The sequence below is a fragment of the Peromyscus maniculatus genome, chromosome 16 (genome assembly GCF_049852395.1).
Source record: "Peromyscus maniculatus bairdii isolate BWxNUB_F1_BW_parent chromosome 16, HU_Pman_BW_mat_3.1, whole genome shotgun sequence".
In the NCBI taxonomy this organism is placed as follows: domain Eukaryota; kingdom Metazoa; phylum Chordata; class Mammalia; order Rodentia; family Cricetidae; genus Peromyscus; species Peromyscus maniculatus.
The window spans coordinates 9173452-9461809 of record NC_134867.1 but is presented as its reverse complement, the minus strand read 5'-3'; the positions used below and the strand labels follow the sequence as shown (position 1 = coordinate 9461809).

At 42.3% G+C, this 288358-nt stretch overlaps 3 protein-coding genes and 1 pseudogene across 12 annotated transcripts; 2 read left to right on the top strand and 2 right to left on the bottom strand.

The window, feature by feature from the left end:
- Positions 1–11673: 11673 nt before the first annotated feature.
- On the bottom strand, positions 11674–12217 carry LOC143268947 (large ribosomal subunit protein eL29 pseudogene; annotated as a pseudogene).
- A 70762-nt stretch (positions 12218–82979) lies between these two features.
- Positions 82980–193545, top strand: Atg5 (autophagy related 5). 5 transcript variants are annotated; one of them, XM_006996703.4, is made up of 8 exons: positions 82980–83164; positions 96824–96989; positions 100178–100305; positions 103988–104066; positions 112034–112196; positions 148306–148400; positions 175441–175558; positions 192162–193545. In XM_006996703.4, exons 2-8 carry the CDS (start codon positions 96882–96884, stop codon positions 192296–192298), a joined length of 828 nt encoding a protein of 275 aa, XP_006996765.2. In that variant the 5' UTR covers positions 82980–83164; positions 96824–96881; the 3' UTR covers positions 192299–193545. The 5 variants fall into 5 exon arrangements, 4 of the variants coding, with proteins under 4 accessions (XP_006996765.2, XP_006996766.2, XP_015845526.2 ...); XM_006996704.4 differs by having other exon boundaries at positions 83008–83237; XM_015990040.3 differs by lacking the exon at positions 82980–83164 and adding an exon at positions 83340–83457.
- A 143-nt stretch (positions 193546–193688) lies between these two features.
- Positions 193689–219189, top strand: LOC121823080 (uncharacterized). Of its 3 annotated transcripts, XR_013044968.1 has the most exons (5): positions 193689–207546; positions 208483–208573; positions 208653–208899; positions 213066–213332; positions 214979–219189. XR_013044968.1 is itself a non-coding variant. In XM_076552359.1 (4 exons), exons 1-4 carry the CDS (start codon positions 207027–207029, stop codon positions 213072–213074), a joined length of 867 nt encoding a protein of 288 aa, XP_076408474.1. In that variant the 5' UTR covers positions 193689–207026; the 3' UTR covers positions 213075–214917. The 3 variants fall into 3 exon arrangements, 2 of the variants coding, with proteins under 2 accessions (XP_076408474.1, XP_076408475.1); XM_076552359.1 differs by lacking the exon at positions 214979–219189 and having other exon boundaries at positions 213066–214917; XM_076552360.1 differs by lacking the exon at positions 214979–219189 and having other exon boundaries at positions 193689–208076; positions 213066–214917.
- A 46948-nt stretch (positions 219190–266137) lies between these two features.
- On the bottom strand, positions 266138–287915 carry Prdm1 (PR/SET domain 1). 4 transcript variants are annotated; one of them, XM_006996700.4, is made up of 8 exons: positions 287558–287915; positions 286039–286117; positions 285678–285926; positions 279112–279231; positions 275762–276014; positions 269935–271028; positions 269570–269698; positions 266138–269192 (listed from the first exon to the last, which is right to left on the bottom strand). In XM_006996700.4, exons 1-8 carry the CDS (start codon positions 287617–287619, stop codon positions 268617–268619), a joined length of 2562 nt encoding a protein of 853 aa, XP_006996762.2. In that variant the 5' UTR covers positions 287620–287915; the 3' UTR covers positions 266138–268616. The 4 variants fall into 4 exon arrangements, with proteins under 4 accessions (XP_006996762.2, XP_006996763.2, XP_076408472.1 ...); XM_006996701.4 differs by lacking the exon at positions 286039–286117 and having other exon boundaries at positions 287558–287913; XM_076552357.1 differs by lacking the exons at positions 286039–286117; positions 287558–287915 and adding an exon at positions 286236–287377.
- Between the last annotated feature and the right edge of the window lie 443 nt (positions 287916–288358).

The following is a 288358-nucleotide window of genomic DNA, read 5'->3' as shown; positions in this document are numbered from 1 at the left end:
CCCCCCTGGAGCTGTATCTGTCTCAGCCTATCTTGGCTGTACCATTTTCTGGCAGGGATGGGGAAGAATACTTGGTAGCTGGATAGTGTGTGTCACAGCTTGATGTGCCTGGTATGTAAAAGCCCTTTTGTTCTGAGTTAATTTTTAAAAGGGGACTGGGGCTATGGGAGAAAGGAGGGTTTAAGCCTAATTTGCACAAGAAACAAAGCTTTGTTCCTAACATCTGCCTGGTCTTGGTTGCTGTCTGGATAATATATTTACCTTGTCTCAGGAAACTAGCAGGTGATCTGAATGCTTATCTATCTGCAGTCTGTCCTTGGATGTTTGGGGAGTATCTCAGATAAAATATTGTTATTTGGAGACAGCCCTGGCTGGATACTTGCTAATGGAAATAATTAGAGAAAGACCCCCAGTTGGGAGATGTTATCCAAATACCCCAAGCTGTATAAGGAAAAATTGTGCTCAATGAATGATCAGTCAAATGGGAAAGCTAAAATAGCACACAAGAAATTCATTGTAGGTGACAGCTAGCATATTCAAAAGACAATATTATCAACACTCCTCAGCAGCCATGCTCAACTCTACTGGATTGAAACCCCCATATACAAGTGGATACTTCCCTTCCTGACCTCTTTCCTTCCCATTCTACTGTCTCTACTAATCACACCCTGTATTATCAATTTCTTTTCTATGTTTCTCCAATGATGTATTTAAGAATCTCTAATTGAACAATTAATCAGCTGGTGTCACAGGACTACCAACCACTAGTCACTGAGCTGAAGGTGCATGACCACCAAAATTTACCCATATGATGAGAACCAACAAACACCCCAGAGATATCTATACCCCCAGACAACAGGAAGCTGTCTAAAATAACATGATGCCCCCATCCCTGCCTCACCACCCCTTCCTATTTTCTCTCATCTCTTAAAATAAACCAAAGGGAGGAATGTAAGCATTCAGGTCTTTCCATAGGCCTGCCCTTGGGAATGTAGCAGGACACAGCAGCAGCAGCAGCAACCAAGTTGTAATATTGTGACTACTGTAGCCACTGAGTAGAGCACCCTTCCTAAGCACATGCACCATATCCCCTTATAAAAAGCATGCCTTACTCACCCCTCTCTCTCTTCCTTCCACTCTTGCTCAGTGTCCACCTGTGAACACCCTCTTATAAACCTCACATGTGAGCTCTGTTTCATGGTGTGACTTTGTGGTGCTCCATGGGTCCAACCAGCCAAGGTTACATTTTGCCATTAAACTATTACAATGGCTATTTGTTACTTGACAGGAAGAAAATAGAATCTTCATGTAAACCTTTTGTACATCTAATAAATGATATCATAAGCACACTCATTCTCCCATTAAAAGGGCATTAAATTAGGCATATATACATTCATATTTATAGACACACATGTGATCTTGTGCTGTCAAGATACTTAAGTCAATAAATGATCAATTATGCACAAATAGGCAAGATATTTAAGTGCTCAAATATATTCCATTAACTGTTTAAATCAGTTGATCTTTTTTTGTCATTGTTGAACAACACTTTTATATGGAATAAAATGTGATTCTGAAGTGATTGTGGAACTAGTTGAAAACAGAATTAATCTCTTCCTGTCATTTGATCATTTCTGTCATTCTAGACCAACACTCATGTATGCCTCTAAATGGGATTCTGAAGTCACTGTTGAACTTCTTCTAAAACAAGACATTGGTCACTTCCCAAGTGAAACATTTGGGTGGAATACATTGTACTATGCTAGAGAAGGAAAATGTAATGTGTAAGTGTACTCATTAAAATGTTAATGAAAACAAACTTAAGTACGTTACTTTGGAGGAGTCTCTCTTTCCTGCCATCAAATGGGTTTGTGAATACACTAAATTATCACCTGGATCCAAACACTTACAGAAAGAGGTCAAGGACACATTCCTTCTTTGAAAGTAACCAGGAGACAAGTGTTCCTGTACATCACCCTCTGTAGCACAATCTGTAGTTGGGACAGATCTCTATCACCTTACTCAGGGAAGGTATCAGGAAGTGATTGGCCTACAAAGTACTCCTTCCATGTTAAGGAACATTTCCCAAGACACTTGAGTCTGTGTCTCAGTGTTCAGCGCATTTTCCAGCTCTGCCTCAGCAGGAAGACATTGAATTTAATTTACATTAACTATAGTTAATAGCTAAATCCCATCCCATCTCACCAGTGTGCCTATGCTTCTTTTCCATGTCACTTGGTGATAAGCTGGCAGATCTAGGATCATCATGAAAAAACTCAACTAGATCAATGTTTCATTGCTGGGCAAAGGAAGAACAGCAGTAGACCAACACATGCCTTAGAATTTATTAGTGCTGTCAACTGGGCTGACTCTTTAGTTCAGCAGTAACAATTTCTGATATCTGCAGCCTTATAAAATATCCCCATCGATGAATTACACAGTGGTTTTCCTTTGGGATTCTAATCATTTCAAGTCTGAGAAGCAAATTGTACACTGCTTTACTCTTTCTGTCTACGTGTTAATAGTAACCTGGTGAACTGAAGTAGTAAAATTCTGAAGTCTAGAGTTTCAAGCCTAGGAGAAGCTCTGTCGAAGAAGAAGAAAACTTAGGGCTCCATCAAATATCAGGATATTAGAATGTCAAAATAAATTATATGGTTTGAACTGGATTGTCCTTGAATCAATACCATTTCACTTTATTCTTTTTACTTCTTCAACAAGAAACTTTATGAAACATTTTGGTTGTTTTTTTTTCAGACTCAACTGTATTTGCCAGATTGCTATTTTTTGTTTTGTTTTGGTTTGGTTTTTTCGAGACAGGGGTTCTCTGTGTAGCTTTGGAGCCTGTCCTGGATCAGATTGCTATTTTTTAAATTGTTTTAATTCATCTATTTATTTTATATCCCATCTGCAGCCTCCTACCCTTTCTCCCCTCCCAGTCCCTCTCCCCAATCAGCCCCCAATTCCCTAAGATTGATAATTTTTCATATGAGACTGCATTAATTGCAAGATACTGGATCATGCTAAGAAAATCTTCTTGCAAGTTTATGGTCCATCCTCTCCTTGGAAAAGAAGAAATGGAGGAATTTTAAGTGTTACATCTCTGAAGAGAAAGAAATCCTTGCAGTCAGGAGCCAAGGAATGCCTGCTGCTCTGAAGGGAAAATTTTCCCAGCAGACAGTGTTTCAGCTGTGTTCCTGTGGGAAGGTTTTCCCCAGGAAAGTGTTACAGCTCTTGCTCTAGGAAAGGTTCCGCTAATGCAAGTGTAACAACTGTACTCTGGCAAGGGGGGCTTTCCCCAGCAAAAGTGTTACAGTTCTGCTCTTCTCAGTGGAAAGTAGATGGCTGCTCTGGGTTAACTCCTTATAGTTCTGCTCTGCTCTGCTCTGGAGAAAGTCATTACATCTCTGCTTTGCACTGGCAAAAGTTGTTAGAGCTCTGCTCTGATCAACTCTCCCCTGCTCTGAGTTGGAGATTTATGGAGAAAGAAGAATCCAGGAGGATGGTTGCCCCAGGGGGAAACAGTAAACTGAACAGGGTACAGGATTTCCTGGGGGAGGGTTGAGCTTTCCAGGGTGACTTGGGATTGGTGGATTTTGTGCTCTGATTCTGGGGCAAACTCAGAGATTTGTGGCATTTCGTGCTCAGGGATTGGTGGCATTTTGAGTTCAGGGACCTCAGGGTACAATTTCAACCGCTGGTCTTGGGGTCAAATAATGGCCAGAGTGTTTCCCATGGCCTTGGTCTCAGGTCTAGTAAGGGGTGGGGTGTTTTTCCTTGGTGCTTTTCACCCTACAGTTACAGCGCTGCTCTGCTCTAGTGAACTTACAGCTCTGCTCCCCTAAGGGAAACTTCCCCTTTCAGAAGTGTTAATAGCTCTGCTCTGCTGTGGCAAAGTACTCAGAATCGTGCTCTTGTAGAAGTCCTTATAACAAAATTTAAGAGTTATTGGGAAGGGAAAATCCAGGAGGGTGGCTGCCTTAGCTACAGTGAGAAGCAACAGCAAACTGAACAGTATATAGGACTAATATACAGCTACTGGCAGAATGGAGCTTTCCAAGATGGGGACTAGTGGGATCTCAAGTTCTAAGCTTGGACAAGGCCAGAGATTGGTGGGATTTCAAGTCCCAAGCTTGGTGGGATTCTGTGGTGAGACTCTGGCTCAAGCTCAGGGAATTGTTGGGTTTCATACTTAGGAACTGATTGGAATTCATGTGTACGGATGGGTGGGAATTTGTGGCCTGATCTTGGGGTAAGCACAGGGACTGGTGGGATTTCAAGTCCTCAGCTTAGAGGGGACCAGGGTGTTTCTCCTTGGCTCTGAGCTCAGGGCCAGAGTGTTCTTTCACTGGCCCTTGAGATGGAATCTCACTGTGAAACTCTGGCTGGCCTCTTCAATTTTAAAGAAGGAAAGTGATGTGAGATAATGCTCTTGTATACTGTAAAGATTTGTCACTCAAATTTGTTTAATAAAATGCTGATTGGCCAGTAGCCAGGCAGGAAGTATAAGCAGGGTGACCAGACTAGGAGAATTCTGGGAAGAGGAAGGGCAGAGTGTGGAGTCACCAGCCAGACACACACACACACACACACACACACACACACACACACACACACACACACACACACACATACACACACACAAAAAAAAAACCAAGATGAGAATGCTCAACTAAGAAAAGGTACCAAGCAACATGGCTAAACACAGATAAGAATTATGGGTTAATTTCAGTATAAGAGCTAGTTAGTAATAAACTTGAGCTAACAGCTGAATATTTATGAGTAATATTAAGCCCCTGAGTGAACTGCCAGGTATTTGAGAGTTGTTGGCAGGACAGAATCTTCAGAATACCGAAAAGGCCTGACAAATAAGAACAAACTAAGGCGAAACAAGACAGCCAGGCTTCCACTGCATATATGCTTTGACGTTGTTGCTACAAGGGCTGTCAGTGATGTGTGGAAAGAATGGGCATGCTTGTATTTGCCAGTGTTGCTTAGCAATGATTGTTACCTAGACAGTTTTACTTGGCCTTGGGTGATGACCAGAAAAGGTTTACTTCTGGAACCAGCACATTTTGGTATTTATGCTGGACTCTGCTCAATGCTCAAAGGTTCCTACAAGTTAAAGGTACACAGAATTGAGCTGACAAAGTGTAGGAACAGCCATGTTCTCCACCCTGAGAAAGCTCTTCTATGTGAAGTGGCAGAAAACTCCCTTAGGGTTTTGTGAACACCTGACTCCTGGGAGCTGGAACTTAGCAAAGTAGATACTGACATCTTGTATGATCCCAAAAATAAGTACCATTTTTTGGTATGCAAGGGAAATACAAAGTATTTCAATTCCACTATAAGAATTTTCACATAAATTACAAGGATAACAAACAACTGTAAGGGGGCTTGTAAGCCAAGGATGAGGGGCCATGAGGAACTTGGATGATGGCAGAAGTCTACCTTTAATGGCTCCTTTGAGGACAATAGGGGTAAAGAGAGCCCAGGTATGCCTTTTATGCTACAGGGTCCTTGCACCTGTGATCGGAGAGCAGTATAGTGACCAGCTGCTTTTGCCACACCATAATTGCCCTGTAGATTATTTTATTGACTACACAGTAATTAAAGGAGATTGATTTCAATATGCAATAAAATTATGTTTAACATGTTTATTGTAATCTCTAAAGTGCAGAATACAAGGAATGCTCCCTGTAATGTATTCACTTCCCACCTAAAATATAATTCAATAGGAATCTTGTAGTAGTATATACCCATGTTCATGAAAATGATTTGATTTGTATCAGTATTTATCCTGCAATTATGTCTGTGCACCACATGGTGGGACTTGAGGAGGTCAGCAGTGAATGTCAGATCCCCTGAACCTGGAGTTACAGATGGTTGTGAGCTACAATGTGGCTGCTTGGAATTGAAGCTGTGTCCTCTGGAAGAGCAGCCAATGCTCTTAGTCAGAGACTTGTCCTCGAGGACCACATATACTTTAAGGAAGAACCATGCCAAAAACTGAACTTCAAAGATTGATGCCCTTTCTCTTTTTCCTCCTTTTCATCTTTTACTCTTGGTTCATTTCTAACTGATGTCCTTAAGAATGTCTTTCACACTTCTCCAATTTTTCATATTTGTCTTAAGCTTACTCAGTCATTATCTTATAGATTTCTGAAGGGTTTCAGTGCTGCCTTGGTCAGCCAAAAATCTTCATAACACCTTTTGTTGACAAGTGAATAATAAGAGCAAGTAAATATAATTTTTAGAAGAAATTTTGAACAAAAAAAAGATGTTTCTCTTTCCCACAGAATCACCCTTCTTTTTACTGTTTTTTATGATCATCTTGATCTGGTTAATTTTTATGTATTTAATAACTGCCAGATAAATGTTCCTGATGATAAGTTAATTCTGTTATTTAAGGTAATGTTATAAAGTTTGTGACCCCTGGGAAAAGACCATAGACTCAGTCCCATTATAACTGAAGATGTGTTGATTAGCTGCTAGCAGGACCAACAATCTCTGAGCCAAATTTGAGGTTGTCATGAAGGAGGGTTATGGGGAAGTACTTTTAAAATTAAAGCTGCTGTGGAAAAATCTTCATACACTATTAATATTTATCACTATCATTGTTAATAAAAAGTTGATTGGCTGATGGCTGGCCAAGAAGAGATTGGGAAAGACAGCCAGACACAGAGAAAATGGTGGGAAGAGAAAGGGTAGAGATAGTGGAGTCACAGGAGAGATGCAGAGGAAGCAGGAGAAAAACATGCCATGCTGCAAAGAGGTACCACCCCGTGGCAAAGGGTAGAAAAGGATTATGAGTTAATTTAAATGCAAGAGTTAGCTAGTAACAAGCCCTGAACTATCAGCCAAGCAAATATATTTAATATATTGTCTGTCCATTGGGAAGCAACTTGCAAAGCGCAGAGAAACTCCACCTACGAAAAGCCATGGGAAGACCTTCAACACCTATGCACACAAGCAAAAACTTTTCTGTTCTACCATGTTAAGTGATTAAGGCAACTCAAAAAAATCTTTGGGTATCAATTTTAATGTTTAAATCATTGTAACTTAATGTCTTACCAATATACCAATTGTCATCCAGAGAGCTGGATTAATTCCACGATCCCATAGTTAACAAGTAGCCAGCTCATGACTAAAATGTCAGCCTGTGCATCTCCTTGCTCCTCTGACTACACTGAATGTGTCCCATGTGGAAAGCAAATTGTCCTCATATGTCAAACCTGGCATAGAGTTTTTCTGAGAATTCTAATTGTAGTTCAATCATTTGTGCTAAGGTTTTCATAGTTGCTGTTAGTCAATACATTGCTACAATGTACTAGCATCAGAGGTTGGAGAGTAAACTTCACTTAGCTATGTACACAGTATCACACTTTTCAAAAGAACAAGATTAAAGCCTTGGAGAGTAATTATTTTACATAAACAATGTTACATTTAACATGTTTAGCATCTGTTTAAATAATTTTACTAATTTATTTATTCTCAGATTTGTCTTCTCTTCCAACTACTTCCTTCCTGAATACAGGAACTTTTTCACTTAATTGATTTCCCCATGATTTCATTTGTTTCCCTATGGCAGTATGCTTCTTGAAATATTTGCTTTACAGTTTACTTTCTTCATGTTTCTTTTTATGTAATTTATAATTTTTGTTACACCAGTATTATTCTTTCCTGTAGATAATCTCCAAATCAAAGACTTTGAGATTTTGCGGAATCCTGGAAAATAATCAAAATGCCCTGCAGCACACCAAGTTTGGCTCACGATCATAGGGAAATGGTTGTTATGATGAAGCTGAAAGTAGTCCATGAAGGTAGAGGTGTCAATGGCTCAAGATAGTTCCTTTAATGTGCTCCTTCAATAGAAGACCAGTTATCTTGGTTGCTGACCAGTGTGTAGGTGGGTGATTTAATAAGAGAGAAAGGAAGTGAGCCATGTTGCTTGTGGAAGAAGAGAAGGCTGCCATTAAAATATGAGCTGTCGGGTGGAGGACCAGAATGGAGTTAACAGAGGAAGAGCAATTTCAAAAGGAACAACATGGGGTTCAGTGGGACTTGGGTTTTGATGTTATAGCAATTTTAACAAAGATAGTACAGTTATTTATGAAGGACACAGGGTATTGTAATTATCTAGGACTGGATGTTAAAATACAGTTTCAATAAGTTGTAAAACATGCTGCTTTTTGTGTTAAGTGTAAGAACTGGCAAATATTCAAGTTTTCTTGAAATTTCCTTGAGCCACAGTGAAGTCTCTATATGAAACAGGAATGGAATCACAGAGAGCAGGCTAGAGTTCATTACCAAAGACTGGAAGGAACTGAATGAAATGTCTGTGAGCTGGAATAGCTGCTCCCTTTCCTGTGAATCTTTTCCCAAGTCATATATATTCTTTCTGGAGTGGAATGTGTGATGGCATATTCATAGGAAGTAGTTAATTGTCCAGGTTTGGGGGTTGTTTTTCTGACCCTCTATTCAGCTTATTTGCCTAAAGCAGAATGCTAGTTGCTATCCAGATTCTTAGAGCACTTACTTTCATGAATCTGCATTTTTCTGGGAAGAATATTTAAAGACAAGAGAGATTCATTGAAGAAAACAGAAGAGGGAACCTGGAGTGGTATCCTCTAGAACAAAGACATCTAGAAAATATAGAGGGGAATAAAGGCACAAGTGCAAGGGGGTCTGCTTTTCCAGAAGTCTCTGCCATTGACTGAGCACTTGTGAAGGTTTTAAAATGTGTGGTACTTTCTGAGTAAACCAGAATCAATTAGTCAGCATAATTAAGTTACTTACACTGTATTGTTTAGACCCCATGAGAAGAGCATTCCTGATGCAATATACTCTGTTGTTACCTGATTTGTACTTTCAGCATTTGTCATTTTAAATGTTCTTCATGACTTCCTTAGCTGTTTTTTTTGAATGAAGGGATGTGATGAATCCTTTCCATTGTTGCTTTCCATCCTGAAGAATGAAAGCTGCCATTTTTAAATTACTCTGTTCGGTGTTTTTCCATGAGCACAGGATGAGGGCACTGTGCCTTTGTGTCTTTTTGTGTCCTAGCTTTGTTTACTTTGTGTTAATAGTTATATGAGCAATCATTTGGCGTGTGATTACAATTGTCAGGACAGGCAATTTTCAAAGATCAGTGATTCTTGTGCTTATCTTTCATGACCCTGCTTGGTCTGTAACTGCATTTGAATAGTCATTGAGGAGTACAGAGATTGGGGGAAGTGATGACAAAAAGTGGCCACTGAAAAGTGTTTCTAAATCCAGGACCAATAGCATATAAAGAATGACCATTTTCTATTTAAATAGACAAACTTCCCAAACATTTTAATGATGACTATCCCCTCACAAATTTTCTTGTGCTTTTTGTTTAGAAGGAGCTCTGAAGAACTCACTGAACTCAGTTTTGTATGCTCAAGTGCTAGGCATGAGTCTAATTTCTTTTTTTAATATTATTTTATAATCTAATTTAATTTTACATATCAGCCATGGATTCCCTTGTCCTCCCCCTCCCCAACCCCTAACCTCGCCTTCCTCCCAGCCCACTCCCCATTCCCATCTCTTCCAGGGCAAAGACTCCCCTAGGGATGGAGTTCAACCTGGTAGATTCAGTCCAGGCAGGTCCAATTCCCTCCTCCCAGGCTGAGCCAAGCGTCCCTGCATAACCCCCAGGTTCCAAACAGCCAGCTCATGCACTGAGGACAGGTCCCATTCCCACTGCCTGGATGCCTCCCAAACAGATCAAGATAATCAACTGTCTCACTTATCCAGAGAGCCTGATCCATTTGGGGGCTCCTCAGCAATTGGGTCATAGTTCATGTGTTTCCATTCGTTTGGCTATTTGTCCCTGTGCTTTTTCCAATCTTGGTCTCAACAATTCTCGCTCATACAGACCCTCCTCTTTCTCGCCAACTCTACTCCTGGAGCTCCACCTGGGGCTTGGCCATGGATCTCTGCATCTGGTTCCCTCAGTCATTGGATGAGATTTCTAGCATGACAATTAGGGTGTTTGGCCATTCTATCACCAGAGTAGGTCGGTTCGGGCTTTCTCTCGACCGTTGCTAATAGTCTATTGTGAGGGTATCTTTGTGGATTTCTGTGGACCTCTCTAGCACTTTGCTTCTTCCTATTCCCATGGGGGTCTTCATTTATCATGGTCTCTTATTCCTTGTTCTCCCTCTCTGATCTTGATCCAGCTGGGACCTCCCGCTCTCCTAAGCTCTCTTTCCCTCGAATCTTGCCCTTCTTTACCCCCACTCACGTCCAGGTTGTTCATGTAGATCTCATCCATTTCTCTGTCATTAGGCAATTCCTGTGTCTTTCTTAGGGTCCTGATTTCTATGCAGCCTCCCTGGAGTTGTGAGTAGAGGTCTAGTCATCTTTGTTTTTTTATCTAGTATCCTATAAGTGAGTACATACCATGTTTGTCTTTCTGAGTCTGGGTTACCTCACTCAGGAAGATTTTTTCTAGATTCATCCATTTGCCTGCAAACCTCATGATGTCATTGTTTTTCTCTGCTGAGTAGTTTTCCATTGTGTATAAGTACCACATTTAATTTATCCATTCTTCAGTTGAAGGACATCTAGGTTGTTTCCAGGTTCTGGCTATTACAAACAATGCTGATATGAACATAGCTGAGCCAGTGCCCTTGTGGTATAATTGAGCATTCTTTGGGTATATGCCCAAGAGTGGTATAGCTGGGTCTTGGGGGAGATTGATTCCCAATTTTCTAAGAAAGTGCCATATTGATTTTCAAAGTGGCTGTACAAGCTTGCATTCCCACCAGCAGTGGAGGAGAGTTCCCCTTGCTCCACATCCTCTCCAGCATAAGGTATCTTCAGTGTTTTTGATCTTAGCCATTCTAACAGGTGTAAGGTTGTATCTCAGAGTCATTTTGATTTGCATTTCTCTGATGACCGGGATGTTAAGCAATTCCTTAAATGTATTTCAGCCATTTGAGCTTCCTCTGTTGAGAATTCTCTGTTTAGTTCTATAGACCATTTCTTAACTGGACTGTTGGGTGTTTTGATGTCAAATTTATTGAGTTCTTTATATGTTCTGGATATCAGTCCTCTGTCAGATGTGGTGTTGGTGAAGACCTTTTCCCATTCTGCAGGCTGTCGCTTTGCCTTGTTGACTGTATCCTTTGCTCTACAAAAACTTCTCAGTTTCAAGAGGTCCCATTGATTGATTGTTTCTCTCAGTGTCTGTGCTACTGGTGTTATATTTAGGAAGTGATCTCCTATGCCAATGTGTTGAAGACTACTTCCTACTTTCTCTTCTATCAGGTTCAGAGTAACTGTATTTATGTTGAGGTCTTTGATCCACTTGGACTTAAGTTTTGTGCACAGTGACAGATATGGATCTATTTGCAGCCTTCTACACATTGATATCCAGTTATGTCAGCACCATTTGTTGAAGATGCTTTCTTTTTTCCATTGTACAGTTTTGGTTTCTTTGTCAAAAATTATATGTTCATAGGTGTGTAAATTAATGTCAGGGTCTTCAATTCGATTCCATTGGTCCACATGTCAGTTTTTTTGCCAGTACCAAGCTGTTTTTATTACTGTAGCTCTATAGTAGAGCTTGAGGTCAGGGATCTGAGGCCTCCAGAGATTGTTTTTTTTTTTAATTTTTTTAACAGATCCTGCCTCGTTTATTTGTAAAAACAGCATGGGGTCCTGATCATCTGCAAATAGTATGTAGGTGTGTCACACCAGTCCATCTGTCTGGCAGACAGAAACCTTTTCTATGGGGCCTTCACAGGGGCCTGGGCACCTTTGGGAGCCTGAGCCGGTGCTGAGGCCTCTGCCTTGGTTTGAGCCTTGGGCGTTGGTTGGCAGAGCCTACGACCCCTGGCCATGTAGCTTCTAATCTGCTTCCCGAGCTTGGGATGAGTAATGAAAGCGAGTCGGCTGAGCTTGTCGCTGGGGCCCTTTGGCATCTTGGGCTTCACCGCCTTGGGCTTCACAAGGGCCTTGATGGCCTCTGCACATGTACTCACTGCCTTTGCGTTGTTGGCCTGCATCTTCTTCAGGCCTTTCTTATTGTGCTTCTTGGCAAAGCACATGTTCCTCAGGAACTTGGGGTCCACCCCCTTAAGAGATTCGTATCTTTTTGACCGGGGTTTCTTGATACCATTTTGGTGCCATTTTCGAGATTGGTTGTGTGTGGTGTGGTTCTTGGACTTGGCCATGTCAAAACGGTAACCTATGGCTCCCGAAGCTCCTGGGACCAGAAGAGAAAGAGCAGAGATTGTTTTATTGTACAGGATTCTTTTGGCTATCCTGGGAGTTTTGTTTTTCCATATGAAGTTAAGTATTATTCTTTCTAGGTCTGTGACGAATTGTGTTGGTATTTTGATGGGAATTCCATTGAATCTGTAGATTGCTTTTGGTAAGATTGTCATGTTTACTATGTTAATCCTGCCTGTCCATGAGCATGGGAGATCTTTCCATTTTCTGATATCTTCTTCAATTTCTTTCTTCAGGAACTTAAAGTTCTTGTCATATAGGTCCTTCACTTGCTTAATTAGAGTTACCCCAAGGCATTTTATATCATTTGTGGCTATTGTAAAGGGTGATGTATCTCTGATTTCCTTCTCAGCCTGTTCGTCAATTGGATATAGGAGGGCTACTGATTTTTTTTTTTGAGATGATCTTGTATCCTGCTATGTTGCTGAAGGTGTTTATAAGCTCTATCAGTTTCTTGGTTGAATCTTTTGGGTCAATAATGTATACTATCATGTCATCTGCAAATAGGGAAAGCTTGATTTCTTCCTTTCCAATTTGTATCCTCTTAATTTCCTTATGTTGTCTTATTGCTCTGACTAGAACTTCAAGTACTATATTGAATAAATATGGGGAGAGGAGACAGGCTTGCCTTGTTCCTGATTTTAGTAGAATTGCTTTGAGTTTCTCTCCATTTAATTTGATGTTAGCTGTTGGCTTGCTGTAACTTGCCTTTATTATGTTTAGGTATGTTCCCTGTATTCCTGATCTCTCAAAGACCTTTATTGTGAAGCGGTGCTGGATTTTGTCAAACGCCTTTTCTGCATCTAGTGAAATGATCATGTGGTTTTTTTTTTTCTTTGAGGTTGTTTATATGGTGTATTACATTGACGGACTTTCATATATTGAACCACCCTTGCATCCCTGGGATGAAGCCTACTTGATCATGGTGGATAATTGTTTTGATGTATTCTTGGAGTCTGTTTGCCAATATTTTATTGAGTATTTTTGCATCATTGTTCATGAGGGAGATCGGTCTGTAGTTCTCTTTCTTTGTTGCATCTTTGTTTGGTTTAGGAATCAGGGTAATTGTAGATTTATAGAAGGAGTTTAATAATGTTCCTTTTGTTTCTATTGTGTGGAACAATTTAAAGAGTATTGGTATTAACTCTTCTTTGAAGATCTGGTAGAATTCTGTGCTGAAACCATCTGGTCTTGGGCTTTCTTTGGTTGGGAGACTTTTAATGACTGAATCTATTTCCTTAAGGGTTAATGGACTATTTAAATAGTTTATCTGGTCTTGATTTGACTTAGGTATGTGGTACCTATCTGGAAAATTATCCATTTCTTTTAGATTTTCCAGTTTTGTGGAGTAGAGGTTTTTGAAGTATGACCTGATGATTTTCTGGATTTCCTCATTGTCTGTTGTTATGTCCTCCTTTTCCTTTCTGATTTTGTCAATTTAGATTCTCTCTCTCTCTCTCTCTCTCTCTCTCTCTCTCTCTCTCTCTCTCTCTCTCTCTGTTTTTTGGTTAGTTTGGATAAGGGTTTGTCTATCTTGTTGATTTTCTCAAAGAACCAACTCTTTGTTTCATTAATTTTTGTATTGTTCTCTTTGTTTCTTTTTTATTGATTTCATCCTTCAATTTGATAATTTCCTGGTGTCTATTCTTCCTGGGAGACTGAGCTTCTTCTTGTTCTAGAGCTTTCAGGTGTGCTGTTAAGTAACTAGTGTGAGATTTCTCCAACTTCTTTATGTGGCCATTTAGTGCTATGAATTTCACTTTTAGCACTGCTTTCATAGTGTCCCATGAGTTTGGTGTCTTCATTTTCATTGATCTCTAGGAAGTCTTTAATTTCTTTCTTTATTTCTTGTTTAACCCATTGGTGATTCAGTTGATCATTATTCAGTTTCCATGAGATTGTAGGTTTTCTGTAATTTTAGTTGTTGTTGAAATCTAACTTTAAACCTTGGTGGTCTGATAGAACACAGGAGGTTATTCCAATTGTTTTATATCTGTTGAGATTTGTTTGGTGGCCAAGTATGTGGTTGATTTTAGAGAAGGTTCCATGGGGTTCTGAGAAGAAGGTATACTCTTTTTTGTTAGGATGGAATGTTCTGTAGATATCGATTAAGTCCATTTGAGTCATAACATCAGTCAAGTCCTTTATTTCTCTGTTAAGTTTTGATTTGGGAGATCTGTCCAGTGGTGAAAGTGGGGTATTGAAGTCTCCCACTATTAATGTGTGGGGTTTTATATGTGGTTTAAGCTTTAGTAATGTGTCTTTTACATATGTGGGTGCCCTTGTGTTTGGGGTATAAATGTTGAGAATTGAAACTTTATCTTGGTGGATCTTTCCTGTGATGAGGATGTAATGCCCTTCTTGATCTCTTTTGATTGATTTTAGTTTGAAGTCTATTTTGCTGGATATTAGGATGGCTACACCCGCTTGCTTCTTAAGCCCATTTGACTGGAAAGTCTTTTCGCAGCCTTTTATTCTTAGGTAGTGTCTATCTTTGAAATTGAGGAGTTTTTCTTGTATACAGCAGAAAGATGGGTCCTGCTTTCATATCCATTCTGTAAGCCTATGTCTTTTTATAGGTGAATTAAGTCCATTGATATTAAGGGATATTAACGACCAGTGATTGTTCATTCCTGTTATTTTTTGGTGGTAGTGTGTGTGTACTTCTCTTCTTTGGGGTTTACTGCTGTGGGGTTGGAATTTTCCTTCTAGTGCTTTCTGTAGGGCTGGATTTGTGGATAAGTATTGTTTAAATCTGACTACGTCTTGGAATGTCTTGTTCACTCCATCTATGATGATTGAAAGTTTTGCTGAGTATATTAGTCTAGGCTGGCATCCATCGTCTCTTAGTGTCTGCATTACATCTGTCCAGGTCCTTCTGACTTTCAAAGTCTCCATTGAGAAATCAGGTGTTATTCTGATGGGTTTGCCTTTATAAGTCACTTGGCCTTTTTCCTTTGCTGATCTTAATATTCTTTCTTTATTCTGTACGTTTAGTTGTTTAATTACTATGTGAGAGGACTTTTTGGGGGATCTAGTGTGTTTGGTGTTCTATAGGATTCTTATATCTTCATAGGCATTTTCTTCTTTAAGTTGGGAAAGTTTTCTTCTATGATCTTGTTGAATATATTTTCTGTGCCTTTGAGTTGGTATTCTTCCCCTTCCTCTATCCCTATTTGTAGGTTTGGTCTTATCATGGTGTCACAAATTTCTTCAACACTTTGGGTCATGACTTTGTTGGCTTTAGTGTTTTCTTTGACTGATGAATCTATTTTTAATACCGTATCTTCAATGCCAGAGATCCTCTCTTCCATCTCTTGCATTCTGTTGGTTATACTTGCATCTGAAGTTCCTGTTTGTTTGCTCAGATTTTCTATTTCCTGCATTCCCCCTGTTTGTGTCTTCTTCATTTTTTTCTATTGTACTTTTCAGGTCTTGGACTGTTTCCTTCATCTGTTTCATTGCTTTTTCATGATTTTCTTTCAGGCATTTATTGTTTTCTTCTGTGTTATTTGTCCTTTCCTCTAGTTTTTATAGCATTCTTCCCATTTTTTTGTTTGTCTTTTCCTCAATTTCTTTTTGATTTCTTCTAATATAAGGCTCTAGCATGAAGAATAACATCTTCATGATGTTATTCATAAGGTTGCTTTCTTCTGCTTCTTCCATTTTGTGATGTTCAGGCCTAGCTGTTGGCGGAGGGCTAGGTTCTGGTGATGCTGTATGGCTCCTCATTTTGTTGTATGTACTTTGCCTTGACATCTGCCCATCTGCTTGTGGATTTGTTCTTGGTCTTATCAGCGCTCTTGGTCCAGACAGAGCTGACAGATTCAGGAAGCCTCTCTTTCTTGTCCAGATCGGAGGTCCGGGGCAGGATGGGAGCTGGGGGCTGGTCTCTAAGTCTCAGGAAGTGGCTGGGGTCTTGGGCAGATGGGCATAGGGGCAGGGCCAGAACCTTGGGCCAAGTTGGGCAGGTCTTCCCCAGAATGGCTGGTGCCCAGGAATGGGACCTAGGGGCAGTCCTCTCTGGGTATCCTAATTTCTAAACTCATACCCAGCAAACAAATCATTTAGCAGTAAATTTCTTTTGCTGAGTTTGTTTTGTACCATGTTTACACTTGGGATTTAGCAGTAGTCTATCCCATTTTCTGTGGTTAACTTGTCAGAAAAATTTTGTTCATATATAAAAAAATCTTGTGCGTAATATAATATTATGCACAGTTGCAATTAATCCATGATGAAAAATATCAAAAGAATTGCATTTACTTTTAGCCCCTGAAGACTTTAAATAATGTGACAAATATGTAATGCCAGGGAAGTTATAATATGCTTGGTTTTCCCATATAAGAAGAAATATATTGTGTGCCAAGGGATTATTTGGATAAGTGAATTTCAGTGTATATTTTTATAAAAAATTGGTAACTCATTTTTCATAAGTCACATGCTGTATTATATATTATCCATATGCAATTAGTAATAATCTCCCAGTAGGTCAGTATTTATAACCAGATTTGGATTTTGAACTTAGTTTTTTTTTAATCTTGAAAATAAGCTTTTACATATAATACCAACTAATGAATGACTCCCCTTGGGTCCTTGAAAACATACCTAACATGGCTACAAATTTGATTTTAATATTGGCTAACTACTAACCTGCATTTCTTTATTATGCTAAATAGTTTGTAATAATAGCTTTTAAGGACTGAAAATTTGTATTACATTGTTAAATGAGTAGCACAGGTATAATACCTTAAACAAGAGTAGAAATGTATGCATGGTATGTTCCGCCATCATGACCTTGACCACACTGGCTAGTACAATCACTGTTCCCTCTCTTCAACAGAACTCCTGGAGCTTGGCCCAGTGCTTGGCTGTATACCTATGTATCTGCTTCCATCAGATACTGGATTAAGGCTTTCTGATGACAGGGTAGTCACCAATATGATTATTGGAGATGGCCAGTTCAAGCGCCTTCTCCACTGTTGCTGTGAGGCTTAGCTGGGGTCCTGCTTGTGGATTCCTGGGAGTTTCCCTGGCACCAATATGTCTCCCCAGTATCAAAGTGCCCCCCAACAGCAGCTCTTTCATTACTCTTCTCCCTCTGGCCCAACCTCAACCTGCTCAACCCAACCCCTCTTGTTCCCATCCCCCTCTGCCCCATTTACCCAGGAGATCTCTGTTATTTCCCTTTCCCAGGAAAATCCATGTGTCCCTCTTTGGGACCTCCTTGTTATCTACCCTCTCTGGGGCTATAGACTGTAGCCTGGTTATCCTTTACTTTTCAATTAATATCCAATTATACGTGAGTACATAAGCTGAAGAAGGATAACAACAATAGATGTGCAGTTGTGGATAGAGGAAAGACCATGAGACCTCAGCCCTATGTAAAGAAACACTGGCAACTGAAGGGTGATGAGAGTGAGAGAAATACTTCCCCAGGGAAGGGAGAACACAAGAGTAGGTTATCCAATATCATCAGCCATGACAACATACATGTAAGGAACAGACTGATCAGGTTATATTAAGGAGTACACATGCATATACATACATTCATGTAATAACAATAAAAAGGTCATGAATTGATAGAGAACAAAAAGCACTATATTGAACATTTATCAGGGAGTAGTAAGAAAGCAGAAGTGATTAAATTTTATTGTAATCTCAAAAATAATAGAAAAATGAATTTAATTAATTAATAAAATGAAGAAACAAAAAGAGCAAAGCATTTTGCCTTGAAATTATATACACAAGCAACAGCAAATGGACTCAGCAGGTTATATTAATATATTTTCATGTTTGTGTATGTATATTGCATATGTATGTGTTACAATAATAATGAACTTCAAAGATGTGATCAATCCGAGAGGGCGTAGAGTGCCATGGCATGGGTTAGAGAGGCAGTAGACAAGCTCAGTGGTGTAAGAGAAATGATCTATTTATAAATAAAATGAAGGTCAAAAAGTCTATCACTTCAGAGTTAGAAGGTTCAGTGGTTGAGTGTGCTTATTCTTCTTTCAGAGAACTCATTCACTTCCTAGAACACACATCAGGTGGCTTACAACTGCCTGTTAGTCCAGCTCCAGGGCAGCTGATAACTTGTTCTAATCACCTCACATACCTACATACATGTAACATATGAAAGCACACACACACACACACACACACACATACATGAAAAATTAAATTTAGAATAATAAGTAAAAAGCTATTGCTTCCAAGAGGACATAAATAAACAGCAGGATGTAGAAGGACAATAGCACAGAACTTGAATGGGAAAGAATGTGAAAGTACTGAAGTCTTCTACATGACAAGCACTCCTTATACATTAGATGTAAAAATTCAACAGAAGGCATCACCAGTAGAGGAAACCAAGCAGAAAATTCACAGAGGTAGAAATCAAGGTAGGTGTTTATGGTGGTATTTTATTTGTACTGAAATGTGATTTTCATTGTATGTGTTAATAAATAAAGTTGCCCAGGGGTCAGAGCTATTAGAGCCATAGCAAGAGCGTGGTGGTAGTGGCACACGCCTTTAATCCCAGCACTTGGTAGAAGAGCTAGATAGATCTCTCTGTGTTCAAGGATACAGCCAGCATTGGAGACATATGCATTTGAGACCTGGAGGGCGGTACTTACAGGCAGTGACAAGGCAGTCATGTGTTTGGGTTTACAACCAATGAGAAGGCAGAACAGAAAGACTATTTAAAGACAGACACACAGAAAGTAGCTCTCTTTTGGGAAAGCTAGGAGCACTGCAGGAGGTAAGATTTTAGCTCTGAGCTCTGACCTCTCGGCTTTCTCTTTTACAATAGTTCTGTGTTTCTTATTTTAATAAGACGGTTGGTTACATCTACATCTGGCACCCAACGTGACAAGAATCCATTAAAAAACCACTTGGGGCCAGCTCCCTAGTCCAAGCAGTTGGCTCCCTAGCCCTGGCCCAGGTCTGCTTGGCCTCAGGCCGGACTAAACATGAGCTGCTTGCTTAAAGCCAGTGCTACAAACAACTCAGGCCTGCCCTGCCGAACAGAGCCCCTGACTGTAAAGCCAATGCCCGTGGTGGGAGCTTAATGAAGCCAGAGCCAAACCTCTACTCGGCTCAAGAGGGAACATGTGGCTGGATTTAAGCTTTAGCCGGCTACACTTTCTTGTTCTCTCTCTCTCTCTCTCTCTCTCTCTCTCTCTCTCTCTCTCTCTCTCTCCTCGCTCGATTCACACCTAGGACACTAGGTGACTGTTTTGAAATTTCCTCAGATTTCTACTGTTCTGCGCAGATTTGGTAAGTCACAATATATCAGATATTTTAAAGGAAACTATTTAAAAGAGAATTTTTTTCCACATTTAAAAAAAATGAGTTTTATGTGTACATTGGAAGAATGGGTTTTGTTTCAAATTTTAGGCAGTCTGACAATGGAACAACTATTTGAGAAGATTAGTATTGTTGGAATTATGCAGTTTATCACTATGCTTATCCTCATTTTACAATTTAAAAAGATAGTCAATTTAAGTGTCAGGATGACAGCTTTAGAAAAACTTGTTAAACCTGTAAAAATTCAGACAGAAGAAATTAACAGTGAAGTTGTTTCAAGTTTGGATCATAAGGTTACAGAAAGAAAGCGTGTTTTCACACAGTCACCCTTAATTTATCCTGTAACCATACAGCAGTTGCCTGATCAAATAACTACACAAAATATTTGGGCTCCAATTGAAATGTTGGCTTTATGAAGGTTTAAGGAGGCAATAGTATCTTATGGCATGCATTCCCCATATGTAAAGCAAATGTTAAACTCTTGATCAACATATAATAGAATTGTACCACAGGACTGGCGGGAGCTGATACAAGCTGTTCTTGAACCCAGCCAGAGGCTTGAGTTTCTAACTTGGTTTATGGATGAAGCTAAAAACATAGAAATACAATGGAGGGATAAAGGAATACAAGTTTGCCAGGATCAGCTTATTGGAGAAGGCTAATATGCTTTAGTACAAACACAATGTTTATATGATATCCAAACCCTAATTTTATGTCGAACGGCAGCCTTCAATGCATGGGACAGAGTTGAGGAACCAGGAAAAAAACCTGAGACATTTACAAAGGTTATGCAAGGCCCAAAATAATCTTTCGCGGATTTTTTTACAAAGACTGGCTTCAGCAATAAAGAGAATGGTCTTGGATTCAGAAGCTAGTAAGATAATAATTGAATCTTTGGCCTTTGAGAATGCGAATGCAGCATGCAAAAGAATAGTAAGGCCATTAAAGGCATGATCTGCACCTTTGGAAAATTGGATTAGAGACACAATTAATGTTGAGGATCATGAGCATGATGATATGTGGGCAGGAGAAGCAATTTCAAAAGGTTTGAGGAGTGTTAGATGTTTTGGGTGTGGAAAGCAAGGACATTTGAAAAGGGACTGTAAACATGTCATTCCTAGAAACAATGTTTCTTCAAGGAACAATGGCAACAGAATGCCCCTTCCTTCTGGAGTATGCAGAAGGTGTGGTAAGGGAAAACACTGGACCAACCAATGTAGATCAACAAAGGACAGACAGGGTAATCCTTTACCTCAGTTTTCGGGAAACTCCCAGAGGGTCCTCATGCAGGCCCCCATAGCAAATCCAGTTCAAACCTTTCCTACAACAGTAGAGGCAACCCCTGCTCAGAGCGATTAAATAACCAAATGCCTATTGGAATAAATCATGCTGGTCAGGATGATGAAACAAAGAGAATAGAAAATTCAGGAGAAAACATAAAGAAAATTTTTTGGCCATATAGAGTACTAACTAATCCTTAAAAAAAAAAAAAGGCTTCAAGTAGCTACATATATATGTCTTTGTGTTCGAGTCTCTAATCAGTTTTCTGTAGGAAATCATGGCCAGGCCTAACATCAACTGAAGTCTCCAGGAAGAAGATGGGGCCCCACAACAACAATTCCACGTGGACAATAATAATATCATTAAGCTGACAAACATCATCTACAAATCAACTTTGAACTACAAGATAGATGCTCAGAGCAATTTTGAGATGACTAGCTGAGATGATCCAGTCTGAAAGACTACTTGAATAAGGACTTGAGATAAACCCTGAACTTTGGCATTATACACAGACTGGATAATAATGTAGGATATAGTTACCTTTCCTAGAATTTGACAATTAACCTAAAATTTTTCTTTCAGGATAAAGATAACTTCACCCATACCCAGCAGGAAGCAATTTTTAGAATATGACGCCCACATTCCCAAAGAGGTGGTGTGCGGCGGGTGGTTTTTTGGTCTTTTTAATGGGTTTTGGGCCTGGGATAATTTTCATTGTTTAGGGGGGTTGGTTACAAGTTGTTGTCAAGGGTAAGGAAAAAGGCTAAGCAAAGGAGATTAGATTTAAGGTTCTTGTTTAAAAAAGAAAGAAAAGAAAAGAAAAAGACAATTACTAGTTTTAAATACTTTACATTATTACCAACTATTAGGATATAAAGAAATGAAAGTTAGTAGTTTAACATTACAATAGAACTTGCAGTCATATTAGATATGTTTTAAAAATTGAGCAGATATATTTCAGATAGGTCATCTTCAAACCCTTCAGAGATCTACCGAATATGGCATTTAAAATGTTTTAATAACTTAGAATTTTTTCTTTTTTGAGACATGTCGGCTCCTGGAAGTACCAATCTACTTCAGAGAAAATATGGGCATTGAAGAAACTGAATATAGAGCTAACTTTCATTGTGACAAAAGTTAGCCACTGGACAACAAAGTATCCTCAAATCAACAGGACAAAATGGACAGACAGGACACAAAACAAAGGACTACTGATTGTTGCCAAAACAAGTGTGGTTATGGATTTATCAAAAGACATCTTCTGAGGCCAGGACAATATGGCACCATCCCTAAAGTGGCCTTCACAATCCGGAAAAGGTACAGTGCCCTTTTCTTCGAAGGCAGCTGAACAGGCAATGGGCCAATGGCTTCTGTTGTACAATGGAACAGCAGCTGAAAGCTCATGCCTCTCAATAGTAGACTGACATTTAATAGAGGGATGTGGAAATGAAGGGGATGCTGAGATGAAGCCATATATACACAGCCAAGAAGAATGGATAGCTGAATTCAAAAACTGTCAACAAATTTCCAGAATTTAAAATCCTGAATCATGACAGGACACTAGTGGAATTCAGGTGTTTCTGGTACATGGACTACTCTCACCCAATGTGAGGTTGAACTTTTGACCTTGTGTACATCCTACTTCACAAATGAGTCTGCCAGATATGCTAAGCCTATAGGGTAAAGATGATGCCCCAACACTGCGAAGAAACCTCAGGTAACTATCCAGGCAGCTGGCTGTTTTTGTCAACTCACAAATTTTTTGGAAGTTGCTTGCATGCACTTCCTGTTTTTATTTTTGTTAGCTAATATTATTTCCTTCTTGGGTCTCTGAGGGAGTTGAAGATTAGTTATAGTTGAAGGTTAGTTAGTTATAGTTGAAGATTAATTAGGATAAAAAGTGAATTAGATACATTTTGGACTTACTAAAATAGGATAGATAAAGGAATTATTTTCTCTGATTTGTCAAATACAAATGGACTAGACATCGTTTAGGTATTTGTTACTTGTATATATTGTATATAGTTATTGAACTTTTGTATATAGTTTTTCTTTTGTTAGTTATAACCTTTTGCCTTTTTTCTTTTTATTAAAATAGAAAAGGGGAAATATGGTGGTATTTTATTTGTACTGAAATGTGATTTTCATTGTATGTTAATAAATAAAGTTGCCCGGGAGTCAGAGCTATTAGAGCCATAGCAAGAGCGTGGTGGTGGTGGCACACACCTTTAATCCCAGCACTTGGTAGAAGAGCGAGGTAGGTCTTTGTGTGTTCAGGGATACAACCAGCATTGGAGACATATGCCTTTAAAACCTGGAGGGCGGTACTTACAGGCAGTGATGAGGCAGTCATGTGTTTGGGTTTACAACCAATGAGAAGGCAGAACAGAAAGACTATTTAAAGACAGACACACAGGAAGTAGCTCTCTTTTGGGGAAGCTAGGTGCACTGCAGGAGGTAAGATTTTATCTCTGAGCTCTGACCTCTCGGCTTTGTCTTTTACATTGGTTCTGTGTTTCTTATTTTAATAAGATGGTTGGTTACATCTACAGATGTTTTTTTATTACATTTAGGCAATCATAAATTAGAAGTGATGACCATATCCTACAAGATCTCTGGGATGCTGTTCAGAGGCTGATTAGATAATTTCCTGTTTCTGTGATAAAAGACCATGGTCAGAAGCTCCTAAGGAAGGAAGCTTGCATTTGGCTCCCAGTTCCCAGGGTATATAGGCATGTCTTGGTGAGGAGGCAGAGCAGCAAGTGGCAAGCATGGTTGCAGGAAAAGGTGGCTCAGAGATCCCATCTCAAGCAGAGGCAGCAAAAAGCAAAACAATATAGGAAGAAGGCAGATTATATGCACTCAAATGAAGTCCTCATCTCCCACCGCTTCCAAAACCACCCTATCAGCACCATCACCTAGTGAGCAAGTATTCAAATCCCTGTGCCTGTGGGTGACATTCTCGTTAAAAGCACCACAGTATGGAGAAACTTGGGGTATGAAAACCATATAATGTGAAAAGTAGTAGAAAATTTCCACAGATTATGGGGGCAAATATGAGCATGAGCAGCCTTGTAGCAGAGGCACCTAGAATCAATACAGTCATGACTGGAAAAGAAATTCTCAACATCAACTAATGATCAAAGGAGTCTCACTTTTTCTTCTTGGGACAGGGTCTCACTAGAGATTTCCCTTTGGCCTTGAACTCACTATGCAGACCAGGCCAGCCTTAAACTCAAAGGTAAGCCTGCCTCTGCTTCCTGCCTAGTGTCAGGATTAAATACTTGTACCAGCAAACCTGGCCACACAGTAAGTATAAGTTTAATGCCTCGAACTACAGTGAAAATGTCAGGAACACAGAACTAAAGCACCACAGACAGAAAGAAACTCCAAGAGAGAAGTACTGTATTTCCATAAAGGCAAAGCCCATACAAATGAGATAACTTTCAGTGAAAACCTTAAATACAAAATTTTAGAAAGATGAATTTCATACTCCCAAACAAAACAAATGCCCATTAGAATTGCTGTAAAGTAAAGTCATTCTTCAAATTTAAAGAAGGCAAGGCCTTGGAAGGTAAGAGTAAACTAAAGCCAAGCAAGACCACCAGGCCAGCCCTGAACCTGTGTACTGACTTGGTTTGTACAGAGCTCTCGGTGATCTCAGGGGAATGTTCATGCCAGTGTTGCTTGGCAGCAATTATTACATAGCCATTTGGATGTGTGCTTGACTGGTGAAATGTAAGGTCACAACTATTGAACTGATTGATCAGTTATTAATAAGGCTCATATGGGCTAAAAAATTTTATTGAGAGTGAAAGTAGACCAGAGCAATGTTTTCTACGCTGAGAATACTCTCGTGTTTTAAGAAAAAGCAGAAAAGCCCCTGGGAGTTTTGTGATGTGTTAACAGTGGGAGAAGTAATTTATCATGTCTGGGTGGTAATAACAGGGATAGGCACAGCCAACCCTACAATCCTGGCAATAAATTCTACATTGAGATGTGTAAGGAAAGAGTCAAATAAGTGTTGAGCTTGCACTGTATGAAAAAGTATTACATGACACAGATAAAATGGTAATGGGGCTTGGAAGTTAATGATGGGGAGGTTCATGAGAAAAGTGGGTGAAGGGAGAAGCTGACCTTTCCCAGCTCCCTTGTGTTAACCGGTAGGGAGAGCCTAGCTATATTTTCTACAAGGCTAGCTCCTCGACACCTGTGACCTTAGAGGGGCTGAGTGTCCAGGTCATAGTCTCGAGCAGCAGCATAATACCAAAGCTCCAGCAGGTTTCCTATCATCTTGTAACTCTCACTGAAGTATTTTATCAATAAAATGGTGTTATATGAAATAATTGGGACTTTATTTTAATGGACAAAATAGAAACATAATTGTGCACACTCTAGAAAGTGCACAATCCAAGAAATGCTCCCCATAATGTATCCATTTCTTATCTAAAAATTATCCAAATATAATTCAATATTAATTTTATATCAGCATGCCTCCACTTATACTACTTCTTTTAAAATTAATATTTTATTTTTATCAGTGTTTAGCTGCATGTGTGCCTGTGAACATGGTGCCTGAGGAGGCCAGCAGAGGCTGTGAGGTCCCTCTATGTGCCATCAGGGAGCTGGGGACTGATGCTGTGTCCCCTGGAGAAGCAGCCACTGCTTGTTACCACTGAGTTTTCACTCCATACAGCCCGTACTGAACAAACATTCAAACAAGCAGAACTTGATGGCTAGGATTTTCACCTTTCTGTTCCTTCTCTTCAACCCCTTCTTCTTCCTCCTTGTCTTCCATTTTCTTGTTTCTCACTAGTGTCTTTGGGATGTTATTCTCACATCTCTGTGGATTTCCCATATTTCTCCGAAGCTTCTCCACTCATTAATTCCTATAGTCCTGACCAGTAATTCAGCACTGACCAGCCACTTTTTACCCAACACCATTTGCTGTACAAGCTCCAGGTTATCTGCAAGTTACTTCTGCCATTTTTAGTTACTTCTGATCCAGCAGAATAGAGCTTGATGGGAGATTCACAATTCACAAAGCAATAAACTCATCCTGCTTTCCAAGTTTGGGTCCAGCTTGAGTGGCCCACCTTGTCCAAAATCTTCCTTGTGAAATTGCTGTTATATACTATTATATATATATGGTATAGGAAAATATATCTATGAGTATAAATGTAAACAATGTAGCAGGAGATTTTTCTCCCTCTGGACTTTGACTTTCACAAAGCTTTTTAGAAGGTTTACCGTATGAGTCATTAAATCATTTACTATATGTGGGAAAGACCTCAAAGCCAAATTGAATGTGTTTGGTTACTCATGTAACAAAGAGGCTACTACAATACTAGTTGGAGTAATTTTCCTAGCCGTTTAGTGTTTAGCTTATGAGCTTCAGCAATGGTAAACATCAGTGATATCTTTATGTCATTAGTGACATGCATGGCAGCTGCTGTCAATGATAAAATCACATGGTGATGCAAAGCTTGGGAGAGAAGGCCGTGCAAAGGCCTGGGCATTGCAATAGAGCCAGTCCTGATAGAGCCAGTGCAGGTGAGGCAGCCTGCAAGTTGTGAGCATGGGACAGCTGTCCCCACTACTCATCTGTCCTTTATCGATGTTTGTGGGGTAAGACGACCTCCCCTGCTGCCCATGTATGCCTGAGGCAGGAGGGACAACTGGATCTGAGGACACAAGAGCAGGAGAGCTGAACCAGAAAGCCACCAGCTGCAATTCTCAGGAGAGTAGGCCTGGACCTCAACTAAGCAATACAACAGAGACAATGCTGTGGGCAGAGGTGTGAATGAGACGGCCCTGAAGCTGTGATCATGGAAGAGCTATCCCTATAACTCATCTGTCCTGTGGTGGCATGGGGAGAGGTAAATTGTCCTCCTCCCCACACTCCTTCCATGAATGCCTCAGGCAGATGGGAGACCTGGCCATATGGTCACAAGAATGGAAAGCTGTTCCTAACTCACCACTGCAATACTTGGAAGAACAGGCCCTAAACATAGCCTGGACAGCACGAGAGAGCCAGCCCTATAGGTGGAGAACGGGTGAGCCAGCCTTGGAGTTGTGAGCATGGGAGAACTGTCCTCATTACTCATCTGTCCTGTGGCAGCATGGGAGGCAGAGTTTTGCCCTCCTTAACCCCCATGCCCATCAACACCTGAGACAGTTGAAGAACGGGCCGTGAGGTCACAAGAACAGGACAGCGGTCTCTGACTCCCATCAGCCGCAACACTTGGCAAGGCAGGCCCTACACTTCACTTGGCCACAAATAGTCAATCCCGTTGGTGGAGGTGTGGGTTAGCCATCCACGAAGGAGTGATCATGGAAGACCTAGCCCCGCCTCTTATCTGCCATATGGCAGCATTATCTGGGAAGAGATGCCCTTCCCTCCATACCTATCAATATGTGAAGCAGCTGGGAGTGCTAACCCTGTGGTCATAAGAGTGGCAAATTGTCCCTGTCCCCCACCAGCTGCAACATTTGGGAGAGTAGGCCCTGCCCCTCATTAGGCAGCACAGAGCCAACCTTGTTGGGAGAGGTGTGGGTGAATCAGCCCCCAAGTTGTGTGCATGGGAGTGCTTCCCTAATTATCCATGGTGACATGGGCAGGGGAGAAATGACCTCCCACTCCCGCCCATCATTACCTTGTGGGAGAGTTGGCCTTGTGGTCATAAGAATGAGAGAGCTGTCCCTGACTCCCACCAGCTACAACACTTGGGAAAGAAGGCCCTAAACCTTGCCTGGGCAATACAATGGAGCCAATCGTGTTGTTAAAGGTGTGGATGAGCCAGCTCCAAAGTAGTGAGAAGGGGAGAGCTCTCCCCATCATGTGTCTGTATTATGGTGCCATGGATGGGGAGAGTTGCCTTCCTCCTACCTCCAGCCCATCAATGCTTGAGGCAGGTGAGAGAGCTGACCATGTGGTCATAAGAGTGGGGGAGTTGTCCCTGACCCCCACCAGCTGCAACACCTGGAAGAGCAGGGCCTGGACATAGCCTGGGCAGCACAATAGAGGTGACCCTGTTGGCAGAGGTATGGGTGAGCATGCCTCAAAGTAGTGAGCATGACAGAGCTGTCGTCATTACTCCTATGTCTTGTGGTAACATGGGTAGGGGGAAATGACCTCCCCTTCCTGCCCATTTAACACCCGAGGCAGATAGGAGACTGTCCCTGTGGTCTTAAGTATGGGAGAGCTGTCCCTGATCCTCAACAAATGCAACACATGGGAAAGCATGCCCTGAACCTTGCCTGGACAATACAATGGCACCACCCTGTTGAAGGATGTGTGAGTGAGCCAGCCTCGAAGTAATGAGCAAGGAAAAGATGTCCCCTCAACCATCTGTCTTGTGGAGGTAAGGATGAGGGAGAGTTTTCCTCCTATCACCCCTACCTATCAACACCTGAGGCAGGTGTAAGAACTGGCCCTGAGGCCACAAGAGTGGGAGTGACCTCCCACCAGCTGCAACACTCAGAAGAGTGGCCTCTGTACCTCACCTGGGCAACAGAATAGATCTGGACCTGATGGTGTAGTTATTATGGGAGAGCCAACCCTGGGAGCATGAAAGCAGGAGAATTGGCCTCACCTCTCCCTCATAGTTGCAAGAGGCTGGGGCAATGCTGAAGAGCTCCCCCTGGTGGTAAGCACATGGGAGAACTGGCTGGCAGATCAACCCTGCTGCTGCCCAAGCCCAGAACCAGGGTTATTTATGATCTGCTGTAGCACATGAAGGGACCAGTCCTACAGACCCCAAAACTGCAGGATCTCCACAACACAGGGCAACAACAGAATATCCATAAAGAGTCCTAGTGAGGGCCCAGTGTCGATAGTGTAGAAGAAGCCAAAGGCCTCTTTGAAATGAACACTTGCAAGTACAGATATATAGACAAATGGGTTTACTGTGTGACTCACTGTGTCACAATGCAGCTTCCATGACAAAACTTAATTTTTCCCTTCTTGTTTTTCTTTTTCTCTTAAATTTGGTTTTATTTGGGGTGGGGTGCAGGAGTGGAGGGCAGGTTCTAAGGGATGGGGAAATGAATGGGATTGAGACACATGAGGTAAAAGATACATAGAATAAATAAAGAGAAGAATGTTCCTTGTTCTCATAGAACTGTACTAATTTTGGAGGTTTTTATGAACATCTGGATCTGGGTAATTTCTGTGTATGTAATTGCCAGATAAATGCTCTTGATGATCAGAAGTTCACACCATTAATGAAAGTATTTAAAAGACTTCAATTTTAGTAATGAATTTGAACATGTCTCAAATACAAATAATATTTAACGTTGTGGAAAACCTATGTTGAATTCTTTGAATTGGCAATGTTTTACTTGTTGCAATATCAACAGGCTGTAGGAGCTGGGAGACAAAGATTATTTCTGTTTTCCTTGAGCATGGATCAGATCCCAACATTAAAGACTGCAATGGAGAAACAGCATGACATCATGCAGTATATGTTGACAACTCAGAGATCATTGTCATTCTTCTGGTCTTTGGGGGAGACATTGAAGAAACCACAAAGGTAAAGTTTTTCTAAACTGAATTCCAAAGTATTTGAAACAATGTGCTTTAAAAGTACCAAGTGAATGATATTGGATAACTCCATTTTCTATATGCAGCATGACAAATATTTGTCAAAACATTTAATGTCTTCAAAGGTTTATTTGACTTATACTCAAAGTTAATGTCCACTATTGGGAAAGTCACTGAGGCAGCTGTTCACATCACATCAGCCTTCTAGAGCAGAGTGTAATAAATGAATCCAAGCTGCCTGTTTGCTTAGAGCTCAGCTACCCTCTCAATTCTTACACAGCCCAGTTTCCCACACCAGGCTATGGTGTCACCTACACAGGACTGGGTCCCCCTCACCAATTATCAATCAAGATAATGACACACAGACAGGCCCACAGGCTTATCTTGCTAGATAATTCATCAGCTGAAACTTTTCCTATGTGATTCTAGATGGAGTCAAGTCTACAGTGTTACCATCACAATGAATTATTTATACTTTGGGGTCCATCTCAGTTACTTTTCTCATTACTGTGACAAAGTTACTGGCAGAAACAATAGAAGGGAAGAAACATTTGCTCTGGCTCAGAGGATAGCATCTTAGTTGAGAAAGCACAGCATCTGGTTCCATCTTGGTTCATGGTATCAGGAATTTATAACTTCTCACATTTCTTACTGTCTTGGAAGGATAGAAATCTGAAGAAAATGTAACCATGTATAACTCAACATTGCCAACATGGCAATAGTTCAGCTAGTTAAGGATCTATGTCAAAAAGATTCCACAACCTCCCCCAAACACATGACCTCCTAGATATTTTTGTCAGTCAATTGAGCCTGTGGGTAATATTCCATATTCAAATTATTATTAAGGACTGATTTATTGTGAATAAAACATAAATGATTGGGCTACCAAAACTTGCTTTGCTCATATCCATTAGTTTGGAGGCTAAGAGAAACTCTGTCCTAGAACAAGGAGGCTTAGGACTCTTTCTATTATCAGGGCACTTTCCATTTCAAAATAATCTAGATGGTTTGAACTGGACTGCATTTGGCTCAACACCATTTAACTTTATTATTTTCTTCTTTCATGAGAAATTCTGTAAATCATTTTTTTTTGCAGAATTCCTCTGTACTTGGCAGAAAGATTTTTTTAAAGGTCCCCTTCCCCATCCTCTCCTTCCAATCCCTCCCTCAATTTACCCCCCAATTCCCTAAAACTGTTATTTTTGAGTATGAGGCTGCTTTAATTGCAAGATGCTGGATCATGCTAGGAAAATCTTCTTGCACATTTGTGGTCCATCCTCTCCTTGAATAAGAATGGATGGAGAAAGTGTAAGTGTCACAGCTCTGAAGGGAAAAGTATCTTTGCAGTCAAGAGCCAAGGAATACCTGCAGCTCTGAAAGGAAAGTTTTCCTAGCAAAAGTGTTACAGCTGTGTTCCTGTTGAGGAGGTTTTCCCCAGAAAAGTGTTACAGCCCTTGCTCCATGAAAAGTTTTCCTAATGCAAGTGTAACAACTGTGCTCAGGCTGGGGAGACTTTCCCCAGCAAAAGTGTTACAGCCCTGCTCTGCTCTGGGGAAAAAGTCGTTACAGCTCTGCTCTGCTCTGGAGACTTATTGGGAATGAAGAATCCAGGAGGGTGGCTACCTCAGGGGGAAACCAACAAAATGAACAGGGTACAGACCTTATATAGTATTTCTTGGGAGGGGGCAGAGCTTTCCAGGGTGGCATGGGGTTGGTGGATTTTGTGGTCTGATTCTGGGGCAAACTCAGGGATTGGTGGCATTTCAAGCCCAGGGACTGGTAGCATTTTGAGTTCAGGGATCTCAGGGATTGGTGAGATCCTGTAGCCTGACTCTGGGGAAAGCTCAGGGATTGGTGCATTTTCAACCCCTGGTCCTGGGGTGAAGGAATAATGGTCAGGGTGTTTTCTTTAGCCCAGGTCTCATGTCTAGTCAGGGGCAGGTTGTTTCTCCTTGGTGCTTTTCACCCTACAGTTACAACACTGCTCTGCTCTAGTGAACTTACAGCTCTGCTCCCCTAAGAGAATGTTCCCCTGTCAGAAGTGTAATAGCTCTGCCTAGGAGTGGCGAAACTACTCAGAGTTGTGCTCTTATGAAAGTGCTCATAACAAAACTTAAGAGATTTATTGGGAGGGGAAAATCCAGGAGGGTGGCTGCCTCTGCTAGTGTGAGAAGCAGCAGCAAACTGAACAGGATACAGGGCTAATAAAGTGTGGAGATTTCCAGAGTGGGGATTGGTGGGATCTCAAATTCTGAGCTTGAGACAACCCCAGAGATTGGTGGGATTTCAAGTCCTGAGCTTGGTGGGATTCTGTGGACAGATTCTGACCCAAGCTCGGGGATTGGTTGGATTTTGTGCTGAGAAATTGGTTGAATTTCATGTTTAGGGATTGTGTCCTGATTGTGTGGTAAACTTAGGGATTGGTGGGATTTCAAGGCTTGGTTAGGGGCAGGGTGTGTTTGGCCTACGCTCTGGTCTCAGGGCCCCAGTATTCTCTCACTGGCCCTTTTTACCCTACAGTGAGAACCTTTGGATGTTCAAAGAGCAGTTTAAATGTTTTTATATAACCCATTATTAATTAAAATATAATTACATCACGTATCCTTTCCACTTTATTTCTCTCCAGCCCTCTTCTGTCCCTCTACATTTCTAAAAGCCATTGTCTGTTTTGCTCAGGATTATTCAAGAAATTAATTGTATTAAATAGTATTATGTAAAAGTTAATATGTTTGCACTAGAAAACATATTTATTTTCAATTATAAAAGATGAATAAATTAGCATGTTTGGGTAACAGGCTTCATTCAGTTCCTCTCCCTCCCACTATATTTTTTAATGTACTGAACACTATTTTCTTCCTAAAGAACTTTACACATTGAATATTTCCTCAGTCACAGTACCGAACATTGAACTCTTTAACTTTTTATATTTGTATGAGTAATTTTCCAGCCTATATATTCATGACTGATGCTCATGTAAATGAGAAGGACACATTGTATCCCCTGGAACTGGAGTTATAGATGGTTGTGAATCTACATGTGGGTGGTAAGAACTGGACCCAGGTCCTTCGTGAAAGCAAAGCATTCTTGACTGCTAAGTCATCTCTACAGCCCCTGACATGTACTCTTTTAAAAAAACACATTTTGATTTCACATTTACAATAATTGGATTGCAATAAGGGAATATAAATATTATTATGGATGTCACTGAAAACCTGATTTCTAGCAATACAAGATACACTATTCAACCATTTCATGGTATCCTTTTCTAAGTAATTTTCTTTTTGTATTTCAAAGTCTTCCTTTTGGACGTCCATACTACATAAGGGTATCAGGATCTTTATTTCTCTGTTCTTCATGAACTGTCACATTAACAACCAGGAATTCCAAGGACTGCCTCTCTTGGTGCAAGTAGAGTCCCATTGAATACAGACGTAGCTCAGATCTAGTGGGATTGGCCCAGAACTCGGAGGGCCAGAACACATGAGTTGCCTAGGGTCACTGGGACTGCTGTGAGCTCCAGGCACTGCGGGTCAGGATCGCGCTGGTTCGGAGGGCGGAAGTGCGCGCAGGGTTGGGCTCTGACCCTGGTGGCGGCGCTCTGTGCCACTGTGCAGGCTCTGGGACTTGTGCTCCTTCGCCTCTGCAGAACAGTGTGAGTCAGGCAGGCAAAGCTCGACAGAGCGTCTTCCCCACTGTGGGAAGCCGGAGCAGGGCTGGCACTTCGGGTAGGGCTCCTGTGTGTCCCGGGCGCGGAAGTGAGGGGCCGGGGGGGGGGCGGGGGGGTGGCCAGGCCAGGGCTGCGGGCAAGCGGCTGGCAGAAGGAGCGCACCCGGGGTGATGGCAGGCGGGGAGGTGCCAGTATGTGGAGGGGGTGTTGACTAGACACTGCCCCAGAGCCCTTGGACCAGCCTAGTCTTCCCTTTTGGAGTATGTCAGAGTCTTACTAAGGTAGGAAACGTACCACAGAGCCGGAAACTCAAGTTAATAACTTGCGTTTTTCATGAGAGGTGTTTAAATTGTAATTATTTCGGCATGTGTCGATCGTATCTATAGTCTTTTCTCCAGGATATTTACCTTCGATGCCATTCTTTCAATCTCAATTTAATAATAGTACTTAATACTAACAAAGACATTTTCTGTTAGTAGAAGACTTTCATTTATTTAGTTACTTTTTTTGGCTTGCTCTCAAAGCATACTCATACTTGAGGAACCTAAGAAGTTGGGAGGCTTGTAGGTTTTTTTCCACAAGCATGTAGCATTTTTTTCTGAGGAAGCATAGCCATGCCTTCACTAATCAGAACTCTGGAAAATTGTGAAACAGCAGTTAACTATGCAAAGCCGTATAGAATTCACCTGGTAAGTCTCTTGGGTCCTTGACACTGAATACTTGTGTCTGATGGGAATATTCTGATTTCATTAGACTTATTGTTTGAATTTGAGAACAAGGATGTTGACCTTATGGTAGTAGTTGTGAGAGGTGAAAATGTTACACTAAGTTTAAATGTACTTTGAGCCCAATGTTGTGGGCCACAACTTTAATAACAGCATTGGGGTGGTGGAGGCAGGAGAATCAAGAGTTTACATCCTAATGTAGGCTCAGCCCTCATCAAAGCAGCTTCTTTTTGCCCCAGATGGAGACTATTGCAGAGATCCACAAATGGTCAAAATGAAGAAAATAAATGACCATGGTTTGCCTAGATCTAATGAGTACATCTATAGTAAACAAATCAGGAAACATTGTGGAAGGAGTCAGAAAGACTGTGAGGGCCAGAGGACCAGGATAACTGTTGCAAGAGTGTCATGTAGATATACCAGGGATGGTGTACACATGAAATCCCAGTAGGATATTATTGCCTAAACAAGACCTGAAAATGACAAAATCAGTTTTGATTCTCCAACATTGATGGCAGAACTTCACAGGACCCTAATTTCAGAGCTGCAGGCAACCAATGATTGATAAGAAGAATATCAGTTTTCGGGCTGGAGAGATGGCTCAGAGTTTAAGAGCACTGCTTGTTCTTCCAAAGGTCCTGAGTTCAATTCCCAGCATGGTGGCTCACAACCATCTGTAATGAGATCTGATGCCCTCTTCTGGCCTGCAGGGATATGTGCAGGCAGAACACTGTATACATAATAAATAAATAAATCTTAAAAAAAAAAAAAAGAATATCAGTTTTCTCTAGGGTCAACTCCCTGACAGGTTATCCACTGCAGGTGGCCAGCCATAAACCCATGCATAAATGAATAATACCAAATGGAATTGACAGTTTGTACATATATACAATTTTGTGTGTGTGTATGTGTGCATGCACATGAGTGTGTTTCTATGTGTAAAACAACATAAAAGAAAAGGTTGTGAGTTTGAGAGAGATAAGGGTGTACAGAAGGTGTGTGAGGAGTGACTCAGGGACAGAAATGATTTAAATGCAGTACTTATATATAAAATTATCAAATGCACAAGCATGCTTTAAAAAATATCTATTGGTCTTTCTAAAGAAAATGACAGCTCTCATCTTATAATAGGAAATAATCCATTTCAACGTAAGCAATCAACATTGTTGGAGATATCTCCTGGAGTTGCCATCCTGCCCCTGAGAAACCCCACCACACAGGGTATTTAAGATCTGGCTCAAGACTTCGCCTCCTGGTTTTCCCTCATGGTTTCTCCTCTTCCCCTGGGACCACCCAGGAATGCTCTGCTCAGATTAAACCAGGACTTAATAATTTCACCTGATCTGACTTATTACATCAGTGGTGGTGTTACTACCAGGGCATTTAAACTTTTCAGCTGGTGTGTTGGCCAAGGTGAGTTGAGTCTTCCTGTGACCACCTGGTGTGGCTGTGGAAAGCCAATAACTCCCCCTTGGCCCCCTACTATGCTGGATTGTCTTGCCCATTTGGACCCTGTTCCTTGGAATTCCCCTGTCCACAAGATGTTCCTTTCAGGGACAATTCCCCACTGTTTTCTAGCTGCTTCCTTGAAATTCTCATAGAATTCTGCACTGAAACCATCTGGCCCTGGGATTTTTTTTGGGGGGGGGACTTTTAATGACTGCTTCTATTTCCTAAGGAGATATAGGTCTATTTAAATTGTTTACTTCATCTTGATTTAATTTGGGTATGTGATATCTGTCCATTTCTAATAATGCTCAGTTGAATAATCACTGAGTCAAGGAAGAAATAAAGAAATTAAAGACTCCCTAGAATTCAATGAAAATGAATGTACAATATACCCAAACTTACAGTACTCTATGAAGGCACTACTAAGAGGAAAATTCATCGCACTAAATGCCTACATAAAGAAGTTGGAGAAATCTCACATGAGTGAATTAACAGCACACCTGAAAGCTCTAGAACAAAAACAAGCAAACTCACCCAGGAGGAATAGATGCCAGGAAATAATCAAATTGAGGGCTGAAATCAATAAAATAGAAACAACAATACAAAGAATCAATGAAACAAAGAATTAGTTCTTTGAGAAATTCAACAAGATAGACAAATCCTTTCCAAATTTACCAAAAGGCAGAGAGATAATATCCAAGTTAACAAAATCAGTAACAAAAAGGGGGACATGAAAAAAGACAATAAGGAAATCCAGAGAATCATCACATCATACTACAAAAATATGTACTTCACAACATTGGAAAAATCTAAAAGAAATGGATATTTTTATGGATAGGTACCACATACCCAAATTAAAATCAAGACCAGATAAACAATTTAAATAGACCTATATCTCCTAACAAAAAAAAGCAGTCATTAAAAGTGTCTCAACCAAAAAGAGCCCAAAGCCAGATGGTTTCAGTGCAGAATTCTACTGGAATTTCAAAGAAGAACTAATATCAATACTCCTCAAATTGTTCGACATAATAGAAACAGAAGGAACACTGCCAAATTCTTTTCATGAGGCTACAGTTACCCTGGTACCAAAACCACAAAAAGATGTGACAAAGAAAGACAATTACAGTCCAATCTCCCTCGTGAATATTGAAGTAAAAATACTCAATAAAATACTGGCAAACAGAATCCAAGAACACATCAAAAAAGTCATCCACCATGCTCAAGTAGACTTCATCCCAGAAATGCAAGGATGGTTCAACATATGAAAATCTGTCAATGTAATCCAGCATATAAAACTGAAAGAAAAAATCCACATGATCACTTCATTAGATGCTGAAAAAAACTTTGACAAAATCCAACACCTTTCATGATAAAGGTCTTGGAGAGATCAGGAATACAAAGAACATACCTAAATATAATAAAGGCAATTTACAGCAAGCCAACAGCTAACATCAAAGTAAATGGAGAGAAATTCAAAGCAATTCCACTAAAATCAGGAACAAGACAAGGCTGTCCACTCCCCCAGTCTATTCAATATAGCCAGAGCAATAAGACAACAAAAGGAGATCAAGGGGATACAAATTGGAAAGGAAGAAGTCAAACTTGTGCTATTTGCAGATGATATGATAGTATGCATAAGTGACACAAAAATTCTACCAGGGAACTCCTATAGCTGATAAACACATTCAGTAAAGTGGCAGGATACAAGATTAACTAAAAAAAAAAAATCAGTAACCCTCCTATATACAAATGACAAATGGGCTGAGAAAGAAACCAGAGAAACATCACCCTTTACAATAGCCAGAAATAATACTCTAACTAAGGTGTAACTCTAACTAAGCAAATAAAAGACCTGTATGATAAGAACTGTAAATCTCTGAAGAAAGAAATTGAAGAAGATATCAGAAAATGGAAAGATCTCCCATGCTCATGGATAGGTAAGATCAACATAGTAAAGATGGCAATCTTAGCAAAAGCAATCTACAGATGCAGTGCAATTCCCATTAAAATCCCAACACAATTCTTCACAGACCTGGGAAGAACAATACTCAACTCCATATGGGGAAAAAAAACTAGGATAGCTAAAACAATCCTGTACAATAAAGCAACCTCTGGAGGCATCACCACACCTGACTTAAAGCTCTACTATAGAGCTATAGTAATAAAAAAAGCTTAGTATTTGCATAAAAACAGATGTGAACCAATAGAATCAAAGACCCTGACATTAATCTACATACCTATAAACACCTGACACAAAGAAGCCAAAACTGTACAATGGAGAAAACAAAGCATTTTCAACAAATGGTGCTAGCATAACTGGATGTCAACATGTAGATTATAAATAGACCCCTATCTATCACCATGCACAAAACTCAAATTTAAGTGGATCAAAGACCTTAACATAAATCCAGTTACACTGAACCCGATAGAAGAGAAAGTAGAAAGTAGCCTTGAACTCATTAGCACAGGATACCACTTCCTAAATATAACACCAGAGTAGCACAGACACTGAGAGCAACAATTAATAAAGAAACTGAGAAGCTTCTGTAAGGCAAAGGACATGGTAAATCATACAAAATGACAGCCCATAGAATGGTAAAAGATTTTCACCAACCCCACATCTGACAGAGAGCTGATATCTAAAATATATAAAGAACTTAAGAAACTAGACATCAAAATATCAAATATCCAATTAAAAAATGAATGGGCTTCAGATCTGAACAGAATTCTCAACAGAAGATTCTCAAATGGCTGAAAAACATTTAAGGAATTGTTCAATATCCTTTGTCATCAGGGAAATGAAAATCAAAACAACTTTGAGATACCATCTTACACCTCTCAGAATGGCTAAGATCAAAAATACTGATGACAGCTTATGTGGATGTGGAACAAAGGGAACACCCCTCCACTGTTGGTAGGAGTACAAACTTGTACAGCCAAGTTGAAAATCAGTATGGTGACTTCTCAGAAAATTGGGAATCAATCTACCTTACGACCCAATGATACCACTCTTAGTCATATATCCAAGAGATGCTCAATCATACCACAAGGATACTTGCTCAACTATGTTCATAGCAGCATTATTCATAATAACCAGGACCTGAAAACAACCTAGATGTCCCTGAACCAAAGAATGGATAAAGAAAATGTGGTGTATATACAAAATTGAGTATTATTCAGCTGCAAAAAAAAAAAAACAATGGCATCACGAAATTTGTAAGCAAATGGATGAAACTAGAAAATACCATCTTGAGTGAGGTAGCCCAGACTCCAAAAAACAAACATGGTACTTACTCACTCATAAGTAGATACTAGATGAAAAACAAAGATAACAAGACTACAATCCATAGCTCCAGAGAACCTGGAACAAGGACCCTAAGAGGGATGCAGTGCAGTGCCTTGGGAAAGGAAAACTGATGAGATCTACATGAGTAAACTGGGGACAAGGGGGAGCAATAGAGGGGAGGGAATGGGAGATGAGAACATGAGGAAACAGGATGGTCTAGCTGGGTGAGGGACAGAGTGGGAGAGCAATGAAAGAGATGTATTGATAGAGGGAGACATTATGGGGATAGGGAGAAACCTGGTGCTAGGGAAACTCCCAGGAATCCACAAGGACAACCCCAGATTAGACGACTAGCAATAGTGGAGAGGGTGCCTGACTGGCCTACACTGGTAATCAGACTGTAATCAGACTGATGAACACCCTGTCATCATAGAGCCTCATCCAGTAACTGGTGGAAGCAGATGCAGAGATCCACAGCCAGGTGCCAGGCCGAGCCCCAGGAGTCCAGCTGAAAAGAGGGAAGAGGGATTCTATGAGCAAGGGAGGCCAAGATAATGATGGGGAAATCTAGAAATTAGTGAAGCAAACTTGTGGGATATCATTACTGACAGTTGTGGAGCCAGCATGGAACTGAACTAGGTCTTCTGCATATGTGAGACAATTGTGTAGCTTGGTTGATTTGAGAGGCCCTGGCAGTGGGATCAGGATCTATCCCTGGTGCATGAGCTGGCTTCCTGGAGCCCATTACCTGTGGGGGGATGCCTTTCTCAGCCTTGATTCAGGGGAGGTGGGGGGCTTGGTCAGCCTCAACTGAATGTACCAGGCTTTCCTGACTCCCCATGGGTGACCTTAAACTTCCAGAGGAGGGGATGGGGACTGGGTCTTGGAGGTAGCAAGGCTAGGCGGGAGAGGGATGCGAGAGGAGAGGGGGATCTGTGGTTGGTATGTAAAAGGAATTAAAAAAAACTTTAGTTCTGTTCTAGAATACTAATAATGACTTAAAACATATGTGAATGTATTAGTAAATATCAGCAAAACCATTCTAAAAAACACTTCTATGAAATGAATCATACAAAAACTGATATATTATCATGTTTATGTCCCCTTGGATTACAACTTGTTTTTCTTGTTTAGAATATCATTTTGATAGTAATATGATCTTACATGAGTTAAGAGGCTTCATATCAATTTTTATAAATTATGAAGTATTCGTTCAATTACTGATTCTCAGTGGAAGTCTAAATCACTAAATAATGTTTGTTTATATTTTAGTACATTCAGCATGAATAGAAGTTAAAGTCATAAGCTGTTACATGACTCTCTTTAAATTGCCTTCCTTGAAGAATACTGACGTCATGTTTCCTTAAGTGACTACTACTCTTACCAGATGCTGTTCAGGTGATTTTCTGGGTTTTTTCCCAATAATTCTTTAAGTTTTATTTCTCATAAAAAAGAAAAACTTTTGACTAAACTTTAGTGAAGATGAATGACAGGTGAGTGACAGAGAAGCTTTAGAGTGACACCGATGGTGTAAGTTCTGAAGTTCACACTTTCTAGGTGTGCAACCTTATAAATATTATGTAATAACATATATGCTTTTTAATAGCAGAGAAGGATGGTAGTAAATTTACTATTTATATAGCACACACTTCAGTGCTGAACAAATGCCTATTAGTGCCAATAATTGAAACTTCTGGATTTTTTTAAACCAACAATATTATTTTATAAAAATCATTATTATCAATGTAGTCATACAAATAGCTATTTCTTACTTGACAGGAAGGATATGGAATCTTCTTCATGTAAACCTTTTCATACATCTAGTAAATGTTATAAGCACACTAAATTCCCCACTAAAAGGGCATTAAATTAGAAATATATGTGCATATTTATAGACACACACACACACACACATATATATATACACTTGTGCTCTCAAGATACTTAAGAAGTGTGTATATATTAAAAATATTTATTAATGGTCAATTCTACACAAACAGGCAAGACATTTAAGTGCTAAAATGTATTCAATTAACTGTTTAAAACAGTCATGTATGGAGTGAAATGGGATTCTGAAGTCACTGTGGACCTTCTTTGAAAACAGGGAATTGATTACTACCTAAGAGACACATTTGTATGGAATGCATTGTGCTATGCTAGAGCATGAAAACAGGAAGTGTAAGTGTACACATTAAAATGCTAATGAGCACAACGTTTAGGTACAGAATGATTACAGATGTTGTAATTTATTATCAGGTAAGAAGTCATTGCTTAAATACTTTTGTAAAAGATGGCGGAGACAAGCAGACGCAGGTAGGCCTGTGGCAGCGGCCCGCAGAGGTAGACGGGTCCGGCGGCAGTGGCCGACAGGGACATTTAGGCCCAGCGGCAGCCCACGGAGGTGGACAGGCCCTGTGGCGAAGATAAGCAGACGGAGGTGGACAGAACCAGCGGCGGCGGCTGACAGAGACACTCAGGCCCAGCGTTGGCCCACAGAAGTAGACAGGCCACGCGGCGGACACAGGCGGACGCAGGTCGGCCACTCGCGGAGGTGGAAGGGCCCGTGGCAGCGGCCGACAGGGACATACAGGCCCAGCGGCAACCGGCAGAGACATACAGGCCCGGTGGTAGCCCACAGAGGTGGATGGGCCCCGCAGCAGTGACGGGCAGGGGTAGGTAGGCCCACGGTGGCAGCCGGCAGAGACATACAGGCCCGTTGGCCGCCTGCAGAAGCAGATAGACCCAGTGGCAGCTGACAGGGACATACAGCCCCAGCGGCGGAGACAAGTGGACGCAGGTGGGCCTGTGGCAGCGAGCCACAGGGGTGGACAGGCCCGGGGACGGAGAGGGGCGGAAGCAGCTTGGAGCGGGGACGCCCCTAGCCCCAACACCTGGGGAGGAGGCTATCTCCCTGGGTCGGAACCAGGGCGAGTCTGGACACTCCATCTGGGGACAACCCAAGGCCCAACTGCTAATCCTGTGAAACCCAACAACTTGGAGGTGTTGGTGAGACTACCCTGCTCAGCTGAAACCCATCTGGGAGAGGATTCAGATGCCTACAGTTTGAAGTCTGAAGAAACAAGATCAGCTGAGGAGTTGACAAATGAACAAAACGTGACCTGGGAACACAGAAGAAGGCGCTACCCAGACACCAAACCAGATCACCAGAATCATAAGTATATAATTCACCGACTGAAATCAGCTGTCCCTGAAGAAACAGCCCAATAGCACCAATTTAACCGAGAACCCCTACTAAACCAAGACTAAAAATTAGAACAAGAGAGGCACTTTCAGACACAGACACCACCTGCACCGCACAGAGGAAAAGATGAGTAGACGCCAGTGCAAAAATACAGGCAAAAACATAAAGACCTATATGGCAACATCAGAACGTAGTGATTCTACACCTGCAAGACCTAAACATACCATGACAGAAGAAACAGAAGAGATCAACCCTAAAAATGACTTTAAGAAGATGATAGAGGCCCTAAAAGAAGAAATAAAACATTCCCTCAATGAGGAAATAAAAACTTTCCTTAAAGAGGAAATGAAAAACTACCTTAAAGAGGAAATAAAAACTTTCCTTAAAGAGGAAATGAAAAACTCTCTTAAAGAGGAAATAAAAACTTCCCTTAAAGAGGAAATGAAAAACTTCATTAAAGAGGAAATAAAAAACTCCCTTAAAGAAATGGAAGAAAAAACGAACAAAAAATGGGAAGAAATCAAATCAAGCCAAGAAAAAGCAATTAAACAGATGAAAGAAACATTCCAAGATCTGAAAAATGAATTTGAGACAATAAAGAAAACACATGCTGAGGAAATGCTGGAAATAGAAATCCTGACTAAACGAACAGGAACTACAGAAACAAGCATAACCAACCGATTACAAGAGATGGAACAGAGAATCTCTGACACTGAAGACACGATAGAGAAAATAGATTCATCAGTCAAAGAAAACACTGAAGACAAAAAAGTCATAACACAAAACATCCAGGAAATTTGGGACACCATGAAAAGACCAAACCTAAGAATAATAGGGATAGAAGAAGGAGAAGAATACCAACTCAAAGGCACAGAAAATATATTCAACAAAATCATAGAAGAAAACTTTCCTAACCTAAAGAAAGAAATACATATGAAGATACAAGAAGCTTACAGAACACCGAATAGGCTGGATCCAAAAAAAAAGTCCCCTCGCCACATAATAATCAAAACACTAAACACACAGAACAAAGAAAAAATATTAAGAGCCGCAAAGGAAAAAGACCAAGTAACATATAAAGGTAAACCGATCAGAATAACACCAGACTACTCAGTAGAGACTATGAAAGCTAGAAGATCATGGACAAATCTCATGCAGACACTAAGAGACCACGGATGCCAACCCAGACTATTATACCCAGCAAAACTCTTAATCACCATAGGTGGAGTAAACAAAATATTCCAGGATAAAACCAGATTTAATCAATACCTGTCCACAAACCCAGCCCTACAGAAAGCACTAGAAGGGAAAATTCAACCCAAAGAAGCTAAACACATCCATGAAAAATCAAGCAATAGATAATCCCACACCAACATACACCACAGAAGAAACAAGCTAGTGTAGCTATCCTAATATCTAGAGAAAAAGGATGTTTCAAAAGAGAAGTCTTGTAGCAATGCCTCAGTGGTCCAGGTAACTACCAGAACTCGGAAAAGTTGGTTGAACTTGGGATTGACTGGGAGGCCAAAGATTTAAAAAGCAGAAGATTCTCTCAAGACACAAGTTGTGTGATAATAGTGTGTTTTGTGTGTGTGAATGAGAATTTGTAAATGTTGAATTCTAGGCTTCGACAATCATTGTCAGTGCAGATTAAGCTGCAAGTATTTATGCTTTAAAACTTAAATTATAAAGCTAGTTACGTCTTTCTAACAACTAGTTTTAATGTTTATGAGCATATTTTACCTACATTACCTTTTCAGGATGTTGAGAAAGATGCATCACAAGCACAGGCTGGAGGCTGGGGGCTAGATGGTTTTGAGGAAGAGGTCTTGGTGGACTCTTTCATAGAGCAAAGGGAAGCAAAGCCTTCTGGGAAATGAGCTAAGTTTTAATCTAGTCTTTAAGATTAGAAGTCAAAAACAAAAATATTAAGGAAAGGAAAACCTAATTGATCTTTGAAGTATTGTTATGTGGAATTGAGTGGGACTTTTGAGGCCTTTCTTCCAGAAAACAAGGACTTGGTTGTCAGGCCTATATTAGGCCTAAACCTTGGTGCCATGTAGTTGTACTTAAATCATTTCAATGGAAAGTGTCTTAGTGATTGGAACTTCTAGTGCAGTTTGGAGTTCTTCCATTTGAAAAATGTGATATTTGAATGGGATTGTTTGAATCTTGTTTTCTAGTCCCTCCCCATTACCACCCTCATAGTCTGAAGGTAGATTTTTCTCTTGATAAAGGAACAAAAAAGGTGAATATCTTGTTTGTAAATAGGTATTTAGTAACTAGTGGTAAACTTGAAATGGTAGAATTCTTTAAAGCCTAATTCTAGATAGCCTCAAGAAAATGTATCTTAATTACTTTTGAACCTGTATTCACCTTGTTTTTTTCAAATATCTTAAGTTATATTTTCTTTTTCAGAGCTGCTTCTTATTTGGGGCTCCTTTTTTTTTTTTTTAATTGAGGCGTAATTCATAAAAGGGTATATTGTTTTGATGAGACTTTTTACAACTGTGGCTGGATGTCTTTCTTTAGTCTTCCAAGAAGGGCCATTTTACTTTTTTAGAGTTACTTTTAAAAGTCATGAGGTCAACAACTTGGACTACTATGCATGTAAGTGCTAATGCAAATTAAAGCCCAAGTTGACCTCCAGCAGCAGTTCATTCTATGTTGACAGTGAGAGAACACTTTGCCTGTTAGGATACTGTTACTCGTGGACTGAAATGCTGAAGAAACCCCTCCCCCTATTTTGTTTTTTTTTGCAAAAATCAAGGTATATTCTAGGGTTTCCTGGTTGACCTCAACAGATAAACTGAGATGATAGTCTTAGTTCAGAAATGATCTGAATGTAGATTTACAGTCTACGTGTACAGCTGGCTAAGTGAGATCGCTTTCACAGTTCTGCATGTATCCCATCGGCTCCCCATTAGTCACTGAACTCTTAAAATTGGTATTGTAACATTATCACAATGTTTTGCGCCAATTTTATAAACTTTACAGTGCAATATGTGTTCCTTTTCCGAGGCAAACCAAAGGTATATTTCCCAAGGTTCTGCTGCTATCAGCAGCGTTGATGGAGGATTTTTTATACATTTGTAATAGATAGAAATAAACCAGAAAAAAAGAAGAAAGAAAAGTGGTGGAGGAAAAGGTGAACACTGCAAGAATACTCAAAAGGGCTGAGAGTTGCAAACGCCAAGAATGGCTTTGCATAGTAAATGGAATAGAACAGCTCTGAACTATAGCTTACTTTTCCTGGTTTGGTCTGACAGAATGATTGAATGCTTTTGTATAAAAATCAGAGCCTTAAAAACAGGGATTTGGTGAGAATGTAAAATGGTGTGCCACTTGGGCAAAACAGTTTGGTGGTTGGTCAAAATGCAAAACATTGTTACTCTGTTACTCAACAATTCTACCCTTAGGAATATATCCTCAAACTACTGAAAATGTGCACCTATGAAACATGTACATGAAGGTTTACAGCAGTGTGTTGCTAATAGTAAAAAAGTTAAAACAACTCAAATAGCTATCAAATACTGGAGAGAAATAAAATGTGGCTTATTCATACAATAGAATATTATTAAGACATAAAAATGAATGAGAAACTGACAGATTAAATGACTTTGGTGAACCTTCATAATTTCACTTGTAGATCTTTCCATTTCTAATTTATAAATACATTTGGGGTTATAAATTATAAATGTACTGCCTCCTGTCAACATTGTATACTTCTATTTGATGATTTCTGTGTCAAACATTATATGGAAATGTTTCCAAGTATTTTCTGTATTAACTGTGAATGAATAGAACAAAATAAATTGCCTGTGATGGAAAAAGAAAAAAAAATACTTTTGTAAAAAAAATTGTTTGCCAAGGAACAAGCAAAGGGAAAGATTCATGAGAAGTAGCAATGGGTGTAGGATAAATATCTTAGGATTGATTCATGGTGATGCTGGGAATCAATGCCAAGGACCCAAAAGTTTTAGGCTAGTGTTTGACCACTGAGTCGCATCCCTAGCTTGTCTTACTGAAGCTTTATGATCTATATTGCATGAGAAAGCCAGCACATTCCATTTACTTCCAAGAAGATCCCTCCCACCATGCATGTGATAGAATTGTTATCATGTTCCCACTTTCCTAAATATTTTTTTGAGTCTCAAAATATACAGTTCACAGAAACGTCTATTGTTTTCCTCTTGGAAATGTGTCATCCATCCCACTCCTTAAGTACCCAGGAATTTAAAAGGTTGCCTAAGTCCAAGGAACTCAAATGTTTTGCATATGTCAGATGGATGTGGCAGACATGAGGAAAACTAGTCATCATTTGTTCATGGTGATGTGGTGTCAGTAAGCCTGTCTTTCAGTCCAATGTTGATTAATTTTGACTATCAAGCTATATTTACAGATTATGATCTCTAAATGATTATCATAATAGTCAAAGGGCCTTGAAAGCCAAGTAGTCCACATGGCCATGTGTTCATTAAATCAAAACTGTTTTCATTATAATAGTACTGTGCTCTGTCAGCCAAGCCTCTAAGATTTCTTTACAGCTATTGCTAGGCATCAGAACCTTATCATGTATTCAAAGCAGCCAAGCATCCTAGAAGACCGTCACAGTTGATTACTTTGGAGGAGTCTCTCTTTCCTGCCATCAAACGGGTTTGTGAATATACTAAATTATCACATGGATCCAAACACTTGCAGAAAGAGGCCAGGGATGCTTCCCCTCTTTTAAAGTAACCAGGAGACAAGGGTTCCTGTACATAATCCTCTGTAGCACCATCTGTAGTTGGGACAGATCTTTTATCACCTTACTCAGGGAAGGTGTCAGGAAGTGATTGGCCTACCAAGTACTTTTTCCATATTAAGAAACATTTCCCAAGACACTTGAGTCAGTGCCTCAGAGTTCATGGTATTTTCCAGCTCTGCCTCAGCAGGAAGACGTTGAATTTAATTTACATTAACTATAGTTAATAGCTAAATCCCATCCCATCTCACCAGTGTGCTTTTGCTTCTTTTCCATGTCACTTGGTGATAAGCTGGCAGATCTAGGATCATCATGAAAAAACTCAACTAGATCAATGTTTCATTGCTGGGCAAAGGAAGAACAACAGTAGGCCAATACAAGTCTTGGTGTTCTCACCTTGGGCTGACTCTTCAGTAGTAACAATTTCTGATATCTGCAGCATTATAAAAATAGCCCCATTGATGAATTACACAGTGGTTTTCCTTTGGGATTCTAATCATTTCAAGACTGAGAAGCAAATTGTACACTGTTTTACTCTTTCTGTCCAAATGTTAATTTCATGAAGTTTTCATAGGAACCTGGTGAACTAAAGTAGTAAAATCTTGAGGTTTAGAGTTTGGAATCTAAGAAAAATTCTGCCCTAGAACACAGAGACTTGGGACTCCTAACATCAGGGCACTTTCCATCCTAGCATGATCTAATATCTTGCAATTAATGCAGCCTCACAATCCAAAATAACATGTTTTCTGTCAGGTACAGATGAGTTCTGCAAAAAAACACTTTACAAAATTTTTTGTTGAAAAAGAAAAGAATAAAGTGAAATGGTGTTTAGCCAACAGAAACCCAATTCAAACCATCTAGATTATTTTGACAGGATGGAAAGTGCCTAAGCATAACAACTCTGCACAGGCAAGACAGGGTTCTACTACCAAAAATGTTATAGTTCTGCTCTGGGGAAAGTCATTACAGCTCTGCTCTGCTCCAATCCACTCTGCTCTGCTCTAGAGAAAGTTGTCACAGCTCTTCTCTGCTCTGCTCCGCTCTGGAGAAAGCTGTTACAGCTCTGCTCTGCTCTGCTTTGCTCCCCTAATGGAAAGTTTCCCTGTCAGAAGTGTAATAGCTCTGCTCTGTGTAGTGCAAATACCAATTGGTCTTAATGATTAAAAACCCAGAGTCAAATATCAGGGTAAATGCTGAAAGATCAGAGAAGCAAAGGAGCAGCCACAGTCACGTCTTACCTCTATGACTCCTCTGACTGAAAAGGGGCCGAACTCCTATCTCTGACTTCCTTATATTTTTCTCTCTGCCCAGCCACATCACTTCCTGTCTCCTGTCTCTACAGACTTACAGATCTCTGTGGTTAGCTAATGGCTAGCTCTACCCTCTGATCTTCAGGCAAGCTTTATTTTTTATAGCACAAACAAAACATCACCACATTTCCACCTTTTGTCTAAAATTAGAAAAGAAGTTAATAACCAATATAAGAAAAATTATATACAGTAAGTACAATAACTATAATATATACAGGCAGTAATTACATCCACAATGTCTAAGTCCATTAACAATTGACAAATTCAGAGAAAATACTCCATTATCTATTTTATTTTGGTGAGTCCAAAAGTTTGTACCTAATTCACTTTCTATTGTAACTTGTATTACCAAAACTTTTAATGTCTCTCTGCCCTATATACTTTACACCTCTTTAGTGAATTTTTTTCTGAATCTGGTAAACAAGGAAACTATAACTATCTAATCTTCAATTCCCTCAGAGACCCAAAGGAAATAATATTACCTGAGTAAGCAGGAAGTAAGCAAGCAACTTCCAAAAATGTGAGAAATAACAGAAACAACTGACTGCCTGGACAGTCACCCAATTATGGTGATATTTTATTTGTACTGAAATGTGATTTTATTCGAATGTTAATAAATAAAGTTGCCTGGGGGTCAGAGCTAATAGCAAGCCATAGCATAAGTCTGGCAGTGGTAGCACATGCCCTAAAGCCCAATCACATAACAGGCAGATCTCTGTGTGTTCAAGGATACCACCAGCATAGAGACACATGCCTTGAATCTCAATACCAACCATAGAAGATCTGGAGGTCTGTATAGATGGGCAGTGATGAGGAGGTCCTGTGGTTGGGTTTTCAACCAATGAGATGGCAGAACAGAAAATCTATCAGAAGACAGAGACACAGGAAGGAGGTCTCTTGTGGAGGGAAGGACAGGATCAGCAGTGAAGGGTAAGGTTTTTAGTGCTTAGCTATTACTCTGACCTCTTGGGCTATGATCTCTGCATTGGCTCTGTGATTCTTATTTAACAAGATTGTTACATCTACATCTGGCACCCAACATAGCAAGAATTCATTAAAAACCACTTGGCTTGGCTTGGTGGGTCCAGTTTCCCACCTGGGTGGCCCAGCTCCCTAGCTCAGGCCCAGCTTGGCTTCAGTCTCAGGCCTGAATGACCATAGCTACAAGTGGTTACCCACAGCTGGAGCTACATGCTTAAAGCCGGTACTACGAACAACTGAGGCCTGTCCTGCTGAACAGGGCTCTGCCTGTAAAGCCAGTGCACATGGCCAGAGCTTAAGGAAGCCAGAGCCCAGACTCGACTCAGCTCAAGCGGGAACACATGGCTGGGTTTAAGCTTTTAGCCAGGACTCGTGGCTATGATTTCTTGCTTTTTTTGTTCTCTCTCTCTCTCTCTCTCTCTCTCTCTCTCTCTCTCTCTCTCTCACTCTCTCTCTCTCTTTCTCTGGATTCCCACCGCAGACGTTAGGTAGCTGTTTTGAAATTCCCTCGGATTTCTACTGTTCTACACAGACTTGGTAAGTCAATTAAGATATCAGATATTTTAAAAGAAAAAATTATTTAAAAGAGAAAATTTTTTCCATATTAAAAAAATGGGTTTTATGTGTACATTGGAAGAAAATTGGGCTTTGTTTGAAATTTTAGGCAGTCTGACAATGGAACAACTATATGAGAAGATTAATGGTGATCGAATTATGCACATTATTACTTTTCTTATCCTTATTTTACTATTTAAAAAGATAGTCAATTTAAGTGCCAGGATAAAAGTTTAAAAAAAAACCTGTTAAACATTTTCAAATGAATTATAGAGAAATTCAGGTTCAGACAGAAGAAATTAACAGTGAAGCTGTTTTAGGATTGGATTATAATGTTACAGAAAGAAAGATTGTGTTTTCACACAATCACCCTTAATTTATCCGGCAACCATACAGCAACTACCTGATAAAGTGAATACACAAAATATTTGGACTCCAACCGAAATGTTAGATTTATGAAGGTTTAAGGAGGCAATAGTATCTTCTGGCATGCATTCCCCATATATAAAGAAATGTTAAACACCTGGTCAACTTATAATAGGATTATACTACAGGACTGGTGAGAGCTGGCACATGCTGTTCTGGAACCCAGGCAACAGCTCCAGTGGCAAATGTGGTTCAAAGAGGAAGCTGAAAACATAGCAAAACAATGTAGGGATAAAGGTATACAAGTCTTCCAGGATCAGCTTATTGGAGAAGGCCAATATGCTGCAGTATAAACACAATGTTTATATGATATCCAAACCTTAATTCTATGTCAAATGGCAGCCTTGAATGCATGGGACAGAGTTGAGGAACCAGGAAAGAAAACTGAGTCATTTACAAAGGTTATACAGGGCCCAAAAGAATCTTTCACAGATTTCTTACAAAGACTGACTTCAGCAGTAAAGAGAATGGTCCCGAATTCAGAAGCCAGTCAGATAATAAATGAATCTTTGGCTTTTGAGAACGCAAATGCAGCATACAAGAGAATAATCAGGCCATTAAAGGCAAGATCTGTACCCTTGGAAAATTGGATTAGAGACACAGTTAATGTCAAGGCTCATGACCAAGATTATATGTGGATAGGAAAAGCAATTTCAAGAGGTTTGAGGAATTTCAGATGTTTTGGATGTGGAAAGCAAGAACATTTGAAAAAGGACTGTATTCAGGGCATTCCTAGAAACAATGTATCTTCAAGTAACATTGGAAACAGAATGCCCCTTCCTTCTGGAGTATGCAGAAGGTGTGGTAAGGGAAAACACTGGAGCAATGAATGTAGATCAACAAAGGACAGACAGGGTAATCCTTTGCCTCTGTCTTCAGGAAACTCCCAGAGGGGCCTCAGGCAGGCCCCCACAACAAATCCAGTTCAGACCTTTCCTGCAGTCATAGAGGAAACCCCTACTCAGAGCAATTAAATAACCAAATGCCTATTGGGATAAACCAGGCTACTCAGGATGATGAAACAGAGAGAACAGAAAATTCAGGAGAAAACATAAAGAAAAATTTTTGGCAAACTTCTATAAATGAACAAAGACCAAAATTAACAATAAGAATAAATGGTGTTTTGTTGTCTGGTCTGGTGGACACAGGTGCTGATGTGACCATAATTGCACCAGAATTTTGGCATCCAACTTGGCCTCTTCAGGAGGTAAACATTCAACTGTTAAGAATTGGAATGGAGACAGGCCCGGTGGCAGAGACAAGCAGACGCAGGTAGGCCCGCGGCGGCCCGCAGAGGTAGACGGGCCCGGTGGCGGCGGCCGACAGGGACATTCAGGCCCTGCGACAGCTGGCAGAAACATACAGGCCCGGTGACAGCCGGCAGAGGTAGACAGGCTGGCCGGCAGTGCCAAGCAGAGGTAGGTAGGCCCACGGAGGCAGCCGGCAGAGACAAACAGGCTTGGCAGCGGCCCTCAGATGCAGATAGACCCAGCGGCAGCTGACAGGGACATACAGGCCCGGCGGACCGCAGAAGTACACAGGCCCGGCAACGGAGACAAGCAGACACAGCTTGGAACAGGGACGCCTCTAACCCCAACACCCAGGGAAGAAGCAATCTCCCTGGGACGGAACCAGAACGAATCTGAACACTCCATCTGAGGACAACCCAGGGCCCAGCTGCTGATCCTGCGAAAGCCAACAACTTGGAGGTGTTGGTGAGACTACCCCACTCAGCTGAAACCCATCTGGGGGAGGATTCAGATGCCTACAGTTGGAAGTCTGAAGAAACAAGATCAGCTGAGGAGTTGACGAATGAACAAAACGTGACCTGGGAACACAGCAGAAGATGCTGCCCAGCCACCAAACCAAATCACCAGAATCATAAGTATATACTTCACTGACTGAGATCAGCTGCCCCTAAAGAAATAGCCTAATAGCACCAATTTAACCAAGAACTCCTACTAACCAAGACTAAAAATTAGAACAAGAGAGGCACTCTCAGACACAGACACCACCTGCACCGCACAGAGGAAGAGATGAGTAGACGCCAGTGCAAAAATACAGACAACAACATAAAGACCTATATGGCAACAACAGAACCTGGTGATTCTACACCTGCAAGACCTGAACATACAAAGACAGAAGAAACAGAAGAAATCAACCCTAAAAATGACTTTAAAAAGATGATAGAGGCCCTTAAAGAAGAAAAAAAAAACATTCCCTCAAAGAGGAAATAAAAACTTTCCTTAAAGAGGAAATGAAAAACTCCATTAAAGAGGAAATAAAAAAACTCCCTTAAAGAAATGGAAGAAAAAATGAACAAAAAATGGGAAGAAATCAAATCAAGCCAAGAAAAAGCAATTAAACAGATGAAAGAAACATTCCAATATCTGAAAAATGAATTTGAGACAATAAAGAAAACACATGCTGAGGGAATGCTGGAAATAGAAATCCTGACTAAACGAACAGGAACTATAGAAACAAGCATAACCAACCGATTGCAAGAGATGGAACAAAGAATCTCTGACACTGTAGACACAATAGAGAAAATAAATTCATCAGTCAAAGAAAACACTAAAGATAAAAAAGTCGTAACACAAAATGTCCAGGAAATTTGGAACACCATGAAAAGACCAAACCTAAGAATAATAGGGATAGAAGAAGGAGAAGAATACCAACTCAAAGGCACAGAAAATACATTCAACAAAATCATAGAAGAAAACTTTCCTAACCTAAAGAAAGAAATACCTATGAAGATACAAAAAGCTTACAGAACACCGAATAGGCTGGATCCAAAAAAAAAGAAAAAAAAAATCCCCAAGCCATATAATAATCAAAACACTAAACACACAGAACAAAGAAAAAATATTAAGAGCCGCAAAGGAAAAAGACCAAGTAACATATAAAGGCAAACCCATCAGGATAATACCAGACTACTCAATAGAGACTATGAAAGCTAGAAGATCATGGACAAATCTCATGCAGACACTAAGAGACCACGGATGCCAACCCAGACTATTATACTCAGCAAAACTCTCAATCACCATAGGTGGAATAAACAAAATATTCCAGGATAAAACCAGATTTAATCAATACCTGTCCACAAACCCAGCCCTACAGAAAACACTAGAAGGGAAAATCCAACCCAAAGAAGCTAAACACATCCATGAAAAATCAAGCAATGGATAATCTCACACCAACATACACCACAGAAGGACAACACAACCACAAAAAATAACAGGAATTAACAATCACTGGTCATTAATATCCATCAATACCAATGGTCTCAACTCACCTATAAAAAGACACAGGCTAACAGAATGGATAAGAAAACAGGACCCATCCATCTGTTGCATACAAGAAACACACCTTAACTTCAAAGACAGACACTACCTTCTAGTAAAGGGCTGGAAAAAGGCTTTACAAGCAAATGGACCTAAGAAACAAACTAGTGTAGCTATCCTAATATCTAACAAAATAGACTTCAAACTAAAATCAATCAAAAGGGATCAAGATGGACATTACATATTTATCACGGGAAAAATCCACCAAGATGAAGTCTCGATTCTAAACATTTATGCTCCAAATACAAAAGCACCCACATTCGTAAAAGAAACACTACTAAAGTTTAAAACACACATCAAACCCCACACATTAGTAGTGGGAGATTTTAACACACCATGCTCACCAAAAGACAGATCTACCAGACTGAAACTTAACAAAAAAAAAAGGATCTAACAGATGTTATGACTCAAATGGACCTAATAGATATCTACAGAACATTCCATCCTAACACAAAAGAATATACCTTCTTCTCAGCACCCCATGGAACCTTCTCAAAAATTGACCACATGCTTGGCCACAAAACAAATCTCAACAGATACAAAAAAATTGGAATAACCTCCTATATCTTATCAGACCACCATGCCTTAAAGTTAGACCTCAACAACAACAAAAATTATAGAAAACCCACAAACTCATGGAAACTGAATAATGCCCACCTTAAACATCAATGGGTCAAGGAAGAAATAAAGAAAGAAATTAAAGAGTTCCTAGAATTCAATGAAAATGAAAGTACAACATACCCAAACTTATGGGACACTATGAAAGCAGTGCTAAGAGGAAAATTCACAGCACTAAATGCACACATAAAGAAGATGGAGCAATCCCATACCAAGGAATTAACAGCACAATGGAAAGCTCTAGAACAAAAAGAAACAAACTCACTCAGGAGAAATAGACGCCAGGAAATAATCAAATTGAGGGCTGAAATCAATGAAATAGAAAACAAGAGAACAATACAAAAAATCAATGAAACAAAGAGTTGGTTCTTTGAAAAATCAACAAGATAGACAAACCACTAGCCAAATTAACCAAAAGGCAAAGAGAGAGCACCCAAATTCACAAAATCAGAAATGAAAAGGGAGACATAACAACAGACAATGAGGAAATCCAGAGAATCATCAGACCATACTTCAAAAACCTGTACTCCACAAAAATGGAAAACCAGAAAGAAATGGACAATTTTCTGGAAAAATACCACATACCAAAATTAAATCAAGACCAGATAAACCATTTAAATAGACCAATAACCCCTAAAGAAATAGAAACAGTCATCAAAAGTCTCCCAACCAAAAAAAGCCCAGGATCAGATGGTTTCAGTGCAGAATTCTACCAGACTTTCAAAGAAGAACTAATACCAATACTCTTCAAAGTGTTCCACACAATAGAAACAGAAGGAACAATACCAAACTCTTTTTATGAGGCTGCAATTACCCTGATACCCAAGCCACACAAAGATGCAACAAAGAAAGAGAACTACAGACCAATCTCCCTCATGAACATTGATGCAAAAATACTCAACAAAATATTGGCAAACCGAATCCAAGAATACATCAAAATAATCATCCATCTCGACCAAGTAGGATTCATCCCAGGGATGCAAGGATGGTTCAACATACAAAAATCAGTCAATGTAATACACCATATAAACAAACTGAAAGAAAAAACCACATGGTCATCTCCTTAAATGCTGAAAAAGCTTTTGACAAAATCCAACACCCCTTCATGATAAAGGTCTTAGAAAGATCAGGAATACAAGGAACATTTCTAAACATAATAAAAGCAATGTATAGCAAGCCAACAGCAAACATCAAATTAAATGGAGAGAAACTCAAAGCGATACCACTAAATTCAGGAACAAGACAAGGCTGTCCACTCTCCCCATATTTATTCAATATAGTACTAGAAGTTCTAGCTAGAGCAATAAGACAACAAAAGGAGATCAAAGGGATACAAATTGGCAAGGAAGAAGTCAAACTTTCACTATTTGCAGATGATATGATAGTATACATAAGTGACCCCAAAAACTCTACCAGGGAACTCCTACAGCTGATAAACTCCTTCAGTAAAGTGGCAGGATACAAGATCAACTCAAAAAAATCAGTAGCCCTCCTATACACAAATGATAAAAGGGCTGAGAAAGAAGTCAGAGAAACATCACCCTTTACAATAGCCACAAATAATATAAAATACCTTGGGATAACACTAACTAAACAAGTGAATGACCTTTTTGATAAGAACTTTAAATCTCTAAAAAAAAAAAAAGAAATTGAAGAAGATATCAGAAAATGGAAGGATCTACCATGCTCATGGATAGGTAGGATTAACACAGTAAAAATGGCAATCTTACCAAAAGCAATATGCAGATTCAATGCAATCCCCATCAAAATCCCAACACAATTCTTCACAGACTTGGAAAGAAAAATACTCAACTTCATATGGAAAAACAAAAGACCCAGGATAGCTAAAAGAATCCTGTATGATAAAGCAACCTTTGGAAGCATCACCATCCCTGACCTCAAACTCTACTATAGAGCTATAGTAATAAAAACAGCTTGGTACTGGTATAAAAACCGACATACAGACAAATGGAATCGAATTGAAGACCCTGACATTAATCCATGCACATATGAACACCTGGTTTTTGACAAAGGAGCCAAAACTATACAATGGAAAAAAGAAAGTATCTTCAACAAATGGTGCTGGCATAACTGGATCTCAATATGTAAAAGATTACAAATAGATCCATATCTGTCACCATGCACAAAACTCAAGTCCAAGTGGATCAAAAACCTGAACATAAATTCAGTTACACTAAACTTAATAGAAAAGAAAGCAGGATGCACTCTTGAACGCATTGGCACCAGAGACCATTTCCTAAATAAAACACCAACAGCACAGACCCTGAGCACAACAATTAATAAATGGGACCTCTCGAAATTGAGAAGCTTTTGCAGGGCAAAAGACACAGTCAATAAGACAAAAAGACAGCCAACAGAATGGGAAAAGATCTTCACCAACCCCACATCTGACAGAGGATTGATCTCCACAGTATACAAAGAACTCAAGAAACTAGACATCAAAATACTGAACAGTCCAATTAAAAAATGGGCTAAAGAGCTAAACAGAGAATTCACAAAACAAGAACTACAAATGACTGAAAGACATTTAAAGAAATGCTCAACATCCTTAATCATCAGAGAAATGCAAATCAAAACGACTCTGAGATACCACCTTACACCTGTCAGAATGGCTACGATCAAAAACACCAATGACAGCCAATGTTGCAGAGGATGTGGAGCAAGGGGAACACTCCTCCACTGTTGGTGGGAATGTAAACTTGTACAACCACTGTGGAAATCAGTATGGCGATTTCTCAGAAAATTAGGAATCGAACTACCTCAAGACCCAGCCATCCCACTCTTGGGCATATACCCAAGGAATGCTGATTCATACCATAAAGATACATGCTCAGTTATGTTCATAGCAGCACTATTTGTAATAGCCAGAACCTGAAAACAACCTAGATGCCCATCAACGGAAGAATGGATGGAAAAAATGTGGTACATATACACAATGGAGTACTACTCAGCAGAGAAAAACAATGAAAGCATGAAATTTGCAGGCAAATGGATGGAACTAGAAAAAAATCATCCTGAGTGAGGTAACCCAAACCCAGAAAGACAGTCATGGTATGTACTCACTCATAAGTGGATTCTAGATATAAAATAAAGAACAATCAGACCACAACCCATAGAACCATAGAGACTATATATATAGCATGGAGGTCCCTAGGACGACTGTGGCTTATAAAAAAATTTCGGTTTTACTCAATTATTTAAAAAAAAATAGCCAGATGAATGGAAACACATGAACTATGAACCAAAGGCTGAGGGGCCCCCAGATGGATCAGGCCCTCTGAATAGGTGAGACAGTTGATTGGCTTGATCAGTTTGGGAGGCAACTAGGCAGTGGTACCAAGTCCTGTGCTCATTGCATGAGTTGGCTGTTTGAAACCTGGAGCTTATGCAGGGACACTCGGCTCAGTCTGGGAGGAAGGGACTGGACCTGCCTGGACTGAGTCTACCAGGTTGATCGCAGTCCTCGGGGGGAGGATTTGCCCTGGAGGAGGTGGGAATGGGGGGTAGGCTGGGGGTAAGGGGAGGGGGTGGGAGGGGGGAGAATAGGGGAACCCGTGGCTGATATGTAGAACTGAATGGTATTGTAAAATAAAAATAAATAAATAAATAAATAAATAAATAAATAAATAAATAAATAAATAAATAAATAAATAAATAAATAAAAAGAATTGGAACGTTATCTCAAGTGAAACAGAGTGCAAGATGGCTCGAATGTATAGATCCAGAAGGACAGAGAGGAAAATTAAAACGTATGTGGCTAACAGAGCTATGAACCTGTGGGGTTGAGACCTATAGCAACAATGGAATACTCAGATTAACATCCCTCCAACCTCAGAAACAAATCATAAACTAGCACGTTTCTGAGAGAAATATTAGAAGGTATTATTCTAATGAGTGGTCACCAGCCATCCATATTATGCAGGAACAGGGCACAACAACTGATAATGTTCCAAAGACACCAACAGCTCTACCTTTAAATTTTTTAACAGACAAGCCTGTATGGGTTCATCAATGGCCTTTAACAACAGAGAAACTCCAGGCTTTAGAAGAGCTGGTAGAAGAACAGGTAAATGCTCAGCATATTGAAGAATCAACCAGCCTTTGGAATTCTCCTGTATTTGATATTAAAAAGAAATCTGGTAAATAGAGAATGGTAACAGACCTTAGAGCAAATAACAAAGTAATTCAGCCAATGGGCTCTCTACAATCTGGAATTCCTTTGCCTACCTTTGCCTACCATCCTGTTACCTAAAGGATGGCCTCTCATAGTTATTGATTTAAAAGACTGTTTCTTTTCTTTTTTTTTTCTTTTTTTAATTTTTTTTTCAGTGTAAAACATTTTATTATTTTTTATTTTACAATACTATTCAGTTCTACATAATAGCCACAGATTCCCTTGTTCTCTCCCTTCCTGCCTCCCTTCCCTTCCCCCCAGCCCATCCCCCATTCCCACCTCCTCCAGATCAAGGTCTCCCCGGAGGACTGGGATCGACCTGATAGACTCAGTCCAGGCAGGTCCAGTCCCCTCCTCCCAGATTGAGCCAAGCATCCCTGCATAAGTCCCAGGTTTCAAACAGCTAACTCATGCAACGAGCCCAGGACCTGGTACCACTGCCTAGATGCCTCCCAAACAGATCAAGCCAATCGACTGTCTCATCTATTCAGAGGGCCTGATCCAGTTGGGGGCCCCTCAGCCTTTGGTTCATAGTTCATGTGTTTCCATTCATTTGGTTATTTGTCCCTGTGCTTTATCCAACCTTGGTTTCAACAATTCTCACTCATATAAACCCTCCTCTTTCTCCTAGCGCTCCACCAGGGGCCTAGCTGTGGATGTCTGCATCCAGATTCCTCAGTCCAGCTATACCACTCCTGGGCATATACCCAAGAAATGCTCAATCATACCACAAGAGCACTTGCTCAGCTATGTTCATATCAGCATTGTTTGTAATAGCCAGAACCTGGAAACAACCTAGATGCCCTTCAACTGAAGAATGGATAAATAAATTGTGGCACATATACCCAATGGAATACTACTCAGCAGAGAAAAACAATGACATCATGAGGTTTGCAGGCAAATGGATGGATCTAGAAAAAACATCCTGAGTGAGGTAACCCAGACTCAGAAAGACAAATATGGTATGTACTCACTCATAGGAAGATGCTAGATGTGGAACAAGGATGACTGGACTGCTACTCACATCACCAGTGAGGCTACCTGGAAAACGGGACCCCAAAAAAGACATGGAGAAATGGATGAGATCTACATTAACAGCCTGGACATGAGTGGGAGCAATGAAGGGCGAGGGTCGAGGGAAAGAGAGTGGGAGATCCTAGCTGGATCAAGAAAAGAGAGGGAGAACAAGGAATAGGAGACCATGGTAAATGAAGACCACATGAGAAAAGGAAGAAACAAAGACTGTTTCTTTTCAATACCCTTACAAGAAAAAGAAAGAGAAAGATTTGCTTTCACGGTGCCTGCTTACAATAATTCTCAACCAGTTAAAAGATTTCAATGGAGGGTCCTCCCACAGGGAATGCTGAATAGCCCAACCCTGTGCCAATATTTTGTACAACAGCCATTGGAAGTGATACATAAAAAAAATTCTAAATCTATAGTTTATCATTATATGGATGATATTTTACTAGCTGACCCAAATGTAGATACTTTAGAAAGAATGTTTGAAGAAGTAAAGAAAATTTTGCCTTGCTGGGGATTACAAATTGCTCCTGAAAAGATACAAAGAGGGTCTCCCACCGCCCCCGCGGCAGGTGGCAGCAGTTCATGGCGACTGAGGTGTGTAGCTCCATGACAGGTTCAGCCTAGCACGCGACTCCCACTCAACGCTGCTAGGATGCCCAAGAGGAAGGTTGGAGCAGCGAAGGCAGAGCCCAGGTAGGGCTCAGAGAGGCTTTTGGCCACGCCCACCCCTGCCAAGGCTGCTGTGAAGCCAAAGAAGGCCACGGGAAAGGATAAACCATCAGACAAAAAAAGTGCAAACAAAAGGGAAGAGGGGAGCAAAGGGCAAACAGGCTGAGGTGGCTGACCAGCAAACCACAGATGTGCCTGCAGAACATGGAGAGGCTGAGAACCAGAGTCCAGCCTCTGAAGTCGAAGAGAAAGAAGCCAAGTCTGACTAACCATTCATATCTGTCAGTGTTCCCGCTTCCCTTCTTGTACAATCCAGAGGAATATTTTTATCAACTATTTTGTAAATGCGAGTTTTTTAGTAGCTCTAGAAACATTTTTAAAAGGTGGGAGGAAGTCCCGCCTCATCCCATTTTTTTAAGTGTAAATAATTTTTTTAAGAGGTTAAATCACTTGCTGGTTGTTTTTTTTTTTTTTTTTTTTTTTTTTTTTTTTTTTTTTTTTTTTTTTTTTTTTTTTTTGGTACACCCAGAAAATAGCAGGATACTGAATCAGGAGAGGCTGTGACTGTCTCGGGGGTCACCATAACAATCCGTGGAGGGGGCTAGCTTTATATCCTACAACACAAAGCATACTTGGAGTCTTGGTTGTGCATTTGTGTCTAGAATATTTTCAGTTATTTCTGGTCTCGTGTTTCTAGTAGAACTGTATCCTAAAAAGCACTCCTCGGTCCTTGCCCTGTCAGAACTGTCTCTGTTCATGGTAGTCCATTTTCCTAACAATTGTGATAATGTGCTGTGAAAGATTGAAATTTTGAATATGTACTGTATGTGGCATAAAATTGTGAGTCAGTGGAATTAAGGGTTGTGAGTATTTGATTGTTATGTGAGGTCTTAGGGAAAACTTGCCAAGTTTAGGATGGAACATCACTGGAATAAGTTCAAAGAGAAACAATACATAGCTCTTTTGGGTACGTGAACACAATGTAAGACTCTTAGAGTTTGGGTCCATGTTTTAAGAATTGAAATGTCTGTGTACTCAACCAATAAAGTCTCAGTTGTGAAAGAGTAAAAAAAGATACAAAGAGGAGATTCTATTAATTATTTAGGATATAAAATAGAGCAACAAAAAATTAGACCTCAAAAGGTGCAAATTAGGAGAGATAGACTACTGACTCTTAATGTCTTTCAAAGATTATTTGGAGGCATTTCTCATCTACGAACTATTGTTGAGGTAAAAAATGATGAACTGAATAATTTGTTCAAAACCTTAGAAAGTGACAAGGACTTAAATAGTCCAAGAGAATTATCACCTGAGGCCGAGAAAGAAATGGCCTTGGTAGAAAAGAAAGTACATGAAGGACACGTGGATCGAATTGTTCTGAAGCTGTATTGCATTTTGGTTATTTTACCTTCTAGGCATTCTACCACAGGAATATTAATGCAGAGGGAAGATATTAAATTGGAATCGATATTTTTACCAAATAAACTGAATGAAAAATTAAAAACTTATGTGGAAAAAATCTTACTTGATTTGGAAAGGAAAATTGACACTTCGTCAATTAGCAGGAATAGACCCCGCATAAATTGTTGTACCTTTAACTAAGGAGGTTATTGAAAAATTATGGGCAGAAAGTGAACCTTGGCAATGAGCTTGCAGTAATTTTTTGGGAGAAATTAACAGCAAATATCCCAAAAGCAATAGAATTGATCTTATAAAGAGAGCTGATTGGATTTTGCCTCAAACTCGAAGGGAAAAACCTATATCTGGAGTTCATACGTTTTATACAGATGCCAACAAACAAGGAAAGGCAGGTTTCAAATCAGAAAATTTAAGTAAAGTGGTTCAAAGTCCTTATAATTCAGTTCAAAAATCAGAATTGTATGCTATTCTGTTGGTATTAATGAATTTTTCAGAACCTCTCAACATAGTTACTGACTCTCAGTATGCTTTACTGAGTGGTATTACATATTGAGACTGCATAATTTATCCCTGATGTGTCAGAATTAACTTCACTATTTATTCAGTTACAAGGTACAATCAGGAAAAAGAGTCATCCTTTATATATAACTCACATCCAATCCCATACGGGTCTACCAGGCCCTCTAGCACAAGGTAATGATGAGATTGATAAATTATTGATAGTAAATGTGCTGGAAGTCTCTGAATTTCATTTAAAAAATCATGTCAATAGTAAAGGTTTAAAAAAGGATTTTTCCATAACCTGGCAACAAGCCAAAGAAATAGTAAAGAAATGTCGTACTTGTTCCTTTTACAATTAGACACGATTACCAGCAGGATGTAACCCAAAGAGTACTCAGAGGAATGAAATCTGGCAGATGGATGTGTTTCACTTTGCAGAATTTGGAAAATTGAAATATGTACACCATACCATTGATACTTATTCAGGACTTGAATGGGCAACTGCTTTGAGTTCTGAAAAAGCTGATTCTGTAATCACTCATTTGCTAGAAGTTATGGCCATCATAGGTATACCTGCACAAATTAAAACTGACAATGCTCCAGCATATGTCTCTGTTAAAATGAAACAGTTTTTTGCTTATTACAAAATAAAGCATATTACAGGTATACCACATAATTCTACAGGCCAAGCAGATATAGAAAGATCAAACAGAACTCTAAAGGATATGCTAAATAAACAGAAAAGGGTAATAAACCCCCAGAAATAGACTGCATAATGCTCTATTAACTTTGAGTTTTCTCAATGCCAATGAGAAAGGAACAACAGCTGCAGAGAGACATTGGATAATAGAAAAAACTACAGAATTAAATCAGCCTAAATACTTTAAGGATGTGCTGACCTCAGAATGGAAACCAGGATATGTGTTACGTTGGGGACAAGGTTTTGCTTTTGTTTCTACAGGAGAAGATAAGCTGTAGGTACCATCAAAATTGATAAAGGTTCGATTTGAACAAGAGAGACCTCTTAATTAGAGGAGGTGATAGTTTATCAACTAGCATAACCATCCAATTTAAACTAACTTAGACCATTACAACATGCCTTTTCATTTAATCAGATAATAACTTGCCAAAAGAGAACATCCCCAAAATTAGTCTTGGGGAAAGGTTTTTGTTTTTGTCTTTTAGGAGAATGAAGGCTAAGGAATCTGAAGAACACTGGACAAATGAGACAACTGAAGAAAAAGGACAAATCATCTATCCCAGGAAACAGATTAAAATGGCCTATTGGCATATCATCTACAAAATTTTATGTCTTCCTAAATGTTTGTTTCTGCTCCTCTCTAAAGAAATTTAACACTATTGGTCTTCTTGTAGTCCCAGTTCAATTAAAATTTAAAGCTGACTTTGGAGTTGGAGAATGGATCTCTCCTTCTTTAAACTCAAGCATGTTGTTAAAAGGAAAATGCAAATGCCCTGTATCATGCCAGAAGAAAAGAACCATCTTCTGCTATGGACAGGAGAAAAAACAAATTAATAAAGGGACTATTCTATTACTAATCTCAATTCTTTGATTCTATTCTGATCCTTTAAAGTATGGATTTTATATCAAATTTACAAGATATATATATATATGTATATATATATATACATTTTAAACTTTGTTAAGATATGAATGGTCATATAGAGTACTAACAAATTCTAGAAAAAAAGGCTTCAATTAACTGCATATACATGTCTTTGTGTTCAAGTCTCTTACTAGTTTTCTGCAGGAAATCACAGCCAGGCCTAACATCAACTGAAGTCTCCAGGAAGAAGATGGGGCTCCACAACAACAATTCCATGTGGACAAAAATAGCATCACTAAGATGACAAACATCATCTACATATCAGCTTTGGACTACAAAGTGCTCAGAGCAATTTTGAGATGGCTAGCTGAGATGATCCAGTTTCAAAGACTAATTGAATAAGGACTTGAGATAAACTCTGAACTTCAGCATTATGCTCAAACTGGACAATAAAAGATATAGTTACCTTTCCTAGAATTTGACAATTAACCTAAAATTTTTCTTTTCAGAATAAAGATCAAGATGGAACCCCACAACAACAACAATTCCACGTGGACAATAATAATATCACTAAGCTGACAAATATCATCTAGAGATCAGCTTTGGACTACAAAGTGCTCAGAGCAATTTTGAGAGGGATAGCTGAGATGATCCAGTTTCAAAGAGTACTTGAATAAGGACTTGATCTTCCTTCACCCATACCCATCAGGAAGCAATTTTAAGAATACGACGCCCACATTCTAAAAGAGGTAGTGTGGGGTGGGTGGTTTTTTGGTCTTTTAATGGGTTTGGGGTCTGGGATAATTTAGGGGGGTTGGTTACAAGTTGTTGTCAAAGGTTAGGAAAAGGGCTAAGCAAAGGAGATTAGATTTAAGGTTCTTGTTTAAAAAAAAGAAAGAAAGAAAAAGACAATTACTAGTTTTAAATACTTTACATTGGATTGGATTTTTTTGTATACAAATTATATATACTGAGATTGATATTGTTAGAAAATGCCATATGTATATTTCTAATCTTATTCAAGATATTGTACTTATACCGTTCATTTAACAATGTAATGCAAATGCTGATCCTTGAATGTTACTATTACCAACTATTAGGATATATAGAAATGAAAGTTAGTAGTTAGACATTACAATCGAAGTTGTAATGTGTTTGAACATATTAGGTATGTTTTCAAGATCGAGCAGATATATTTTAGATAGACAGGTCATCTTCAAACCCTTCAGAGATCTACAGAATATGGCATTTAAAATGTTTTAATAACTTAGAAAATTTTTCTTTTTTGTTATGACTATGAGACATGTCGGCTCCTGGCAGTACCAATCTACTTCAGAGAAAATATGGGCATTGAAGAAACTGCATATGGAGTTAACTTTCATTGTGGCAAAAGTTAGCCACTGGACAACAAAGTATCTTCCAATCAACTGCTGACAAACTGGACAGACAGGACATGAAACAAAGGACTACCAAATTCTTACCAAAACAAGTGTGGTTGTGGCTTTATCAAAAGGCATCTTCTGAGGCCAGGAAAATATGGCACCATCCCTGAAGTGGCCTTTGCAATCTGGAAAAGGTACAGTGCTCTTTTCTTCGAAGGCAGCTGAACAGGCAGTGGGCCAATGGCTTCTGTTGTTCAGTGGAACAGCAGCTGAAACAGTTACTCTTGAAGAGTAACTAAGCTCACACCTCTCAATAGTAGACTGGCATTTAATAGAGGGATGTGGAGAAGAATGGGATGCCAAGATGAAAGCACACACACACAGCCAAGAAGAATGGACAGCTGAATTAAAACAACAACAACAACAATTTCCAGAATTTAAAAATCCTGAATCATGACATGACACTAGTGGAATTCAGGTGTTTCTGGTACATGGACTGCTCTCACCAAATATGAGGTCGAACTGTTGACCTTGTGTACATCCTAGTTCACAAATGAGTCTGTCAAATATGCTAAGCCTATAGGCTGAAGATGATGCCCCAACAATGCGAAGAAACCTCAGGTGACTGCCCAGGCAGCTGGCTGTTTCTGTCAACTCACATTTTTTTTGGAAGTTGCTTGCATGCACTTCCTGTTTTTATTTTTGTTAGGTAATATTAGTTCCTTCTTGCGTCTCTGAGCGGGTTGAAGATTAGTTAGTTACAGTTGAAGATTGGTTATTTATAGTTGAAGATTAGTTATAGTTTTCCTTATTAAGAATGTCAGAAAAAAAACTCACTAAAGAGGTGTAAGTGTATAAATTTGAAAGACGTTTTAAGATAGTTCTGTTAGTAATATAAGTTAAGATAGAAAATGAATCAGGTACCTTTTGGACTTACCAAAATAGGATAGATAACGGATTATTTTCTCTGAATTTGTCAAATACAAATGGACTAGACATTTTTTAGGTATTTATTCCTTGTATATATGGTATATAGTTATTGTGGTTTTGTATATAGTTTTTCTTATATTAGTTATAACTTTTTTCCTTTTTTCTTTTTATTAAAATAGAAAAGGGGAAGTATGGTGATATTTTATTTGTACTGAAGCGTGATTTTATTTGTATGTTAATAAATAAAGTTGCCTGGGAGGTCAGAGCTAATAGCAAGCTATAGCATTAGTCTGGCAGTGGTAGCACACACCCTTAACCCCAATCACATAACAGGCAGATCTCTGTGTGTTCAAGGATACCACCAGCATGGAGACACACACCTTGAATCTCAATACCACCCATAGAAGATCTGGAGGTCTGTATAGATGGGCAGTGATGAGGAGGTCATGTGGTTGGGTTTTCAACCAATGAGATGGCAGAACAGAAAGTCTATAAGAAGACAGAGATGCAGAAAGGAGGTCTCTTGGCGAAGGAAGGACAGGATTGGCAGTAAAGGGTAAGGCTTTTAGTGCTTAGCTTTTACTCTGACCTCTTGGGCTTTGATCTCTTCATTGGCTCTGTGTTTCTTAATTAACAAGACAGTTACATCTACACCCAACATTCCTCTGCAATGTTGGGACATCCATCTTCTACGTACAGGTCTAGCATATCTGACAAGCTTGTCTATGAAGCAGGATAATTGGAAGAGCTGTCCTACCTCTTCTTGGTAAAGTTCTGTAGTCAGTTTCTTTTGTGTCCTACTTGTCCAGTGTGGACAGTGTATTATCATCAATAGAGGCAAGGGCGCTTTCTTGCCCAGTAGCTAACATTTGCCACAAAGAATGTAAACTCCATAAGGAGTTTCTTCAATATCCATCATCTTCTCTGAAATAGACTGGTGCTGCCAGGAGACAACATGTCTCATTTACATTAAAAAAAACCCACAAACCTATGTTATTAAAACATATTTAATCGCCATATTCTGTAGATCTCTGAAGTGTTTGAAGATGACCTATCTATCTGAAATATTTGTTTGACTTTGAAAACATAGCTAATATGACAACAATTTTGATTGTAATAACTAACAACTAACTTGCATTTCTTTATATCCTAATTAGTTGGGAATAATTTTAAAGGATTAGAAATTTGTATTGCATTGTTAATGAGTTGTATAGGTATAATACCTTGAATAAGAGTAGAAATGTATGTACCATATGTTCTAACAAAAATAATGTCAAATTTTATCAATATACAAAGATCCATATCAATATAAAATATGTAAAATATGTAATTGTTTTTAAAAAGTAGATTCAATAATCTTACCTTTTATCCTATCATTTCTATATCCCCCTTTTTTTCAAAAGAAGAACCCTGCATCTAATCTCTTTTGTTCAGCTTTTTTCCCCTAAACATTACCAATACAACTTGTAATCAACCACCCTAAACAATGACAAATATCCATAATCCACTGAAAGACTAAAAACCACCCACTGCACCTCTTAGATATGTGGACTTTGTGTTTTTAAAATTACTTCCTGCTGTCTGGAGGTGATGTCATCTTTTGGGAATCTTCAAAGGAAAATTTTGGGTTATCAAGTTCTGGGAGAGTGAGCTATATCATTTGTTGTCCAGTCTCCGCATAATGCAAAAGTGTGGGGCTTGTGTCAAGTCCTGGCTAGAGAAGTCTGTGAAGCTGGATCATCTCAGCTAGCCACCTTGAAATTGTTCTGAGCAGTTTGTAGTCCAAAGCCAATCTTTGGGTGGTGTTTGTCAGGTTAGTGGCATTTTCATAGTGCAGGTGAAATCGTTATTGTGTGGTCCCATCATCCTTTTGGTGACTTCAAAGATTGCTGTTAGACATGGTCTTGGTTCATTGCAGAAAACTTTTAAACATTTTAAATGTCATATGCAGCAGATCTCAAAAAAGTTAAAGACCCATAATTTGTTATGTACATCCAGAGTACAAAAACTTAATTCCTAGTTACCTGATAGAGACTCAAACCTGAAATCATGTACAAGTAGCTAGATGAAGCCTTTTTCTAGAATTAGTTACTCTGTATGACCATTAATGTCATGAGAAAAAGTTTAATATATGTATTAATCTTAAAACTTTTGAGATAATATTTACACATAAAGAAAAATGTTAAAGAGTCTAAATTAAACCAAATGAGTATGAGATTAGTGGCAATAGAATAGTTCCTACTTTTTTTCTGTCACATATCAGGTGACTATTCTGACATGAGACAGAGATTTTAGATTTTACTTTTAACAAGGACGCTTGAGTTAAGAGGAGAGAGCCACATTCCAACTCCAAAGCCAGTGTTGATTTTTAACTGGATTGGGACTATAAAAAGACCATTTGCATTATATGTCTGTAGAGAACAGCAGAAAAAACATTTGGGAAGATTTAAGAAGTTTTATCCTGTTGGAGATGTGATATACTAATAGGTCAATTTACTCCTTTTGGTGGAATATTTTCTCTGGATGATTCATCCTTTTTCTTCATATGTCTCATTTTTCCAATGATCTTCAGGTTAATTAGCCTTCATTCTCCTGAAAAGACAAAAACAAAACCCTGTCCCTGCCCTAATGTTGAGGAGGTTCCCTTTGGCAGATTATATCTGATTAAATAAGAAGAATTTGCTAGTCATATAAGTTAGTTTAGATTGAATGGTCATGCTGGTAGATGAACTATCACCTCTTCTAATTAAGAGGTCTCTCTCTTAGTCAAATCAAACCTTTATCAATTTTGATGGTATCCATAGCTTTTCTTCTCCTGAAGAAAAAAAAAGCAAAAACTCGTCCCCAATGTAATACATACCCTGGTTTCCATTCTGAGGTCAGCACATCTTTAAAGTATATAGGCTGATATAATTCTGTAGTTTTTTCTATTATCCAGTCTCTCCACAGCTGTTGTTCCTTTCTCATTAGTATTGAGGAAATTCAAATAGAGCATTATGTAGTCTATTTCTGGGGGTTTTTGTTACCCCTTTCTGTTTATTTAGCATATCCTTTAGAGTTCTGTTTGATCTTTCTATAACTGCTTGGCCTGTAGAATTATGTGGTGTACCTGTAATATGCTTTATAATGTAATAAGCAAAAAACTGTTTCATTTTAACAGAGACATATGCTGGAGCACTGTCAATATTAATTTGTGCAGGTATACCCATGAAGGCCATAACTTCCAACAAATGAGTGATTACAGAATCAGCCTTTTCAGAACTCAAAGCAGTTGCCCATTGAAATCCTGAATATGTATCTATGGTATGATGTACATATTTTAGTTTTCCAAATTCTGAAAAATTAAACACATCCATAGGCCAGATTTCATTTCTTTGAGTACCCTTTGGGTTTCTTACTGCAGGTAGTGGGGTTTGATTGTATAAAGAATAAGTAGGACATTTCCTTATAATTTCCTCTGCTTTTTAAAAATTTATTTATTTATATCTTTTAAAATATTTTTATTTTATAATTAATTTAATTTTACATATCAGCCACAGATTCCCCTGTCCTCCCTCCTCCCACTCCCCAATTTTCTTCCCCAACCCACCACCCCTTTCCACCTTCTCCAGGGCAAGGTCTCCCCTGGGGAGTCAGCCCAGCCTGGTATATTCAGTTGAGGCAGGTCCAGTCCCCTCCTCCCTACACCAAGGCTGAGCAAAGTATCTCAGCATAGGCCCTGATTTCCAAAACCCAGCTCATGAACCAAGGACAGGTCCCAGTTCCACTGCCTGGGGGCCTCCTACACAGTTCAAGCTAATCAACTGTCTCACTTTATCCAAAGGGCCTGGTCCAGTTCCATGGGGCTCCTCAGCTATTGGTTCACAGTTCATGTGTTTCCACTAGTTAGACTAGTTGTCCCTGTTCTTTCTCCAATCATCATCTCAATATATGTTGCTCATATAATCCCTCCTCTCTCTCGCTGATTGGACTCCTGGAGTTCCACCTAGGGTTTGGCCGTGGATCTCTGCATCTGCTTCCATCAGTCACAGGATGAGAGTTCTATCATGACAGCCAGGGTGTTCGCCATCAGATCACCAGAGTAAGTCAATTCAGGCACTCTCTCGACCATTGCCAGTAGTCTACAGTGGAGGTATCTTTGTGGATTTCTGGGAACCTCTCTAGCACTCTGCTTCTTCCTGTTCCCATGGGGCCTTCATTTATCATGGTATCTCTTTCCTGTAGCAGGAATCTTAAAGAGTCTTTATTAATAATTTCAAACCTGAGCCAGGTATTGGGGTGTACTAGAAAATCAGAAAACCAGAACAAGCAACAGCTACCTCATCTTGACAGATCCTCAGCTGGACTTGTTTCCTCAGACTGGAGGCCTCTGAGTCCTCATCCAGAATGGGTCTCAGATGAACTGCTGCTCAAAACTCTGAATGCTTAACCAGGCCAAATGCTTAACCAGGCCAAATGCGTCTAATTTCTGGTCCTCACGCCTTATATATCTTTCTGCCTTCTACCATCACTCCCTGGGATTAAAGGCTCACTTTCTGGGATTAAAGGCATGAATCATCATGCTTGGCTTTATCCTTGAACACATGGATTTCTGACTAGCTCTGCCTTCCAAGTGCTGAGATTAAGGGCGTGTGCTACCACTGCCTATCCTCTATGTTTATTATTGTGGCTGCTCTGTCTTTGACCCCAGATAAGTTTATTAGGGTGCACAATTTTTTGGGGAACACAATACTACCACACTTTTCTTGTCTCCCACTCTGTTCCTGATCCAGCTGGGACCCCCCAGTCCCCTAGGTTCTCTTTCCCTGACGTTTGCCCTCCATTACCACCCCTCCACTCCCAGTTTCCTCATGTAGATCTCATCCATTTCTCTGTCTTTGGGTGATCCCTGTGTCTTTCTTAGGATCCTCTTTACTAGGTAGCCTCCCTGGAGTGGTGAGTTGCAGTCTGGTTATCCTTTGCTTTACATCTAGTATCCACTTATGAGTGAGTACATACCATGTTTTTCTTTCTGAATCTGAGTTACCTCAGTCAGGATGATATTTTCTAGTTCATCCATTTGCCTGCAAACCTCATGATGTCATTGTTTTTCTCTGCTGACTAGTACTCCATTGTGTATATGTACCACATTTTATTTATCCATTCTTCAGGTGAAGGGCATCTAGGTTGTTTCCAGGTTCTGGCTATTACAAATAATGCTGCTATGAACATAGTTGAGTATGTGTCCTTTTGGTATGATTGAGCATTCCTTGGGTATATGCCCATGAGTGGTATAGCTGGGTCTTGAGGGAGGTTGATTCCCCATTTTCTAAGAAAGCGCCATATTGATTTCCAAACTAGCTGTACAAGCTTGCATTCCCACCAACAGTGCAGGAGTGTTCTACTTGCTCCACATCCTCTCCAACATAAACTGTCTTCAGTGTTTTTGATCATAGCCATTCTGACAGGTGTAAGATGGTATCTTAGAGTCATTTTGATTTGCATTTCCCTGATGACTAAGGATGTTGAGCAATTTCGTAAATGTCTTTCAGTCATTTGAGATTCTTCTGTTGAGAATTCTCTGTTTAGCTCTATAGCCTGTGTGTGTGTGTGTGTGTGTGTGTGTGTGTGTGTGTGTGTGTGTGTATTCAAAATTCAAAAATTCAACCAAGGAGCTCCTACAGGTGATAAACACCTTCAGCAATATAGCAGGATACAAGATTATAAAAAAATCAGTAGCCCTCCTATGTACAAATGACAAACAGGCTGAGAAAGAAATCAGAGATACATCATCCTTTACAATAGCCACAAATGATATAAAATACCTTGGGGGTAACTCTAAACAAGCGAAGGACCTGTATGACAAGAACTTTTAAGTCCCTGAAGAAAGAAATTGAAGAAGTAAAAAAATGGAAAGATCTCCCATGCTAATGGATAGGTAGGTTTAACATAGTAAAAATGACAGTCTTACCAAAAGCAATCTACAGATTCAATGCAATCTCCATCAAAATCCCAACACAATTCCTCATAGACATGGAAAGAACAATACTCAACTTCATATGGAAAACAAAAAAACCCAGGATAGCCAAAAGAATCCTGTATAATAAAACAACCTCTGGAGGCATCATGATTCCTGACTTCAAGCTCTCCTATAGAGCTATAATAATAAAAACAGCTTGGTACTGGCATAAAAACTGACATGTGGACCAATGGAAATGAACTTAAGACCCTGACTTTAATCTGCACTGCTATGAACATATGATTTTCGACAAAGAAACCAAAAATGTACCATGGAAAAAGAAAGCATCTTCAACAAATGGTGCTGACGTAACTGGGTGTCAATATGTAGAAGACTGCAAATAGATTCATATTTGTCACCATACACAAAACTTAAGTCCAAGTGGATCAAAGACCTCAACATAAATCCAGTTACTCTGAACCTGATAGAAGAGAAAACAGGAGGTAGGTCTTGAATGCATTGGCACTGGAGATCACTTCCTAAATATAACACCAGTAGCACAGACTCTGAGAGAAACAATCAATCAATGGGACCTCTTGAAACTGAGAAGCTTTTATGGAGCAAAGGATACGGTCAACAAGACAAAGCGACAGCCTACAGAATGGGAAAAGATCTTCACCAACCCCACATCTAAAAGAGGGCTGATATTTAGAACATATAAAGAACTTAAGAAATTAGACATAAAAATACCCAACAGTATTTGGGAGATATATATATATATATATAATCTCCCTTGATCTCCTTATGTTGTCTTAGTGTTCTGGCTAGAACATCAAGTACTACATTGAATAAGTATGGAGAGAGCAGACAGCCTTGTCTTGTTCCTGATTTTAGTGAAATCATTTTGAATTTCTCTCCATTTATTTTGATGTTGGCTGTTGGCTTGCTATAAATTGCTTTTATTATGTTTAGGTATGTTCCCTGTATTCCTGGTCTCTCCAAGACCTTTATTATGAAGGGATGTTGGGTTTCGTCAAAGGCCTTTTCAGCATCTAGTGAGATGATCATGTGGTTTTATTCTTTCTGTTTGTTTATATGGTGTATTACATTGAGAGACTTTCATATGTTGAACCAAACTTGCATCTCTGGGATGAAGCCTACTTGATCATGGTGGATAATTGTTTTGATGTGCTCTTGGAGCCTGTTTACCAATATTTTATTGAGTATTTTGAATCAATGTTCATGAGGGAAATTAGTCTGAAATTCTCTTTCTTTGTTGCATCTTTGTTTGGCTTGGGAATCAGTGTAATTGTAGCTTTATAGAAGGAGTTTGGTAATGTTCCTTCTTTTTCTATTGTGTGGAACAATTTAAAGAGTACTGGTATTAACTCTTCTTTGAAGATCTGGTAGAATTCTGCATTGAAACCATCTATTCCTAGACTTTTTTGTTGGGAAACTTTTAATGACTGTTTCTATTTCCTTAGGGGTTATTGGTCTACTTAAATAGTTTATCTGGTATTGATTTAACTTAGGTATGTGATATCTATCCAAAAAATATCCATTTCTTTTAGATCTTCCAGTTTTGTGGAGTACAGGTTTTTGAAATATGACCTGATGGTTCTCTGGATTTCCTCATTGTCAGTTGTTATGTCTCCCTTTTCATTTCTGATTTTGGTAATTTGGATGCTCTCTCTCTCTCTGCCTTTTGGTTAGTTTGGATAAGGGCTTGTCTATCTTGTTGATTTTCTCAAAGAACCAACTCTTTGTTTCATTAATTTTTTTTGTATTGTTCTCTTTGTTTCTACTTTATTGATTTCAGCTCTCAATTTGATTATTTCCTGGCATCTATTTCTCCTGGGAGAATTTGTTTCTTCTTGTTCTAGAGCTTTCAGGTGTGCTATTAAGTCATTAATGTGAGATTTCTCCAACTTCTTTATATGGGCATTTAGTGCTATGAATTTTCCTCCTAGCACTGCTTTCATAGCATCCCATAAGTTTGGGTATGTGGTATATTCATTTTCATTGATCTCTAGGAAGTCTTTCTTTCTTAACTTCTTTGTTGACCCACTGGTGATTCAGTTGAGCATTGTTCAGTTTCCATGAGAATGTAGGTTTTCTGTAATTTTTGTTGTTGTTGAAATCTAACTTTAAACCTTGGTGGTCTGATAGAACACAGGAGGTTATTCCAATTGTTTTGTATCTGTTGAGATTTGCTTTGTGGCCCAGTATGTGGTTGATTTTAGAGAAGGCTCCATGGGGTGATGAGAAGAATGTATATTCTTTTTTGTTAGAGTGGAATGTTCTGTAAATATTGATTAAGTCCATTTGAGTCATCACATCAGTTAAGCCCCTTATTTCTCTGTTAAGTTTCAATTTGACAGATCTGTCCAGAGGTGAGAGTGGAGTGTTGAATTCTCCCACTATTAATGTGTGGGGTTTTATGTATGATTTAAGATTTAGTAATGTTTCTTTTACATATGTGGGTGCCCTTGTGTTTGGGGCATAAATGTTCAGAATTGGAACTTCATCTTGGTGGATCTTTCCTGTGATGAGTATGTAATGTCCTTCTTGATCTCCTTTGATTGATTTTAGTTTGAAGTCTTTTTTGCTGGATATTAGGATGGATACACCAGCTTGCTTCTTAAGACCATTTGATTGGAAAGACTTTTCACAGGCTTTTATTCTTAGTAGTGTCTATCTTTGAAATTGAGATGTGTTTCTTGTATGCAGCAGAAAGATGGGTCCTGCTTTCATATTCATTCTGTTAGCCTGTGTTTTTTTTATAGGTGAATTAAGTCCATTGATATTAAGGAATATTAATGACCAGTGATTGTTAGTTCCTGTTATCTTTTGGAGGTAGTGTGTGTGTACTTCTCTTCTTTGGGGTTTACTGCTCTGACATTATCTCCTGCCTGCGTTTTCTTGGGTGTATCTGACTTTTTTAGGTTGGAATTTTCCTTCTAGTGCTTTCTGTAGGGCTAGATTTGTGTATAAGTATTGTTTAAATCTTGTTTTGTCTTGGAATGACTTGTTCACTCTGTCTATGATGATTGAAAGTTTTGCTGGGTATATTAGTCTAGGCTGGCATCCATGGTCTCTTAGTGTCTGCATTACATCTGTGCAGGTACTTCTGGTTTTAAAAGTCTCCATTGAGAAATCGGATATTATTCTGATGGGTTTGCCTTTATAAATCACTTGGCCTTTTTCCTTTGCTGATCTTAATATTCTTTCTTTATTCTGTATGTTTAGTTGTTTAATTATTATGTGGCCAGGGGACTTTTTTCAGGGTCTAGTCTGTTTCGTGTTCTATAGGCTTCTTGTATCTTCATAGGTATTTCCTTCTTTAAGTTGGGAAAGTTTTCTTCTATGATCTTGTTGAATGTATTTTCTATGCCTTTGAGTTGGTATTCTTCTCATTCTTCTATCCCTATTATTCTTAGGTTTGGTCTTATCATGGTGTCCCAGATTTCTTGGACATTTTGTGTTATGACTCTTTTGGCTTTGATATTTTCTTTGACTAACAAATCTATTTCCTCTATTGTATCGTCTACACCAGAGATCCTCTCTTCCATCTCTTATATTCTGTTGTTTATGCTTGCATCTGTGTTTCCTGTTCATTTCCTCAGGTTTTCTATTTCCAGCATTCCCTCTGTTTGTGTCTTCTTCATTGTTTCTGTTTCATCTTTAAGGTCTGGAACTGTTTTCCTCACCTGTTTAATTGCTTTTTCATGGTGTTCTTTAAGGGATTTATTACTTTCTTTTAATTTTTTATTTGTCTTTTTTCTCTATTTCTTTATAGATTTCTTCCAAGGTTTTGTCTTTTTCTCAATTTCTTTATTGATTTCTTCCAATTTTTTGTTGGTCTTTTCTTCATTTTCATTTTCATTTTTTTCTTGAAAGGCCTCTAACATCTTCATGATGCTATTCTTAAGTATGCTTTCTTTTGCTTCTTCTACCTTGTGATGTTCAGGTCTTGCTGTTGGAGGAGGGTGAGGTTTATGTGATGCTGTATTGCTCTTTATGTTGTTATATGTACTTCTGCCTTGACATCTGCCCATCTCCTCATCCAATATGTATAAGAGGTGTCTATGTCTGAGCGAGTTCCTGTTGGTCCACTCTGTGCTTGTTATGTCTGTGTCTCATGGGGCCCTTCTGGGTCTAATCTTAGATCTTGGTCTAATTTGAGCAGGCAGCTTCTGTGTCTCAGGGAGCTGCTCGTGGGTCAACCCAAGCTAGTTGATTCTATGAGAAACGGATCTGTTCTTGGTCTTATCAGTGCTCTTGGTCCAGTCAGATTTGACTGATTCTATGTTTCAGGAAGCCTCTCTTGGTCCAATGAGAGGTGGTAGATTCTACTTCTCAGAAAGCCACTCTTGGTCTAATGAGGGCTGGCAGATTCCCTGTCTGCTGAGGTTACTCTTGGTCCAATGACAGTTCCTTGTCCAATGAGAGCTCTCTGTCTAGGCCAGATGAGAGCTGAGGGTTGGTTTCCACGCCTCAGGAAGAGGCTGGGGTCTTGGGTGGATGGGTATGGGGACAGGACATGTAGATTGCAGGGTCCACTGAGGGCTTTGGTGAATGGGGAGCCTTTCTGCAGGAGCCCTGCCTACTGACTGGCAACTGGGGCCCAATTGGCGGATGTTCCCTGGGAATGGCAGGGACCCAGGGATGGGTCCTAAGGGCTGGCCTCCCTGGGTATGAACAGAGTCACTCACCTCTAGATCTGAGTAGAGCTGGGGGTTAGTTTCCAAGCCTCATGAAGAGGCGGGGGTCTTGGGTGGATGGGTATGGGGGCAGGGCGTGTAGATTGCAGGGTACCCTGAGGGGTCTTAGTGTAAGGGGAGCCTTCCTGCAGGAGCCCTGCCTTCTGGCCAGCAACTGGAGCATTTCCTCTGCTTTTTGCCATGTGATGGAAAAAATCTTTTTTCAAACCCTTGCTATCAACATTGTGCTTTTGTGAAATTCTGAGGCCTCCAGCACATTTCCCATCAATAGTTGATGAATTTCATCATTACCTTACGCTAGAGGGCCTGGCAGACCTGTATGTTATATATAAGGGATAGTTCCTATTCCTAATTATTTCTTGTCATTGTATAAACAAGTTAATTCTGACTCATCAGGAATAAATTCAGCAGTTTGAACATGTAAAACAACTCTTTCTGCATATTGAGAGTCAGTACCTATATTAAGAGGTTCTGTAAAATCCATTAATACAATGAGAATAGCATATAATCCTGACTTTTGGACAGAATCATAAAGGCTTTGAGCCACTTTACTTAAGTTTCCTGATTTATAACCTGCCTCTCCTAATTATTTTGCATCAGTATAAAATGTAGGGGCTCCAGAAATTGGTGTTCCTCATACACTATGAGGAAGAATCCAGTCAGTTCTCTTTATGAATTGAATTCTCTTACTTTGGGGACATTTGTTGTTAATTTCTCCCAAAAAATTACTTCAAGCTCTTTGCCAATGTTGATTTTCTGCCCATAATGAGTCAATTTCAGCATTAGTAAAAGGTACTACAATATCTGCTGGGTCTATACTTGCTAATTGGTGAAGTCTCAATATGTTTTTAGAATTAACTCAGAGTCCTTTTCCACAGAACTTTTTTCATTTTTTACTCTATTTATGTGGTGAAAAGGTCCATTCTAAGATAATATCTTCCCTCTACATTAATATTCCTGGAGAAGAATGCATAGAGGGTCAAAAAAAGCCAGAATGCAATCAAGCTCTGGATCCAAATGATCCACATGTGCATTCTGTAATTTCTTTTCCACCAAAGCCAATTCTCTCTGAGCTTCATCTGATAAGTCTCTTGGACTGTTTAAGACCTTGTCACCTTTTAAGGTTTGGAACAAAATATTCAGTTCTGGATTTGTTACTCCAATAGTGGGCTGCTGATGGGTAATGTCTCCTAGCAATTTTGAGAGTCATTAAGAGTGCACAATTGATCTCTCCTAATTTGCACCTTTTGGGGTCAAATTTTTTGTAGACCTATTTTATACCCTAAATAACTAATAGAATCTCCTCTTTGTATTTTTTCAGGAGCAATTTGTAATCCCTGACAAGGAAAAATTCTGTTTACTTCTTCAAACATTCTTTCTAAAGTATCTACAGTTGAATCAGCTAGTAAAATCTAGTCTATATAATGGTAAACTATAGATTGAGGTAACTGCTTATATATCATTTCCAACCGCTGTCCTATAAAATATTGGCACAGGGTGGGGCTATTTAACATCCCCTATGTGAGAACTTTCCATTGATATCTCATTACAGGCTGAGAATTATTATAAGTAGGCACCATGAAGGAAAAATTTTCTCTGTCCTTTTCTTGTAAAGGTATAGCGAAGAAACAGTGTTCTAAATCAATCACCATAATAGACCATCCTTTAGGTAATAGAGAAAGCAAAGGAATTCCAGGCTGTATAGAGCCCATTGGCTGAATCACCTTATTAACAGCTCTTAGATCTGTTACCATTCACCATTTCCTAGATTTCTTTTCAATAACAAATACAGGAGAATTCCAAGGTTTGCTCTATTCTTCAATAGGTTGAGCATTTAGCTGCTCCTATATCAGTTGTTCTAAGGCCTGTAATTTTTCTGATATCAAAGGTCATTCATTGTTCCACCCAGACAGTGTTGTCAGTTTAAAGGTAGGGCTGTTGGTGCCTTTGAAAGATCAATAGCTTTTGTGCCTTGTTCTTGTACAATCTGAATGGTGAGTGACTGTTCTTTATAATACTTTCTAATATTTTTCCCAGAAATGTATGCTAATTTATGGTTTGTTTCTGAGATTGGAAGAATGTTACAGAGTATTCCATTGCTGGAAGAAATCACAACTTCATAAATTCATTGCTATGTTAGCCACTTATGGCTTTACTTTTCATCTCTGTCATTCTGACCCTATACATTTAATCCATCTCTTGCTCTGTTTTACCTGAGATAATGATCCAGTCCCTAAAAAAGCTGAACATTTACCTACTGAAGAGGCCAAGATTCTGGTGCAATTATTGTTACATCTGTCATTTATTCATATTTTTAATTTTGGTCTTTGTTCATTTATAGAAGTTTGCCAAAATATTTGCTTTACAGTTTCTCCTGAATTTCTGTTCTCTTTTCTATAGTTGTTCTATCTTCCAGAGCAGTATGTTTTTTCACAATAGGCATTAGGTTCATTAATTGCTCTGGGAAGGAGTTTTCCTCATGGTGACAGGAAAGGACTGAACTTAGTTTGACATGGGGGCCTTCGAGAGCCCCCCCAAGGTGTTTCCTAGTGGCAAAGGATTACCTTGGCTGTTCCTTGTTGATCTACATTTATTAGTCCAATGTCTACCTTTCCCACAACTTCTGCATACTCCAGAAGTGAGGGGTGTTCTGTTGTTGGACCCCAAAGTTTAGGGTCTCAAGTGGGTGCCCCAAGAACCCAGACTCCAGTCCAGCTGATGCAATAGCAGGAGGATTTATTAAGCTTCTATATAGAAGGGCAAACTCTGCTCCTAAGAGCAAGAGTCGCATCTTACTGCAGCCCCATAAGGGCTTATAAAGGAAAACCCCACAAGATTACAATTCCCATACAATTTTGTTTCATAAGATCATGGTCTGGATACAGAGTGATCACAGAAGGGGTACAGTTATGTCAACAGGTACATTCTTCCTGAAACCTCAATGGGGAGGTATCAAGGCAGGAGTGGAGTTTACACAAAGGTCACAGTGGTCCTTCCTGGAACACCTGCAACTATCCCAGTCACAGTTGAGCACATCTCTTAACAGAAATCTCTTTACATTGTTATATGGTTGCAGGGGAGATTGAACAATGGCTAAGTCAGGTTGCCCTTGGAACTAGATTTTTAGTTTCTCATTTCCTGGTGCTTGAAGTTTCTCTTTTCCTGAGGCTTGGGGGTGTAAGCCTGAAGGGCTAGGGTCTTTCACTATTTGGATAATTCTCAGAAAAAAACATTGTTTCTCACAATGCCCTGTTTACAATTCCTTTTTAGGTGATCTTGTTTACTATAATTAAAACACCTGACATTTCAGTTTTTCTTCAAACCTCTGGAAATTACCTCTCCTATCCAAGCATCATCATGGTCATGAGATTCAATATTGATTTTTATCATAGATCCATTCCTTTAAGGGTGCTGATCTTGCCTTTAACATCCTAATTATCCTTTTGCATTGTGCATTAGTGCTCTCAAAAGCCAGAGATTCAATCATTATTTGTCAAGCTTCTGAATTTGGTATCATTCTATTTGCTGATGAAGTCAATCTTTCTAAGAAATCAGTGAAGGTTTCTTTTGGGCCCTGTATAACTTTAGTAAATGTGTGGTGATATATTATGTGCCTTAATAAACTTGCCTAGGGATCAGAGGACAGAGCCAGCCATTAATTAGACATAAAGGCCAGACAGTGGTGGCATACACCTTTAATCCTATCACTCGGAAGGCAGAGGTCTGGATCTCTGTGAGTTCAAGACCACACTGGAAATAGAGCCAGGCAGTGGTGGCACACACCTTTAATCCCAGTACTGTGAAACACATATGTCTTTAATCCCAGGAAGTGACAGCAGGATGGAGAAAGGTAAATAAGGTGTGAGGAAACAGGAACTAAAGCAGTTCATTTGAGACACTTTCAGGTGAGGACTCAGAGGATTTCAGTCAAAGGATTTGTGGAGTTGGTGAGGTAAGAGGTGGTGGCTGGGGCTTGCTCTGCTTCTTTGATCTTTCAGCTTCCACCCCAATATCTGGCTCTGGGTTTTTTTTTATATAAGACCATCTAAGAATTGAACAACATAAATGACTCAGTTTTCTCTCCTACTTCTTCAATTCTGTCCCAAGCATTCAAGGTTGCTGTGCATCATAAAGCCAGGGTGTGGTCATCATAAAGAGATTGCCTTTGTAAATCCCTCTCCAAGAAGTTTGTCCTAGGAGATTTCCATTCCTCTAACCCTACTTCCTTGTTCAATGGTCTTAGCCTCATCTTTCCATCAGGTCCTCTACTGTAAGTGAGGACTAGGCTCCAAGACTGCTGTAACCAAGTCTCTCCAGTCTTGAGCAATAATTCTCTTACAAGTTGACCACGAGTTTATCATCTGCTTCACAAAAGGTGAGTGCATGCCATATGAGAACCTTGAATCTCCTTAAATCGATTGAGTCCCCTTAAATCTAACATTCCACAGGAGTCCATTCAGTGTTTACACAACCTTGGGGATATCTATCATTTGGAAATTCCTATGAAGTTACTGGATAAATTAAAGTTGGTTGTTTGAAAATCTTAGGTTGTTCCTCTCTAACCTTCTAATGCAATGCTGAGATTGGTTCTCCTTTATATTCTTCTGTCTGGGGCTGAATATCTCTATGATCTGTTTTAATAAGTTCTTCCTAAAACTTGTTTTAGTACTCATATTAAAAAAATTTTAGTGATAAAACAAAAATGATAAAACTGATGTTTATAATTGACATTACATAAATGTCATCTAAATTAATTATCCTCTCATTTAATTATTCCATTTTTAAACTGTCAATACAGAGACCTAACTCCCTCCACTGTAAGAGTGTTTTCCATTTTTTAATATGGGGGAAAAAACTTTCTTTTAACTAATTCCTCCCTTTAAGAATTCCCAGTTGTTGCCGGGCGGTGGTGGCACACGCCTTTAATCCCAGCACTCGGGAGGCAGAGCCAGGTGGATCTCTGTGAGTTCGAGGCCAGCCTGGACTACCAAGGGAGTCCCAGGTAAGGCGCAAAGCTACACAGAGAAACCCTGTCTCGAAAAACCAAAAAAAAAAAAAAAAAAAAAAAAAGAATTCCCAGTTGTCTCACCAAATCTGCCGACAATGATAACTCAGATGACAGTGAAATGTGAAGCTGACTGCTGTGTGTAGAACAGCAGAAGCCCAAGCAGGTTTCAAGGCAACTACTTCCTTTGGCAGCAGCATAAGAAGGGGATCCAGGGAAAGCCCACAACCCACTTGAAGAGAGAACCTACTGTCTGAAAAAATGCACACAGGATATCCTGGGGAAGATACACATGCAGCGGAAGCTGCCTAAAGGCAGAGCTGGCCAGTGGGCTAACTCGTGCTGTGTATTGAGCCCACAGGCCTGTGGAGCTGCAACAAAACCTAGCTAGCTTGGCAGTGGCTCTGGCCGAGTGCAGCTCCAGACTGTGCCGCTGGCTGCAAAGCCACAGGCAAGCAGCTTTTTTTTTTTTTTTTTTTTTTTTTTTTTGGTGAAATTCGTGCCCCAGAAATTGGACACCAGATGTAGCACGAATTCTAGTTGGTCTTGATAATAAAAACCTGGAGCCAGATATCGGGGTAAATGTTGAAAGATCAGAGACGTAAGGAAGCTAGCCAAAGTCACCTCTTAACTCCACTACTTCTTAGACCATAAAGGGGCCGAGCTCCAGTCTCCACTCTGCCTTATCACTTCCTCTCTCTGCCCAGTCATGTCTATACAGACCTCCAGACCTCTGTGATTAGCTAATGGCTAGCTCCACCCTTTGATATTCAAGCAAGCCTTATTTGTTAGAGCACAAAATATCACCACAATAGAATGCCTTGGTCACAGGACATAGAGAAATTATGCCAGAACAGAGCTGGGGGTTTCCATTCTGCTGGCTAGCTTTTATAGTACTGGAAGATGCTATACAGAATTGTAAACAATCTCAATCAGCTGTGGACCCTACCTGCAACACTACTGGTTAACAGTGACAAGTCTGTTATGGAGGTAACCAGTTGCTTTCTGGTTGGTCTTGAGGTACACTACACAGAAGGGAACCCACACCTTGTAATGTAAAAACCTAGACAAAAGTCCATGATTGGGTAGGTCATAGGTAAGGAAGCTACTTGTTTTGCTAAATGGTCATCATCTTTTTTTTTTTCTGAATAACTATACTTATGTGCACAATCACTGCTGACGCCAGCTTAGGCTCAAGAACCTTCTTTTGCAATGGACAGTGGTTATTGCAGAGACTAATTATCAGGTCAGAGCTGTGAGAATAAATGGCTGTTGTAAACTCAGCCATAAAAGGGACATCATCTCCTCCAGGGCTTAGGGAACGTCACAAAAGGTGGTGGGGTGAGGGGAGAAGGAAAAGAAAACCTCCAAATTCTTGGTAAGACCTTTGTATAGACCCCGCTGAAGTGCTCTTTGGGGGTAAGTGTATTGTTTATTTCCTAAGCAGGAAGAGTAGGATGGATACTCTTAGAGGTAAGGGAGGGTTCAGTGCTTTTACCATCTCGAGTTAAATACAGCCACTAATGCCTACTGTGGTTCTACAAGAGGGAAGAGGATCTGCTGAGCAAATGGATGTGATTTACCTTGAAAGCCAGGCGTGGTAGCTCAGGCCTGCAGTTCTAGCACTTAGGCCAAGGAGCCTAAAATACCTAATAAGCCCGCTGCAGCCACAGTTTGAGACCCCTATCCTGTCTCTACCCCAACAAAACCGCATCAATCACCCTTAAAAAGTAACCTTTTTACGAGACTGTTTTGTGAGGAAGAGGAAAACGCTGCTACGGAGGAAGCCGACGTCTCAGGATCCTTTATTTCTCAGTTCTCTGAAGTCAGGGGCTTGCTGAGCTTGCGCATGCCCAGAAGCGTCTCAGGCCTAGCGGGGCTGGGCCAACCTCGGAGGGCAGAGAGCGGGCCACGTGGGCCTCGTGACGTCATCTCCGAGCGCCGAGGGTCACTGGGACTGCTGTGAGCTCCAGGCACTGCGGGTCAGGATCGCGCTGGTTCGGAGGGCGGAAGTGCGCGCAGGGTTGGGCTCTGACCCTGGTGGCGGCGCTCTGTGCGGCTGCGCGGGCTCTGGGACTTGTGCTCCTTCGCCTCTGCAGAACAGTGTGAGTCAGGCAGGCAAAGCTCGACAGAGCGTCTTCCCCACTGTGGGAAGCCGGAGCAGGGCTGGCACTTCGGGTAGGGCTCCTGTGTGTCCCGGGCGCGGAAGTGAGGGGCCGGGGGGCCGGGGGGGTGGCCAGGCTAGGGCTGCGGGCAAGCGGCTGGCAGAAGGAGCGCACCCGGGGTGATGGCAGGCGGGGAGGTGCCAGTATGTGGAGGGGGTGTTGACTAGACACTGCCCCAGAGCCCTTGGACCAGCCTAGTCTTCCCGTTTGGAGTATGTCAGAGTCTTACTAAGGTAGGAAACGTACCACAGAGCCGGAAACTCAAGTTAATAACTTGCATTTTTCATGAGAGGTGTTTAAATCGTAATTGTGTCGGTGCATATCGATTCTGTTCGAACGTGGTATTTACTTCAGGCTATTTAAGTACTATTATCACTTTAATAATAGTACTTAATACTAACAAAGATATTTTCTGTTAGTAGAACACTTTCATTTATTTAGTTACTTTCTTTGGCTTATTCTCAAAGCATACTCAAACTCGAGGGACCTAAGAAGCTGGGAGGCTTGTAGGTTTTTTTTCCAGAATTATGTAGCATTTTTCTGAGGAGCATAGCATATCTTCACTAATCAGAATCCCAGGAGCAGTTAACTATCCAAAGCCGAATAGAATTCACCTGGTAAGTCTCTTGAGTTCTTGATACTGAATACTTGTGTCTGATGGGAATATTCTGATTTCATTAGACTTATTGTTTGAATTGAATTTGAGAACAAGGATGTTGACCTTATGGTAGTAGTTGTGAGAGGTGAAAATGTTACACTAAGTTTAAATGTACTTTGGGCCCAGTGTTGTGGCCCACAACTTTAATAACAGCACTGGGGAGGTGGAGGCAGGAGAATCAGGAGTTTAAGGGCAGCCTTGGCTACCCAGTGAGTTTGCTGCCATCCTGGAGGGCATTCGACTTTCAGACACACAGACACCACCCCTCCACAGCCCAAAACAACCTACCATGCACAAGGCCCTGCATTCTATCCTGAGCAGCACAAAACCAAATTAACTGTAAACAGAACAAAACCAGCTGTGGTGGCCCAAGCTCATTATCCTTATCCTTGGGAAGCTGAGGTAGGAATGTTGCCTTGAGTTGGAGGCCAGCCTGGGCTACAGAGGGAGACCCTGTCTCCAAAAAGAAGACACGCACCCACACCCACACGGAGTGCTCATCTTTAATTCCAGTACTCAGGATGCTAGTCTGGTCTACATAGTGAGTTCCAGATCAGCCAGGGTGGCACAGTGAGCTCCTGTCTCAGGGGAGAAAAAGTATATTCCAGGTGATGAAAAGTTCTAGGGAAAGGAAAATCCAATGAAATGGAATGGGTAGGGTTGTTGGTGTACATGGGAGGTCATAGTGGTGGCCACAGAAAAGATAATTGAGTGAAGCCAAAAGTGATGAAGGGGCCACATGGAAAGGCCTGTGGGGCACAGTAGCTAGTTCCATTGGGAAAGAATGAGCAGGGGGAAGAAGAGTGCTCGGATAGAGATGAGGCAAGGTCCTGGTGGGACTATGTAAAAGCTTTAATTTAAAAAAAAAATGTGTTTGGGTGTTTTGCATGCATAAATATGTATGTCCATAATATTTGTGCCTGGTGCCCACCAAGGAATCCTATAGAACTGGAATTACCAGAGGCTGTCAGCCATTGTGTCGGACCAGGACCCAAACCCAGGTCCTCTGCAAGAGCAGCCAGTGCTCTTAACCACTGAGCTGTCTCTCCAGACCCTGCTCTTTTCTTCTTTTTTTATGACAGGCTCTATCTGTAGCCCTGAATGGCATGGAACTCTCCAGTCCATGGGTTGGAGATTGGGCTTGACTTGAACTCACAGAGATGCTTCTGAGGGCTGGGATTAAAGATTCTAATTTTCTTCCTTCCTTCCCTCCCTCCCTTCTTCCCTCCTTCTTTCATTCCTTCCTTCCTGTACGGGGTTTCTCTGTGTAGCCCTAGCTGTTCTGGGACTTGCTCTGTAGAGCAGGCTGGCCTTGAACTCAGAGATCTACTTCTGCCTCCCAAGGTCTGGGATTAAAGGTGTTTGCCAACATCACTTGGCTCTAATTTTTATTTTTAAGGAAGTAAGTTTGAGTCAGGGGCATATTGATCCAAGTTGAGTTTTGAAATGATCTGATTGCCATGTTGACTGCAGAAATAAAGGTCAGAGTGACTTGGGTCTGGTGTGATTGGGAATGATTAGATTATAGGTTTGCTTCTAAACTAGAGTAGGTAGAATGGTTAGGAATGATTGTAAGTTGTGTGGGCAGAGCAATGGAAGAATGGAGGACTGTAATGGAGGAGACTGTTGGGGAGAAGGGAGGTCTGAGGTCATTTTCAGTTGCACACGTGTTAATGCCAATGTGTGGTAGAACACTTATGAAACAAGTTCAGAAGTCTGAGCTGAAAATATAAATTGAAGTTGTAAGAAGTGCACGTGGTATTTAAAGTCCTTTGAAAGATGTCCGGGTGGGGGGGGCACTTTTCCTTTAGGAGGGAGAGAGCCACAGACAAGAGATAGAAGAGCACCACCTCTCCACATCCCAGGGTTGGACAGTTAAATAAATCGCCATCTTAAAATGACCAAACCCCAGAATTTAAAGAGGAAACTAGAAATCATGGTCATGAGCTGAAGAAGAGGAAGGAGATTGGGAAATTTGGTGGGGAAGATATGGTTGAGTGATACAGGAAAGTGGATTGGAGGAATTTAGGGGCACCACACATTACCTAAGACTCATGTTTGAAGCTATTTGTAAATTTCAGGAGAGACTAGCTGCTGTCTGTTATTGTCATTCTTTTCAGCCTTGGTAATAGAACCCAAGGCCTTTTATATCCTCCCCAAGTAAGTACTCTTGTGGCATACTCTCCAGAGAAGACTGCTTAGACATGGGTTTAAGCTAACAGAAAGTCTTCATTAGCCGGCTGATGACGACACTAGGTGTTCAGGATCCCTGAAAGGTCGGAGCCTTTTTTAGGGTGAATTTTTAAGCACAAAAACCATGACCTGGGTTGAAATACTTCAGTCAATAAGAACAGTTAGGTAGAAGGGGAACTAGAGAAGCCTAAAAGCAAGGTTAATAAGTTTAGAGACTTTCTCATAACTGTGGACTTCGATGGATTGATTATTTTGGCAAGTGGTGCTGTCTACATGCTGAGTTTGACAGCCTGAATGGTACTTCCATCATGGAGTCAGTTGTGCTAAGTCTCGGAGCCTGCTAAGGTCTGAGGCCTTGTTATACTCTACCACTGAGATATATCCCTTGCCCTCTTCTTAATTTTTATTTTGAGATAGGTCCCAGCCAAGTTGCTCAGGCTGGCCTTATAGCCTAGGCAAGGTTGGAACTTGTGCTCTTCCTGCAATACTTGGGATTATAGGCTTGCATTGCCAGACCTCAACAGCATATATTATTTTCCATTGTTCATAAACTTATTCTGGTAAATATTTTATATTTTAAATAATTTCTACATAATTGGGACTTTGTCAGCAAAAATAGCTCCAAGTAATAGTGGGTTAGCCTTTCCTGGTAGGTTGTGTTAAACTATTGATTGTGTATCTTGCTGTGTATTTGCTAAGTGACTAATTGATTAACATGTTGATTGGGGACTGTGTCTCAAGCACTGGACTCTGTAGAAATAGAATAGTCAACAGTTTCTGTCCCCCACATTCTGTGTAGAGCTGGAGAGATGGCTCATAGGAACACTTGCTGCATAATCATAAAGGCCAGAGTTCTGATCCCAGCACCCATATAACAAATGCCTATAACCCAGATCTGAGGGATCTGATGACTTCTTCTGGCCTCCATTTATTGTGTCTATGCATGTCTTTGTATATGTTTCTGTATAGGTGCACACATTCACATGACAGTAGTCCAGAGTAGGTTCTCTCCTCCCTCCATGTGGGTCTCAGGAATTGAGCTCAAATAATCAGGCTTGGTTGTGAATACCTCTACCTGATGAGCTGTCTTAACAGCCTATAAAATAAAGTATTTTTTTTAAAATCTAAAAACAAAACAAAACAAAAAACCAACCAAACAAACAAAATAAAGGAAATGGATTACAATAATCAGGCTTGGCTGTGAATACTTCTACCTGATGAGCTGTCTTAACAGCCTATAAAATGAAGTATTTTTTTTAAATCTAAAAACAAAACAAAACAAAAAACCAACCAAACAAACAAAATGAAGGAAATGGATTACTTCTAGAAGTTTTCATCATACCTTGGGATTTTTGTATCTTCAAAATTGGATTGACAGTGACTTAGCATATGCACACCTTAATCCCAGCAAGTGCTGTTACACAGAGAAACCCTGTCTTCAAAACACAAAACAAAACAAAACAAAACAAAAAATTTTAAATTTAGAGAAGCACTTAAATGGAAGAGTTCCTTTTTTCTTGTTTTGGTTTTATTGAGACCGTCTGATTTTGTACCCCTGCCTATCCTGGAACTCGGTATGTAGACCAGACTGGCCCCTAACACAGAGGTCTGGCTGCCTCTGCCTCCTCCCCCAACACTGGTATTAAAGGCTGCACCACCACAACCACCTACTGGAAGACCTTCTTAAGTAGCTAGGTCCATTTGTTTCCCTCCTCATTTAACAAAATTTGCCAAATTTCACATGTGTTCATTATGCTAATTGGGGATAAGAAGGTAGACAGGATTTAATTCTTGTCTTTTCTGCCAAGGAACTCACAGTTCAGTGTAGAAAGAGGCAAGACACATAACTGAAGATTGAAATGCGTCCTTGTATGAGGTACTGAAGTAATTAGGCTGGAGATGTTTTGGGGGAATGCTTCCCAAAGAGCAGATATTAAGCTAACCTTTAAAATGATTAGAAGTTGTTTTAGAGAGAATTCTTAGCCCAAGGAGGGTGTGTTCAGCAGAGTGGCCATAGGAACATGAAGAAAATACTTATTAGGTACGTAGACTGGTCACCAAGTTGCTGAACATGATAAACACCTATACCAGCATCTATCCTGTAAATACTTCAGTTACTTTCACTGTACAGATGGAAGATTCAGAGAGCAGGGGGTTTGGGTGGAAGTCCAGGTTCAAAATCACTTCTGTGATCTGAATCCCTTATCTACCTGTATTGCCTGCTGTCAGCATTTAAATGTTCCCTGCCCTTATTTTTTATTCCTCAGTCATTTTTCCCCATGGTTATTCTTCCTTAGGAAGGTATATGTCTGTCTCCTATCAGCCCACTACAAACATTCTAGGTCCAAGCACTCATGTCTTTATGCTTCAGTTGCTAAATTGCCGCCCAGTTAATCTCTTTACCTCCAGGCTTGCCCTCTGTGCACAGCTCTGAGATTCTTGTCCCATTTCACCTTTCTCAAACTTCACAGGTTCTCTAGGGCTGCTGGATGGAATTGATACCTCCCTGCTTTTCATGTGACATGCTTCATGAGCTTGCACAGGTTTGACAGTAAAGGAGATGCTTGCATTCCCTAGCATTTACCACAGGTCTGTCACTGTATCAGATACCTTCTAGGTTTTCCCTCTGGCACAACCTTGTCACTTAAGTATTAATTTCATTCCACAGGAAAAGAGGATTAGGGCTTTTGAAGTGCCTGACTGGGGACATATGTGATACTGAAGCCCTTCCAATGTTAACTATCTCAGATTATCCCAGGCAGAAGTTTACTACAATGTTTCACTTGTTTCTGCATCCTCAACTTTATTGATGTGTTGTCTTCTGTTTGGAATCTACACAGTCCCTAGTGTGGCTCATCAGAGGTGATTTCAGCTTGTGATGAGTCTGTGATAAGCAGAAACAAGGCATAGTTAGCAACCACCTGAAATGTTTTTGTCTTTTTGAAATAGGGTCTTGCCATGTATCCCAGGCTGGTCTTTTTCTCTTGTTTGTAGGGCATCTTTAGCTTCATCCTATTGTTGTGATAAAACACTGTGACTAAAAGCAACTCAAGGAGGAAATGAGGTATTTCAGCCCTGTGTCCTGAAATCGTAGTCTATCTTGAAGGGAAGTCATGGTAGGAACCTGGAGTCAGGAACTGAAGCCAGAGGCCTTGGAGGAATGGTGCTTCCTGGCTTACTCCTTTGCTTGCTCAGCCTGCTTTCTTATATCACTCAGACACATCTGCCCAGGTGTGGCACTGCCTGTCCTAAGTAAAATGGGTCCTTCCATGTCAATCATTAAATCAAGAAAATGCCCTATAGACTTGCCTATAGGCCAGTCTTATGGAGACATTCTCTAAATTAAGATTCCGTCTTTCCAGATAGGTCTAGTTGACAAAAACCAACACAGTAGCCTGGGTTGACCTCAAACTTAGGATCTTTCTGACTCAGCCTCTGAAGAAGTGAGCTTATTGTATCTCACTGTTCCTGGCAAATAAAGTGATTTCCCCTTCTCCCTCCCTCTTTTCTTCAGTGCTGGGTATTGAACCCAGGACCTCATCCATGCTGTACAAGCATTCTGCTGCTATACTTTACCCCATACTTGCTGTTTGGAATGCTGACCTTCAAGCCAGCTAGTGATGTTTGTTAAGATGTTTTTTTCTTGTGTCTGGCAGCTACAGTAGGTTATGCAGGTCCACAATGATAAATAGCCTGCTCTACCTTTGCTGTGTGTCTCAGCTGTGATATGAATCAGATATTAAATCCACTTTTAACTTACATTATTTACTTTTGGATTTTTGAGACAGGGTCTCACGTAGCTCAAACTGGCTTTGAACTTGGTAGATAGCCAAAGCCAGCTGTGAATCCCCAGATCTCCTGCCTTTATCTCCCAAGCACTGGGATCACAGGCATTCACCACCACACCCAGCTTCCTTTGTGATATTTTCAACTTCAATTCTTTCTGAGGGGACAGGACCCACTGTAGTTGTAAAGGATGAGCTTTTCTTCTCCCTGTCCATTCTTTGCCCATCCTTTAAGTCCCACATATATTTATTTTTATATTTCCTTATTTCTTGTGTGTGTGTTTGCATGCACATGTGTGTGTAGAGGTTAGGAGTAGCTATAGGGAGTCTTAGCTGCTCTCTCCCTTGTCTTTTGAGGTAGTCTAGCTGATGTGTCTCCATCCCTGCAGCACTGGGGTTATAGGTGAACCACACCTGACTGGGCATCTGAACTTGGGTCCTTACCCTTTCCCAGCAAGCACTTTACCAACAGCCTTTTCTCAACTACACAGTTCTTAATATTTTAGAATTCTTTGAATACTACAGATCCACTAATATTTAACTCCTCTTCCTCCTTACAAAAGCTCCTATACAGCCAGAGGTAGTTGACTTCTGCAGCAAAACAGTCTTTGCTGGACCCAGCAGAACCTTTGTATGCGTGGCTTTCCAGCTGCTGTGACTATATGCACAAGACCTGCACAAGAGCCAGCCAACACCCCAGCACCGGGTGGAAAAGGGGCTCAGGACATTCCTGCATCTGAGGAGCTATGGCTGCTGGGAGAGTGACAGTCAGTTCTCCTCAGGAATAAAGCTGTCCGGAGAGGCTGCTCATGCCCACTGGATTGTCCTACATCTGTGTACACATAGGTGGACTCTGAAAAAGAGCTCTCCTTCAATCCCAGCACTCGGGAGGCAGAGACAGGCAGATCTCTGTGAGTTCGAGGCCAGCCTGGGCTACATAACGAGTTCCAAGACAGGCAGGACTGTTCTATAGATAAACCTTGTCTCGGGGAAGAAAAGGAGCACACAGTGGGGAAGTAATTGTGGGGAGGTGAAGGGGGGTGGGTTTCATCAAAAGGAACTATAAGCATGTATGAAATTCTCAAAGGTTAAGAAAAGCTCTTACAAGATGACATTTAATGGAATATATTTACCATGCACAGAGAGTGTTTGGGTTGGAGGGCATGTTGGCAAACTGCAATAAAATGGAAAGAATGAGATTAGGAAATCTTGAGTGTGGCTTCTGGGTATTGACTCAGTTCTTTTTTAGCCACAGTATTTTAGAAAATAATTCAACCTTTCCCTCCCAGATTGATCATTTATATTATAAAATGAGAACTGTAGGCTCACGTATATCCAGGGTGAGGTGATATAAAATCTGTAGTATTCAAACTGTTGTCTGAGGCTGAGTGATGCATGTTTGTAATCCTCACACTTGGGAAAGATGCAGGAGGATCAGAGATTCAAGTCAAGCCTATGCTACATAGTGAGTTTAAGTGTTCCCCCACCCCACTGGGGCAGCAGAGACCCTGTTTCAGCCCATCCTGATTCTTTCTGGGGGCTTATGTACCCTTTCAAAAATACCTGAAAATATCCAGGCAATATCTGTGGGTACCTACTATGTTCCAGACAATGTTCCAAATGACAGAAGTAAAATCGTGTTTGAAATTCAATCCTTTTCCCCAAGGAAATGTATTACTGTCTACTGAAGGTGACCTCTACAGATAAACACCTTTAATGCAAGCTTGTCCAATCTGTGGAGGAGAAGTAAAGGTGCATCCGTGGGAGAAAAGGGATGATTTGTCCCAGTCACACCGAGGAGAGAACTGGGTCCTGAATGACATGCCAAGCTGGAAGGCAAAGTAGGAGTGCTGCTTTACAGTGAGGGCACACCAGGGTACGCAGAGGGCACACCAGGGTACGCAAAGGTGTGGAAGTGACATTAGAGAGCCTGACACATTCAGTAGGACTGGAGACAGTGAGTAGTGTTTTTGTTTTGTTTTCCTTTTTGTTTTTATGAGACAGAGTCTCTCTACATAACCTTGTCTGTCCTAGAACACTCTCTGAAGACCAGGCTGGCCTGGAACTCAGAGATCTGCCTGCCTTTCCTTCCCAATTGCTGGGATTAAAGATGTGTGCCACTATACCCTGCTAATGACTAAGGGGTTTTGTTGTTGTTCTTTTTTTTGGGGGGGGGGGTATTGTTGGGGGTTTTATTGTTATTGTTATCATTGATGTTTTGTTTTTTGAGCCAAGGTTTCTCTGTAGTCCTGGCTGTCCTGGAACTCATGCTGTAGACCAGGCTGTCTCTGGAGTGCTGGGATTAAAGGCTTGTGCCTCCCTGCCCTGCCAATGACTAAGGTTTTAACAACTGTTTTTTGTATTCACCTAGTATACACCACATAGCTTGGCCTATCAAAGGATCGGGATTTATTGACTATATTTAATGTTTTCATTAGAACATTTTATTATCTTTTATATGTATGTGTGTATGAGTACAGGTACCCAAGGCCAGAAGTGACAGATCCCTGGGCTGGAGTTACAGGCAGTTGTCAGACACTTGATGTTGGTTCTGGGACTTGAACTTAGGTCCTCTAGAAGAGCAGTATGTGCCCCTAACTGCTGAGCCATCTCCTTAGCTTGACAGTATTGAATATCATTTTAGCAGTGTGTTTGAGGCAGTTTTTAGAAGTTCCTCTTCTTTGTTGTAATTCCTGTTTGTTTCTATAATGATTTTGATTAGTCTTAGTTCTTCAATCAGTGTCCTCATGAATACTAATCAGGTGTCTCATCACTCAGCCACATCCCTAGTCCCTTCTGCTCCCCCCCCACCCCTTGCTTTTGAGGAATAGTTTTTGATGTAGCCCAGACTGACTTGAAACGTGTCCTCCTCCTCATTCCCCACATGCTGAAATCACAGGTGTGTGCTGTATATATTAATTTGCTCATGGCTAATGTGGTTGTGCTGTTTTCTATTTTACGAGTGAGAAAACAGACATGTTAAATAACTTAAGGTCAGTAGAAAATGTCATCACCAATTTTGCTTATACCCTTTAAGTATATTTACTAGACCAGAGACATAAAATTCATTATAAGTGAACCTTTTCCCTTTTATTATTAGCATGTGTATGTTTGCATGTGGGTATGTGTACCTGTGTTCCAGTGTCTGTGGAGGTCAGAGGTGTCAGATCTCTTGGAGCTGGAATTGCAGATAATTAATGATCTGCCTGATATGGATGCCAGAACTGAACCTGGGTCCTCTGGAAGAGGCAGTGGTTTCAACTACTGAACCTTCTCACAGCCCCTAGACGAACATTTATTGATGTTGAATGCAAATTTTGAAGTAGTAAGTAGCCTTGCTTACATTCCACTAATCTGTGTGGCAGTTTGGTTTACAAAATGTATGTTCACAATGCCGTGCTCTACTGACCCGAGCTGCCTTGTCTCAGTTGCCTTCTTCCCCTGAAGTTCAAATACATGTATATATTGAACAGTACCACAAGCTTCAGAGAGATGGAGAGTTGGAGTCTGTCTGGGCTGTAGTTTGAAACCCTATCTCCAAAACTAAAAACACAAAGGAAGAATTGCAAATAGGATATGAGCTTTTATTTATTTATTGGTTTGTGTACCTACTGTAGAATGTTCTTAAACATGGCTGGCAGGATTACAAGATGTTAAAGCCCATGCTTCTTTGGACATGGTGGTGCCTGCCCTAAACACTCTGGAGGCAGAGCTAGGGGAATTGCTAAGTTTGCTGGGTAGGCCGTCTTTTTTCCCAATGCATGTCTTTGCCTACTTTTTCAAAAACTAAGGGGGGGGCATAACTTTGCCATTTTATTTCTGGGTCCTCGGTTCTGTTTCGTTGGTCTTCTTGTCTGTCCTCCTGCCCGTACCTGGCTGTCTTTATATAGCCCTATAGTATAACTTGAGGTCCAGTATTGTGTTGTGACTCCTTAGGGTTGCCTTGGCTATTTGCAATCTTTTGTTACCATATGAATTCTTGTATTGTTTCTTGTGCACTATGAAAATGGAATTTTGACAGGTAAATCTGTGAACTAATTTTAGCAATATAATATTTTACAGTGTTAATTCTGCCACCCAGGAGCATGGATTGTCTTGCATCATATAGTATCTTCTGTGATCTCCTTTTTCAGGATCTTAAATTTTTCATTGAAGTCTTTTACCTCTTCAGTTAGGTATATTCCTAAACACTTAACTTTTGGGGAGTTATTTTGAATGGAATATGTTTCCTAATTTCTTTCTCTGAGAATACACTGTTGTGTCTAAATTTCTTTAATATTCATTTACTTAGTGTGTGCATGTGTGTACATATGTGCCATGTATGCATGTGGAAGTCAGGACAGCCTGTAGAGTCAGTTCTCTACTTCCACCCAGTAATCTAAGTTACTAGGCTCTGCAGTGCCTCTACCCACCGGGCCAGCTAACCAGTTCATAACCGACTAAATTTATGTAATTTTATTTACTTAAAATTTATTTTGCTTTTTAACATTTATTTTACTTAGGTTTTTAGTGTTTATGTGTTCCACTGTGTGCCTGTGTGAATTTATAACTCACTCAACACTTGTGGGTGCTGAAAGAGGCCAGGACAGGGGATTGGATCTCTGAAACTGGACTTACAGGTGCTTGTGAAGAACCCAGTCTGGATGCTGGAAAGTGAGCTCAGGTCTTCAGGAAGAGCAGTAGGCACTCTGAACTGCTGAGCCATCTCTGCAGCCTGGACATTGATTCTGAAGATCAGGCTCTTGGTCTAGTCAGGAAGTGGTGAGGAGCTTCCTATTTTCAGCAAGTTCGTTTGAGTGATCTGTACATTCAGAAATTTTTCTTACGAGTGTAGAATTCAAGCATGCTTGGATTTGAAGTCTCACTGTGGTACTGAGGGAAATTTGCATATGTATATTACTTGCTTAAAACACTGGTATCTATTTAATAAAAGTCAAGGCACTACTAAGTACCAGAGTCCTTATTCTGAGTTGACTAGTGCTGATAGTTTGATGTTAGACTGATCTTTTCCCACCTTTTGCAGTGTGCTTGCTATGTGAGGGTGACCTGCATCTGATTGACATTTAAGTTTTCAACATAGTTGTTGACAGTCCCAATGTATTTGGCACTAGTGGGGAACAGAAGGATGAAAACAACCTTCTTGATGTGCCTTAGTGTTAATAATTGATATTGTGGCTGGAGAGACAGCTCAGTGATAGGAACACTTACTTTTGCAGAGGACCTGGGTTCAATTCTTAGCACTCACATTGTGGCTCACAACTATTTGTAACTACAATTTCAGGGGATCTGACATCTTCTTTTAGACTCTAAGGGCACTGGGAATATAGGTGGTACATGTAGCTGGAACTTTCCTGGACCTGCCTGGCCCACAGTCAAGACAAATCTCTCTTACCTGCCAGTCCCACAGCTGCTCAGACCCAACCAAGTAAACACACAGAGACTTATGTTACTTACAAACTGTTTGGCCGCAGCAGGCTTCTTGTTATCTAGTTCTTATATCTTAAATTAACCCATTTCTATTCATCTATAAGTTGCCACATGGCTCGTGGATTACCAGTATCTTAACGTCTTCTCATGGTAGTGGCTGGCAGCGTCTCTCTGACTCAGCCTTCCTGTTCTCTCAGTTCTCCTCTCTGCTAGTCCCGCCTATATTTCCTGCCTGGCTACTGGCCAATCAGTGTTTTATTTATCAATCAATCATCCACAGCACCTACACACACATACTTGTAGACAAAATATTCATAAACATAAAATAGTAAATCTGAAAAGTATTTTAAATTGATATCTGCCTAGACTCATAATTTTGGGGGGTACCATACAATTATTTAGGATTTTTCATTATATATTATACTAAGTTATGAATTAACTGCCCATGAAGATGGGGCAAAGGTATAATATTATTTTGGTAATATATTGAACCTTATATCCAGGTAGCACTTCTTGGGTTACTCTAATAATTATCAGCAGTATGTATCTCAGCATTTACGAAGGTGGCATAGAATATGAGCACCGGAAGAGGCTGGGCTATCACAGAGATCATGGGAATTGTCCTTCCCTGATACTGAAACTTTCCTCATGTGCAGGGTTAGTGCAAGCTTATGGAGAAGTATTTCACTGGGACAGAGGACTGTTAGTTCACATGACAGAGTGGGTAAGACTTGGAGAAAAACCAGCATGCTCGGCTGTGGGGGTGGAAGCCCAGCAGCTAGATGTTCCAGGTCATAAAAAGGAGTAAAATAATTATGACTAGAGATATTGGTGGGGTCAAGTTATGGATCCGATGAAATTTAGAAAGGGGAATAGGCTTCCTGAAGGTTTTTTGTTTTCCAGACGGGCTAGTGTGGCCCAGACTGACCTCGTGAGGCTCACAGGCGTGCATGACCACCCCCAGTGTCTGATTATTCATGCCACCAGCTGAGCTCTACAAAAATGTTTGGGCTTTCTTTCCAGGAAGAATAATAATATGAGGGGTAGGAGAGGTCAATATATTGGATGGGGCAAGTGTAACTGTGTTAATGATCTTTTGAAATTGGATTAAGATTATAGGGCATAGGTACAGGGCTCTCTTTAAGGTGAGTGATAAGACTACTGGGCTTGAAAGGGTAACAGTATAGTTTCTATTTTGATGTGACTTTCATTACATATTACTTGAATGTGTAATATTGCACACACACACACATTGAGATTATGTCTTACTGAATAGCTCAAACTTGATTCAAACTCTTCTTCCTCAGCTCTCTAGAAATTACAGGCATATACTGACACTCTTGGCATTTATCCTTTTTTTTTTTTCTTCTTTCTGTCCTGGAGACCAGGCTGGCCTCCTGAGTGCTGGGATTAAAGGTGTACCACCTCCACTCCACCTTTTCTTTAAGTGAAATGTTTTGGAGTTCATTTTCTGTCTATGAAATCTTTGATTAACTCTTGTAAGAATCTGACTAATGCTATTTGTTTTGTTTCCAGTTTGGCTTTGGTTGAAGAAAGAACTTAGCATATATGTACTGCTTTACCCACTGGAAGAATGACAGATGACAAAGATGTGCTTCGAGATGTGTGGTTTGGACGAATTCCAACTTGCTTTACGCTGTATCAGGATGAGATAACTGAGAGGGAGGCAGAACCATACTATGTGAGTGTACTGTGGTCGCAAACGAGGCCTTTAACTTTATGGCATATAAGGTTGTTAGAACCTGAAAGCTGTCACTCAGTATTTTGTATGCAACTGTTCCATGCTGTGGGAAAAATTAAACGGGGGTGATCACGAGTGGTCAAGTGCTTAGCAGGCAAGTGTGAAGCTTGAGTCTGGCTCTTCAGGACCCACATAGAAACTGGATTTAATGTTATATATGACCTAATAACATATGTGGTCAGAATATGTTATAACTTGGCATGTTTAATAAAGTATTGGGGCTTAGAGTGTAGCAGAGTGGTAGGTTATCTTCTTAGCATTTAGTGGAATGGCCCTAGATTTGATCCCCAGCTCCCAAATACCCAAGTGGGAAAAAAAAAGCATACACACACACACATACATCACAGACACCCCTCCACAGACACAGACACACCACAAATACACACACTGCAGACAAAAGCATATGCCCACACACATACCGCAGTTATACGTGCATGCCCACACACGTATCTCACACACACACACACACACACACACACACACACACACACACACACACACACACCAGTCAGTCAATGTGTCGGTAAGATGAGTCAGCAGTTAGGAGTGCTTGCTGCTCTTCCAGAGGACCTCACTTCCATTTCTAGCACACATGTAAGATCGGTCACAACCATCTATGACTCCATCTCGCAGGGATTCCACACCCTCTTCTACTAGATTTTGGACACCTGCATACAAATGACACACCACATACATGTAAATACAAATAAAAAGAGTTAGTGACTGTGTGAAGGATTGTATTACAGGTTTTGAATTTGTAATGTTTTGCTTTGGCCTCCCTAGTGCTGGGAATAAAGATGTATATATTCTTCGACACTATGCCCAGTGCTGGAGTTCTTTTTCTAAATTTTTATTTCATTTTATTTTGTGTGCCTGAGTGTATGTATGTGCACCACTTGTGTGCAGGAGACCTTGGAGGTCAGAAAATGTTGTCTCTACTCTGAAACTGGAGTTACAGGCAGTTGTCAGCCACCATGTGGGTGTTGGGAACCAAACCCAGGTCCTCTACAAGGGCAATAAAGCACGCTTAACCACTGAGCCATTCTCTGCTCCTTGAGAAAAAAATCCTTTAAAAAGACACAAGGTCTCATGTAACCTAGTTGGCCTAGAACATGCTGTGTAGCAGAGGGTGATGATTCATGTAGCTTCCTGGTCGCCTTTACTTCCCAAGTGGTAGGCCTGAGCCCCACACCAGATGCTTTTCTTCTTTCTCTTTCTTTCTCCTTATCTTTTCTTTTTCTCTTTATTTCCTTGGAGATAAGATTTCACTGTAAAGCCTCAAGCTGGCTTTGAACTCAAAGAGATTCTCCTGCCTCTGCCTCCCAAGTGCTGCCATACCTGGCCCTTTGGTGAGTGGTTGAGCCAGCGTGAGCCTTAGATGATAGTGTGTGCTCTCCAGAGTCAGGAGCAGAGGCCCTTGCGCTCCGGCTGGCGTCTGTCTGCCTTCTGCCGTCTCTGTAGGTTAGTTACTGTCTTCTGCAGAATAAACTCTTACTGTGTAGTAGTGAACAGTCATCTTAAATTGAAATCCACCCCCTCTATTTTTGAGACAGGGTTTCTCTATGTATAGTCTTGACTATCCTTGATCTTGCTGTGTAGACCTGGCTGGCCTCAAACTCAGAGATCTGTAGATGAACAGTCTTATTAAATAAGAAACACAGAGCCAATTGCAGAGTTAAAAGCCCAAGAGGTCAGAGCAGTAGCTGAGAGCTGAGACTTAAAACCGCCTTTCTTACCCTTTGCTGCCGCTGTTGTCCTTCCCCTCCGAAAAGAGGCCTACTTCCTGTGTGTCTGTCCTTTTACTGACTTTCTTTTCTGCCTTCTCATTGGTTGTAAACCCAACCACATGACCTCCTCATCACTGCCTGTCTATACAGACCTCAAGGTCTTCTGTGGTTGGTATTGAGATTAAAGGAGTTTGTCTCCATGCTGGCTGTATCCTCGAACTCACAGAGATCCACTTAGCTCTGCCTCCCAAGTGCTGGGATTAAAGGCGTGCGCCACCACCGCCCAGCTTCTGCTATGGCTTGCAATTAGCTCTGACCCCCAGGGAACTTTATTTATTAACATACAAATAAAATCACATTTCAGTACAAATAAAATATCACCATAAAGATCCACCTGTCTCTGCCTCCTGAATGCTGGGACTAAAGGTGTGCACCACCACCGCCTGTCCAAAATTCTAATTTTCCTTTGGTGAAATAAAATACCCTGACAAAAGCAACTTAGAGGAGAAAGGGTTTAATTTTAAATAAATAATTCACAATTATTCTTTAATTCCGGGTTACAGTTCACTGTTGGTGGGAAATCAAGGTGTCAGGAAGTTGAAGTATCTCGATACACCACATCCACAGTCAAGAACAGACAAATAAAGGCTTGCATGCTTACTCTCACCTCACCTTCCCCTCTCTTAGACAGTCCAGAGCCTAAACCCAGGGAATGGTGTCTGCCATGGGGAGCTGGGTTGTCCCACACTGATTCACACAGTCGGGGCAAGAATTACCCATACCCTTCCCCACAGGCCAGCTCTATGTAGACAATTCCACATTGAGACTTTGCTGCCAAGTGAGTCTAGATTGTGTCGAGTTGACAGTTAAAGCCAACCCTCACACAAATGGTTAGTTTACTGTACCTTTTTGATTTTTTATGTCCTTCAGTGTACCATGTTTATTGGCTATGTAATTTTTTAAAGTCTAGTGTATCTTTGTCTTTATTAAAGTATTATAAATATAATTTCATATTTTAAACATTAAGTTCTGTGTAAAGGGGTGATAATACTAATGTGAATCATTTATTATTTAAGACAAATTTGATAGACCTACTTAATATCTCAATTAGTATGACATGTAGTTATATAATATGTAAAGTGGTAAAGAAAAATTGTAGATTTGTATTAGTTATAAGCATATATGCCCTAAGCTCTACTTAGAAGCTGTAACCCAGTTAGAAATATTTACTATTTTTAACTCTAGCCTTTAATTTTCTATACAAAGCAAGATGGATTTGGATTGAGGTAGTCAAAATAATGCAGATAACAACTCTTTTCCTTAAAATTATCAGGCTTAATATATCTTAAGTTTGGAACAATAATGAGTGAGTAAGTACGGCTTTACAAATTTTCATTTCAGTTGCTTTTGCCAAGAGTCAGTTATCTGACGTTGGTAACTGATAAAGTGAAAAAGCACTTTCAGAAGGCTATGAGACAAGAAGACGTCAGTGAAATATGGTTTGAATATGAAGGCACACCCCTGAAATGGTGAGTGACTTTTTCTTCGTGGTTAAACAGTAAGTAGATGCTAGCTTTAAGAAAGTGTAGTGCCCTGGAATGGTTGTCAAAAGTTCTACAAAGAAAGAAGTGAAGTCAAGCATGGTAGCCCACAGCACTGGCTGTTCTTCCAGAGGTCCTGAGTTCAATTGCCAGCACCCACATGGTGGCTCAAAATCATCTATAGTGAGATCTGATGCCCTCTTCTGGCATAAAGTTGTACATGCAGCTAGAGCACTCATACATCAGATTAGATAGATAGATAGATAGATAGATAGATAGATAGATAGATAGATAGATAGATAGATAGATAGATAGATAGAGGTAGGTAGGTAGGTAGGTAGGTAGGTAGGTAGGTAGGTAGGTAGGTAGGTAGGTAAAAAGTTTTGAGGAAGAAAAAAAGAGATTTCAGAAATAAAAGGGAACTACTTAGTTGTAAATAACCTAATTGTGCAGCTGACTTAAATCTGAGGACAACTTAACTTGGAAGGATTGAACTTCTGGGACTTAGCTTATATTCTTTAAGGTTAATATGTTATTAAGATGTACCTACTAGATACGACATCAATAATGTTTGGACCAGTTTCTTCTTTACTGCAGATGAGTGATTTGTCTTAAATACACCATCTTCCTACATTTGGTATTTATCCTTTAAGAAAGCTCCTCCCCCTACCCCACCCTCCCACACATATCATTGGGGGTTGAGCACTCTCGTCTTGGGCTTTCTAGGCAACTGCTCTTCCATTAAACTTCTTTCTCAGCCCTCTGGAAGGTCCCCCATCCCAACCCCCACCCTTCCGGCAGGTCTTTCTCTGTAGTCCAGGCCAGTGGGAGGCTCAATCTGTATTCTGGGCTGTGTCAAATCATGACTGTTTTCTCCTGTGACCTTTCCACTGTTATGATAACAGGTACGTTCCAGAAAGCTTGGCAGGGCTAGGGCATTGAGAGCTTCAGTTCATGGCCTTTTGTGCCGTAACTGCTGATATTCTACTTAATATTTACCCCTATTCTGTTCTTGAATTTCCTAGTTGCTTATTTTAATTTGCCCAGATTATAATAAAAAGGTATTTAAGGGAAGTGGTAGACACACAGAATGCCCAATGAGTTATCAATACAAGCCCAGCATGGTGTTGTACACCTTTAATCCCAGCATTCAGGAGGCAGAGGAAGGTGGGTCCCTCTGAGTTTGGGGGCAGCCTGGTTTACATGGTGAGTTCCAGGATAGCTAGAGCTCTGTAGAGAGACCCTGTCTCAAAAAGGAAAAATGTTATTGATGCTCAGATAGCTCCTAAGACACAGTCTCTTGTAGGCAACAAGTACTTTATCATGGGGTCCTGCTCTTAGTGTATTGTATTGCTAACTCTTAAAAGTTATCTGAGAAACAGAAGTGTTAATCCAGCTGAAACTCTTAAGACATTGGAATGATTTGATTAGACAGCAGAGGGTGCTCTAACACTGCCTTTTAAGGAGTGACGTTATTACTCCAACTGAAGTAGTCATTTATGTTTGATATTTCCATACTGTAACACTTCTAGATTCTCTAAAGATTACTTTGGCAGTAAACCCTGTTCATGTTTAAAATCTGGCTGTGTTTGTTGCTCAGTAGGAGAATTCTTGCCTAGCCTATAAAAAATGGTCCTGGATTTGAGTCCCTACCACTACAGACAAAGATGGTAGAGAGAAGAAAGAAAGTAAATTAGATCATTGACCTTTGAGTACAAAATTAAGAATGGTCTTTTGTTTTGGTAAGATAAGTATCTCTAATGCGATTTTTAAATGTTATGTAAACTATTTTCAGAATGGACTATGGAAGTAAGAAGTTAAAACTGACTTCTGAATTGAAAAAAAAAGAAACACTGCTGATCTTAAACTTAGATGAAATACAGTGACTGAGCACCACATGCAATTTAAGAAAACATTCCAGCAAGATGCTCAGTGCAGACTTGCATAGTTCTCTTTAGAACATGGGATGTTCTTCCTCTTGTAGATTATTCTCATATCTCCAGTAGTTTTTGTGGTTTTTATCTTTTCTATTCAGTTTTTGTAAGGGTGTGGATTTTTGGAATTTAAAAAATTTTTTGTAAAATGCCTTTTCAGGGACAGGGGTAGTACTGTACATCACACTCAGGCTTTTGTAACTAGGCAAGTGTGTTAAATTACTAGGGTTTGCAGTTGGAGTTGCCCTTGTTTTACTCAGTGAAAAATAACTTGTCAATGTTCAGTTTGGTGATTATCTGGGTAAGAAGATTTATTTCTGTGAAGTGTCCTGGGCAATAGTATTGCACTCCTTTTTAAAATGTTTTATTATTTCGTGTGTGTGTGTGTGTGTGTGTGTGTGTGTGTGTGTGTGTGTGTGTGTGTGTGTGTGTATCTGTCTGTGTGTAGGGAATGTGCAATGGAGTGCTTGTGGAGGTTAGAGGTTGACTTTGTGGGAGTCTGTTCTTCTCAGTTTAGGATCAGGAGGTTGAATTAAGTAGGCAGGCTTGTTTGAACCACCTCTCCAACCTTTTCTTTCATCATTATTATTATTATTATTATTATTATTATTATTATTATTATTATTATTATTTACAGGGTTTCACATAGCCCAAGCTGGTGTCAAACTTGCTGTGTTGCTGAGGTTGACAGTTGAATTCTGGATTCTGCCTCCACTTCCTAAAAGCTGGGATTATAGACATGTGCAACCATGCCTAGAGGGTTTGATGCTTTTTGTAAAGGATATTCTGAATCTGTATTAATATGACTTCATAGTTAAAAGGCTAGATATTTTCATACATGTGTAATGTTAAGAGAAATAATCATAAACCAGGGGATTTACATACTCTTAGATGAATGTCTTTACACTTAGAAATTTCTAAATTTTGATAATAAAAAGCAGGGGCTGGAGAGCTGGCTTATTGGTTAAGAGCACTGGCTGCTCTTAGAGGACTTGGGTTCAATTCCCTGCATCCACATGGTGGCTCACAACCGTCTGTAATTCTGTTCTGGCCTCTGAGGACACTACATGCCTATGGTCCACAGATATACTTGAAGATACAACATCCATACAACATAAAAATAAATACGTTTATTTATTTTTAGTTAAAAAGGAAAAAGATAAAACAGAAACTGGCTTTAGCAACACAGCACTTGAACCAGGAGTTCAAGGCCAGCCTGGGCTACATGAGATACTATCTCAAAAACAGTACAAAACAGTTGCTGTAAAAAGCCAGATGTGCTTGTGCACATCTGTAATCCCAGCATTTAGGAAGTAGAGGTAGAAGGATTGATTTTGCTATGTGTATTCTGGTTAAGATAGGTCAGCCACAGGTACATAGTGGGGTCCTCTCTCAAAAATAAACAAGATATTTTAGTGTTTAAATCAACCAACAAAGAAGAGTTTCCTCTTATAAGTACCAGGATGACAATTAACACTACACTAGAGCAGCTGATGAGAATCCCCTTGGGTGTATTGAGGCTCCTGTGGGAAATGAAAAGTTTAGAAGGAAAATACCTGGCAACTGGATGGAGCGCATGTATTAACCCAGGCATGCAGCTGTGTAAAGTTAGTTTTCTGTGATTAACCAGTAAAGCCTAGGACAGTGGGTAATAAAATGTGCTGGAAATTTGTTTGGGGTTTTAGTTATAAATTTATGTATTTTTTCTCTTTTTAAGATATACCTTTCATTTTTAGGCATTATCCAATTGGTTTACTATTTGATCTTCTTGCATCAAGTTCAGCTCTTCCTTGGAACATCACAGTACATTTCAAGGTATCGTTTAAAAAGCATTTCTTATTTGTTTCATTTGTGCTTCTTAAAAGCATAGAAATTTTTTCAAATATGTTATTTATTGTTTCTCCTATTTTGTTTGTTTTTAAGACATTGTCTATAGCCCATCCTGTCAAGGACCTTACTGTGTAGTCCAGGTTAGCCTCAAACTCACAGTGGCTCTCCTGCTTAGCCGGCTTAGTGTGGAGATTGCAGGTGTGTGCTTGCACATCTGACTCATCGCTCACTCCAGGATAGTCATTGACTCCCTAGCTTTTCACTGAGGTTCTTTTTGCCCTGAAATATTCTTCAATTTCTTTTAAATTTTTGGCAAACAATTCAATATATAAACATTTTTCTTTTTTAGGGCTGAGTAAACTATGTTTTAGATTTACAACAGGTTATAAAGCTTGTTATATATAACCTATATGTAATATAGAGTGTTATATTTCTAAACTAATATAAAATAAAAATAAAATGCCCAGGTGTAAATGTAGGCATGAAAGTAGAAATTAGAACAACCTAGTACTGTTGAGAAGTTCCGTAACTACTTTGACAGAAGTCAAAAGATTTGATGAGCCTCTGTTTTGAGACACATTCATTTCTGTAGTTTTTGAAGCCAGGTAAATTTAATATTGCCTGATTCTGTCTTAATAAGTTGTAAAATACTGGTTACAGCTGAGCATAGTGATGGAGTGAGTGGCCTTGGTGCTCAGGAGGTAGAGAAAGAAAGGTTTGGAGTTCAAGCTCAGCTAGGGCTTGGGCTACATGAGGAATTTGAGTCCAACCTTGACTACATCATGAAACCCATCTTAAGAAATAAAATAAAAACTAACATACTGGTCTCCTCCCTCTTTACTTATGTAGTACCCCTCCTACTTTCCAATTGCTGAGCAGCATTATAGGATTCTGAGGTACATCTTGAGTTATCACTAGCAAGAGGCTCTCCAGTGGCAGTGGGCCAGTGGAGAGGCATAAAGAGCATGCAAGAGTCATCATGTATGGGATGCTTATTTATTATTTCTCTGTGCATCTATAGTAAGGAGCTTTGCAAAATAGTGTGTTACTGTAGATTTTAGTTATCAGAACTGTACAGGTACTGCCATGGTCCTAATATGCATCTGTGTATGCCATGGTGTATGTGGAATGTGCTTCATGTCTGTGTAACAATTGCAGTTTACCGTGGCATGAAATTGAAACTACTTCCAAGAGACATAGAGGACGAGTGTTGCCTAGCAAGCCTTTCCTTTTAGTTTTAGAAATAAAGAATAATTCTGGTAATTAGATTAAATGTAACAGTTGGCCATAATTTATTTTGTTTAGTAATCTGGAAAGCTCATAGCTGCCCCTATTCCAGTGCACACTTTGACGTGCATCTGGGCCATTGTGGCTTCAGTGCCGTTGTTAGCACAGCCTTGTAAATTGGCCTGTACTTTTATATATCGCACGTATGATGGGTCTCCCTAAAATGGACTCATTTATTTGTTTTTTTAATTTTTAAAACTTTGTGTTTGTGTGTGTGTGTGTGTGTGTGTGTGTGTGTGTGTGTGTGTAGATGCAGGTCACAAGGGAGTGTGGGTCCCTTAGAGCTAGACTTGGAGTTTGTGAGCTATCTGGTGTGGCTGCTGAGATCTGATCTCTGGTCCTCAGACAGAGCAGTAAGTGCTCCTAACCGCTGAGCCATCCCTCCAGCCTCCAAGTTGGTTTCCGTCTCAGCAAACTGACCTGGGCTGCTCAACATGATATAACAGTTTGGCATGCACGGCACCAGCTTTCACAGCCATAGGTTTTTGTTGTTCTTGTTTGTTTGCTTTCCATCCATTACGTTCTGATAAGTTTTATGTTGGCTCCACAGCCACCTCAGTAGTTCTCATCAGCTTCACAGTCTCCGCAACCATGTCCGGACACATGTCCCTGCTGTGGGGCCTTTGCCTTATTCCTCCCCTCCCACCCATCTACCTGTTCCCATGGCCTGTTCAGCCACTGAAAGAAAAGCCTTGGTGTCACGTAGGGTGTGTGTGTGTGTGTGTGTGTGTGTGTGTGTGTGTGTGTGTGTACGTACTCTAAAGCATTTTGAATTCTAGGTTAAAATATAACTATTAATGCAGTAAATACTGAGATCCTGCTGTGTGGTAGCCCAATACTGTTGTAGGAGTTTGGGATATATGAATGAAGGACACAAAGACACTCAAACACTAAAGACATTTCCCAACCTGTTTTAGAACTGAGTAACTGACCCCAGTGCTATTAAAGAAACTGAAAGTAAATTGCAGGTGAATATCTTTTCTGAACAGTTTTATGTGGACAAGTGGCTAAGAAGTATATAAATACTGCAGTAAGGATGTCATTTCAAGTTGAAAAAGACAAAGTTTGCTTGTGGAGATAGGTGGCATATGCCATCTGTGAAGCTGTGGGAAGGTTATTTGGAATCAGAAAATGTACTGGCTGGTATTAGTGGGTGTGGCTGCTAACCTCAAGCATTTCTAATGTGGGGGTTTTAGACTTTCTGCATTTCTACTCAGATCTGTTTAGCTGGTACAGAATTTGGTGTGCACCTGCTGCTTCTCAGGGACAATATTTGTATAAGTACACACAGAATTCACATTATGCTCAGCCTCTTACCTCATATGTCAGTTGCTTTGGAACAAATGCAAAAGATTTAAACAGAAAGTTTGCAGAACATATGAAATTACCAATAAATACATGAAAATGTATCTACCATGTTTAGTCATCAGGGAAATGTAAATGAAAACCAGAGAGAGATATTACTTTACACTCACTAGAATGACTAGAATGAAAACGACTGATAACAAATTTGACATTGAGTACCCAGAACTGTGAAATGTCGCTGATGAGAGTTTAAAATTATACCGTCACTTGAAGAAAATAGTTCACCGGTTTTTAGATGGCATTTGTTGCTGTTTGTAGCTGTGTATTTAGAAAGTTGAAAAGATGTCTACTATGACACTTGCATATTACTGTTCACAGTGGCTTTATTAAACAGGTAAAGGTTGGAAAGAACCATACTAGCAACAGGTTTTCTTAAACACAGTACAACACATTCATTCACTGACAACTGAGTAACAAAAAGGAGTCAGTTACTGATGTGTGCAGTCACATGAGTAAATCTCAAGAGTATGCTAAGTCAGTGGTACACTATTTCATGTATGATTTCATTTGTGAGATCTCATTATGGGCAAAGCTGCTGCAACAGATCATATCAGTGATTGGTGGAGGTAGGAAAAAGAGCCTGCTGCTCAGGACACAAAGTAACTTGTAGTCAACTTTTGGTGGAGAATGAGGGTGGTGGTAGTGCTTGTGGTTAACTTTTGGTGAGGAACAAGGGGATGTGGTTATTTATGTGTTGTAATGTTCTCTATCTTATTTGGTTGATAGTTATTCAAAGTCAAAATTCATTAAAACTTCCTCTGTTTCATTGTGTGTGAACCACATCTCAGTAATTTGGCTTATTTAAGAAAGATTTACTGAGAGTTGAGGTCATTGCCTCTTCCTTATGGACTTTCAGAGTACTCTTACCTGTGGATATCTTAATAGCCATTGTAATACTGGCCAGTATTACTAACTTCTACAGAATCCAGTGTGAGTTTAACCTTGACTTGGGAGAAAGGGAGAGTTTCCTGGAAAGTGTGCCATAGAAGCTGAACCTGAAGCTGAGGATTCTTTGGCCAGATGTATAAGTGATTAGGCAAGGAGAAAAGAATGTTCTAGGTAGAGGAAAGGGGTGCTCTAACAGTTGATGTGAAGACAGAAATGAGTGTGTTGCTGGCAGAACTGAAAGAATGTAGAAAATTGGAGCGACTCAGGAACTTGAAGCAGGGAGTGTTGTGTGTGCAGGGAAAAGGGTGGGGGCTTTGGGTGGGTAGGTCAGCAGACCCTGAGGTCATTTGGAATCTTGATGGCTTTGACTGTGTCCTAAAATAAGAGAAAGTTGGGGGAGAAGGTTAGGGCTTAGTGTTTAGAGGGTCACTGTGACTCCAAGTGCAAAAATGTCAAGGGTATAAAATTATAGGTATGCACCCTTGTAGGCTTAAACTATCAATTTGACAGTCTAGAGTCATCTGTGGGGAAGTCTCAATTGAAGGATTGCCCAGGTCAGAATGGACTGTGCAACAGTATGTTGGGGATTACCTGGATTGTTAACTAACATCGGAGGGTTCAGCCCCCTGTGGGTGGCACCGTAACTTGGGCAGGTAGTCCTGGACTGTATAAGAAAGCTGGCTGAGGATAAGCCTTCCAGTTAGTGAGCTAGCAAGCATCATTCCACCACGGCTTCAGCTTTAAGTTCTTGCTTGAATTTCTGCCCTGACTTCCCTAGTTGATGGTTTGTTACCTGGAAGTGTGAGCAGATAAGTCCTTTCCTCCCTTAAAAGTTTCTTTTGGTCAGAGTGTTTTATCACAGTAACAGAACACACTGCATGGGTGCTTTTGCAAGGTTTCTCAGAACTGTGAGTAGTTCGGAGCCTGGCGTGTTGAAAGTGGGGAAATTGCAGATCTATTTAGGATATAAAGTAGCAGACTAGGTTTGTTATGGGAAATGTGGAGGGGGTGGTGATGGCATTAGTTTATCTTTGGATTTGTTGAATTGCTTGTACCTCTGGGACACTTGCTAAATTGTGTGGGTCTGAAGGTTCTAAGTAGGATCCTGGTAGGAAACAATATTGATAATCTTTAGTTCATATATGGTGTGGAAGCATGTAATCTTATTCAAGGTGAGGGTATGGAATGAAAAAGAAAAGGGGTCCTAGGTTACATGCATTAAACAGAAAACATACCAATATTTAAGACTAGCTTTGGTAAAGCAAATGAGGCAGAGAAAGATGAAAATGGGAAGTGTTGATAGCAGAAACTTGTGTGTGAATTGAGAATAGTCACATGTGTTAGACTTTGGGTGAGTGCTTAAGCCAGCCAGTTGAAAGGTGTTTCTGTGTTTCTGTGAAAGGTGTTTAGCTGATGGCAGTGAATTGATAAGAACTGAAAGGCTTGGGTGTGAATGTGGTGATAGATCTGGAGAGTTGAAGCCAAAGAGAAGCTGAGGTTGAGGCTTGTGTTTGGCTTTGGATAGGTGTTTTCAGTGGGAAGAATGTAGGTGAAGCAGTACTTCTAGGGGAAATGGGCAAAGCTACTCTTACGGGAGAATCTAAAGAGTCAACAAATAGGACCAAGGAGACATGATGAGAGATAAATCCCCTATAGAGTGTAACAAGAAGGAGTGATGATTGCTTATAGCTAAGCTTGTAGGTTACACTTTGGTAGGAGTAGAATTTTAAGAAAATTGAGAGATGTTAACATTATTTGGTGTCTGGTGCTCTTATTTTATCATTGGGTTTTTTAGCCTTTCCTTTCTTTTCTGTTGTATTTTAAGACAGGGTTTTGTAGCTTTGGCTGGTCCCCAAACTGCACATGATTTTGAATTCATGTCTTCATACTCTGAAATTTTGGGCATGTGCCACTGTGTTTGACATCTAACTTGTATCAGCTTTGGGATTGTGGGGTGGGGTGGCCACAGAGGAGGTAGTGGTGGGCTCTGAGTCTTCATAACCCATGCAGGCCTCAAATTTGTATCCCTCTTGCCTCTACCTCCTGAATCTGGGATTATAACAGGCCTGGGGTTACGGTTTTTTTATGTTCTTTATTTTATTGAAAAATAGTACATTAGAAAAAAATATTTGGGGAGGAAATGCCCTCCCTTCCCAACCTTTTGTCTGTGTACACCAAAGTAATCTTGGGAAAACTTTTTTTTTAAGGATTTTTATTAATCCTAATTTTTATTTTTATTATAAAGTATGACTTTATGTTTTTCATCCTAAAGCTGAATCTAGTACTAGAGGTGAGTCTGTAATAAAACAGTGAGAGTTCATGTTTAATCAGATATTTGATTCTTTATATATGACATGGAAATGTATTTTGGAAAATGTATTTTTGGATTTGCTTAATTGTCCTAATAAAGTACCATCAGTTTTATAGTATTACTAATAGATTGGTTTTTTTCCCACTTGTAAGTAGTGTTTTGATTCAATGCCATTAAGTTACTTCAAACACATCTAGATACATTACAGGCAGTTGATGAATATTCTAATTAAATAACACAATTATAACTCTGGTGGGAGGTCTGAAGATTTAGCTCAGTGGTAGGACACAGAAAGTCCTGGGTTTGGTCCATAGAATACGGTGGGGAGTGTGTGTGCAAAATGATAAAAAAGATTCTCTTACCCCCCAAGTAAATGGATATATAAAAGGAATTTTTCAGCGTACTCCTGTAAAAGTGAAATTTAGTTTAGTTTGTCATGCTTCTTATTTGGAAGATAAATGATAGAGTAAACATTGCATCACACTCTTTATCTTTGAGAATTTGTTTAGACCAGAAAGGTAAGAATGTCTATACAGTGGTTGATGCATATTAGGAAAGACTAGAAGTGTAATGAATCAAGGATATTTTGTAATTTCATTGTGAGGTTTGAAAAAAAAATCTTTTTACTCTCACTTGGGTAGATGTGAAAGAGATGCGCTCACAGGTGGGAGCCAAGGGCTGTGACAGGCATTTGTCACCCCTTGTGGTACTTCACTCAGCTGCTTTGGCTACTCAAGCTGTCTGTTTTCCTTTATTGCCCTCCCCTCCTGTTTTTTCTGAGTTCCTATCATGGCGGATTTCAGAGCCTCCCTAGATTGAGGTGGGCCCTCCTTTCTCTTTTCTTTCTTTCTTTTCTTTTTTTTTTTTTTTTTTAATTCATAGATCTTTACTTGCAAGTGTTCATTGCAGAGAATCATTGAGCTGGTTCGAGGCCTCTGGCTTCTGCTACACTATCAATGCTGGGCCTTCACTGGGACTCCACTTGGATATCTTGTCACCCTGTGTTGTGGAGATCCTGGAGCTTTGGGTCCGCAGAACTGGTACCTTCATGTGCTCCAGCAGATCATCGATGGGGTGGATGTTGGGGTGGATCAAGTCATAACCCTGGTTCTAGGTCTGGGCAGTTGTAGAGTTGGTCTGCCTGCCAGTTCTCCCCAGTCCTCACCACCAGGGGGAGCTCTCCAGCATTGCCCTGGCCAGTTCACCCCTGGCAGCGATGAGCAAGAGGCGGAGCCAGTTCTCCCCTTTCACATCCCCAGGTTCAGTCTCCCACACCTCCACCTTCAGAGCCAGCTCTACTGTGTTGCCCAGGCATGACACAGGGGCCACCCTCCCAAGTGCTGCAGCTGATGAAGGGCAGGGAGGGCTCTCGAGCTCTTACACCTCAGAGCCATCTCTCACCTGCCGCAGGTGTTGATGGGAGGGGAAGGGGACAATCTCTCCCCCACCCATGCTGCCACAAAGCAGATGACTATAATAGGGCCATCTCTCGCATGCTCTCAGCTTTGGGGCTGGCTCACCCACATCAACCAATGGGGTTGGCTTAATTGTCCTGCCCAGGTGAGCTGCAGGGCCTGCTCTCCCAAGTGTTGCAACTGGTGGGGAGCAGGGGCAGCTTTCCCTCTCCTATGACCTCAGGGCCAGCTCTCCCACCCACCTCAGATGTTTATGCAGGGAGGGCATGTTTCCCCAGCCCATGCCGCCATATGGTAGATGAGGGGTGGGGCCGGGTCTTCCATGCTTACATTGCCTGGGCTGGCTTAAGGTGGGCCTTCCCTTGAAGACAGGTGTAGAGGAATGTCAGTACCCTCTTGTAGATCCCTCTCTGGCTCTAATGGCCACTCACTTGTGATTGTTGGTGTCCGTTGTAGGTTTTATGCTTAGGAAGCTGCAAAAGATAACCTCACAGATGAGGATTATTTGGAAAGAGTATAAATTGTGTCAAATTGGTAATGCTTTTTAAGTTAATTTTTAAAAAGTATTTTGTAGTTATTGTGATAATAAAATATGGTATGCTGGGAATATTGGCAAATGGGGGAAGTTCTCTCTTTAGAAGCTAATTTGTATCTGCATACTTGTTGTGTGTGTTTTCCTTTGATAGAGTTTTCCAGAAAAGGACCTTCTACACTGTCCATCCAAGGATGCAGTCGAAGCTCATTTTATGTCATGTATGAAAGAAGCTGATGCTTTAAAGCATAAAAGTCAAGTCATCAATGAAATGCAGAAAAAAGACCACAAGCAGCTCTGGATGGGACTGCAGAATGGTAACTACACAGCCCAACTTCTAAGTGCTGCGTGAAATAGCACAGAACCATAACCTGTGAGCAGTTTATGCATTAGCCATGGAAACTAGCTCTGACCTCCAGGCCCAAGTCTACAGAGTAGCTACTGTTAGTCATCTCTCCATTTCTGCTTGCCAGTATTGCTGTGTTCCTGGATCCTCTTGCAGGCCAATCACTTAGCAAATTATTTGAGACAGCATAAACCTTTTTGTTCTACTTCTGAAGGAAGAGTATGATCGTCATTCCTTAGGCATGGCTCTTTCTGATCATAGCAGGAAACTGCATGCATCCTGGAGGGTTTCTCCTCAGACCAGGGGTGCTGCTCCAGCCTCTTTCCGACAGAAGTAGGTTTTCTTCTGTGTGGGTGCCCTCTCGCCTTGCTGTGATAGAGAGACTCCTCCTAAGGATGCAGTGTCGCTGTTAGAGTGCTTGACTAGCATTCAGAAGCCTTGGTTTATCCTCAGCACAAGCAGGCATGGTGGTGCATGCTCATAGGAGGTGAAGACAAGGGGATCAGAAGTTGGAGGTCATCAGCTGCGCAGCAAGTTCTAAGGTGGCCTGGGATGCATAAAGGGAGGGGGCCAGTGAGGTGAGTGGGGAGAGGGAGCAAATACTCTTGTTGGAAAATGAGTTCATGTGCTTTCTCTTGGAGATCTGTGGGTTCTTACTCTTGAGTGCATTGACTGCCTTTTAATACACACAGAAAGTTGATTTTAGAGTTCTGGCTTCTTGTGGTCCAGTGTGTATATGTAGCCAAGTACTCTCCATTCCTTAATTCAGTTGCTCAAATTGTAGCCACTTTGGCAAATTAACCATAAATAATTATGTAAAATATAATTTTGTTGCTAATTTTTTAAAAAGTATGCAGCACATGCCATATATATGCCACATGTGTGTTTGTGGAGGCCAAAGGAGGGTGTCAGATCCTGGAGCTGAAGTTATCAGCAGTTGTGAACTGCTGTGAACTGAGTTGTGGGTGTTGAGGATGAGCTTGGGTCCTTTGGAAGATCTTTTAATCACTGGACCATCTCTCCAGCCTCTATTGCTAGCATTTTTGTGTGGACAACATTACATCTTAGTGTCTATTGATTAATCACTGTGCATTTGCCATTCTTGACACAAACTACAAGGCATGTGGTGCTGTAGCTTCCTTGTGTACTTTTAATTGCTTGAGTCCACTTACCATTCACGGATGGGGATAAAAGGGAATGGTCCAGGAACTGAAAGTGCAGCAGTGATGTTGCTCTGAACAGAAGACAATGAGGACCATTGACTTGCAGCAGGAGGAACCGTGTGCAGGTGAACTCATTAACATAGTGGAGATTGCAGACAAGGTCACAGGTTAAGGAGGATGTTGGTGTTGGTGTTCATAGTAAAGCAACATTCAGAGGGAATAGAGGAAATAACAGTGCAAATACTGAATTTTTATGCTGATGAAAACAAGTATTTTGATCAGATAAGTATATCAAAGATGGCTTCTCATAACTTTTATGATTTACAAAGAAATTAAATTGTGTTGGGGTGTGTTACGTGGCAGGTGGCTGCTTATGTGTGCATGCTTCTGCAGAGGCCAAAGGTTGACTTTGCGTATGGTTGTCTATTGCTTTTCACCTCACTTGCTCAGATAGGGCCTCACTGAATTTAGAGCTCTCCATTTTAGACACACTGGCTGACTGACAAGCCCTGGGATCTGCCTGTTTTATGTCCTTAGCAATGGAGTTACAGGCGCAGGCGGCCACTCCTGGCTTTCATGTGAGTGCCACAGTCAGAACTCAGGTCCTCATTCTTGCATAACACATATTGTACCAGAGAGCTGTCTCCTCAGTAATTTTTCTTTTGTGAGACAGATTCTCACTGTCCTAAAAGTTTGTATTTTGTGTTTTATATTCCTCATATCAATCTTTTAGTTTTGCTATTATGAAATAGTAACAAGTAGAATTTTCTAATATTTTGATGAGAAAGTTATACAAATCATAAATCATGCCATCATACCCCACCCCCATCCAAGATTCAATCTCATATTTATATATCTGGAATTTTTCAAAACCTGGCAAGCACCATACTTTTGTCCCTTCAAAAATTGTTACCAAATAATTAAAATGATTTAAATCTCAAAAAAGTGCATTGCCTACTCAGTTGTGGTAACACATTTGGGTAAACCCAGCACTTAGGGGTAGAGGCCAGCAACAAGAGACCCTGTCAAAAACAGAGAAGCTGGAGTTCATACAGATAGAAGAGATTGAAGAAAAGCATTGACTTCAACTAATCTCAGAACTTGAGGGTGGATACAGGAGAACCAGGAATTCAGGGTCCTAGCTATGTAGCCAAGTTTCTAGCTCGATTGAACTACATGAGGTCTTGTTTCCATACCACTGTCACTACCTACTCTTTTACACACACACACACACACACACACACACACACACACACACACGCGCGCGCGCGCGCGCGCACAGACACACACACACGCTCACACTCACACACACACACAGACACACACACACACAGACACACACACAGACACACACACACACACACACACACACACACACACACACACACACACACACGCACACGAGATAAATTGGAGAGTAGAACAGTAGAGCTGGCGAGCTGGCTGGGTGGATGAAGGCACTTGCCAACAAGCCTGACAACTGGAGCGCCATCCCTAGCACCCATGTAGAGGAAGAGAACCAACTCCTGGAATCATCCTCTGCCCTTGGCTTGAATGTCACGGTACCCACAGATAGACAGATGTGAATTGCGTGATAAAATGCTTTAGGTTAACTACCGAATGTTTGTGAAGGTAGATGTTCATTGCCCTTTCTGTCTGGAATGCTGTTTCTCTTTTTCTGACTGTTTGGCTTCTCATGTCTTTTTACTTCATCATCACCTTTTGTATGAAGCCTTCTATTATAGAGTTAGCAATGAGCATCTAACTTGTACTGACAATGTCAGGAGGTGTGATCCTCAAGCACCTGGGGACACAGACAGCCAGGGGGCTTATGACACTGCATGTTCTGGGGCTCTGCCATCTAGATGCATTTTTGTTCTTTAGTGTTACTGCACTGGTATGCTTTCTGTATTGCGTTACATCATACCTGTGGTTGGTGTATATTTTATATTTTTAAATCACCAAAACATAGTGTGATCTTAGTAAAAATATTAAGTTTTGATTTACTCTTTTTCTCTCTTTCTCACATGATCAGGAAGTACTATTAAGGTGTTTCATGAAAGAGTATAATAGTCTTAATTTTATTTATGGAAATGGATTTTTATATTTAAGGGTTTTGTTGTTTTTGTTTGACCCAAAGACAGGGTCCTGATTATTTGTGAGGTAATAGAGTTGTCATCTTTTTGTCAGTGCAGTTGTAAATTCGTCCAAATTCAGACAAAGCAAATGGTCTGTTTGTCCCATTCAGAGCTGCACCTGGAGAGCACCAAAGCTAAGCACAAGTTTCAGCGAGTTTTGAATACTTTCAAATGCTAATTTTAATTTTGAAGCTCTCTCAAGGAGAAATAAGAAAAGCTTATGAAACCAAGAAAACTCATTTAAGGCATAATGTGCCTTTCAGTTTTTTTATAGGCTTTCATTTTAGATACAAGAATGTGCCACCTCTCTGAAGCAGAGTTAATGGTCACAAACGGAAAAGAAAGTAGCATTTTTATTTATGAAGCCGTTGTCAATCCATGTGAAGGTCTTCAGTTCAATGTCACATTGTTTGGGAGATTTGAGTAAATTGCTAAAAGATAACAAGAATAATAAAAGGCCCAGTGAGTCTTCCCTGAGTCTGTCTACTTCTTTATCTATTTGAGATTTTGAGACAAGGTTTCATGTAGTTCAGGCTAGATAAGCTTTTAATGCCCCAGCTTCAGCTCCCAAATGCTGGGATTGAAGGTGTGTATTACCACATTCAGACTGAGTCAACAGTTTTAAAAAAGAAAATGATATAAAGTTCCATATACTTGCATAAAAGATTTGACTGTTAAATATGATTAAACTTTCCGTTCCTTATAAAATGTTAGACTTCTTAATTAATTTATAGTGTGCAATTTAACACACATACACACACCTCTACTGTTTTCTTCCCTTTTTTTTTTTTTTTTTTTTTTTGGTTTTAGTTTTTTGAGACAGGGTTTCTCTGTGTAGCTTTGCATCTTTTCCTGGAACTCATTTGGTAGCCCAGGCTGGCCTCGAACTCACAGAGATCCGCCTGGCTCTGCCTCCCAAGTGCTGGGATTAAAGGCGTGTGCCACCACTGCCCGGCCCTGTTTTCTCTTTTTTCTCTTTTTAAGACAGGGTTGCAGTGTGGTCTGGCTTCAATTTAGGATCCTCCTGCTTCAGTCTCATGAATGCTGGGATTACATCTATATACCAATACACTGAGCCCCAGTTTGCCACTTTTAACATAAAACTGATTTTAAGAGGAAATAGACAGGACTGGAGAGATGACTCAGCAGTTAAAAGAGGACTGACTGCTCTTCAGAGGACCCAGGTTCAATTCCCAGCACCCACATGGCAACTCACTGTCTGTAACTCCAGTTACAAAGGATCTAACACCCTCACAGACATACACGCAGGTAGAACACCAGTGCACATGAAATAAAAATGAACTGTGTATGACATTAGAGGCTAATGATGTAGAGGTGATATATTAGAGGCTAACATGCTCAAAACAGATGTTTTATGTTTTCATCTTGCTGTTTTTATTGGTCTACGAACTGGACTGGGACTGTTCTGTTCATTCCTGTTATGTACTTCTACCTTTTACCTGTGACTCAGATCACTTTCCTCTCTGGAATTCCCTTATAAATGCAAAGGCAGGGTTCTGGTGACTGATGGCTTTTTTCTTTCCTCCATTGATTTGAGGACTGCCTGGATGAGGCAGAGGAAGGGATTTTTAAATGAACAAGATGTTAAGTTATTAAGACCAAGATGGTTGTAATGGAATTAGAGTTATAAAGGTTGAGTTCCAGACATCAGAGGAACTATTGAGTACACATACCTGCACTTTGATCTGTCACACAAGTTCTAAGAGTCGTATCCTAGTGAAAAGGAGCGTGAATTACTTTGGCTACATTGTTTTCTAGTAATTACTTTTACTTTCCAAATGGTGTTTGCTGGAGAGGGATGACAGGCCTGTCAGGGAATAAAGTGAGCTCAGTTTCAGACAGAATATTTGCTCATCCTACGAACTCAGTCATCTCTTCGTTGTTCATTGTTTCATAAAACTTCTGATATTGATTTTATAATCCTATGTTTCAGTTCTTTAAGTGTTTTTTTATTTTGTGTGAGTATCTGTGTCTGCACGTGTCACCAGTGCAGGTGCCCCTGGAGGCCAGCAATATCAGATCCTCTGGAGCTAGAATTATTATTGATGGTGGAGAGTGGCCTGATACGCTTGCTGGGAACCAAGGCACTCACGTCCTCTGGAGGAGAACCTTCTACCTCTTAACCACTGAGCTGTCATTCCAGTCCATGTCTTGTTTTGTTTTTAAAGATTTATTTTGGTTTTGATTAGTGTATGGGTTAAGTGTTTATATAAGGGTATATGCACCTTAGTGGGGGTGCCTACAGAGTCCAGAAGAGGGCATCAGATGGACTGGAGCTGGAATTACAAGCATCTGTGGGTACCAGAAATTCAACTCTGGTTCTCCATTTGAACTCTGGTCCTCCAAAAGAGCAGTGAACACCCTTAACTGCTGAGCCATCTCTCCATGTTCATCTCTTAATGGGTCTTTGTTGTCTTAAAAAGTGTGCTTTTTATTTGGATTAAGTGTCTGGGTTTGTCTGTATGAGAGTATATACACATGTAGATGCTGTTACTCTTGGAGGTCAGAGGTGCCGGATCCCTTGAGACCAGGATTACAGCAATTGTGAAGCCACCCTTTGTGGGTGCTGGGAACCGAACTTGGATCCTCTGGAAGAGCAGTATGCACTCCTAATTACTGAGCCATTTCTCTAGCTCTTCTATTAGTGTTGATTTTTTTATTCATTATTACATTGTGTGTGCCTGTGAGTGTGTGTATGATGGGTGTTACAAGAGCACAGTGTGCATGTAGAGGTCAGAGGATGACTTTGGGGAGTTGGTTCTCTTCTTCTACCATGGGATACAGGAATTAAACTCAGGTTGCATAGCAAGTGACTTTATCCACAAGCTATCTCACTGGCGCTCATTTAGTGTTGTTTTCAATTTTAGTTTTTTTCCCTCCTCTAATGAAATTTTTGCTTATCTGGAGATTGACATGAATTTAAAGCTGCGTAATGAATAATGTATACCAGTGTCTCTGACCTCACTCAGTGAAGCCTTGTTTTTGTTTGATCTTTTCCTTTTAGATAAAGAATTTTCTCCTTTTGTTTTCTTTTTGGTTTTTCAAGACAGGGTTTCTCTGTGTAGCCCTGGCTGTCCTGGAACTCGCTCTGTAGACCAGGCTGACCTTGAACTCATAGAGACCCACCTGCCTCTGCCTCCTGAGTGCTGGGGTTAAAGGCGTGCCTGGTCTCCTTTCTTTTCTATGATTCTGTCTTCACAGTAGTGTTGCCTGTGGTTCTTTCTTTACTGCCAAGTGTAGTTTGTAGAGTTCATTTTGTTTGCCATGTTTCTTTTTTCAAGCTCTTCTTGGTTTTGACCTTCCTGCCACTCTGCTCAGACATGCTTCTCTATGATCTGCTTCATCTTTGATGGGCATTATTTAATGTTAATTACACCAGAAATAGTTATTTGATTGCATATTGTATGGTTTGTGCTTTAGAAGCTGGAAATACCCAAGGAGCAAAACAGGAAGAAATTCCCATCCTCATGACATTTCAATTCCAGTGGATGATGCAGACAGTCACTAGGCACCGATTCTCTACACTAGCACAAATATATAGGCAGGCCTGCAAATCTTCACTGAGGGCTTGACATTAAATGAAGACCTGTACAGTCTAGAAGATAGTGTTTATCTGGGCCTAAGGGTATCTTAGGCAGATGAGACATCAGGGGCAAAGGGACGGAGATTGGAGTATTCTAGGAACTTTTAGATAGCATAATCCCAAGGGCAGGTAGAGATTGGTGTTTAATTTACAAGTCCTTCTCTTTTAGTATGTCTGTGTTTTCCTTGACACCTTCTTTTTAACTTATAAACAAATTTATTGCTCACAGTTACATTAGAATTGTCCAGATCAAAGACAGTCCAGGATCAAAGCACCAGCAGATTTGGTGTATAATAAGTGCTTGTTCTGCTTCAAGGATGGTACCTTGCTGGGAGGCAGGCTGTGATTCCCTCCCTCCTTCCCTCCCTCCCTCCTCTCTCTCTCTGTATTTATAGTCATCCCCACCCCCACCCCCCACACACTAGTTTGAAAGTGCTAAGTGAGGTGCTAAGAACAATGCCAATAGACTTGCACTCTTGCATTAGGGTGGTTAGGGAAGACCTCTGAAAAGCAAAACTAGTTGAACTCTAAAGGATGGGAAGAGCCAGCTGTATTGGAGAACCATGTTTCAAAACACAAGGCAAGAAAGCTTGATTTGGATCTTAGTTTCTTCAGATTCCTACAACAAAAGTACTGTAGACTCAAAACAGTAAACATTGACTTTATCCATTTCTGGAGGGTAGAGTAATTTAAGATCAAGGCACCTGCAGATTCCATGTCAGGGGATATTCCTGTTCATGACTATCTTGTCAGGGTCCAGGTGAAAGCACTCTGGGGTCTCATATATAAGAGCACTAATCCCATTCACAAAGGCTCATCCTCAGACATAATCATCTCTAAAATTCCTAGCCCATATCATAAAGCTTTTGGAACATGACTGTAGGGGTATGGGGCGTGATCATTTAGTTCACAGCAGGTAGATTTCAAAAACCTGAAGAAAGACTGTCATGTCTTGGTTGTCAGTAGACCAGGGAGGAAAGGGTGAGTTGATCAGTTTGGAGGAATGAATGGGAAAGAAACGATTATACAGGTTCTTATATGCCAAGGTGAAAAATTCGGTTTAAGAGGAATGAGAAGAAGCCAGTATGGAGGGGTGTTGGCCAGCAAGTGCTGACATGGCATGCAGTCTGCTCCTGACTGAATAAGGCAGACGAGAATGATCGGCACCAAGTGGAGAATGTGATAGCGATGGTGATGGGAGCAGAGAACAGTGTAGTGGGATTTATTTTGAAGGTAGAATTGACAAAAACCTATTAGTAGATTGAATGTAGTGAGGAAGTACTTATTTCTGGGATCTGAGTTGGATCCCAATGGTGGTGTTTCCACTGAACCGTAAAATAATAGATAGAGCATAGATATGGTATAGGAAGCAAAGCTGACTGGAGAGATCATTTTTATGGTTGCATGTTTGAGCTGTCTGTGGTATCTATGTGGAAATAGATTAAGATGTTGCTAGAAATGTCTATTTTGTGTGTGTGACAGTGGCTAGAGATAGTGCAGTAGACGAAGATGTAATCACAAGAAGTACGTATTTTATGTTTGTCTTTTGCCTGTAATAGTTTCTGGTTGCCCGTGAATAAGTGTAGTCTAAAGCTGTGCATGTGGCATTAAACAATCTATAATATGGTGAGAAAGTTGTTTAAAGTGTTAGCCTCCTAGAATATCCAGTTATGTTTCATTACAAAATAAATAAGCAATTTACTCTCTCCATATTTTTACATTTTAAATTAATTTTTAAGTTGATTAAATTTTGAGACAGGGTCTCAAAAAATAATTTAGTTCTATCTGGCCTGGAACTCTGTGTAAATCAGGCTGGCCTCAAACTCACAGAGACCCACCCACCTCTCTGCCTCCCAAGTGCTACAATGAAGGGCATGCATGCATCACCATGTCCAGCCCTCTCTAGATATGTTTTTATTCATTTATTTAAAATTAATTTTATTTATGTGTAGATGTTTTGCCTGCATGCTTATTTGCACCACATGTGTACCTGGTGCTCACGGAGGTCAGAAAAGGGTGCTGAATCCCCTGGGACTGGAGCTAAAGATAGTTGTGTGGGTACTTACTGGGAATTGAACATGGGTCCTCTACAAGAGCAGCCAGTGCTCTTAACTGCTGAGCCGTCGCTCTAACCGCTCTCTGTATGTTTTAAGACAGTCGTTCCATGTTCTCTTCTGTCGTGGGGGGACACTGAGGATAAAGTGCATGCTAAACACACACAAGGACCAGAGTCCTTGCCCTCAGCTCCTTGGTGAAGCCTGAGGCGGGGCCTTGGTGAGCTGCCTGTAGTCCCGGCACCCAGACAGTGGATCTCCTGGGCAAGCTGGCTACCTAGACTAACGAAATCAGTGGAGAATCTGGGGTCTTTGAGAGACCCCATCTCAGTAAGTAAAATGGAGGGTCCTCTGCACAGATGTACATATGGGTGCACATGCATATGAACATACATACATGCAGAAAGGGGTGATGTGAAATTTAAAAGTTAATGCATTTGTGTTTTAATGGAAAGATAGTTTGCTAGGCTTCTGAAGAAAGATTGCTCACAAAATTTAAATAAATAAGTGTGATATTTGGATTATAGCCTCTTAGAAAATAAACATCATAGATAGAAATACCTTGGGAAAATATTGAGACAATTACTTAAGAATACCCAACAGATTATACTAGTGTAAGTTTGCCAGAAAGCATCTGTTGGCAGTGGAAGTCTGTATATCTTAGAGGTTATCTCTAGTTGATGTGTGAAAGTCTGTGTGTAGGTTCATATTCTGCTTACTACTTGAAGATATATTTCATGAAAATAAAAAGGGTTAAGTTTTATATAAAGGTTTAGTTCTTTATCATAATCCCTTTGAAATGTAATTTCATATACATTATACCTTTATCTTACTTTTGGTCTGCTTTAAAAAAATCTTAACAAGGCTGGAGAGATGGCTCAGAGGTTAAGAGCACTGACTGCTCTTCCAGAGGTCCTGAGTTCAATTCCCAGCAGCCACATGGTGGCTCACAACCATCTGTAATGAGATCTGGTGTCCTCTTCTGACCTATAGTCATACATGCTGTATACAAAATAAATAAATAAATCTTTAAAAAAAAAAAAAAAAACTTAACAAATTTGTAAGTTCTTTTTTTTTAAAGATTTATTTATTTGTTTGTTTGTTTGTTTTTCGAGACAAGGTTTCTCTGTGTAGCTTTGCGCCTTTCCAGGAACTCACTCTGTAGACCAGGCTGGCCTCGAACTCACAGAAATCCGCCTGCCTCTGCCTCCCAAGTGCTGGGATTAAAGGCGTGCGCCATCGCCACCGCCACCACCACCACCCGGCTCAATTTTGTAAGTTCTAAGATTGGTGTCTTTCATTTTAATGACTTTGGGAAGGTCCATGAAGCATTTTCTTAGGAATATACACATTGACCCATTGTGTAGAAAGGAAATCAGAACACATCTTTTTGTTTTGTGGTTTGTTTGTTTTTTTTTTTTTTTTTGGTTTTTCGAGACAGGGTTTCTCTGTGTAGCTTTGCGCCTTTCCTGGAGCTCACTTGGTAGCCCAGGCTGGCCTCGAACTCACAGAGATCCGCCTGGCTCTGCCTCCCAAGTGCTGGGATTAAAGGCGTGCGCCACCAACGCCCGGCCTTGTTTTGTGGTTTTATCCCTTCCCCTTTGCCTTCCTTCCCTCCCTCTCTTCCCCTCTCCTCCTTTCTTCTACCTGACCCAGGGTTTTGCTGTCTTCAAATATACCCTAGTCTGGCCTCTAACTCATTGTGTGGCCCTGAACTTTTGGTAACATTCCTGCCTCTTGAGTTCTGGGATAATAGGATTATCCATCGTGCCTAGCTCAAGCAAGAAGATTTCCTCTCTCTGTCTCTGTCTCTGTCTCTCTCTCTGTCTCCCTCCCTCCTTCCCTCCTTCCCTCTCTCACTCTCAGTAGGGTCTCATTATTTAGCTCCGGATGATCTCAAACTCATGTTTCTGCTGAACCTCCTGAGTGCTTGGGTTACTGTCTTGCCCCACCACATAAAGCTGACAAACATCTATTCATTGATTCCTCATTCTTGTAGTCATTACTTACTGCTCTTTGAATTTACAGTATAATTCCTTTTTTCTCTTCAGAAAAGTATGCCATATATACTCAAATAGGCACATCTGAGTACATAGACATATATTGTTTAACATAATTTCAAGTGAATGTTTGCACTGAAATGTAAATTAATTCATGATTCTCTTTAAGAGAACAGAAATGGATAATACCACTCTTCTCTTGGAATAGCAGGGACCACTTCCGAAATGCCATGGTGCCATTCCGTGTCCTGTGCTGTGCATTTCTTTGAACTATTACTGCTGTCATATCAGCTATACGAAGTTTGGGCCATCACATTTATAAGGTTTCTCATCTATTTCAGTGTGTCTTTATTTTTATTGCATCTCAGCCTTTGAGAGTCTTGATCAGTTACTGTGGTGACAGTGAGTTCTGATTTCAGAATTCTACATATTAAAAATGTTTCTTGAACTGAAAAATGAATCCTAGTTTCTTCTTGTTGAATGACTTTTCTCCTTTATTTAGAAGCCACAGAAAATTCATGAATCTTTATGTATAAATCATATTGAAATACTACAAAACTGTCTCAAAGTTTTCTGAATACTAGAAATGACATCCAGTTATAAAAGAATTAGTAAATTTGTGAATCTGAGATGCAGTAGTCCACTGTGTACTAGTTTTTTTTTTAATTTTCTGCAGCTCCTCGTACTAATAAAGTGCGTAATAACTTGAGAGATTGCACGCTCCACGCTTTTATCTCAGCCTCCCTCTCATCTTCAATTCTTCCCGCAGTGGCTGTGTCAGTGAGACCCGGTGGCGCTCTCCCGCTGTGGTCCCCTGGGATTCAGACTCTCAGTGCATTCTAGGGCTCGTTCCCTGTATGTAGCTCACTTTTTGCCATCTTTAGGATGTCAGAATATCCCACCCTGTGTTGAATTAAGTACATTTCTGCAGTTGTAATTTTAAGTTCCAATCACATTGTCATGTTAGAACCTTGAAGATTTTGTGGTAATTCTCACTGTCTTGTTTTTACTGATACTTTCTTAGATCTTGCTCTGCAGACATCCTTACCTACATTTACTTTTCATGCATTTTCAAGTTAGTTTTTATGTAAAGTGTTAAGTACCTTATACTCTCATCTTTCACATACTTTGTGAAGCATAAATAATGCTTGTCTGCCTTCAGTGAAGAACAGAACAAAAGAGATTGAAATGTAGGAAATGGGAAGAGAGACACTAAGAGGGCTGTGTTAGGGGAAAGATCTTATATGGTAATGAGTTCCGTCCCTGCCTATATTTTTACTGTGTTATTGTCATGTGCTGTGCTCAAGAGAAATAGTATGAGCTTCCTATAGTTAAGTGTAAGTGAATAATATGAGAAATAGTAGATTTCTTTGAGATTTTTATTAGCTTCATTTTTTGTCATTAGGTTTCTTAGAAGTTCTGATTAAATTTTTCTGCCTTTTGGGGTTTATTATGCCTATCACTTACTAAAATTTACTGGATAATAAGGGACTAGAGAGCTATCTCAGTGGTTTAGAGCACTTGTTGCCCTTGCAGAGGACCTGGGTTCAATTCCCAGCACCCACATGGTTGCATACAACCATCTGTAACTCCACGTCCAGGGGATTTGATGCCTTCTTCTCACCCCCATGGACACCCCAGCATGTGTGTGCTGCACATAACCTCATGTAAAACAACACAGTTTACACATGAATTAAATACATGTTTAAAAAAGAATTTACTGAATAAATTTTTAAGTGAGGGAGTGAGTGTGTGTGTACACTTGCCAGTTTGTATGTATGTCACATACATGCAGGTGCCTGTGGAGACCAGAGGACATTGGACCTTCTGGAGTTACAGGAAAGTAACTGTGAGCCATGCCAGCTGATGTGCCTGTCTCCAGCGCCCATCCATCTGATTTCCCACTCTGGCGCTACTTTGGTGTAGTATCTGATGCTGCTTTCCACCATTGAAACATCCAGTGTGCTCCTTTAGCTCAGGACCACTCGCCTGAGCCCTCTCTGCTGTTTGAGGCACGGGCTGGGTGGGCAGAGAAGGCTTGACCCACCACGCACTGCTAGTGCAAGTAGAAGGGCTGATGGGACGTTGTAGAAATCGTAACTTTATACCGATTTGACTGCTCCAGCTGTGGAGGGAGTGGAGGAGAAAGCCTCTCGTGTACTTTTTTATGTTCTTTTGTTTTTCATTTTAAGTAGGTACATAATAGTTTAAGTGACTCCACTTTCCACACTGTACAGTTGAGAAGTTGTAGAGCCCTACTGTTCCTTTTGTCTACTGTTTTCATTCTTTCTTTAGTGTTTGTGAATGTAAGAGCATGAACTGTCTGTAAGTTAGGAACATCTTTTAAAAGGATGTTTTTTCATATGGCCACTATAGACAAATAGAGTACCAATAGGAGAGAACTTTCCTAGAGGTTATTACAATAAATAAAATGATGTAATGTCTCAGTCCTGGATACTCTTACATGCATTATCTTGTGATTCCTTATAAGGATTAAATAAATGTTATCAACTTTGCAAATGAGGAAATGAACTTAACTACTAAAGAGATGGGACCAGGAATTTCAGCCTCTGATTCCAAAGTGAAGGCATATTGCATGACATCTGGAGGTTGTTAACTCTGGCTACATATTGGAGTCGTCTGGAGTGCTTTGAAAAAGTACTGGTGCCAGTAAGTCAGGCACTGTAGTTGATCTGGGGAAGGTCCCCACATTGGTGCTTTTAAAGACTTCCTAGGTAATCCAAATGAGGACATAGCCCAAGAAGTATTCCAGTTCATTCTGCATCTTCAGTGGCCACTAATATGTCTTTGCTTGGAAACATTTGTCAATAGACAATCATCGGTGTTTCCTAACTGAAACATAAGGAATCTATATTAGATAAAGAGAAGATATTTTATATAATAAATATTGCAAAGATTTTACTGACCAGGGCTACAGAGATGGCTCAGAGGTTAACAGCAGTGATTGTTCTTCCAGAGGATTGAAGTGTGAATCTATTTAGTCTTAATCTATAAATATCTGGAGTCAGATATTAAGGATGAAAGCCGAAAGATCAGAGAAGCAGAGAAGCCAGCCACTTAGAGACTTCTTATCTCTACAAAATCTCAGGCTGAATGGTGGTTCTGTCTCTATGAATCCTCAGACTGAATGGGCACCAAGATCCTGTCTCCACCTCCCTAGTGCTGGGTTTAAAGGCTTGAGCCTCCCAAGTGCTAGGATCAAAGGCATGCACCACTACCGCCTGGCTCTGTTTCTCTTCTAGACTGGATCAATCTTGTGTAGTCCAGGGTGGCCTTGAATTCTTGATCTTCCTGCTTCCTCCTCCCAAGTGCTGGGGTTAAAGGTGTATGCCACCACTGCCTGGCCTCTATGGTTAACTAGTGGCTAGCTCCGCCCTCTGATCTCCAGGTAAGCTTTATTTGTCAGAACACAAACAAAATATCATACAATAGAGGTCTAGGGTTTGATTCCCAGCACTACATGGTGGCTCACAACCATCAGTAAGTTCTGTTCTAGGGGACCTTTGCACTCTCTTCTGACCTCTGCAGACACTAGGAATGCACATGGTGTCCAGACATATATTCAGGCAAATGCCCATACACATAAAATGAAATAAAAACACTTTTAAAAGTTACAATGAAAATAGCATGGGCTCTTTTTGCCTTTAGTCCTTATAAAACTTAGAGTAGATTTCTGTTTTTGTTGACCTAAGTTGCTTCCTGTGTGAAGTGAAATGAGTGTGATTCATTATTCAGTTTGCTTCTGGACCTCTGAATCTCAGACAGTGATGTACTGTCTAAAAGAAGAACATTTTCTCAACATATGGGGAATCAGGTTATGAGATGTAGTCTGTAGTTTGAACAGGAACACATTTAGATAGTCAGTCTTGGCATACACTGTGCTCTAGCTTTGTAAATCTTTTTAAGAACCTTTATGGTTTTTTTTTTTTCTGGATATGATGGCCTGTGCCTTGAATTCCAGCACTCATACACATATCCATATCCACATACATATCCATAAACATACACTTAGAAAAATAAATCAGCCAGATATATTGGCACATGCCCTTAAACCAGCACTTGGGAGGCAGAGGCAAGTGGACCTCTGAGTTTGAGGAATCTACAGAGTAAATTCCATGGTAACCAGGAATACACAGAGAAAGCCTGCCTCAGAAAACCATCCATGCTTGCATACACACACACACGCACGCACGCACGCACGCACGCACGCACGCACGCACGCGCAAATAGATAAATAAGTTTTGAGATAGGGATCATGGTTTTAATGAGAACTGTCTTCCATATGCTTGTCTTTGAATACTTGGTTCCCAGTTGGTTGCACCGTTTGGGGAGGTTTAGGTGGTGCAGCCTTGCTGGAGGAAGCCTGTTACTGGGGACAGACTTAGAGAGCATATAGCCTCACCCTACTTCCGGTTCCCTCTCTGCTTCATGGTTGCCTTTGAAGATTGGGCTGTCACTGCCATGCTGCTACTGGCTGCCGTGCTTCCCATCTTACCCCCTGGAACCATAAGCCTAAAAACTCTTCTGTAAGTTGCTCCTGGTTGTAGTGTTTTATCACAGCAACAGAAATGTTATGAATACATAGGCTCTCACCATGCATCCCTGGGGCCTGGAGCTCTGTGTGGACCAGGCTGTCTTCAAACTCACAGACTGCTTGCTTCCACATCCCAAGTGCTGGGATTAAAGACATGCACCACCATGCTTGGCTGTGTATTTTTTAAATTATATTTATGCTTGTGAGTATGTATGTGGATATGTGCATGAGAGTGCCAGTGCCCACAGAGGGCAGAAAGGGGGGGTTGGATCCCCTGGGCCTAGGGCTCGGATGGTCAGTGCTAGGAGTAGAAGAACAGTGTACATGTACCACCACTCCATCTTTCCAGCCCGTTTAGAAAACTTAAAAGGTGTCTTTAGATTAAGGGAAGATGTGACTCTGGATAAAGATCATTCTTTCACATTTTTTAATATGAGCATTAAAACAAAGAACAAAAAAGTATGCTAGCTTTTGATAAAAGTTTTGGAGTTTGAATCTTATGTTATTCAGTTTTTCAATAAATTTGAAATAAATACTTCTTAATAAGTATTCAGTGATTACCTTCTTAAAAATGCAATTATTTGAGTGGATTTGGGGAGTACTTTAAAGATGTAATATGCAGCTATAGTGTCTTACCAGTGATGTGAACATTAAAATTTAGCCTAGGGGCTGAAGAGATAACTCAGTGTTTAAGAGCACTTGGTATTCTTCCAGAAGAAGAACAGGGGCTGAGTTCCTGGCACCCACATCAGGTGGCTCATCATTGCCTGTAACCCTAGCTCCAAAGGATCCAGCACCATCTTTTGACCTCTGCAGGCAATGACATGTGCACACACATAGAGAGAAACTTATTCACAGAAATAAAAATAATTCTTAAGAAAAAACCATAATTAAATTGAGTGGTGGTGGTGGCACATTCCTTAAACCCCAGTATTGGGGTTGGGAGACAGAGTCAGGCAGATCTCTTGAGTTCAAGGCAAGCCTGCTCTAGACAGTGAGTTCCAGAGTAGCCAGGGCTACACAGAGAAACCCTGTCTCAAACAAAAAACAAAAGGAAGGAAGGTAGGAAGGTAGGAAGGTAGGAAGGTAGGAAGGAAGGAAGGAAGGAAGGAAGGAAGGAAGGAAGGAAGGAAGGAAGGAAGGAAGGAAGGAAGGAAGGAAGGAAGGAAGGAAGGAAGACCATAATTAAAATTTAGCCTGATTTTATTTCAATGCTTATAATAAGATTTTGTTTTAGCAGTAGTTTTAACTATTTATGAAGTTTTCATAGATAACTGTTACTGACTATATTTATAGGTCTATGTTTTAATCAAGTATAATAATTGTAAAACCTCTCACTTTCCCAGATTAACTAGAAACCTTCCCTCCATCATACTAGTTTTTTCCATATCTTCTTTTATTATTATTTTGCAGTGTTGGGCATTGAATCTAGGTCCTAGCACTTGCCAGGCAAGTTTTCTACCACTGAGTTACACCCCTAACCCCTATGCTACTCTTTCTATGAGTGTGGGGAGGGGGATCAAATCATAGACTTGTACATGGCAGGCAAGTGGTCTGTCATTGAGCTACATATAGTCCCCCTCCAATATTAGTATAGTAAGAGAAGGAAGGGTCGAAAGACAATGATTATCTGATGTTATCCTTACAGTTCAGAGGTTTAGTCCATTGTCATGGCGGAAAACATGGTGATGTGCAGACAGACATGGTGCTGGAGAAGGGACTGAGAGTTCTACATTTTGATATGCTGGCAACAGGAAATGAACTATCTACCACACTAGGTATAGCTTGATCATATGAGACCTCAAAGCCTGCCCCCCACAGTGACATACTTCCTCCAACAAGGCCACGCCTCCTAATAGTGCCACTTCTTGTAGGCCAAGCATTCAAACATGTAAGTCCATGGAGGCTATACCTATTCAGACCACCACTGGTAAATTAGAACTCAGACCAGTTTTCCAAACTGGGAGCTCCTAAGATGTTGACACTTTTGCATCATTATTCCTGTTCCTACTACTGTTTCTTGTTTTAACTCAAGGTAAATACAGTTGTAATGGATAAAAAGTTAATAGCAACTAAATTGTGCCCCTTGACTGAAAAGATAGAACCTGTGATGGCTCAATAGGTTCAAGGAAATTGAATGGTACATAAAGGGCAATGTAAAATGTTGCAGCAGGTTGTGATGGCCCTTATTCTCCTTACTGTGGCCAGTTAGCAAAGGCTGCTGAATTGCAAAAACTTTAGCAAGCAGCATTCACAGTGCATTTGATAATACTCTGTCCCTAAGCATGATGAACTACATTTATATAAGGTTCCCTATACTTCCTTAACCTTGTTGCATAACCTGGAAGCCAACCTAAAAGATAATGATGATAGTAAACATGATGTAGCACTTGGTATCTATTCATTTTTTTTTTCTTCAGTACTATCATGAATATGTGCTTCTACTTTCTCCACTTTGTAATTGAAGAAATTGAAGCACAGTTTTAAAAAACCACCATGCTCAGTAGGGGGCTGGAGAGATGGCTCAGCAGTTAAGAGCACTGGCTGTTCTTTCAGAGGTCCTGAGTTCAATTCCCAACAACCACATGGTGGCTCACAACCATCTCTAGTGGAATCTTCTGGCAGCATAAAGTGAGCATTCATATACATAAAATAAATGAATCTTTAAAACACACACACACACACACACACACACACACACACACACACACACACGCCATGCTCGGGCCTGGGGAGATGGGTATGAACACCTGCTGTACAATCACCGGAACTTGAATTTAAATTCTAAGAGTCCAAATAAAACACTGGCATGTCTGTAGCCTCAGTGCTGGGCATGGAGGGAGGGAGATGCAGAGACAAGAGACTGCTAGGGCTTACTAGCTACTAGTGTAGTTCTGTGTTCAGTCTGAGACCCTGTCTTAAAGGAGTAAGATGGAGAGTATTAGAACAGTCACCCAGTGCCCTTCTTTGGCTTCAGCATTTGCACATGGGCGTGCATACCTGAACACATGTGCCATGTTTCACACAACACACGTGTATCACTTGCACACAGATATATGCATGATGTCTTGCTAGATAGATCTCACAGCTCTTAGTGCAAAAGTGAAAATGGAACATTGTATAGTGTCTGTCTTTTTTCACTAGCTACGGAACCCTTTTCAGGTTCTTTTTGATGTCCTTTTTGCCTGAATAACTCATTCATTTTTATTATTTTATTATTCATTGTTTAATCATTAGCAAATACTCATTGGCTGTGTACTATGTGCCTTTCTAGAGCTAAAGATATGAAAGACAAAGTCTTTGCCTCATGAAACTTTATTTTTCCTAAAGTAGAGAGACAATGAATAAATATTCAGACCCAAATGATAAGTGGTTGGGGAAAAATAATAGTGGTATAGGGAATGATTGAGAATGGGGCTACTGTTACTTAGGAATATAGAGGAAGTCAGAAATGGCATTTTGCTGAGAGTTAAATAGTGAGAATGAAGCAGCTATGTGAAAATGAGAGATGAGATTTCAGCCCCCCCCCTTCTCCATTTTCCAGGGAAAGAAACAAAAAATACTGTGACTTGGAGTTTAGTAAGAAAGCAAGTTAGTGTGAATGAGTGAATGACTGACTAAATGCATGAGTATGTGAATGAGGTGGTAGGTGATCTCTGGGGAGTGCAGGGGCAACAGAGCATTTACTGGGGGAGGAGAGTGGTGGGACCTGGGGAATGTTGCTTCATTACTAACTGCCCTAGTTGTAGGCAAAGTGGAGGTCTGATTTTTTTTAAACAGTGATTCTTGGGGCTAGGTGGATAAGCTCACTCAGCAAAGTGCTTCTCATAAGAGCATGAGGTGTAGTGAGTCTTTCTCTGTCCTGCCAGCCAGCTCCCAAATAAACAACATGGAGATTTCTTACTATGAAAGCTCAGCCAACAACTTAGGCTTCTTTCTAACTGGCTCTTATAACTTAAATTAACCCATTTCTCTTAATTATGCACTCATAGCTTGTTACCTCATCTTCTACATGTTATGATTACTTGCGTGCAATTGGCAACTCTACCTTCTTCCCAGCATTTCTCTACCTGAAAATCGTGCCTACCTATTGGTCATTTAGCTTTTTATTAAACCAGTCACAGTGATATATCTTCACACAATGTAAAGGAATACTCCACAACATTTCTTTTTGTCTAAAAAGAAAAGGTTTTAACTCTAACATAATAAAACTATAAACAATTATCAGGTAAGAATTACATTTACATTGTCCAGTTTATTTGTATTTGGAAAATTTAGAGAAAATACTCCATTATCTATTCTCTCTTAAAGAGTCCAAACTTTTGTGCCTAATTTATCTTCTATCATAACTAAGGAAAACTAGTAACTGTCTGGTCTTCATTTCTATCAAAGATTCCCGCCACCCCACCCCCCAAGAAAGCTATTTTACCCGAGTAAACAGGAACTACAGTGCAAGCTACTTCCAAAACTAAGAAATGACAGAGACATTTGGCTGCCTGGACAGTCACCCCAAGGGACCTCTGCAGTGTTGAGGCATCCATCTCCGGTCTTACAGGTCTAGAATATCTGACTGACTTCTGTGAAGCAGGAAATTTGAAGGACTGTCCCACCTTATCTTGGCAAAGTTCAACAGTCACTTTCTTGTGTGTCCTGCAGAATGGCAGGCTTTTCTATGAAGCAGGAACTTTGAAGCACTCTCCCACCTTATCTTGGCAAAGTTTGACAGTCTTTTTCCTTTTTGTCCTGCTTGTCCAGTTTGTACAGCATACTGTCAGGAGTCAAGACAAGAGCACGTTCTTGCCCAGATGGCTAGTTTTGCTACATTGAAAGCAAACTCCATATGGAGATTCTTCAGTGCTTATCATTTTCTCTGAAATAAATTGGTGCTTCCAGGAGCAGATGTGTGTCTCATTGGCATGAAAATTTCTATGTTAACAAAACATTTTAAATGCCATATTCTGTAGGTTTTTGAAGGTGTTTGAAGACACCTATCTATCTAAGATATATCTCTGACCTTGAAAATATATTTTACATGACGAGTTTGATTGTTATAGATGACTAACTACTAACCTGCATTTCTTTATTATCCTAAATAATTTGTGATAATAATTTTCAAGGACTAGAAATTTACATTACATTGTTAAATGAGCTGCATAGGTATAATACCTTAAACAAGAGTAGAAACATATGTACAGTATGTTCTCACAAAAATAACCTTAAATTTGTATCAATATACAAAAATCCATACCAATGTAAAATATTTGAGGCCAGTAGTTACTTTTTTATTTTAAAAGTAGATACAATAATCTACCCTTTTATATATATATATATATGTAATATATATTATATATATATGTAATATATATTATATATAATTTCTATATATCCCTTTTTCATTTCAGAATGAGATTCCTGAATCTACTTTCCTTTTCTTAATATCCTCCCTAATCATGACCAGTAACAACTTGTGACCAACCCCCCTAAACAATAACAACCGCCCATAACCAACCGAATGACAAAAAACCACCCATCCCATCTGTTGGGAATGTGGGCATTGTGTTCTCTGGACTACTTCCTGTTGTTTGGGAGCCCTGGTATCTTTGGAGAACCCTGAGAAAATTAGGATAATGGTCAAGTCCTGGCTATAATAGTCTGCGAGTTCAGACCATCTCAGCCAGCAGCCTTGAAGCTGTTCTAGATGCAGAACTCTGAGGAAACTACAACAGAGGCACTCTGAGAGGCTGGATCACCTGGGCCACCAGTTTTCACTGGTGTCTGGTACCCTTGCTCTGAAAACACATCAACTTTTAAAGGTAACATATACTTCTGCATTAACACAAGTATGAGATGTGCAGTGTGCATAAGCCAAAGATGATTTTTTGTTTTATGTTTCAGTAGGTAAAATATACATCACCTGTCTTGTAGTTTTTTTAGATTTTTTTTTTTTGTCTGTATCCAGGATTTTCAGGATATCTCCCCTGATCAAATCTGATCTCTATCAATCTTGAAGGAATCACAGCCTTTAGTTTCCTCTTCACCAATGTAATACAATTTTTGAGTTCTTAAATTTTCTCAGTTGATTTATTTCAGCTGTCCCTTTCACAATCCCATGTCTCCTAGCAGCTGTTGTTTGCTTATCAGCAATCAAAAGATTCAAAGACAACACAGTAACATACAAGATCCAGACTCCCTATGTATTTACTAACACTATATGGCTTATTCTTTTTTTTTTATTTTATTGTTTCTTTAAAGACTTTTCCTTATTTATAAACTATTTTCTATGAGTGTTTATACCCATTTTCTTTTCTTTCTGAAGCCTGTGCACATTTTTTAAACACACTGTTACCTGTGTGGTGGTATTGTGTTCCCCAAAATATTGTGTACTCTAATAAATTTATCTGGGGTCAGAGAATAGACAGCCACTAAATACAAAGGCTAGAAAATGGTGGCACTCACACCTTTAATCCTAGCATTCCAGAGATAGAAATCCCTCTGGATCTCTGTGAGTTCAAGGCCACGTTGGAAATAGCCAAGCATGGTGACACGCACCTTTAATCCCAGAAAGCCAGCCTTTAATCCCAGGGAGTGGTGGTAGAAAACAGAAAGATATATAAGGCGTGAGGACCAGAAACTAGAAGCTTTTGGCTGGTTAAGCATTTGGCTGGTTAAGCATTCAGGCTTTTGAGCAGTAATTCAGCTGAGACCCATTCCAGATGAGGACTCAGAGGCCTCCAGTCTGAGGAGACAAGACCAGCTGAGGAATTGGTGAGGTGAGATAGCTGTGGCTTGTTCTGTCTCTCTGATCTACCAGCATGGACCCCAATAACTCGCCTTGGATTTGATTTTATTAATAAGTACCTTTAAGAATCCTGCTACATACCTGTTTAGAGGTTGTTTTTTTTTTTTTCCTGTCTGGATCTGCTTCACTGCCTATCTGTAATCTTTTCTGTCTGCATAAGTGAAAACTTAAACTGCCACCCAGCTTAGCTGATGTCACTCTAGTGGCTTAAGCACAGGCAGGAGACAGGTCTCATATACTGCGTGAGAGACTGCAAGATTAGGAAGCCACGTTTAGCTCCATTTTTGTGTGTTTGGAACTTCTTTTTAAGCCTTCTCAAGTCTTAAATGGAAATATGTGCCCAGACATTGGATATCATATGTAGTGAGTCTTTCTCTGTCCCACCTGCCAGCTCCCAAATAACCACACAGAGACTTCTTTTTTGTTTGTTTGTTTGTTTTGGTTTTGTTTTTTGAGATAGGGTTTCTCTGTAGCTCTGGAGTGTGTTCTGGAGCTTACTCTGTAGACTAGGCTGGCCTTGAACTCACAGAGATCTGCCTGTCTCTGCCTCCCTAGTGCTGGGATTAAAGGTGTGCGCCACACTACCTGGCTGCACAGAGACTTCTTCAGTATGAAAGCTTGGCTGATAGCTTTGGCTTGTTTCTAACTAGTTCTTATAACTTAAATTAACCAATTTCTATTAATTTACATGCTACCATGTGGCTCATGGCTTGTTACTTCATCTCCTACATGTCATGCTTCCTCCGAGTCCTGCTGGTGTCTCCCTCTCTTCTTTCCAGAGTTCCCTCTGCCCTGGAAATCCTGCCTAGCATATTGACCATTTAGCTTTTTATTAAACTAATCACAGTGACATATATTCACACAATGTAAATGAATATTCCACAACAATGAGTACTTGAGCTTGATTTCCAGAACCCATGTCAACACCTAGGCATGGTGGTTTCTACTTAGAATTCCAGCACCGGGCAGGTCCTGACTCCAGCAGCAAGAGACCTTGTCTCAAACCAGAGTGGACAGTGACTGAGGAACAATAATACTTGAAGTTGTCCTCTGGTTTCTACATGCATATGCATAGCTCCTCACACATCAAGCCTGCACACACATGTGCATACACACAAAAAAATTATGTTTTCTAAAAGGATTCTTATACTTAATGATGTTATTCAATTGTATCATTGCATTTTTATAGTCTGTTAGGAAAATATTTGAAAAATGGATTCCTGGTTCATGTTTACAAACAGCACTCTGAGTGGTGTGTGTTTGGGATAAACATGGGGAGGTAGTAACCAGTTAGGAGGCTGTTGAGTGGTGGTGAAGGGAGATGAAAGTGATCATAGTAAGCACAGATACAAAGTCTACTCTTAATATGTATTGATTACTGTTCTTGGTGCCCATTTTCCCCAAGACTATAGTTCTTATTTCCCTGAGGCAAAACAGAATATCTCTTGTCATTTGTCTAGTGATATAAATAGTCTTTGTTAAGCTTTCCTGTGACATAGGTTTTATTGCTCTTTTGATTCATTCAAGCCTCAAATTTGGATATAGTCTTGTTACCAAGATGTGTGTCTGGTGAGCTTCAGGACTAGCCTCCTGGTACCTTAGCCTTGATCCTTGATCCAGAGCCTGGCCATTGCTCCTGCCTGCTGTGCACTCACAGTAAATTTCTATAGCTCTTAAAATTGGTTGAAAGTTATTTTGTTAGAAACCCTATTAGATGTATTCTAGTCACTTTAAATATCATGCAATAGAGCCAAAATTCTGTTGTCATGTATAAATATATGTGTGATTCTGCGGAGCAGGATGTGAGCAGTGGTAAATGGCCTGAGGGAAAGAGAATGCTTCCTGCCTCTTGTTGAACCCAACTTCCCTGTTAGGTACAATTCTCTTAGTTAGGCTGGATTCAGAAGACATAAGTATAATGATAGAAATCACTTATTTGATAGTCCATTAGTAATTATTTGTGTGCCCCCCATTTTGCCTTACAAATATAGTTAACATATACAAGTGAAGAAATTATTCAGATTGGTTTGTAATTGGATATGCTTTTTGCTATACACCATGAAAGCCTTTAGTTAAGACACTGTATAAATTACATCCATTTTCATAGTACTGATATGAATGTGATGGTAGATGCACAATTTTCTGAACGGTAAGTCTCCATCAGGAATGATTTCAGCTGTTTGTGTTTCTAAGGAGCATTTAGAGTGATTTTTACATCCCATCACAGTGACATTCATTTGTCTTTGCAGTGTAGATTTTAAATCCTAGGAAGTGCGTACAGTGTGCATGAGGGGGAGGCTCACTCCTATCTTGTTCCCGAGTGTCTCTGTCAGCTGAAATGAGCCTCGTAACTTTTAGTCACTCTGATTCATCCATGTTTTCTTTGGGAAATGATAGACTTTTTTTGGCATAAGAATATTGAAAATTTTAAAAAAAAGAATATTGAAAATTATTTTGCCTGGTATTCCCTCTATCCATAAAGTGTAGATTGGAAGAATAGATCAATTCTCTATGTCAACACTACTCTCTGTTGCCTTTCCATGTGAGGAACAAGGAATACACAGGTTAACAACCATGTCTGGTGTATCCTGGAGAGATCTGTAATTTGTTTATTACATATTTTCTGATGGTACCACAGATAAGTCTAGCAGCTTGCACATGCTAGGGAACTCTAACACTGAGCTATGTCCATCTTGAGATTTCCCACTACTAGTAAAAGCTTAAGTCAGCAGAGAATGTAGAAATGTTGGTTGATGACCAACAGGATTTTTTTTAGGATATCAACTTTTTTAAAAAAATAAGTTTTTGCACCAGGTGGTGGTGGTGCACACCTTTAATTCCAGCATTTGGGAGGCAGAGCCAGGTGGATCTCTGTGAGTTCAAGGCCAGCCTGATCTACAGAACGAAATCCAGGACAGGCACCAAAACTACACAGAGAAACCCTATCTCAAAAAAAAATTACATTTTTGCCATTCTTAAAAAAAAATGTATTCTTTTTCTTACTATGTGTATGAGTATAAGGGACAGGGTGCATGTGCCAAGGGGCAGGTGCATGCCTTGAGCTCAGACTGTTCCATCTTACTCGGATTCTGGGGGCTCAAACTCAGCTTGTCAGGTGACAAACTCCTTCACCTACTGAACCATCTTGTCGGCCCAGGGATTCTACTTGTTAATATTTCTTGGGGTGGGGGGAAGGCCAGACATAATGGGACATACGTTTAATCCCAGCACTCAGAAGGCCAAGGCCGGTGGGTCTCTGTGAGTTCAAGCCCAGTTTGGTCTGCAGAGTGAGTTTCAGAACAGCCAGGGCTACATAATAGAGAAACCCTGTCTCAAAACACACAGATATACAGACGGACACACACGCATTCGTGCACACACTCACATTAGACTATGAAACAGTCCGTGGTAGTTTGAATAAGAATGACCCCTATAGGCTCACATATTTAAATGCTTAGTTACTAGAGAGTGGAACTCTGATAGAATTGGAAGGATAGGGATGTGTGGATTTGATGGAGGAAGTGGAGCTTCCACTAGGGGTGGAGTTTGAGCTTTCACAAGCCCATGCTAGGACCAGTCTCTCTCTCTCTTCCTACTTTCAGTTCCTTCTTCAGCACCATGCTTGACCGTGCTTGCTACAGTGCTCACCATGATGGTGATAATGGACTGAAAGCCAGCCCTCAGTTAAATGCTTTCTTTGATAGAGTTGCCATGGTCATGGTGTCTCTTCACAACAATAGAACAGTCACTAGGACATGATCTTTAAGTCTTATAGTTTGTTATTTCTCTCCTCCCAGTTAGTAGAGTTACAGCTAATTTTATATTTTTTCTTTTTCTTCCTACTTAGCTCTTTTTATGTGTTTTGGAGTGACAGCTAGATAAGTATGAAAGCTGTTGAAATTGGTCAGTGGTAGTTGCACACGCCAGTGACCCTTGCTTGAGGTCAGGCTGGGCTTCTAATCAAGATGCCTGCTCAAAAACATTAGTGAATTGCCTTATGAGCCATTAAAACAGTACTTATAAGTAACATAAGGAATTATATGTGATTCTGTGTCCACTAGACATCTACAACGCTCAAAGTAACCAGCATCAACAACACTGGGGATACTGTCAGGACCTAGCACTTCCATGGGAAGCTTTATTATTATTATTATTATTATTATTATTATTATTATTATTATTATCATTATCATCATTATTATTATTATTAAACATTTTAAGTGCCATATTCAACCAAACTCTGAAGAATTTGAGGACCGTCTAGCCATTAAATATATCTAAACTAAATAAACTTTGCTTGTTTCTAGTTACTTGTTTTAGGCTTAATTTTGAAATCATATACAGGATTTTGTAGTTTTGCGGCAGTGAGAACGAGCAACAGCATACAACCAATCCATGTTGGAAGTTTATTGGAAGGCTGTGAAGAGCCTCTGAAAGGGAAGTGGTGGAGAGAGGAACAAGCAGAGCTCACTTTTAGAGGGGGCTTATCGCATGTGTACAGAGACTTACAAAGTGCTGACTGGCCTCGGCAATTGCCTGGGCTCCCTTGCCCCCGGAGGCTTGAGGACCACCAGGTCCCTGCTTCAATTGTAGTCAAGAGGGTCACTGGGCCTGGGTTTGCCCTAATCCCTGTAGGCCACCTGGGCCATGTCCAAAATGCCACCAAGAGAGACATTTGTCTGTTGACTGCCCCTGCACACCTCGTGGCATAGGAACATCAAAAACAGACCACCCTCAAGCCAACCTTTTAGGACAGGCCAGGGACGACTGAGGGGACCCGGCCTCTCTTGACCCAACTGCTGCCATCTCTGACAGGGAACCCCGGTAGTCATCACGGTATCAGGGCGGCCAGTCAGATGGCCTTGACCAGCATTTGGTATTTTTGTTTACGGGCTTTCTCATCTCTCCCATGGTACACCTTAAAGGCCAGTGCTAAGACTTCTGCCTGTTAGGGTTCCTGTTAGGGTTACGGGCCCTCTCTCCAGACACTTAAACTTGGCCTTAATGTTGGGGAAGCTCTGGGAAAAGAAATAGGTCATAAGGAGTTGTCTGCCCTCTGGGTTTTCTGAATCTAGATTAGTATACTGTAGCCAGGCGGTAGTGGCACACGCCTTTAATCCCAGCACTCGGGAGGCAGAGGCAGGCGGATCTCTGTGAGTTCGAGGCCAGCCTGGTCTCCAAAGCGAGTTCCAGGAAAGGCACAAAGCTACACAGAGAAACCCTGTCTCAAAAACCAAAAACCAAAAAACAAACAAACAAAAAAAAAGATTAGTATACTGTAAGAGGGTCTTTGTGAGGTGTTCTAGGAACTGAGACAGATTTTTCTGTCTTCAACAGTTTCCTCGAGTTTCTCATATTTAACTGGTTTGAGGGCATCCTTACAGAGACTGATCAGGAGGCAGGTTGTAAACTGGTCTCTAGCTAGAGCACCACCTGGGGTATTATAGTCTCATTTGGGTTCCTGGTCAGGAACCACCCTGGCCCAAGCTGGATGTGCTACATTAGTTTGAATTTCATCTGCATGTGCTCTGTCCTGTTCCCATACTCACCTTTGTTCCTCAGGAAGTAGGTTGTTAGATAGAATCATGTATGTATAATGAAAAGTGAGACTATAAGATTGGGTGATATATTGGAATTCTTTAATGAAAGAGGTAGACATATAGGATCCCAATTTTTTATCTATTGAGAAAGTTCAGCTAATGAGAAGAGGACATGTACCTTATCAGTCCATCCATTTCAGCAACCTCTTGCACATCTTGAAGATGGTTGCCAGGTTACATTGGGTGGGTGGGGGATGGGTAGGGTCCCCTAGCTGCACAAGAACAGGTAACAGGAGGGTGAAAGTAGATGTGAGAGTCGGGCGGTTGGACCGGCCCATTCCTGGGGAGGGAGAAGGGGCTGGAGGAACGGAAGGAGCAATTGCATGTTGAGGTCGGACCCGTGGGGGGTTCTAATTCAGATGGCACAGCCAGGAGGACGTGAGTGGGTAAACAGGAAGCACAAAGAGGGAGTTTGGAGCTGAGGTAAAAGAAAGCTTGAACATAAGGCAACTCCTTCCATCTACCTGTCCACTGGCAGAAGTTGGCATGGTCCCATAAAATATTGGGGGTCTAAACTGCTGTTACATAGCCATTTTGACTGGTTATCTAAAGGGTATTTGGGCCATGTCTGAGTGCAAAGGCAGATGAGTTTAGAAGCCCCTTAAATTGGGCATTAAGTGTAGAGGTTTGAGATTCCCTAAAAGACATCCCAGAGGAGATGTTGGGTTTATGTTGCTAGGTGCCCATGAGTAAGGCAGAAAAAAAAACAAAAACAAAAACAAGATCCAAGGCCTAGAAAAATTTCCAGCATCGAAAAAAATTCAGGGAGGGTCGATTGAGAAGGCACAGGCTGCTCAGTGATTTATAAACACAGAGCAGGGGCCAGGGCTCTAAGTCCAAGAAACATGTGGGTTGTCACTGGTATCAGACAGAGCTGCAAGTAGGACCAAGAGGCGAGAAACCACAATTGAGAAACAAGGACTCACTCGTGGGGAATGGCCAGAGGTGCTTGTTGGCGAAGGGGGCCGGCTGTGACCTTGAAAATGGTAGCTGGGGGTTCCCCTGCCTCCAAGGATCAACAGTCATTCCCATGGGTCCCGGAAAGCCTTTACACTAACCAGGAGAAGGGAGACTCACCAATCGTAGCCAGTGTTGTATGGAGGGGCTCAGTGGTCAAGTAGTTGGAAAGTGGGCTGTCCAGGGTCCCAGCACACCTCAGGGCTCTGGGAGAGCCTGCCCAGTCTCACAGCACCAAATGCTGTAGTTTAGCGGTGGCGAGAATGAACCACGAGTATAACAAACCATGTTGGAAGTTAATTGGAAGGGTGTGAAGAGGGAGTTTGTCAAGGCCTGCCTCTGAAAGGGAAGTGGTAGAGAGAGGAATAGGCGGAGCTCACTTTTAAAGTGGGCTTAGCACATACATAGCCATGCAATGCATGACATATGGCCATAGGACCCTGGGCTGACTAAGCCTCTGCCTGAATACTGATGCACAGGTGCAGCTGTAGGACCCTGGGCTGTCTGCGCATTTACATCCTGCCAGGTCCCCAAGCTGGGGGAGGTAGGAGGACACCACGGACAACGCGACAGGTATGTCTGAATGCTAACACAGGAGGCTAGGTAAAGCTTGTTCCTACAGTTAATTACAGTAGTACTTAACATCACTTCAAGTATAGTTTTGAACATATCTGATCATTTATAAGGTGACTGACTACTTGCATGTCTTAGTTATGCTTAACACTTTACAAGTTAGTAATTTTCATAAGACTAGGACTTTATATTTCATCCCTGTTAGTTTTAGCCTTAAAAAGAACAATTTTTGAATTGAAGTTCTTGTAGTATCAAAATAAAACTTTTAATCATAGATACAGTCCATGCAGAGACTGGCAACTTTACTGATCCATTTGTGGTGCACCGTTATAGAACATTGCAGCTTTTTGTATGTCTTAGTTTATCCAAATGGCTAAAGCTTAAAGTGAGGAAAGACAAAGAAGCTAGATAAATATTACTGTGAACCTGAGTAGATCAGGAATTTATAAATCCTAATTATTGAATATATCTTATTTGTCAAACATGTTGTTACTTATCTAAACTTTCTAGCAGCTAACCTTAAAATGTTATCATCATATATAGTATATTCTAAACCACAGTTGAATCACATGTTTAGTATGTTGTAGCAAATATAACCTTAAATTTTTATCATCATACAAAAATCCATACCGATCCACAATATTTTGGAGATTCATTGTTTCCTTGGTCTAAAGGATACAGCGATAAACAGAGAGCTCATTAGGACTAAGAAGTTTTACACTTATTGTTCAAAGCCATGTGGTCCTCTGAAGTTAAGTCACATGGCACGTATCCTTTAACCTTAGTAACAATGGCTGCCAGCCATGTGGCTGCTTACATTCTGATGAGACCATCAGCCAAGATGGAGGAGAGCCACATGGTTGCTATTTAAAAACATGTTTTCCTAGTAGATCTATTTTTTTAAATGAGAGTTGAATCCAAACTACACACACACACATCCTTAACAAGAGTTGAAGCACACACACACACATCCATGTATTGATTTTTAATTATAAGCCTTTTGTTATAAGTTTAAAGCCAAATTTTTCTTAAAGATTTTATGAATTTTAGACCATACCCAACAAACATCTTACAAATCCCAAGATAATAGTTTACAGCATGATCTTAAGAGATATTTTTTTTTTTGTTTTGAGAGCAGAGTGCAGAGAAATCACAGAGATAAAAGATTTTAGAGTTAGAAGTAGAACTTTAGAGATAAGAGGCTTTTGGAAGTGTAAAGCAGAATGAGTTTAGATAGAAGAGATTTGGGCATCATTCGTTTGTGCCGTTGCTATAATCTGTGAGAATTTGGAAGTTAAGTGTGCCAATTTTTGGCCATTGGTCTGTGTTGAGGCCAGGCTGTTGTAATCAAATCTGAGTCCATGGAGGAAGAGAGAGGGTCACAAAGCAGAAGGTTGTGTGTGTGTGTGTGTGTGTGTGTGTGTGTGTGTGTGTGTGTGTGTGTTCCTTTAAGCTCCAAAAAGGAGTGTAGAACGGAAACTGCAGACTACAGGCTGGAGCCAGAGATATCCAGGAGAGTGAAGAGGAAAGGGGGAGAATAAGTTCTTTAGTGGAGGGACCCATAAGTGTGCAGAAGAGCAGAGACAAGAGGAAAGGTTGCCTACATAGTGGGAGCCCCAGGGGCATAGCAGTTGGATCCAGGAGCCAGAGAGACATGGCATATTACAAGGAGAGGACTGGTTAAGGAACAAAGAGAACAACCAGGAACTGAGAAGCAGGTAGGTGCCCAATGGAGGGCACAGCAGGCCAGAGGGAAGCAGCAGCTGAAGAATCAGCTGCTTGTAGTCAGATTTTTTCTGTGCCTCCTGCCAGCTCCCAAATAACCACACAGAGATTTATGAATTATGAAAGTTCAGCCATAGCTTAGGCTTGTTACTAACTAGCTCTTACAACTTTAAATGAACCCATTTTTATCAATCTACTTTTTGTCTCCTGGCTTTATTACCTTTACTGCCCATGCTGCTTCCTCTCCAGCTGGCCGGCAACTCCACCCTTCTTCCAGGAGTTCTCTCTGTCTGCCTTTCCCACCTATACCTCCTGCCCAGCTAATGGCCATTTAGCTTTTTATTAAATCAAACAGAAGGCACCTTGGCAAAGACACATCTTCACAGTGTACAAAAAGATTATTCCACAACAGCAGCTGAAGAATCAGACTCCAGAATTTGGAATCAAATTCACAAATAAATCATCTGTACAGACCTTAGAATTCAGTCAGCAGCTTGATTTGAAGCTGACACTGCAGGGGAGAACAGGTGTGTGCTGGGTGTGTGCAGGCTCTAGCTGTCTTGCCCATTGCTCCCCCTCCCTCCCAGACCCCTAATCCCGCTCCCACTTTGCAAAAAAACTTCCAGATACATCAACCATAACTTAAAGACAGGACATTTACCTAGTGTAGCCTGGAAGCCAGACAAAAACAAACAGTAGTTGGGAGTAGCTGGCAGCAGTTGTAGAGGGCCCTAACAAATGTCAGGACCTTGGGTACTGCTGGGTGGCCCTTTTGATTGATTATCTAAGGGGTATTGAAACCAGATTGGATTGCAAAGGCACATAAGTTTAGAGGCCCTTGAGTCAGGTGGAGGGGTCAGAGGTTTTCCAAGAGGCATCACAAAGGGAAGCCAGGAAATACAGATGACACAGTTCCCATGGGTAATGAAGAGGTGGAAGGTCAAAGGTCTGAAGTCCAAGGTGTTCCTAGGACTCGAGGACTGAACAAGGAAAACACAAGCTGTCCAGTGGGTCATCACTGCACTGGACAGACAGCTAAAAGCCCAAAGAGACTTGGCTCCTGGTACCAGGGCTTTCGAATGAAGCCAAAGGCAAAAACCGAACTAAAAACCAAGCCTCACCCAAGGGAAAGGGTCAGAGGTGGGGTTGGCAAAGAGGGTCAGCTGTAGCCTTGAAGACCATGGCTAGAGGTACCTCCACCTCCAAGAATATCAAAGGGGTGCTGGACAATCAACGGTCCAGGAAAGCATTTATGATGTCCAAAGGGAAAACTTATCAATTGCGAATGTTGGGTGGGGTGCCAGCAGTTAGTGAGCTGGAAGGAGAGTCTGTTGCAGGCTGGGCTGTAGATAAGGGATAGGGTCCCAGTGTGGCTTCAACACCCAAGCGGGGAGCCTGCAGACACCAGGATAATATCATACCGAGTCACACACCACCAGTGTTCGTGTTCCGGGGTGGAAGGGAGAGTACTTGGTGGATCAGGGCCAAGGTACACCACTAAGTCACACCATGCAACAGGCCTCACAAAAGAGATTTATTAGGGGCTGGGGGATGCAAAAGGTTGCCTTTGAGTGGGGACAAGAGAGAGACAGAGAGAGAATGTGCCGGGCCAGGTTGGGGGGGGGACCTTTTAAAGGGGTATAGTGCATGCACATAGGGAGAATACTCAACCCCTGGTGACAGTGGAAATGTGTCCCATTTGGCAGCAGGTGATAGTGTAGCTGTTGGCGCTGAGTCGCTGAAGGCAGGCTGGAGGGAACACCTGGTTTCTAACACTTATAAAGAGTGACTATATATAAGAGTGTGTGTGTGTGTGTGTGTGTGTGTGTGTGTGTGTGTGTGTGTAGTCGTGAGAAAATTATATATGCTACTTAGGGCTGGGAGCAGAAAGGATTGTGTGAGCCTTTTCCTGAGACTGCGGTTCAACCTCAGTTGGGAAGTCTAGTTTACACCCTGAATTAAAGAAGCTTGCTCCTTTGTACAGGCCAGAATGAATCTGTAATCCATGTATAACCAGGATAATGTGGAGTTTAGCTGACTAACAGTTGGTGACAGAGCACGTGGGAGCCAGAAGCAACTAGCCCTGCTTTGGGCCTCCACTCTGTTTATAGGCAGGAGCTTTCTGTGTGCTGACTTCTATGTTCCTAAGAAGAATGTGCAGCTGGGCATATGGCAGGAGTGACATCTCCCTTGATGCCCTTACTTCAGTGACACTGACCCTTCTTGCAGCCATTGGAAACTGCAAAAGAGCCTTTTGCTTTGGAAGCTCAGCACGCTTTGCTGAGAAATTTGTAAGTAGTTGGCATTGTAAAGACTTGGAAAGGATTTGAGCCTGTATTGTAGTGCATGTGCTGAAGGGTGAATTGGAAGCAAGGGTGCATGGTGCTTTCTCTTTGTTTATGTACTTTATGCCTTGGAGGTCTTTTCCAGAAACTTCTTACTCATCCCCTTTCAGTACCTTGTGATTGTTTTCCTTCCATTGGCATTTTGGGACAGCATAGTTGTTTGGCAGAGCTGTCCTGTGTGTTGTAGTGTGTAGCAGTTTTCCTGGCTTCCATCCACTAATTGCTAGGCACACAGACAAGTTTTGACAACCAATGATGTCTCCAGACAATTACCCAATCTCCCCTGTGATCTTAAATCTTCCCTAGTTGAGAATTAGCCTGTTTTCTAGTTGGGTTTTTACCCTTCACTCTCTAGTTGGAATCTGTGTAAATCTATTTTAATAAAGGTTTGCTTTGGAGATTTGTTTTGTATGTCTTGAGACAGGATCTTGGTATGTAGTGCTGGCTGGCATGGACCTTGCTATATAGATTAAGATGGCCACAAACCTTTGGTGATCCTCATGCCTTTGCCTCCCAAGTGTTGGGGGTCACAGATACGTGACACCACGCCCAGCTTTGCTGGATAGGATCTCAAGTAGCCTAGGATGCCCTCAAACACTGCCTCCACCTCCCGTCTGTGAAAGAGAGAATCTACCCCAAAAAGCTGTCCTCTGACCTCACATGTACAGTGTGTGCCTGTGCTCACACACACATAGAAACAAATAAGAACTTTGGACATTTCTCCAGCGAAATCTTCATGTACATAAATGCCCAGCAAGTGCATGAAAAGATATTCAGTATTAGTCATTAGAGAAATGCAAATAAAACCACATTGAATTACTACTGCCTCTTACCAACTAAGATGACTGTATCGATGGCCAGGTGTAGTGACACATACCTCTTTAATCCTAACACTTGGGAGGCAGAGACAGATGGATCTCTGTGAGTTTGAGGCCAGCCAAGGCTGCATAGTGGGTCTGTCTCAAAAAACAAAATTAGCAGGGCAAAACTGATTAGTGCTGGCAGTGACAAACATGGATTAGAACTTCTTGACATTGCTAGTGGGATAGAAAATGGTTCAGTTACTTTGGAAAACAGTTTGGCAGTTCCTCAAAACATTTGCCGTCTAACAGTTAAACAGCTTTGCCATAGATGCAAGGATTTTATTCTCAGGTCCACCAAGAGAATTAAAAACATATTCATATAAAATGTGTACACTGATGTTCTTTGTAACGTGATTTATGGTAGCAAAAAGTAGAAATGACTCGAACATTTTTGTTAACAAAATCTTGTAACTCTATACCATTGAATGCTTATATGATCATAAAAATAAATGAAACTTTGGTACGTGCTATAAGAATGAACTTTGAGCCGGGCAGCAGTGGCTCACACCTTTAATCCCAGAATTCGGGAGGCAGGGCCAGGTGGATCTCTGTGAGTTCAAGGCCAGCCTGATCTACAGAGTGAGTTCCAGGACAGGCACCAAAACTACACGGAGAAACCCTTTCTTGAAAAACCAAACAAACAAAAATAATGAACCTTGAAAACATCACATTGTGCACATGCATGCACGTTCACATACACAGAGCAAATGCAAAAGACCACATACTATATGATTGCCTTCACAATAAATGTTCTGACCTCTGGATGTATTTTAAAAAGAGACTGTAGATTTTTATGATCTGTAAATTATAACTTAATTCAATCTGAAAAAATTTTAAAGCATAATCAATATGAAATTAAGCTGCAATTGATAGTTCACACATACACTTCTCTGTTGTTTCCACCTGCCCTCTCCCATGTCCTGTGACTTGAGCCCAGGGCTTTGTACTTGTTAGGTAAGCCAACTCTAGTAGGGGATTATTTCTCTCTCTCTCTCTCTCTCTCTCTCTCTCTCTCTCTCTCTCTCTCTCTTTCTCTGTGTGTGTGTGTGTGTGTGTGCGCGCGCGCGCGCGCGCGCGCACGCGTGCGCGCATGGAGACCAAAGGTACTCTCAGTGACAAGAAAGCCTCTGCCTTACCTGCAGACAAAGTCTTTCTTTGCCTGTAGCCTGGTAATTAGACTAGGTGCCTTGCCAGGTTTTATGTCTCCTCCTCTTCAGTGCTGAAATTACAAGCCGCTGACATTTCTACGTAGGTTCTAGGAGATTGAACTCAGTTTTCATGCTTTAAGGCAAGTGCTATACAGACTTTGCCCCAGCACCAGGTTCCACATTTCGTTGAAAAGCTCTTTTCTACCGTTGTTTCTCTATATAAAAGCTGGCTAATATTTAAATTATGCAAATTTGTCCTAATACAGATTATCAGCAGAAGTTAAATGAAGGAAGAGTCATTCTGTCTCTACTGCTGGTCTTTGCCTTGATAACACAAGTAGTTACATACCTGTTTAGGTGTCTCTTGAAAGAAAAAACTGTTGTAGATTATTTTCATATCTTGATTTTTGTTAACAATAAGAGAAATAATTGATAACCATGTCTAACTAATTGCTTTTCAGAAACTTCAGAGAGAATGTTTAGGACTTTCATGTCTTCTGATGAGCTAGTCTGTTAACGATGTTCACTCTTAATAACAGATTTTATATCATTTCAGACAGATTTGACCAGTTTTGGGCCATCAACCGGAAACTCATGGAATATCCTCCAGAAGAAAATGGATTTCGTTATATCCCTTTTAGAATATATCAGGTAGGAAGTAACATTATGACAATACCACTTTTTCAAAGCTTTGGGCATCGCCTTGAAGCACTGTGTCTAAAACTCTTCTGTCTGTATGGGATCCTGTTAGCATCTGGGTTTGCGTGCAGGTTTTTCAGAACCCTCTTTGGCTGCTAGTGGAGCTGGAGGTTGTGCTGCAGTATCTGACTCATAGTTGCTCTGGTTACATCTCGCGGACTTGCTGACTCAGCCCTTTGCTTCAGTTTATTTGTAACCCCATGTTAATACCTGGAACACATTTGAAGTCTTGTTTGCTGATACAGAGTCTTAAGGAGCACAAACTGGCCTGGAACTTACCTAGTGGAGGCTGGCCTTGAACATCTGTCTCTACCTCCCAAGTACATGGGACATAGCCATCATGTTTAATTTTATATTGGGAAGCCAGAACTTTATGCATGTTAGGCACATACTGTATCAGCTTAACTGCACCCAAAGCCCCAAGGTCTTTTTTTATTAGGTTTTTGAAACAGGGTCTACCACAGAGCCCAAATGGCCTTAAACTTGTAGGTCTCCTACCATAGCCTCCTCAATGCTGGGAATATATGGGAGTGAATAGTGGTATAACTATTTGCCTGATGTATATGCCCCTACATAAAATGAACAAAGCAACACCTACCACACTGTAAGCAAACATAGCATCCTTTTCTCAGTTAATCCAGTACTACTGCTTTTCTTTTTGTTTTTATTCATGTTTGCTGTAGGCACTGTGCTGTCTCTGACAGAAGCATCCATAAAGCATGGTTTGTGTTGACTGGTGGTTAGCTGATGGAGGCCTGTAGAGATCTGCCTCCCCTGGAGCAGTGGTCAGGTACTACTGCATCTGAGGAGAGTCAGCATAGATGGGAAGTCCTCAGTGTTGTAGACAGTGTCTGACAGTCAGTCCCACAGCAAGCCTGCATGAAGTCAAGAGAAGGTTCTGTAGAGTACTTTGAGAATCCACTATGCTTGGCATATGACAAATGTTAACTGTACCTTGGGGGCCTGCAGGTACCCAGAACTAGTATACATGAGGCCTTGGATTCAGTTCCTTTCACTGTAAAAGAAGTTGAGTCAATAGTACTTTAAAAAGCAGAGTACCTACTATAATGAAAAATCATTTAATAGCAGAAATTGAAAGCCTAAGTACTCAGAGTTAGCATTGCAAGTGTTATTTCCAAGGTTCATATTTCTCACAAAGGCAGTGTTATGTCCATGCTTTCAGTCCAGTGTCCAGAAAAATGCCGAGTGTAAATTCTATTAACTCTTATTTTCCTTTCCGCATGCCATGAGCTCTCTAGTAATCACTGTCAGGTATTGCACAGCTTCACTGTGCCTCATTGTGGATATGATTGCATAACTAACTGCTTCACAGTCTCTGAAGGCATCACCGTGAGAAGAGTTCACAGCGCTTTGAGCTTGGGGCCCCACAGTGCTGATGTCAATTTTTGCTTCTAACCTGTCTTCTGAACAATACGATAGATTCTTTTTGTAAACACTTGACACTCCTGAAAGAAAAGTTTGTGCTTAATGTAAGGATTATAGCTGTCCCAGGAGTGCAGGTGTATGAGAAGAAGTCTTCCTTTTTTAACTCATTTCAGGGACAGTTGTGGGACTGATTTATTATCTCGTGCTTTGGTATCACAGTAGAGAAGAATTCAGTATGGAGAGGTGTATGGAGAGTGTCTGTGTCTGGAGAGAAGGGAAGAGGTTGTCTTAGAGACAGGGTTTGCTTTGCAGACGAGACTGACCCTGAGCTCACAGGCTTTCATGCAGTGGCATTTCAGGTGTGCATTAGTGCCCCAGCTTGAGAGAATGGTTTTTATAAATTCTGTCATCACATAGAAAGTGGGAACTTAGAGAGTTCTCAGAACTGACTCCACTAGACCTGGCTGCCAGATGGAGGCTGTGAGAGCCCAGCTTCCTGCAGGCCCTTTCCTGTGTGGGGGTGGGGAGGGGCAGGAGACTTCATTGTTTCTGAGTTGCTTTACAAGCTTTTCCTCCTTTCCATTTTCGTTCTGGTTTGAGTCTAAATAAGCTTTCAGAAGTGTGGTGTGTAAGTAAATACCAGTATTTTAGATTTATAGTTTTTGCTAATTTATTCTTTGCTTTCCTCGTTTCTCTGTTGTATTTTTAAGTCTCCCTTTTATGCCCTAACCAAAGGGAAATGGGGCCTCCATTTCTTTTTCCTAATTATATTCTCGTAGTAGCATGGGATTTTGGCATCCAATTTCTGATTATCTGTGTGACTGTAATAGTCTATTTACTAGGTGCAGCTGTTACATACGCAGCATTTTAGTTAACACTTAATCTAAGCATCACACACACACACACACACACACACACACACACACACACACACACACACACTTGAGACCTTACATTAGTAAGAATATTTTAAGGAAAGCCCAGAAGCCAGCATTTAATAGACAAATGAAGAATAATTTTTTATTAAAATATTAGTTGACTCTGAAGAGATTCATGTCATTTCCTTGGGATAGTACAAGTGAAATGTATAATTAGCACCCACACCTAGTTCTGATATATCAACAACTTATTTTTGTTTCCAAATTAAGTTTATCATATTTATATAACATAATTATCACAATGAATGAGATAACTTGAGTGCAGCTTGACCAGATAAGCCACTAGGAATCTAAAATTTTGTGACTGGTGATATTCTTCATATCCTTGACTTCTGTAAAGATTGTTTAGATGCTATTTCTTTTTCATATGTGATAGTGTTCATCACGGACTCACAATGAGTACAGTCAAGTGACAAAATTTTATGGTAAAAGTCAGATTCATCCAGAATTCTTGCAGCATTGTTACAGACCATGCATCTGTCATTTACATAGTAGTCAGTGTGTGAGTTTCAGGTCTGTGTTCCTGAACTCCAGGTGCTTCAGTGTGAGCCAGTAGTCTAGAAATGAGGTTAATGGCCAGAGGTGTTTCCGACATGTAACCAAAATGTTATTTAGAATTACACACATAAACAGATGGCGACTAATGAGGTTACCCACCAAGAAGCTTTGTAAAATGGCCATGAAATCTCTGGGCATTGGAGCTTGTGCTGAAACCACTAGACATCGATTTTTATGCTTTGCAGTTAGGCATGTGGTGAGGATGCTGTGTCTTTTCAAGAAGCACGGGATATCTAACTGAATTCAGCCAGTAGCGCTCAGTAAGAAAACTCTAATTTGTCTTGTGTGGCATGTTCCATCTTGAGCTGTGCCCTGGGAACTCCAGTGGATAGTGTTATGTTGGGCTGATGTTACACTTCACTGCTTACAAAACTTGTAATAACAAGTTTAATGGAAGCGAACAGACTGAGTGTACAGAGAAGTATAAAACTGCAGGTGTGATGTCCGCGAAGAGGGAAAGGTGCCTGTGTAGTAAGTCAGGTGCCAGTGCGTCTGTCTTCTGGGAGGCCAGAAAAGACCTCCTCAAGGAAACAATGCATCCCAGAATTGAGCAGGGCGGGTGGGCTTAGGATAGGCAAAGGGACGTGAGGAGGACTTGTAGGCAAGGGAGACACTTATTTGGGGTGGGGGGTGGTTCTGTTGTCGTAGACAGGGAGGAAGGCTGCAAAGGAAAGGCTACTGCATCGAGGATCTTGTTTTATCTGGTAGAGAGCAGGGTGTCTTAAGGGGTATCTAACAGTCTGAATAGCTGATAATCATGGTCCAGCATCATTTAGTCACTTTGTTCTGCAGGTTGCTTGAGACTTCTCTTAGGAATAATAAAACAGTGTTATTTTAAGTTTTAAACAGTAAAGGTTGATAAATAGTGCCTAGTTTCTAAGGAAATTAAAATGATTTCTGCTTGTCTTTATCAGCTATAAAAGTAAAACAGTTTGCATTTAGTTTGTCAGTGTTTCATAATCACCAGAACTCTGCTCCCCTCCCATTTTTCCAGTATAAAGTCATTTTAATATAGCACTAAAGCCTCGTTACTGTTTTAATTTGATTGAGAGGTTTGCTTACCAATTTTACTTAAGCAAATCTACTTACCTTCCATTGTGATGCACTGAAGAATGTAATAGTTAAGGGATTTCAAAGAACATGATTGTAATGGGAAACTGGATTGGCTGGGACTAACTTGTTATTTCCTAAACTGAGGAGGGGCCAGATTTCAGACATCGCTGTATTTTCTGAATTTTCTAACAAAAATGTGTGACAAATGATGGCCGTGTCTTTTAGGCCTCTCTTCCTCCAGGGTTATATATCTGGTCTCTTACCGTCTTTATAGTTTAGTTGGCATTTGTCATTACTTCTAGCCAAAAAGCTGGCAACAAAGAAGGGAGACTTGCTGATTAGTCAACTAAACAGTTTTTTAAGTTTAGTTTTAACTCATTTCCAAAGAATATATGTTATAATTTGTAATACATTTTGACTGTGCTTGTGGTCTGTAGTTTGTTTTTCCTAGTACAAACTATCCTTTCCCCACAGGCTTCTTCTACTTTATATTAAAGTAATTGATGACTAGACTCTGTTTCTGGATGCCCCATATAGCTTTTTCAGTGTCCTATTTCATTTTTATTTTTTTTCATTATTTTTTAAGGTTTGTTTTTATTTTTGTGTTTGCTTGCATGTGTGGTGTATGCACTGTGTGTATGCCTGGTAAGAACAGAGAGGGCTGAGTCTGGGGCTGTAGACAGTTATGAACCACCACATGGATGCTGGGGAATGAACACAGGTCCTCTGGAAGAGCAGCCATGCTCTTAACTGCTGAGCCAGCATTCCAGCACCACCACCCACCCCCATTATTTTTACTTAATTTTAGCTTTCAATTTTCAATTAACTGTGACTCACCTTATGTTTTCATTTGCTTGGGGTGGTCTTTTGTAGCCTGGGCTGGCTTTGAATTCACTATGTACTGTGTAGTTCAGGCCACCCTTGAACTCACCCTCATAAGTGCTGTAATTATAGGCATGAGCCAGTATGCTCAACTCTATTTCTTTAGCTTCATAATTTCTGCTGTTTAGTAGCATGCATTTTCCTCCTTTCCTTTAATTGTTTTCAGTGTTTTTCTTTATATACATTTGAATAGTTCTGTTTAAAGCCCTTGTCTAGTTTCGGGTCTTCTCAAGTCAGCCTATTTCCTTATTTTCTTGTATGTGTTATAATTTATGTGGTCATCTAACAAAAGAACTTTAAATGCCTGTAATGAGCATACCTCCCTGCCTTGTGTGTGTGTGTGTGTGTGTGTGTGTGTGTGTGTGTGTGTGTGTGTGTGTGTGTTTGTGTGTGTGTGTGTGTGTTTGGATTCACCGCAGAGTTTTTGTGAGAGTGCAGTTCTGTTCCGTGTCTTATTTGTTCTGGATTACCATTGGATGTGTTGGGGCTTTCAGACCCTTTCAATTTCTTGTTTCTAGATTTTCCTGTTCAATTTTTTGGTTAACTTATTTGCTATTACTGTTGTCTTCTAGTAGCTATGATGTTTTAAAATTGCCAGTGAGTTTTGTTTCTGGATATAAGGTTGTTTTCACTGAGTGAACTCTGTCTGACCAGATAAACCCTAGGACAGACAAGTCAGATGACAGTTTTCTGAGAAAGAACTCCAGCCACATTCTGACCCCTCCTTCAGCAACAAGGCTGCAGCAATCCCAGGCTGAGGATGTGGATAGTCTACTGTAGAGCTTTTGGCATGAGACAGAATCACAGAAAACTGAAAAGTGATAAAATTTCTTCTTGGAACAGAAGTTTCCCAAGTTGTTGCAAGCCTTTGCTTCTTTTGTTTGTTTGCTTAGAACAAGTTAAAGAAATTTTGTCAGTGTTTTAGTTTCTTCTATTGTTGTATAAAGGACCCTGACAAGAGCATCCTCTGGGAAGGAGAAAGGGCTTACTCTCTCTTGCAGTTCAAATCTCTCTCACAGTACTTCCTGTGGGGAAAGTAAAGGCAACTGATCAATCACATCCAGTCAGGAATACGCTGATGCTCCTGCCTCAATTAGTATGAACAAAATAAACCCACAGGCTTGCCCAGAGGCCCTTCTTCCTGATGGCAGCTAAACTCAGCATCAGTGTTTCTCCTTGCTTGGTGGAGGAAAGCATATGAAAAGGCAGAGCAGTACTGAAGAGAGCCTCTACTACCTTCAGAACTTGATAAATGGATTTTGTAGAAATGGGAAGAAAACAATGGACTGAAGTATTTCCTAGGGCTTTGTTGTTGTTTGATCGAGGGGAGGGTTGTTTTGTTTTGAGACAGTGTCTCACTGTGTAGTCCTGACTAGCCCATAACTTGCTGTGTGCTGGCCTTGAGCCAGAGATCTAACTCCTCTGCCTCCAGAGTTTAAAGGCATGCATGTCTGGCTGCTGCTGTTGTTAATAACTATTTCTAAAATCTGTAGCTAGAGTGTTCCTGCGTTGCCCACAGTCAGGACAAAACCCTGTCACCCGCCAGTCCCACAGCCACTCAAACCCAACCAAGTAAACACAGAGACTTATATTGCTTACAAACTGTATGGCCGTGGCAGGCTTCTTGCTAACTGTTCTTATATCTTAAATTAATCCATTTCCATAAATCTATACCTTGCCACATGGCTCGTGGCTTACCGGCATCTTCACGTGCTGCTTGTCATGGCTGTGGCTGCCAGTGACTCCTTCCACCTTCCTGTTCTTTCTTTTCTCCTCTCTGTTAGTCCCGCCTGTACTTCCTGCCTAGCCACTGCCTAGCCACTGGCCAATCAGTGTTTTATTTATTGACCAATCAGACATACAGACCGTCCCACAGCAAAAATCCAAAAATGTTAACTGAGTATTCATTCTACTTAAGAAAAAGAGTCTTGCTATATTAAATGATCAATGATTGCTTTCTCTAAAAACTTCCATCTTGTAGCTAATGATCCCCCACGTAGAGAACTTTGGAAAATCTTAAAGAATTAACTCTCTAGCATGTAGCCATATAGTGGTTAAAATGGAGAGGTTTCAAGTCAGGTACAGTGATATATGACTGTAATCTCAGTCTTGGGACTATGGCAAGAAAATGGCAAGTTCCAGGACAGTCTCAGCTACCTCAAATGTAAAGGGGGCTTTCGATTTGGGCACTTTCAACTGGCATCCAGCTAGGCATGTGACATGGGGCACTCATGTCACATTTCTGGATGTTCAGTGTCTGTAAAGTATTGATCAGTAATATTTTGTTCCTGTGAAGATTAAATGTGTCTAGGTCACAGTAAATGTTTAGAATGGTATGGCAGATGCAGAGATCCACAGCCAAGCATCAGGCCAAGCTCTGGACGACCAGTCAAAGAGACGGAAGAGGGATTATATGAGCAAGGGGGGGTCAAGACCATGATGGGGAAATCTACAGAGACAACTGAACTAAGCTCATAGGAGCTCACAAACCTTAGACCAACAGCTGTGAAACCTACATGGGATTGGACTGGGCCCTCTGTGTACAGGAAACAGTAGTGTAGCTGGGTCTGTTTGAGGGGCCCCTGGCAGTGTGATCAGAATCCTTCCCTGGTGCATGGGCTGGCTTTCTGGAGCCCATTACCTATGGTTGTACACCTTGCTCACCCTTGATGCAGAGGGAGGGAGGGGCTTGGTCCTGCCTCAACTGAATGTACCAGGCTTTGCTGACTCCCCCTTGGAGGCCTCACTCTTTTGGAGGAGGGGATGAGGCTGAGGGGGAGCGGGAGGAGGGATGAGAGGGGGAACTGTGGTTGGTATGTAAAATGAATAAGAACAAAATTTTAGTTACAAAGGGAGAAGAACGTCTGGTGTGGGAAAGGAGTGAGGTAAAGATAGAGGACCTAGGCCCCGGCCTGCTGCCTCCTCCCTTGTGCAGTAGGCAAGTGAGTTTGGTGTCGAATTCTCTTAAATTGTAATTTTGTTGCCGATTATTTTAATGTTTGCTCAGCTTCTTGTATTTTATTCTGTGGCCAGTGGAGTACACAGGATGATTTGTTCATTCCGCTAGTCTTTGTTACTCCCCTTTCTTTCTCTGCAGGTTGCCAGACTCCACGCTTTGGAGTAAGTTTGACTCACTTTATTTGAGTCGCTCATTCTGACGCTCCAGGACAGCCTGCCTTTAGTCTCCATGTTCCCATCTGCATTCTTGTTCCTTCCTCTCCAGAGCTTGTGGTGGTTCTTGTAGAATTTTCTGCTGTGTTTCTTTCCCTCCAACCTAGAGTGGTTTTGTTGTTGTTGTTGTTTTGTTTTGTTTTTGAGACAGATTCTTGCTCTGTTGCCAGGGTTGTCTTTGAACCCCCAGCCTCGTTAGTTCTGGGACCAATGTGCCACCACACCCAGCCAACACATTGCTGTTAATTTGATACTACGTTTAGCTACCCAGTGTGCAGATAACATCACATGGTCTTGTTTAAAGTGGTGCTGTTTTATTTTCTTACCCTGTTAACCTCTCAGAGAAATAGGCCTTCCTCTCACAGTGCCGGTATAGCCTCACCTCAGACGTCACTTCTGGCAAATATTCCTTAATCTTTTCACCTGGTGCTGTATAGAGATTAATTCCTTGTTCTCCGTTCTGTATCTTGGATATTGTACCTTTGCCATGGCAGAAGCTAGGGGAACCATCTGACATGTCAATACTGTTTTGGAGTAAGACAACTTGGAATAAAACCGACTGGCCCAGGGTGTAATTGATGACCTGATAGCAGGTCTGAACTTGGGCCTTCTGATCTTCAGTACCTTTTCCATATGCTATAGACAGAAGTGTATGGAGTTTTCTGTACTCAATAACCTGCTGACCATCTTGGTTTGCATCGTGATAGCTGCTTCAGAAACTGTGTCTTACTATTAAGAGTGAATGAATTATGATTTTAGTGTCATTTTTAACATACCTGAATCCTATATTCTCTGTGATCCTTTTAAAATGAGTAGGTAAATTGAGGCCTGCAGGGGGCAGTCCAACACAGCAAATTTTTAATGTATTTAGTAATCTCAGATGGCTTAGAATTAAACTACTTCCTGTGGGGAAAAAATTTTAAGGAAAGCAAATTATATAATTGCCAACGTTTATTTTGTATTTTTGAGGACCAGATTTTGTTTGACTATATGTGTTTATTCCCTTATGTGTTCATGTTTTGTATACAGATGAGATCACTGAGAGGTACTCTGGTCATTGACATTCACTGGGTTCATCCATCTGGTGATTAGAAAACCTGGGGTTTGAATGGAGACAATGGAGCCTCACTCCATAGCCTGTTCTCTTTCATAGGCTGTTGAGTTAACTTCCTTTGCTTTCTTAGCCTTATCATTCAAATTGCTTCTCATTTGAAATTGTATTCATTTCAGTCTGTATACATTTATATTACTCCCCCATTCTGTGGCTTCCAATTTTCAGTCCCTTTTCTTTTATAGAGAAAGGTCACAGAAAATTTGAAGAAATTAAAACATAGCTAAAATTGTGGGGCCTTTTCTTCATTACAGAAAGTTTTTTTGTTTCCAGTTAGGCAACTTTTATTGATCAGTTTAAGCAATTTTAGCAATAGAATGAATGTTATTGCTTGTACCTATGTGTGAGATAATCTGAAGTAACCTTAAAGCCTCAGTCATTAATGTCTCATCTGAAAAGACGTGACTGAAATGGTGTCAGCGGTTTGAATGAGACCGTCTTGGTTGTCAGAAGCAGGGTTTGGGAAGGGATGAGGTGACTCAGCTGGTAAAAGCACTTGCCATGTCAGCCAGCCAGCCAGAGTTTGGAAGGACAGAACAGACTCCTGAGAGTTGTCCTCCAATCCCCCCCCCACACACACACACACACACACACGCACACCAGAACACACATGCACACCTGTATCCACACACATCATGCACACACAACTCACACAATAATAAAGTTTTTAAAGTTAGAGTATTTTTACTACTTTAGTAAAACACACAGCACACACACACACATACACACCATCTATCAGTTACTGATATGTATTTCTTCCTTTTCCAGTTCACCTCTCCTTCCTGAGAATTTGAGTAGATACAGTAAGAAGAAGTGAGGCTGGAATTGGTCAGTTTTAAAATTTGACTGATGATACTTATGTTAAATGTAAGACAGTCTAAAATGTGAACAGTTGTTGAAAATAGAAGTGTGTGATGAGCTGGTCAGAAGTATTTAACATCACAAAACAGCAAGCTGTCTACATATCAAATCTGTGAGAATGAGTTTATTCCTGATGTTTCTGAGGTGGATTGTCAGCACTGGTAATAAGTGCCGGTCTTACCATTTTAGTGACTAAACTCAGTTCTCCCGCATTCACAGACATCTGATGGGCCAGGTTCCTGATTTTCCATACCCTAGTATGATCTTGGTCGTAGCAACTCTGTCTTAGTCACTGTAGAGAATTTTTATTCTTTAACCTTAATGTACCATCCCCACTGACCAGTGGTTTCTTGCTTTCTTTGTCACTGTTGGACTTCATCAGTCTCTTTTAAAACTGTGCATAATGTCAACATCTGGAACGATGATTCTCAGTCATTCGACCTGCTGACAGCTCTGTGCTGTCAGAAATCTGCTTAATCACTTGTTTCAATAGGGAAAACTGCCTTCTAATTTTTTTCCTGTTCTTCTCATAAATGATTTTCATATAACATGCAGAGCACACACCTGTCCGTTGAGAACAGAATTACCGGGCTTTGATTCTTAGTAGTGGTTCCTTCTTTTGGGCAAATATGAGAGTTGCTTTTGGTAGAATTACTCAGACTTTAAAAATAACTACTTGCTAATACTTTCAAGTAGGTTAAATATAAGGTGATCATTTAGGAATATGAGAAGGAAAATCAATTTAAAAAGAACAAGGTAGGCTGGAAGTGTAGATCAGTGATAGAGCATGTGCCTAGCATATCCTAGGCCCAAGGTAAGTCCCCAGCACCACCTACACACACACATACACTCCCTCAAACACGCAAACAAAGCAGAACTAATTTCTGTTCTTTTTTATTGGAGCCTGACCAACTTTCTTTCATGTTTTATATCAGTGTACCTTATAAAGTACATGACAGAGTTGTGAGTCACACTTGTTTAAAAATATTTTTATTCTTAGGGCTGGAGAGATGGCTCAGTGGTTAAGAGCACTGGCTGCTCTTCCAGAGGTCCTGAGTTCAATTCCCAGCACCCACATGGTGGCTCACGGCCATCTGTAATGAGATCTGGCACGTAGGCAGAACACTGTATACATAATATACAATAAATAAATCTTTTTAAAAAAGCAGGTTTATTCTTGAACAATGTCCTACATCTGTACAATGTACCTTGGTCATAACCACTGATCTCTCCTTCCATCCCACTCCCCTCACACACACCCACCTCTGGAGCCTCCTCCTCCTGGTTCTACCTCACAGAATCCAGTTTGTGCCGCCAGTGTCAGCGTGGGCACACTGCCGTCAGCCACACGCCAGGAGAAAAATGATCCCCATTCCTAGTTTACTTTGTTCTGTGATCCATGCAGGTTTTAGAACACATACACATGCGCATATATTGTATTGATCGTGAATTGGCTCTGATGTGAGCCAGTGCCTAGACAGTTGCATCTCTGCAGTTTGAGAAGTGTTAACATTTTAATCTTTAGTTCACAGTATAATCTGATACAAATATTCTCTTGTATTATCTGAGTCTGGTACCTTGGAACATTTTTTTTTAACATTTTATTTTATTTTATTCTATTCATCTTACATACCTACCACAGATCCCCCTCTCTTCCCTCCTCCCACCCCCCCCAAACCACCCCCAATTCCCTCCAACAAAGCAAGGTCTCTAACAAAGCAAGAAGTGAGCAGAGCCTGGTGCATTTAGTTGAGGCAGGTCCAAGTCCCTCCCCCTGCCTCAAGGCTGTATGCCCCATAGGTAGTAGGCTCCAAAAAGCCAGCTCATGCACCAGAAATGGCTCCTGATCCTATGCCAGGGGGCCCCTTAAGCAGATCAAGCTACACAACTGTCTCGCTTATAGTCCTCCTAGTCCATGGAGGCTCCACAGGTGTTGGTCTAAAGTTCATCAGTTCCCACTAGTTTGGTTTGGTTGTCTCTGTAGATTTCCCCATCAGGATCTTGATGCCCCTTGCTCATAGAATCCCTCTTCTCTCTATTCTACTGGACTCCTGGAGCCTCGGCCTGGTACTTGGCTGTGGATCTCTGCATCTGTTTCTATCAGTTACTGGATGGTGGCTCTATGATGACAGTTAGGGTATTCACCAATCTGATTACTGGAGTAGGCCCGTTCAGGCACCTCTCTACCATTCCTAGTAGTCTAAGCTGGGGTCATCCTTATAGATTCCTAGGAACTTCCCTATACCCGATTTCTCCCTTTTCCCATCATGTCTCCCTCTATCATGGTATCTCTTTCATTGCTCTCCCACTCTGTCCCTGAGTCTGGTGCCTTGGAACATTTTACAGAATATATTCTGCTTTGAACGGGGTTTGGTTTGGCTTGGTTTTTTTTTTGTTTTTTTTTTTTTTTTTTTTTTTTGAGACAGGGTTTCTCTGTGTAGTTTTGGTGCCTGTCCTGGATCTTGCTCTGTAGACCAGGCTGGCCTTGAACTCACAGAGATCTGCCTGGCTCTGCCTCCCGAGTGCTGAACAGGGTGAATTTCTTAATGGTCTGCTTAGAGAGTACCAGCCGAACGTCAGTGCTGTTCAAGAAGCCGCTAATGGAGAGTAGTGCCTTGAATTGAGGGTCAGGGAAAGCGCTATCATTGAAAGCAAGAGTGATTGTAATCCAGCAGGCTTGGATATGAATTTGAGTAGGCCATATGTGTACCTTGGGTGTACATGAAAGTCACTTGCTGCAGTCACATGTGACACAATTATATATAATCAATATAACAAATCAAATTGAACTAGTTGTGAAATGGTATTAAATTAGCATTTTGAATGCCTATTGAGTTCACTGATTAGTTACTTGTATACTAGATGTGGGTAAGTTAATGCTTGTGCATGTATGAGAAGAGAAGGCATATTATTTACTGAACTTGATTTAACTATTCTTTATGCCATATAAGCATATCCTTATATCATTATAAATAGAAAATATATTCAAAATATGGAAAATTAATGTGTGTTAAGAAACGGCATGCTTTCAAAGTTCAAACATCTAGAAAACAAGGCATGGGTGGCACATGCTTGTATTCTGGAAATAATGGCTGGATTGACCAGACATTCAAGGTCATATTCAGCTATATAGTGAGATGGAGGCCAGCCTGGGCTATATTAGACCCTGTCGTGAAAGGGATAAAAAGCTAATGTTGATACCCAATGCAGTTCTTATTCTTAACATTTTACCTAGAATTTTCAAAATACAGATAAGAAAATTATTGGTTACTTCGAATATACAAAAGGAAATAATTTATTCTACTTGTTTAAATAGCACCTTTCTAATATGTTTTTCCCTTGGTCTTTGTGTCTTTCTCTCTTTTCTTCCTCCTTTTTTTCCAACTTTCCCATTCTCCCTCCCTTGTGGAATCCTCCTCTCCTCTGTTTCACGAATCTGAAGTGTTTTTACTACATAGTAAACCATTTCCTATTTTAATGAAAGTCTTGAAGTTTACTTTTTAAAGGAGTGCAATGTGTTGCTGAAGAAAACTGCCTCCCTTAGCTTACACCAAAACCTTTTCATCATGGTGAAGGTGATTGTTACTGTAAGCCGCAGCTAATTTCTGACTGTGCGTGTTTGAAGTAATGTCAAATGGGATGCGATGCTCTTCACTGGGTGCTCATTGTAGCTGTAGATGCTTCATATAAAACAGGGTAGAGGAGCTCCCAAAGGACCTGCACATCAAAGTATAATTTGAACTCTGGTTTTTATGTTGCTTGAGGAAGGCTTAATGGACGAGAGCTAACAAATTTATTTTCTTCCCAAATACGCTGTTATCTTAAATTTTAAAAAATTTTTACTTCATGCCTTCTGTGTGTTATATATGATGGATTAGTTTTGTTGTTTTGGAATGTTCTAACAACATTCATATTAAATACTGTAGTTGTAGTTCATGTTTTATGTGATCAGGAGCATTTTTCCCTTAACTGCAGTTAGTTCTAGGGCAACCAAAATGTAAAAAATATAAAACATTACATTTTAAGTTACAACATCATGCTCTTTAACTCATCTCTAGTTTGGTAATTATTCATGAAGCCGTGTTTATCTTCTTAGCCACAGTGTATTCTCTTTTGCTAGTATTTGATAACATACAACTTCACTAAGTCTTTGATTACAGAACGCATTTTATTCAGCTCCCCACCACAATCTCCATTTCTTAATTTTGGCAGATTTTTATTTAAATTATATGAGTTATATCAATCTTTTTGTTTTGTTTTTAGAGACTGGGTTTCTCTACATTGGGCTGTCCTGGCACTATGTTGACCAGGCAGGGCCTCAGGCTCACAGAGAGATCTACCTGCTAGGCTTCTCCAGTACTGGGAACAAAGGTGTGCGCCACGACACCTAGTTTATGTCCATCTTTGATGGACATGATTTTCCCAGAACCCTTTTTAAAGGTCGTGATGTCCTAGGCTCGTCCTGACAGTACTGCCTTACCTCACCTGCACTGCATATAAATGCTTCTCCAGTGTTGTCCTGAGTACTGCAAGAGCGCTTCTTTCTACATGTGGAAACCCATAGCACAGGAAAGGCAGGGGCAAGGAACTGACTAGTTCAAATGAGTCATTTACTGGGGAGGGGGTGTGTGGAATATCCCTGTAATCCTAGTACTCAGGAGGTTGAGGCAGGAGGATTTTAAGAAGCCAGCCAGAGCTACATAGCAAGAGCCTATCTTTTTTCAGTTCCTTTCTGGTCCTGGTTTACTGTTTCCCAACAGTGCCCACCATAGAACATAATTATAGTTTTAGCAGTGCCACAGAGGAACTAGTGCTTCATCACAAACAGGAGCACATGGTTGTCTGCTTAGACACAGTGTTGGCCTCATGAGCATCTGGGTTCTAAGTCTGCCTGCTGGCTTGTGGACCTGAGGCTATACGGTGAGACCTCCTGTGAACCAAGCTGGTTCAACATGATTTTAAGAATGAGCTTCTCTCCGCCCCTTCCCATGGGTGACTACTCAGTCATTGGCAGTTACCAGGAGCATTTTAGGGACTCCCAGAGGCTTCTTGCAACATCACTTTGCGATGTACAGTGGAGAGTTCGTTGCAGATAACCAGCAGAAAGCCCCTTCCTCTGCCACAGAGAACGCTGGACCAGGCCCCCTTGAAGAAGGCCTTTCCACCTTTGTCCTTGAAGATCTTCCTACAGCAATACAGGCTACCTGTCCATGATGTCCCTCCAGACGGCAGCATTCCATGTGTGTCCCTGCACATTGTCAAAGGGGTAGGACACAACCTACCTGCATGACCAGCTCACCATGGTGTGGCGTGCGTGTTCTTAGGGTCTGGCAGCACGCTCTTAGTGCTGTCACACACGCTGAGGAAGATGCCGCGGTAGGCGCTGATGCCCTAGATGGATACGTTGAAGCCCTGCTCTAGGTGGGAAATGCTGTCTGACTTGTGGATCCAGAGGCAGTTTCCCATGTCGGCCTACAGGCATGTCCAGGTGAAGTCTGGCGGGTAGACGGAGCAGCAAGAGGTGGCTCTGTACTCCAGATGTCCATACAGCCCAGCAACACCTGCTTATATCCATCCTTGAATGCTAAGCTGAGAGCTGCTGCATGGGGAAGCAGCTGATGAGATTGGCCCAGTTTCTGCACCAGAAGGACAGCCTCGCCCTGCATTGGGCGCTGTGTGTTGTCAGCCTTGATCAGCGTGCTGGTGTGTTGAACTCAGCAATAGTGTCATTGTTGTGTGTTAGGACACCTGGAGGCAGAGGTAGACCCTACCCTATGCACCCACCTGCAAGTGACCCCAGAACTCTCAGGGGAACCAAGGATTCCCCACTCATTCGTTCAAATTCAGAGACCATATCTTTTAAAAAAGAAAAAAAGAAAACAAAAACAATTCATAGTGACTGGATTTTATAAAAATCCTGTTGTTGAGAAGAAAAGACATTCAAGATAATAAGGTGGATGGATTGCATGAGATGGGATAAGTGTGACTCTCAGGCTCAGAAGTTAAGAGATCTTGCTGGAAGGACCTGAGTTAGGTTCTCAGCACTCATTGGGACAGCTTGCAGCCACCTCTAATTGTAGCTCTAGGGGATCTGTAGCCCTTTCCTGCCACCCGTGGGTATGTGTGCTCCTATTAACCCTTATTTACAGCATGTATTCTAGTAAATTTTCATCTTAAAGCTAACATCTTGGCCAGGCGGTGGTAATGCACACCTTTAATCCCAGAATTCGAGAGGCAGAGGCAGGTGGCTCTCTATGAGTTCAAGGCCAAGCCTGGTCAAGAGTGAGTTCCATGGCAGCTAGGGTTACACAAAGAAACCCTGTCTTGAAAAAAACGTAAATAAAAAACAAAAAACTAACATCTTGTACTTTAAAAACTTTTCAGCTGAATTTTAATTATCAGGTCATAAAACATTAAATGACTTGGCAAACAGGCAGTTTCTTCCATTCTCATTCAGAACGCTATGCTGTTCATTCTGTTGGGGGAAATGTGAAATATTCTGAATTGATGATAATGATAAGAATAGTTCTCTAACCTTTGGGGTCTTTCGACCTCCTTTGATTTTTTTTAAATATAATTGTTTTGAAGTAACTCATTCTTAGTCATTTACAAAGCTTAAGACATTCCCCAAGAGGATTCACCGCTCTTATCAAGTCATATGCGTAAAAATTCAAAGGGGGGGAGCTTTTGTGTGTGTGTGGCAGGGAACAGTGTCTTGCTCTTTCTTGTAGGCCTTATACTAACCACGCCTGAGTATTCAGCAGTTTTGTTGAGTTGTTATTTCTAGTAGCATACATGTCACTCATTTAGAATACTATTCAGTGAGTTTTTCAGAACATCACAAATTCATGCAGCTGTCAAAACTACAGGTGTCACATTTTCATCCCCCAAAGAGGAAATCCCATGCCCATTAGCAGGCACTCATCTTCCCACTTACTACAACCACTAGTTTATTTTGTGTGTGTGTGTGCCTTTTGCCCATTTTGAATATGTAAGAAATTAGAGGGCTATAATACACGGGCCTTTGTGTGTGGTGTCTTTTCACTTGCTTTATATCCCAGGTTCACACTTGCTGTGAATCACAATTGCTCATCTAGAACAACGGGGTCTCTGTATGGTCCAGTATATGGCTGTTGCCCACTGGTAGACATTTGGATTGTTTTCATTTGGGGGCTATTACAAATGTATTATGAATGTAATACTGAGTGATAATACACAATTTTTTATGGTGATCATTTTTGTTCGTTTCTCTTCTGTGGGTATTTAAAGAGTACAATTTGCAGGTTATATGCTGATTTTTTGTTTGGTGTTTTGAAGTATTGTTGGTTTCCAAAGCATCTTCAGTATATTCCTACCCATAATAAGTGAGGGTGCCAGCAGCCTGGTCGGTGCTTCGTCTCTGTCATTTTCATCCCAGCGCTGTTCCATGGCCACATTGTGGTTTTGATCTGCATTTCTCTGATGACTAGTGACATTGCTAAGAATTTTCCCATGTGCTTAAGTTGTTGTTTGTGGGAGCCTATGTGTCTTCTTATGAGAAATATCTTTAAATTATTGGCTTTTGTTTGTTTCTGGTGTTTGTTTGTTTGTTCTTTATTCACTTAGTTATTGAGGGGGGCATATTTTGAGACAGGCTTTCAGTTCAGTGGCCTAGACCCTAACCCTAACCCTGCTTTGTACTTGAGGATGACCTTAAACTCCACCTCTGCTTCCCAAGTACTAAGATTATAGGTGTAAACCTTTATACCCAGCTACCTTTGTTCATTTTTATTTAGTTGTTATTTTTACTTTGTATCTACATACAAGATTGTGTGTGTGTGTGTGTGTGTGTGTGTGTGTGTGTGTGTGTTGTACTCACACGCACATGCCACAGTGCTCATATGAGGCTTAGAGGAAAACTTTGTGGAGTTAGTTCTCGCCTTTAGCTTCTGTGGGTTCTGGGGATCAAACTCATGTCATTAGGGTTGTGCAGCAAGCACTTTTTCCTGCTGAACCAACTTGCCAGCCCCTTTGATCTTTTTAAATGGGATTGTTTCTCTATTGTTTTGAGAATTCTTTATATATTCTAAATACTAGTCTTATCAGATATATGACTTACAAATATTTCCTCTTATTCTGTGGATTTTCTTTTCTTTTCTTCCTTTATGGTGTCATTTGAAGCACAAACTTTTCAGTTTTGGGTGAACTTTTGTTGTTGTTCATGCTTTTAGGTTTTTCATAGCTAAGAAAATCTGACCTGGTCTTGTTGATCCAAGGTCACAGGCTTCTTCCTAGGTTTTTGTCCAAGAGTTTTGTGTTTTGACTTCATTACTTTTCTCTCATGTTTCATTATGTCAGGTGCTTTAATTTTAAACTTGCTGGTAGGAGATTATATCAGCAGTCAAGTCTCTGAAATATCACTTTTATTTGCTGCTTCAAAAAATTGAACAAGAATTTTCTTATAATCTCTTGATAGTTCATTGAGATACATTGAAAAAATTATATACATCATCAAACAGTAATATCCCCATGTGGTAAAATTCAGCATTCAGTGTAAAACTATTGGAGCATGTATGGGGGGTGGGCGTAGTTGTTCTGTTTCTGTGCAGAGTCACGGGTTCTTGGCCGGGTTTAGACTCGACTGTCTCCTGGGGAAGACAGTTGACTGGCCTTCAGAGTAGTCCCACTTCTGAGGTCACAGCTGCTTTTACTCAGGCGTTTCCTCTCACTGCTTTATTTGTACAAATTGAAAGTGTTTCTAATTCACTTTATGTTAATATCTATAAAGATAAAAACTTCATGCAAAACTACCTTTTGACTTTCCAGAAGAAAATAAGTAAATTATTAATTAGTTACGTTATTCTTGTATTCACCTAACTTTTTGAGTGTGGCTTTCAATCAAATTAGCAAAAATGTTAAAGTTATTAAATAAAATTAAATTTCACCTATGATTTTCTTAGTATAACTGAATTATTTTGGAGAGAGATCTTTAGTGTATTAATATAACCATTTCTAGAATCATTAATAGTACCATCTTTTTATGAATCTTCTCTGGCCATTTTTCATATAAATTTTTTATATAAAAAAATTAAAATGGGGTTGGGGAGCTGGCCCAGTTGGGAAAGTACTTGGAGCATAAATATGAGAACCTGAGTTCAGATCCCTAGCACCCGTATAAACCAGATGTGGCAGTGTGCTGCTATAAACCTCCTGCAGAGTACCCGAGGTCACTGGCCACCTAGGCTAACCAAAACGAGAGCTCTGAGTTCAGTGAGATATCCTGTGCTCTGGGTTCAGTGAGATATCCTGTCTCCACAAGTAAGGTGAGACTGGCAAGATGGCTTAGTGGCTATAGCCCTGGCTGCTCTTCCAAAGGACCTGAGTTTGTTTCCCAGCATCCCCGTGGTAGCTCACAACCATCTGTAACTCCTGTCTCAAGGGATCTAATGCCCTCTTCTGACCTCTGTGGGAACCAGACATGCACATGGTACACAGACATGCATGTAGGCAAAAGACTTACAAAAATAAAGGAATAACATTTTTAAAAGTAAGGTGGAGAAGTGATTTAAAAAAATATCTAGATGTCAGCCTTTGGCCCATGTGTACACAGGAATACAGCATACATACACACACAATAAAGAAAATATTTTCAAGCAGCCCATCTTTTTTATCAGTGGGCTCAGCATCCAATTCAGTCTTCGGTAGTCAACATGCTACCCTGTACCATATAGAATTGAGTGAAAGGATGTGAAGAGGACACAAACTGTTACCTGTATTTGCTTAACTATTATGTGACAAAATATATTTAACATGGTCTAGACAGAATTATAATAAATATAATAATTCCAGTGAGACAAAACAAACTTTAAACCAGATGTGAGGATGTATTTGAATGTATGCTTTTCATTTACTCATCGTCTCAATTAAGACTCTGCTGCTTTGGAGATTAAGTGTTCCTGACTGTAATAATGACAGCTTTGCAAATGCTAATTATTATTTCTTGGTATTGTTAGGATTATTAAAAGTAGACTTCAGACTCTTTTAGCAGGACCACTCAGCATGCTTATTTTCAAGTCTCCATTTCCCTCCATCACAGATAAAGGGATCCCACTGCTCCTCTTCCGGGTCCTCACCAGAGACTGTTTACTGTAAAGTCCCAAACATTGATTTAAACTGCTCTGTTATTTTTATTTAATGGGTCTTGTAATTGTGTGTATTCTTAAGCTAATTTAAATATGAACCTACTTCTGAAAAGCATGTGATGAAAATCTGACATGCATGAGTCTATCTTGAGCCACATGTGTCGTGACAGTTTCAAGCCTCTGTCACGTTGCTGTTGATAAGTCTGGCAGGGCGTCCTGTGTAAAGCTTTGACTTTATGCCATGAGTGCTTATTTGAATTAATAAAGTATCAAAGGAAACTGAAGGTGGAATGTTAATTACTTTTGATTCTCTCTGTAATTGGTTCTGTAACAACTACTATTCCTTTCACTTAATAGTGGTTTAAAAGTCAGGAGTGAAAAGAATTAGCCTTTGTTACCACCAACTGCAGTATTTATTTTACATTTTAATTATTACCTATCTTATTATTTCAGCATAATAGTCATTCACAGATAACATTTCCAAGCTATCAGATTGAGAAAACAGACTCCCAGTGTTGGCTGTCACTTAGAGTCAGTGCTTTGTGCTAGGAGTTGGGATTCCAATCACACTTGTTTATTCTGCTGCAGTCTGCACATTGGCCCATGGCTGGGTCTTGTTATCCACTAATTTCCAGCAGGTACTGTTATTGCAGGTCCCGGTGAATGCTGAAATGTCATTATCTCTTTCTTCATTAAAAAAAAAATTAGTAAGCTTCTATTTTAAGTTGGAAGCCTGCCGGCCATCTATACTTCACCTTGGTTCACATCGTCTTTTGAAATGATGTTTTAAAGTTAATTCTGTGTTCTGTGCGGTGGCTGCTTACTTCATACCTACTGGGGCATCTTCCACTCCTGGAACTTAAACTTACATAACTTGTGGGTTTTGTTGTTGCTGTTGTTCTGTTTCTCTTCTTGTTGGTGAGAAGTCCAGGTCTGTTTTCTTTTAATCTGGTGGCCCTGAAGATCCAGCCTTGCTCATGGTAGGCAAGCACTTTATCACTGATCTGTGCGTGACCGGAGCCCTCATAGTGAAATTTTGTGCTCTGGCTTCTCGGCGTTTCCTCATAGTACCTAGTTTGTGTTTCATTACTACTATGTTAGTTATTTACATGTATGCTGTCCATCTGTACATGTATTAGCATAATGATGCCCTGTTAAGTACATTACAGATCTTTAATGAAAACTCCTAATATAATTTACTACAGATCCTAGACTACAGCCACAGTCCTGCTTAGATAGTTCTCCCTGTTCTTCCAGCCATGCTTTTGTTACAAGCAATCTTAAGACTATTTTAAAAAGAGGAAACATCATTGTTCTGTGCAGTTCTGTTCATGCCAGTCATTGTGATGCCCTTACCATTATGAATGGAATAGCTGCTGGGCGGTGGTGGCGCACACCTTTAATCCCAGCACTCGGGAGGCAGAGGCAGGCGGGTCTGTGAGTTCGAGGCCAGCCTGGGCTACCAAGTGAGTCCCAGGAAAGGTGCAAAGCTACACAGAGTAACCCTATCTCCAAAAACCAAAAGCAAAAAAAAAAAAAAAACAAGTATGAATGGAATAGCATCAGCTATGTGGTTTGCTATGGAGTCTTTCAATAGAGTAGGAGAGATTTCACTGCTGGCAAGGAAATTTGGTGATCCTAATAATTGTTGAGGTTTTTAATTTTGGAAGGTATCTTTTGTGCAGAATTGAGCATGTTTACAGTTTTTTTTAATTAGGTTATTAAGGTTTTTTTTATTTAAAGCATAGTTATTCTAATACCTTACAATTAAATTTATTTTGTTGGTAATATAAAAGTTTTTGTCTAAAAAATTAGAGCAATCTTGGTCACTTCTGAACACTTCTATAAATTGTAGATGCAGTTCTTACCTTATAGTACTTGTTACCTAATTAAGAAAATCTAATTATATTCTCAATCAGTAGACATTGCTAATTCCAATTCTTGTTCAATACAGCTTGATTTTTTTTCTTAACCTTTTAAATACCTGCAATTCATAACAAAAATCCCCTGCAATAATTGAACAACAAACCCCCATCTGGTCCGTGTTGTTTGGGTTTTCCTTTCTATTTTCTTTACTTTTCTTTCCCATTTCCCATCCTTTCTCAATATCCAACCCAGTCTGGCCTCAAACTTTGATCCTCCTGCCTCAGCCTCCAGAGTGTTGAGATTATAGGTTTATGCCACCATACCCAAATAGTCTTAGTTACATTTTGTTTTTTTAATAGTTAGAATAATTATACAAAGTATGGAATTTCCTTGTGACATTTTTGGGTGTACATAATTGGATAATATTCACTCCATCGAAGCAACCCTTCTAAATTATGTAAATATTACTGATAAATGTCCCTATTCAATCACTCTATTTAAAGGGACTTAAAACCAGTCATGTAAAACAGCTGGTGACATCAGCACTGGTTGCTGTAGCTGGGACAAAGCAACCTATGCCCGGTGTCAGTGTCTGTTTCTCTAGCCTGGCCAGGGCCCCAGAGTGTGCATCTAGGGGCTCTGGAGCAGAGGTGTCGAGTGTGGCCTTCATTTGTGTTTGTGGTGCTGGAGTTGAACTAAACACTTGAAGGCCAGGGGAGCACTATACCACTGTGCTACACCCACAGCAACACAAGAGATTGTCTGTTTGGTTGTGATTTGTGTGATTCACTGGGAGATGTTAAACCTTCTAGGGATTGCTGTTAGGAAATCTGTGCAGACTTCAATAAACCAGGCCCCTTTCATCATTAGGTTCTGCCTGATGGAAGTCTCTCTAAGACACTGTTCTTTCTTACCTTTGAAGTAAAGCTGTTTGTAAGTTTTGCAGTCCTGAGCATTATTGTTGTGTGATGTCTTCTTGGGGAGACGCAACACACCTATCTCCTCACCCCAGATAGGGATCCAATGTCAGACCGAAATATGGACATCAACCAAGTCCAAGTTCCTGAACCAGTAGGTTTTATTGGGGTTATTTGCAGAATAGGTGAGGGGTTACGTAGAGGAGCAGAAATGACTCAAAGACAGCTGCATCACCATTGCCTACCCCAGCATAAATGACACCTCATAAAAGCTGGGAAGCTGGAGCACACTGAACATCCTGCAGGCAGGTAGTAGAGTGTCCTGTCCAGGTGCCCTGGTTGATCTAAACTTCTTTCAGATAGCTGGTCTGCTCTGAGTCATCTTTGCAGTCCAGCTTGTCTGAGGGTCTCTGTAGCTCAGTTTTCCTTCAGCAGAGAGGTCCTCCCAGCTTTTATTGCTGACTCTGACAGAGAGGGGCTAGTGAATCTGGTCAGTTTCAGGGAGTTCCTGAAGCTGTATTGAATTGTTTACCTTCTCCTGCTCCAGCTTCCCTGCAGGATGAAATGGAGCCTCATCTGTCCACAGCTCTGTGTGTCTGCATATGTAGTTACTTCCAGAACAGTTGGGTCGTTGTGTCCATGGCTCTGAAATGAATGACAGAACTGCCAGCTAACTCTATCACATCAGAGCCCGCACTCTTAGACAATACCTGAAATTGTTTGTTACATGTGGTTTAATAAATGCCTGAAACTCAAACTTGATCTTAGTTTGTAAGAATGTGCCTCTTCCCCCAGTCTATATGTTTCCTAATTTCTAATTTACTAGAGTAGGTCTAGCAAGTTGACCAGAGCCAGCAGAGTTGTCCTGTCAGCACTGATGCGATATTGGTTGACATACTTGGCTGTATTTGGTAGGCTTTTTCCTTTGCATTTTATTTGTGATTGATGTAAACAGCACTTTCCTTTGGTTACCATTCATGGTGTTGAGTTAAGGTGTTTTATTGTGAGAAGTTTTATCTTTATTGTAACTGGGGAAGGGAGAACAGGAGCTATTCTGAGAAATAACTGGGCATTTTTTTTTTCCCAATGATGAAAATATTTTAACTTGTTAACATGACTGTTTGGCTTTTCCTGTTTAACCTGTTGTTTTTAAGTAGTTTTCTTGTCACTCAGCCACCTCACATTTCTGATGCTCATTAGGTATGAGAGAACCAAGCCCTCTAGAGTTTACTGTGACGTTGCTGGCTTCAGTTCCTGCTAGTGCATTCTGCGTGCCTCCCTTAGGTAGGAATACACTGCTGCCTGTCCCCATTTCATCTCCTACTGAGGCTGTCCCCATGCTTTCCATTAGTCTAGAGAAAAAGCCTCTTTCATCAGAAGACAGACAGACAGACAGCTAAAGTGGGTGGTGACAATTTAAGTGATTACCGTAGTCCTATTTCTTTTCTTTTCTTCTGGGCCTCCACTAACTTTATTATCTTTGTGTAGTTAATCCGTTACCTGGACATGCTAGTTTTTATTTAATGTGTGTAGGAAACTATAGGCTTTATAAGTAAGGGAACCAAATTATTTCTGATATGTGTTGCTGAGTTTTGTTTTGTACAGTTTATTTTTATAATGGCCGCAAATTCTCAGCTATGTTGTTCACATGCCATTTTTAACATTTATTATATATCCACTGAATTGCTTACATTTGCATGTTTTTTTCTTTGTGTTTTAGTTTCTAAATGATAGATGTTTCAAAAAGACGGATTAAAAGCCAACATATATACATACATACGTATTTCCCCTAAGATTTGTCTTTTGAAGTCATATTCTTAGATTACACATATTTTTGTTCTTAGACATTTTGCAATTTTTTTTATACCAGGAGGCTTAAAATTAAAACTTAACATCATAAAATGGACTAAGAATTGAGGTGAAGAGAAATATTCTTCATTCCCTCAATTTACCTCCTTGTGCTCATCACAGTCCTAAGGGCAGACAAAAGGGACAGGGCTGTTGAGCTGCTGTTCACACCGGCTGCAATCCCAGCACTCCTGAGGTGCAGTGGAGGAAGCATGGGAGGCAGCATGGGAAGTTCCAGGCCAGCCTGAGCTACTTGATTGCAGAGCTTCTCTACTCTGATCACTGAAGAAAATGGGCTTTAAGAGTGGATAGACTATGCAACTATTAGAACTAGCTCTTTTTGTGGTGGTTATCCTGATAATTTTGTCACCTTTAGAAGTTTGCTAAGAATGCAGTGTTACCGCATCCGGTTACACAGTGTGCACACCACTCTAGCAGGGACTCTTCTAAGGAGTCTTTCCTTCTTAGTGCCATAGTCGGCTGGGCTTCTTCTGTTTTTGGTTTCAGAGAATATGTTTACTTATCACTGGGTAGTTGCATATAAATGCAAAGTTACCTTGATCATACCCCATTTCCTTCGGTGTCTTCTTTTATTTTCTTCTACTTTTTTTAAGTAACTCAATCCCCCTAATGCTGCTGTGCACATAGGTGTGGGCATCACTGGGGCATGGGAGCCTTACCATCAGCCACACCTCTGAAGAATAATGACTCCTTCAGCAGCCAGCCACTGCCAATAGCACCTCAGCTCTGGGAGGGACTCCTGAGCCCTTCCCCCATCCGCGCAGCACCATTAACTGGTTTGATCTAGTGCAGGTGACAACAGCTGCTGTGAGTGCATGGTGCAGCAGCCATGTCATGACCAGGGGACAGCAGTTCGCAGCCCTCCTCTGCTGTCCGACCTGGGATGTGCTCTGAGCCTGCCGGGAGGAGGGTTGGTACAGACTTCCTGTTTAGGGATGAGCACTCAGTGACTCACTCTCTGTATCACTGCCCCTGCAAGAAGCTTCTTTGACCCGTTTAGAGCAGCACTTAGCCATGGGTACAAATGTAAACATGTAGAAACCAGTTCACCGGCATGGCCATCCAACAAAACAACAGCAGTGGGTTCCCACTGGAGCCAGTGGCTCCCCAGCCCAGGGGATTACAGCCAGGCACCGATTCCTCCCTATAGAGCAAGCATTGGGTCTAATCAGAACGCACTGGGGTACCCCCACAAGAGTCACTCCTTTTTTTCAGCGTCTTGAGTATGTCTTGTCTGGCAGGTCAGTATTGTTGCAAGCAGGGACCACCACTGGGTAATACTGTTAATGGTTTTTCTCCCCCAGTGGCCTGTGTAGCACCTTCCAGCACTATGAAAGCTAGCCAGCAGGGAGGAATTTCCAGGTCAGTTCCAAATTGATTTCTCTATGTCCTGCAACCAAAGTGTGTGGTGTCTTTAGCAATATGGCCTACTGTCTAGTTATGGTGGGCAACTAAGAGCAATGGCAATAGCCTGTGTTGTTTTGGTGGTCTCCAGGACCTTCTGGACCTTTAACTCTCAGGAAAGTATCCCACATCTGGCACTGAAATTCTTATCTCTATCAAACCTTGGATGCTTAATCAGAATTCATTGTTATCAGATGTCTTGCTCCACTTAACCCGTAACTCTCTTACAATAGACTCATTATAAAGCTTCTTTTTAAAGATTTTTTTAAAAACATGTGTGAGTATTTTGCCTGTCTGTATGTATATGCACCGTATGCATGCCTGGTACCCATGGATGCCAAAAAAGGTGTTGAATCCCCTGGAATTGGAGTGATATGGTTGTGAGCCATCCTGTGGGTGCTGTGAACCAAACCGTGGTCCTCTGCAAGAGCAGCCAATGCTCTTAACCCCTGAGCCATATCTCTAGCCCCTTAAAAAATCTCCTTTTTAGTGCAGTAGTTAGCCAGGGTATGTTCCTGTATTTGGTGATTGTATGGTATCACTTCTAGAGTTCTCGACAGAGCCTTTTGTCCCTACTGGACAAGGGGGGTTGCTATCTGAAGTCTAGCTAGTCGATTTTTAAGAATGTCTGATATTCTTTATTTGCATGAATCAGATTTACATGAATTTATTATGTTAACCTTTTCCCCCCCAGTGATATTGCATCAGTGATACCTATGATTATTATGTTTATTTATGATTAAGCCACATCAGAAGACACTAGTACCAGGACCATGTTTATGATCTGTGTGTGTGTAGTCAGCAGCAACAGCAACAAAGACTTATTTCCTTGGGTTGTTTTTCTTTCTCAAATAGACTACAACTGAACGGCCTTTCATTCAGAAGCTCTTCCGTCCTGTGGCCTCAGACGGACAGCTGCATACACTCGGAGATCTCCTCAAAGAAGTCTGTCCTTCCGCGGTCACCCCCGAAGGTAAGGTGCTTAGCAACTGCAAGATATTGCTATCATTTTCTCTTCTAAACCTTTGGTTGCTGAGGTTAAATGGATATTCTACATTGATACATGATATTTTTGTTACCCTTTAAGGGGAAATCTGTTGTTTTATAACACTTGTAACAAAACAAGAAATCAGTTCTCTTTGACAAAATAAAATACACTCTTTGCATACGTGTAATGAATGATTTGGGGGTCAAATGCAAGCTTGAACACCAAGTTCATTTGTGCGCTCACACACGTACACCTACCTGTTACACGTACCTGTATGCACAACCTAAAGGTGATTTTTCCATGGTGTTTTTAGTTTGCCTACATTTTTATGTGAGCTGTCATATGTGGTCAGTTGTGGAGGTTTCCAAGTGTGCTGTTACATCAGTGCTAAAACCTGAGGGCATTTCAGATTTCCACCCAAGATCTGCTCTGAATGTGGATGTGTGTGCAGGTGTCTTGCTGCTCTTCTCACCCAGTCACTGGGTAAGAAACTAAGTCGTTTGCAGTCTCAGCCCTATGATCTGTTACAGTGCTCATTGCTGACTATTTTTTAAGAGGAATTTTCAGTGGTATATGACTGTTCGTTAACATTAATACCCTGAGCATCCTTACTCTTTCAGACCTAGTAGGAAGGAGGTAGGAATTATTAATCATGAAAACAATACTTCAATAGTTTTTTATGAAATAATCCACAACACAAAATTACTGAAGTCGAGATTTACTGGTTTTAGAGGTTGTGTGTTTTATGAAGTCTTAGTGTGTGACTTGCCTTTGCTGAGCTCCCAGACTATGTCAGGGTGCCTCCTGTACCTCTGGGGTGGCATAAGTGTTCCCTGACCATTAAATTAATGAATTCTTGTATAAGGCTTACCCGAAATTGTAGTGCTTATGATAACTCCATTTGAAGTAACATTAAGCTGTTGTATGGCCTTGGACACAGTCCCTCTTTACTGTTTTATCATTTTAGCTTTCCTTTAAGGCTTCCTTCCATCCATTATTTTTGATATCTCAATAGCTTTTTAAAAATAAATTCTGTATAACTGCTATCACGATTTGCAATTAGAACATCTTTGTCTCAGAATATTTGCTGCTACACACTTAGAGCTGACCTCTTTCCTGACTAGCAGCCATAAGCAACCATTGGTCTGCTTTCTGTCTCTGTGATTTGCCTTTTAAAAAATATTTCATGTACATAGACTCATACGATAAGTAGAGTTGCAATCTGGCATAATGTCTTTCCCTTCCGTCCTTTTTGGAGGAGTTGGGGCGGGGGGCAAGTATCAGTAGCTTCATTTTATTGGTGAGCAATACTATTTAGGTAGATCAGATGTCACATTGGTCTGCCTGTTTACTTGTCGATAAGCATTTAAATTATTTCCAGCTTTTTACTTTTATGATTAATTCTGCTGTGAGCATTGGCATGGATCTTGTCAGGAACATGGTCTCACATTTCTTAAGTAGATTCCCAGGGATGAAATGACTAGCTCCAGCGGTAAGCTTAATTTGCCGTCAGTGTGCTGGCCCGTAACATAGGAAGGCTCCAGTTTCTTTACACCGTTGACATGTTTCATAGTGATCCTGCTGGTTGTGTGTTGGCGTCTCACAGTGATTTTACTTTGTGTTTCCCTGGTTTGAATCCCTGCCCATGACTGTGCTGTTTTTGTTTGTGTGAGGAGGATTTTGTGCTGTGTACCCCGAGAGGCTGCAGATGGTGTGCGCCACATGCAGCTAGTGTCTGGGCTCTTATTATCACTCGCCAAATGCCTTTAGTGAAACATCCCCCGTTTTCATGACTTCTTCATTGCTGTGTGTTGAAAAACATTTATATATTTTGGAAGAATTCTGTAGACTTCCCCCCACCCAAAATCTATAGTTTGTCTTCTCATTTTAAATAGTTTTAATTCTGATGGAGTTCTACTTAGTTTTTAATGGGTTGTGTTTAGTGTGTGTTTTTAGTTGTTTTTTTTTTAATGTCTCCTAGTAGGAGTATATATTTGATAAATACAAAATAATGAAAATTTATATGAAAGAACTCAGAGAGAAATATGTCTCAGGTCCCATTTAGAGGTATAGCCGCATTTTTTCATCTGTCTAATCCTTATTGACTCAAGTTTTAGTAATTGGGAACCTTGTTGGTTCAAGGATAATCTTCCAGTGCTAGTTAGGATAGCAAACTAGCACAGTGTGGTTGTCTTCACTGTCTTCAGAGTTTTAGAGTAGAAACTCATTTCTGCATTTTAAATGTGATGAGACCTGTAGTTCCTACACCTGTCCACAGTCGCTGACTTTCAGATGCTCATCTCTTTGCACTAAGTTTTCCTACTTTGGAGTATGGTGTTTTTTGTTGTTGTTGTTGTTGTTTTTTGTTTGGTTGGTTTTTTCAAGACAGGGTTTTGGTGCCTGTCCTATATCTTGATCTGTAGCCCAGGCTGGCCTCAAACTCCCAGAGATCCACCTGGCTCTGCCTCCCGAGTGCTGAGATTAAAGGCGTGTACCACCACCGCCCGGCTGTAGTATGTTTTAAAGGCCATTTTATCAAGTAAAAATCAGAGAAATTAAAATTCAAATGACAGGGGCTGGAGAGATGGCTCAGAGGTTAAGAGCCACTGGCTATCCTTCCACAAGTCATGAGTTCAATTCCCAGCAACCACATGGTGGCTCACAACCATCTATAATGAGATCTGGTGCCCTCTTCTGGAGTGCAGGCATATATGTAGACAGAACACTGTATACATAATAAATAAATAAATACATCTTTAAAAAATTTTCAAATGTGTCCTTATTGTGTTCTTCCTAGAAACAGCCTTCTTTTCTTGACTAGGTCTTACTGTAACCTCACCTAGCCTAATGTGCAGATCTCAAGCCTCCTGTTTCTGCTTCCTGGGTGCTGCTGGTGTTTCAGGCATGCACCATCATGCCTGGCCACAATATGTTTCCAAAAATAAATCACCAGGTGGCGCATACCTTTAACCCCAGCCCTCAGAAGCAGGCAGATCTATGAGTTCAAGGCCAGCCCGGTCTACAGAGTGAGTTCCAGGACAGCCAGGGACACACAGAGAAACCCTGTCTAGAAAAAAAAATAAATAAATCCTTTTAACTTTATTTCTTTGTGTGACCCTATGGGATTCTTGATATTGAGTGTGAGAACATCACGTTAAACTCAGTTTTGTCATGACTGCCTTGCCGCAAACAAGCAGCAAGCTTATCAGCGTCCCTGAGTGTCCTGTGCTTGCGGCAGGATGGACGGGCTCTCCCTGATACACTTGTGTGCTTTGCTTATTAAAAGTAACTTTAATAGTTTTTAATCCAATAATAGGATTTGAAATTTTTATTTCCTTCACTAACTTGCTATCTGAGTTTATTTACTTCGTGTTTGCCAGTTTCTGGCTGTTAGGTGTGGTTGAGGAAGTTCACAAAGAAGTAGAGCTAAGTCTGAGTCACCTTTGCATTTGTGAAGAGGTATGTAAGCACAGCGCCTTTGGGTTCAGTTAGCCCAGTCTTTGCAGTTTTCAGACATTCCGGTATCTTGTAGTTATTCAGTCTTCAAAGTCTTTGCCTTCTGGTCTGCTTCTGGCCCTATTTGCATGTTCTTTGCTAGAGAAACCTTGAATTCACACAAGTGCCGTGTGCATGGCCATGTCAGATAACTTTTAGAAGACCACACACACACACACACACACACACACACACACACACACACACACACACACTGCTACAGGCTCCCAGGATCATCAGCTTGCGTACTGCCACCTGCTGAGCTATGCATTGGTTTTTCTACTTGGTGGCCATTTGTTTTCATTTTCCTTGTTGTTTGGTTTGGGTTGGGTTGGGTTGGTTTGGGTTTTTTTGTTTTTTTGTTTTTTTCTGAGACAGGGTTTCTCTGTGTAGTTTTGGTGCCTGTCCTGGATCTTACTCTGTAGACCAGGCTGGCCTTAAACTCAAAGAGATCCACCTGGCTCCACCTCCTGAGTGCTGGGATTAAAGGTGTGCGTCACCACCGCTGCCGAGCTTTGTTTTGTTTTTAAAGAAAATCATAGTCTTGGGGCGAGAGTGATGGCCCAGAGGTTAGGAGCACTTCCTGCTTTCCAGAGGACTGCCATTTGGTTCCCAGCACTCCAGCTTCTGTAGCATTCCCAGGGGATCCTGCGCCCTCTTCTGGCTTCTGCAGGCACCTACACTCATGGAGCACATACCGATAGACACACACACACAAAGTCCTTAAATAAAACCTTAGTCTAAAAGTGTTCTGAAATGTGTGCTTTTTCCTAACTTAGTTCTCTGAATTCTTCACTCTGTTCTCTTGACTTAATTCATGGTGTGACCTCAGGAATGTGTGCTGCTTCTGTGTTTATTTTGTTGTATTGGCTTTCCTGCCCACTGTCAAGTGCACTAAAATGTTGAATACAGGAAAGTCTGACACCCTCTATCAGAGTATTTTTGTGTCCACTTTTGCCATCTTCCACCCAGGATATAATGATACATACAAGATTATCATGGCCTTGTCTGAGAATAGTGAGCGCATTTGTGAATGTGTTTTTGCAAAGCTTCTTTGTTCTCTCCTGAATTCTGGCCCTATTTGCATGTTCTTTGCTAGAGAATATGCAGAGTGACTTTGTTGTTTGAAGAGAGGAGACATGAGACAGCCACTCAGACTTCAGCCCACAGGCTGCCTTGGACAGTGACCGATGCTGTGGGTGAATAGCAGGCTTTTCCCACTCAGACTTGAACGCACACAGGGCTGGAGAGATGGCTTGGTGACTACAGCCCTGACTGCTCTCTAGAAAATCTGGGTTTGATTCCTCGCACCCCCATGGTGGCTGTAACTGTAAGAATCACAACTGTCTATAACTCGTTCCAGGGGAGCTGATGCCTTCTCATCTCCAAGGAGAAGGCACACACATGGTGCACAGATATAACATGCAGACAGCCAAAACACCTGTATACATAAAATAAATAAAAAATAACAACAACAAAAAAAAAAACTCTTTAACCTAAAGATTTGCTTCAGACTGTTCAGGGGCTGTGATTGAATAGCAGGCATCTCCTCCTCAAATCGGCCACTGGTTGATGGGAGGACTCATGCTTCATTGATATGTCATAAATAGTAGTGCCAATACACAGCATTCAATCTCATACCATGGAATTGGACACGTCCTTAATTCTGTGTCTTTCGTTTGGAAAACTTTTATCTTTGCCTCTTTTCATTTCATATTTATATTCAGAAAATATTATCAATTAAAAATCTGTGGGTGTATTCAGAAGCTTCAAGTCTCTAAGTGAAAAACTTCACTGTGTGATTCGGGGTTCCTGTCCGCGGTCAGAGTGGAGCTGCACTGTACGATTCGGAGTACCTGTCCGCGGTCAGAGTGGAGCTGCACTGTGCGATTTGGAGTACCTGTCCGCGGTCAAGGGGAAAGTGAAAGACTTGAAATTTGGGTGTGTGTGGATAAGACCTAGCTGTCATCACATGATAAAAAGAGAAAGTACTTACAGAGCCCATGTGGCACCATTGCGTACTCCTCCCTGTGATTCAGACATGAAGGAATTCAGTCTTACTTCATCATGACAGCAGGATGTGCTATATTATGGCAGCGAGCTTGGGGTCACTGGAGCATCGCAATGAGCTGCCCTGTGTTCTTTTCCTTCTGATCTGTAAGTGGCTAGGGAAATTAGCCAAGACAGAAAGAACAGGAAACAAACCAAAGGTGAGCACAGGTACATGGTGTCTGTGGTTTCAGTGGAGTTCAAATGACTCAGAGATGAATACTTGTGTACTGGGCCCTAAGTCAGGTATCTTCCTCTTTCAGTATACTACAATGTCAGTGTCAGAAACCAGGCCTGGCTAGGTGGCTAGGTGTGGCTGGGCACCTGCCACCAAACTTTCAACCTTAGTTCAGTCCCTAGGACCCACATGACAAGGAGACAACTGACTCCTAAAAGGTATCTTCTGACACACAAAATAAACTAAATGTTAAAATTTAAAACTCAAAAGTCAAATGCTTAGTTTTTATCTAGGAAAATATTTTAAAAGCCTATAAACTTTATTTCCCAGTGTTCCAATATAATTATGAAAACCTGGTAAGCTGCGTAGCATAACAAACCTCTATTTTTGTTTTATAAATTTCTTTTAAGATTTCATTGATTAGTTCTCCATGTTGGGCTGTTTTCTCCTGGTTTGTATTCGGTGTGGCACAAACAGCACAGGTGTGAAGAGAGGCTTAGTCCGTACTGGAGCTCTCCTGAGGAGTGAGTGGTTCAGTTAGCCGTCTCGATTCCCTTCTAGTTCCTCCCGACGTCCGTGCACGTATTTACTCCTTGATCTCCTCCTTCCTGGACAACTGTCTAACTTGTGGTTCCCTGTGAGGTCACAAATTTTATATTCCATCATTCACTTTCTTTGTGCTGTGTGTGTTGTCTTGTTGCTCTGAGATACGAAAGATACAGAGTAGCATTCTCTGAAGAAAGCTTTGGTGTCAGTTGGAAAGGACAGGAAGATGCATAGCTCTGGGGTGATCCGGACTGAGCCTGCAGTGAGCGGCTCCCTCGGCAGTTCCGAGGAGACTTAATGAAGATGGGCTTGGGCAGACGTGAAGCAGTTGGGAAGGGAAAAACGGGTCAGATCCCACAGGGCATGCACCTCAGCAGCTGCCTGTGCATGGTGTAAAAGGTCCTGACCATTCTGATGCCTGAGTGTGTCTGCTGTTCTTTATCCATGCCTGAGACCGTCAGTAAGCTCGGAAATGTTGGAGAAGTACTAAGGAACTCAGTGAAATGGAGGCTGGGCACTTGGAATGTCCAATTAAACTGACTTCAAAATTACTTTGTGTGTGTGTGTGTGTGTGTGTGTGTGTGTGTGTGTAAGAGTCTTACTATTTACTGAACCTGGCTGGCCTGGAACTTTCTGAAGAATTCAGCTGCCTCTGCCTCCCAATGCTGAGATTGAAGGTGTGTGCCACCATGCCTGGCAGTTATCTTATTTTTAATGTGCTTTATGAGAAACCACAGGAGTTACAAAAATAAAATGAGGTGCATTTGTATTTTTCCTTGTTCTGTATGGTAAATTCTTTGTGTAGTGTGTAGTGTGTTGTTTTCAGGCACAGCAGCTGGGGGTGGGTAACAAACATGGGGCAGATCCTTCAAGGGTTGGCGAGGATTAAAGTTGACTGGCGAGATCGTAGGGTGTGTGGTGTTACTGCGGCCACTGCTCCCAGAGGAGTCCGCAAAACTCGCCGGCCTCCCTTTCTCTCCCTCCCCCAGCAGCCTAAGATGAGTGTTGAAGAACGAGGTAATGGTTTTATAACTCTAGTCATATTCTGCACTCACATTAGAATGTGAACTAATGTCTCTCTCTATGCTCTCCTGCCATTTGAATTGAGCAATCATTAAATTTTTTAATGGATCCAGTTTTCTTAGTTTATGCAATAAGTATGTTTCCTGTTATAGTCTGCTTGTAGAATGTAAATGAGATCACTTTTTCCCATGTGAGACTTCATAGTCTTATATTATTATAAGGTTTTACAATTAGCCTAGTTTTTCTTTTGTTGATATAATTTTTTTTAATTTATTTATTTGTACTTTGTGTACATTGATGTTTTGCCTGAATGTATATCTGTATGAGGGTGTTGGATCCCCTGGAACAGGAGTTAAAAATAGTTATGAGCTGCTGTGTGGTGCTGGGAATTGACCCTGGCTCCTCTGGAAAAGCAGAGAATGCTCTTAACCACTGAGCCATCTCTCCAGCCCCTGTTAATATATTTTTACAAACAAAATTCATAAGGAAATTTATAAAGACCAGTTCTCCCTTCACTTATGGCAAGACTTCTGTGCCATTGATGCACGTGTTAGGAATTGCCTTCTGGACAGGGCAGAATGCCAGCAGTGTGGTTGTGGTGAAGGGCTGCAGCATCTTCACAGTCGCTGCTTGTCACGTAGCAGGTGTGATTGCTTCGGAGCTGTTCAGACCTGGTAAAGAGGTCAGAAGTAGGCTGCCAGTGCCGTTGGTGCCAATGGAATGTTTGTCGTTCAGGAAGACTACCACAGTGACCCATGGGAAGTGGGTTACCTCCTGTTATGGGAGCCTTGCCAGTCTCTTCCAGCTCTGTTTGCTTTGAGTTCTCTCTATTCTTGATTGCGTTTATATCTTATGGAAGAAACACTGTACAGTGGGAAGTCAACATTTTAAATGTTGGCCCTTTGTGAGCAAAGATCTACTATAATCATTGATAAAGTTCAGCAGAACTGGTAATTATAGTTTATGAAATTTGTCATACACTGAAAACTGAAATTAGCCAGATTCTTTGCCTTGATCGCTTTCCCCTCCTTCCATCTCTGGGCTTTGTCCAGCACACACACTGCTGACTAATCTCTGTAGATCTAAGTCCATTGATAGGTGTCTTTTCTGAAATGAAAGAAATAAAAATGATTATTTTCTTCCTCTATTAATGGAGATGATGTAATGCTGGATCTAATAAAAGATGCCTCTGAATTCCCCTCCTTAATTACTTTTGTCTTAGTCTCAAAAAGCTAAGTGAGTTAACCTGGCTTTTCCAAAAGTGGAAGGCCTAGGTTTGTGCAACGTTTACTCTGTTGCTGGCACTAGGAAACGAAGTGATATGTGCACACCAGTCAGTAAAGCAAACCAGTTCTGTGTCCCTGCCTTGTCACATGGTGCAGCTGCTTCACTGGTCCCCATGTACTGTCTAAACAAAAGCTCTGAGCCGCGTGGTCACTCAGCAGGTAAGGTGCCTGATGATATGTGTTCAGAACCCATAGTAGTTAAGACAAGTCACTCTCCTCATGCACACATAATGCACAAACAGTAATAACATTTTTAAAGACAATATTTTGAAACCTCCCTTTTTAAGATGAAGAAGGCTTATTATTTAACTTTTACCTTATTTTTTTCAATTTATGGTCAAAAGGCTCTTAATCAGTTTAAATTATTTAAATGGTCTAAATAATCCTATAGTTTCCATGACTATGGGTAAGTATATGGTTTTAATTTTAAATTCAAAAGATATGTTCTTCTCACTAAGAAATCTAATGGTTCTAAGCAAAAGTCAAGAAAATACACATGTTTAGAAACTGATGAAACTATCAAAAGAGCCAAGGCTCTCGAAATGTCTTAGAAAAAATTATATATATATAATTTTTTTATATTTTTATATATTTATATATTTTATATATATAATATTTTATAATTTTATATATATATATATATATATATATATATATATATATATATATATATATATATATATATATAGTAGACAGCTTATGCATGGAAGAAAGATGCATGGACTTTGAGTGGTTCCTTGTGACCCGCACTCAGTAAGCCTAGACCCGGAAGATGTTGATGGAGTGCTGTAAAAGCCTTGTGGCTCTGATAAACAACGCCTGCCTTCTGTTTGTGATCATGGGATAAAAGCCTTATGCTTGTGCGTGTTCATTTTTACTGCTCCAGCATATAGTGTGCTCTTAAGATGGAGAGCTCATTCCCCAGGAAGCATTTCTGTAAGATTAATTGCCCTTTTAACATCAGTGTTTGATGTACCCTTTGCCCATATCCTGGCCTGCTTTAACCCCCTTTGACCTGACCTCACTGGCGTTCCCACCGCAGCCCATCAGAACCCTCTGCAACTGTGTGTGCACTCAGACTTCAGTCTGGGCTGCTCCTGCCAGTGCATTCAGTCGGCCAACGTCTTGTTCATGAACATAACACAGCAACGCTGGAGAATTTGTCAGATAGAGCAAAACTGTTCAGGCTAGTTAGTGGTAATCAAAAAGCTTATCTTCTTGTTGGCTTTAAAATGTCTTCAGAATTATTAATATGTTATTAATATATTTCTTAGAAAATTTGTTCTTGAATCACAAAATAACCCTGAAAAGCTGCAGTGGTTAAAATGGATGTCAGTTCATTTGATCTTAGCTTTCTGTTCCTTTATACTTAGAGATGTGAGCAGCAGAAGGGATTAATTCAATTGAAATTTTCTCATTATAGGCTGTGTTTCTTTGTCATCCCTTCCTTTAGCCTCCTTTTTATTTAGTTTTGTTTTGTTTTGTTTTCAGAGACAGGGTTCCTTTGTGTAGCTTTGGAGCCTGTCCTGGAACTAGTTCTGTAGATCAGTCTGACCTCACAGAGACCCACCCTGCCTCTACCTCCTGAGTGCTGGGATTAGAGGCGTGCGCCGCAGCCACCACCACCCCACCCGGCTCTCCTTTGCATTTGTCAGTCAGAAAGAAACTGCAGGATATCCCTAGAAGCTGACACAGCTTGTTTCACAGAGCCTAGTGACACCATTTGTTACAGTTGGCTGGGACCTGAGGACTCAATCTCCAGCAGGCCACTATTGTCTGGTGTGAGTGAGCCCTCAAGCACGGGGGGGGGGGGGGGGGGGGGGATGGGGATGGGGATGGGGATGATGATAGCAAAGGCTTGAGTGGGATTGTTTTTGTTTTGTTCTAATTGAATGTTTTCAACCTTTTATTTGTCTTTTGTTTTTGTTTTTCAAGATGGGGTTTCTCTGTGTAGCTCTGGCTGTCTTGAACTCACTCTGTAGACCAGGCTGGTCTTGAACTCTGATCCACCTGCCCTGTGAGTACTAGGATTAAAGGCAGGCACCACCTCCTAGCTGTTTTTATCTTAAAAAGACTCTTCAAAACTTTTGAACAGTATAGTCATGATATGTTAGGGCTCCTTTGACTTTTAGGTGGGTGCTTCCCCGGATTTTTGTGTTGAATACATTTTATGGCTTTTTTAATGTCATTTAATTTATATAATATTGAGTCTGGGGTTTTGTTGCCTCACTTTTTTTAACACTGCCACTGATTAATTAGAGGCTGAGCTCTTACAAACTTTTGCTTGCCAATCACATAATTAAATCCATTTTTTATATATATCTTGGTGGATATCTAGTACCAGAATAACTAACTTATAACCATAGTTGCAGCACATACCTCTCCTTCTCTTGATCTTTCTCCCCCTGCCCTCCCAGTGACTCTTCCCCACCCTTGTGGTCTTAGGTGGCCCTGCCTGGCCTGGGGTTTTCTGTGTGGGCTTGAACTTTCGTCTCTCCCCTGAGTTGCTGGGATACACTCCCTCCAGTTTTTGTAGTGCTGGGGATAGAACCCACAGGCCTTGTACACAGTAAGAAGCCTCTTCCTCATGAGCATACACCAGACTCATTTTCTCTATCTTTTTCTTTTTCTTTCCTTTTTTAATTTTTTTTATTTGTGAGACAGAGTTTCGCTGTGTAACAGCCTTGGCTGTCCTGGAACTCTCTGTAGACCAGGCTGGCCTCGAACTACTAAACTAACATAGATCTGCCTACCTCGGCCTCCCGAGTGATGGGATTAAAGGCGTGCACCACCACTGCCCGGCTTGGCTCTCTTCTTAAATATTTCATTTAATTCTCCAAGGAACCCTAGAGATGAGAGTCTTTATTGACTCTATAAGATGAGGAACTGCAGACTCACAAATTTAACTAAGGCTTTAAAACTAGTAAATGTTGATGGCTAAGTCTAAAGGGAAGATTTTGCTGTTATGGCATAAAGAGTAAGAGACTGACTAGAACTGGAAGGTCTCTTAGGACTCTGTGGACAGAGGTTTGCAGTCTGTGACCTTGAGTTCTAAGCAGCAGGCAGGACTTGGGATAGGTCTTAGTCACACATAGGCTTCACAGCATCAGCAGCTGGGCCCCCTCAGGAAATGTGATGGTTGAATTGGTTCTAGAGAACACCTAAAAACAGACTTGACTGCAGAGGTTCATTGAGGAGAGGGCCCAGCTTATGTGTTTGTTTTCTGTTAACCTCTCTCCTGCTGCTGATGGTCTATCAGAGTGTGACCTATGATCTGTATGACACCTTTGCTTCCTTTATAAAGAAATCTCAAAGGAACAAGGTCATTCATTCCCAGGGATTCAAGTGTCTGAACTCCCAGTATATCTGTTAGTGGCATTTGTCTGTATGATTGGCCTCTCTCCTTTATGTCTGATTTCTACTACTGTGTGCATTTATATTTATTGTACATATCTGTATGCTGGCAACATTTTTATATATGCATCATATGTTACCATTGTTTCAGGCCTTTACTATTCATTAGCAACTGATCAACCAATACGATTTTTCCTGTTTTGTATTTTTGTTTGTTTCTGTGTACTGCTACCATTCTCATATAGCCAAAATGTGCATGTGGGGGGGGGGGGGGGTTTGCATGCAATCATGGTGAGGTGATATGTATACCATGCTGGGAACCAAACCCAGGCCCTCTGCTACAAGAATAGAACCAGTCCTTAACCATGGGTGGTCTCTCCAAACTGTAAATATATTTTCCTTAAAAGACAACTGTTGTAGCACTATTCACTTTAAAGTAGACACTGATTCTTACTATGTGGACACCTTATAAAATAATAATGTATACTTTTCAATAATGTTGAATGTCTAAACCCTGTTGCAGATTGAAGTGTCACCCACATCCCTGACCTGGAAGGTTCCTCATACAGCATTGTTGGGGTTTGAACCTTTGAAAGGGCTGTGGCTGAGGGCCTTCCCTCTTGCCAGTCCGCTGTCTGGGGACATCAAATGAAGGCCCACACCACTTGCTAGTACTTTGGTCTTTACCTTGGCCACAAAACTGTAGAAATGACTGTTCTTCATCAATGCTCCGCTTCATAAACGTCTGAGAGCAGCACAGCCTGAGACTGGACTGGACTAAGCACCAGGCTGGGGGACAAAAATGCTGGGACTGTTAAAGTTTGATGATAGACTGCCTAATAGTTTGATTTCATTTTAAATTTTGCTAACTATACAGTAGTTCTATAAAATATATTTGTTAGAAAATTCACATCACAAATGGAAAGTTATGGCAGAATCATATTTACCCTACAAGCATAACATATGAATGACCACAACTGTTTCTCTTGATTATTGTCTTAAATGTTTGCCTAATTTAAAGCTTTGATTGTGTCAGCTTTTTCTGAGGAGACAGCTGTCTTCTCATCTCAGATAGGACCAGTGACAGACTCAAGAAAGGATTGCACTCAAGTCTAGCTTGCTGAGCCAGTGGGATGTGAGAGAGCATTGTCTATAAATGCTCAGGGTGGGGCGTGGCTTCATGGGCCCCTCCCCATCTCCACAGTGGAAAGGTAATGGGCCCAGTCTTGTGTGGATCTTTCAGTAATCTCAGGTGCTAACAGTTCCAGAGGGCCAGAGCCAGAGGCTAGCACTCCACAGACTTCCATGTACTGTTTAGAAACTCCAGTGGGGACTGAGGTAAAGCTTGATGGTTGAAACCTTGCCTTGCAAGCCCAAGGTCCTGGGTTAGTCTTGTGTCACCATCACCCGACAGACAAAAGACAAAATCCCAAGTAAGAGGTGGACAGTGGAGTCCTGAGTCTTCTGTTTTGAGTGATGTTTTCAATTTCAAATGTTAAGTCCAGAGTCTCATTTAGAAACACAGACATGTTTACCAAACATGTTTAGTTTAGCAATCCCAACAAGGGCTGCCTTTCTCTTGTTAGAGGAAAATATGAATTAATTCATTAGCATTCTTTTTGTTAGTGTAGGTAATTGCCAAATTACCCAGCCATGCTTTGTTGTTGTTTATGGAAGCATGCATTTAGATGAGAGCATACATACTTGTTATTTATCTGGTACTCTTTTAACTTTACCTCACTAGCTCCAGCAGTTCTGCAGTCACAGCTGCCCAGTGGCGGGGTGGCCCTCAGACCCAGTTCTGCAGTCACAGCTGACCAGTGGCGGGGTGGCCCTCAGACCCAGTTCTGCACCCCATCTGCAGCTGTGAAACTCACTGCATAATCACAGTGTGTCAGTCCATGCTAGCTGCTGGGGACATCCATGAACAACAGGAGCTATGATTAGAGTCCCAAGGGAAATCCTGCCCCATCTCAAGAATCCTGTTTACAGTTACTTTTGGAGGGAAGTCAGAAGGTAAACAAAAGAATAAATACCGATGAAGTATTTGGATTGATGCATGCAATGGCAAAATGTTTCACGTCTTTGTCTTATTTCGCTCTCTTTTTCTTTGTTTTGAGATAGGGTCTTAGTCTGTAGAGTAGGCTGGCTTCTCAGAACTGTCGTCCTGACTCCGCTTCCCACGTGCTCAGGATACAAGCATGAGCCACCATACCTTCAGTTGTTCCGATGATAAGGGATAGCAGAAATAGTACAACTCAGTTATCTAGTTCAAGCAAAGAATTAAGATGATCCCAACCTGAGAGCCGGAGAACCAATATTTGCCTACCCAGTGCCATGATGTGGCAGATTTGGTGCGAGTTGGAATGGTTCTGATCTTCTCTGGCTTGCCTGGTGTGACCCAAACTCTATCTGTTGTAACAGGATTGGTCTCCTGCCTTCTCAAGCACACGTGCCTCAGTGGATGGGACACTCGTGTGTATTGACTCTCGGTTAAACACTGCTGTAGGAACTGTGTTGAGAAGTGAGTAGTGACTTGTTAGTTTTACTGTCTTAGAAAAAGATGACTCTGGCTTGAGAACCTGTACACAAGAGGAACTTTTACTCTCACCACGCTTTCGTTTTTTGACTCAGTTCTAAGTAGGAGGAAATTCTGAGAATAATAAAATAGCTCAGAGAAATATATAATAAGAATATTAAGAGAACCATACTGGAAATGTTTTCAGATATTCTAAGAAAGATTTAATATGGTAAAACCTTGGCAATCTAGAACTTAGAAAGATGAATCATTCTAGAGAACTTGAGTGTTCATCCATCTTACACCAGTTCTTAAAGGTCTTCCCAAAGAGCGGATGTACAGTCCTCGGTGCTCTGTGTACAGCTTCGTCTTCTGTTTGTTGACGTTTCTGGCCAGTGTCATGAAGCCGGTCATTGTATTAACTCTGATTACAGCTGTGTAAAGAAGTTATATCGACGCAGCAAAGGCAGCTGGAGGGGATGGAGGGATGGCCCAGCGGGCAAGAGTGCAGTCGTCCCTCAGAGGACCTCAGCTCGGACCCCAGCACCCATGTTGGCAGCTCACAATTGCCTGTAACTCTAGATCCAGAAAATCTAACACCCTCATCTGGCCACTGTGGGCGCTACACTCCCCAGATGCACAAATTCACACGCAGACACACATACATTAGCTAAATAGTAAAAACTTTTTAAAGAAAAAGATGGCTAGGGAAATGAAAGCAACAGAGGCAGTTTTTAGTTTCTGGGATCCCGAGTCGGTGGTCTTTCCCCCAGAGTTGTGCTGAACTGTGACAGAGATGTGGGGAAGCCTTGTTTGGTCTTGTTAAGAGTTGGTAGCATGCTTATTGGCTTTTTGAACATTCTCTTTTGACTGTAGTGTTTCTGTGTCCTCTGTGATCACTCCCTGAAACCCCCCCTCTCCCCTCCCTCCCTCCCACTCACCTTTCCCTTTCTCTCTCTGTCTCTGTTGGAAGGCTGAACATTCCCTTTCTTTAAAGGTTCTGATTTCAGGTACCCAGCCAGGCCCTCACCTGAAATACAGCAGAAAGGAGAGTAGCAGCTGGGGCACTCCTGTCCCTCAGAGAGTATGGCCCCCAGCTGGGGCACTCCTGTCCCTCAGAGAGTTTGGCCCGGTTGTTGTCTTTTGTTTCCAGGACGTGAGGGGGTTGCCATTGTGCTATTAAGGAGTTGTACTTCAGGATAACAAATACTTCCTTCTTTTCCTTTTTGAGTAATTTTTGTTTGGTCTGGAATGGTTGTTTTTAGGGGAAGGTGCTCTTTACATTAGTTTTGTTTTGCTTGCTTTAATTGTTAACAAAATTTGAATTTTAAAGTGTTAGTTGCAGCATCCTTTAAATTTTTATTACATTTTAATTCGTTTTGTGAGGGTGGCTGGAGTGGTTGCCCACGTCTCATGTATGTGTATGGAGGTCAGAAGACAAGCTGGGGACTAGGTTCTCTCCTGCCATGTGGGTGTCAGGGATCAAACTCAGACCGCAGGCATGCTAGTAAGTGCTTGTATCTGCTGAGCCCTGCGGCAGCCCCTGTAGTACCGTTTTAATTATCAATGGAGAATTAGCAAAATTGCATCAGTTTGGTGACTCTTAAGACGGAAATCCTCCAGTCAGACGGTTGATTCTTTATGATCATAGCTTTAATTGCGCTTCTGTTACTTCCAACACTCGAGCACATCACTGATCATCAGCAAAGCTCCCAGCTGTTAACCATCCTGGATTCCGAGGGTGTGTGTGGCCCCCTCCATGTGGTTGCCATTTGTAACAGCTTTCTATAGTGGTTTTAAAGATGCACTGGAGCACTTTTGGTCAGTGGGTTCACCTTGCTGTTTGCTCCAGGAGGTTTCACTAACGTCAATCTTGGGCAAGCACAGTAATTAAGAAAGAACAAATACTTTCATATAGCAACAGAATTTTTATCAGAATTCATTGCAACCTCAGGTTTCTGTTCAGGATGAGACATTTTGCAACATTTAAACTTTCTCCTTGTCTTCATTTCCTGTTGAGGGGGTAAAACAAGTTTGAAATCCACTTAATTCACTAAGGAATCTGAAAAGGCAGCGGATTATCTTTTCTTTGTGGTTTTCATTTCTATTGATTACTATTGGATTTCTTTCTTGAAACAGATGGAGAAAAAAAGAACCAAGTGATGATTCACGGAATTGAGCCAATGCTGGAAACCCCTCTGCAGTGGCTGAGTGAGCATCTGAGCTACCCAGATAATTTTCTTCATATTAGCATTGTCCCCCAACCAACAGATTGAAGGAGCAGCTCCGCACTGGATGGAATCACCTTGAGTCAGCATGTCACCCTCGCTTCAGTCAGGTTCGGTGGAGGCAACAGAAACCCGTGGCTGCCTGCAAGCCTAGGAGGAAGAGGAGTCCGTGAGAGAGAGGGCAGCGGGCAGGGCTGACTGGGCAGCACAGCCTCTGCTTTGCTCCACTGCCGTCCTTAAACCTCAGCTGAGGCCCGGCAGGGCCGCTGGAGCCTCTGTCTTCTCGTGAAATACATGCAGCTGAAGCCCTTGCTCTAGGACAGAAAGGAAGCCTGTGCCAGTTTGTATTTCTGATGAACCAATAAGCGGGGTATTTCCTAAGGTGACCATGCTTGAACGTTAGTCAAGAAAGTGGAAACATTGATTGAATTTTCAAGAGAATTAGACTTAAGAAAGTAAAAGAGAAATTCTGTTATCAATAACTTGCAGTAATTTTTTTGTAAAAGATCAAATTACAGTAAACCCATCTTTCCTTAATGAGAATTTCCTGTTTACAGTCAGTCTATTGGTATGCAAACAATCTTGTAACTTTGATAATGAACAGTGAGAGATTTTTAAATAAAGCCTCTAACTATGTTTGTCATTTAATAACATACAGTTTGTCACTTTTCAAGGACAGCCTGAATCCCATACAGTAAGTCACTTTTTATTCTGTGTTCCCCTTTCTCACAGGCATGGCAAGGGTGCAGGACATAGGGTAACTTGTCTCAGGAGCTATTGCAGGATTTCTTACTGCGACTTGAAAATCTGTCTTCTCTACACTAAAGGTTTAAATAATATTAACTGTCATTGCTGTTTTGTTGGTCACTGTAAACCTGTCAAATCATATTCTGCCAAGTACCCGTCTGAGGTCCTTTTGCATATTTTGAAACTGCCATTCTTTTCCTTTGGTTTGGTTTGGTTGGTTTGGTCTGGGTTTTTGAACCCAGGACTACTGTGTCACTCTGGTCCCCTGGCAGCCAGTCTTGAAATCCTGAAGATGACCTGTCTCTAGACTGCAGTAGCTTTTCCTTCTCATTACCAAAAACACCCAGAGGCTGCTGGAGCGCCTCCCACTCTAAGGGAAGCTTGCTGCACTCTACGACTGACCAGCTGCTTGGAAATCCTACAGTTGATTTGTGAGCTAGCCTGCTGTCCACATTGAATGTCAATTCATCTGAGTATGCAAAACGACAGTATCATAAAATCATGGTTTTAGATTCTATAATAAAAATGAATGCTTTCGTATAAAATTATGTGATGACTCAAGTGAGATCCTGTTAGTGCTCATTGCCTCCTCCCCCGACACCCTTTGTGATTTTTCACTGATTAATGCAGATCTATTCACAGAATGAGATAAAGTTGGCCAAAGAGCAAATATCCCAGAATGGATATTATAAATATAATGGTAAAAGAAGTGACACTGGGCACCAGTCACAGAAAAGGAGAAGGAAGTAAAAGAAAATTGGCTGACAGAACAAAGTGCCCTTTAGGAAAGGCAGGAAAAACAGTGCCACTTGAGTTACATAAGGAAAAATCTACTGACTTGTATTTCTGCACGACTTTGGTCTGAACATGACAGTTCCCATTACGAGTGTTTATTCGTCTGCTGAGTTTGGGGATTTTCCCCTTGGTGTTTTGACAGACTGACGAGAGCGTCACTGAGCAGAAGGGTCAGATGCCAGAGAGGGCTAAACTTCATGAGGTGTGGTCAGAAGGTAACCATGGTGATTTTACAGGTGACACTGGGAGAAGGATTCTTGGGGTAGTTTAGAGCACCTGGCCTTCACTTCCACATCAACAAAGTAAATTCCACAGAAGCACCATAGAGAAACACCTGGAAAACCAGATGAGCCAAGGGCCCAGTGGCCAGAGGAATGTCTGTCCTTATTCCGGGAATTTGGGGTGAAATATTTATAGAGTAAGATCAGGACTTTCTTCATCTTCAGACTGTAAGTTTCTCAGGAAAAGAATGAAGACTAGCGGAGAACAGAGCCAGCCACATGTCTCAACACGTAGCTCACTCTCGGGACATGCTGCACGGAAGGAACTGGACCAGAGTGAGCCATCGCTTACATTTTATCATGTGACTCATTGCTTAGATGACCTCAGCTTTGAGCATAGATGGGGTTTAATTGATAATCACCATGATTTCTTCTGGTACCTAGATACCCCTAGTAACCTATTGGAATTCAGCACAAGTGGTGATGCACAGAGCAGGTTCCTGTCTAAGTGAGGGAGGAGTGTCCCTGGGCTGTGTTAAGGTTTGCCCATTCAGGAAAAGTGAGTGGATTATGCTAAGAAAAGAATGCAGATCTAACATTGAGTGACTAGCTCTTCCTTTTTTCTTTTTTTTTTTTTTCCTTTCTTTTTATTTAAGTGGAAGGGAAGCTCAAATGCATGCCCTAGTATGAGTGTGGAAGTCAGTCAGAGGACAGCTTGTGGCAGTTCTCTCATTCTACCTTCTGGGTCCCTGGGATTGAACTCAGGGTTGTCTGTAGCTAGAGTTTTCCTGCCTGGCCCACAGTCAGGACAAATCTCTCTCACCCTCCAGTCCCGCAGCTGCTCAGACCCAACCAAGTAAATACACAGAGACTTATATTGCTTATAAACTGTATGGCCATGGCAGGCTTATAGCTAGCTGTTTTTATATCTTAAATTAACCCATTTCTATTAATCTATAAGTTGCCATATGGCTCATGGCTTACCAGTATCTTAACATCTTCTCATGGCGGCAGCTGGCAGTGTCTTTCTGCCTCAGCCTTCCACTTTCCAGAATTCTTCTCTCTCCTTGTCCCACCTATACTTCTTGCCTGGCTACTGGCCAATCAGTGTTTTATTTATTAACCGATCAGAGCAACACATTTAACATACAGATCATCCCACAGCAGTTGTCAGTCTTGGGAGCAAGCGCCCTTAACCACTGAGCCATCTTGCTGGCCCATCAACAACAACTTTTTTTTGGTTTTTGGTTTTTCGAGACAGGGTTTCTCTGTGTGCTTTTGGATCTCACTTTGTAGACCAGGCTGGCCTCCAACTCATAGAGATCCGCCTGCCTCTGCTGGGGTTAAAGGCGTGCGCCACCGCCACCCACTCCATCAACAACTTTTAATGGTTATCTTTCTATGGCATGTTTGTTTAAAAGTATATTTTCAGGTAACCTATCTTCTCATTTTCAGAAATTTGGTGCATGTGGCTCACGCCAGAGAATGCAGATCACTTTTTATCCTACTGTTGATGCTTAGGTCTGAGAGAAGTTAGTGTGCCCATTATTTGTGCCAGCATAATTCTAATAATAGGGTAAAATCCTTGGGTATGATTGGAGAAAAATCAGAGCAACTTGGGCTCATTTGTACACAATATGGTGACGAGAGTTGTTCACAATACCTGTCTCTGAGTTCCATTTCTCATTGTGTTTTCTAAATGTATTCATCTGGCCTGAGAGGAGGAAGGAGAGACATGCATCCTGTTCATGTTATTGGAGATCACATGGCACTGTGTAATTGCAGGTCATCTTTTTTGATGCAGAAGTGGCAGGCAGGAAGTGTAAACTACACGTCAGAGCTTTGATGCCTCTAAGCTGGCTCATGTGGTAGGGATGCTCTCAAGCTGGGCAGCAGTGGGAATCCCCAGGTCAGGTAGTCCCAAAAGTATAGTGAAGCTACCAGGTTCACAGATATATGAACCAAATGCATAGCTGTTGAGTCAGGGTCTCATATAGCCTAAGCTGGCCTTGAACTTACTGTATAGCTGAGGACACCCTTGAATTTCTGCTTCCCTGCCTCTGCCTCCCAGCTCTGGAATTACAAGTGTGTATATCACCCTGTCTATTTTTGTTGTTTTGTTTTTCCCGAGACAGGATTTCTCTGTGTTGCTTTGTGCCTTTTCCTGGATCTCACTCTGTAGCCCAGGCTGGCCTCGAACTCACAGAGATCCACCTGCCTCTGCTTCCCGAGTGCTGGGATTAAAGGTGTGTACCACCACCACCACCACCACCACCACCACCACCACCACCACCACCACTGCCCGGCCATCCTGTCTATTTTTCAAATGCATTTTTTTTTTTCTGTTGGATATTTTCAACTTGCCCTTCTTAATCAGGGAGCAGTTATAGAAAGCTCTTCACCATGCATCTTCATATGACGAAGGGATCCTTCAGACTTCCTCATAAACAAATTATAAATGTTTTTCTCAAGTACTAGCAAACACACCAATTTCTAGTATTATAGGCCTAATTTTGTGATCACAGAGTTAAACATTCTGTGTTTAGATCCTAGAGATATTCACTGGATACTCGGATTTTTAATACTGAACCATTTTAATTTAAAATGTGTTAGAATGATACAGATAACAGTAAGTCTGAGAATTTGGGAATAGTCAATGTGCTCTGACACATCATCTGACCACTAAGAGTGCTTGGTACATAGCTTTCTCCTACCTCTGGTCACAAGGCCAAAAACACTGTCTACAAAAAGGCAAACTTAATGGTCAATAACATTTTTAAGTAGGTCTTGTATTCCTGTCAGAGTTACCAGCTATAAAAATAGGACAGACCTTGTCATTTAGAAATCAGTATACAAAGTTCAGTTGGTTGGGGTTGGCATCACCGGAGGAGACGTGCTTACTCAAATCTGCCCTCAGTAGGAACCACCATGGACCGGGGCCTTGCGTCAGCCCACATTCATTTTAGCTGTAGTGTCGACCACAGCACAGGCCTGTTTCAACCTCACCCCGAGCAGCCCCTTGGTTGCTATTCTGAGCCAGCATCTGGAGGTCTTCATTAGTTCTGACCTTTTCATAGACAAGTGGTTTGTGTCGGGCTTGTGCTTAAGGCTCTCCTAAAAAACGAGAGTCATTGAATTCAGCATCTCCCCAACTCCTGAATAGAATCTTCCCTCCCAGGCTCTCAGCAGCCATTCAACTACAGCCTAGCAAGTCATTGGGTACAGCCGACTTAGGATTTGGAGCATGGCTGTTAACCTCCTCCCTGCTTTGAGGCCACTCTAGCTGTTTATAAAGAACTCCAGCTCACCCTTTCTCGTTGCGCATTCCTTCACTGGATGTGTCCCTTCTTGTCAGTGTCCCTTCCAAAATTGTTTACTAGGTTTATGTTGAAATCTGATGTCTGCCGAGTGTTCAGTGATCTAGAGAAACCCCTCAGTCTGTGAACACGAAGCTGGGAATCAGATATGAGCATCGGCACTGGCATGGGCGGCAGGGGCCTTTGACCTCCAGCTGGCTCTGGACTTGCCTGAGGGAGCAGTGACTGCCCTGTGTGCTGTGTCCCTGGAGGCTTTTGTCTGTGTCGGCTCTGGTGGTCATGCTCTTATTCTGTTGATGGTCAACTCTTCTACAGAGATACCTGATTTGTAGACCCGTGTCTACTCCCTCTCATGTTGTGAAGAGTCAGGGAAACCATCCCGTAGCGACCAACCTTTTCCTGATTTCTCTTAACCACATATCCCTTTAAAATGTCATCCCGGTCCGCATGTCTCTAACTCTGCCAGACACTCCTGAAATTCACTGTCGTCTCAAGTCTCTGACAGGCTTCAGTGATACTGGTTGTCAAGTCTGCAGGTGTCACCAAGGCCAGGAGCAAACTTTAAAAGGTTAGGGAGCCAATGAGCTGGGGATAAACAAATGACTTGGGGGTGGAGCAGTGCATGAGACATTAAAAAGGAGAAAAAGAAAATGCCAGGTGAATGTAATTAGCAGCAGGCCACCTCAGATACCTGTAAAACCCACAGATTAGTTGTGGTTATTTTCTTTCTTTCTTAGCCAGGGTCTCATGAGATAGTACAAGTTAGCCTTGAAGTCATGACTCCTGCCCTGGCCTGAGGGGTGGCACATACCACACTCAGCAGCCACATAGGAAATAAGACCATTGCTGCAGTGTTAATTGCTCTTAGGTGCTAGACATACTCTGGATTTTATAGAAGTCCATGTAACATACTGAGAGATACAGAAGACAGAAATGGTGGCAGATGTTCTGGGATGAACAAGACGAGTGCCTGAGAAGGCAGCAGGCAGAATTGACCTGCAGGGAAACACAGAGGTGATGAGAAAAATTCGATGAGGCGGTGGCAAAGACCGGCTTGGGGCTGTGGTAGATGCCATTGGCTTGATTTGACTCCAGCACGGTTGACAATTGACCACACCTTGTTTCACTCTTCACTTTCTTCACTGGTCACCACACCCTGCTGCTTTTCTTATCTCAGCCCCTTTTCAGTTTCCTTCCCTTCTCACCTTGATTGTGGTGTCCCAGCATTCACCTTGGGGCCTCTTCCTCTATGGTACTTGAAATCATCCCAAGGCTTTTTTTTTTTTTTTTTTTTTTTAATGTGTATCTGTGGGCATGGTGGCTTACACCTGTAATCCCAGCAGAGGCTGGTGGATCTCTGTGAGTTCAAGGCCAGCCTGGACTACATACTGAGTTCTAGGAGGGCCAGGGATATGTAGAGAGATCCTGTCTCAAAAATAAACAAAACCAAAACAAAAAGTGCATTTGTGAAGGTGCCAGAGCCCACAGATACCAGATGGTGTCAGATCCCCCAGAACTGTCATTCGAGGTGGCTGGGAGCCACCCTGTGGGTGCTGGGAACTGAATCCAGGACCTCTGTAAGAGCAGCTTCACTCGCAGCACGAAGCAAAAGCTGACTTTGGAACTTGAATCTATATTGCTCTGGAATATGAGAGAATAGGAAACTGCCCAAGAGCAGTACATGATCTTGATGAAATATTTACCTCAAGTGAAATACTTACTGGCCAGTTATTTGTAGGAGTTCCTATTAATTGATCCGAAGAGACGAGACAGTCTCTTAAAGTACTTTGTATTATATGATGTGTTATTAAAGGTAAGAGATGCTTTAAATTGTGAACATCTGACAAGGAAATGCTTGTTTTGTTTTGTTGACAGGGTCTCACTATGTAGCTCTGACTGGCTTGGATATGTAACGCAGAGTAATCTTGGGCCCATGGCAACCTTCTCATCTCGGTCTGAGTGCTGGTACAGGTATACACTACCATGCCTAGCAAGAAATACTTGTGAACAATAAACGACAATGTGAGTTACTTACAAATCCAGGACTTACTTTAAAAATTATTTCCTAAAGTAGAACATAAGAACTACAATGAGTGTGTGGAGTCCATACCTCTCACCCACTGCCTCTCCTCACATCACAAATTGCTGCCGTACATTTATCACAACTAACCAGTATTGATACATTATTGTTAACTGAAAGGCCATATTTTATTCTGATTTATTCGGATCTACAGTACCAAGATACCACATTACATGGGAGTCTTTTTTTCCTTAATATTTTTTTATTTATTCTTTGGAAATTTTCTATTTTGAATGCAATATATTTTAATCATATCCACCCCCTAGCACCTCCTCCCAGGCCCCCCAGGATCTCTTAACTCACTTCCCTCCTGACTTAATGTCCTCTTGATTGTTGTTGTTAACTCCTGAGTCCAGCTGGTCATGTACACATGCAGCCATGCACTGGAGTGTGGGCAACCTAGCAGTGGCCACAGCCTCAAGCAGTGATCCTGCTTCAGCAGCCCTCAACTGCCAGTGGCTCCCCAGCAAGGACCCCCTCCCCCATTGCATGGGTTTTCTTGTCGCCTTCATCCTCCTGTTGTGGGGCAGTTTCTAGTTTTTCATGTTTTCACTGACAGAAGGAACAATAGGCTTGTGAACGGCCGCTCTGTTTGAGTGTGGCTGGTCTACTTCTGGTTACAGTGAGGTTCTAGAAAGAAGGCCACCCTTCTCACCCTGTCATAGGTTATCAGGACAGCATCCTGCAGTCAGCCTCTTGCGGGGCCTGGGGCCTGTCTGCCAGCTTCCTCTACTGGGGAGTTACTTTGGATTATCTGTGCCTCCCCCACTTCTGTTGCTTAGAGGCCAACAGGAGACCAGCATTTCCTCCCCTCAATAGGGTGGGATGGACAGAATTAACTCCACCTCCTTGAGGACGGTATCTAGATAAATTATTCATTTGTAAGGAAAATTTGACTTCTGCATTCATTTATTAAGAAGACCATTTATTTATATGAGTATAAATTCAGATATTTAATGTTTTATCTAACATTCTGATAAGTCTGTGTATCTTACTGATCAGAATGTTCCAATGTTGGCAACTGGGATCTTTCCAAGTGGCCCCCGTAGTCTGTTGGTGAGCAGTTTCTTACTTTCTGGTATTTAAATGTGTTTCTTGCCTCAGCCCTAAAATCCAATATTTCTCCACAGGACTCTGATTTCTTTTATTGAGGCTTGTTTTGTTGGTTGTTTTTGTTTATTTGTTTAGTTTTGTTTTTGTTTTTCTGAGACAGGGTTTCTCTGTGTAACAGCCCTTGCTGTGCTGGAACTAGACCTGTAGGCTGCTTGTCTCTGCTTCTGCCTCCTGAGTGCTGGGATTAAAGGTGTGTGCTATCACACCCAGCTGAGAAGCCTTGTTTATGTGTGTGTGTTTGTGTGTTTGTTTGTTTGTGTTTTAAATCCAGGCCACCCACCCATCCACTCACTCATTTAGTAACTACTGTATTTCACTGTGATGCTGCATCGGACCAGAAGCTAGATGGATGGATGGACAGTGGGAAAGAAAGCGGATATAATCCCAGCATTGGAAAGCTAACCTGGGGACTGTGAGAGAGACAAAGGACAGCTCCCAGCCAATAAATACATAAAGTTAACCTTGATACCTTCTCTGAAGGGAAGGGACAGCTGGCAGAGATTTGAAACAACCCATGTCTGGGGTCTAGTTTAGATCAGGTGGTGGGAGAAAGTATCTGTGAGTAGCTGACACTTAGGGAGCAGCTGGAAGATGAGAAAAAACAATTCGTTTCAAAAGCAGATTGAGGATTTCCAGACTCTAGGTTAGTGGGTCAGAATTTGCTTTTCAAAGAAAGGAATAGGGTTGGCAAGATAGCTCCATAGGTGAGGGCACTTGCTGCCAAGCCTGAGCTTGATTCCTGAGACCTCCATGTTGGAAAGAGAGAACGAGTCCCCACAAGTTGTCTTCTGACATCCATGTACACCCAGACACACATTCAGATACACCAAGACACACAGACACAATACAGTTCATTTTTAATTACTTTATTATAATGAACTCACAAATGACAAACATCACACAGCTAAATGAAGATAGCCAATCAAACATTTGCCCAGTCCCAAACTCTGCGTCTCAGTGAATCCCTGTACTGTTAGAATGTCCATTCTGGAGCCATGGGATTTCATTGTGATTTTACACTTTCACGATGAATCATATTTTTAGGGACTTACACCACAAAGGAAAATCCACAACAGAGTTGAAACTAGCAAAACAGCCTTCTCCCTTCGTTCACACCTCATTGTCCCACAGCCTGCATCCCAGCCTCCCTTGTCGCCCTGCATCGCCCTGTTTGGGGGCTCCTTTCTGAGTTTCCTACCGCACCCACACAGCTCTTTACATAGGTGCGTGTATGCACTGTAGCCTGGTCGCATGTGAAGAGGAATGTGCTATGTTTTTCTTTTTCTAGGTCACCTCACTTAATGCTGCACATTCTAAGTCCATCCACTTTCCTACAAGTTTCATTTTTCTTTATAGACAAATTGTATTCCCTTTTGTATTTGTACCACTATTTAAATTTAAATAAACTTTCAAAAGGAAAATAGTACCCAAAGTATTATCTTATAAAAAGTCTGTTCTCTCTGTGTACAGACGTGTTATAGTTAAAGATGATAAGGTTCATTGTTGTTTTGTTTTGTTTTTTGAATAGAGATTATGGTCAAAAAGAAGTTTGAAAGCTACTGTTCAGGCAGCAATCGGAGTAAATAAGATGTTCTGAAGAGAGAAAACATTTTAACATCTGAAAAAATGTTCATATGCTTCTAAGGAATGTGGATAAGAGAAGTCAGAGACAGAGGGAGGCAGTGGCCGCAAGGACACAGGAGGTCACTACAGTATTGAAGCTGAGAAATAGGAAAGTCATTGGACTGTCTTTGTCCGTGGTGGTTTGGTTTTTGTTGTTACTGCTGTCTCCAGACAGGGTCTTTCTGTTTTGTATTCAGCCCCAGCTGTCCTTGAACTCACAGAGATCCACCAGTCTCTGTGTCCTGAGGGCTGGGATTAAAGGCGTGCGCCATCACATCCAGCCCTTTTTAAAGGAAGGTTTTTATTTCTCTTCTAATTACATTTAATTGTGTGTGTCGGGGGTTGCTGGTTGATTCACCATGTAGGTCCGAGGGACTGAATTCTTCCCTGGACTTGATGGCCGCAGCCTTCACCCACTGAGCCTTCCCACCAGCCCCAGTTAGCGGGTCTGGAATAGGGAAGTGTGGATGTCTTAGATCTTTTCAGGTATTGTTGAAAAGGGAGGGAGAGAGAAAGAGGCAGCAAAAGTGGCTTCTGGTCATGTGAGGAGTCATCAGGGCGTATTCATGTTCTCCAAGCGTCTGGAACATGCCTGGAGCATGACCAGCCTGTGTGCTACCCAGGCTCTGACTACTGAGCTAAATGTCTAGCCCCAATACTTGTCATGTGAACAGATTACACAGCTCTAGTAAAAAGGGAGAGAACTCAGTCATACTGGAAAACAGCACGTCTACACAGGCGACTGTGGCAGGTTGAGGGAAGAAGCCTTCCCTTCACACATGTAGCTCATCACACTCAGGCTTTCTCGCTGCAGAGCTGAGGTGGGGTTCTTTTAACTGTGCTTAGTCAGTCATGTTGCCCAGAAGTGGAAATAACAGAATTTTCAAGAGAAACTGAGGTTGAGTAAAATCTCAAAAACCAGTTCTCTTCACAGATTTTTCAAACCTATATGACTTATAAACTATGATGTCAAATGTCTGAACTTCCGGCAGAGTCCTCCACCCACAAATAAGAGTCCTAAGCTCCTTGGGGCTCTGTCTGGAACCTGAGAAGGAAATCATCTTTGCTCCACAGAACCTTCTGCCTGACTCCACACTAATGAAGAAAGGACTGTGGCAGTCCAGATCCTTCCCTGACACTGGGCTTGTCGCTGTGTACCCAACACCTGCAGCTGGCCTCCACGGCCCTGCTGGTGTCCTTTGCAAAGGACAGTTACTTGTCACCGTGGTAGGACTCGAGGCCATTGCCTTTGGCTGAGCTGAGCTGAGATGGGACAGAGAACTGAAGAAGCCAGGTCTCAGGAATAGAAAGATAGGGCTCTCTGGGAGTCTGAAGTGGGTTGTGGGGGGTGTGCCCCCAAACTAATGATGGGTTTTGAAGGGCTGCTTTCAGGCTGACTGAGACGCCAGCAGCAGCAGATGTTACCGGGTTTCAGGCAGTGTTTTCATTAGATGTCAGTTTTTGTGTGACAGAAACTCAAACTGCCTAAGCAAACTTTTATTTGTCCTCTGAAAACTTGACATCCGTCTAGTGCGTGGGCCCCTAGACCCACCTGTTTCGTTCATGAGCACTGCCTCTTCTGTGTACCAGCTTTTCTCACAGGCTGGCATTTGGGGGCACAAATAGTTTAGGGAATGTGGACTTGGAGGTCTCTGCTAGGCCATCAGGAAAAGAGAGATTGCCTCCTCTAGTAATACAGCTGAGAACCTGAGGATGCTTTTTCTCAGCAGGACTAGCAAATGTTTTCTCAATCCTCATTGGCCAGGACTGAACCAATCACCTGTCCTGATGCATACATACTTTGAGGGGCATCACCAGCGAAGGTCTCCAAGAAAGAAAGTAAAGAGGAGCTTCCTTGGCAACTGAGGGAGAAGTAGGTGTTGAGGAGGCGACCTGTGAATGCTTACTGTACCTTCATTATCGTGGTACAGGCCAGGTTAGATCGGGGCAATATGGACATCGATGAGAAGTCTTTCCTTCTTTGGGGGAAGAGGGAAGGCAAGGTCTCCCTGTGCAGACCACACTGGCCTGGTCTTATGGTCTTCTTCTCTCTCCCACATGCTACTGCCTTCCACTCCTGGTTATAGATAAAATCTGTTCAGAACCCCAGCTCTGCCTGCTTCTAACTAAGTTATCTCTTCAATCTCCAATTTCTTCATCTGAAAAAATGCAGCTCATGCCTATAACGCCTTGGGAGGGTGAGGCAAGAGGATTGCCATGAGTTCCAGGCCATCCTGGGCTACAGAGTTTGAATACTTATCCGAAAAACCAAACAAAAACAAAATGTTAATGGCAACCCCTCAGTGAAGATCAATTCATGTATCAAAATATATGTTTGTCCCAGCACTTGTGTGGCAGAAGCAGGCAGATCTCTTCAGTTTCCAGGCCCCCCTGGTGTATATAGGGAGTTCCAGGTCAGCCAGAGCTATAATGTGAAATCCTGTCTAGAAACAAATGAACAAAACTACCTATGGAGGGTGAAGGTACGTAAGTTTATATGTTTGAAAATATAAATCCAATAGGAAGTACTTTTGTTTCTTTATAGAGTGTCCCTGCAGTTGTTGAAGCCAGCAGGGAGGCCCATTTCCACCCAACAGGACAGCGAGCATAAGGAAGCTAGCCCTGGCAGTGTCAGGCAAGTCAGGGCCCACCTGGTGTCTTCACTGCAAGAAAGAGGGCTCACTGGTTCAGAACTAACCTTAGGCAGCAGGTGTTCAGGGCCGGGGTGGTAGAGTTTCAGCTTTGATTTGTCTATGAAGCCGCCCGGGTTATTAAGATGGTGACCCTGTTCTCTTGTTCAAGAACCAGTTTCATTTCTAATGACACAGCACCATCATGCCATTCCTTGATTTAGTCACTAGAACCAAAACTGAAGTGTGGCTGGTTTCATGTTGTTTTTATAGCAGTTAGTACAGAGAACAACAGGCTTGTGTGAAAACAGATGTGTTTGCTATCTGTTTCTCCATCTGCTGCCTCCCAGACTCAGCCATCTCTGCCATGGCTTGCTCCTCAGCCTCAGTTCTTGTCGGAGAGGCTCCCTTGAGAACAAGAACCTGGCTGCTCTTTCCAGGACTGCGGGCACATTTTTTTTTTTTTTTTAAGAGGAAAAGAGTCTTGCCATCCCCCAAGCCATTCACCATTTGGGAGAATCCCTTTCGGAGCACCCAGGAGGACTCTTGGTTTGATGGGCCTCAGAGTGCTGAACTACAACAAGAGAAGGTGTTTAATTCTCTAGGGAAAGCCTCATCTTAATAACAATGCCAAAGTTCTCACAATAAATCATAGTCTCCTCCCGCTGGCCGTGTTTCTATAATCAGGTTTAAAAGTGAATGTTTACAAAGAAAGAAATAGAAATGGGCTAAGACTGTAGCTAAATTAGCAAAGTGCTCACCCTGTACATACTAGGCCCAAAGTTAGTCCCAGCACTGCATAAGCCAGGCATGCTGACACAAGCCTGTGATCTTAGCACTCGGGAGGATCAGAAGTTCAAGGTCATCCTGAGTTTGAGGCCAGCCTTCGCTACAGAAGATCCTCTTTAAACACACCCAGACACCTCTTTAAACACACACACACACACACACACACACACACACACACACACACACACACCTCCATAAACATCGATTCTTCCATGTCTTCAGATTTAAGAATTACAGAACGTAGAACCCTAAGCTATCTCCCATATAATCTAATCGCTCTATCTGTGCTCAGGTTCCCTTGTGTATAAAATGAACCTAATAGGAAATCCTAATAGGGCAAAGAACAGCTTATATGAATAAATGCGCACAGCATGCTTGAAAAAGCACCTGGCACAGAGTGTGCCCTCCCAAAATGTCAGTTGTCCTGGGCTAGGGATGTAACTCAGTTGGTTGTGCTTGCCTAGCATTCATAAAGCCCTAGGTTCCCTACCCAGCACCACATAATACAAGGTGCTGTGACCCATACCTAATCCCATTTTGGGAAATGGAAGGATCAGAAGTTCAGGGTCATCCTTGGCTACATAGGATGAGGCCAGCCTGGGATGAGCGAGACCCTGTCTTGAAAAACAAAACAAGCCAATAAATATTAGTTGTAATCGTCCTCACTTCATGTTTTTGTCCACTGAAAGTTGAATATCTTCATCTCACCCCGCACACACACAGCCAGCCTCTCTCAATATCTGCCTACCCTCCATCAACATCATGTTCCTGTAACCTTGACTTTTGATCTCAAATGACAGAGGAGGGTAAGCCTTGCTTCCATGGTAACAGCTGGTCTCTTCCAGAACTGTCTATTAACCAGTGTTCGTTGTGTTTTAATGATAAGCATAACTCAGATATCCTATCATATTTACACGTTGAGCCCGCTCACCAGGACACTGGGTTGGTGGCTGTGCTTCTCCGTTTTGACTTTGCTATGCTGTTGCCAGGCCTTCGTCCTGGACCTTCTCATCCAGTTGTCAATGTTTCCATTAGACTAAATTTTTTTACCTCAATCCCCTCATTTAAGGAAATTCCTTAATATTGTCAAGAAAGCCATTTTCCATTTAATTTTTTCCTCTTATTTCATCTTCCGTCAATATTTTCTTATTGTGTTCACCGTCTGGGGAGTCCAAATAACAGCATGGCTGTTCAGTGCTCTCTCTGTGTGGACCTTTATCCCCTCCACGATTGCAAATTCTTGAGACCAAAAGCCAGAGCTTGGCGGCACTCCTGAGCTTCTGGGTAGAAGACAGTCTGTTGCTAGGGGACTCCTGAGAGAGCTCTTCCAAGCATGTGGCTCTCTACTCTTTCCCTCTGTTGCCTCTCTGAATTCACTTAGGCCTTCAGTAAGCAGGGACAGACTTGAAGGTGAGGGACTTAGGACCCTGGAGCCAGAGTCTGAAGGTGATGTGTTGAGGAATGAACCTGGCCTCCACCCTCTGCTGGAGTAGGGCATTTTCTCCAGCAGAAGATGCCTCTATGTCTACCTCATCGTGTTCCTTTTGGTCTGCTTTCTTCCTCCTACCTAGTCTCTCTCGCCCGCTCTCCCCTTTCCCTGATTCACTTCCAGGCCGCCCTCCCCCGCCCGGCTTCATGCCTTCCCTCTTACTCTTGCTTGGTCCTCTGTGTGCATCACGGCGGTTTCTGTTCCCTCTCGCTCTTTTTCTTTCACTTTCCCCCGCCCACCAGTCCTTTTTAACTGTGTCATCATGGCTTACAGTGTGGGAACATGGAACTCGTCGTCTCCCACATTACACAGCCATCTCTGGATTCCATGTGACCAGCATTCCTTCCCTGAGCTACTGGGGCAGAACTGATCCCCCACCACTACCAGCTGCTGAGGCCCAGCTTCTCTCTGAGTCCTGCTTCCTGCCCACGGCAGGGAGGGGGCGAGGCTCGAGCAGAAGATGGAGGCCACAGAAGTCACCCCCAGTGCCTGGTAGGACTGTTGGGCAGTGTGAAGTGGGCATGACCCCAGACATCCCGCAGGTCAGCCTCCTCTGAAAGCACAGGGGTTGGGGCGGAGGATCTGAATGACACGGGCTGCGGGGAGATATAGGGCTGCTTGGACAACTGAGAGCAACCCCTGCCTGTGCTGACATACGGGCCTGTCTTTATAATCTACAAAACCCAGCTGAAATCCAAGTCAAATGAATAACAGGGTCCTGGTCACACGCAAGGAATACTCTTCCCGTTTCCTCCTCCTCAACCCCACGCATGCGCAAGGACCACTCTTCCCATTTCCTCTTCAACCCCACGCATGCAGGCTTGTGCAATCTGTTCTTATATAAAGGTTTGCTAAACAGTCCAAGCTGAAGTTAGGTCTGGGATCTGTGCGACGCATGCTACCTCCCTTTCAAAGGTCAGCTCTCACCCACAGCAGCTACAGCAACCTGGATATTAGAGTGGGGGAGGGGAGGCGTGCCGAGGCTGCTGAGAACCCGACCTTCTTAGACTCGGTTTCACAATGTAAGGAATGTTTTGTGTATCTTACATGCAAACCAGATTTGGTGACTCGAGTGGCAGTGTCCCTTTGCGACTGTGGCCAAGGATGGAAATAAAGCCTCTCCCTCTCTTAGAGGATGGGTTTCTGCCAGGCACTTCCTTTCCTGCTGGTTTGCTCCCTTGACCCTTGGCAGCAGCCTGGCGCGCCTGCTAGCCGGCACCCAACCAGCACAGTGAAAGTGATTATTGCCCTGGCTGCCTACAGGCCTCTGCAGGCATCTTCTGTCCTGGCCTGCTTGCAGGAGCCATCAGAGCCAGGATCAAGAGGTTGGCTGAGGGGGAAAAAAAAAGTGAGCCGGGTCTCCTGGCATCTTTCCAAGTCCCAGAAAGGAACTGCTCCTAATCCAGCATCCTCTTCCTTTTTGTTCAGGTCAAGTAATTAAAGCCCACCTGCCATGGTTCCATCGTGTTGGGAAGCTTCATTCTCTATGGACCAGTGCTGGGGTGGAGCCTGATTACAGGTGACTGGGCTGTGAGAGCAGAATGGAATCTCAAAAAAAGGAGTGTTCAGCCACCTTGACTCTCTTTGTTCTGCTGTAGGACGCTGGACACAAAGGCCTCAGCAGCTGCTACCCACTGTCTGGAACTTGCCAGGCCTGAGACTCATGAGCTGAGACATAGCATTCGTTATCAAGTACCCAGTCTGGTATTCTGTGACAGCAGCCTAAGGAAACAAAGACACCTGACGCGAGTGTCCCCTCCCATGACACTGGAGAGAGCAGCCACAAACCAGGAGGCTGCAGGCCTGCCGATCTCTTGCAGTTGTCCTGGTCCTGGTGCTGAGAAAGTAAGTGATGCTTATGGACTCTGTGCACATGTAAATAAGACCTGGAGAAAAAGAAAAAGGTAGTGGGAATCTTGCTGTGTAGGCATACAGTTTTTTTTTTTAAACACAGTTCTTAAAGAACTGTCTCCATAAAACCATAGCTTTCATTGGTATTTACCAAACTACACCAGTGTACTACTTCAAGCTGTCTTGTGTCAGAACGAAATGTGTAATGTTGCCTGGACCAAGTATTTATCTTAGGTTCCTTTTAACTGGTTTTGAAAGTTTTCAGAGCTGAATTTTTTAAGGGCTTTGTCCTGGACCTATGGATACACACTGAAATGCAAGAAAAAAAATATTTTAACCTCCATTTATATCTATATTTTAATCTGAAAAAAAAAAGAAATTGAGCTTTATTAGTAGAAGTATAGTAGGAATAGCAATAAATATGACTAATATTTACTGTACACAGCCACAATTATACATGTATACAGCTTCTAAGTAGCCATGTGATGCCAATGCAGGCTCAATTTTTTAAATTAGATTGTATGACCAAAAGTGTTTGGTGGGACTTCTTCTTCTGACCAGTGTGGGGTAATAGACCAAATTTGTCTTCCTTCCTGCATCAGCCTCCACAAGAAAGGCCGACAGAACACACCAGACACTTGTTTTCACAACACTAGACCTCAGGCAGTAAAGAGCAGTGTTCCCCGAGAGCCAGGAAACAGACGAGGGGCCCTCTGCTTGCCTTCACTTGTTAGCTATGCAGTGGTCACATTGCCTAATAAGCGCTGTATGTGTTTGGTTGGTGGAGTTTGGCGTCTTTTTTTCTAATAGACTACAAAGTCTTTGAGAGCAGAGGCTGCCTCTCCTGGACGGCACGCCCCCGTCTGCAGCACAGTTGCCAAATAGACATTCACTGGCTGCTACCTGAGGCTCTCCTGGGGTGCAGCATGGCAAGATCAGGGCTGAGGGGATGTTGGAGCCATGGGCCCTGTAGAATATGTATGTACTCTGTTGCCTCAGTACATAGATGAGGGACTCAGCCAAGCAGTGCAGTGACTTGCCAGAGCCACGGGGCTCCTCGGTGGTAAGAATCAGTGGAAATTTCCTCCTCTCTAAACCAATACTCAAGAAGTCAGCAAGACGGAGCCTCAAGCTGCACGGCGCCTTTGTTTTGGAGGCTGATTGCATATTCACGCAGCAGGGGTACGGTGGAGTGCTAGGGTTAAAGGTAGTGTGTCCAGGAGGAAGACAGGTGCTGAGAATTACTGTGGACAGGGCCACTGTGGGATGTTGAAGGATTGGTCCCCAGGTTGTGGTATGGGGGGGGGGGGGTTAGTGTCTGAGGTGGGCATCTGAGGAGTGGGGTCTTGTGGGAGGTCTTCAGATCACCGGGAGCGTGCCTTGGAGAGGGATGCTGGGAGGTCCTGCTGTCTCTGCTTTCCCTGCTGTGAGTGAAAGGCTGCCGTGTGTTCCCTGACCTGGTATGCCTTCTTGCCACAAAAGCAGCAGGGCCAATGAGTTATGGACTAACACTCGAGAACTGTGAGCCAAAATAAACCTTTCTCTTCATAAGTCAGTTACTTCCGGCATACGTTACTGTGATGGAAAGCTGACTGTCAAAGCCACCTAGGGTTGAAGGTACAGCCGGACACTGCTCAGTTCTAGAAAGATGTTGAAGGAACTTGTAGGCTGAGTGCAGAACCAACAGAGAGCCATCTCTAAAATGAGCTAGGAGATTCCTGGGGACATTGAAGGGGACTCTGGGCTCCAGATCATGGCAGGCATCTCCTACAAACTTTAGAAGAACCAAGGCCTGCAGAGTGACCATAGGTTGAAAGACTTGTCTTTCCCAACCGCCTGTTCCCAAATACCTGGCAGCTTCTTCCCAAATCACCACACAGAGGCTTATATTAATTATAAATTCTCAACCAATAGCTCAGGCTTGTGACTAGCTAACTCTTACACTTAAATTAACCCATATTTCTATTTATGTTTTGCCGTGTGGCTCATGACTTGTTACTTCATTTTTTACAATGCTTGTTCGGTGTCTGGCTGGCATCTCACCTGACTCTGCCCTTCTCTTTCCCATCATCTTTAGTTTGGTCACCCCGCCTATACTTCCTGCCCAGCTACTGGCCAATCAGCATTTTATATAACCAATTTCAAGTGACAGATCTTTGCAATATACAAGAGGACTATTCCACAGCACCTGTCCTTGGCCAATTATTTCTCCCGGCACAGAAAGCTGGGAAGGGTAGGATCATACAGAGAAGTCCATGTGGCAGGCTCTACCTACTGTCTCAACACCTGGCTGGGCTGTCTCTGGAAGTCCACACAGAGAAGATGTAGTGCCCCAGGGCTGCTCACTTGTCAGACATGGAGCTCCTCAGACCATCAGGTGTGCTATGGCACAGAAAGGATGGAAAGAACCCCGACAGTGTGTTCCCACGAGGTTAAAGCAAAGTCTGCAGATCGTTTGGACTGCTCTCAGACCTGGTTCACAGTCAGGCAATCCCGGCTCCATGACTCCTCGAAAGGGTTTATCCCAGTGTTTGCTGGAAGTGGAAGCTGTCAGCAAATCCTTCCCTTTGAGTTTTTTACTGGATTCACACCATTGCCAGCTCCTCCAAGTCCTTGAAAGGCAGCCTGGTTCTTTCTACACATTTGTCAAGCACTCAGAACTTCTAAGACATATGAGTCAGTCTCGATAGTTTTGAGACTCTATCCTGGCCCAGTGTAGGGAGCAAATTAATGCCATGGTGACTACCAGCAGAGGTGTATGGGACTGTGGGGTGAAGTTTCATGCTTTCCTGTTTTGTTTTGTTTTTTCTTTCTCTTTTTCTTTTTCTTTTTCTTTCTTTTTTTTTTTTTTTTTTTTTTTACAGTGGACATTTGGACTTTGCCTCACAAAAGAATCAACAAAGTCTGAAAGCAAATGGTGATTTACATGTGGCTGTGACAGCGTCTTGACCCTGGAATCCTCACAAAATTTCTCTAGGAAGGAATCAAGCCAGAGACCCTATAGCTTGGGGAGTGCTCTGAGCTGGAATTGCTCTTTGAATCCCACCCAGTGTTGGTTGAATCTCCTCGGGCTCAGAGCCCAGCTTGGGAAGAGATCTTTGGACCAACTTGACATCCAGGATCGGGCTTAACAGGCAGTGCTCAGTTGGGCTTCGCTCTCCAGCACCAGCCCTCACCCACTGAGCAGAAGCCACAGTACAGAGGGAGAAAGGCGGGTTACTGCCCCCAAAGTGGGCTTTCTGTGCGCTGACTAGACAGAGCAGTCCAGGGCTGCTGGGGTCTCTGATGCATAAACCAGGAGAGGGTGGTATAGAGTCACCGTGTGTTTGCTTGTTTTGTTGTTTTCTTTTGTTTTAATCTGAAGTACTCAGAACTGAACACTGGGTTTGATCCAAAGTACTGAAAAACAAATAAAATAATTATTAATAACAAAGGAGAGTAGCTTATGTACTCTATTCTCTCAGGTGCTGGCAGTCACATGACCAGTTCTAAGTACTCTAGGCTCAAAATGCAAACTTGATGTCCCCTGGGTCAACATTGAGCTTTGTGCTGGACTCTGTGCTCTAGGGGTAAATAAACCTGCTTTATCCATGGCAACTCTTTGTAAGCTGCTGTTCCTGTGGGTCTTAACCCCATCTGCTCAACAGCCAAAACCTCAGCCTGCCTCAGTCTCCCTGCACAGCTGTCTCGACCTTCCTGAGGGCTGTACAGCCTTGTGTATTCCTCCCAGCAGTCTTTACAGTCACCCCAGCATGTCCACATACAGGTGGGTCGCTCTGCCCTTAGGTATTGGCCTTGCCACATTTCCCCCACACACTGTGGGTCAGAAGCACACACAGCACAGCCAAGGGGTACAGGTACCTTCCTCACGAGTGAGTCTGCTGCCTACACCCATCCTTGGTTCCTTAAGATTGCCCACCTTCTCCACCATTCCCCAAATCTTCTTCCTCATTTTCCTACCTCCCCTTACTGGCAAATCTCCTTCAGGAGTTCTAGGCCCCTCCCAATTGTACAGGAATCCCCAAGTGGACTGGTTTGTCTACTGCTTTCCCACAGTGCCTGCAGTGGATACATAAATTGATACGGCGGGCAGAATTCAAAGAAGAACCCATATCTGCCCTGCAGACTGACCTGCAGGTGTGATGCTTTGTGTTTTACAGGACAGCTGACCAACCCTAACTATAAGAAAGAGTTCTGATGGGACTGACCTGACCTACTGGGGACCTCCAACCTGGAAGGCAGGGACCTGGATCCTACCAACAAGAACTAAAACAGGGTTTCCTCCCCAATGCCTCCGGACAAATACTCTGGCCTGTTTTATGGAAGAGAGGAGAGGGCCAAGCCAGTCTGTTTCAGATTTTGGGCTTCATAGGACGGAGAACTAACAAAAAGGGTTGTTTTAAGCCACCGGATTATTGGTAATGTCGGTACGTATTTAATCATGCGGAGTTATCAATTGTTTTCTTTTGGACAGTCTCACTGTATGGCCCAGGCTAACTTCCACCTTGGAATTCTCTCACCTCAGCCTTCTGAGGGCTGAGCCTGCAGGCGTGTGTCACTACATCCACCTGACTTTTAAATGGTTTTCGTGGTCCCCGAGTCTTAGTTTATAGGCCACGGTCTTGGTAGGCTGCAGATTTCTAGCAAGTGGGAGGAAAGCTGGCCACCTGGTTCACTGTGGGTGTCACTCAGAAGTCCATGGTGATGTCACTCAGAAGCCGAGGCCTCACAGAGAGGCACAAAGGAGGAGGAGGAGGAGGAAGAGGAGGAGGCAGCAACATTGAACACAATGTTGGTAAAGATCAAGAGAAAGGAGATACCAGTGATGGAACCAGATCCTTCAGGGGTGGCCCCCGGGCTCCTGGAAGGCTGGCTTCAGGGAAGTAGAAAATGAGAGGTGGCCAGAGGGGCTGTGCTTCAGAGTTACACAGGGTGTCGGCCATTTGACAGCATCAGGGTAGCATGGGTTAGCATAGAAATGTATTCTGGGTCCATGGCGTGAAGGCTCTGGAATGAGAAGCAGCATGATTTGGTAGGAATGAGGGGCCATGCCAAGCCCGGGAGGATAGACTCGAAGTGGACTGAGTATACACGGTGAATTGAGTGTGGCAGCAGGACAGGAGCCTGCTGTGGGATGTGTTGATCACATTCTGACAGTAAAGCTTGCTTGGAGTCAGAGGGCAGATCTAGCCACTCGCTGACCAAAATTAACCATAGAGGTTTTGGAGGACAGGACAGATAGGAGACAGGAAGTAGTAAGGTGGGGCAGAGAGAGGATCTCTGCCTTTTTTGGGGATCACTGGTGGCTCCTCCACTTCTCTGATCATTCAGGTTCTCACCCCAATAACTGACTCCCGATTTTTTTAATTGAAAAGTAATTAGATAAACGCTTCAGGGGGCTTCCGTGCAGACAGAGGATAGAATGGGAACCTTCACAGTAACTTTGCCATGGGGACAACAGATAAAAAAATAAAAACCACAGCTTCCGGCTTGATTCCATCCCTCAGTCCAGCCTTCCTCCGCTTCTCCCTGTACCGCCATCACCACCACGTGCCCAAAAGACAAGAGCCACTGCGTTTAAGGAGCTGAGAATGACTAATGTCAGGTAATAAGCATTAAGTCTCATGAGGGCGACCTCAGCAGGGCCATGGTGGCACACACCTTTAATCCCAGCATTCAGAAGCCAGAGGCAGGCGGATCTCTGTGAGTTCAAGGCCAGCCTGGTCTACAGAGTGAGTTTCAAGCCAGCCAGGGCAACACAGAGAAACCCTGTCTCAAAAAACAAACCGAAAAACCCCCACAGCCTCTGGTGAAGATAAATGTCAACCAGGTGAAGCCACGGGGCACCTTCAGGAAAGAATGGTATGGGGTCACTGTCTTATCTCCTTGATTTTTTGTTTTAATTTGAAGTGCTTGGGACTGAACTCTGGGTTTGATCTAGAGCAGTAAAAGATAAATAAATAAATAAATAAATAAATAAATAAATAAATAAATAAATAAATATTAATAATAAAGGAGAATTTAAGTATTTTATGTATTCTCTCATTCATACTTCCTAATCATAACTTCATAGGGTAAAAGACACACAATGTCGCCTTTGTTCACCACCAGACCAGTCAAGGCCAGACCAGGCCAGCAGGCTGCTCTTCCTCCCGACTCGCTCTGGGTAAGCACACGTCTTCCACCCGTACTTTAAAGGCAGATGATTCGTTTTTATCATTTGCCAACACAGCTGAGCATGATTATTAATTAATCAAAAACACTGACTTTTAACTTCCCACGCTCTCTCCAGAGATGCTCAGTGACAGCCTGCATCTGGACTTCAGAGCTGTTTAGATAGACGTGGGCACCATGCAGCAAAGACTTGTTTTTTCTGGTTTATTCTTCTTAAGACACAACTCTAGCTTAATCCCATTTAGGCAGTAAACTTGATTTTAAGGTGGTCCCGTGTTGTGGGGGTTCTCTTGGTCTCTTTATACAGCTTCCTTTGAAACCAGAATGCTGTGTCAGGATTTCATGGGAAGAAAAATGAGTTCAGAGCACATTTTCTGTTCATCAAAAGCTTGAACCGAAGCACACACACCAGCAGTGTGTCCCATGAATAATGAAACGCCATAGTCTTCTCTGCTTGCCGAGGGACTCTGGTGTTATCTGAGTTCAAGGTCTCAGACGTGACTACCTACAGGTTTCCAGGAGCGAATGTGCAATATTCTATGTGAAAGGATCGTGACAAGGATGGTCTGAGGCAGTGCTGAGGTTTGAGCCAGCAAGCACATGCCTGTTTCTAAGGTGGTGCTACACCATCTTTGTGACCATACTGTGGTTTTCAATGCAAAAAAAGGAAAGAGAAGGCAGAGAACAGCTCACCTCAAACTACACCTCAAAGCAGAAGAGCTACTCTCTAAAATAGAGTATTTGTTGTTGGCTCCAGCAGAGGCTAGGAAAAAAAAAATCCCACGCCTTTGGGAGCAACACAGATTGACAAAGGATTTTAAACAAAAGCATGGCCATGCTTCCTTTTTGAAGGCTTTGTCTGTGCTGTGGATGCAAGCTCTAAGATCGCTGTGGATGCCTTCAGAGTGGCAGCTTACTGTAATGTTTAACCCTGATTCCAAGTGCTGGTGTTCTTCACCCTCCAGCCACCTGCCCTTTTTTTTTTTTTTTTAATGTTTTGTTTTTAGCTTATTCATTTGCATTTTTCCAGGAGGTGTGTGGGGGAAACAAAAGGAGATTAAAACAAAACAAAAACCACCCACTTGTCACAGGCCCTTTGCTACTACCTGTCACAGCTCTGGTAAAAGACAGAAGAGGAAGCTATTCGCCAAGATAAGAGCCGGAGACAAGATCTGCAGATCACCTACGAGAGTCATTCATTCATGCTGTCCTCCCAGTCACCTGAGAACAATGGAGCAAAGTGCGTTGTTTTTCAAGAAGAGTAAAAGCCTTATGTCATCTCTAGGAACTGGCCAAAATAGCTCAGGAGATAAAACTAATAGAGCCACATCGTGTCTTGATGACATTAAACCAGTGCAGTTCCAGCTAGCGAAGCTCCGCCCACTGTTTCAGGCCTGGAGCTGGCTTCAGAACTGGTGGATCAGCCTATCCCTGGTTAGCCAGGTAAAAAAGTGAACTCATTCTTAAGCTACTCAGCATCCCTGGGCATTTCTGAAGTTCTTCTGAATGGGTGGGAAAAAGAAACTGGAGTCGATGAGTTCAGGTCTTTGATTACGAGCGTGACTGAAACCAGAGAGCCCCCAAAAGTCAGCTTGCAGGTGGGACCAGTCAGAAGGCCTGGACTCTCCTTCCCCTTCATGCATACGCCAGCTATCTTGCCTGACCAGCTTTTTCCCTCTAGACTAGGGCAGAGGACACACCAGACTCAGGGGCCCAGACTCCCATCTTGGTAGGGTTGTCTCAGTTAGGGATTCTATTGCTGCAATAAACACCGTGGTCAAACTTAGGGGGAAAACGGTTCATTTCACTTTACAGCTTATAGTCCACCATGAAGGGAAGTCAGGATAGCACCTCAAGGCACGAACCTGAAGCCAGAACTGATGCAGAGACCATGGAGGAGTGCTGCTTACTGGCTTGTTCTCCATGGCTTGCTCAGCCTGCTCTATTGTAGCGCCTAAGACCACGAGCCCAGGTTCGGCACCACTCACAGTGAGCTGGACCCTTCCATGTCAGTCATCAATCAAAGCACTGCACCACAGGCGTGCTAATCTGGTGGGACGTTTTCTCAACTGATGTTTCCTCTCTGAAAATTACAAGCACATCAAAAGGAGACAGCTCTTTTGGTAGGGTTTTAAATTTTCAGAGAAAGTATCTGATTGGCCTAGATTAGATGGGCTGCGATTCTGCCAGCTCTGCTCAGAGAGTGGAATTGTTGCTGGAGTATTAGCGTGAAAGTCTGGGCTCTGGCAGCCACAAGCCAGGTTTTTAGCCACCTGTCCTTCCTCAGCATGCCTGTTATAGAGACAAATTAGGGACAAGCAGGGACATTGGGGAGAAGGGCAAAATAAAGGGGTCCAGTGACCCTCAAATCTATCCTTGGGTACTGATAAGAGTCAGATATAGCCAACCTTTTGAAATTGAGACACAACATTGACATTTACCAAAAAACAAAACAGAATAAAACAACACACACACACACACACACACACACACACACACACACACACACACACACCTCATTAACGTTTTAAATAAGCTTACCATTTTGTGTCATGCTCCTCTCATAGCTCTCCTTGGCTCCGCGCTGCCTGTGAGGTTGCACATACTTGGGAGGGCTAAAGGTATGCATAATTAAGCAGTCCTGGCCAAGGGGTGGTCCCACCCATCAATGACCCATCATTGTCCTGGCTCCATCCCTCCAGCAAGGTGGTCTGACGAGTTGGCAGAACTGTGTGAAATCTCCTCCTGGGAGGCAAGTTCCTCCTCTGACTGGCACCTCCTTCAGCCTTTCCTTCCCCCACTATGGGATTCCTGTGGACATTTTAATCCTTTGGGGTCTATTGTCTGACAGTCTTTAACAAGAATATCTTGGCTCCTGCCAGGGTGGTATAGGATCAGGAGTCTAGACTTCGCTGCTAGGCAAGGAGTGAGTCCTCCGAGGAGTGTTTATTACCCCAAAAGAACAGGGCACCTGCCCTCCTCTTGCTCACAACCTGAAATCTAAAGTTCCTGTGTTGGAAAAAAATGACCACTAAAATAGTTTAGGCCAGTTGCTATGGTGAAGGGGTAGATGCCCAATTAGAATGAACTCTTAGGAAATAACTAGAGTGTCCCAGTTTCAGAAGAATGGGAAACATATTAAAGGTGAATAAAGCAGGCACCCACCGCAATGAAAATGAAGTACACTTACTCTGTTTGGAATGGATGTCACACAATCACAGTGGTGTGAGAATAAAAGCAAGTCACAGAAAAAACAGATTCCAGACAATTTTACTTATATAAGTTTTTAAAACATGCAAAGGCAGAAAATATACTTAGGAACACATGTCTATTAAAACACAACTATGAAAAGAAATGACAGGCCAAATTCAGGAGAGTAGTCACACATATGGCAACATAATCAGAAATTGATTTTCAGAGGACTAACACACTGTCATGGTTCTGTTCAGCTGAACAATGGCTTTGGCAATAATTTTATCATTATTTGGTCTGTATGCACTTTACTTCTTTGTATATTTTATATCAGACCCACAAATGAAGGCTGCTAGGCAAGCGTTCTGCCTCACGAGAGCAATTCCTTGCACCAGGCGCCAGCTGCCTGTGATGTGCTCATGTGCTGAGGAGCTGCAGAAAGCAGTGAGCAGTGACTGTTATTTGTCCGGTGGTTTTCTGTTTTCTGTTCATGTGATAACCACCCAACAAGAAAGTGTTTGGGTAACCTGTCAGAGCTCGAGTAGAGTACCTGAGGCACAGCGTTTTCTAAGTCCTTTGACCTAATATCAAGAAGCTATTTGTCTCTGCTCCCAGCTCCACCATCCCAACCATAGAGAGCCAGCTGATCAGCATTTCCATCAAAGTATGATTACAAACTGTCTGATGGTAAATTCAAAAGAGAGGCATGTGATCCAGGTACAGTCCTAGGTATATGTCCAGGAAAACTGAAGGCATGGATTTGAACAGAGAGGCTTTATTTGTATTCTACGGTTTATGGCAGTAGCCAAAAGATAGAAGCGGCTCACATGGCTACCAACAGATGAACAGATAAACAAAATGTGTGGTAGCCATAACCCATGGACTGTCAGCCATATAAAAAGAAATGAAATTCTACTACTTATAACAACATGGACAGACCTTCTTGGAAACATTATGGTAAGTGAAATGAGTCATACACCAAAAGACAGATATTGTCTGATTTCATGTACAAAAGGTATGTAGAGTAGGCAAATTCATTTAGATGAAAAAATAGTGTAGGTGGAGGGGAAGGAAAGTTATTATTTAGGGAATAGGGAATCTGGCATAGTGTTATAGTTCTACAATAAAGTGAGTATATTTGATACCCTTGAATTATGCACTTGCAAATTGTTAAAATGATAACTATAATGTAGTCTTTACCCCAATTAGGAAGAAACACAATCACAGAGCACCATGAAGGCTCCACATCTGGGTGAAAGAAATGGTCCTGGGAAGGTAGACCACGGCACAGCATCCTATTCCTTTCGTGGTTTACCCTGTTAATTTCCCGAAGGTCATCAACAGTTAATTCCCCAAAGGTCATCTCCACATCAGTTTATTCCCAGTGCAGGCCTGTAGACTAGACATATCATTTGTATGTTTTCGACATAATAGAATGAAAACTTCTCAGGCTCATGGGGTGTGATATTGTAACTCCTGACTGTAGTGGCCGAAGTCCATGGAGCAGGGTTAACACCACTGATGTGGACCAGTCAGGGTCCACAGTGGGCTTCTGAGGGAGGTGATGCCTGGCAGGGGCTGACTGTGGTCACTTCAGAGGTGTGGCAGCTACTGCAGTCATACACTCCATTGCCAGGGGTGCCAAGGAAATGGAGAGAATGCATCTGGTCAAATGTATCTTCTGATATTTTTTTCTTGTTTGTTTTGTTTGCTGACACTACCTGGTTGCTCTAACAGGAAGAATGTGAGTATTATTTGTTTGTTTGTTTGTTTGTTATTTTGTGGTTCTGGGAGTTAAACACCAAGCCTTGTTCATATTGTGCAAGTGTTGTACACCTGAGTTGTGCCGCTAACCCATCTTGTAATGATTTATTCTGAGACAGGGCCTCATTAAGTTACTCTGGCTGGCCTTGATTCACTCCATCACCCATGCAGACTTGGAATTTGTGAGCCTCCTTCCTAACTGGGATTACAGGCCTGGCTTCTCCGGTGGAACAGGCAATGATCATCCCCATATCCACTGACTGGATGGGAGGAAAAGGCTGTGGACTGCTGTGCACAGTCGGGGCTTAGACTAGGCCAGAAAGGACTCTGGGTGCCAAGGGCAAGAAGGCAGCTCAGGTCACAACCCCATCAAGAGCCCTGGGAAATATTGTCTCTATCACACACACACACACACACACACACACACACAGAGTAGTATCAATAGAAAGATTAGTTTGACTTTCGACAAAAGTTTTTATCTCTTTAACCAAAGTTTAATTGACTTTTATAGACCCTAGTTTTTTTTTTTTCTTTAATTTAAAACAATTCATGGGTACAAATGCTGTGCCTGTACGAGCTATGTGGGTACATTGTTCCCAGGCTGTTGTGGGTGTCTCTGCTTTCCCTACAAGACACTAGGACATGCCCTTTCTCCCCTCCCCCCCTTCCCGTGGCTCATTCTCTTCTGGTAGGAATGGCTTTGTGCCACCTTCCACTGCTCGTGACAGTAGGTTTCTCGCCAGGACATCCTTGACATCTTATCTTGTAGGATATGAACGGCTCCTGCCATTTGTAGTCACTCTGATTGTAAAAGTCAATTCATTTGTTTGTTTTCTGAGACAGGGTTTCTCTGTGTAGCCCTGGAACTCACTCTGTAGACCAGACTGGCCTTGAGCTCATAGAGATTCACCTGCCTCTGCCTTCCAAGTGCTGAGATTAAAGGCGTGTGCACCACCACCACCACCACCACCACCACCACCACCAACAACAACAACAACAACAACAACAACAACAACAACAACAACAACACCAACACCACCACTCACTCAGCCAAGCCAGTTCTTAATATGGAGTCATGAACTAAGTCTACATATTCATAAGTTCCAGCAAAGGGTGCAAAGCCTACTGAATTGGGACAACATAGAGCAGGTTTGAAGACCTTGGAATTTTTGAAGACGTCTATTACTGGTGCTTTGTTCCATATTGAACACCTCAAGATCTTGTGATGACATTTGCATGCCCTTCAACCTGCCAGTGTTTCCCTGGATGTGTTCTATTGAGACCATTTTTTTTTTTTCTTTTGAGACCAATCTTATTATTGTTGATGTTGTTTCATTTTTCCCCCGTCCCCTGTCTTTTTTCCTAACAACTTTTTCTCAATCATTAATTAGCATGTTTGGGCATTACCTGGGAGCTCTTAAAAACGTAAACTTCTGGGCTGCACATCACTTTTCTGATTCAGTCTGTTGGAGCAAGGCCTGAAAACAAATGGCTGGGTGAGACAGAGATTGATCTCTTTTCCATCATTTATTTATTTGTTTGTTTATTATTCAGTGTTCTATCTACATGCCTTATTTATTTGTTTGTTTGTTTATTATACATACAGGGTTCTATCTGCATGCATGCCTGTATACCAGAAGAAGGCATCAGATCTCATTACAGATGGTTGTGAGCCACCATGTGGTTGCTGGGGATTGAACTCAGGACCTCTGGAAGAGCAGTCAGTGCTCTTAACCTCTGAGCCATCTCTTCAGTCCTGCTGTTTCATATTTCTAAGGCAAGGTCTCGTGTAATCCAGACTGGCTTTGAATTTTCTATAGCCGAAGAAGACCTTGAACTCCTCATCATCCTGGTCTGGTCCCAAGCACTAGAATTACATGTGTGTGCCACTACCAAGCCTGACCACAGTTCTTATCTCCCTTTATGAGTACCACTTGTTACTGGCAGATCACTTAGTTCTCAACACTAACTGGTCAGTTAAACTTGCGAGCCCTTCTTTCCGTCCCAAACTGAAGCTAAGCCAGTCTCTTCAGGATCAGGTTGCTGGTGGTTTTAACTCTATTTTATTTTATTTCCGGCACAGACACAGTGTGTTCTCCATGAGCTGGTTCCTCAAGATCATGTTGAGGTCTTTATTCTGTCTTCTAGGACAGAGGCTTTCCTTCCCATGCTTGTCCACCTCTCACTCTGACAGGCATGCTGGTATTGTCTTCACTCTGGAGTGGCAGGGCAAAATTCCATTTTCAAGATTGCCAGCAGATTTTTTTCTATTAGAAAAGTTGAATCTGGATCCTGATGTGATTGGGTTTCTGCTTTGGATTTCTGAATTTCCTGTGAAGAAACAAATTAGCCATGACAGTTAATTTATCCTTTTGTTCTTAAAGGAACCCCTTTGACAGAGATTTATTTCTCCCCTCCCTACCTCCCTTTCTGCATTCTTCTTGTCATCATGCATAAGGCCAGACTTCTGAGACAACCATTCAGGAATGATGGTCTATCCTGGCCACAGGGTGGTAAACCAGTGCTCTGGTAAGGGGAAGATGAAGAAGACCAGCAGCCTGTGAGGGAGGTGTCACCTGCTTGATGTGGCGACATTTGTCATCTAAGAAATAAAGCTTGCCTGAAGATCAGAGGACAGAGCCAGCCACAGAGTTAAACACAGAGGCCAGGCAGTGATGGTACACACCTTTAATTCTAGCACTTAGGAAGCAGAGATCCATCTGGATCTCTGTGAGTTCAAGGCCACACTGGGCTACATGAGATTGATCCAATCTAGGAGAGAAACAGAGCCAGGCAATGGTGGTACACACCTTTAACCCCAGTATTTGGGAAGCACGCGCTCCATTAATCCCAGCACTAGGAAGGCTGAGACAGGAAGTGAAATGGCTGGGTGGAGAAAGGCATATAAGGCGTGAGAAAACAGGAGCTAGAGAGCCCTTTAGGTTGAGGACTCGGAGGCATTCAGTCTGAGGATTTGTGGAGACTGGATCTTCTCTTTTCGTCTGAGGAGTTGGTGAGGTAAAAAGTAGCTGTGGCTTGTTTCCTCTGATCTTTTAGCTTTCCTCCTGATATCTGGCCCCAGGTTGTTATTATAAGACCATTTAGGATTCATGCAACAGCTTGAGCTTTCTCTTTCTGATCTGCACCTCCTTTGTGTTGTGCTGGAGCCCTCAGGAGGTTCCCAAACCAGCGTCCACTGCGCTGTAAGGGACCTTGAGACAGCAGTGTCAGACTGCTCATGGGACACTAACTGGGAAGGCTGGAGTGAGAACAGCAGGAATAAGCAGCATGGTTTTGGAAAACAAAGACTTTCTCCTGGGGAGTCCCTGGAAGGTAAAGAGGGGAAAGGGAGAGGTGGATGTTACCTCTTAGTTACTGGGAACAGTTTGGCATTTGAGGATTGGAGAACAAATGTCCAGATGGCACAGAGCACCACTAACAGTGAACAAGTAGGGACAGAGAATCTGAGCTCCCAGAGGACTTCCTTCAGGTCAGTTAATTTACCACCTGACGTCCTTGAGTGAGGAGTCAAACCTGAGGTACTCAGTCAGCTCAACATCCCTCTAAGCTATACTGTTCACACCCTGATCACTCATTTACCTCTTCGTTGTCTGTGGACTTGAAGACTTTAATTTTAATTCAGAAAGGTCTCTGTCCTCCTTGTGAGCTTCCGAATGGAGTAGAAGTATATTGAAAGACATTTGACAAATGTGATGGTTAAGTCAAGCTGAGTCAGGTGTGTGTCATCTCTTTTTTTCTTTGACAATGAGGTCCTGCAGGCTTGGCATGCTCATCAACTTCTTGTCTGTCTGGGGCACATGAGCTCCTCAAGGTCATCAACACAAACATCCTGAAGAATCTGAGACACACAGGCTAGTGGGAGAGCCATATTTGCTTCTCCATTCCTACAAGTGAAGTTAGTGATAATATTCAGAGCTGAACGAGAGTCTTACACGTGGGACAGAAAGAGCATTTGGCAGAATATTCTGCAGTGTGTATGATAAAATGACGACTTTCATATTCCTGTCTAAGGTGTAGACAGCCATTCCTTTCACCTGCCTTACATCCTTTCCCTCTTTTGCAAATAGCACCCCAATTTGGGAGACTTCTATGGTCCCTCAGGACCACACCCATGCCTTGCCTGCATGAACAAGCCCATGCCTAGACAACCTATGCCTAGAGAAGCATGCCAAGCTTCCCTATTGAGGTGATTTCAGAGGAGTGTGGGGTTCAGGGCCAAGCACAGCCACTTGTGGAACTTCATGACTATGCCTCTATGAAGAAAAGACTGTAGCAGGAATCTTAAAAGTTCTTATTAATAAAATCAAACCCGAGGCCAGTTATTGGAGTCAATGCTGGTAGATCAGAGAGACAGAACAAGCCACAGCTATCTCACCTTGCCATTTCCTCAGCTGGTCCTGTTTCCTCAGACTGGAAGCTTCTGAGTCCTCATCCCAATGGCTCTCAGCTGAATTGCTGCTCAAAAGCTTGAATGCTTAACCAGCCAAATGCTTAACCAGCCAAAAACTTCTAGTTTCTGGTTCTCACGCCTTATATATCTTTCTGCTTTCTACCACCACTCCCTGGGATTAAAGGCTGGCTTTCTGGGATTAAAGGCGTGTGTCACCATGTTTGGCTATTTCCAATGTGGCCTTGAACTCACAGAGATCCAGAGGGATTTCTATCTCTGGAATGCTAGGATTAAAGGTGTGAGTGCCACCATTTTCTAGCCTTTGTATCTAGTGGTTGTCTGTTCTCTGACCCCAGATAAATTTATTAGAGTACACAATATTTTGGGGAACACGATACCACCACAAAAGACTTCACACCTACATGGAGGTAGGGAAGGGTTGTGAATGAACCTAAGTAGCCACCATCCTCTCCCTTCCCAGGAGCCCTGAAGAGAACAATGCCAGGCCATGAGATGGAGAGACTCAGGTGCCAAAGACATGCTGATGTGTCTGTTTCAAGGACTTGGTGATGCCTGGGCTGCCTTAGCATTTCCATTCAAACTATTTTGAATAGCTTTCTCACTGACAATCAAAAGATGTTTGAATGAGGCTAACTAACCTTTTTTATTTTTGTTTTTATTTTTTTGAGACAGAGCTTTACTGTGGAACAATCCTTTTTTTACATTATGAATATGTATTATTCTTATTGGTTAATAAAAGGCTGACAGGCCGGTAGCCTGGCAGGAAGTTAGGCAGGAAAGCCAAACTAAGAATGATGAGAAGAAGGAGGGCAGAGTCAGGGAGAAGCCAGCCAGCCACTGAACAAGCAGGACATGTAAAAACTAAGATAACAAGCCATGAGCCATGTAGCAAAGCATAAATAGAAATATGGGTTAAATTATGTGTAAGAGTTAGCTAGTAACAAGCCTGAGCTATTGTCTGAGCATTTATAATTCTTATTTGGCCACTGAGTAGGTTATTTGGGACTGGGCCGTTGGGACATCGAAACATCTGATTACAGAGCCTCACTGTGTAGCCTTGGCTGGGTTGAAACTCACTGTGTAGACCAGACTAGCCTCAAACTCAGTGATCAGCTACCTCTGCCTCCTGAATGCTAAGTTTATCTTTCTTTGTTTGTTTGTTTTTTAGCAGCAGTACCTAGGATTGTCTTCTTGAGGGACAGGGATTGGCTTGGTAATCACATTTTGTCTATTCTATGCTGGAATTTATTAATTATCTCTAAGAGTAGGTGTGGAACAATTCAAGAGAAGCAGTTTTTGGAGTTTAAAGGGAAGAAAGTTTGACAGTGATCCAGTAACTGTCAGGTAGGGTGAACATGAGCCAGGCAGAGTCCATGCACTGGTTAAGATGGAGAACACAGTTTCATATTAGCACAGAGCAAATCAGGGCAATCAGTTAACCCATCAACCCCTTCAACAAGCTACAGGAACTAAGGCAGCAAAGAAAAGCCAATTACCTTTACCTTGGAATTGACTATTGGTTATTCTGATTACCACAGCCTTCCCTTAAGTAGAAAGCACATGGCTAGGAGTGGTGGTGCACACCTTTAACCTCAGCACTTGGAAGGCAGAGGCAGGTGGATCTCTGTGAGTTCCAAGCCAGCCTAATCTCCAGAGCAAGTTCCAGGACAGCCAAAGCTGTATGGTGAGACCCTGACTTGAAAAAAAACTAAAAAAAGAAAAAGAAAATAGAAAGCACACCGCGAGCCTATGACTTGTGCCTGGGCTAGAGGCTGTGCAGTAGCAGTAAATGATGGACTGGGTCCTGATTTCATACTTCAGCTACTATCTTTTATCTTTTTTGGTATATATATATATATATATATATATATATATATATATATATATATATATATATATATATATATATATATGTAACTTGGTTGTATTTAAGTCTTTGGTATCAGGGAAGTTTAACTGAAGCCTCCAAGGAGGAGGAGACAAGGAAGCCTACCTACATTTTAACTTCAGGTGTGATGGTGAGTCCCTGTGTGGCCTGGGAAATGCCTCTTCACCTCTTGGCCTCAGTTTCCCTACCTACAATGTAAGGCTCATCATCCAAACTCAGGTGCCTCACTGGGCTGCTGCTGTACATTAATTACTGTTTATACTGCAAGTGGAAGTTGGGTTGTGTTAATTATTATTATCATTCCTGACTCTTCCAGCCAAACTCAAGCCAGCCTTCTTCACCTTGCTTTTAGTTCCTGAGATCTGACAAGAGACAGCCTAAGGCCACGGTGAGGGTGACAAATCAAAGGCTCATGGCAGGCGACGTCTGTCTCTCCTGGTGGAAAGCCTCGGCCAGCCACAGCTTTGGGCTCTGAGGTTCTAGAACGCAGATATCTTAGAACCTCTTTCCCACAGAGCAAGATTTCTGAAGCTGCTGCCACACTTCTGTCCCTCGACTCTTTGTGTACCTGTCATTTAATCTACTAAGAAGTCTGGAGATCAATAAGAGGAGCTCACCCTGTCATTACACAAGCCCTAAATTGCAAGTTACTGCAGAGGAGCTCTCATCATGAAGAAAGATAATGCCTGCTTTCTTCTGGTCACTCTTGGGGCTTACGACTTTGCTTTCTACTCTCTAAGTATGACAGTTATCAGATTGCACAGTACCCAGGCAGTGACAGTCAGGATGTCCAGTTTCATCTAACGCTGTGACTTCCTTCCTTCCCTGGGGATTGAACACAGAGCTTTGTGCACAGCAGGCAAGTCTCCCTCACTGAGTTAGCTCTACTACCCGTCTCTGGTACTGACTTCCTAGGTAAGATTTGATGCACTCAGTTCTAGGGAAAGCCTCGGTTCCCCATGAAGCATCCCTCACACCTTCTCAGCAGATGGAAGCCTGTTGCCCAAGGGCATCACGTCCCTGCTTGTGTGTTTGGCATCCTCCCTGTGCCCATGCCCACTTCTGTGGGCATTACCCTGTGACTGTCTTGACAAGACAGTCCCTGATACAGTCCCCAGCCCTCACTTTCTCTAGCTTTGCAGTTCCCCAAAGCAAGCAGGTCCTGCCTGCCTCTTTTGTCTGCTCAGCACCGTAGGCAGAGTCGAGGTGGTGGTGAGTGCTAGTTAAGTAATTAATGATTGTAAAACACTTTGAAAACATAAAGAACTAGATAAATGCCAAGTATTTTTGTTATTAATGATGAGGAGGCTGTTTAGTCATCCTTTGCCCTGAACTCAGCTCATTGCCCCCACTGTGGCCACAGGCTCATTTGTGAACTAGGATGAGAACTCCCCTCCTCCCTGCAGGCGCTGTTTCACACTGAGTCAGTGACCAAGGTGAAGGGCAGGGGCCAGGAAACCTCCCCTCCTCATCTCCCACCTGCTCTCACAGCATTGCCGGCTTTGTGGCTGTCAGGCCAACATTTACCGAAAGCGGGGTCTGAAACTGCCTCTGTTTCCCATTCACCTGGTTAGTGAGCTGGCTGGTGTTTACGTGAGCTCTTGATTTTGGTGATGATGCTGGTGGCCCATCTGAGGACGGGATGGAGCTTGAGGTGAAGCCCCACTTTCCATTCAGTGGCCTTTCTTACACTACTGACAATGATCTTTCAGGTGCTGTGGTGTTCTGTTTTCTTCTAGATTCTTCCATGGATGTTTGTCCCTCTGACACAGTAACTTGGATAAAGACAGCAGGTGTCATTTTCCCTATTTTACAGACTGGAAATCTGAGGCTCAGGTACATTACGAGCCTGTGTAAGGCTCCAAGGCATTTACTATCTGGTGATGGGACCTGAGCTCTTCTGAAGCCAGGCTAAGTACTGTCCTCTAACACTTGTGGTGGCTGCAGCCAACCCCAGAGGATGTGTGAGGACATGTTAAACATCCTGCCTGGGTGGGAGCAGAGCAGACATTGCTAGGAGCACCCCATGTCTCTGAGGACCACCTGACCCACAGCCTGGGATACTGCAGGGCATGCAGAAGGGTGCTTTGTCTGTTTGGGGCTTGGGATCTCAGAATCTGACACTGCATAGTACATCAGAAACAGAGAAACTCTAGAGCTTATTCTTGAGACTCACCACCTGACAAACGATAGAATCAAAGTGCAGAGAGGCCACACTGCTCACCAGTATTGACAGACACAGCACAGGTGTGTCACGGGCTCCCCAGTCTTCCTCAGGGCATCTTTCTCACAGACTTCCCCAATCCACCCAGTTTGTTTTTAAAATTGGTAATTAGTAAGGGTTTGGGTGATTTTACATTCTTTGTCTTTTTTCTACTTTTTCAAAAATGCAATCTTTTTCAAGATCTCTTCTTAGATAAACCATAGGAGTAATCAGAAAAATCAACTACTTGTGACTGCTCATTACTACATAGAGACCCACTGATGTGTGTGTGTGAGTTTTTGCTTGCTGTGGTCATGCTGCTGGCCCATATAAGGACAGAATGCTCCTCCAGGGGATGGATCAGCTCAGTGGGTGATGATTTCTTTCACACTAGTAGTGCTTATTTTTTCTTCTAAATGCAATGCATGCATGCAATCACGGAGTGTTGCATTCCTTTCTCTTTCCTTTTAAAATTAAGTATTTGAGGTTAGCATACAAAGTAATAGGTTTCATTAAGGAATTTCCATACACATGTGTCCTGATACTTGGCCTTCAAGTATTGCATTTCTCTTCCCTAAACATATAACCTTCTTAGGTTGAAAGACAGTCTTCAAAGGGTCAGATGCTCTCCACTTAGTTTAGGTCCCAAAGGTGAATGGTAAGCCTGTGGGTGGCTGGCTTGAACATGCACTGGGACACAGAGGAGTGGGAAACTACCACTGCTGTGACAAGACTGCTCTGAACCATCCCAAGGTCTCCTCCATGACTGTGAGATCTAGTGCTGCTCCTGCCTCTAGCACATGCTGCATACTCCCTAGACCCAGGCTTGAGGCCTACTGCCGCGGCCTGAGATGCTGTGAGATTTCTTAGTTCAAGTCGTTAAGTTTATGATGTGGTCACATGTTTAAAAATGGCAACTTCAAAATACACCAGAGTTCAACACATGTCCACAATGCCGCCTAGCTTGGGGGTGGAGCTCTGAGGCAGATGGGCTCAGGCATGGCCTTGGGTTCTGTCTCTGTTTCTCCCTCCCTGTTCTCTGCTCAGTTCACAGCAGTCCCATGAGCCACTTTTGCTGCTGCCCACTCATGAGGACACCGCCCTGCTCCAGGGAGATGTGGCTCTTTTTAATAAACCCGAGGGGTTCTTGAGTATCTGTAGAAAGCAATGGAGAAAGTGCATTCAGGGAAGAGCGGCCTGACACAGCCAGAGGCATCAGTCACTGGTCACGTAGACAGAACTCCAGACTCTGACTGTAGAGATGTCAGCTTTCTGTGTGAGAGCTTCTGACATGAATTCTCCTGTTCACACGGACCGGTGACGGTGCAGAACCAGCTTCTCAGAGCCAGGATTCATTGCTTCCAACTTTCTCAGCACAACTAAAGTGGACCGAGAGCTTTGTGTGGTGGGCACTATTACAATAGTGACTGTAGCCTCTCCTTTAATTGTGTCAACATGGGAGCTGCTGGGAGCAGAGCTACCCCCTACCCAGAGAGAATAAGAGGCTTGCCTGATGACACCCATCTGGGAGGTGGGAGAGCCAAGGTTCGGATGATGTCTTCTTGGCTCCAAAGATTATGTTCCCATCTCCCCCTAATCTTATTAGCCCTCTAAGTCTGAAAGCCACACTGAAGTGAAATGTCTTGGGATCTCTGGTAAGCCGACTAGAAAGGTGCAGATGTTGGGGTGCTCACTCCCTCGCCCTGTATTATGTCACCTGGCTGGAAATCTCTGTCTGGAGATTGTTCTGGATGCAAAGAAGGAAACTCAGTGCATCACCAGAAGCTTGGGACCAGCACCTACACCCAGCCCCCCTGCAGGGTAGAAGGGTCAAAGAGTCCAGAGGGTCACCTTTTGAATGGCTCTTGTCACGTGAACACCACACCCTTTTCTTCACCGACGTCTAAGGTCACAGACACACTCTGCTTTCGTCGGTCCCACTTCACAAACACAAAGACATAGGTGCCAGGAGAAAAGGGCTTCCCACACACTCAGGAGTCTGGTGTAGGCTGTCACACCTTCGCGTACCCTTGCCTGGCTTTGCCTCTGTCTACTTACCCCTCAGAACCACGCTAAACTGTTGCTGGAGGGCTTCTCTCCAGGTTCCACCAAACCCCGCAGTCCCACAATCCACGTATAAAATAATCACTCAGACAATTATATCACTTATAAACTGTATGGCCGTGGCAGGCTTCTTGCTAACTGTTCTTTTATCTTAAATTAACCCATTTCTATAAATCTACACCTTGCCACATGGCTGGTGGCTTACCGGTGTCTTTACATGCTGCTTCTCCTCGAGGTGGCTGCAGTGTCTCCCCCTCCTTCTTTCTGTTTCCCCAATTTTCCTCTCTCTTTGTCCCACCTATACTTCCTGCCTGGTCACTGGCCATCAGTGTTTTATCTATATAGAGTAATATCCACAGTACTAAACTGGCAAGTTCTGTGGGCTGAAAATGCAATGCTGGGTAGTCCACATCAGGCAGTCTGAGCTCAGCCTCAGAAGCTGGTCTTGTCATGTGTCTTCCTCATCAGCATGAGCACATTCCTCTCCCAGAAGGATGGTTTGGTGGAGGCTGGCAGGCAGGGAGACTGAGAGCAGAGGAGATGCCATTCACACTCAGCACTTCTCTAGAGAAAACCCTTCATCTGGCTGACTCCAAGCACCTGTGAGGGGAAATTTACTCCTTGGGACACCTCCTCGGGAGGAAAGTGTGTTGCCTCATTTTTTATGGATCAGAACAAGGAGACACAGAGTTAGTTGTTCAATGATCCCTTCAGCCAGCATATCCCTCTAAGAACTAGAAATGGTCTGCTTCTGGAGTGGGTTTAGAGAGCAGAGGCTAGGGGCAGTGGGCAGATGTCAGTCAGGCTCTGCCCCACACCTTCCTGCCCCTAAACAGGGGGTCTCAAGGAGACTCCCATGAAGTCAAGAAGTCAGAGGAGGGAGAGAAAAGAAAAGAGTACAAAGCAATCAAGAGCCCAGAAGGAGGTTAGGGGTGCTCTCTGGCTTCCTGTAAATGCAATCCTAACCAGCCACAGGCGAGGGAAACCAAATGTCATGTGAAATAGTGAAATTGTCACCCTCAGGAGGTTGGGCCCCAAGGCAAAAGGTCAGAATAACCCTCCTCTAGCAGAGCTGAGGGCCTTTACACTATTTTTAGCAACTCCTAGAATTTGCCAACTATTTTTAGAAACTCCTCGAATTTGTCACCTCGCCCAGATATGAGGAGAGCCAAAGAATGAGTTTGTCACTCAGACAGGCAATGTCAAGCTTTAGCTGATGAACCTCTGAGCATTGTCCACAGGACAGATGTTCATGGTGAATCACACCGGGGCTTCTGACAGTCAAAGAACTTGGGTGGAGAATACAGCAGCCAGTCATCACCCCACCTGTGAGGTCAGCCTAGTGGTTAGCAGTATGGACCTTGAAGTCTTACAGACTTGCGCCCCACCCCTGCCTCATTTTCCTCATCTGCTGATCAGAGCTTGCCATGCCCGACCTCTGGCTGTGGTTGTAAGAGCAAATGTGTACTCACTCCTGGTAAGCATTCACAACCAGCAGCTGTTATTATGTTCTTAACATTTACATTTTTTAAAATTAAAGGTTAAACTTTGGAGTTCTCTCTTTAGAAGAATGAACACAGGCTGAGCAGTGGTGGCACACGCCTTTAATCCTAGCACTTGAGGCGCATAGGCAGGTGGATCTCTGTGAGTTCAAGGCCAGCCTGGTCTACAGAGTGAGTTCCAGGACAGCCAGGGCTACACAAAGAAACCCTGTCTCAAAAAACCAAATAATAATAATAATAATGATGATGATGATGATGATGAACGTGGGCACTATATTTAATTTATATTAATGCTTCACATTATCCATAGCACAGTAGTTCTGTAAAGAGTCAGCACCCATGAGTTAGTATATACTGAGACATTGCTACCAGGAAAAACACAGGTTTCTGTGTGAGCCTAGGGTCATAACAATTTTGTCAACTGGTCAACCCATCACCATGTTCCTGGATGCTTTGCCTAGAATTCCTTCTTTATACATATTGTTGATTTATTAACAAAGAACTAATGACTGGGCCTAAGTAGGCAGCTCAGTGGCTAAGAGCACTTGCTGCACAAACAAAATGACCTGGATCCCCAGAACCAATGTAAAACAGCTGAACGTAGCTGAACATTCCTGTAATGCCCGTGTTGAGAGGTGGAGACATGCTGATCTTGACAGGCTACTGGCCAGCCAAATTAGTCAAAACGGCAAGATGACAAGTTTCCGGTTCAGTGAGAGACTCTATCTCCAGGGCATAACATGGAAAGTGAGAACATATTCTTCTGGCCTCCAAGTGTTTGAACAGGCACATTCCCCCCAACGCACGCACGCACACACGCACGCACGCACGCACGCACGCACGCGCCGGTCCTATAACTCATACCTGTATAAACTTTTTTCTCCCTAGGGCACATCCCAGCCTTGTTGCACTGAGCAGCATTTGTGACACTTCAGCAGTTCTTGGAGTCACTCAAAGAGTCACACCACTAATGAAAGGCACAAAGCGGCAGACACTCACCACACAGGAAAAGTTGCAGTGTGAGTGCTAAGCCAGCAAGGCAGACACCGCCTCCTTCATGTCAGTGGGATGAGGCACTTGCTGCGTTTGCTGCTCATAAACAACTACAAACACACCAGCATTGACTATAGGTGAGCTTAAATGAGGAGGTAAATTTTGACATGAGGAATCTTTAAATAAAGACAGTATCTTTATGTATCTTGGGATTGAGAGCCCATGGAAGTTAATCCTGGGGGAACTGGGACAGAATGAAGAGTCCAGATGTTGTGAACCATGAAAATAAATCTAAAATAGAAATAAACAAAACATCTTTATGTAAGTAGTGACCATAATCTTTTTATTTATTTATGTTGAAACATGGTCTCACATCCCAGGCTGGCCTTGAACTCACTATCTAGCTGAAGATGGTCTTGAACTTCAGATCATCCTGTCTTCATCTCTCAAGTACTAGAATACCAGAATGTACCATCATGTCCTCCAAATGGGTGTCTTTTATCAAAAACTTCCATTTTTGCCTTGACATTTTATACCTTTGGATTTTGCTTAAGATCTAGCTATTACAGAGGCATTGAAAGAAATGAACATATTATAAAATGAATATCATCTCGTGTCGTTTATTTATTTATTTTTGGTTTTTCAAGACAGGGTTTCTTTATGTGGCCCTGGCTGTCCTGGAGCTTGCTCTGTAGACCAGGCTGGCCTCGAACTCACAGAGATCTGCCTGTCTCTGCCTCCCGAGTGCTGGGATTAAAGGCGTGCACCACTGCCCAGCTATATTTATTATTTTTATCTTTAGCAGCAAACTTTACCTTTCTTGAACAAACATGATTATTGGAAAAATATTCAGGCGGCGTGGGAAGCAGAGGATGCAGAGGCCCACCACCACGAGGAGAAAGTACGTGGTGAAGAGATGGCAGAGAAAGGGAAGTGGAGCGTTTGTGAACTATGAAGAGAGGCTGAACCGGAGACGCGAAGACGATGAGGAACAACCTGATGGGCCTGCACTGCCCCGAGGCCATGGCGATAGCTGGACCCATGCTACTGCCGAGCGCCACGTCTGGGTCCGTGGCCTTTCTACAGCAGGGGTCCGTGTCCATGTCTGTGACCCGTGTCACCACCAACGACCATGTGGTCTTCCTTGATCTGTTCTGAGACCAGGTGGCTGTCTTGAGTGCTGCGCCGAGCTGGACCAGCCCCTCACAGGCCACCACGTGGTCGTCCTGGGGTGGGTGCAGGAGGGATGGCCCCCGACCCTTGCTGGCTGCAGCACTGGGGGATGCTGGCCAGCCCCTCACCTGGGCAGGGCGGGAGAGGTTGCGCTGGTGGCATGGGTACAACTGACGGGCTGACCAACACAGCCAACACCCAGGCCCACATCCAGGGCTTTGAGCTGGCCCACCACAACACCTACCCCATCTATGAGCTGCTCGAGCACGTGAAGGGGCCGGTCCTGTGGAATGACAGCCGGAAGATCTCCATGACTCAGGGCAAGAGCGGGGTACCTGAGACGTGAGGATCCAGTATTGATGGTGTAGCAGAAGCCAGAGGCCTCGAACCAATGACTCACTGCAGTGAACACTTGCAAGGAAAGCTGGTTTGGCAAAGGGATGTACTGTGTGACACACTCCAGCTTCCACAAGACCTTTTTAAATTTTTTTATTTTTTTATTTTCTTTTGTGGGGAGGTTACAAGGGTAGAGGGTGTATATGGAAGGACTGTGAAATGAGTGGGATTGGGGTACATGATGTGAAATTCACAAAGAATCAATAAAAAGTTATGGGGAAAAGATACTCATACACAGAAAAATTAGAAAGAAACACAACAGAATGAAAACATTTGTTGGGGTGGCAGAATCAAGAATTTATTTTTTATAGTGTGATCTCCAGTGTAGGTGTTATATGAGCTCATACATACGCAAACTTTAAGAGAAAAAAAAAAAAACCACCAGGGCTGGTTATATATGTCACTGAGCAATTGCCTGACATGAATGAAGCCCTAAGTTCACCTCTAATGCCACAATAACAAAAACAAAGCCCAACAGCAAAACCCCTTCAATTAGAGCAACATGTCTGGGAATGGAAAACGGCCAGAGAAAATACAGAAACACACCAGAGGTGGTAATCTTTAATTTTTTCTCCCTTGGAAATTCATTAATGTTGGTGAAAACGATTGAGATTCTCTCCGTCATTTCTGTTCTGCAGAATTCTGGGGACCATGCCACTTTTCTCTGGCTCTTTGGAGACTTCCTTTCCAATGCTGAGCCCCGAGGTCGAAGCTGTGATACCCAATATATAATTGCTGTAGACAGCTGGTGCATCATGAGGGTGGTTTTAGGAACCTGTGATTTTATAAAAAAAACTACCAGGCAACATGTGATTTTATGAAAATGGCTGCAGGGCATGTCCAGAGGGAAATGGCCAGCAGGAACGGCAAGTGGCCTCTAATAAGGCTGGCTGGGTACAAGTGTGGCCTACAGCCTTTGAGCACTGAGTGTAGGGTGTTGTCCAGATCCAAATACTACCATGAAGGCCTCGGTAATTAGACAACTCAGATTTTATTGCTCATATTTTATATGTCAGACAGGGTCATGCATGATGAGTACTAAGACAGATCAGACCAATCCCCAGCTGTCAATTAATACCTACTTGAACTCTTTGTTTATTTGTTTGTTTGGTTGGCTTTTCAAAACAGGGTTTCTCTGTGTGTAGCCCAAGCTGCCCCAAAACTTACTCTGTGGACCAGGCTCGCCTTGAAGTCACAGAGATTGGCCTGCCTCTACCTCCCCAGTGCTGGGATTAAAGGCGTGCACCACCACCACCCAGCCAATGCCTACTTGGAAAGTCAGGATTTAGTCACCAAAGAAGCACTCATTGTGTGAGAAGACTGCAGGAACAAGACACCGAACTCTTAGGGGCTTGTGTCATAGCTCCAGGGATACACTGGTGAACAAGAGAAAGCTCTCGTCTACAGATATTATCAGTGGGACAGACAGACAATTGACACTCACGATCATTCAGATGGATCAGAAGGAAACCTGTGCAGAGGAGAGAAAGACATGTAAAGGAAGGAACTCTAAGGAGGCAGACGAGAGGAGAGATGCTGGGCCTGACCAGAGGTCAGCTAGGCTGCTACTTCACACCCTTCCTCAGGAGACGTGGCCGACCTGACGAGGGAGCTTCCTCCCCCACAGGGGCCAGCGGCCTTTCGGAAGCAAGCACCACCAATCAAGTGTAATTCATCTGCGAACTGCAGACTTTGCCACCTACTCTCAAGTGGGGAGCTTTTTCAGAATTTGGGAAGGAGAGTATCAGAATAAAAGCCCTGTTCTAAGAAACAGCAAGCATGTCTTTAATCCTAGTACACGGGAGGCAGAGGCAGGCAGATCTCTGTAAATTCGAGGCCAGCCTGGTCTACAGAGGGAGTTCCAGGACAGGCTCCAAAGCTACAGAGAGATCCTGTCTCCAAAAAAAAAAACCAAAACAAAACACAACAACAAACAAGCAAACAAACTAAACAAAAAAAATCAAATCAAAACAAACAAAGACACGAGATAACACTACTGAATAAGTGTTCTTGAAGGCCATGTGGGGGAGACTATTCATGTGGGCAATGGTTAGGAGCCTTACTGTGTGCAAGCTCTTTGTTGATTTTTATTAACTTCAAAGGGTAGATGTTATTCCCTTTGAGCAGGTACAGGAACTAAACCTCAAAGTTGGTGTTGCTTCCCAAGCAGTAGGGAAAATATTGGAAACCTAAGACATTTGATTCCAAATCCCTGACTCACTTCATTGTTTAATATTGCGACTCTAAGTGTAAGGCGGTAAGAATCTGAAGTGGGAATGGACAGATTGGACAGCCATATGAAGCATAAAGGAAATACTCATGGGAATTGATGACTGATGGGGTATTAGAAGGAAGGCAAGGAAGGGTAGAGGCAAAATAAAATAACAGCTGAAACAAATTGATCTTAGCTTACAGTAGAAAGCGATCTTGGATGATGCACGCCACGTTGTTAGCCGCAGGTATTTCTGAGGAGTGGGGAAAAGTAACTCTGTCCTTTATCAGATTCTGCCTCCCCCTCCCCCCCCAGGAAACTTACATCTTACAATTTAAAGTTTTTATTTTTTTTATGGCTGAACAATTACCACTTGAGAATTCAGTTAGTGCTAAGTTTCAGCCGAGAGGTAAATTTAGTACATTTGATTTTAGATCTGCAGTGTAGGGCAATGGTGGGAGGCCCTGTGGACAGGGTTCACCGGGTTTTACTTCCGATCAGAACTCATCAGAGTTACCAGTTCTGACTCTTCATTTTGGGATATAGTTAATCAGTCTAGGCCATGCTGCCTATCATAAGTCAGTCCCCATGAGCCAGGACCCTAAAGCTAAGAGCAACAAGGTCTGACATGTACGACCAGAGCTGGACCTGGAGCTGGCTGGGCTGGCACTGCTCTGGCCATATTGCTGTTTGTTCACAGTGCCCCAAGCTGATGCTAGCAAGTTAACATGGAGAACATTACCTCTGGTATCCCAGCCCTCCTCCCCAAGACCTCTTGTGTGTTCATGACCTCTTGGTGCCCCACATGGGCATCATCATCTCATGGTGTTTACTTCAGAGCAATGGCTAATAAAAAGAGCTTTTTGAAAACTTGCAGTTTCGATAATCACAACCATTACAAAGGCAGTAATAACCATGGCATGTCCAGGAAAAACAACAGTTCTCTGAAAATTTGAGAGTAGTTCCTGGGGCGGGGGATGCCCCATCATCATCCTACTCAAGCTGTTTTCTTAATAGAAGACAATAACCAGAAATGAAACCATCACCATAAAGTACTTTATGTCATGGAAGATAATTGCCAGCTTGGCCAGGCTCTCCGGAGCAAGTCCTCCTTGGCCTTGTATCTTCTTTACTAGCTACAGACATCCTTCTCACTGTGACTGAGGAGCGCCTGGCTTGCAGATCCGAGCTGGGGGTGCAATAAGCGGATACACATTGTCCCAGCTTCTAGCTTCCGGCTTCTGAGCTGTGGGGAAGCTTTGAACTTCAGGAATGGACCACTTCCTCTGTGGGAGAGAAGTGCGTAGGGAGACCCAGGACGAACACACGCCCCTCCTGTTTGTCTACCATATGTGTGACTTCCAAGCAATGTGGCCCTGGATGAGAAGTCACTAACACTGCCTGGGTGGGCCTCTGAGCAGGACCCCCAGCAGTGCAAGATTTGAGAGCTTCTAGATGGCTCTCTAGCAGCCGTTCACCAGGGCATATGGTACCCCAAAGCCCAGTGATGTGGGGTTTCCTTGGAATCCAGCCTGAGAACAACCACCTGAACGTACCAGCTGTCTGAATGTGCTGGTAGCCCCACTGGCATTGGGGACACCAAACACGGCACACCCTGATGGCCCTGACCGTGTGTCATCCTGGCAGTTTACGGCCTGACATTTGACCCACAGTCTCTGTGTCCCTTTGGTCACCACCTTACAACTCTGGGATTCCACTTTCGTTTAAGAGGCGTAATTCTAAAGCACCATTTGACTCTCGTGGCCTTTGACAGGGAAATTCCTCCTGAGCAACGGCAGGCAAATCCTGTGGTCGCTGGGTGTGAAAGACAACTTTTACCTGTGTCAAGCTGCAGGGCTGACTGGTGAAATTTGGGAAGGATCCCAAGTTCTCTTCAGGAAACTGCTGCCCAAGTGTGTGGGCCCTGCCTGCATTACTCAGAGTCTCCCAAGTTGATTCATTTCAGTGATACAGGGAACTGGGGAACCGGGAACCACCCCGTTACGCATCTTGTTGTCACATTTAATCACTTGGAATCAGTTGGCATCATTCGGATTGTCTTACAAGGTGCTATTCCAGATTTCATTTATGAAAGCTGGAGGGCAGTCTAGGCCCTCCCTGAGGCCTCGCTGCTGGGACAGGCCATGGGAAGCTTTGCCCACCGTCTGTTTGCTTTACACCGTGGCTTCGTGGTTCTGAAGCCCCCAGCCTGCTCTGCCCCTTGGGTGGTTTGGTGGCATTCCTTTTCTCCCCAGAGGGCTGGAGCAGTTGGTGGCTCTTCCTTCCTTGGCAAACCCTGTGAGGGGAAGGTAGACAGGATCATCTGTAAGGAAGCTGTGCAGTCAGTAATCCTGCCAGATCTGGGGTTGCAAATCCCCTCACACCTTCTTCCTCTCCTGGCTCTGCCTGGGCTTGTTGCTTTTCTTCCTTGACTGTCCACAGTCCCGACAGCATGTCCTAGGTTCACAGAACCTCTGGATAAAGGGCTCCCATCCTCTTCTTATTCCTCTACACCCAACACTTCATTCTTTATAAGAGAAGCATGTACAGCTCAGAGGCAAGCCTAATGAACGGAATTAGATTCCTGGAACCCATGGAAAGGGGCAAAGAGAGAATTGACTCCATAACATTTTCCTCTTACCTCCAAAACAATGCCATGGCTCACATAAATGCACCACACACACACACACACACACACACACACACACACACAATTTAAAAGTAGTAACTTTTGTCGGACAGTGGTGGCACACACCTTTATTCCCAGCACTCAGAAGGCAGAGCCAGGTGGATCTCTGTGAGTTTGAGGCCAGCCTAGTCTACAGAGTGAGATCCAGGATAGGCACCAAAACTACACAGAGAAACTCTGTCTCAGAAAAAACAAAAACAAACAAACAAAAAAAACCAAGCAAACAAAAAAAGTCGTAACTTTTTAAAAAGAGGCACATCAGCTGAGCGTGGAGGCAGAGGCTAGCAGGTTTCCCAGTTTGAGGCCAGCCTGGTTTACATAGCAAAGTCCAGGCCAGCCAGGGCTACATAATAAAACCTTGCTTTAAAATAAAACAAAAACAAACAAACAAACAAACAAACAAAATCTATTTGGCTGAGCTGGCTTAGAGGGACCCAGGAGAGGCGGTGACAAAATGGCCCCTTACTTTGCTTCCAATTCTGGTAATTACTGGGAAGGGGTCTCCAGAGGTAGTCGGTCCACAAGTGGCCCCAAGATGAGTATCTACTCTGTAAACTGTCCCATCCACTATGGAAGCCTCTCTCCACGACAGCAATCTTTCAAAGTAAAATGTAACATGTCTACCATATTAAACTTAGAACAATAAAGATCTAAAAATGTTTATATTGATTACAACATGTTACTTTACATACATTGTGTTGAATGAAGTAGTTTTTACTGATTTATTCATTTATTTTTGGTTTTTCAAGACAGGGTTTCTCTGTGCAGTCCTGGCTATCCTGAAACTTGCTCTGAAGATGAGGCTGGCCTCAAACTCGGATATCTCCTGCCTCTACCTCCTTAGTGCTGGGGTTAAAGGCATGTGCCCACCATCACCCAGCTAAAATAGATTTTTTCTTTGAGACAGTGTTTCTTTGTGTAGCCCTTGCTGTCCTGGAACTAGTTCTATATATCAGGCTGGCCTTGAATTCTCAGAGATCTGCCTGCTTCTGCCTTCCAAATGCTGGGATTAAAGGTTAGAACCACCATAACTCATCTAAAATAGATTTTTTTAAAAAGATCACCCCACCTATTTTACTTATTTATTCTGGTTGTTTGTTCATTTGCTTGTGACAGGGTAAATATCCCAGACTGCCTTGAGCTCTTGGCCTTCCCACCTTAGCTCCCCGAGTGCTAGGATTATAGGTGGGTTTTGGTTTTTTTGGCTTTTTTTTTTTAAATGTCTGCTAGAAACTTTGAAGCTATATCTGTGGCTTTCATATTTCCACTGGACAGGCTGTAGGGTGAGACACAAGCCTTTATTTTGTAGGCCCCTGGGACCACCCTCTAAGGTTTCTGATACAACTCCAAATATATGGCTTTAAAACTGAGTCCTTGTGTAGGATCCCCACAAACACAATGAAAATGGCATTAAGTGAAGATTTTTTTTCTTTTAAAAATTCTAACTCCGTGATTAACTTATATGCCAGATCACTGGAAACTATATTCACTGAAGTAGTAATTGCCATCCATATGGTAGCCCCAGGAACCTGTCTGTGACCGTTGCTTTTTTCAGAAGCAGTTTTAGAAATAGCTATAAAATGAGGCCATGATCCAGGGTGAGTTAGATGTGTACCCACTAACTGAGACTACTGAAGTATCATCAGGAGAATGGGTTCTTCTAGGAACTAAAGGATACCATGATTGCTGACAGGATTAAGAGGAAGGAAGTGTGGTCAGGAAATGCTATCTTTAATTCCCACTGGATGTGCACGGATACACACAGGTATGCATAGAACTTGCTCTTTGGGTGAGGTGTGGTGGTGCTCACCTTTAGTCCCAGCACTTGGGAGGCAGAGACATGTGGATCTCTGTGTGGACCGAGCACGGTCTAACTAGTGAGTTTGGGACCAGCTGGGGCTACATTGTAAGTTCTGGGCAAGCCAGGGCTACACAGTGAGGCCCTGTCTAAAAAACAAAGGCAAAAACTTGTTCCAGGAGTGCACACATGCACACATATGGAAAGCACAACAGATTGGCCTGCTTAGACCTGTTCAGTGTATCTCTATTGTTTGAAAGAGAAATTCCAGATTCCCTGGGACTTGAGGCTTGTATTAGTTTGGGCTCTGGTTCCCTCTCTTCATTTCTTTGTTTCAAACCAACTCCACTGTGCCTTTTAACACAGATGTGATCAAGAGCCTCCCATGTAGCTCATAATTGCTGCAGGTCCTTGGGAGGGTCAGACAGAAGTTGAGGGGCCAGGCTGCTGCTGTGGAGATAGCTTTGGGCCTGCCTTATGTTCAGATCCTCCTTCATTCAGCCTTACTTACCGCTCCTGAAACATGGAAAGCTCAATGTATTCGTGTATCCCTGTTGTTTGAAAGAGAAGTCTCAAGTTTCCCAGGACTTGAGACTGGTATTAGTCCGGGCCCTGGTTCCTTCTCTTAGTTTATTTTTACCATTCCACAGATGTCAACCAGATGACAGTCAGGTGATCATTCTACAGATAGATTAACAGCCAAAGATGTGCCTTTCACTATATGTGGGTCTGGATAGGCAAGCAGACACCATTCCCACCTTCTGGTGTCTACCGTTCTGGGAGGCAGCGTCACTCAGTTGTTCTCATGGTAACTGATGAGAGCAGGGCGCAAGAGAAGCATTACAAAAATCGTAGCTACAGAAAGTGTATTCTTGAGCTCCACTTCAGCTGATGTGTATTGGTCATGGAATCTTGTAACCTCCCTAGGAGGATCATCATGTGGCTTAGCCACGGTGGGTGTTCAAGGAATTCTTGGCAAAGATGACTGATAACAAAATGTCAAAAGTGGACTGGGCCATGTGACCAGTGCTTTTTCAAAGTCACACTCACTAGTTCAGAACTCAGAAGTGATCAGCACGAAAGGGCAAAGGACAGTGCCAGAGTAGGGCCCTCCAACAAACCCCTGACAAGGCTCTGCAAGGCGTTTCAATGTGGAACCCAGTATATGAATGCTGCCCAATGCTGTGGAGAACCCAAGGACGACCATCGTCCTCGTCAGAGTTACTGTTGCTGTGATAAAACACCATGACAAAAAGCAGCTTCGGAAGGAAAGGGTTTATTTGGCTTATACTTCCATATCACTGTTCATTATCAAAAGAAGTCAGGACAAGAATTCAAGCAGGGCAAGAACCGGGAGGCAGGAGCTGATCAAACGGCCATGGAGGAGTGCTGCTCACTGGCTTGCCCTACATGGCTTACTCAGCCTGCTTTCCTATAGAATGCAGGACCACCAGCCCGGTGTGTGTGTGTGTGTGTGTGTGTGTGTGTGTGTGTGTGTGTGTGTGTGTGTGTGTGACCCCTCCTACAATAGGCCAGGCCCTCCACCATCAATAACTAATTAAGAAGATGCCCCAAGCCAGATCCTATGGAGGCATTTCTCAATTGAGGCTTACCTCCTCACCTTTACACACTCTAGCTTGTGTAAAGTTGACATAAAACTAGCCAGCACAACCATGGATTCCCAGTCCTCTGCTTGTACCTCCCAAGTGCCAGGATTACAGGAGTAAGCCACCATGGGTCCAACTTTTTACAAAATAGTTTTAAAATCAAAATTGACATAACCTGGTAGGGTTCTTCATAGAGAACCACATTTTTTCTATCTTTTCAAATATTTAGGCCCCTTGCAAGACTCTCCTCTGAATGTGAGAACACATTCTTTCCTGTGGCTCTAATGCCACCCAGGAGGTGTCCAGGCAGTAGCATGTCACCAGGGTAAGTATGGCACGTGGACCTTCAAAGTCATGATGTCCCGCCCTGGGATTGTCAGCCACAGAGCCAGTGAGGCAGGCTCCTCGGTGGCAGCCTCCACCCATGGAGAGCCAGCCAGCCTTACCTCATATCCGTGGGGAGTTTCTGTGGAACCAGAATGGTGGAGTTTCTTGCAGCTGCTATGTGGTGTTTCTCGATCCAAAGTGAGCACAGACCCTAAGGAAATTCTACCTGGCATTTCCTTCTGTAAGCCAGGCCAGACTCACGGGGATGTGCAGCAGTTTTTAAAGAGATGCCTTAGACCAACCACCTGTAATTCCTGGGCCTCATCCAAGATCTTCCAAACCAGGTCTTCTGAGAGCAAGACCCAGAAGGAAACATGTATTCAGCCTAAGCTCAAGCACAAACTCACTCATGTCTGAGAGCCATTATTGTGTGTGAGTGACTGACGTGTCCCTGAGGCTGCTTCTTTCCTCCCTTTCTGTCAAACCTACCTCCTGACCTATCACCACCATCCCCAAAGAACACTGCCTGCCACCAAGAACGCCTACCATGCCATCACCTCAAGTTTCCAGGAGTGTTGGTTGGGAGCTTGAGACAGGGGTGGGGGTGGGAGTAGAGGGGTGTGGGGAGAGCGATGGCCACAGCCCAGGCCAGGGTAATGGTACAACAGCATGACTTCAAGTCAGACCATCCAACGCCTTTGTCCTTCTATTTCCTGATTAAATATCCAGGCTCGACTGGTAAAGTACCTGCCTTGTAAGCATGAGGACTCAGAAGCCACATTTTTTAAAAAAAGTGGGTGTGATAGCATAGGCTTGCAATCCATATGTCCTGATAGAGTAGGCTTGTAATCCCATATTTGGGATATGAGCAGATTGCTGGGCTCCATAGTCAGCCAACCTACCCTACTTGGCAAGTTCCAGACTAGTGAAGACCCTGGTCAAAAAAAGAGCCTGTGCCTGGGGAACAACATTCAAAGTTATCCTCTGACCTCCATAAATACCTGTACCTGTACATATAAGTATAAACACACACACACACACACACACACACACACACACACACACACACACACACACACGTTGACACTTAGACACATAAATGCTATGTCTCCGCAAGCTCTGACTGGCCTAAATTATGAGGTCTGATGCCATCCACAGGTTCCCATCTAGGGCCATTCTCCCCCAACAAGGCCAACCACAGCCTGGATGACCAGTTTAGACTTCAGACTTCCCCCATCCATGGTGGGTGCCCATGGTTAGAGTTGGGCATGGAATAGAGTCCTGGGATGCCTTTTCACCAGCTGCCTTCAGTCAGGCTCACATCCATTCATCAGAGATATCCTCATACTGAGCTTCAGAGAACTAGAGGCAGGAGCTTAGTTCATCTGGCAGTTCTGATACTGTGGCCAATCCTTATTGTAGGGATTTCCCAAGACCCAGGCAGAAGGAACACCTTTGTTAGCCAAATATAGAGGCAGGGGCGAGAGAAGAGAAGGAGAAAAAGCCAAGCTATGCTTTTATTTTTACTGATTCTTCTTCTTCTTTTTTTTTTTTTTTTTTTTTTGTGTGTGTGTGTGTGTGTGTGTGTGTGTGTGTGTGTGTGTGTTTTGTTTTGTTTTTGTTTTTCGAGACAGGGTTTCTCTGCGTAGCTTTGCGCCTTTCCTGGAGCTCACTTGGTAGCCCAGGCTGGCCTCGAACTCACAGAGATCCACCTGGCTCTGCCTCCCGAGTGCTGGGATTAAAGGCATGCGCCACCACCGCCCGGCTGATTCTTCTTTTTTGAGACAGGATCTCACTGTGTAGCTCTGGCTGGCTTGGAACTCACTCCAGGCTGACCTTGAACTCTGGGATATCTACCTGCCTCTGCCCCCTGAGTGCTGGGATCAAGATGTGGCACTTCTGGCTGCTACACTGCTCTTATTACAGGACAGAAGTGAAAAGTTCCACTCAGATAATTCTTCCTAAGGTGATAAGCCAGTTGCCATGGGTGCTCAAAATTGATGCCAACTTTTCCCAATGAAAGAGTGTAAAACAAAACAAAACTCTTCCCTCCCAGCCACCTGCTTTCTATAGTTAAAAACCCAACTCCAGGATATCTTCTCATGCTAAAACCAATGTGGATTTAAACTATTCCTCCAAATGCTAAGTGGACTCTCTCCCTTATCCTTTTTACCAAATCCTAATCATCCAGCAGTAAAACCATTCCCAATACACATTATTTGTGGACTGCCTCTTAAAGCCAATGCTACCCTAGTTCACCCCATACCAGACAGTTACCTGGGCTATCTCGTGGCGCCATATTCTGCCCCTTTCTCTCTCCTACGTCTTGTGCATCCCAGTGAGCAGAGATGCCTTGGCTGTTCCTCCCAACTCTTTTGTCCGGAACAAAATCATGCACTAAAGACTAGATTATTCTGATGAAGTGAACTCTGACCATGACTTAGAAATTTCAGTAATATTCCCAGAAGAAATATTTGGAGAGAGAGAGACAGACAGACAGACAAAGACATCGACAGAGAAAAATAGAGAGAAAGACATAGAGAGAAAGGGGAGAGAGAGACAGAAAGAGGAAGAGAGAGAGACAGAGACAGAAAGACACAGAGCAGAGAGGGAGAGAAAGAGAAGCAGACAGAGGGACAGAGACACAGAGAGAACTCGTCACTGCTGCTAGCACTCATTTCCTGCGGAGTAGAGAGTTTTACACCTAGTCACATCTGATGGTGGAGTAGTACCTGTTCGCTCTGCTCTGCTGGAGGGCAGTCCCAGGTACTTCCAGCCTGCGGGCACACTAAGGCATATTCTATAAGACGGAATATAAAATTCAGTCAGCTCAAAATCAACAAGGCTTTTTGATTTTGCTTGTTTTTGGGACAGGCTCTCTCTCTGTGTAGCCCTAGATGCCCTGAAACTCACTATATAGAGAAGGCTGGCTTTGAACTCACAGATATCCTCCTGCTCTCCGCCATGACTTTCCACCATGGCTGGTCTGGCCTGGCCAGGCCTGGCTGGTTCATTGTGAAGACAAAGAACAAATATAAATCATCCTGACAGGAATCCAGTTTCTTTCCCTTTAGTAAAAACATTTTTATAATCCAGGAAGTAAAGTGCTTTTATGCAGAAAGGGAGGGACCTTTGTACATACCCCAGACCCTCCAAAGAAATCAAGAGATTTTTGGAGTATGCAATATAAGCATGGTCCCTGGCCGCTTCAGCTCTTGTCAGAACCAGTGATGAAGCCTCCCATCAGGAGAAATTCAGGGTCCTGAGATGTGAGAGCTTTGAAACTCCTGAAGATGGTGTTTACCACTATTTCATAACCTCAGAGCCTGTCACTTGGTGACGTAAAAGCATGGTCACAGAGCCTAGTTTAATAGGTGTCCATCTGTCTTATCTCTAGGATAACTTGCATGCAAATATAAAACCTGGTCATCCAGAAACCTCTGGAGCTGAGTCATTGTCACTCCTGCTGTTACTAATGTCTTTCAGAAAGAAAACTAACCATTGCATATAGGAATTTCTTAAGAAAGCTATGAACCTCCTCACCATGTTGTGGTTGGTCACGGTCTGTCTTTGTTTCAGTGACTTACAGATATGGTGATATTATTTCTCAGTGTTGGGGAGCTGTGGCTGGGGTCAGCCTCTCCCACACTGAACTGTCTCTATTCTGCTCCCTACAGAGTCCTACAGTCAGTGGCTGTCCACATCTTTCCTCTGGCTGCCGTTTGATCTGATTACAGTGTCTTGTGGACTGAGCAGATCCCTCATTCCTTTAGAATTATGTATAAGGATTGCGCAGACGCTAAGAGACTCTAAACCGGGGCTCAACCCACATGTTCTGTGCTGGGCTTTTAGCATTAGGTATCATGAGCCCTTCCTGGTGTCTCCGAGCCATCGAGCTGGAGGAATTTCTTATCAGTGACAGGATTCTCAGAGGATGACCTTTGTGCTAGGCTTCATCTCCATGTTGCTTTGTCACTTATTAATACTGTAGTGTTGCTCACCTCAGACTCCACCACAGTGAACGATGGCCAAACTCCAGGACAGCAAAGCATGGGAAGAAGTTTCCATCCGCAGAGGCAAAGCTCCCGGTGCAGGAGGTTGTGTGTGTGTCTCACTTGGGCTGAGGCAGTTAAAGAGGGTAGTACTACACAGCCAGGAGGCACCAGGGAGATGGGGGCAAGAATATGGTTGTTGGAGATTGCATGGGTTAGCATCCCCAAAGCCCTTGGGAAGCATGAACTCCCGTTTGAAGACAGAGAAGAGTGAACCAGGACTGAAGATTGGTTTTGTACCAGGATAAGAGTGATATATATATATATATATATATATATATATATATATATATATATATATATATATAAAGTGTATTTCCTTTCACCCTTCTTTTACTTAGGAAAAAAAGAAAAAATATGGTTAATATGAATTTTTTTGCTGCCATATAATAAATTTTCCCTGGTGCATGAGCTGGCTTTTTGGAATCCGTTGCCTATGGTGGGATGCCTTGCACAGCCTTGATGCAGGGGGAGGGGCTTGGACCTGCCTCAGCTGAGTGTGCCAGGCTTTGCTGACTCCCCATGGGAGGCTTTACCTTTTTGGTGGAGGGGATGGGGGATGGAATGGGGGGAGTGTGAGGAGGGATGAGGGAGGGATCTTCTGAGGTTGGTATGTGGAATGAATAAAAAAATTGTTAATGAAAAAAAGAAAGAAAATTTAATTCATATATTTTGTTTGTGTTTGTGTATGCTTGCATACATGCATGTACACCATGTGAGTGCAGAAGTCCTCTGAGGTCAGAAGAAGGCTCAGATGCCGTGGACTGGAGTTACAGGGAGATGTGAGCCACCATGTAGGTCCCGGGAACTGAACCTGGGTCTTCTGCAAGAGCAGAAAGTGCTTTCAACTGCCTTCTTCAGCACCTATGTGATAATTTTTACTTATCAAAAAAATCTAGCTGGGTAGTGATGGTGCACTCCTTTAATCCCAGCACTCTGGAGCAGAGGCAGACAGATTTCAGTGAGTTCGAGGCCAGCCTGGTCAACAAAGTAAGTTCTAGGACAGGCAGAGCTGCTACACAGAGAAACCCTGTCTTGAAAACCAAAAAAAGAAAGAAAGAAAGAAAGAAAGAAGAGAGAGAGAGAGAGAGAGAGAGAGAGAGAGAGAGAGAGAGAGAGAGAAAGAAAGAAAGAAAGAAAGAAAGAAAGAAAGAAAGAAAGAAAGATGGAGAAAGAAACAAACAAACAAGCCACCATGTCTTTTTTTTATAAAAGAAATAAAAGAACCATTGCCTAAAGCAAGACCTAATAATCTGCCAACATCTAACAAATAAAAATACAAAGAAAGGAAGTAAATAGTGAAGAGAGTCATGGGAACTGAGCCAACCAAGGAGTACTTCCAGGTTGACATGTAGGAAGGAAAGCCTTCTGAGATGACTCCCGTGTGTGTGTGTGTGTGTGTGTGTGTGTGAATGCGCATGTGTAGGTGTGTGTGCCTGATTGTGCACATGCCTGAGGGGCAGAGGTCAGCTGTGGGTGTCTTTCTCAAAATTGCTTTCTTTAAGGTGCCAGTGAAGTACTGACTAAGTCTGCGATGTTGACATGGGCACAGTCATGTCAAGAGACCCATCGTTTCAGCCCCGTCGGGGTGGCAATGCCTTCCCTGGTGAGGCTCAGCGTGGAAGTTAACAGTGTGTGCAGAAAATACCCAGCAGAGCTTCCCCTCCCGGATGTTTGCAACCTGCAGACTGCTCCTACAGGGATTAGCTGAACTTGCCTCGTTTCTCAGCTGTATGCAATAGCGCTGCCTTCCTATTCAAGCATGTGGAATAAACATGCTGAGCTTCTTAGGTGCTGCTTCTCCATGCAAGAGCCCAGGCCACGCAATCCCAGCTTTCCTGTGTGTCTGTTCTTTCTTCATTCCCCAGTTAGGTCAGGCCCTGGAGCTGGGCAAGGATGTGCCAGTGTGATACCTTATTTATCGAGACAGGATTTCCTTTCGCTGAACCTCACAGATTCAGCTAGCCTGACTGTCTAGCAAGCCCCAAGGATCCGTGCCTGCCCCCATCTCTGCCTTGCCAGAACGGAGGCTTCAGGAGCATGCTAATGCTACCACACTCAGCTAATGCTACCACACTCGGCTAATGCTACCACACTCAGCTCTTACACAGTGCTGGGGTTCTAAATTCAAGTCCATATGCTTGGAAGATGAGCACTTGATCAGCTGAGCTACCTCCCCAGCCCACAAAATACTTTTTAATGTGTTCAAGAAGCCCTTCGGGGAAGCAGAAAGAAATGAGGGTAGGCTGGGGCAGGCTAGTGCTAGGGACTCCTTGAGGGAGCAGCCAGCCCACAGACTTTTCTTCAGTTTTATGATCTCATGAAATGCAGGCTCACCCACAAGGAAGTGTGGTCTTGAGTTGTTAAACTCCAGGTTTGGTAAATGAAAGGACAAGACTTGAAGGTGTGTCGTTATTAATTTAGAGGCACAGTTTTTCTCCCCAACTGTTTGTTGACTCATTTCCAAAGACAAACTGCAGAACCCTTGAACTGTGGCTAGAGACAATGAACAGGGATTAGCTTTTTAGGTGCCCACACCTTATTATTCACCAAGACCTGGGCCACTGGACACAGGCTAGGTCTTTCAAAGCAGTCAGTAAAAGGCAAACAAAAGGCAAGAAAAAAGAAGGTCCTTTGCTTCTACCAAGATGGAGAGTCCCTCTGCCTCCTGCTGAGCTTCCGGGCTGTCAAAACACAAGAAAACAAGATGGTTGGTGGTTTTTATTGTAAACACCAGGCTCCAAACAATCAGCTCAATTCGTTAAGCAGTTGGATGACCCATTTTGACTCATGCTGTCCGGGTTATGGAAATTCCACTGCAAACAGCCGGAGGAATTAGATGAGACTAAGTCAAGTCAGGTGTCTGTGGACGTGGTGAGGGGCAGTGAATCACAGCGGGACTAAGATAAGTCTCGTCCTGCTGAACTCGAAGTCGTCCAGAGTCCATTTGCTGAAGTCATTATGAAAAAGGAAATTCATCTGAGTAAATAGAAAGTAAACCTCGTCAGAGCTGCCCAGGTGACATTTCCCACAAGAAGCTGAAGGTCAGAGCCCGGGAGGGAAGAGACTTTTGTCATCCCAACCAGTGGGCCACAAGTCTCCATCCTTCCTCACATAGAGCAAGTTCACAGGAAGAGTAAAATGAGGAGCAAAGCAGACTTATTAAAAAATAGTTCAAAACTGGCCTGGTGGTGAATGTCTGGACACTCAGCCCTTGGAAAGAGGGGACAGGAGTAACAGGAGTTCAAGGCTAGCTTCACCTAAGTAGAAAGTTCAAGGCTAGCTTGGGCTAAATGAAATTCTGTCTCTCCAAACAAAAACAAACAAACAAAAGACCCCCACAACTCAATTTGAAAAGAACAAAACAAAGCAAAAACTAAAAATTATTGCAATTATTGAGTTGTTTTTTTTCTGTAGTAAAAAGAAACAGATATTGTCAGTTGTCCTTAATGAGTTTTTTTAAATATGTATAGTTTTCACATGTGAGACTGTATATATATATATATCCTATCGTGGGTAAAGATTAATACAGTTCTGGGGTAGATATGATGTTGCAGCTTCTATGATGAACTTGACCTATGATGGGAGGGTTGTGTAGCTTGAAGGGTACTAGTCTATCTGCAGGCTGGGAGGCTTAGGCCATTGCTTTCCTCCTTTCAGGCAGGAGAGGAGACTCCCCAAAAACCTGTTTCAGCCACCTGTCCTTCTAAGGAGTCCTAAGCCTGACCTGTTGGGCTGTCCTCATGGAGTTCAGTCGATTCTGGCCATTTACCTATTGTGAGTGTTCTTGCCAACAGTCCCAGGAAGTCATGATGGAGTGGGCATTCTGTAAACAGTGTACCAGGCCCAGGGTTAGGTGACCAGGGCGGAGTCCAGCTCTACTCCTGAACTCGATGTGTGTGTCAAGGTACAGTTGCCAGGGCTTGACAGCTAGATGAAGTTCAGTCATCAGTAGGAGCAAGAGTCTGCCGGCCGGTCAGGTGGAGAATGTCTATAGTCCATGCAGAAACAGAAGAATCACTAAAAGTTTCAGACCAAACTAGTCCACATAAGTGAGCTGCAGGCCAACCAGGACTGCCCAGTGAGACCCTGTCCCAAAAATAAACAGAACCAACCATCCATCCATCCATCCATTCATCCATCCATCCATCCATCCAACCAACCAACCAATCAACAAGTAACAACAAAAATTTTCCAAAGTAAACAGTCTGACAAGCTGCCAGACCCTCCGAGAATACGCCAGCAGGAAGACCGAAGACATGGAGCAGCTTCTCAGGACAGGAGTCAGGGCTGTCCACTGCCTGCTGGGCCACCAGTGTGCAGTGCAGTGGACCCCACAGTTCACCGGGAAGGAAGACTTCGTAAGATTTCATTCCAGTGCCCCCAGATTTTCTTCTCTCTTTGCACAGTGGACTTGAAGTGGTAACCTACCCTCTGTGCCATGCAGTATAACATTACACCCCTCCCCTGTCCTGCTTTTCATTCCATAAGCTTCAGATGGAGCTGACTCTAAGGAGAGAGGGCAGGAGGCACTCTCCCCCTCCTGCCCCCTTCTGCCAGCACAGCTGTTTCAAGGTTTCTTGAAGGGAATCCATTCCATTCCTTAGACCTCTATGAAAAACCATTTTGTCTTTCACCGGCTCCCAGTGTTGAGAGCTGGCCAGAGATTGGGGTCCATTTTAGACAGTATTTAATTTTTTTAATATATGTAGCTGCATCAAAATTCAAAACATTCAAAATAATTCTCAAGGTAAAGTAAGTCTGCCATTGCTCACCCTCCACTTCTCTCTTTTCCAGGGGCTCCCACATTCTCCTGATTCTTGCGTATCCGCTCAAAGATCATCACCAGAGGTGCAGGGTAGAACTCGGAGGCAGAGCCCCTGCTTAGGCTCTGCAAGATCCAGGGTTTGATCGCCAGTGCTGCAGAAGAACATATTTAATGCATATATAACACTTCGCAAATACACCGCTATCTTTTCCTCCCACCAGCAGAAGCAGGGGTACACGTCAATACACACTTGCTTTCCTTCCATCTCTGGTCATGTTTGGAAATCTTCCATTTTAACACATGTAGAACATGTTAAAATTCCTCTCCCCACCCCTCCTTGGCTGTCCTAAAACTTCATCTGTAGACCAGGCTGGCCTCAAATCCACAGAGATCCGCCTGCCTTGGCCTCCTGAGTACTGGGTTCAAAAGTGTGAGCCACCACCATCTGGCATTAAAATTCTTTTTAGAGCAGTGTAATATTCCACCATGTAACCAATCACTACTTACTTAACCAGTCTTCTATTTAGCAGACATTTGAATGGTTTCCAGAATGCAGTCATAAAAAAAAGCTGAAACAAATGTCCCTCATATCCATGCTAGTGTCTTGTCATGCTCTACCTTGTGCTGTTAGTTTTATTCTCGTGTGTAAATATCTTTTTGATGAGGTTTTAAATGCTTGGAGACCTGGAAGAGACACTATTGCACCATGATTGCCAAAGCAAGAAGCAGCCGGGTGCACATAGTTTGTGTCTTATAATGCTGGGTGAATGGACCCAAACTCCCCAGTCATGCCGGTGACCCTTTAGACAGAAGCAGAGAGCGTTTGGAAGGTTAAATGGTAGGCCTGATTTCACAGAGACCCAGCCAGTCAAAGCAAACACCAATAAAATCAAAAAAATGGATGCATATAAAGTTGAGATTTAGAATTTGTTCCTAAATGAGAATGTTTTTCCCAACATTGACTTGTGCACCAGAAAGTCATCATCTCATTGGCTAGCCCAGCAAGAAAAGTAAACAACTGCTCTGGAAAAATTTGTCATCTTGGGAGGTAGGCAGATGTCTCCAGCTTTTGGAATGGCACTTGGCATTGACTCCAATTCTCCCAAAGGTGTCCCAGTGACCTGGAAACACTCGGGTTCAGCATCATGCCAAGAGCCTGGCTGGCGAGTAGATCATTGCTCTCAGTAAGGAACCTGATATAGCCCAGAAGAGGACAAAAAAGAGGTTAGGATGAAGGAGCGGGAATCAGGAGAAGCACCCTGTGAGCACCTGCCAGCTCTGGAATAAATCAGGAAAAGAGGGAAGGAGTGCGTGACTCCAGGGCTGCCGCCTCGGCTGCTGTGGGTGATCCCCGGATGGAATGCGCCTTTGTTAACAGACAAGCAGGGTGTTGTTATCACAACACCTAATGAGCACTCATTAGAACCGGGTAGGGCAAATGTGTGGTCTGATTGGTGGCCCTCAAAACAATTATGTCGACATCTCATAGCTTAAAGATAGGGCTCTGTGGTTTCGCAACCCCGCACCCCTAAAAAACAGAAAGAGATTTTCATACACATGAGTGTTGCATGAATCTCTATGACTCCTTTCATGGATTTCCAAGATCCCCACCTAGAGTGACTCCATACTGACACACCCTTCCCTTTTTGTTTTGAGGTAGTAAGTTTCCTTTGCCCTCAAGGGGAAGGGAAGGGGAAGAGGGTTCCATAGCTGCTGCTGCTTTTCTTTTAATCTTTTTCCTGTTTCATTCCTCTCTTTGGTGACATGGATGAGCAGGCCCACCAAGATTTGGAAGTCTCCCAATTCACTCCACTCATCATGGACTGGCAAACAACACTCCAGGGAAGAGGAAGTGTGGATGGCACGCAGCTCTGCAATGCCAGAGTCAGTGGAGAAGTGTAATTATCCAAGGCTGCAGTCTGATGGGGCATGAAGGCTGGCACTCCTCAGCTTGAGTGCAGTGCCCTGGAATCTGAGTGGCTATTGAAATAGTCCACATTGCAAGTCTCTGGGTCACCTCGAAGTGCTGGCTGCAACCCCATACCAAGGCCCACCTGGGTGCTCATGGCCCTGACCCATCGGGCAGAGAGCCCATGCTGAGTCACCAATCCCTGCTAAGCTGAGCCAAGAGCTACAGGGCAAGGCCACCCTGCTTTTCTTTGTTACCTTGACCAAAACACCACATTGAACAGAGTGGCTGGACCAGAGCGCCACAGGCCAATGTTTCAATGATACATTTTAACTTTAACACATCTCTATTAAGGTGAGTAATAAGCTTTTAACTTGCTGGTTTGTAGTAATGGACTCAGAGGTCACCTGGTTTACTTGAGGCATTTTACAGATGTGGAGAGGTGACATGTTTTGCTAAAGTCATCCAGCTGGCCAAACCTGTAGCAAACCAAGTGTCTTGGTCATCTGACCTCTAACATCCCCTGGTACAGTGCCTGTCCATCTCCTGACACCAACACTCCCCAGGACACCAGCTTTTCATCATTCCTTTTTCAAAGAACATTTAAAAAAAAAATGACTAGTTACCACGACTTTAGACATCCTTATGAAACAGGGGGCTGGTTTGAAATTAAAACCTCATACCATCTCAGCAAGAGATGTTCTATATGATGCTGGAAAAACAAATCAAGTCAGTGTTTGTTTGTGGATGTACATCTCTAGAGACTCATGTCTATAAATAGCTACATAGAGACAGCACTGGCCAGCCACACCCGGTCACCACTGTCATAACTCACATTTGCACTGGAAGACACAGGCAGATTTGACAGTGGTTGGGGCTACTCTAGCCTTGTCCCATTGGGCCAGTACCCTAAGTGGAATATGGAATTTTTCTACTAGGCATCTCAACCTAAATACTGTCAGAATATTGTTTGTATTCACAAAACCCTTTTGAGCCCCAGATGAACATATGTAATAATACTTTTTAAAATCTGTAAAATTAAAAGCTATATAATCAAAGCTGGGCATTAGTCTCTTAAAATAAATTTGATCCCCCTTTAGCAGATACTAATATAACTACTTTACTTAAAAAATACCAGTGACATGAATCAAATTATACATTGCACTTTCCCTGCTGAAGCAGGTAATTCTCTGAGGTCAAGGTCCTGGCCTTGTTCCTACCTGACCCTCGACCTGGCCTGTCCCAATACCTGGAGTGTAACAGGCAGGCGATAAAGGTTCATGGGTGAGCGCATGAGTGAAGAGACAGCTTGGAAAGCTGGAGTCCCCTTTTGTTATCAGGATGACAAACCTGTAACTTGAGACAGAAATAAAATAAAAGAATCTGAAGGTTCACATCTTTATGTATCTGATGAGAAGATTTACAATTATGAGGGGCAGTAAGATTTCCTAAATGACCCCCAAACACTTCACACTGTGTCATCAATTATATGTTGGGGGATCCTTCCTAAACTCTCTCACCTGGTAATACACAGTAAAATGTAGGTTTCAGTATATATTGTAAACTTTATCTTACTTCAAAGATCTAGGTTGTTTTTTTGTTTGTTTGTTTTGCTTTGTTTTGTTTTTTACTAAGGTTGAGCTTCTGAGATGGAGAAAGTGTTGGCCATAATTAGAAAGGCTTTGGTCACAGTGAGTGTGATATTAAGTTACTCAAGAATAATTTTTGAGGGGCTAGGAAGTGGCTCAGTGGTTAAGAACACTTGCTGTTCTTGCAAAGGACCCATGTTGGGTTCCCATTACCCACATGGAAGTCATAACCTTCTGTAACTCCAGTTCTAGGGAATCTGTGGCATTCTTCTGACCTCCATGGACACTAGGCACATGTGTGGTGCACATACAAACATACGGGCAAAACACTAATACACATAAAATTAAAATACATATATATTTCTTAAAAATATTTTTTTACGCAGGGCAGTGGTTGTGCACACCTTTAATCCCAGCACTTGGGAGGCAGAGGCAAGTGAATGTCTGTGAGTTTGAGACCAGCCTGGTCTACAGTGAGCTAGTTCCAGGACAGCCAGAGCTACACAAAGAAACCCTGTTTCAAAAAACCAAAATAATAACAATAATAATAGTAATAACAAAATAAAAAATTTTTAGAGCCAGGCCTAGTGACACACCCAGCTACTGAGGCAGATGGATTACAAATTCAAGGCCTACCTAGGCCAGTTAGGAAGACCCTGTCTCAAAATAAATAAATAAATAAATAAATAAATAAATACATACATACATACATACATACACACACATACATACATGAAAAGAGAGCTGGGGATTGTGGTTCAGTGTTATAGCACCTGTCCAGCATGTAGGAGACTCTAGGTTCAACCCTCAATCATATAAAGGAGAAAATTCTTACAGCACTGTTACTGTCTCTCTACATCATCCAATGTTTACCCTTTCTGGGCTCCTTTTTCTGTAACCGTAAAATGGACCTAATAAAGTAACTTTAATCGACATTTGTGAGGATAAGTTAATCACCAGGACCAACTTAGTGTCTTCTACGGGAGAAATGGAACTCGAGGCACCATGTTCAAACTGCTGCCGATCACAGAGGCTGTATTTAGGTTCATTTTTACTTTCTGTTTCTTCTACTGGAACCATGCCATTTTAAATGAATACTATGGAGGAAAAACAGACATGACTCATGAATCAGATGTTCTTTGGAACCCTAATCTCTTGCTTTCTTCATTTATCTCATGAAGGAAATCAACTGAAGAAGGAAAAGGCCAGGCAAGAGTGGACATAAAGTCACTGTAAGGAGTGCTAGACTAATTTCTAGAAAGCTCATTGGCAAGCAGTGTGGGCAACTCGTTCAAGGTACTTTATAGGGCTCTGAGATGATTGGAGTGTGATTTGTAATCTGTCCATGTAGCTTATTTCCCCAGCATTTCTGCTTAAGTGTCTCAGAGTAAGAAGCATATTGTAAAAGCCTCTGAGCTTTGTTCTGTCCTGGGCAGGACTATCATCTACTGAAAAACAAGCCAGCTTCATTCTGAGCCTTGAAGCTTGACAGTGTCATTTACAGCGTGACCAGAAACATTCCAGAGTTCATGACTGTTGTGTAACAACAACACTTCAAGGGTGGCTGCAGGCACGAGGTACAGCACGCCCAGTGTGCAGTGAATGCGGAGTAACCACTCCCCTGGAATGTGGCCTTGCTCAAAGGCAGTCAGGCCTTCTCGCCATCCCTACCAGCCGAGCGAGCGAGGGCGCTGGGGGTGGACAGGCCAGACTGGAGGGACAACTCTATTTTCAGGGAATGACAAATTGATGGTGCTGATTGGGTGAGAGTACTTACCTGCCCCCTGCTCTGGTTCCAGGGACAACCCGCAGGGAGGATTTGCTTAGTATATGAGGAAATGCCACCACACAACCAGCTACTGAAGAGGGAAGAGGACTTCAACCAAGGGTTGACTAGAAAATTCTCCTCCCGACAACCCTACAGCCACCAGGTTGAAGAAGAGGACATTCCATTCCACTGAGAAGGAGAAGGAGACAAGATGGCAACTCTAAATTACATGTGCAATAGCCCAAGAGGCTTATAAACATTTAAGGAGCTGATTGTTATTTTCATTCCTGACTGGTGTGCTGGTGCAAATAACAACTCCATAAACTGCTGCAGCCCAACTGGAGTGCTGAGCACATGGATTTGTGATTGTGATCTGCAGTGAATGATGAAGGTTCACCATGAGTGAATCTGGACTGCTCCTCCAGCATGGCAGTTGGTGTGTGAACTCAAAACAGGCCATGGTATGGAAATCAAGCTTATAGACGTAACCGAAGAAAAGCACTCACGATCAGTGGCATGATCAAGAAATGTCAGTACCCAGTAGCTGAGGGGGAGGGGAAGGAGGATGAGAGTTTCAGTTTTGCAAGATGAAAAAGGTCTATTGCACAACAAAGTGCATACAGTTGACACTACTCTACTGAACACTTAAGAGTGCTTAAGATGATCCATTTTATATGTTTTTATAACAGTAAAGAGAGGCACAGATGGTGCTCAGTTGGTGGAAGGCTTGTCTCACATGCTCTAAGTCCTGGCATTGATTCTCAGCACCACATACACTGGGTGTGGTCATAGACACCGGGAATCCCAGCACTTAGAAGTAGCATCAAGAGTTCAAGATCACTCTTGGCTACTTGGTGACAGGTTTGAGGACAAGCCAAGATACATGAGACTCTATCTCAAAAGAAGGAAGGAAAAATAGGAGAAAAGACAGACAGACAGACAAACATGGCACTACAGAGTTTATTCTTAACGGCTAAAACCAAACAGGTACCTGTTCTCCCACCCATCTTTACACATCTGAGGCCTCATCCATACCTGTGCCAAAGAGGAAAGCATAAACTATTCTTAGGCTACCCAGAAGTCATTGTGGCCACTCTATGGGCTTCTCAGAACCACAGAGCTCTTGAAGTTATGTTCTTTGCTTTGTCTAATGATACGTTTCTCCTCATCCCACGATGATGAAAGGTGAAGTGGACTCCCCAAAAGACACGCTTAGCTGATTGGAGGACTAAAGTCTATGTAGGCCAGATAGACAAGCATCAGGCCCGCTCTGCTCCCCTCACCCCTGACAACCCTTCCCAGTCCTCAACACCCTCTCCCCCCACAGGCACCATCAAAGGGACTTTCCCTCTCTAACCACCAGGGTCTCCAGCGGTGAGCAAAGACATGACAGAAGAGGTGATGTGGTTTCTGCACAGTTAGAAGCCCAGAAACAACTTTCAAACAGCCCTTAGAAGGGAGCAAAACCCAGTGCGGAAGGAAGTCTGAGCACCTTCAGCACAGACTTTTTCTCTTTTTCTTCTCAATCTTCCACAGGGACCTGCTGTTCTGGAGAAGGCCCTCGGCAGAGCTCAGGGTAGAATCTGTACTAGTGAGACTCACTTCCACCCCAGCAATTTCGCACTCCTTTCTCCGATGTAAATCAGGATTCAGCCCTTTAAAGGATTCAGCTTTAGAAGGGTCCTTCCTTCTTTCCCTCCCTCCCTCCCTCCCTTTTTCCTTCTTTCCTTTCTTCCCAGCCAGCTTTTTAAAGAGCACACAGTTCTTCAGGCTACAGATGAGCAATAATATGTTTTGTTACTGGCTTCAAGTTGGAGGAAGGGTTGAAACAGCTGTAGCCTAGCTGAGATGGGCTGGTTTACCTCGGATAACAGAAGTTTTAGTCTGGGACCCACATGTAGGTCAAAGCCAGAGGAGACAAAAGCTGCCAATATGAAGCACTACAAGTATAAATCTTCTAGGGTTTCTGTTGATTGTAAAGCTGGGTGATGGGTGATGGGTGATGGGTGGCCATGTGAAAAGTCTTCACATAGCCCCAAAAGGAGTTGTGCCTATTGGGATCCCACTGCCTAAGAACAAAAGATTGACCATACTGTTCCTTCTTAACTTTCATCTCTGCCTTGTTTAAGGCAGGGAACGAACCATCTTAAGTTCAGAAGCAACACAGGCTTTTTCTGTGTACTCGAAATAGAAATGTGTGCATCCATGTGTCCTCCTTCCTTTGTGGAGAGGATCCAGGATCTATGCTCTAAAGAGGAAGGAATGTTTAAAACCAGTTTTTCTAAACAGCAAATGCCTGCTCAATGCCTGCTACCCAGGACTTGAGGTGTGCTATGAGGCATGGGTTATCTTGGTACCTCAGTTTCCTCTCTGAAAAACAGTTATCTGAGGCTGGCGTAGAAGCCTGACACCTACCATCTGCAAAAGCAACAGAAATACAAACTTCCTGGGGCACCTCACAGAAATCCTGCCATCCCCAGAAGGACTGAAGAGGAGGGTTCAGAATAATAGCAGACCATGGCAGGCTGTGGTTCTCCAAGACTCTCTATCTCTTCCTTTCTAACACGACTTTCAAAGAGTTAAGAGTCCAAGCCATGTGGCTGCAGGTCTAGCTCAGTGGTAAAGCACTCACCTAGTACCCACAGGGCCTGAGCTCAATACCCAGTATGGAAGAAGAGCTAAGCGTCTGACAAGGCAACAGGCCGTAATCTAGTGCCGTACAGCCCTCATGCTTGGTACCTGCCCACAGTACAAGCAACAGCAGCAGCTCCTTTGTTTGCCCAGCTGCATTAGAAGCAACGTCTAACCTGCTGACATATCGCCCACAGTCACTTTCCAGTACCAGCATGAAGTTGTCAGATGTCTTGGGCATCTTCCTTGACCGTTTTCCCACCACTGGGCTGGAGATACTCCAAGCCCAATCCCATCTATGTCCTTCATGGAAAACCCCTGGGAGGAAAGCACACTGGCTTTAAGCTTCCCACTAGCAAAGGCAAGGGACCTCCTACAGTCTAACAGCTATCAACGGCCCTGTGGGCCTTCCAGGGAAACCTCAGCCTCATTGGCCAGTGGACAGAACTACATTCACATGATGGTTATTAAAAATGAAACAGGTGCATTAGGAGCAGACTCACCCTCTGATTGTCCACCCAGCTGCATGCCTGGGTTAGTAGTTCGTTGGGTCATCTGGGTCAAATGTCCCCTGGGCCTAGTTTCCCTCGTGCCTAGGTCACTAGAGAGGCACCTGCCTCCTTAAGCCTGTCACTTCGATGAGGGTGAGCTTACAGAGGGAGGATGCTCACCAATGGAGCGGACAGAAAACACAGCCACACAACTAAGTTTGGGATGTGTGGCCACCAGCTTCCCACCACCTAGCTGCGTGCAGCCCCACAGCAGGGAAGGAGCTATGGCATCTGGTACTGGCCATTTTCCAAAACACCACATCTGGCTGGTGGGTACTTAAGCACTTCCTCTCGTCTCCCTAGTCATGCAGGCTCACAGGAGGGCAGACTCAGACTGGCAGAACCGGTCCACTTCCTGGTGCTCCCTGTACTTACTTCCCCAACTATGCAGAGGGGTGGAGGACGGAAGCGTGCTATGATTGGCATCTTTCTTGCTACGCCCCGGCCCAGATGTGCTCAGGGAAGGGTCATCTGTTGGTGTCATCGGGGAGAAGGGACCTGAGGCAGGCCCACCATGGCTTTGTGGGGAACATATCCCCGGGAATGACAAGAAGCACTGGACAGCAAAATGCAGCAGCAGGTCATGGCCGGCTCTCACGAACCCCTCTGCTTCTTCTTCCCACGCTGCCCTCAACCCCTTGGCTATCACCTGCCTGTCATGTCAGCAGGTTGGAGAGGTGACCAGTCATGTTTTTGGTGATCAGGGTGGTAAAGTGGCCCATGCCGTCTGTGCTGAAGGCAATCACAATGAAACTGAACAGTCAAGTAGAAAACGGTGGCCGCCCACAGGCACGTCGAGCCAAGTGCAGCCGTGGAGGTAGGGGCTGGGGCTGCTCAGGCCAGGCTCCCTGCCACAGCTTGTGATTCAGTAATAACTGGAAGCGCGATTGCTTTTTCACTCACTATTTTTCAACGGTTTATTCATAAAGCAATTTTTCACTTTTCACTTATTTTCAGCCCCTTTCACATCTGTCTACTCACAGTTTCTGTCTTGGCTTAACCTTTTCCTACTCCTTCCTCTCTCAGCTCAAATTTTCTTTATTCCCCTTTTTAAACTTTGAGCCGTTAAAGTGGGGTCAAGGCCTGGACGGCCTCGCTAACTGAAGTGTTTCCTTTCAACGTCTTCCTGGGGTCTGCCTGCTGTGTTCTCACGGTCTTCCTCAGTGGTCAGTGTTCCTGCCTCCTCGCCCCTTCTATGGCTCGACACATTTAAATCTTTCTCAGTTGTCCGGTAAACATGACTTTGCTTTAAAGAAATTAAAAGAAGGGAAAAAGTACAAAGAAGGAGAAGCAAAAACAGATTAAATTAGACACTCTAGAACTCTGGTATGGAGTCTAGCATGGGTCTGACCTAAGCATAACCCATTATTTCCATTAAGAGAATGTAGGTTTCCTTCAGATGAGCAGAGGAAAGCGCACAGTTCTCACCAGTTAGCAGGACCTGCAAGCTCACTCTCTTTGCCAGAAGAAGCCACAGTAGTTGGCTCCACACCAGTTCGTCCCTAGTATCTGGGTCTCTGTCATCTACTCTGGGCCTACCCCAGCAGCCACACTTCAAAGGACAACAAAATAATTAGCACAACAAAGGTGGAGTACTTCAGAGAGAGCTGGAAACAGCCAGGAATGTCTCCCCGTTCTAAGGATCAGGAGACAGAGGCCCAGGAAGGTTCTAGGATTTTCTTGGGAGGATGCTTCTGATGACAGGCAGACCTAAGGGTAGAGCTATACTCCTTATTCTGGATACACAGTGTGTCCCAGGAGAGGAAGGATTCGAACTCAGTTTGTACTTTGAGGATATTCCTAGACTATGGGCCTAAGACATGTGGAAGAAAGCATTAGGTGACTCCTTTATTTGATCTTTGGCTAGTGGGTGTCCTAGGGCATCTATTTAATATATTTACTTGTATTAAAACTGGGTAAGAAAGGTTTAAAAAGAAGATGATGACGCCCCATACTTCCTTTGCCTGTAGGGGTGGGGATTTATAGTCAGTTCCATTGTGCTAATACTAATGGGAGAGGGGAGGCCAGAGGACCCCTTCTTCCCAAGTAATAACTGCTCCTGAATCTTCTTGGTTGGGGGTTTCTCTAACGGCGCCAGGTAAACACATCATTTTATTGCCCCTTTCAATACCTGGGAATTGCCACGAGGAACATTTTTTTCCCTGCATAGTATCATGGACTCTTGCTTCGAGTTTAGGCAGCCTTTCCTAGTTTGTTTAATTATATACATCGCAGCTGGGCAGTAGTGGCACAAGCCTTAAATCCCAGCACTCGGGAAGTAGGGGCAGGCAGATCTCTGTGAGTTCAAAGCCAACCTGGTCTATGAAGTGAGTTCCAGAACAGCCAGGACTGTTACACAGAGACAAAGAGACCTCAGGCACGTCAAGGAAACTAAAGTTCTCCACCAAAGCCTTGTATGTGCCTTGATTTAGGTCTACAGCTGCACACAGAATTGACAAATGCTTGGACTGTGGGCTTAGAAGGGCTTGCCATGGCATCTTAGGCTGAGCTTGTGTTTTCAAGCCAGGTGGCTCTTCCTTAAGTCCTGCAAGCAGGGAGGCTCTGTCCCTGCCCTGGGAGAAGTCCAGTGTGTTGCCAACCTCAGAATGGTTACTTAGGTTAATCGGGTAGTTAGTCTCCTCAGTTTAAACCAATAATTCTCAACCTTCCTGATGCTGTGACCCTTTAATACAGTTCCTCATGTGGTGGTGACCCCCAACCATGAAATTATTTCATTGCTACTTCATAACTGTAATTTTGCTACTGTTATGAATCATAACGTAAATATCTGCTGTGCGACCCCCAGCTTGAGAGCCGCTGGTTTAAACTCTTCTGCTGTGGGCTAACTTCCTTTCCTGTCACTGGCCTCGCTCACAGCGGAGAACAGCTGGTTGCCATCATCCACAGGTGAGTCCTTCCCAAGCCTAAAGATGGGGCATTTTCCTACCATTTCACGAAAACACATTTTGTGAGCACGTTGGAGAATTTCTTACCAAAATTGCCCATGGTGCTTATCTGCCACTTCCTCTTTCTTTCTCGATAGGGTAGAGGAAAACGAAGAGATGACTATGCCACACTTGTGCTGAATAACACCTTCTATCTTAAACACACAGCGAGGGAAATGTGCACATGGCCGCCTCTGACTCAGCACTTGGCAAGCCTGGAAGAGCAAACAAGGAGAGGACTCGTTAGTTTACAGTATTCTGAGAAGCTGGGCCGTGCAGAGAATATTTGCATACATCTGGTTAAAAATAACCTTCTGGAATCTTGCTGCAGTTCTCTGAATCACACTGATTAGGGCTGTATTGAGATTAAAATCATTTCTCACTCCTTGAAGATGCTCTTAGTGGGACTTTGAACACCCGGACATAGGGGCTCTGAGGTCTTGAAAGGGGTGTGATGGGAGGTTTGCCATAGGTTCAGAAACTTTACAATCATCCAACAGCGGGAAGTGGATATCAAGAAGTGGCCAGCGCCTGAAATGGTCTGGCTTAAGGTAAGGAAAGGACACGTTGTGGGGAAAGTGCTCCCTGGTGCTCCACCGAAAAGAAGCGCCCTGTGGGCTGGTTCAGTGAGCGTGCTGTGACTTTCCTTCTTTCAGCTGCCCCTCTCTGCTCCAGGCCTCCCTTCTACAGAGATCTCCCTGGAGAGCTGCTTTTAGTTAGAAATCCTCTTCCACGTCCCTCTAATTATTGTCATATCTCCCTCTGTCCCAGCCCTTTCTCATTATCTATGTGTGTGTCCGTGTGTGTGTTTAGACAGGGTCTCACTAGATAGCCCTGATTGGCCTGGAACTCCCTATGTAGACCAGGCTGGGCTTGAACTCAGAGATATGTCTGCCCCCCCCTTCCAAAATACTGGCATTAAAAGTGTGTGCTACCACACTTGGCACCTCTATCTTGTGGAGAACATCCCCTCCCCCAACCCCCCTCCCACACACACACAGAGAGAGAGAGAGAGAGAGAGAGAGAGAGAGAGAGAGAGAGAGAGAGAGAGAGAGAAGAGAGAGAGAGAGAAACTTCACTTATACCACTTTATGGGACATGAATTGATTTCATTTCCCCCCAAAGAAAAACCATCAAGAAATGTGATCATAAACTCCTATGGTGGAACTTATACAGTCTATATATTATCATATGGTAGAAACTATGTCTACATAGCTTTTATGTAATTAAGGAAATTTTCAAAAAGTGGTGACTTCTGCCAACTTGCTTTGCCCCACAGAGGGCAGTGATGCCTAAATCTTCTAAATCTTACAATATGGACTCTGGCAGATGGTCTTGGACTCCTGTGGGTATTAATGTTCCATCCAAGTCCACCCACAGTGTTCCTGAGATAGGCAATACTCAAGAAAACAAGACATGATCTACCAACTAAAGAATTATGATTTATCTTAGGAATTGTTACACCCTAGATCTTGTAGGGGTTTTAAAAAGAATTATTCCCACTATGGTTCTGCAGAATTTAGGCATCTAACCAGCACCACTTGGCACATTATGACTACAAGGCTCTGTTTTTCTTCACTACACAGTTGTATGTTGGCAGCATTTCAAATTCTTGGCACAGATATTTAAGAGAATTTAAAGATACACCAAAAGCAAAAGAAAACTTAAGGGAGTCTTGAGCATCTAAATGTATGAAGACTCACTTTCTCAACATGCAGTTAGCATGGACTCATGAACTTGTAATGGTGAAATGGGAGCCATGAAAAACTTTGTAAAGGGCTTTAGGTCGTTCCCCAGAGAGCACTGGCACTCTTTAGACTTGTTTCCTATTTTTATCACCAAAAGGGAATCAAATGTACTTGTGCCTTCTCTCTGGGAAGAGGTTTGGTTCTGGAACATCCATGAACAAGAAAGGAAACTTATTCCCACCGTATGATCCATGAGGCCCAGAGCCATGCCATCATGAACCCTAGATTTGGATTAAATCATCCTTTTGAAAATTCACATTAAATACCCGAGTTGCAAATGTGCTTTCCAAGTTGATGAGGGGTAGAGTTTAGGGCTTTCCTTGTGACATGCTTTGTGTTAGCTTCAAACTGCAGAAAGAATGCTAATGTCACCAGTGGGAAATGTTCCTGAACTCAGCTTCCCAGGACCCCTCACCCACCCAAGAGCTGAGTACAAACACGCCATTTCTGAAATAGGTCCTAGTGTTCCTTGGCTCCTCACTGTGACCTCAAGATTATCAATAAATATCCATAACTCATAATGAAAGCAAAACTGTACACCATTGAGAGTTATGACATTCCCATCCTGAACACAGTCTGGGAAGCTAAGCAGGGTCGGGCATGCTTAGTACTTGAATGGGAGCCTTATGAGGTACTATATACATGTCAGGAGAGTGGGAAATCCGGCATTATAACTGGTACTGCCAGGAAAAGAGGAAGCTGATGGAGAGTGGGAAATCGGGCTTTATAGCTGGTACTGCCGGGAAAAGAGGGAGCTGATGGAGCAGGGGGAGACAAATTGAAAAATCTTCATTCAAAATGTGATCCAGTGACACCCTGGAAGTCGGGACAAAAGGATTCAAGACACTAGACAAGCATTGATAAAGCATGAACATTTATATTTAATTTACATTTTAACAATTTGCACATAAATAACAATGTAAACCAGTACGTAAACATAAGATAGTTTGTTGTTCTAGCAAAGTAAAAAGCCAATAACTTTGGTCAGTTTTAACTCTGAGGGGGAAAAAAAAATAAAACCACTGTTCATTGTGGGCTCAACACTCACATGTAAGAGGCCTAGGAGGAAGACAGATGGCAAGAAAAGCAATTAGCACTGGTAAAACTCCTCCCAAGACAGAAAAACGCAGGAGGAAACCAATGGGAGTTCACTAGAAAGAAATCGGATTTGGTGTCAATGTCACGTCATGCTTTGGTTTACCTACACCTAAGGACCATTTTCCTCAAACACAGATGCATCCAGAAATGTCAGTCTCGAGTCGGGCTGCAGCTCAGTGATAGCTTGCTTCTCTAGCATGTGTGGAATCTCTGGTGCTGATCCTTGTAGGTGAAGAGAAGCCCATCTTGCTGTTCACAGCAGCAGATAAGTAAGGCTCTGGGGCTTCCCTGGATGAGCTGAAGTTTTTCTCTTTGTAAGTTGATAGATATATACAAAACGCTAAACTTAGTATCACACTGAAGAGTGAGGAGGTGTCAGGGTTCCAAAGGAGGGGGATGAAGAAGAGTATAGTGGAGATGAAATGACTTTTATTTCTGTGACCCAACTGACACAAATGGAGCAGAACAATCTAATAGAACAGATGATGTTAGAAAGCAAAATGACATTTCTATTCCTCCCTAGTTGCTACATGGCAACTACCTTACCTCAGCACCGAGGTGCTATGGTCTCTGGTCATAGGCAAAGTGGTGCACAAACACCAGTGTGATCGTGAGGTCATGGAGTTTCAAGCAAAACTTCAGAAAAAGGTTCTTTTTGCTCCTTAGGAAAAGTAGGTTCTTTTACATGGCTTGGCTCACAATTTAAGTGGTTATAAATATATTATATATACACATGGTATAGTGGTATAAATAGACTCATAAATATACATCATTCTTTGCTACACCTTGAACACCAACAGGTAACCTTTGGGCTTAGACGAATACAAGACAGAGCCACCCAGCCTACCATTCTGGAGCGCACGTGCTCAGCTGAGCAGCAAGTCATGAGATAAGACATCACTTCCTGTGCTCCTACTGGATACACTCAATGAGGTAATTGTTGTTGAACAACTTTGCAATGCCCTTTCATCTTCAATTAAATTATAAAATGCAAAACAGAAACACTGAGAAAAGCTAGGTTTTACAGAAATTACAATTGATGTGTTGGGGATAGGAATGTTCATCACCCGCTTAACCTAAGATGACAGGCATACCCGTTTCTTTGATTTGTTTTGTTTAGTTTTCTGTTAGTTTTTTGTTTGTATTTTAAATGTGGCCCAAGCCTATCTACATCAAATCCTTCTTGGTAGGGCACCACCTTTGTGCAAATTTGACACTAAAAAACAAAAACACGTCAACAACAAAATGACACCCAGACTCAAGCCCCTAACCCTCACACACACACACAATCATCTGTGCTAAAAGACAGATTCTCGGTGGTTTGAATATGGCATTTTATCTTCTTCACATTTTCAGATAACACACTAGGATGCCAAAGTCATATGGCCACTCAGAATGGTCCTATGACATTGGAGATGTCCCTATGTTTTTGGAGGGACAGACTGGCAAAGCCTGTCACCATTTTGGTAAAATTGTGGCTAGGAGGGGAAAAATAAACTATCATTAGAAACATAAAATATTCCTTTTCTGATTCCTTCCCCTCAAATTATTGCTAAGTAATTCTGCACACATACCCCCAACTTATACAATGTTGTTCAAATGATACTATCCTCTGAGTTAATACGCCAACCATATGACTTTGGCAACATCAAAACCTCATTTTAAAGCATTATTATAGAGAAAGGTTGACTGAAATCACACAGCTGTTTACTAAGTCTCAGGGATCTCAACAGATGTGCAGAAATTATCTACAAAGAGTGGCCACAAAGACAATAACACATTTATATTTAAATTACAAAGAATCTTTCCAGTCATTGTAAACTTTTTAATTATTGCTTTTTGAAAGATAAACTGTATAATAAATTATGAACTATTATCATTGAAAAAATAATTATGGCTAGGTAATAGTTTTAGTAATAGGAAGGCTATGCAAACATATCCACACAAATATTCAAAATACACAGGTTCAAATATATAGACATGGCTGTAAATAAGTGTATATATATATATATATAATATGTATATATGTATATAGAGTGAGTCTTTGCCTCATTTATGCCCTGAGATTTTGGTTACTTTGGAGTCCTTCTTTAATTCCAGAGAGGTTTGGGGAACCACTTGCTGCCAGGAGTTTTGCAGATCTGGAATTGTTTATAAGCAATTCGATACAGGCACCCTGACTCACCAAGTCATAACCTAAGAAGCAAAGCAAAACAAAACACTTGTTTTCTGAAAATCTTAAGGATCCATTGGTTCAACTGTTTCTTGTTTGACCTTTACAGGTACCAGAGGTAGTGGGTTGCTGTGAGGCAACTTCATGAGAGACAGGTCTGATGACTCATAGAGGCTGCATCCTGAGGAGAGAAGTCCGTTCCCCATGTTTCTTTGCAAAGACACTTTCAGGCCAGTTTCTTCTTTCTCTTTTCTGACCACAGAGAGAATCTCCTTCTCCACCATAGAGGTAACATCAATGTTTTCCTCCATGTCCTCAAGACGGTCAGCGTTGTCGCTAATGTCAAACTTTTCGATTTCTTCATTGATTCGGGTCAGATCCTCCAGAGGCAGCCCGGCAGCTGGGGCCACAGGACAGTTGCCCTTCAGGTGGACCTTGAGGCTGCAGAGATGGATGTAGCTCTTGTGGCACTGGGCACACTTGTGGGGCCGCTCCCGGGTATGTAGTCGCTTGTGCAGCTTCAGGTGCACGAACTGAGTAAACTTGGCGGGGCACACCTTACACTGGTAAGGTTTTTCTCCAGAGTGCAGTCGAAGGTGGGTCTTGAGATTGCTTGTGCTGCTGAATCGCTTGTGGCAGACCTAAAGCCCGGAGATGAAAGAATACAGAGAAAGGATAGAGGGAAAAATCGTAAGATTAAATAAACATTGCCAATGGGAGGGGCAAGACAACAGGTCAATACCCAGCTACCTTGGGAGACCAGAAGCCTCTTAAGGGCACTCGAAGTGTGGCAAGCAATAAGGGGAAGGCACTGTTTATCTGTGGCCATTTCTCCACCCACTGCTTGCTAGCTGCGTTATCCGCCCATCACTGGAGCCTGCGAGTAGCCAGAGCCTCCAGGAGCATCACAGCGTCAACAGCTTGTGGCAAGGCAGGCATCTGGTGTTGGCTAAACAACACCGGAAGGCAACGCTACCGATATTTTTCACAGAAGTTCTACCCAGAAAACACTGCCCACCTGGCATTCATGTGGCTTTTCTCCTGTGTGTACCAGGTAGTGTTTCTGCAGGTGGGCGAGCTGAGTAAAACCCTTGTTGCAGGTCTGGCATTTGAAAGGCCGTTCTCCACTGTGCACTCTCAAGTGGACCTGGGAAGAAGCCACAGGGGTTAGCTCTAGAGTTGAGATGAGGCCTACCACTTAAGCTTCTGCTCAAAGAGCCAAGTGTGTGCCATGCAAGGAGCTTAAGAAAGGCATCAAGATAAACCCCACATTTTCATTATTCAGCAGGCAGCACCCACAGAGCCCAGGCCCAAGCTGGGTCTCCTATGGCTCAAGTGCAATTAGCAGCCCTCACTCAGCCTGGCAGATGTCTGGAGGCCTACCTTCAAGTTGGAGAGCTGACCAAATGTCTTGGCACAGACATTACACTCATACTTGATCTTGCCGTTCTGTTTCTTCAGCGGGTAGGGAAGAGTCTTGTAACCAGTCATGTTTCTTTTGTTTTTTATGAGATTCATGGCTCCGTCAGTGCTGGGGGCTGCCATCACTGCTGAGGTAGCTTTGGGTTGTACCACGTGTTCCGATGTGGCTGCGGTTCCCGCCGTTGGAGACCCGCTGGGGGGGCTACTCTCGTCCTTCATGCTGGCGGCAGCCCCGGTAAGGGAAAAGGCACTGTGGGGCGCTGGGATGGGGTGCTCCGGTGGAAGCAACCTCCGGGCTCCATCTGAGGGCAGGGAACTCGGTAGAGAAGCTGGATTGAGCATGGGGTGAGGCAGGTTGCCCCCACCAAGGAGGTTACTGTAGACAGGATACAACCTGGGGAAGAGGCTGAAGTTGTTGATGCCATTGATGTTGCTCATGGTGCTCAAGCCGTTGGAACTTAGACCATAGGGTGGCAATAGGAACTTGGGGTAGTGAGCGTTGTAAGAGGGAATGAAAGCCGGTGGGAGGTGGGGGGCAGGTGCGTAGCCAGGGTAGGAGCCCAGGCCCTCGGAGCCATAGGAGACATTCAAGTAGGGGTAGGAGTCCCGGGGTTCTGGGGGGCCTGGCGCCAGGGGTGACACGGTGTTCCCCGGGCTGCTGTGGGGGCTGGAGCTCTTGAGGCTCTGCTCAGGGCTACTGCTTGCCGGGGGGCTTGGAGTTGTGGAAGACGGAAGGGGGCTGTGAGTAATGTAAGTGGGTCTCTCTATCCCATAGGCCAGGGACGCTTTCAAATAGTCTTCTGGCAGAGGTGCCCGGATGGGGTAAACAACCCGGGGGTAGAAGGGCATGTCTGGGCTCCCATTTTTCCTAAAGCCGTCCATGTCCTTTTCTGAAGTGAGGGGTGAAATGTCGGAACGGTAGAAGTCCTTCCTTTTGGAGGGATTGGAGTCCAGTTTTAGGATTTCTTTCACGCTGTACTCTCTCTTGGGAACATTCTTTGGGTACAGTTCATTTTTCCCACTACTGTATTGCTTTGGGTTGCTTTCCGTTTGCGCTAAAATGAAGAAGAAAGGGCAGTTACTCAGACTGTGGAGAGCCGAAGTGAAATCAGAAAGCATCCTCTCTTCTTGAGAAACCCTGAGCAGCAGCTGGCAGTACAGAGGCTAGACACCTGGCCCCTACCGCCTCTCACTCCAGAGGGCTCTGGGCCACCCACACAGAAGCACTGCCCCACTTCCTCCGAGGGGGAAAAAGTGGGAACAACATCAACAACGAAAACGGGACCACTGGCAGCCTCCACACGGGCCCAGCACCATTCGGATGAGCTCGTTTCCATTAGTGCAAACTAGGACCGAAAAGTGCTGTTCAAACCGGAACGGTAGAGCGCTCACTAAGACGGGGTGGAAAAATACAGGGGTGGGGGGGTTGTCACGGGTTAATAAGTCATTCTGATGTTTGCAGTTTACCTAAAGGAAATCGGCACACTCTGCAAACTTAGATGGAAGATTAAAACTAGTTTTAAGTAATGAACAGTCATCAATTTTCAGCTTGATTATTTAAATAGGAATCCCATAAGGCCCTGTTCAAACTGCCTGTGCCAAATAGATTAAGGACACGGATGCTACCCTGTATGGCCGTTGTTGGACAGTACAGAATTTCACCGTGGTTCTAGTCTAACTAAGCTACCATCTGGGATGTGTCCTGGAATTGCGAGGTGTGACAGCCCACCTCTGCCAAACCACAACAGGTACTTCCCAAGCCAGTTCAATTACTTACAGCACCAAAGAAAACAGAGGCAGCCAAGAGGAAAACATTTACTCCTAGAGACAGCATATATTCCCTGGTAACAATGAGGACCTTCCTAGACTACGGCCCTCTGGCCCTATTACCCAGGGAAGATGAAACCTGCAGGAAGAGCCTCAGCTCAACTTCCCTGGCCAAAGACAACACATAGGATGCTCAGGTTGAGCTCTGGCTCCTACCCAGGAGTAAGCCGAGAGCAATGAGGAGGGGGCACATGGGTGCAGAGCAACATTCTTGTAATTCTCTGCTATTGAAGATGTAGCAGGTTCTGGATGATGTTTAAGACACTGTAAAAAAAAGTATCCTTTGTACTCATATAAAACAGCCCTGTTGGGCTTAACTGAGAAGGAACTCCAAGCTTGCTACCTGATAGGTCTGAAGATGAACACTTTGGAAGCCCAGAACTAAACCTTTCAAATCCATTCTCCAGGCTGACAGGCTGGAGGGATTCAATTCCAGTTGGAAAGCCCTTTAGAGGCTGTTATCTCCTGCGGGCTGTTATCAGTTACCCCTGGGCAGCCAGAGCCCCAGAATAAACACAGTGGACACCACTATCAGGGAAGACACTCGGGGGCGGGGGGGGGGGGGGGGGGGGGGGTCAGTGACAGAAAGCTTTCTGAGGGAGAGCAATTTCTCAAGCCTCTAAACCAAAATAAATATCCCCTTATCAGGCCAATATCAGTCTTTCGCTGAGGCCCAGCAGGCAGGAAGTTCAAATTGTCACTTTTGTTTTTTAAAGCTAAACTGGTAAAGGAAGAGAGACAAGGAAGCTGGAAAGCTGATAGGCAAGGCATCCCACAGTCACAGGAAGGGATTTACTGGAGGTTAAAAAAAAAAAAGGTAATGATTTGGAAGCATCCTCAGGTCAAAAGAAAAGAAAAGAAAAGAAATAAGAAAAGAAAAGAAAACAAAAGAAAAGAAAAGGAGGCTCTGTGTACATAACCCTCCTAACTCTGCCCTTTTTGGGGGAATGGGTCTTACTATACAGCCTTAGTTGGTCTGGAACTTGCTCTGTAGACCAGATTGGCCAAGAACTCAAGAGATCCACCTGCTTCTGCCTCTCAACTGCTGGGATTAAAGGTGTGGGCCACCACACCCAACTCTGTGCCATTTTTATGTGGCAAATCACTCACATCAAAGCCTCATAATGTTTTTGTAGTAGCTCCACAAGTGGAAATGTAACAAATGAAAGCTCAAAGTATAAGGAATTAGCCTCTCTCCCAGTGCCTGTGTTTAATCATGTGTTCTTGCTAAGCACTTCAGTTACTGAACTGATCTGAAGCGAATGGTTCAGCCAACAAAGAAGTCAAAACTTCATTTTCTCTGCAACACACATAGCATCGTGTTTGGTGTCTCTGTCTTCAGAAAAACAGGCCGACAGCTTACTCGGAAGGAATATCTGCAGCAAAATGTCAGTGTTTCTAAAATACTTTACAGCTGGAAATTATAGACTGTGTATGAAGGTACATTTTTAAAAACTCATCCTTCAGCAGCTGAGTAATCAGAGGAGCTGGTATCATTTCTAACTCTCCCACTTAGCAGCTTGAGTTAACATGAAAAAGAAAATCAAGATCTGTTTTTGTTCTTAAATCTCAAATGGCTGTAGGCGGACAGAGTCATTTCAAGAGTGAGCTGCCTCTGAGGTTCTGAATGGCTTAATTATGCCGACTCACATTTTCGATCTATAATAAGCACCCCCAAGACGCCAAGAAAGAACCTAGAAGTTCTGCAGTAGGCAAAACAAAGTCTGTTTTCAACTGAAACCGAGAAAGCAGGTTAACATTCAGAAGTCTATAATTTGGTCAACTGATTTCTAGATGGGTTAGTTAGATAGATAGAAAAAAGTTACCAAAAAGATTGGGAGGGTTAGGAGCTAAATTGAATAGTCCTCTTTACCTCTTCCCTCCCTTTCCTTTCTTACCAGTTTATGATTTCTGGCCGCCTAGCCTCCTTCATCCCATCCCTAGTCTTTCTCCGCATGTCAGTCCCTAGGGACGTTCTGGACAGACCTCCATTACGCTTTAAGCATGGAAATCCAGAACAACTCATCGTGGACACACACTCTACCTATTAGGCCTGCCTGATGAAATGGTGGAAATTTTCCTGATCACTGTCTCAATCATCAGTTGCCACACCTGAGCCAACAGGTTTCACAATCAGTGGCAGGAGCCTTGTAGTGCGACTGCATTGTTAACTCTTCCTTTAGCAGGAATATCAGACAAAGGGTGTGTCATTTCACAGTATACATCACAATTACCTCTGAACACACACACACACACACACACACACACACACACACACACACACACACACACACACAAAATCAATGCTTGAGCCAGCCATGGTGGGCACATGCTTGTAACCCTTGTGTTTCAGGTATGTGGGTGAGGTCAGAAGTTGAAGGGCATCCTTGGCTGCCTATCAAGTTTAAGTGAGCCTAAGCTGAATGAGGCCCTGTCAAAACAAAAACAAAACAACAGTAATAAAAAACAAAATTCAAACATAGGAGGAGAGGGACCACTCCCTTTGGCTAGAATGGATGGTACCTACCATGTTCAGCTCAAGGGCACACTATGCTGTGTTAACGGCCCTGGGCACAGAACCTATAATGTGATCCTACAGGAAAGCTGCTGAAGCTGTGATTTTTCAGAAAACTGAAAATTCCTGACAGCCTGAACATTGTAGAACAAACATGGACAGCTAGACGGAGTATGCTAGCATTAAGTCATTGGTCTTAAAGTTAAACTACTAAAATTAATATTTATTCCCAATGTCTCAATGGTAAAATGTGGACTATATTTAGTCTCCAGGGAAAGCAAAGGAGACAGCATAGTAAAAACTTGGTAAACAACACATTGGAATTCTCTGTAGTTTTCTGGAAACGTTTCCTCAAGGTTGAGATAGTATCAAAATGAAAACTTTTGCTGGGAGGTGGTGGTGCCTGCCTTTAATCTCAGCACTTGGGAGGCAGAGGCAGGCAGATCTCTGAGTTTGAAGCCAGCCTGGTCTACACAGTTAGTTCTAGAACAGCCAGAGTTACACAAAGAAATTCTGTCTCAGAAAACCAAAAATTAAATCCAAAACAAAACCCCCCAAACAAACAAAACCAAAACTTTTAAACCTTCAACATTTCATTTTAATCAAAAGGTGGTCATTTAAAAAGTGCTATAACCCAGAACATATAACCAGAGTTATAATAGAAGTTAGAATTTTTTATTCTTAAATTCTTCTTAAAGCTACTTGAGAATGACTGAACTAGAGGAATGCTTTGTAGAGGTCATGACAGCAATTTTAGCCAAACTTAAAAAAAAAAAAAAAGTAAAAGCTTGTAAACCTAAGGAACCAAGAATTTGTCAAGATAAAGCGATAGGTGGTTACCGTAAGACTGATTAAAAGATGAGATTAATTCACTTTACCATAAGGAAGGAAGCTAAGATATGAAATCTTTTAGGGTTATTCACTTAGACTACTTGAACAATTATGACAGGTTTTCTAGAAACAGCCTTCCACATTAGCTCATGGCTTTATCCACAGGTGTCTTTCCAAGATTTCAATGAACACACTAAGCCCTGACACATTACGGCAATAAGGGACTGCAGCCGGCATGCTCAACATGTCCATACCAGTCTGCATTATGCCTCCAATCGCCCCCTTTGCATCAATTAGAATTGGAAATGTATTTCTTCCTGTAACTTACTGAAATCAACATTCAGAGTAGATCATTATATATATATATATATATATATATATATATATATATATATATATATATATATCACATATAATAATTATTTGATGAATAAGTTTCATAATAAGGAATAGGGATATTAAAAATGTTTTCCTCTTCCTAGTCTTAGCTAAAGCCACCTACTTAGTCCAACAGGTGATGAAGCCCTATAATTAAACAACATGTTATTAGCTCATAGGGGCAGAACTGACATGACTGGCATTTTTTATTTATTTTTTGTTCTGTAATCCACTTACTGAGATTCATCACTGTGAGCTCTCCAGGATAAGGATAGTGAAGGCGCTCTGCAAAGTCCCGACAATACCACACAAGAAGTTCCTGGTTGGCAGGGATGGGTTTAATGGTGTAGAAGTAGATGTTCATCCCGTTCTGACAGGCAGCCAGGTTTTGCTCCCGGGCAGAGTGAGCTGGATTCACGTAGCGCATCCAGTTACTTTTCTCCTCATTAAAGCCATCGATGAAGTGGTGGAATTCCTCTCTGGAATAGATCTGTCCAAAAGAGAGGAAAGATGCAGTGTTGAAAAGCAGCTAGCCCAAAGCCAGGGAAAGCTTCCCCAAATCTCTCAGAATAAACACAGGCAAGCAAGGCAGCAGGTGGGATTCCAGCCCTCACTGCCTAGTTAGAGAAAGAGTCGGATCTCTGGTCGGGTGGGAATCATCTTGAATCACCAGAAATGAGGTAAGGTACATTTTCTCAGTTACCTTTTCCATTTCAATTGTATGGTCTTTTCATGTGTGTGGTGGTGGGGCGGATAGGAAAGGAATAAAACACAAAACCTCATCTAAAGAGCAGCCTGGAGCGGATGAAACTGCCCCCGGGAACTCTGGCTACAGTAGCGAACAGCGAGCAGCGACTGCTCAGCACACTTCCAACTATGCTGACTTTTAGTGCTTTGAGTCACTGGGCAGAGCAGCAAGCTGAGGACTGCGTCAAACTGAGTCTCAGCTTTTTTCTATGGCCTCTGTACGTGTGTTTCCTACACCTCCGCCCGGGGCTCAGACTCTGCAAACATCCTCCACCCCCAACCCTGAGTCCCACAGTAACACTTGTTCAGATGAATACTTGGAACCCTGCCTTTTTGTGGAAACACTGGGTGGGGCAAAGGTGAACTTCACCTGCCATAACAAAGCGAGCCACTGGCACAGAGGCCAGTTTGGCAGTCTACCGAGAAGTCACTTTTCCTCTTGGTAAAACGTGTGCAGCCTTGTGCCTCTCTCTCATGCCAAAGGAGTAGACATTCCCCGGTGTCTGTGAGGATGGCTGCAACAGCACACACAGAATCACGCTTTGGGGATTTTTGAAAAAGAAGAGGAAGAAAAATATATGGTTCCTGTAATGAACAGAGTTTGTCCTCTAGCAACGCTACCTCTGGCTAAGTAAAAAGGCATAGTTAAGAACAGGGAGAGAAAAAAAAAAAAACACTCTTACTGAAACCAAGGGGTAATAAACTCACTCCTTATCTTGAAGAGGCACCACCTTCCTTCAGACCCCAGAGCTTTCTTTACACAAAGGACAGTCAATACCTGGTCATCTGCAAATCGAGTCTCCAAGAGGTGCTGTGCTTGCTCACCCCAGAGAGCTCTATCGGGCAGAAGGCTATTGCTTTATTCTTAGTCACACACTGGCTGTGTGAGCGTTTCTGTATTTCTCTCCAGCGTTATCAGAAATAAAAAGGAACTCTGTCCCTTTAATACAGGCAGCAAAGAGCAGAATCAGTTTCTTTTAAGAGTGACTTCCTGTGAATTGTGAGGGGGATGTATGTGGCTTCATCAAAGCAGCCTGTGAGAGCTTCCGCGGTGTGTCTTGTTAAGAGAAAATGTAACAAGACTGGGTGAATTCAGCTATCAAGAGGGGTTTTCAAGTTTGTTTACTCTGACGCGCAAACTTCCAGGAACATGGGGTTCCAGCGCTCTTGCACTGGGGCGGAAACTGTTGCAGATGTGTTGATCCCAGCCGGCTTTCCACGACTACAACTTACTGTATCCTCATTTAAAAACAGACCCGTGGATGCCATGAAGTCACACACACACCCCAAGAAAATAAAACCATGCATTTGTAAAACGCACACGGATGCCTGCCTTTCCATCTATTATCAAGAAGATTAAACACGTGCTGACTCATAGTACAGTTACAAGAAATGTCACTGGTTTCTCAACTTGAGCATCTCTTTGACTGTAATTTGCATGAAACCCTTTCATTCCTCACAACAGATGTTCATATTCCTGCCTTACAAATCAGGCTTTTCCAACATGGGAGAAGTTTTCTTCCCTACAGTCTTTGTTGCATGTGAAAGGAAAGCCTTTCTGTTCATTATTATTAATTATTATTATTATTTTGTAAATCTTTTAATGAAACAGGACTGGGATAGGAATGGGAGATTCTTAGGTGTTTCTTGACTATTTTCAAAATGACAATGTATTAATGAACATGTCAGATTGTCTTAGTTCAGACCATTTGAGGCCAAGATTAATCTATGGCTCCCATCTGAGAATGGCAATAAAGGTAAAAATGCACTCTTATTTTCACATTGTCAGTCATATAGTAATATATTTTAACAGTAAATAATTATTAAATAAGCAAAAAATTGAGAACAAATGATTCTTAACAAATCCACAACTACAGTTGTCGAAGTTAGCAAGTAAGTGTCTGGAAATAAAATGTCCTAGATGTAGAGGAATCTCTCAGGAATAACTTCACAAGTAATTTCCTAACCAAAGTCTTGATAAATTACTTATGCAAAAATATCAGCCAGGTTACACATGATCCAGTCTTGGTTATTACCATATCTTCAGGTGATGTGTACTTAATGTCTGTATGAGGAAAAGTGCCCACTAAATTTATATAAATAGTTCTTCATTTGTAACCTGAGCACGCTGGAGACATCTTGGGGAAAGGGAGGCTGACTTTTCCTTTATCCACTCCCAATTTAGATTTTACCCATGAATCCCTTCTCTTAGGTCACCCCAGAGTCCTTGCAAACCCTGACATCCCAAGAGACTGCATCAGTCAGACCTTTGAAATAGCTGTACTTGCCAAGTCTCTCATGTCACATGCATGTCCGGATTTTCCTTATGCTTAGCAACTTAGGGTGCTGTCAAGTGTTTTACAGTGCTGAGAGATTTAAATAAAATGACTTCTGTGGTCATCCTCTGCCCCACTAACCCACCTTTTACCTATCCTTTTTTAGTGACATTTCTCTTCAAGATAATTCATTTATGATAACTCTTCCATTCAACTGAAGTGAACTCAGCAAGAAATCAAGAGAGGGTGAAATCGAAGGCTTGGTGACTCATTACTACTTCCTCGAAGGGAATGCAAATGAACCTGCCCTTGAAGCAAGCAGCAAACTGTTTCCTTTCATCACAAAGCTGGATGCAGTGAGTTGCAGAAATCAAGATTCACATGGAGTCCCTATCTCACCACCTACAGCAGTGTTTCCAGAACGTTTAACCAGTTTTATCGAACTTACTTGGAATTCCAATGCTTCCTTGGCATTGTTTCCCATCACAGGCTGAAAAGGAAGTGGCCCTGTTCCTTAAGCTCCCTCTACCCCAAATATTGAAAAGTCTTAAAAATGTTACTTACCCGCCAAAAATATTTCCTGTTGGCGTTCTTGGGAACCGTGTCATTGGTATAGATTTCACCTATCAGGGGTCCAAACCTCGTTCCCTGTGGTATGTACTCCTTACTCACCACGCCAATGACCTACAGAGTAAAACATGAACTCATTACACAGACTTCAAGATGTCAATCTTGTTACTTTAGTGAATCGAATTGTCCATTAATAACCTATCAAGACATCAATGATGATGGTAACAGTAAGCTTCATTACGGAGGCCGCCTGGCACTGAGATAGTTCAGGGGACCGTTTTCTGGTCTTGACTTTATTGTTTTTCATGCTAGAACACCAGGAGATCAGCATTCTGTTCTAAGAGAATGAGCGGCGTAGGGAGACGTCCAGATTCGACCCTTCATTTCCTAGCTCCCTCCTTCTCCCTCAAACCATAAACATAGTGTGCTTGAGGGGAATAAAAGAGTTTTAACCTCAGAAACCAAAATAATGCTCTTTAGTTGTTCCACAGAGGCCGAAGGAACCAGAAACCAAACACATTAAGTTTTTTTTTTTTTTCATTCCAGATGAGGTTTTTCCTCCCCCCTCGTCTTTCCCTCATAGCTTGTAAGGGTTCTTTACTAGAAGAAAGATCTTTCAAGTAACTTTGTTCTTCTCTAACATCTACTCAATGGTGGTCAGAAGTCCCTCTTTGAAATGGAATGTGTAATGAGGAGACTGTGGGTTCTAAAAGATGTGGCTTCTAAGATCTGAGGAAATGACCTTTTCAGACTGAAGCCCTGGTGCATCACGACTTTGTGGGGTTTACTAAAGAGACATGGTAACTATGGCGGTTCTTCCTTGATCATAACTTTCTTTTTAGGGTACTAAAAAAATCAGACACAAACCAGGAAGCAATTCAAACGAACTCTGAGAACTACTCAGAGTTCACCTTTCACAGTAGAGATTTGCTTTCTCATTTTAATATTTGTTCTGGTTCAAAACAGTAAGGAATGTCTTCCTGAAGTGACCAAGGGCAGTGTAAAACATAATATTAATTTCTACTTTTATTTTTCTTGGTGGCTCTTGTATAATTATATACCTAAAATGGCAGGTGCAGGTAAGTGAATTAATGACTGTTCAGACTGCTTGCAGTGGAATCCAGGACTTTGGTTATAATACACATTGGTAACCTCATTCAATCCATCAAAACTGTAACCTCTGTCTAATATGAAATAAGCAAACTTGCATAGCTTGCACAGGCCACTCTTTCTCGTGTTAGTTTTTTTTTAAATCATCAAATGCCCTTTATTCTTAAACAATTTAATATTCAATATATAGTTAACGGTGTATTCTTAAGACAGGAAAGGGGTGGAGGAGGAGAAAATTTGCTCTACTCAATGCAACTCGAAACAAAGTCAGTGAGTTAAAGGTGTTATTTTTGGTCCTATATGAATTTGTGGCAAAGGTCTGAAAAAGGCAGATGTTCATGCTCTCTGCCCTCATTACATCTGTCTATGCTTCCAAGAAAGCTTCATCACTGCTTCTGTCGGTTACAGCCCAGCTTTGGGGAGACAGGAGCATCTCAGAGCAGAGGCTCTGGAGATAAAAATATACCCAGAAAGCCTGGCTAGCCTTCCCTGGTCACGGGCTCGTTTAGGACAAATTATTGAACCTACTTTGTAAAACTCATGGAATTGTCTTCTATAATACACACGTTATTAGGCATTTACATTTGAATGCTTATTCCATAATATTAAAATGCCAAACAGGAAAAACAAATAATGCCATTTGTCAGTGAGCCAATAATTAGCAGCTGATAATTTCAACATATCCACTTTAAAGCAGTAATTTTAAGAAAGGCACTAGACTGGTTCATCAACTTTGCTTTAAATTATAGCCTCCTGCAGACAGTGTCTTCAGAGTCAGAGCTTGCTTACCAACAAGGAGCATTACATTGAGGTCACAGTTTCCCTTCCAAATTGCTACTCTTCTTTCTACAGAATGGCCTCTTGGTTTTCACCTATCAATCTTACCCTAAGAAAATACATTTTCCTGTGGCCAAAAGGAAGTTAATTAGAATCTTGTTCCTACAACAAAAGAATGTGGGGAAGGCATAACCTGTCTAGTATCTTTCAAGCACAGGTATGGACTCAGCACTGTAGAAGTTTAAATCAGTATTGGAAGCACCTAACATCTGTAACCTCACACATGCAAATGGACAGACAAGACACAAGAACAAGGAAAAACCAAGCAGCCTTTAAAAAAAATAAAGTACCCATGTGGCTTCATATCCCAACTACTCTGGAGGCTGAGGTTCAAGGTCTGTCTGGGAAATACACCCAGACTGAACTTCAATATTAGATGATTTTTATGAATAAAATAGAACCTTAATAATCAGAATTCCTACTATACGCAGAGCTGAGGAATACAGATGAGCACTGACAGATGAAGAAACACAGTTCAGCATTCTGAGATTAGAGGAATCCTGTTGCTTCTAAGTCACCTATCTATCACTAGTGGGGGTGTATGCTTAATCATAGTACACAGGAGTCAGAAAGATCACCAGCTTGTGGCCTGCGTTCAGACTACAGACATCTCAAGATTCGATCTCAGAAAACAACATCAGCTAAACCATCTGCATCCACTCCAAGTTGAGCTTACTAATCATAATACACAATAAACACCTCTGTGTCAAATCCATGTCTGCTTTATTAGTCAAAGAAGACACAAAAACTGCAATTCTAACACGGGGATGGGAGCCAGAGTTGCTCTTAATGGAAAGTAGAAAACCAAGGTAGAGGTCTCTGGTCCCCAAAAACCCAGATGAGTATCATAGCCCAACCCCACCTCCCTAACCCATTGTTTACAGTGTTCTATCCTAGGAACAAGCAAATGGTACAGAGAAACCTGGCCTGTGCTTTGAGTTGCACGGTGCTAAAAACACTAATTAAGAATGTGCTCACCTAACTGAGGAAGGAAACGTCACTGGAACTGACCAGGGTCCTAAAGAATTACTGCTGGGGACTGGCAGCTTTGTACTTTCTATAAACCCATCAGTAAGAGAAAGAGGCTTCCAAAGGCTGCCCATGCTTCCTCTGCCCCACGGAAGCCCTTCCAGCTTGCTTCATGTGCTGAGCTGACCTCTCTGCCACCTGGGCACATCTGTCTCTGTCAGTGCTTTGGCTGCAGAGTGCAAACTGTCGAGCTTTAAGACAAAAGCCAGGCCTTCTTTTCAACTTTACAAAATAAAGATTATTTTAAAAACAGTTCAGGATGGAATGAATGAGAATATGGAATGAAAGTCTGATAATAAGGATAACGTAGGCCACCCTTTAGAGAGCGTGCAATATACACACACAAGAAAGCACAGGGATTTGAAAGAGACTCTTCAGTTCTGAATGTGGTCTGAGCTTCCACACTTCAAATTAAGAGTACTTTAATTACTTGTTATCTTTCTCCTCTCTGAACCTCATCAAATTAGAATTTTCCCCCTATATTTTTAACTGTAAGGGTGTAGACCAAGATGCCAGTCTGTATTTCACTCCATTGTTCAAAGGAATGAACAGGTGTTTTGAAAGGTTTCCAACTTCGTTATCTTTATATTAAAGGAAATATGGTAGTGCCTTGCCATACACTACAAAATAAAAGAGTTTGTCGGTGGAATTGCATGTTATGGTGAGATCCTTTACAGATGGCTCAACTTAATAATGTACTCAATTGGAATGGACACCAAGTCCCTACGCTCTGCCTGACGTTTGTCATCACTCAACTGCAGATCAGAGTCTCAGAGGAGCCAAGTGCCTCTTGAGGACAAAGCCACCTCAACTGACAGCAGAAATCTGTCCTGGACACTGCTTCTAAACCTTCAATGATTTTTCTGTAGTCAAATATTCACAGATTATCTCAGGAGGCCAAGGGGAAACTCCCCACAAAAGAATAACCCACCAGGTTAAACGTTCTAAAAGTTTTAAATAGCATGTCTGTATTTAGTTTTAGATCTGGAAATAGGAAGTAAGAACAGCCTCAATAAAAGTGCAGAATGATTCTGAGCCAGATCTAAAAATTAATGTTGAGACCAGAAATACAGTTTGTATGTTTTGTTTTTAAACCAAGGGAGTGGGGTGGGGGGTGAGAAGGTGCTGACACATAGCACAAATTCATAATGAAAAATGATCTTGTTAAAAAAAAATTCCCCAGGATGTCAGCACACAGTACATAAAGTAACAGCTTTTGCTATTTTAATGAAAACATTTAAAGATGAGTGAGATAAATCAGTCAGATAAAACCTACATGTAGAAAGGCCTTTTCCCTGTTTCCACGACTCATGGGACTCAGAGAACTAACTGAACAATGAAACAACGATAATGTATGTAAACATTTCAGCGATTCTAGACATTTCTGTCCTGGAACTGGTTTGCATCTATCACACTCTCAATGGCTCAATTCTGCCATTCTCTTTCACCACCCTTAAGGAGCTGTGCCAAAGTTCAAAATGGGGTGGGGAGAGACAGAGACAGAGACAGAGACAGAGACAGAGGGAGAGAGAGAGAGAAAGAGAGAGAGAGAGAGAGAGAGAGAGAGAGAGAGAGAGAGAGAGAGAGAGAGAGAGAGAGAAACAGGCATACATTTTGGTGTAAGCTTAGGACAGGATGATATTTAAGTTGTTTCCTGGCTGCTTTTGTGACTGAGGACTGAAGAGGTACTACCCCCTATTCAACTGTTTCATTTAAGTAAAATACCGGGAAGAAGGATAACAGAATCCCAACTTCCTACGTGCTATGAAGGACTCCCCTTCAGGAAACAAGTACTGTCTCTTTCTGGTTGCTTTACTTTGCAGAGAGAGGGAGGGATTCAGCAGAAAAAAAGGGAACAGGCTTAGTAAAAAGACGGCTCTGAACTAAGTCAAGATGATAAATAAAACCACAGTGACACCAAGAGGGACCAGGGTAGCATGGTCTAGAAACACCTGGAGCAATCAGAGAACTTTGCTCCCAGTCTGAGCCTGGCTGTCGTTACATAGCCTTTGGGGAAGTTGACTATCTCTCTCTGAACCTTGAACTAAATGATCTAATAGCATAACTCCACTCAGCCATGATTTCCAGTAGAATGACAAAAATTGAAAAACTTAAAAGAGCTGAACTGAGAAGGACATTGTAGGCTAACAAAAGCAGAGGACCCACAAAGTAGGGGTCTTCATTTCTATCCCAACAGGCTGCAGAGACAGCAGGACATGAATGACCCTTTTGAGGGGACAAATATTTAGTCAAATTTGATGTGGAAAAAAACACACTACACCTTTTAAAGCCTCAGCCAGGCCTCAAACAAATGCTACATTGACTCCAAGAGCTACAGCTCAGAGGCTTTCTACTGAGAACATCGCTTTCAGGAAGAGGTATAATTAAGGCTGACCTCTGGGGTTACACTTTTTTTTGTAATATTTATACACAAATTACAATTTAAATTTTGCTTTTAATAAAATCTAGCACTAGTCTCCCATCAGAAACAAAAGACAGGAGCGGGGCTTTAGTGAAACTCAAAGCAGAATTCCTCTCTTTAAGTTTGGATCTCTCTCTCCCCCTTCCTCCTTCCCAAAAACATTGAACTCAGACATACAAACAGGAAAGAGACAAAGTGTTTCCCGACTCCCGGATTCTTTCACATGCTGAAGGAGGAAAGTGACTTAACATGGCCATCATGAATACTTCCAGGAGCAAATCTGGGATTTTTACAACTCAGGATGATCTCCTTTTCACTGCTCCCCAAGACAGTAAGTACCAGAACCACAGCACTGTGGGTGAGGGCTGTGATGGTGGGAAGTCTGCTGGAGGCTGTCCTCGGCCACTTAGCCCATCAGAGGACAGCAACTGCAGTAGCTGACTCTCAGAACAAGAGGTGGCTCTCAAATCATTTCCAAGCCACACATCGTGCCGGCTTTAATTGTTATATAAACTGGTAAACACAACTCAGGTGCTCCTCAGTTGCCTGTCCCTTTGAAACAACAAAGAGCGTACCCACTTCAGAAGCCCTAAGGAGTGGGCCTGCCAGCCTGGCCAAGGTGAAGAAGCTGCCGCAGGTAAACAGTGGTTAGTGAAGTCATCCTGACAGAGGACACTTTTACGTGACCCTCGTCCTCCCGGTTAATGCCATCACTTCAGTTAATAAACATGTCAAGGTTTTGAGAATAATTTTAGAAACCCAGCTAATAAAGCTGGCTCGTTAAAAAGAATAAAGCCATCTCACGAGCAAAAGGAGACAAAAGAAAACATTTTTCCCCCCAGAAAACTCCTTCTTTAAAGCTTTGTACAACAGGGCCAGTGTGGAGAGCAGAGCTGCAGCTGCCTCAGAGTGCTGCCCACCCGAGCTGCAAGTCAGCTCTTCCAAGACATGTCAGTTTGCCAAAAGATTTAACTGTTTACTAATTAGTATAGAACAGCTGACGGTAGGAGGAAATGAATAGGAATTGGCTTGGAGAGAAAGCAATGAAAACCGTGACTAGAGTGATCAATTATTTGTCAATGCGTATAAATCCTCATGGTTCTCAGAGATAGTGGGAGAGCTGCCCAAGGGCCAGTCAGTCTTCACTGAGGCAGAGGCTTACCTCTTTGCTGTTGGTGGTGGCATACTTGAAAAGCAGGTTCCTTGGTAAGGATGCCTCTGCTTGAAGAGAAGTACCCCCGTCGGCGCCGGAATCCCAGGGGTGGTCGTTCACTATGTAGGTACACTTCTCTTCAAACTCAGCCTCTGTCCATAGAGTCATATCAGCGTCCTCCATGTCCATTTTCATGATCTCAGTCCTCTCTGCTAAACCTTGAAACTTCACGGAGCTGGAGCTACACTTAGGGGCAGCCTGGAAGAGAAGGGAAAGGCCTGTAATCCCCATTGTCCGACGTTCCTGTGGCTCCCTCTGAGAGGCTATGACTAACACAGTAGTCTGAAGACTTTAAGAGCTGATGGAGTACTTGTACAGTTGAGTAAGAGTCCAAAGCCGTATAAAGCAGACTGCCTTGAAGAAGCACGATTTTAAAATGCAACCCTTGGCTGAAAAACCAAAACAAAAAAAAAAAAATATATATATATATATATATATATATATATATATATATATATATATATATATATATATATGGCAATTTATCAGGAGAAAAAGAACAGCTACCTTTGAACAATTCTTGGCTTTACCTCTGAAGGCAGAAATAGGTTGTGGACGCTGCTGCGTCCTGTGTCCCGGGACGCCTGGGGTCATGGCCGCCGGACCCTCAGCGCTGTGGAAAAGCTGCCTCAGAGAAGTGTCACAAACAAGGAGAGGAAGAGGAAGGAGCGCTGTCTGCCTCTGAATGAAGCTAAAAATGGAAAGCGCGTGTGGTGCAGGAGCGGAACCTAGCCTGCCTTTTCCAAATGGGGAAGACTGAACTTTCCCACCAGCTCCCCATGCGGAACAACTTTCAAAACAACTGGGTTGTCACCCTCCCTCTGGCGCGCTCGCCTCTTTCATCCTCTAGCAGGGAAGCCCGAAAGTGCATCCTGCCAGCATCCCTGAGCACCAGCCTTCCCGAGCTCCCATGGACCACAGGAAAAGAGAAATGGGTGAAGGGGGAAACACCCTGCAGCCTTTTTGGATCGGAGGACATCTCGAGCCAGATAGGAAAAATAAAAAACAAAACATAAAAATATTCAATAGAATTCCCTGAAGAGAATTCCTTTAGGAGCTCTCAGCCACAAATAGCACTTTCCATTTAAATGTGAAAGTGCATGAATTCCCAGAAGTCACCGAAGTGGCACAGCTTTACTGTAACTAAGTTCTACAGAAGACTCCGGGATCCTCCTGGAATCGGCGCTCCCTCGGAAAAACTGCTTCCCAAAGAGGAAAAAAACAAAACAAAACAAAAGGATGAACAGCCCCTCCAACGCATTCCCACATAGATGCGACAGATTAAAATTAGGAGTAAGGATATCCATGTAAGAACATGCGCTAGGAAAATGTAAACACTGAGAGAGTCGCTCGAGGTGTTTTTCACGTTTCCCCACATCTTCCCTAAATATCATGCTCCTGGGATGGGGGTGAGAGGGTGATGTTTGGATGTCTTTGCCCCAGTTACAACTTAAACTCTTCATTTAGTTCCAACACGTAAGGTCATGTTGAACAAACCATGTTAAAGTTAATAAAATTGAAAACGTAAGCCAACCCGGGATAGTGGCTTTTGCTGGCAGCGGGTGGGGAAGCGGGGAAGCCGACTAGAACCACTACTGAAATTTCAGTGAATTGACAATTATATCTAGAACTGAAAGGGTTAATGATTCATACGGAAAAAGTATGTTTGACAGTGCTCCGCGGACTAAAGCAGAAGCGTTGGTTTCTACTGCAACTGCATTCTTTAAAAATAAATAAATAAATAAATAAAAATAAAAAAGAAAGAAAAAAAAGAGAGAGAGAAGAATAAAGTTTCCCGATCAGATTAAAAAGAGAATCTAGTTCCTTACCAAGGTCGTACCCACACGTTTTTCCAAGAGAAGATCCAACATCTGAGATAAGGCTCGCTCATGTCCACCCAGTCCACATCCTCCCGCGTCCCGGCCGGCCGGGCTGAGCAGCACTGACGCGCACCTCGGCGGTCCCTCCTTTTCTACGGCCGCGCGCCGGGCTAGCTCCGGGCGGACAGGTGCTGCGCGCTGCTCTTGCGTCTCGGCGACACTGGAGGGCCGAGTGTCACGGCAGCACTGTCTGTGCTCGCGAGCGACGGCTCTTCCCCCTCCCTGCCTGCCTGCCGCAGACTTCTCTACCCACTGACGGGTCTGATTCACTCCTACCAGCCGCCGGGATGGGGGCGTGGCCGCACCTGGACGGCCCAGCCGTGCGGCGCGGGGTTCAGGGCTCCCCTCCACCCCCCCACCCCCACCCCGACTGCGAGCCACGGCAGCTTCCTCTCTTTGCAAGTGAATTTCAACACGGACTGGGAATCTTCTTACTTCCCTTTGCGGGCGCTCGCCCTCCACGTTTACTCACGCCGCGATTGCGATTGTATTCTAAGTACTCCAGGACTGGGAATCTTCCTAATTCCCTGTGCTGGCGCTAGCCCTCCGCGCTTACTCACTCTGCGATTGTATTCTAAGGACTCCAGATCTCCTGCTTCCTGTCGCGGCAGAATGGGGCGGGCTGGGGGGGACTACTCCGGGGAAGAAAACCCAAGTCACCTAAACTTGGTGTCTCAGTTACAGGATCCGACTTACTCGGAAGGAGAAAAAGTATTTCGGCATCACACGCAACACGAGGACGCTGTGTAG

What these genes read in the sequence shown, in the direction of transcription:
- Atg5 (XM_006996703.4), top strand. Translation starts at nt 96,882, where the DNA reads ATGACAGATGACAAAGATGTGCTTCGAGATGTGTGGTTTGGACGAATT. An exon ending in GGGAGGCAGAACCATACTAT is followed by an intron (nt 96,990 to 100,177) that starts GTGAGTGTACTG and finishes TTTTCATTTCAG; the next exon opens with TTGCTTTTGCCAAGAGTCAG. An exon ending in TCCCTTTTAGAATATATCAG is followed by an intron (nt 148,401 to 175,440) that starts GTAGGAAGTAAC and finishes TTTCTCAAATAG; the next exon opens with ACTACAACTGAACGGCCTTT.
- LOC121823080 (XM_076552359.1), top strand. Translation starts at nt 207,027, where the DNA reads ATGAACCTGGCCTCCACCCTCTGCTGGAGTAGGGCATTTTCTCCAGCA. An exon ending in GAAGTCACCCCCAGTGCCTG is followed by an intron (nt 207,547 to 208,482) that starts GTAGGACTGTTG and finishes CTTTTTGTTCAG; the next exon opens with GTCAAGTAATTAAAGCCCAC. An exon ending in GGGGTGGAGCCTGATTACAG is followed by an intron (nt 208,574 to 208,652) that starts GTGACTGGGCTG and finishes GTTCTGCTGTAG; the next exon opens with GACGCTGGACACAAAGGCCT.
- Prdm1 (XM_006996700.4), bottom strand. Translation starts at nt 287,619, where the DNA reads ATGAGCGAGCCTTATCTCAGATGTTGGATCTTCTCTTGGAAAAACGTG. An exon ending in GCTCACAGTGATGAATCTCA is followed by an intron (nt 271,029 to 275,761) that starts GTAAGTGGATTA and finishes TCTTCATTTTAG; the next exon opens with CGCAAACGGAAAGCAACCCA. An exon ending in AAAAGCCACATGAATGCCAG is followed by an intron (nt 269,193 to 269,569) that starts GTGGGCAGTGTT and finishes TCCGGGCTTTAG; the next exon opens with GTCTGCCACAAGCGATTCAG.